This window comes from Diadema setosum, chromosome 12 (assembly GCF_964275005.1).
Source record: "Diadema setosum chromosome 12, eeDiaSeto1, whole genome shotgun sequence".
NCBI lineage: Eukaryota > Metazoa > Echinodermata > Echinoidea > Diadematoida > Diadematidae > Diadema > Diadema setosum.
Window position 1 is genome coordinate 24,095,472 of NC_092696.1, and position 245,478 is coordinate 24,340,949.

At 38.6% G+C, this 245,478-nt stretch overlaps 3 protein-coding genes across 3 annotated transcripts; 1 reads left to right on the forward strand and 2 right to left on the reverse strand.

Annotated features, from left to right (window-relative positions):
• The first annotated feature begins 56,799 nt into the window (after positions 1 to 56,799).
• On the forward strand, positions 56,800 to 63,583 carry LOC140235813 (carbohydrate sulfotransferase 14-like). The gene is made up of 2 exons (XM_072315814.1): positions 56,800 to 56,967; positions 62,888 to 63,583. The coding sequence occupies exons 1-2, from the start codon at positions 56,800 to 56,802 to the stop codon at positions 63,581 to 63,583; spliced, it is 864 nt and encodes a 287-aa protein (XP_072171915.1).
• A 45,363-nt stretch (positions 63,584 to 108,946) lies between these two features.
• LOC140235963 (uncharacterized) lies at positions 108,947 to 127,938 on the reverse strand. Its single transcript, XM_072315959.1, has 12 exons — positions 127,066 to 127,938; positions 126,309 to 126,518; positions 124,429 to 124,670; positions 122,788 to 122,884; positions 121,193 to 121,390; positions 120,613 to 120,763; positions 119,503 to 119,606; positions 117,523 to 117,772; positions 117,099 to 117,200; positions 114,218 to 114,487; positions 110,668 to 110,817; positions 108,947 to 109,298 (listed from the first exon to the last, which is right to left on the reverse strand). Exons 1-12 carry the CDS (start codon positions 127,918 to 127,920, stop codon positions 109,054 to 109,056), a joined length of 2,874 nt encoding a protein of 957 aa, XP_072172060.1. The 5' UTR covers positions 127,921 to 127,938; the 3' UTR covers positions 108,947 to 109,053.
• A 20,994-nt stretch (positions 127,939 to 148,932) lies between these two features.
• On the reverse strand, positions 148,933 to 243,326 carry LOC140236152 (MAP kinase-activating death domain protein-like). The gene is made up of 29 exons (XM_072316120.1): positions 243,275 to 243,326; positions 240,042 to 240,971; positions 230,126 to 230,417; positions 229,275 to 229,406; positions 228,459 to 228,572; positions 206,300 to 206,380; positions 204,726 to 205,061; positions 203,299 to 203,439; positions 202,186 to 202,384; positions 201,390 to 201,547; positions 196,786 to 196,818; positions 192,618 to 192,829; positions 191,232 to 191,488; positions 185,821 to 185,920; positions 184,796 to 184,973; positions 182,713 to 183,121; positions 177,446 to 177,508; positions 175,345 to 175,482; positions 167,792 to 168,297; positions 165,763 to 165,919; positions 164,918 to 165,038; positions 164,315 to 164,379; positions 163,778 to 163,929; positions 163,160 to 163,267; positions 162,098 to 162,262; positions 161,144 to 161,219; positions 160,475 to 160,581; positions 151,400 to 151,469; positions 148,933 to 151,099 (listed from the first exon to the last, which is right to left on the reverse strand). The coding sequence occupies exons 2-29, from the start codon at positions 240,668 to 240,670 to the stop codon at positions 150,921 to 150,923; spliced, it is 5,178 nt and encodes a 1,725-aa protein (XP_072172221.1). The 5' UTR covers positions 240,671 to 240,971; positions 243,275 to 243,326; the 3' UTR covers positions 148,933 to 150,920.
• Between the last annotated feature and the right edge of the window lie 2,152 nt (positions 243,327 to 245,478).

Genomic DNA, 245,478 nt, shown 5'->3' on the forward strand with positions numbered 1-245,478 from the left:
GTTCGAAAATAACAATGGGAGACGTAATTTTTTGGGGGAGGGTTATTGTAAGAGGGATGATTGTTTGGAGCCTAATTTTAACAAGGGGTAATTGTCAAGGGAGGTAATGCTCTGTGGTAATTACACCAAGGAGGTGACAATCTCTTCCCACATCCCTGCTATACTAGTTGTTAATGCCCAATGATACAGCAGGGCAATTCTGAAATGAGCGCTAACGGTATAACAGTAAAATGGTTACAAAATTGATGAAACGAGGCAAAGAAAGCAAATTAAGACAGAGACGAAGTACACACATAAAGATACAGTGCACTCCCGTTACAACGAACACGGTTGTAACAAAATTTCGTTATAACGAAGCAAATCTTCTGGTCCCAAAATTATCGCCGTTAAAGTCTATGTATACAAAATTTGCTTATAACGAACACGGTTATAGGGAAATTTTCGTTGTAACGAAGTCTTTTTTGAGCGCCACTGACAAAGAAAAACAAAAGAAATGTGCTCCGTTATAACGAAATGCAGATCGCATTCGAAAATGCGTAGCGGAACAAGCATTTTTATAGCGTATCTGCATGAGCGAACGCTTCACATCACTGTATGTTCTCCGTGTGTGACGCACAGTTTCCGAGGGGAACCTGCGTTATTTTAATAGGTATTACAGTAATCTGAATTCAGATAAAGTTCGTTTTATTGTTCCGAAGGTCCTTTATTACAAAACATACAGATTCTGATACACCTAAGTGTCTGTTAGTTCGGAAATGAAATAGGGTTTGTTATTAACAACATTTTGGCGTTATTATAAAGGTTCGCTAATCTGACAATGAAATATGGTTCTTATTACGACGGTTCGTTAGTCCGAAAATGATAGGAATTCAAAACGTTCGGTAATCGGAACATTACAAAAAAGTATCGCTAATCCATGGTGGAAAAAGGTGAGTATACTAACAAAACTTAAGAATTGCAATGCTTATAATCGTCTTCAGATAAACAAACCTTCGAAATAACTAACCTTTCTCATTTTTTTTTTTTTATGAACAAACCTTCTTCGGAATAACGAACCTTATTTCATTTTCGGATGAAAAAGCCTCGGACATTCTGAATAGTGAACCTTTCTCATTTATTGATTTACAAACCTTCAGAATGACAAACCTCATTTCATTTTCAGATCAACGAACCTTCGGAAAATGAACAATAGAATTATTTTAATCTAAATTATAAACTTTCGGAATAATGAATCTTCGGAAATGCGAAGCTTCAAATAAAGAAACCATCGGAATCCAGGGAATGGCGAAACATCGGAATAAGGAGCCTGCGGAGTAACGAACTTTATATAAGAAACAAACCTTTGGAATAGCGAACTGTAACCAAATCCTAAACCATCATTTTCTACACATGTGTGACAACACAAACAGTTTTGTGCTTTCTTTAAAATGAAATATTTAAACGAAATTAAATAGGTACCCTCCCATTTCGCATAGCTTTCTAGCGTATGATGAGGATTCAACAAACATTTTTTTTTCTATGCGTGGTTTCCTTCTTTTCGTTATACATTGCATTATTATATTTGTTCGGTTATAACGAAATGTCGTTATAACGAAAGAAAACTGCCGGTCCTGAGCATTTCGTTATAACGGGAGTGCACTGTACATTAACACACACGAGACAAATCCCTTGTAATGTGAGAAAGAGGAAAGGTGACATCGCCGGTTTGGATGGCGGTTCATGGCGGCTCTCACACCGCCGTGGACCGTGTCCCAACGATAGCGGAAAGCACATAAACGCGATGTGACTACGTTTTGAACACGTTGTGAACACGTCGCTAAAGCGGATTGGCGCGGTAGTAACACGGATCTCCCCGAAAGGTGGAGGAATCCATACCAAGCCCCTGTAGTTGGATGCAACCAGAGCCCTTTCACTCGTCTTCAATGGGTTTCAACAAGGAGGTATTGCTTTGTTAGGTAAACACAATTAAAAAGAAATTATGAAACGTTGTAACCCCCTGTGTATTTACAGATTGACATAAAGTGATGCAATAAGCAAATGTCTTCAAGTTTCAACATGCTTTTTTTCTCTCTCTTTTAACTTTGAAAATATCTGTTTTAACTGTACGTCATTAACAAGACATACATGTCAAAGCAGAATCCAACATAGTTTACAAAGTTTCCTGTTCATTTACAGGTTTATACATCAAGTGATGTGCAAGTACTTGCTTGTTTCAACATCTCTTTGTTTTTCTTTCCTAATTAAATTTTCACATATCTCTAACAACAGTCATTAAAAAGACATATATATCAAAGAAGAATACGGTATATCTACTTAGTTTCCTGTTTATTTTCAGGTTCACGTAACATAATAATGGTGGTTTTTTTTTGAAGTTTCAACATCGCTTTTCCCTCTACTCTCTTAAGTTTCAACATATCTGTATCAACATGCGCTTTTACAAAAAGGCATACATAGTCACGAAAGCAGAACCCAACATAATGTACATAAGTCCTCTGTGTATAACTTACAGGCTCACGTAGCTGGTCATCTTTTAAGCTGTCAAGCTTTAACAAACTTATGAACACGTCTTTTAAAGTAACTGATGAACTATTCAACAAACCTACCAACTTTTTGAACATTAAATTTTCTGTTTTACACTGTGTTAAAAAAGCAATGAAACTTTAGCATTCAATATATTTAACCGATTTTGTATTATGGGTTCATATTAGCTTTTTATTACACATTTTACTTTATTGCTCTGCCACAAAGTGTGGCCGAAGGCATTATTCTCTCTAAGTTCAACATTTGTTTTTGCATGAAAAGTTATGGCGGTGTTGACACGGTATTATCACGGATCTTGCGGTGCAAACACGGAGGAGCCGTTCTTTACAAGGTGAGCGGCGTTTAGAACACGGTCCATTTCAAACCGCCAAGACCGCCACGAAAAATTAAACATGTTTAATTTTTCTGGCGGTTCTCCGCGATTATCGGGGCTAATGGCGGATGAGTGACGGATGACCAGGGTTTGTGTACGGTGTGAACATGGTCTTTGGCGGAGCACAGCGAATTGCCGAGCCGCCATGAACCGTCATCTAAACTGACGATCTGTGATCGCTCCTTAAGGGTGGAATGAATGACAGGAAGAGACTACCTTCACGGTGGACAGAGAAAAGCGAGAGGGAAGAGGAAGATGATGGGTCAAAACCAGGGCACGTAAGGCATGAGATATAAGCTCCTTAAAATAAAGAAGTGTAACATGGAGTTGTGTAAACGATAGACGATTGTGGTGAAAAAAAATATTGCAAAAATTATAACTCATTCTGAAGTGTAAAATTTCTTTAAAATGTCCTTAGTTCAATGATAAAGGTATTCAAAGTTCAAACTTCTTTTATACTACTATCAAGAGAAATCCGAACAGTAAAAGAAAATACAGATTTAGCGAAAATAGTTTTGGTTAAAGGCAATGACATTTACTGGATTACCGGATAGGATATGAAGGGACAGTTTCGTTTTTTGATGAACATAGAGTCAAAATACAGAAGGGAGAAATTAAGCTTGTACATAAATCGTCCTAAATACAAACGATACAAATCGTAAATCTTTAAGATGTTGTTTTCATAAGATCAGTATGGCATCTCCGTGATTCCTGACAAATAATACAAAGAACTTCGTTTTCTGTAGTAATAACATTCTTTTTTTATTAAAAGTAAGAGTTGGGGGGGGGGGGGGTAATGACCAGGGGGGTAGTTATCCAGGGCTTAATTGACCTGGGGCACTGTCCTTGGGTAATTTTCCTCTTGATAGTTATAGGGGAGGGGGAGTTGTAGCCCTACTTGAGGGTAATCATCCATGGGAAGGTATCAGAGGAGGTGGTTATCGGGTGCTAGTTATCTTGAGGCCTAGTTATCGGGGGAGGGGGTAGTTAACCTGGGGATAGTTATCCGGGTGGTAATCATCCGGAGGTAGTTATCCGGGGGTAGTTATCCGGGGGTAGCTATCCGGGGGGTAGTTGCCCGGGGGTAGTTACCCAGGGGGTAGTTACCCAGGGAGTAGTTATCCGGGGGGTATAGTTATTCAGGGGGTAGTTATGGGGGGGGGGGGGGGCAGGGGGTAGTTATCCGGGAGGTAGTTACCCAGGCGGTAGCTCTCTGGGGGTAGTTATCCAGGGGGTAGTTCTCCGGGGCGTAGTTATCCAGGGGGTAGTTCTCGAGGGGTAGTTATCCGGGGGTAGTTATCCGAGGGGTAGTTATCCAGGGGGTAGTTGTCATAAGGGGGAATTGCCCTGGGGGTGATTGCCCTAGGAGGGTAGTTGTCCGGGGGTAATTGTCCTAGGGGGTAATTGCCCTATAGAGGGTAATTGCCCTAGGAGGGTAGTTGTCCGGGGGGTAGTTGCCCTAGGGGGAAATGTCCTGGGGGTAGTTATCCGGGTGGTAGTTATCCGGAGGGTGGTTTTCCAGGGGGTAGTGTTCCTCGACCCGCTTTGCCGAGTGTTAATTGACGGATCGGCATTCTCATGGTCATGTGGTCTACTCAAGTTCTTTCTCTGAACAAGACTGGTGAAATAATTGTTAGGTAAAGCTTATGCATTATGCCGCTCTGAAAACGAGTGAAGTTCCCCTAACCAACTGAGAAAAAAGAAAGGTCTTTCGTACCAATGTGCCCATGAGCTAACTTTGAACTGGCTTATATATCCAAGTGCAGATAGATGTTATCTGAAATATGTGTGGACCCAAATAAGACAGCCTCAGAAGCTTTGAACTACATACCAGATTCACACTTTTTTTCCGTCCACAGCTACAAGATGTCATCAGCGGTCGAATCGGGACGAAGGCACTGCTGTTATTTGGGCATCGCAACGATCTTTCGACGACCACGTAAACCCTTCGACGTCGCTCTCATCCTGGCAATCATAGTGTTTTGCATTCTGTACAAAGGAGGGACCAGTCACAACAGTAAGAATTAAAAGCCTGAATACAAGCAACTTTAATACTGTTCGGCAAAGATTGCCAATAAACAAAAGTCTTCTATTCATCTGAAGAACGCGATGAAATTCATTAAAAACGCAACAGACCTGAGGAATCTTGTATAAAATATCTAATTAAACATAAAAACCGAAACAAGGATTATAGCTACTGAAGTTCATTCATTTCCATGTTCGATATCAATCAGTAGGCCTACAACCGTAAATAGTATTTGAAACTGCAATGCGATTTGATATTCGAGTGCGATGATAATCGGTTTGCTGAGTGCAAGGCAAATTGATATTTGACTATCTTCGAATACCTTTTCTGTAAAAACATGCATTGCTTTTAACATTCTTTTTTTCTCCGTTAGTTTTAACACAGATAACATTGTTCTGATTAGCGAAAATTAACGTGGTTCCCGTGGTGCTAAACAAATCATGGTAAACGGAGAGCAGTTGTAATGTTTTAGGATATTCTTTTTTTTTCCAGCAACCTTTTTTTTTTTTTTTCAAAGGTGCTAGTAGTCCAATGACTTCAAGGGCTTTTCATTCGGCAAAATATATTTTGTGATGTCATACAGCTAGATTATTGAATTCTCAGTCTGAGACTATCAATGTTGGAAAGTGAAAAGTGATTTCGAGGGGCTTGCGAATTCAGATTTTGAGAAGCTTCTCTTGCAACGATTTTCTTTTTACGAGGTGAGTTACATTACCTTGGATCATATGCTAAGATTAAGTGATTCTCAAGAAGAGTGTGAAACATTTTATAATTTGTTATTTTTCGCTATAGGCTGTCGTTGCAATCAAAACCTAAATATCTGAGTCACACTGCATTTTGGCAAAGAGCTGAGAAAAATACCGAATTGCTGACCTGATACTTTAATCTAAATAAATTTTACTTAATTGCGATTTCCACAATACCGAATACACAATTCAATCACAAGAAAGATTTAGATACTAGGTGTTACAAACAACATTTTCAACATTTTCACTTTTGATCCTTAAAGGCATAATTACCATTTGCAGATGAAACAAAAACCCAGCATTATTCCATATAGTACTTTCAAATAGTTCTAAAATGTAAAAATATGAATTGGTAAATCGATGTTAAGTATTGTTAAATGTACAAAATGTGAACAATGATTATAATAAAATGTTTTCAAATTAAATCATCTACACTTAACGTTTATTGAGAAAAATACAGATATCTCCTTATATTTTAGCATTTCTCGCGAAAATCTTATTTGATAAGATGTTTTGTGGTACAACAAACCTAAACATAAGCATTAAATGTATCTTGAAAAAAATTTTTAAATCACTGTTCCCAAAGGAAAACAGGACTTTTAATAGTTCAAAAACTGTATATCAGATGACACTGTCATTGATATGAGTAATAGGAGAATAGTGTACAATCCAGTTGGAGGTAATTTGAATATGAAAGCATGAATCAGTTTCATTAAATCCATGATCTATTTTAAAGTCAAGTTCCAGATTTTGGTCAAATTTGAACCCTCTGTACAAAACTGAACTTTACACAGGAACCAGAGCTTTGCTGACTAGGCTCCTTACCTCTTTCTCCAAGGCACATGAATACTTTATTGAAGGGACATTCCAGACGATTTTCATAATTTCACATCATGTAGTGGGCCTACATAAATCGACAGCTCCATGTATAGATTTGTGGAATTTATTGGGGTCCTTAAGCAGAGAAACCAATACAAATTACACTGAATTATTTTGATGACACATGGGCCTCACATAATTCAGAAATGTAGCACTGTAATTTCATTACAATACTGATTGCTTAACAAGTTAACCTGTGTAGAATCTATGCCTGCCTTCTTCTTTTGTTCTGCTTCCTTGAGCCCACGCTCATGCATTCTTATGGTGAGACTGCCGTGTCATGATCCTTGTTCATTGCAATTTGTTATAAATTTTGAAAACACTCTTTTTCCTCATCAACATCACTATAAATTCTGAAACTCTGTACTCTTTCCGTGCGTTGACACGATCCCCCGGGAAGCGGGGAAGTTTGGAGAGATTATATCTTTTTTACGGTCGACCGTCCACACGTACATTGAAATCTCTCGCCGAAAGGGGGACAAAGTCACGGCTGGTGATTTAATTGTTAGGTCACCGTACGTGGCGCGGAAGGGAGCGCGATTGCAAATGTATAGGGATCACACCTGTAAATAAAATGGAATATCCCAGACCCCTTCACAAGTTTGAACCAAAGATACCAAAATAAGTCAGGAAAAAAATAATTAAAAATCAATAATGCAGTTTGGCATAAAACTGAATAGCTGCAGATATTGAGCATGAATTCCTCTACAAACTGCATTTGGGTTTGAAGATGAAAGCTTTTCTCATGGAATTTGAAGGGACTACAATTATTTCATTGGGTGCATGTACAGAAAATAGGTGATTTTTTTGAGTGAAAAGAACTCGTAGTCTGGCTTTGCGGACCCTTGGACAGAGTTTGAGCTGAAAAACCTTGGAGAACCTTTGAAATTTGATGGATGACAGGGTATAGCTCACTTATCCAGTTTAGTGAAGATGAAACACCTCATTTTCTCCCAGCTATTTTACAGAATTTTTTAAAATTTTGAATTTTAACACACGTCTCTATGGGGAATTATTAACCAGTGTGATCCCTAATACGATTGCCTGATTCGCCACCACATTTCGAGCATTCGCACTTATGAGGAAAACAGCTGCACGAGAGATCAAGGTCAGTCCCCCTCCAGCATTTTGTTGCCGGACGTACGACTCGACAAGCTTGCCGGGGGAACGGGGAATGTCCCACCGAGCGTTCACACGATATAGACCAGGAGCTGGCTGCTGGTCAATTTACCCCACCAAGTCCAAAAGATTTGACCCCTCAGAGTTGTTGGGGTCACCCTCCTCATTAACAAAATGCGTGTCAGCCTGGTCCCTGAGGGCGGGTTCGGCCCCCAGGGACCCCCCCCCCCCCCCCGAAAAGGCCCTCCGGCGGGTGTAATTTACCCCATGGAGCCCATGGACCAAACTTAGCCTAAATGAATGTCCTATGGGTGTACATAATCAAAATATAAAAACTGACAAAATATCTGGTCGGGAAAGGGGTTGCCAGACCACTTGTTTGCGGGTACAAAAACTCGTTTTTGGTCAAGGAGTCTGCGCCAAGACTACACTGTCCCATAGGCCCCTGTACTGTAGCGTCTCCCAACAGTCTGAGGGACAGTAGTCCACTGCCTGGACTGCATTCGTATACGGTGTGTACTAGCATGGCCTACAGCACACGGAAGTACCGTCGTTGAGGGCGTTTAGTATAAGGCGAGACCCCCGGGGAAAAACCACAGAACTCCTAAGAGTTCTGTGGGAAAAACTCGGGTATCGCAGTTCTCGGCGTATCGCAATCCTCGCCGTGTCACGCCCTCATACGGCTTGTCGCGTACACTGAATCACCGCTACGAGTAAAAAGAGTCCAGAACATGTGCATGTGGTGTTCATTGTCTGAAGTCCATACGCATGCGCATTTCAGTCTTTCAGCTCAACTTATGAATAATTCATGTCCTGTAGCGTTTCCATGTACGAAAAAAAAAAAAAAAATATTCGCCCCCCGGGGGGCAGCAGTTTCTGGACTCGCGCGATGAATGGACTGTCGCGATCGAGAAGACTTCGCGCTACCACCAATGAGGGCGTATGAGAGAGTGAGAAAAAGAAAAGAGTCCTGTATGCGTTTTTTTAAAGACGGCACAGATTGGGGCATGGCGCGTATTAAACCTATGGGAAACACGTTGGGTTAGGGTTAGGGTTTAGGGTTAGGGTTAGGTTTAGGGTTAGGATTAGGGTTTGATGGTTAGGGTTAGAGCTAGGGTTAGGGTTAGGGTTCGGGTTAGGGTCCCCAATCTGTGCCGTCTTAAAAAAAAAACACGCGTCCCGTATCGGGACGCTATTTTTTTTTTTTAAGACGGCACAGATTGGGGCATGGCGCGTGTTAAACGTATGGGAAAAACGTTGGGTTAGGGTTTTGGGTTAGGGTTAGGGTTTTTGGTTAGGGTTAGGGTTGGGGTTAGGGTTAGGGTTTGATGGTTAGGGTTAGGACTAGGATTAGGGTTAGGTTTAGGGATAGGGTCCCCAATAGATTTTTAGGGTCCCCAATCTGCGCCGTCTAAAAAAAAAAAAAAAACACGCTATCGGGACTAGAGGGACAGTGGCAGTTAGTGCATGTAGTAGTCTTGGTGCAGACTCCTTCATGCCCATCAAGGGTTTGTGCCTGCAAACTACCCGTTAAACCCTGGGACACAGGGTAGTTTGCATCCAGAAATTCACCACGCACACACACACACACGCACACACACATATGTTCACACATGACTCCATGTATACTAAGTATACCATAACACAAAACATGTTCGGTGGTTTCTCCATACAGCCATGATACCTTGCACATATTAAATGTCCGACCTATAAAGATGTTCATACCTTTTGAATGTTTTCTATCGATACTATCAGTGAACCTTCAAGCAGGAGCACTGAAGAGATTTTGACATTTGAGTGAAATTGTATGATGTTTTACTGGCCACACAACCTGCTTACCCTTTATGTATCCACCTTATAAGACCAAATATATATATATGTATATATAATATATACACTTATAATTTTGGAAAATGCTGAAATAAACCCTTTGTTGTGAGTAGACGTAAGTTATATTATACCTCAAATCATGCATCATACTGTATGATAGACTAAGATATGAAATTAGGTTTGGTGTTTGTATGAAACAAATCCATGCCAAATACTGGTCAGTTCAGGAATCATAGATTGTGACTGAAAAATGTGCAAAGCTTATTAGGCCTACATTATACGTAATTTATGTAAGCTTTAGTCTACAATAGAGTGTGATGCATGGCTTGATGTGTAATTGCCACAGTTTTGAATGGCAACTAAATCATAAACATGAACTACATTGTAACTGTATAATTATTGTATGTGACACCTTTTTTTTTTGGGGGGGGGGGGAGGAGGTAGACAAAGTATCTCATAACTGAAGAGTTGGCAAAAATTCTGATATGAAAGAAAACACAAGAACACAACATGTAAATGCTCTCAACGTGCATGCTATTGTTAAAGAAAGGAAATTAAATCGTCACCCCTAATGGTGCGTTATTCTCCCGAACGACCGAAGTTTGTGCATGCAATTGCGCAATGCCAGACTCGGTGCTATATCCATAAACGTGTGGGACAATGCTGCCACTGAGACACGTGTGTGTGTGTGCGTGTGTGTGTACGCATCATACACAAACATTGTGACCGCGAGCTGCGGTGATTGGAGGAGACAGGCCAGAAGACGCGTGGCTCTTTTGGCCTCTCTTCAGGCGCATGCTCCGTCCCCTTTTCCTTGGTGCGACCAAGAGAGGGCGCAAATTTTCTGATTGCGATAATCGAGAGACTGCGCGCCCAACGAAAAAGGCTCGGGTATCGCAGTTCTCGGCGTATCGCAATCCTTGGGGGTCACGCCCTCATACGGCTTGTCGCGTACACTGAATCACCCCTACGAGTAAAAAGAGTCCAGAAGCTAGACTAAAGCTCTCGTGGCTGGGGCAGCCATTTTGGGTCAGGAGATTTGTAGTCTATTAAAGACGCGCGGTCGTCGATTTCAATGGGGATAAATTTCTGTTTGCTGATGCTGAAACACAGTTCGCGCGAGTACGAAACTATGTCTTGTCGAAAGTATTTTGAGGATAAGCGAAATGTTCCTTCACAGAGGCAGAGGAGACAAGTCTTCGGCACAAGCTCGGATGTGATTGTTCGGTTTTGCGTGTGCTGCTCATTGACTCGTATACATTTCGCGAGCTAGTGCCGTAAGTCGCTAGATCAGCGCCGATATGCACAGTAGTAACCGTCTGCGTAGCGACTCGATCCTCGTAATCAATTTGACAATTTGAAATTGTGTTACGTTTTTCATTTTTTTTTTCTGCGACGAAGAAGAATGTCACGCCTAAGGGCCTACGGCTACGGCCTCAGATGGATCTAGAGGACATATCATTCGCAGATTTGTCTATTGCTAATATTGAAGCGGTAGATCCCACAAGCTGCAAATGCTCTGGTTCGTGCTGGTATAAGACGGGGCGAAATTGCTGTCCCTACAAGAGCGGGGGCAGAGCTGCACAGCGCAGCAGTGCTGCACTGCAAGCAAAGATCATATGGAGTGTACGATCTTTGCATGCTGCATGCTGTGGTAACATAAGCGGCGAGAAGCCGACCCTGTACCAATAGGTCAACCACCTGTGTCAACTTCAGTAAGTAGACCTACAGTAGGCTGTAGTATAGGCTATGGTCTAAACTTATTGATTCATGATTGTTCTACCAGTCACTAGACCTAGAATATTTCGATCGCGAATTATTGTGATGTTACGAAGTGTATGTAGTAGGGCCTACATACAGTCAACATATATAATTACTTGCTACTCGTACTCTCGCATAAACATTAGGCATGCAATCCATCAGTGTTATTACCAGGCCAGCGTACGCATAGGCTTGCACTTACTCGTTCGCTGAGATAAAGAGCAAGAAGAAGAAAGATCCCGAATGCTCCAAAACCGTAAGCCGAACGATTGAGAATGGCGTCATTACGTGCGTTCGGGTTAGGAGAGAGCAACTTCGGCCGCTGTCGTGTATTCGGAACCGGTCTAGTTCGTACGTGATACTCGATCTCTCAATAACACACATGTAAATGGGAATTTTGCACGGAATGCGCAGCGTGCGCACGATTCAAAATTACCATTGCGAGCTTTTTCTCACGACGACCGGGCGTCTTTAAAGTGTTGTTCGCTGACCCATTGAGCCAGCGCTATTCTCATTCGGTGTCACTACATTTGGTACAGAATGGGGGAGGCAGCGTGTTGCGTTCGTCTCCGTGCCGCACAAACCACCCGATACGATTGTAAGGCTTTAAAGGGGATGGCGAGTCAGTGGGAATGCTATGTGATGATTGTTCCAATCCTTGTGGGATTCATTTAAGAGTACATTGAATATCTACTGTTGTGTGAAAATTATTTTCTTCAGAACGGTCTCATATTCAAGTTATGTGCAGATTAATGCCCCGCCACTGACCAGGCACGCTAACTTGGAAACATTAAACTGCACATTGAGACCATTCTGAAGCAAATAATTTTCACACAACAATAGATATATAATGTACTCTTAAATGAATCCCACAAGGATTTGAACAATCATCTCCCAGCATTCCCGCTCGGATTCCCACTTATCAGTTACTAGCCATCCCCTTTAAGCTAGCATATCATTCAGCTGGTAATTTCATGTTTCAATGTTTTGTGTATGTCCAGGGTTAATGGCAATCATACTATGATGCGCTGTTTGCAGTATTTGTGACACCATAGGTTGAGTTTTATTTGTGTGGGGCTGGGGAACGGAAGATGAAGTATCTCCAGAAATAAGGAGTTGACAAAAGTGTTGAAGGAATAAAGGGACCACAAGACCAAGTTAATACTCTCAGCCTATATGCTATAATGAGCTTTTATTTCATGTAGCTGATGATTTGATGTTTCAACTTGGTGTATACTGGTCACGGTCAATGGCAGTGTTTGCAGTATGTAACACCATTTGTGTGGGGATTTTTTGTTTACGATGATTTCGAGATAATGCGAAATATTATATCTAATATGAAAGAGTGTAAAATTTTATAGAAGAATTTGATTTATTTTATGAAAATAGGTATATTTGTAATTCTGTTAACTGTTCTATTTTTTTGTACATTTTGTACCGCGTACTGTTTATAACTTCACTTATATAATTCATTTTATGGAATTGTTATTTTTTTTTTTGAATGCTCCAGCATTTTGAGGTAATGAGCAATTGCATACTAATGATTGAACTTACGTATCGTAATTGATGATGTTTATGATTTTTTTTTTCTTACGCGGACTCCCGCTTTCCCTTTCTCTTCCACCCTCATTTCTGCCTCTATAATCCCTATCAGTACCTCTGTCTTTCTTCCCTTCCTCACTTCCCCTCGAGTCCATATCCTGGCTAGATATGATATGTTCATAATGGAAATGATTTTTGTAATTTTATGATTATTTTATCTTTATTGTGTATGTGTTATATATTTTTGTAACATCGTGCAATTCAGTCTCTGACTGCAATGCGATTGAAATAAACCATTATTTAATTGAATTGAATTGAATTGAATTGGGGATGGGAAGTATTATAAATAAAAAGTATCTCCAGAAATAAGAAGTTGACAAAAAAAAAAGTGATGAAGAAATAAAGAGAACACAAGATCAAAGTAAATGTTCTCAGCCTTTTTATTTTCATAACAGAAAATTAGCATTCTATTGTGAAGCTTGTTATTTGATGTTTCAAGGAAGTTCAGCAATACATGTATATAATTTATATAGAAATCCATAATTATGTTCATTACTCTTCGATATCATTTCCAAAACCATTAAGCTCCTTTATTAATCTTATATTATGCAGTTCATTCTGATTTGGAATTTATTAGGAAATGTTGGCATGGATGCCGTAATCCTTGCCTATTTTATGCGTCGTAGGGTGGTTTGTATCAGCCAAAAACACAACAAGTTTTTAGTTTGAGGTTTTCAAAAGAATCTTATATGAGGATTGAGACTTGTTATTTGTATTTAAAAGAGGATGTCAAGCAAGAGAGAAGGAAGTAATCCAAGCTAAATCTGACTTCCTCTTGTTGACATAAAATTTAGCAAAGGTATGTTTAATGCACTGTTGATGAAAATGTTTACTTAAACACAACTGGCCTTTAGTGCTGTTGTGGTTGGTCTGAAACTGCAGTCTACTCACAACAAAGGTTTTATTTCAGCATTTTCTGAAAAGCTCTATTTGTGTCTCATAAGGTGAATACATCATACGGAAGAAGTAGGCTCTGTGGCCAGTAAAACATATTACAACTTCACACAAATTTCAAATATCTTCTTTGATAGTATCCATGTAAAACATTCAAAAGGTATGAACATCTTATAGGCCTGACACTTATTATGTGCAAGGTATTATGGCTGTATTGCTAGTATTGAGAAAGCTAAGTAACAGGTTTAGTGTTATGGTATACATAAAGTCATGTGTGAACATATATGTGTGTGTGTGTGTGTGTGTGTGTGTGTGTGTGTGGTGAATTTCTGGATGCAAACTACCCTGGATCCCAGGGTTTAACGGGTAGTTTGCAGGCACAAACCCTTGTTGGGCTAAAGGAGTCTGCACCAAGACTACTACATGCACTACTAGTAACTGCCACTGTCCCTCAGACTGACAATGACAATGACAATGAATTTTATTTCTTAAAACGGCCCCTCCCGGGGCATGGAAGAAATACAATGAGTATAAAACACACAATAAAAGAAAATTAAATCTTTGGCAGTCACAACACATAAATACATGTAATATAATATCGGCAAGATTTAACAACAAATAGAGCACACTGTGCCAACTTGCACACCTCACAGTTTTGGCACTACTAAAAATGATTCTAGACAAACTTCAACATAATTATCTTACAAAATCTAGACAAATTCTTCAACGTTTTAATACTCTTACTACTAAATAATTGATGAAATTTAATAGCGTTAGGACGGCGTGAGAAATATCTCTTAATATAATGCCTACGTGTTTCACTGAAGAAAGGACAAACCAACAAGTAATGAAATTCATCCCCTTGAACCTGCAAGTTACATAGAGTACATAATTGGGATACTTGATCAGGTAAATATCGACAAGTAGCAATAGGCAGCTTGTGGTTCCCACAACGAAATTTACACAGAGTTATTCTTTTCACAACATCCAGCTTTAATAAGTAATTTTCTAAGCCAACCTCCTGTTTAAAAATTCTATAATTAAAACATAAACGGTTTCTGTTCACTTCAGCAATCCAATTTTGCTTGTCCATATCATCCAACCTAAGATTCAAAGATGATTTCACCCATTTTAGATTCAATGGGACATCCTCTAACCATAAATTTGACATACCACACTTGTCTAAAACACCTCTAACGTTAGACTGTTAGGAGACGCTATGTACAGTACAGGGCCTATGGGACAGTGTAGTCTTGGCGCAGACTCCTTGACTAAAAATGAGGTTTTGTACCTGCAAACAAGTGGTCTGGCAACCCCATTCCAGACCAGATATTTTGTCAGTTTTTACATTTTGATTATGTACACCCATAGGACATTCATTTAGGCCAAGTTTGGTCCATGGGCTCCATGGGGTAAATTACACCCGCCGGAGGGCCTTTTCGGGGGTCCCTGGGGGCCAAACCCGCCCTCAGGGACCAGGCTGACGCGCATTTTGTGAATGAGGAGGGTGGCCCCAGCAAACCTTTTGGGTTTGGTGGGGTAAATTGACCAGCAGCCAGCTCCTGGTCTGATAGGATTGCCGGGGAAAGTCCTGGCAAACAGGACATTCCCCGCGAATCGGGATCGTCGGGATCGTAGGGATCGTCTGAACGCAGTCAGTATAACTGATTTATAGTTGCTCAAATTTAAACGTCTGTGACAGTCATCTGGAGGTCCTTTATTAATTCATGATGTATTGCCTTGGGCACTGCTAGTCTGAATTAAATTCATGGTAAAGGGTAAAATGCACGCACAAGAAAAAGGCCAGCACATGTTTTTATGTGCTTGCATACACTACATTTCAGGATGAATATAGACTAACTGTGATAGTGGATTTCTCATGAATATGCAATAGAGTATTCAAACCCTGGCCATTGCCCAGAACCATTGTCTGGGTGTTGACCACATACCCCCATACGCACCAACTGACCGCTGTACAGAATTAAAGTTTTGTACAGAGGGTTGAAAATAAAGCAAAATCTGAACCTTTAACTGAAAAATAAATCTTGAATTTAATGAAACTGATTAATGCTTTCATTTTAAATCACCTCCACCAAAATAGCACACTATTCAGCTATTGCTCATATCAATGTCAGTGTTATCTGATATATAGTTTTTGAACTATTAAGGATCAAAAGTGGGATTTTTGTAACACGTAGTAGAAGCACATCCAATATATTATATAGGCTCTATTCTGCAATTTCGAGAGGTGACTATTTCACGCTTATATTAGTTTATTTTGTTGATTGAAAAAAACCCCTAACAACCTCCCAATGTTGTCGAACAACGAACGAACAAAATGTAATGGAAAATCAACGATCTATATGACGGGAAGAAGAAATCGTTCTTTTGATCAACTGATGACGATCGAAAAAAAAAAGTAAGACGACGTTGTCATCATGACAAACAAGAGACTATAGGGGGTCTGTATTTCGCTTACCAGAGTATCTCAAGTTCAACCTCCACGCATTCTTGCAGACTATCGTTAAGGACATAGCAAAGTGGGGGGGGGGGGGTGAACCCACAAATGTATAAATGCACACTAATGTAGAACCACAGATGTAGAACGCATTAACTACTAACGTAGAAAATTTCTACCACAAATGTAAAACACAAACAGCGCCTATACTAATGGTGATACACGCCCACTCCTGTACTAACGCAGCAGCATACATCAACCACAAAAATGTAGAAAAATATAGACCCCTCTCTATGTGGTTTATTGCGGCTTGGTCTACTTCCTATATCGTCTAGCACAAGGAGTCTGAAACTCCTACTTTCAGATGCAACTGCAAATAATGCGAATAAAGAGATGTAACTTAGAGATAAAGACAACCACGAGATGACTTGACGAAATGAGGATGTTTTATTGAAGTTTACGTAACATGTTTAGCAAAAGAAAACAATCTGGATGTTCAAATAAACAAATACTGATCATGATGATGAAACGTAACACTTGCATTATGAAATTGAATCCTCAGTTGTGAAAATCGCCTGCTTAAAAACGAAGTAGAAAGTTCTTTAAGTACTTATCGAGCCCATCGCACTAATTTGAATTCTCAAACTTGGAAATCCATGCCCAAACACCAAACTGAATGGACACATCCGAATTTAAACATGTGACCACTATAGGTGCCTAAAAACGAATTTGAAAGCATTAAACGTGAAATCGTTTGACCGAAGTCACTGCACCGTTTCAAACATACGAATTTGTATGCACATAAAATGAAAATAAGTGACATGTTTACGAATTGGCCGGGAAAACCTATAGTAGCCATGACAATAACACAACAACGAAATTCATGGGCACACCTACTCGGACTGGATTCGAAACAACAGCCCTCTGATCACCCGACAGGCATCTTATCCACTGGACCACCGAGCTAACCCTATAACCCAACAGCCATTGCTGGTTCTAGTCCTCATAGCATGCAGCATTCACTGCGTATTTGATTCAAATAAATGAAATTCAAGCATCGAGGTATTATTATTGCAACTGATTGACAAATCGCCCTAATGAAAATAAGCACCACATTAATGTTTTACTATTATAGCCATGATAAAAAAAAGATCATGGGCATACCAAGGAGGTTCTAGAGAATGGAGTCACAACCGTCTTATTTCCTTCGCTAGATGTTCGAAGCCGCGGCTCAAAAATATTTGAAGCATGTGCAAAACAGGATCTGCCGCGCAGATAGGAAGACAATTGACTCGTGTCTCATTGCATATTCACTAGCCACTTTCAAAGGAAGATATTTCTTTGTGATGGTAATTACTTTTCGCTATCCCTTCTTATAAAAGGTAGGTGGTACAGACATGAGGATGCGCGAATAGAAATTGAGCAAAAAATGCTGAAATGAAGATGAAAATTACTCGACTGGGCATATGCGGGCACTAATCTGATATATCTATCAATAAAGAATTATACTTGAAGATTATTCCATATTAGTTTCATTTGTGGAAACTAAGCGGAAAAGTGATAATACCAGCTTTCCAGGATGGAACAGTTTTAAACATTTTGACATGACACAGCTCAGATTTACACTTTTGCGCAAATTTCTGGACGGAAATGTCTTTTGTTTTACATGCTTTATCATCAATTGAAATTTCATTTCATTTATAGATAAGCAAAATATGGCCAAAATTATGATAACGTTCAAAATTCAAGAATGCTGAGCAAGACGGCGGCAAGGAACATTGATCATCAAAGGCACAAGTGCACCTGTGGAATTCCTTTGTACATCAATCTGACAACTGTTTGAATAATCACAGCCAGTTGGAACTCCATGTGTATAAAACCTCCTTGGGCATACACACTGGAGCTGGATTCGAACAAACGGCCTCCTCCTGATCACCGGACAGGAGTCTTATCCATGAGCGTAAATCCGGGGGGGGGGGGGATGGGGGATATATCCCCCCTGAAATGGAGGAGAGGGGATGGCCTGTACAATCACCCCCCTGAAATTTGAGGAAAAAAAAAATGGAGGAAGCAAGCAGAAATGTGATTGTATCAATTTTGGCATATTGCATGACGATCGTACTAGTATTCTATCTTGTAGTATACATAATTCTCTCAAGGGCTCGCTCGCTTCGCTCGCTCGCGAAGAAAGTAATATCGACATAGACCCCGTTTACAGTGCGGGGCCGGGCTCGGCCGCGGCTCGGCCGCGGCCGAGCCTCGCAATTTTGTCCGTTCACACTGTGCTGGGCTCGGCCGCGCTTTTGATTCAAACCTTTCAATATTTTGTCGTAGTGGCGCTCTGCTTGTAAACAAACGCAATTTGGTATTGTCTGGTTTTCAGACCCTTTGCCAAATGAATTCCGTGGCGACGAAGTCGCCGTTCGGGCAAAGGCGTTTGCCGAAGGAAAAAATCCTTTGCAGGACAAAACCACCTTAAACTATACTAGTTTTCGACGTTGAGGGGGTTAATATCCTGAATAGCGAAAGATACAGGCAAAGGGTTTGGAAGCCATACTAAAATTGGCCGCGCAATTGGCCGCGCATTTGGCCCAGTTTGCGTTTACACCTGGTTTACACCAAGAAGAGGCAGGGCTCGGCCGCGGCTCGGCCGCGGCCGAGACCACCTCCAGAGCGAGGCCAAATGCGAGGCCAATTTTGGCCTAGCATTTGGCCTTTTGCGCGTTTACACTGAAGCGGTGCTGGGCTCGGCCGCGGCTCGGCCGCGGCCGAGCCTCGCACTGTAAACGGGGTCATAAGGTATGGTCCAGACGTTGACAACATCAGATAGTATAGGCCTACATATAAACATGCTATGACGCGAGCAACTCGGGACCATCTGCAAGTTATGTACGAAAACAAACAAACAAACAATAACAAAAAAACTGTACCGCCGTATAATGTTATTGAATCCCTCCATTTCCTGAATCATTCCTAAAACGATGATGACTGATGACACAGTCAGGATACATCTGTGGGCATACACAGGGATGATCAGGGGCATCGATTCTATCTCGGGGGGGGGGGGGGGGGCAAAGGGGTATTTGCCCCTACGGAAATGTTGGTGGGCAGACAAATCATTTGTCCCCAAGCAATTCCCGAGATGAGGACAAATTTCGAAATTTCTGTATGGAAAATTGTCCAAATACCGCCAGAACTATGCACCAGATCGTTGAATTGCAATCGTAAACAGGCAAAAGCTCCACTACTGGGTCCCCTTCGTTAGACTTTGTACGCTTTTGAGATTGACATAATATATCCTAATATTTTATCAAAGAGTGTGCAGCAGATCTTTCACTTACAAAAATTCCCTCTAAATATTTCACCCAAAGATAGCTGAATTTCAATTCTGAAAATACAAAATCTCCCTCGCGTGAAAGGGGGATAGGCCTACCCCTTCCATACCCTCCCCGTTCAGTCCTTTCTACTTATAGATTGACAGATTTCCTAATGTTTCATCTAAAATGTGGAACCAGGTCTGTTACTTCAGTTTTAAGAAAATGCAAAAGTTCCGTGGGTGTGAGGAGATATTTAGATACTTTCAATTAATGGAGGGTTCCACCCCCAAAACAAATACACTTCTGGGATTGAAATTTTCCCAGATTAAATCCTAAATGTGTTCACGAGATATTTTCTTCTGAATTCTAAAAATGCAAAAGCACCCTCGTATGCAGGGGCGTCGATCCTGTAGGACTGGGGCGCGGTAGGGGGGGGGGGTAAACATATCATTTTTATCGCCAATGATTCCCGAAAGGAGGGTCATTTTCTTGCGTTTTTGATAGAAAACTGTCCAAATATCTTATCCAAAGTGTGGACCAGATTGCAGAATCTCAATTCTGAAAGTGGAAAAAAAAAATCTCTCGCGTGGGAGGGTGATACCCCTTCCCCCTTTTGGTCCTTTTCCTTATTTCTTTTTAGATTGACAGATTTCCAAATGTTTCATCTTAGCTGTGCACCAGGTCTGCCGCTTCAGTTACCAAAAAATGTAGATTTCCAAATGTTTCATCTTAGGTGTGCACCAGGTCTGCCGCTTCAGTTACCAAAAAAAAAAAAAAAAAAAAAAAAAAAAGAACACAGAAGATGAACCGCGGGTGGGAGGGAATATCTTCTTTCAATCAACCTTTCCCCGCTTGGTTTCCTATTAAAAACTGTAGTACAGTTTTGGGATTGACAGCTTTCCGAATTCCATCAAAACTTTTCATTTGTATTTGTATTATAAGAATGTAAAATCCCACTCGTATGCAGGGACGTCGTTCCTGGAGGACTGGGGGAGGCAAACATGTCATTTTGTCCCTCAATGATTCCCGAATTGAGGGAAATTTTCTTGCGTTTTGTCCAAATATCTTATCCAAAGTGTGCACCACATTGCGCAATTTCAATTCTGAAAATGCAAAATCTCTCTATAAACTTAGTACAGATTTAGACTGACAGATTTCCAAATGTTTCATTAAGTGGGCATCAGATCTACATATATTGTTTCAATTCTAACAAATTAAAAAATTCCTCATCCTCTTTTAATTTACCCCTCGTCCCTCCCCCGCCCGCTCGGTTCCTATTGATTTAGACTCTGCACACTTTGGGGATGGATAATTTTCTGAATATTCCACAAAAGTGCACATTAGATCATTATAATGTCAATTCTAAAAATGCAAAAGCTCCGATAACTTCTAAATTGGAAGTTATGGGGGCTGTCTCTACACTGGTGCAGCCAAGGGGAGGGGGCGATGGGGACGCCCCCCCCCCCTCCTAAGATTTGGAAGGCGGAAAAAAAAATTGCATGCATACCGTATTCATGTACATGAAGCGGGTCTCCCTTTCAACCTTTCATCAAGCAAGATCATATTTTTTTTTCCAATATTTCACTCAAAGTGTGCACCAGATCGTTGAATTTCAATTATAAAAATGCAAAATCTCTCATGCTTGGGAGGGGGAACCCTCCCCCCTCTGTGCCCCTTTCCCTAGCCTTAGTACACTTTACAAAAAAAAAAAAAAATCTAAATAATTCTGAGTGCACAAGACTTGCCACTTATATTCCGAAAACTCGAAAGTTCCTTCATGTACAAGGGAAATATCCTCTTTTAATCAACCCTTTCCTCGCTCAGTTCCCCCAGATCAGTTCTTTTTTAAAATAATTTCCGAAATATTCCATCAAATATGCGTATACGAGATATCTCAATTTCAACTTTAAAAAGGCAAAAGCTCCCTCGTACGGGAAGGGTGGTGATAGCACTCGCCCACGCCTTCTCCCTGCTCGCCCCCCTCCCCCGCCCCCATGCATTAGTCTGTGGCTATACTTTGAACATAGACAGTTTTTCAAACATGCCACAAAATGTGTGCACCAAAACGTTTAAATGCAATCAGAAAATACAGAATCTCCCTCGTGTAGGAGGGGGGAATAGGGCTTAAGCCCCTTTTACACTTTCACGGATTTAGGCCTGCAGACGATGGCCAAAAAGTGGCTTAAAAAAGGCTCAACTGGCAACTATCGTATAACAAACAAATTTTAACTTTTTTAAAAAGTATACATCCTGACAATATCCCACATGAAATTTACCCGAAAAAATCTAATCGGAACATGCTCAAATCACGTCATCAAAATGGCTTCTTAAGAACTGCAATTTTGCTAGAGTAATTGTCACTTCGACATTTCTAATAATAAAAAAGGGATACTTCGGAAAGGAAGTGATTCTAGCTACAGTAATGATATTTCTCATGTACCTCAGGTCATCAGCCATCAAGTATGCTCATTTTCAGTTGAGCTGGTGAGTTGTACGCATACCAGTAGCGTTTCTATGGCAACCTTACACTGACGTAGTAGAAATAAACAAACATTTTCATAATTTTCATAATTTTCATTTGATTTGTTATATAACAAGAATGTCTAAATATTTGTTCTTTGATGTGTCTTGTTGGTTTCAGCGAAGTGCCAAACCAACTTCCGTCTTAATCATGTGTTAATATGGGGGAAATATAATCATTGCCATGGTAACGCTTTCATGAAAAAAACCCTAAATGATAGGATGTAATTCTTTCTACGCAAATAGTTATAAATTAAGCTTAATAACTTTCAAATAAGTAGGTGCCCAGTAAAAGTATCCAGTCACTAGATGATTCAACTCATTGTAAGGCTAACCATGGTCACAAAAATTGTTTCCATGGCAACGAGAAAGAGCTTCGGAAACAGGTTTAGGCAATGGAATGAGAGTGCAATTTCAACATATCTGTCAAGTGTCATTTTGCTTGTGTATTCTATTTATCAAAATATATTAATATGGATGTCACACTTGAGGTAAAGAACTATGTGACAATCTGTATTGATTACATTGCATTTCTTGGAAACAAACGTGCCCTTGCTATAAAGCACGACAGCATGTACGTTTGAAACATCTATATTCGCGTTGTAAGATAATATATGTTTTCTATATTGCCAAGAGGATAAAGGGCATTTTGGGGGCACACGGCGACGGCACCGGGTCGCAATTCAATAAGCACCCTCTTTATCATGTAGATCTTAAGGTAAATCTTCTTCTATCATTTCGATGACTTTTCATTGATGTAAGAGTATATTTGCTGCATTGCCGGACCTACTTTTAAAACCATTCACGTTAAAACAACTGTATTTGCGTTGCTAATATCCGTATTTTGTAATAAAGGCCGTGAGCGTAGGTGTAAATTTAGACACATCCCCAAAGATTACCTTTGAATGTTCACCTTTTTGACAATGTAGTTATTGTAGAGCAATGCTTCCTCTAGTAATTGGTTGCATTTTTGGATACAAGAGTGCCTTTGCTATACGGCACGATGGAATTTCGAAAACATGTACGTTTGGAACATATTATACATATTTGCGTTATATGATATTATAATGTTTTCTATATTGCGGTGAGGGTGGAGTATTTTTGGCACATCCCACAGTGTTGCCGTTTAATGCGCACCCTCTTCACTGTATAGATCTTGTAAAGTTAAGTCTCTTCTATCATTTCCATCACTTCCCATCGATGAAAATTGTATTTGCTGTATTGCCGGGACTACTTTTACAACCATTCACGCTAGAACAATTATGGTATTTGCGTTGCTAATGTATGTGTTCTGTAACAAGAGGGCGTAAGCTCAGGTGTAAATTTGGACACTTCCCAAGGGATTAATTTTGAATGTTCACCCTTTTGACAATATAGTTATTGTAGAGCAATGTCTCCTCTATTAAGTTGTATTTCTTGGAAACAAAAGTGCCTTTGCTGTACGGCACGATGGCATTTTGAAGACATACACGTTTGGAACATATTTATATTCGCATTATATGATTTTATATGTCTTATACACTGTAAAAACATGGGTGTTAGATTTAACACCACGGGTGTTAAATCTAACACCGATCAAACTTCAATAAAGGACCACACCCACAGGTGTTAAAAATGCACTGTGATGGTGTTGAAAAGTGTTCACCTGACACTTCGTGGTGTTAATTTGACACTGTACCTGGTGTTATTTTGACACTGTACTGGTGTTAATTAAAAAATGACACCACATGGTGTTGATTTGATACTTGTTGGTGTTAATATCAATGGTTTAACACCCGTCCAGCTTCAATAAGGGACCACACCAGCTGGTGTTACTTTGGTGTAAAATTATTTTCACATTTTTTCAAAAATCTAGTATTTTAATGTAAAATTCTTGATCGTCTTGTTTAAATTAAAAATCAACAAGAAGTGCAGTTACTAAGAAACTCTTCAAGAAACAGTTTAAAATTTGGAAATGACACCCGGGGGTGTTAATTTAACACCATAAATGAGCACCGAAAATTTAACACCAGCTCGGTGTTCACTATTTAACACCGGACTTTTTGCAGTGTATATTGCCGTGAGGGTGGAATATTTTTTGGCACATACCACAGGGTTGCCATTTAATGTGCACCCTCTTCACTGCATAGATCTTGTAAAGTTAAACCTCTTCTATCATTTCCATGACTTTGCATTGTTAAAAAGTGTATTTGCTATATTGCCGGAACTGCTTTTAAAACCATCCACGCTAGAACAACGGTGTTTACGTTGCTAATATCTATATTTTGTCTTAAGGGGGCTTGAGCGTAGGTGTACCTTTGGACAATTCCCAAGGGGTTGTCTTTTACTGTTCACCCTCTTCACGATATGGATATTGTAGAGCAATGTCTCCTCTATTAACTACAACGTATTTTTGAAAACAAAAGTGCCTTTGATTTACGGCACGATCGAAGTTTGAAAACACGTACGTTTGGAACATGTAGTGTATTCGCGTTAATAATATTCAATGTTTTCTATATTGCCATGAGGGTGGCGTACTTTGGGGGCGCATCCCACAGGATTGGCATTTAATGTGCATCCTCCCGCTAAATAGATATTTTGAAGCAATGCTTCTCCTATCATTTCCACGACATTCATTGATATAAAAGTGTGTAGCTGTATTGCTGCAACTACTTCTAAAACCATGCACGAAAGAACGTCGGTATTTGCGTTCATAGTATCCGTGTAATGTAATTACGGGTCTTGAGCGGCGGTGTAATTTTGGACATTTCCCAAGGGATTTGCTTTTGAATGTTCACCCTTTTGACAATGTAGTTAATGTAGAGCATTTTTCTTTTTGTAATTATATTGCATTTCTTACAAACAAAAGGACAATTGCTGTACAACCGTAACGATCGGGACAATGTGAAGGCATTGAAAATTGAAACATATCTGTGCTATATAATTATATGCTATAGTGCATGTTACTTATATTGCCCTGGGGTTCGATGATTTTGAACACATCCCACTCGGTCGCCGTTGAATGTGCACCCCTTTGACCATTATCATGATTGTAAAGCAGTGTCTCTACCATTTAAAAATCATGAAAAGTAAAGTGTCTTTATTTCCACTCGGCAAAACGACTTTACATGCATGTACAAGTTAGTTTGCTTTGGCATATAATGCATGTTTTGTTAATCTGTTTCGGGACCACGACGGTCAGGGTAGGGGTAATCTGGGCACTTCCCAAGGGCTTGACGATAGATATTGTAAAGCAACGTCTCCTATATCACCTTAATTGCATTTTACGAAAATAAAAGCGTATGTGCTACACAGGCGGGAGAGCTTTTCAGAGGTATGTAACCATGGAACATTTTTCTCGGTTGTATACTGCATGTTTTTCATCGCCTTTAGGATGTATGAAGTTACTTTGAGCACCTCTCCCAAGGTGGTCTCTGTAAGTGAACCCTTTGGAATACATAGATATTGTAGATCAATGTTGTTATTTTATCTCTACTCCGGCAATTTTTATAGAAAAAAAAAGTCTTGATATGGCAGGAATCCAATTCAATACAATTCAATTTAATTTTTATTTCACTTTTAACAAGAACAGATAGACATCACTTTCTTTGTAACAGAAAATGAGGTGCGTAAAACTATGTTGAATGAAAAGAATTTACAATGATTATAGCACCATACGATAATTATGCATAAACATAAAACTCAAGTGATAGTCATAAAACTCAAGGAACGACTTTTTTTTTTGAGACATGCACTTTTGGAACGACTGTAATTGCGTTGATATTTGCGTTACAAAGGGTCATGTATAGAGGCACTTAATGCGGGTACTTCCCATACGCTCCCTTCGAATGATAACCACTTTAACTATATGTCAGTGTATTAAAGTCAAAATTGCAGAGCAATATATCGTCTGTTGACTCCATTGAATTTCATTAAACAGAAGTTTCTTTGCTAGAGGACCAGAAGGACTGTTTAAAGGCATGTACCCATAGAACATAATTATGTATTTTTGCAAACATAGGTTTCAACATTTTCGGTGTTCCAATCTGAAACCTAGAAGCATTGTTTTCATGGAAACACTGTATTTCTATCATTATGGGAGCTAATTTGCATACTATGCGAATGAGGCCCAGATTATGTACATGGAAATGTTTGCATCGCACTAACTGACATCGTAAACATAGATTTCAACACTTTTGGTCTTCCGGTCTCAATCCTAGAAGCATTGTTTTCATGGAAACACTGTATTTTTATCATTAGGCCTATGGGAGCTAATTTGCATATTATGCAAATGAGGCCCAGACTATGTACATGGTGAATGTTTGAATCGCACTAACTGACATTGTAAACATAGGTTTCAACACTTTCGGTGTTCCAATCTAAAACCTAGAAGTATAGTTTTCATGGAAACACTGTATTTTTATCATAATGGAGCTAATTTGCATATTATGGAAATCTAGCCACTTTGCCCCACTGTATTTCTTGGGACTTTGAGTAAGGTGTTTAGGAGCCCATAACAAGTAGCACTGCAGTGGAATTTCCTACTGCAATTAGTAGTGGGTGAAATCCTATTTTGACTGGACTAATGTGATCTATGACAAAATGTGTATCCAGTTTCTGTTAACAGTGCTTCATTTCTTTCAGAAGTACTGTATTTGTTGTAGTAGTCCATCGAGTATAATGAGCTTGCTTTGATATCGTACAGAAGTCCATGCAAGACCCGTTTCACCAACATTGATTTCAGTGAGATCAGTGTCAATTAGTGTTTTCAGTTTCACTTAGCATGTCCTCGTGACTGAAACATACCAATCAGAAAGGTGAGATAGCGAGACTGAAACCAGTGAAGTGAAACTGAAACCAATGAGAAGTTTGGTGAAACACCCTACAGGACTGCAAGAAAGGAACAGCCATAAACTAACCATTTTTATTGGGAGTGGGAGCTGAGGTGGAGGAGGGTCTCATCTTATAAGAAATTGACTTAATCTATGTTCTATGCCTAATTGACTTGAACGAAATGTCAGCTTGTCTTATGATTGTGCCAAATGCAAAACGAAAAACAACAAAAAATCCAGCTACTGAGATGGAATATACATAATACACCACTAATAATGAAAATTGTGTTATCTGGACAGCTGTGTTATAATGGCTACAGGCAAGTTTGAGTGTAACCATGGTAGCTATGGTCTCTCACAGGTTAGATCTCAACTCCAGTCAATTGAATTTACATACTTATATAAATTTAAAATGGTGTTTATCGTTGAGAGGGTGTTGCATTTTTTGTTTGAGAAAAAAAAATGTTTTCAGCATAAAGTTGCCATAGAAATGACCTAATTTTGGCTCAGATTTTTTGAAAAAGAGGTCACAAATATGCCAATTTTGCTTGAAGAAAGGCAGGAAATAAGAAATACATACACTGGCAACTTATCTCATGATTAATGTCAGTTGTATAATGAACACTTGAGATATCTTAAAATTCCCATTCATTTTTTCTGGTTTGGGGGTGGCCATATTGATGACGTCATTTGGGCATGTTCCGACGCAGAAATTCTGGGTAAATTTTACTGGTAAGTTTGTTAACTTTCAAAAAATTACAAAATTTGTTTGTTATACGATAGTTGCCAGTTGACCCCCAAATTCAGCCTCAATCCGCTGGCCTAATTGCTTTACGGATGATCACGGATCGTCATCCGTGGTGTTCCGGCATGCAAAATATCGATTTTCCTTTCAATGCCGGTGTGAATACGGTCCCAACTGGGTGTCTACACGGACAAGTACGGAAGCTACAAGGACAAGTACGGTGCCTACACGGACAGACAGGGAATGAACGCGGACCACAGCTGAAACGATACGAAGCTAACACGGATATCAAGGAAGAGCAGGGATGCAACTGGGTCCCTTCGCGGTCTTTACACGGATATCCCCAAAAAGTTGACACATTACATTTGCTTTTGCTTTTGATACTTTATTATTTTTGGGCGACATGCTTCCAGAGCTAAATAATATGTAACAAGCACACCAGAAAATCTACAGCAGATTACATACGCATCTGCTTGTCGACATCATAAAGGCATATCTCTTTGTTGCAAAATCTTATTTTGCGGGAACATAATAACATAAACAAAGCAAAACAAACTAAGATAAATCAAAAGACCAAAAAAAAAAAAAAAAAAAAAAGCAGGAAGATGTGTGTGGGTCACTGAAGCTTCTCATGCGATATAAACCTACTAGAGGAGTCGATTGGCTGTACTGATGGGTGAAGATGTGAGCAAATTTCATTGACTTTCTGAGCTTGTATTGGCAAAATACACGAATTTCTCATCCCGGATGGAGCCGATGCTGATACGGACGTTCCGATGTCTTCACCGAGGCAACACTGAGTAGCCGGTGCCTACAAGGAAGGAATACGGATGCAATACGGAGTAGACGGTGCCGACAAGGAAGAGTTTGTATTGATTTTCATCCGTGATGTCCGGGATGAAAAATTAAGCAAACTCATTTTTTTTTTCAGCGGACATGCCGGATGATCAAGGATAATGTCGGATGACTTCACGAAGTCCACACGGTTATGCCGGAAATAGTACGGATGATCCCGGACCGACAATCCGTGGTCATCCGTGATGCAATCCGTGAAAGTGTAAAAGGGGCTTTACCCTCCCACCTTCTCTGATTGACAAATTTTCAGATATTCCAACAAAAGTGTGCACCAGATTGTTCTAAGACTGAAAAAAAAAACTCCCTCGAATATGGGAGAGGTATCTTGCCACCCTCCCTCTGCTTGGTCCCCTCTATAGACTTAGTACACTTTAGGGAATGGCAATTTCCGAATTTTCCACAAAACGTGTGCTTCAGATCGCTTAATTTGAATTCTAATAACGCAAAAGCTCCGTCGAGTGGGAGGGGTAATCCCCTCCCACACCACCCCCTAAGCTCTACCTCACTATACTTTGTACATACACACACATGATGCACATTCAGAATAAGAGCCGAATTCTGTGATTTTTACACTTCTCTGAAAAGCCCTGTTTATTTCCATTATTATTTTTTTTTGGGGGGGGGGGGCGCTGGGAAAAAAATCTAAGTATTGCCCCAAAAGTTTGCACCAGATCGCTGAATTTCAAGTCTGAAAATGCAAAATCACCTTCGTGTGGGAGGAGAAATGTCCCTTATCTACACCCTCGTGTGCTTGCTTTTTCTGTTTGATTGCTTAACAGACAGCGTTCATGATATTCATTGTAAAGAATTAATACAAGAAGTTTATTTAAATGATATCATTTTATAGGCAAATTGTTCAAAGTAGTCTACATCAAAATGTACTGCTACCTTAAACAAGTGGGACTGTTTCAAGTCAATAAAACACGCCAACGTACTTAGAATTGCACCATTTAGAACATCAAAATGCAAAAAGTTCTCACCATGGGGGGGGGGGGGGGGGGACACCCCCCTTCCACATCCTCCCCCTCCCCCTCCTCCCCCCCCCCCCACGCTCGCTCCGCTCACTTGGGCTCGGTCGCGTTCATGACATTCAGTGTAAGAATAATACAAGATAATGATACCATTATTTATGGCAAATTGTTCAATAATAATTTACATCAAAATAAACTGCTACCTCAAACAAAGGCGACTGTTACAAGTCGATAAAACACGCAAAAACATGCATCAAATTGCACCTTTACAACATCGAAATGCAAAAACTTCTCACCGTGGGAGGGGACACCCCCTCCCACCCCCCCCCCCCCCTCGCTCGCTCCGGTCGCTCGGGCTCGGTCGCGTTCATGATATTCAGTGTAATGATTTAATACAAGAAGTGTATTTAAATGAAACAATTTAATAGGCAAATCGTTCAATAATAATCTACATCCAAATATACTGCTACCTTTAACAAGTGGGAATGTGTCAAGTAGATTAAACACGCAAAAACACACATCAAATTGCACCATTTACAACATCGAAATGCAAAAAGTTCTCACCGTAGGAGGGGGAACACCCCCTCCCACACCCAACCCCCCCCCCCCCCCGCTCGCTTCGCTCGCTCGGGTTCGGTCGCGTTCATGATATTCAGTGTGAGAATTTACACAAGAAGTGTAAGAATTTATACAAGAATCCTCCCTCCCCCCTCCCCCCCCCCCGCTCGCTCCGCTCGCTCGAGCTCGATCGCGTTCATAATATTCGGTGTAATAATTAATACAAGAAGTTCATTTAGATTATACAATTTTATAGGCAAAATTGTTCAATAATAATCTACATCAAAATGTACTGCTACCTTAAACATGTGCGACTGTTCCAAGTCGATAAAACACGCAAAAAAATGCATCAAATTGCACCATTTACAACATCAAAATGCAAAAAGTTCTCACCGTGGAGGGGGGAAAACCCCCTCCCACCCCCCCCCCTCGCTCGCTCCGCTCACTCGGGCTCGGTCGCTTCGCTCCCTCGTATCTAACCGCCCCCTCCCCCAAGATCAAATTCTGGCTACACCGGTGATAGGCCCCACTATCTAGTAAGCCTACACAGTGATGTCGCACAGGCGGAGCAAGAGCTGAGATACCACGGTTAAGTCATTCAATTATCTATGTATATTTCTTTTTCTTACTTGTTTTTTTTTTTTTTTTTTTTGATAGGAGAACAATCCAAAATTTCACCAAAAGTGTGCACCAGATCGCTGAATTTCAGGTCTGCAAATGCAAAATCTTCCTCGTGTGGGAGGGGGGGGGGGGATACCCGCATCCCACACCGTCCCCCTCGCTCCGCTCCCTTGCGCAGATATTCAAACTCCAAGTCCCTCCCCCACCCACCATCATTAAAACGGAACGACGCCCCTGGAGATGATGGCTTTATCGACTTACATCAAGAAAATTGAAAAATACAATAGCTACAGGAAAATATCTACTGTTATACATTATTACATACAAAGAAATGGAGATCCATATTACCATTCTATTGATTTGGGCATTATTCAGGGCGAAGCTACGTTTTTGAAAGGGGGAGGGTCAAAATCGCCTGTAAGTCAAGAAGAAAGAAAATCAAAAGACAAGAGAAACAGCAACAAAAAAGTCTTACTACTTTTAACGTCTGATTTTACGCCGAAAGTCGGCTGACAATCAATAAAAAACAAACAAAAACAAGAACAAAAAGTCTTCATATTTTTCCCGCCACTTCCCTCCCACTTTATATTTCATGCAAAAGAGTGGGGGATGCAAACATTCGTTCCCTTTAAAGTGTGCGTCATCAACCTTTCCCCCACCCCCCCCCCCCCCAAGGCTGCGCCGGTCCGATTATGGGCTTGTAATCGTGGTGATGGTGACTATCGCCGACCATCCCCCCACTCCTCAGTACGGATTTACGCCGTTGGTCTTATCCACTAGACCACCGAGCTTCCGCCCAATACGGTATGCGGCGGATACTGCTTATTACGCGTATTTATGATTTTATTTTTTTTTTTTATGGACGTGTACGCAGCACCTGCTGCAACGCCGCTTACGGAGGCAAAATCTCCGGATAATTTGCTATTTAATACACACACTATATACTTTTTTTTTAATGTCTCAAGTATAAAACACACTGAGCGGTGAGCACGCGGCACGAGTTTGCATCCCTTACTTTAAACTTATATCCCCCTCCCTTCCCCTAAACGTTAGACATAATAACACAGATTCCGTAAGATGAAACAGAAAGGAATTAAAATAATTTTTCATGAAAAGGTTGACCCAGGAGTTCTTTAACCCTAAACATTAGACATAATAACACAGATTCCGTAAGATGAAACAGAAAGGAATTAAAATAATTTTTCATGAAAAGGTTGTCCCAGGAGTTCTTTATCGCCATATTTTTTGTGGATATCTTTTTTTTTCTATTGGTTTTGCTCAAAAGCGCGATCTATGACTCGGTGTTTTTTTTTTGTGTGTGTGTGTGTGGAGCGGAAAGTAAATGAATACACGTCAACTGTTTTCAATTAATCGTGAATTTCTTTCCTGTTCTCATGAATACGTATTGTCATTCTTCGTGCATATCCCGTCTACATTCAACATTCCTAGTGCCTCGTGGACCCCGTTTACAGTGCAGGGCCGGGCTGAGCCCGGCCTCAACTGCGGCACTCGGCCCCGCAATTTTGTCCGTTTACAGTGCCGGACTCGGCCCGGGCTTTTAATTCAAACCTTTTAATATTTTGTCGTAGTGGCGCTCTGCTTGTAAACAAACGCAATTTGGTATAGTCTGGTTTCCAGACCCTTTGCCAACTGGATTCCGAGGCGACGAAGTCGCCGTTCGGCAAAGGCCTTTGCCTAAGGAAAAATCCTTTGCAGGACAAAACCACCTCAAACTATACTAGTTTTCGACGTTGAGGGGGTTAATATCCTGAATAGCGAAATAGTACGGGCAGAGGGTCTGGAAGCCAGACTCACTGTAAACGGGGTCTAAGTACTTTCTGTTTATTCGGTATCATCGTTCGCTGTTCTAGGCCATGCGCTGCATGCGTACTGGATTATGCAAAGTCAACGTCAAAATTCTGTGTAGAAGTTTTGAAGCCCTCACCTAGTGCCATCAAATAAAGCAAACGGAATCAAAATCGGGTTAGAAATGGCGAAGGAGTAGCATTTTGTAGCAAAATGTACAATATAGGTCAAAAATCAAGGTCAAAGGTCAAAGAAAGCAAAGGTCAAAATTCTGTGTAGAAGTTTTGAAGCCCTCACCTAGTGCCATCACATAGAGCAAACGGAATCGAAATCGGGTTAGAAATGGCGAAGGAGTAGCATTTTGTAGCAAAATATACAATATAGGACAAAAATCAAGGTCAAAGGTCAAAGAAGGCAAAGGTCAAAATTCTGTGTAGAAGTTTTGAAGCCCTCACCTAGTGCCATCACATAAAGCAAACGGAATCGAAATCGGGTTAGAAATGGCGAAGGAGTAGCATTTTGTAGCAAAATGTACAATATAGGTCAAAGGTCAAGGTCAAAGGTCACAACTGAAATTCTGTGTAGAAGTTTCAAAGCTCCCATGTAGTGCTATCATATAAAGCAAACAGAATCAAAATTGGCTCATAAATGACAGAGAAGTAGCAAATTTAACATTTTGATCACACACGGACGCACACACGGACGGACGGACGGACGGACGCACAGACACACACACGTAGGGAGCCCGTTTCATAGTCCCCTGCTCGAACTCGTTCGGCGGGGACAAAAATATCCACTGCCTCCTGCTTTGTCTTGTTCAATGGGCGCCGAGAAGTGCTGACCTGTTCCTCATCAGAGGAAGAGAGTTTCAGCTGCGGGACTAGGATGGGGACCTCACCCCTTTTTTCCGTTTCACAGGCATAATGCTACATTCATCCCCCTCCCCCCCCCCCCCGACAAAAATTATTTCGCTCGTCTGAACCTGTTGACTCTGCCATCGTGCACTTGCATTTTTAGATCCGCATCAGCTCCGCGCTGTCCTAAAACATTCCGGATGTCTTCCGCTTTCATTCGCGAAGCTGCTCGCAAGATTCTTTCAGGGACGGAAGTGTTACAGAAAGTCAGGATGTCCTGACGATGTCCTTACGACAAATTGCCGAAAGAGTGTCAGGAAGTTCATTTTCGCGTCCAAATTTGGGCCTCGATCAAAATTTGGACGAGGAAATTTTCTCTCTCCCGAAGGTGCAGAAACGCCCAGACATGTTGAGGAATGAGAAAGGCAGTGATCGCACTCTTTCAAGAACGTGCGGGAGGGGTTGCCGAATGAATGCGGAATTACTGAATTTGGTTTCCGCGTCTTGTCCGCGCCGTTGTGAACGCCAGATTTAAGCCATACACTGAAATGTACTGAGCCTGTAACCTTTCCGGAAAATTAGATTATGGGGATGCCTATAGAAGAATTTTCTCTATATCATTATTCGGGAGAACAGACATAATTAGGCTGTCGGGGACTTTTGTAATGTGTACCAATGTATAGATGTTTCTCCTAGGTGTTACAAAAAACATTTCCCACTTTTGATCCTTAATAGTTCGAAAAGTATATATCAGATAAAACTGTCATTAGGCGTTTTCACATCAGCCCGATAAACATCCAAGCTCGAAAAATTTTCCGCGATTGCGAATTAGAGCGCTATTTCATTTCTTATTCACATCAGCCCGAAGAGGGGGTAGCCCGAATAGTTAAGAATTTTAAAATAGCTAATTCGACAGCTGAGTATGTGCAGTTTGCCTCGGTCGATCGGGTCACATACGCTAGGAATGATGGAATTCTCGCGCAAATTTCTCGAGTCGTTTTCACATTATCCAATAGCGCGCTACTTTCCCGCTATTTCAGAAATTTCCCGATTTGGAGTCGAGAAATTTTCTCGATCAGAGCGATACAATTAGCGCGCAAATTTGTGTTCACATTATCAAATAGCGCGCTATCTCGCTATCGGGAAAATTTCCCAAAGTCAGAAGATAGCGCGCTATCTCGAAACATCGGGCTGATGTGAAAACGCCTAGTGATATGAGTAATAGCTGAATAGTGTACAATTTTGTTGGAGGTGATTTGAAAATAGGCGTTTTCACATCAGCCCGATGTTTCGAAATAGCGCGCTATTTTCTGACTTGGGAAATTTTCCCGATAGCGAAATAGCGCGCTATTTGATAATGTGAACACAAATTAGTTGTATCTAGTTGTATCGCTCTGATCGAGAAAATTTCTCGAGTCCAACTCGGGAAATTTCTGAAGTAGCGGGATAGTAGCGCGCTATTTGATAATGTGAAAACGACTCGAGAAATTAGCGCGATGAATCCCATCATGCCTAGCGTGTGTGACCCGATCGACCGAGGCAAACTGCACACAAATCATGAGGAATTTTTGAGAGGGCACACACATTACACATACTCAGCTGTCGAATTAGTTATTTTAAAAATTTTAACTATTCGGGCTACCCCCTCTTCGGGCTGATGTGAATAAGAAATGAAATAGCGCTCTAATTCGCAATCGCGGAAAATATTTCGAGCTTGGATTTTTATCAGGCTGATGTGAAAACGTCTTATGAAAGCCTATATCAGTTTCATGAAATCCATGATTAATTTCAAAGTTAGGTTCCAGATTTTGGTCAAATCTTAACCCTTTGTACAAAACTTGACCTTTACACAGGAATTAATGATGTGCATGTGAGTGTGTGCTTACAATGACCCTGAACAATGGACATGGATACCACCTGTTCAGAGCTCTGCTCCAAGGCACATGAATGCCTTATTTATTATTCATGATGGATTTCCCCGGGCACTGCTAGTCTAAATTCATGGCAAAGGGTGAAATGCACGCACATGAAAAAAAAAAAAAAAAAAGTAAGCACAGGTTTCCATGTGCTTGCATACACCAAATTTCAGAATGAATAAAGACTAGCTGTGATAGTGGAATTCCTGATGAATAAATAATAGAGCATTCAAATCATGGCCATTGTCCAGGACCATCGTCTGGGTGTCAACTACACACTCTCATACACACCAGTAACTCCTGTGCAAAGTTGAAGTTTTGTACAGAGGGTTGAAAATAGAGCAAAATCTGAAACCTGACTGAAAAATAAATCTTGAATTTAATGAAACTGATTTATGCTATAATTTTTGAATTACCTCCAACAAAATTGTACACTATTCAGCTATTGTTTATATCAATGTTAGTGCTATCTGACATATAGTTTTTGAACTATAAAGGATCAAAAGTGGGAATGTTTTTGTAACACCTAGTATTAGGATAGCTAAGTATTTTCTTGACATGCTTCGGAGGGTTAAATAGATTATTTTTGTTTTGTCGTGGGCGAAAATCAAGCATTTTCATCTGCATTTTTTTGGTATTACAATGTTTCGCTAAAATGTTTGCCATTTACGTACTTTGTAGATCTCACAGTGTATTATCTCCAGGACTTTTTACTATGAATAAGAAGTGAAATGTATGTTATTGTACATGAAAAAATGAAAATAGAACTTGAAATTAAATTCAACTGATGCATCGTGTTCATGAGATATTTTTTTGTAGATAAAAAAAATTCTGAAACTTCCACAAGGCGTTGAAACCTGCTATTTCGGACATGTATCACATTTAAATTTCGTACAGCCAGGTACCGAGCTGACTGTGATACTGACGAGCAGTCCCCGTTGTATGATCGCAGCAACATAGGCCTACCTGCAAAATGTAAGGATGGGAACGTCGATGACAGGAATAAGACAGACGGGGACGTCGCCAAAAGAAGTGACATCGCAGTCACATCACTACAACTAGGGTCAAGTCAAGGAGAAAATACTTCTAGGCCTACTGAACCTAGCCAGGTAAGTGAACTGAATTGAGGATTTAGCATTGAAAATAACAGTAACCATAATGTTTTATTTGGCTTATTAAAGAAAGTAAACTAATTGAAATAGTTTCGAGCTTGAGCAGCAATTGGCAGCGTCACATTACTCGATGATGAGCAATGATTACGCAACATTTCCTCTACCGTTCGACGAGATATTTACAGCAAGCTTATTATCTCGCTTACTGTATACGTAATCGTTGACATCATCTCCGGTCATCATAGGTTGTTTGTGTGTGTGTCTGTCTGTATTAATTTATTTTTATTATCAGACAATATTTTAATCACGTGATTCCTGATAGTATAGTGATGTAATTCTTTATTCGGAGACGGGCTTAGATAATAATGCGTTGCATTCCTGCCTGTCTCCATTTATTTTGTTCCCCGTGTTTCCCATCAATGTTGTTGTAATTCTTATGTTTTTAAATGATATATCGTATTGTTTGTAATGCTGTTTGTTATTGTTATCTGTGTTTTCGAAAGTTTTACATAAACCTCAACTGAACTAAAACAAAAAAATACAACTGGTATCTTATACTGCTTGATAAAGATCCCTGAATGTCACTGAAAGAACGAATTGATCACAACAGACGAAAAAGAACATCCACTTTAGTTGACCTGCTGTATGACTTGTGATAATGATGGTGCAGAAACCTACAAATGCAAACAAGTTCGTGCTGCAAAATAACTTGACGTTTACACTCGACTCAAAGGGAAAGAAGGGAGGTAATCCGAAATTATACGCAGCTATGTCTGTAAACACACGAGTTTGAAGTCTAATGCAACTTTCAATACATAACTTTTAGGAATCAAACGTAACTTTGGAGATAGTCCAAGAGATTGAGCAAAGTTGTGGTTTATTTGTCGAAGTCAAGATGGCTGATTGTATTTAGGAAAGTATGAGTCACCATCGCCATGCTGGCATATGATCCCAGACAAGACAATTCCCTTGAAGTCGACATATACAAGTACTGTAAATATCTATCTAGGAGACAAATCATGATTGCCGTTATTTATCTGATTGGCAACGACAGAGAACTCCCAAACACAAAACCACCGAGATAATGGTTCAGCGCATATAAGAATAATCATGATTTTGTATACAAATATTGCACATCTGCTACTGGATAATGTGGTAGAATTCCGCAAAATTCGATGTGTGTGTGTGTGTGTGTGTGTGTGTGTGTGCACAGTATAGTTCCATCGTCTTGTTACTGATAGATGGTAAAGGTGACATTATTCCCCCAGTTTTCTGTAAAATGTAAGTCAAGTGCCCTTTCATTATGCTCGAAAAGTGAAAATATGCTAAATTTCTTCATATTTTCTTAATATTTTCCATACTGACGTCATGACTTGGACAGTCTCCTTAGCCAGCAATGACGGCATCGAAACTGTGAAAATGTGCGACTTTTGAATCGATTGTCTTATTTTTCTCAAACTTTCGCTAATGTGTTCTACTAATACTGTTACTTCTTATAGTGTAATTGTGCTCACTCAACCACAATATAACGACTCCCTCTTATAAGAGGGAGTCGTTATATTGTGGTTGAGTGAGCACAATTACACTGTACATATACACTGTAATTACTGTATGTTGCAAGAAATGCAGGAATACTGTTACTATATAAGAGGGTCAAACAATGGATGATGAACAACAGCACCTAAAGGTTATTAAAGCCCAAAATGCGTATTGAGCGGAAGTAACAGTATTAGTAGAACACATTAGCGAAAGTTTGAGAAAAATAAGACAATCGATTCAAAAGTCGCACATTTTCACAGTTTCGATGCCGTCATTGCTGGATAAGGAGACTGTTACAAGTCATGACGTCAGTATGGAAAATATTAAGAAAATATGAAGAAATTTAGCATATTTTCACTTTTCGAGCATAATGAAAGGGCACTTGAACATATATGTTCACAAAACATGTGCTGTCGGTTACAATATCCGATGTGAATTATTTCAATAAATTGAATGGATTTTTTCACCTCAGATAGGACGATTGAACATAGCCATTTCCCTCTATAAATAGGTTTATCATGTACTCAGACAAGAGATGAAGGATGTTGGGTTAGATCCGTAAGCAATAATCATTGGTTGTGCAGCCTCCAATAGAACTACTTATCATAGCGTAGCGTGCCATAGTTTCTCGCAGGGGAGCATTTTATTTCCTCTCCTTCACTGCCTCTCTAGAGGTACCCACCGTGTGTACGAAAACTTTTTTTTTTAAATTTTGTTTTTATTCAAACAAATTAGAACGTTTACAGAATTTACAACAGATTTGCACAATTAAAAAAACATGGAAATAAACAGCAAATGAAGATAATTACAACAGATTGGACAGACGAAAACAAAAACCAAGAAAAAAAGTGGCAAATTTACTCATAAGTTAATCTTATTTTTGCGACAAAGGCGAGGTCCCATGTTCAGTGATAAAATGCGACTTACAAAATCTCGCGGAGACCAAACCGGAACTGTTGATGCTGACTGTATATCATGAGCAGCGGGGGGCAAGCATAATAGGCTAGCACGGTGAACCGCAGAGGCGAGCCCGCCCCCCCCCCCACCCGCACGCGCTCACACACACACATTCACACACACACACACACACACACCAGAAACAAAATCAAAACACTCGGACCCAACGAATCACCAAGCGCCCCGATCATGTCCGCCCACCCATTCTTTCTGTACGAAAACCAGCATCACAAAACAAAGTCTGGATGACTAAAGAGTTTGGTACAGTCACATAATACCTAAATGAAACATAAGGCTTCGCCCTGTCGCACAGAAGCATTGTTAAAAGAGAGCAAAACGAACCAAAATACAATCTCAAGTCGGGGGCCAAATGGTCATGACAATGCCAACAGCCACAGTCCTGTACCAACTACAGTGTTTGGATGTGTACATGATGCTATGATAGATGGGGGTTGAAGCTAGTACTCAACTCCGACTGCCAACACCAACACTGGAAATAGCGTTAGTTGTGACAGCGAAAATAATTTTCTTCAAGAAGCTGGCATTGCGACAATGTCTCCTCCCGTCAGATAGGCCCTCAATTTCCCTCCCCCACCCAACTTTACGTTTGCAGCAATATCAAACTACTGACCATGGCTCGTCTGACAGCTGCTCTACATTGTGCATTTTCACGTTCATTCCTTCATTCATTCATTTCATTCATTTTCCCCCATTTCCATGTTTTCTACCTCCCAATGCATGCCTTCAAACAGCTGTAGTGCAGAAGAATGAAATTTGGTACTGACAGTGACTGAAGCATTGCGGAGAGTGGCTGACAGTACTAGTAATTGCCATGTACCTGTGCCACCTTTGCTCCAACTCCACTCCCTGAAGTCAGGGAACACATCATGACCCAAGCTGTCATGATTCCAGTAGAAACTCACTTGTAGCAGCACTCATCTTCGAAATGTTGATACAGCGCCGCTTGAGCAGATAGGGTGGTTTCTGATGATCTGCTCCCACGTTATGACGAGATGATGCCTACCATCGTTGACGCTGGCTGCCCCATAAACCTTGTTGTTCATCAGTCCTTGATGCACATGAGCACGGTTATTAAAGAAGTTAATGTGTCAGTGAGCTCTGTTTGCTGACCCATACTATTTAGGCACTTTGCATGCCACATCAAAGCAAATCTGACGTAATGTCGCACCCTGTCAGTGCCTGATGTTGGGCTCTGGAACAAAGGTATGCTGAGAGCACGAAACCGATGGAAATTCGTTTTCTGTGCTCAAAGTTTTCACTTTATCATATATATATATATATATATATATATATATATGGTTGGCATCCATTCGTCTCGAGAAACGATGGCGTAGCACTAGCTAGGCAAGAAGTTTGCACTGCCTTGAGTGGCTGTAAAGCCCCACTCTTGAGTGGCAATCCTTAGAGCACATGCAGCAGATGAAGTCTGTTTGGACCAATACTAAGACTGCCCGTGCCTTTCTCTTAGCTCTCCTGTCGGTCTGCTGTACGTGCCTTACAGCTTCAGCTCTCTGAACGCCCTCCCTGACGGTGCCTCTCCATAGCGGACGATCTTCAGCTACACCTTCCCATGTGTTGGTGTTGATGTCCATCGTCTTCATGTCACGTTTGCACACATCTTTGAAGCGGAGATGCGGCCTTCTCATGGGACGAGACCCCTCGCTTAGCTCTCCATACAGCATGTCCTTCGGGATGCGACCTGGTTCCATTCGACGCACATGACCCAACCACTTCAGGCGTCTCTGGCTGAGGAGTGAAAACATGCTGGGAATGCCGGCACGCTGGAGGACCTATGCATTTGTCACCCTATCCTGCCATTTTATGTGCAGGAGTCGTCTGAGGCAACGGAGGTGAAAGGTGTTGAGCCTCTTCTCCTGGCCAGCATATGTTGCCCAGGACTCAGAGCCGTATAGCAGGATGCTGAGGACGCAGGCTTGGTAAACGTAGAGCTTGGTGTTCTTGGTCAGCTGACTGTTGTTCCATACGCGCCTGTTCAGTTTGGCCATGACTGCAGTAGCTTTCCCTATCCTATTGCTTATCTCATTGTCAAGGGAGAGGGAACTGGAGATTGCTGAACCAAGGTAGGTGAAAGAGTCCACTTCTTCCAGATGTGTGACATTAATGGAGATGTCTGGAGGAGAGTCAGTGCCTTGGGTCAAGATCTTAGTCTTTTTCAGGCTGATGGTTAGTCCAAATTCGTTACAGGCATGGGACAGACAATCAACAAGCCTCTGCAATCCCGCTTCTGTGTGCGATACCAGAGCAGCGTCGTCAGCGAACAGCATTTCTTGGATAAGAACCTCTCTAACTTTGGTTCTGGCATGCAGTCGGGCGATGTTGAATAGCTTCCCATCCGCTCTGGTACGGATGTAGATTCCCTCTGTGCAGTCAACAAAGGCGTACTGAAGGAGCATGGAGAAGAAGATTCCGAAAAGTGTCGGTGCGAGGACACAGCCTTGCTTCACACCGCTGTTCACAGGGAAGGCATCAGAAGTTCTCCCGTTGTAGCAGACTCTACTTTGCATGTTCTCGTGAAAGGAAATGATAATTTGGAGCAGTCTCGGGGGGCATCCAATCTTCTGCAGGAGACTAAAGAGTCCACTTCGGCTGACCAGGTCAAAGGCTTTCGTCAGGTCTATGAAGGCAATGTACAGCGGCTTTTGCTACTCAGTCCAGTAGTATTAGCAAAAAGTAAGGAAATTTTGGGGAACAAGCTAATTTTTTCATGATAGGTCCGGAAAATTGTGTAGAACAACATACTAAAACTCCCCGTAAATCCGAGTTGAGCTTTCTTCAAAATCCAAGATGGCGTCCAAAGTGGCCGCCATTTTGATTGAATTTGTATTTCAGAGCATATCTAAAGATAAAATTTATTAGAAATGTGGTCTAATCACAAACAAGGTGTCAAATGAAAGGAAATTAAATTTCCTACAAGATGATACCAAACTTGATGGATGTTATTTCGATTTTTACACATTTTCTAGTAAAAAAAACAATTTTTTTGACATTTTCCTTAAAAAATTTGAAATTAACAAAAACACATTTTATTGCCTATTTATCAATTTCATATGTCGTTTGACTTACTATAGTCTCAAATGCATGAGAAATATGATTTGAAAACCAGGGGTGAATATATTAAACCAATAAAAAGTTATGTCATGTTGAAGTTGATAACTCCAAATTTAAAAAATCAGTATTTTGGCTCATATCTGTGTACACTATGCATATTTCCATATAGGCTATATGTGTAAACAAAATTCAATGGCTTGATTAGTAACGACTGTCTATTGGGCCATCTCCGTGCAATGTAAATCCGGTTTAGATTGCTGTTTTTGGCACAAAGGTAGCTCAGACCTCTATGATTAAGAAAATTTATGGAAATACTTTTCTGCACCCCGAATCTATGGGCGCCATCTTGAATCTATATATGACCACCACAGAAGACCTATTTTCCTCCACATGAAGCTGAAAAGGCTAACGTTAGAGTGTCAATTTCAGAGGCTACACTCAATTTTGGGGTCAACAAATCTTACAAACATACTGTGAAGGGCTCAAGTGGCAGTGCCCATAGATTGATGATGATAGGATTTTTCTGCCCCCCCCCCCACATCTACGGGAGCCATCTTGAATTTCAAAATGGCCGCCAAAGGAGACATATTTCTTTGATAAAAAAAAAAGAAACTAAAAAAGCTAGAGTGCATATTCCTTTTAAAGACTACACTCTATTTTGGGTGTCAATTAAAACTGGGGAACATACTCCAACAGAGCTGTGGCAGTGGCCATCTTGGATTAATTGAGATTTCAAAATGGCCTCGAGTTGTGACACCATTTTAAACAATATCTTGACCAGTAATCATGACGGGAAATCAATTTTCATCCGGTGTGAGTGATTTGACAAATTGAGGACCAGTTGATAAATTCATGTTTTAAATGTCTATTTGCTATGGCTACTAGAACTATGAATAATGGTGTTGCAATGGTGCTCATATGTAATTCAACCATCACAATGTTGTTCTTATGTTGTGTTCATGTATGTACTAGTAATGATCATGATAACTCTACTGGACAACTTCACAACTACCTGGTACATACTTGGAGGCAATCACGACTTAGATTCCATTCTCTGCGGCAGACCATGCATAAATCTCAGATAGTAACATAGCACACATGTACAGCAGGAGGGGGATCAGTCTGGAATGTGCCTCTTTGGCTGAATGTTTATTTCCTCCTAAAAACAAAACAAAACAAAACAAACTTGACCCGAGAGACCCTTGTCCACTGGACTGGTCAAAGGAGGCTAGACTGCAGTACACACAAAAAGGGCTTGCTGTTTCACTACTGCTACTCTGAATGTAGACACGAGTAGTTACAGCTTTGTTTCATGGATAACGTGGTTCATACAGTTCTGTACACTTGACAAAGGGGTTTTAAACAGTTGGTAAGTCCAACATTTTTTATATTCCCTAACCACATTACATAAGGAATGACTTCTTATCATTAATATTCATATATACCTTTCTCTTTGTTCCTTACTTTCATTCTGTAAAGTGAAAGGAGAAGTCATCTTAAATAGTTCCTGTCACGTGATATCCAGATTAAGTTCATGAGATTTGTCGTGAATACCTATACATTGATAATCTGTAGGCTATAATTCGAGAGTTTGTCCTAACATTTTCTTAGAGTTTGAACAGTTTGTGACATGTGTATAACAATAATCAAGACAATGTTCGGGCGGACTGGCATAGTTTTATGCAGTCCTTTGACAAAATACCTATTAGTACAATGTATAAAAAATTATACCTTAATTTGACCTGTGCAAACATATGAGGTCATATTTGTTTCTCTGCAAATGCTTTATACTTCAGTATAAGTTAAAACCCCATGCATTTGGATAATCACAATGAATTATGATGATTCAACTGAACAAAACAGGGTTTGTCATAAGCGATGGACCGGGGCCACTAAAAATTGATGACAGGCTACCAATTTTCTAAAAAGGCTATGTTTTGTGGCCGCATCGGTCGGCTGAAATTCAAAATGAATTTCTTTTCCGTTTATTTTGGGCCACCAACATTTCTTATTCATATATTACAGTTGCCCGAACTGGCAACCAGAGAAAAATGCTGGTGTCGAACCCTGCAAAATAATTACAGATAATAGACGATGCAATGTACACTTGTATGATTGAAAATATTCTACTTTTTATACACTTAAAACAAGAAATACGACTGTTGGGAAATATTGTTTGCTATTTTCAGTAAACCGTCTTGCATCTTACAATGTCTTCGTCTCTATACGTTTCCATACGCCGTGTTTACACAAGAAACTTTAGTCTTGTTACAACGTTGAGAGAGTCAATGTGCGATTGATTTAAAGAGACACGTACAGTATATGCAGTGTATATGACCACATATAGTTCGCACTGACTGCGTTCATTGTCTGTTGTCGCGTGTTTGATGTGTTTGCCCTAAATATCTACCCCTTTTGTAGCGGATCCTACGTAAAACTGTTAGTTACATTGTAATCGTAACTACATAGTCATGACTATAGACAATTAGAGACCTTCAATAGTTTGTCAGTTAACAAGGAAACTGCAGCACATTCAAATTCATTTGCTATTGTTGAACATTCAATTGAAATTGAATATAGCCTATATATTTAATGATAGAATGCTTTATCAAGTTTGCGATTGCACGGAACATCCGGCCACTTGCCTTCTAAGTAATAATGATAACAATAATAATCATAATACAAATAATAATAATAGTACTTTTTTTTGCATTCACTTTCATGAACTTGTCATTCAATTTGGTGAAAGAGTAAGTCACTTTCATATATATGTCATTCTATTTTGCACTTCGGTCTACAGATTTAGTATTTACAATATAGATCATTCAAACTGGAATGCCGTCAAGAGCATTCAAATTCATCACTGACACGGTAAGCGTCTTTTCCAGCATTCAAAATCGCACATCTGTAGGCATTCAGATTTGCATGGACGTTTACATTTGCTTTCGATACTCAATTTTCTTTTCCTAAAATATTTGAACAAGATTTTGGTAATGCAGAGTATACAATGCTGCAGCATCTTCTATATCATTACATTCTGCATTCAAAGAATCTATTGTTAGGATACTAAGATTATTCCAGCCACAGCGTATGACTTACAAATCACCCAACATACTAGTAGCACTTAGCAAAGCAAAATTTATAGCTAAATTGTTTTGTAAAGACATATCACCATCCATTTCTCTAAATATGTGACAAATATGTGACCTCCTTGACTATTAATACACAATGGTGCAACTCGGTGATAAAAGGCAGTGTTACAACTCCACATGTGATACATCATACTCTACACAATGCACCTACTTATACACTTTAGAAAGTCAACAGTCTTCACCTTGCTAGTCTATATGGGCTCATCTAGTCCACCCAACATTCAGACTGCAGAAACATCACTCAATTTCATCATCTAGACTTCTGTCTTCAACACTTTTTGTTCACTGACATTAGCTAGAGGTCATCCTCATCATCAGAAACCTCCGGTGGTGCAGTATTGCTGCAAGACTGGCCACTGCATTTACTGCACATCGACGAACAAAACAGTCCAAGTTTCTTACAACTACACATCCTGGTGCTACATCCATCCTCTTTGCACCCACATGATACCATGTTCAGCAAGGAGTCAGGTGCAATGGGGATGTCAGACTCAACAGGTACAAGATTTCTATCATGCCATCGCCATCCCCATTCAGTTGGAGAGAGACTGTTACCCATCCATTCTTGGACAGTGAGGTATGTGCGATATGAATGTTGCTTTGATGCAGCAGTTGTTGGAGGCAAACTCGCAAGGTTAAACGATGAGCTCAGGGAGCTGCGTCCTATCGCCCGTTTGTAAGCGATGTGCCGGAATTCATCTAGGGATTTCACCTTTTTGGCACCATACAGCTTCAGGATGAAGGCTTCCCCTGCTGTGTTTACCTCATCATGGGTACTTTCCTTGTTGGTGAATGTATCCAGCATATCGTATGCTCGCTTCTTGTGTACCATGTTGAAAGCCTTACGTTTGCCCTGCCGATAGATGACAGATACCGTGTCGCAGCCTGTAACAGCGTGCAGGAACATGATGTGGTCTTTGGTGTCACCTAACGCATCCTGAATTTCGCGAATGCTGAAGACACTTACAGGATTGGTTGAGCATAACATGTACATATCTGTGGTTGAACTTGCCTGAGCTACTAACAGGACAAGAAGGTCTGTATCTGTTCCTACCACAACAACTGGCAGTGCTTCTGAATTTGCTAGAGCTAGTGCTGTTGTAACAATCAACGTGGCTGCATCTGCTTCTGCTTGTTTGACTCGTATGCCAGCCATCACCATTTTCTCATGAAGACTTTGGATTAGTCTTTTCTTGTTGTTACTGTTTCCTAGGAATGCCGCTTGTGTTGTAGTGGTTGGCATATCATCTGCAAAGATGATGTCACTAGATATACACTTTTGCACTCTCCTCCTCTGTTCAGCAGTCTTTGTTGAAACTTTGCTTCCATAACCATCGAAGACGACAGTGGAGTGTGGCCCATAGTGTTTGGTAATGTAGTCAATGTAGGACTGACATACCTCTGCATAGATGGACTGCTGAGGCCACACAACTGAATGCAGAAGATGACCACCATCCAAGACATAGATGCAATTCTCTGGTAGTTTGGATGCTTGAGTGAATGATTTTAGCAGAACACCCAAAGAACTCTTCACTGGCTTTCGCATCAGTCCATCTTGGAAAAGTGAAGGAGGCTGAGGAGCAAGTTCGTATGACAGGAAAGAGCTCATTTCAGAGCTGCTGTGTAGGACACATGTGATTCTATTGAATAGCAAACTTGGATTGACATCTACATTTTGTCCCCTGACTGTTACCATTTTCTCCTTTTCGCCGATTGTCCTTACTTTGTCAGTTCGATGAAGTTTCATGTCTGTGAAACTTTTACCCGACACTGCCGATGCTGCTCTTAGACCAATCTCAACAGCTTGCTCACAGTTTGCGGTAGAATCTGCCACAATTCCAGTTGATATCGAAACCAAACGGTCAGGTTCATAGACTGCAAAAGGTGGATGAACTCGCAGCCATCCTACAAACGCTTGGCGGTCCTTCATATCTTTAGACTGTGCACTCTGTCGCATGTCTTTATGTTGTTCTGATGTACCAGTGTGAACTCCAGTGAACTGCTCCAGTGCATCACAGATAGGAGCACAGCGAGGTAGCGCATGGACCCATTTGGTTAAAGTACTATCACTGATGCCCCGACCATGTGTCATACCTCCAGACCCCTTGAAGGATCGCATCAGGAATTGTTCAATTGTCTGGTCAGAAAAGTTTCCACCCCAGTATGAATCCTGACGACGGATAGTGAAGTATCCCTGCTCTGCAAAAAGACTGTACTCGTCTTTCCCCATTGTTTTCTCCAAGCCTTCCATCTGTTGCAAATACAACCTTGCAGATTTGGCATAAGGAAGATGTCCTGCAGCATGAAAGTATGGAATCATTTCCCTCACACAACTGAGATGAAGCTTCCAGTCTCCTGTTCTTTCTGCACGAATGAAGTGTTGCAGAAGAGCCACTTGACGAATGTACTGTACCCACAACTTTCCTGTTCTGCTCTGACTTTCAGCATGGTGTAGGAGATCTGAAATCACCTGTCGTAACTGCTTCACACATTCATCCTCATCAACATCATTTGCAGTTTGGTTGTGGTTGAGAAGGTCACTGTAGAGATTCTCTAGGTGACCTTTGTCCACACTATCCAAGACACCAGGTTTCTCCATCAAGACAGTGATGAGGGCAGCTGAGCTCAGAATATGAGCACGCAAGGCACGAGAAAAAGCATGACCTGTTAACATGTTCATCACAGATCCTTTGGCATATGTCGTCTGCCACAGTTCCTCCAATCCACTACCCGACATCATGTGACCAATGCTCCCTAGATATGACATCAACAGATGAAACCCACCAAGACGTACAACTATTCTGTCAAGATCTTGTGAAGAAGAAGCCACTATCTCTGCAGCTTTGATGTATAAGGGCTGATCGAATGTGACAGTACACATGCGTAGGCCATACCTCTGACACAGCTGCTGTGCGAAACAAAGCGCAGTATAGATGGTGCTGGGATCTGAGGGCTGCATGTTGATGAATGGCAAAGTTTCTATGCGGGTCTGCTCATATCGCCCATCTTGCAGAGCTGTTTTCATGTATCCACTCCACAGAGGACAGGGTGCCAATTCCAAAACCTGGCCAACAACCCAGAGACAGTCTAATGCAGCTGCTGAGCAGAGGGACTGGATAGGATGGTCAAGATTCTCAAGGGGGGCAACGGTGACAGATTGCAGCCCAGGGCAAGATGGTTTCCTGTATGTCTTTACAGGAATAGATCCAAAGTTTGGTGTGAATTCCGATGATGGTAATTTCACTTTCCGTTTGACTTGTGAAGTTTCCTTTGTCCCAGACGGTGTTACGCAAGCAATGCCTCCCAAACTGTGAAACGTGTTGTGACCCGATACAGTGGCTACATTAAAATCTGCATTGTCAAACACAAACTGCGTAAAACCATCTAGGTGATACGATGGTTCACCGGATATGAGAGCATGTTCAAACCTCTGGACCTCACGATAATCATCCGAATAGCTCAGGCTGCTCAAAATGTCTATCAGCTCACGGGAAGCATACTTGCGATGGATGTACACAGCTATCCCGAGGAGGAGAGGTGATATGAAGGATCGTGGACGGCATGCTGAGATTAATGCATGCGCTATTGACGTGCATTTCCGTTTTGAGACAGTGTGACTTTTACCATTCCCATCCAACACTTTGTGTAAGAAGCGCTTCAAAGAACTAGGGATTAATGTCTCCCCGTTGTTGGTTCCTTCTAGTGTTGTGTACTCATCACAATCATACACTTCCAGTCTAATGTCATTCTGAATGATGGAGGCAGCCACATCTATGATACGATCATTTTTTGTCTTTCTATCAAACAGCTTATCGGTGTCCCATTTCTCATGGAGAATCTTGTCAGCTGAATCACGAAAACTAACTATGATTTCCTGTCCTCTTGTACTGGTCACAACTATGTCATCACCATAATGTTGCTCAAGTTTCTTCCTGAGATGTTTCAAGGTATAACCTTCATTTCCATCCAAATGCTTGGCCATTTGAATTGAAAGCTCCCGTAGCGAATACTGACACTCGTCGCTATCTTCAAGAAACTCGCAAAGTTTATCGAATGCCCTTTGTCGCAAGTTCTTTTCTGAACTTTCTTCTTCTTTCTCTTTTGTTCGAAAAAACGAAACAGCGCATTGCCGATGATACTTGGCTCCAGCCGCCACCAGGTCACAGTCTTCCTGTATGTGTTCTGATACATGAGTGCCCCAATCATCATTTCTTTCTCGTGCTTTATTCAATACACTTGTTTTGAACTCCAAAGTTTCTACATTACTTACTGCCTGTCTTCTAGAAAGAGGGACCTTGCTATCCTGAAAAACAGACTCTGAACAGAATATGCAATGAGTTTTAAAGTCAAATTTGTCAGAAGTTCTTGACCGCAGCACAGGTACGTCATCATCTTCATCAGACGTAGACTTTCTTTTGACAGATAGTATCGAACTTTTTCGTGTGTATTGTTTGCGACAAAGTTCATGGATTCTCAGTGGCGTTGCCTTTTCAAATAAGTCATGAAAACCATCTCCCCGCTCCAAACTGGAAGACACAAGTGTCCTTCGACCCTTATCCCCAACGATACGAGTCTCAGATGACCTCTCTTTGCAGATTGCACAAGCTTCATCCATTATCTGCAGTAACAATAAAAAACAAAATAAAGCAGAGTAAAGATTCAATCTAGGAATGGTTTAAGTACTTTAGTTCAGTAAGAATGGTAACTTTGGAATCTAAGCTAACTTTTTCGTACAGTTTAATGTAAAAAAATAAAGAAATAAACAAAAGACGCAACAATCTTTATTTCTTGCACCATTCTCATTGGAATACAGATTTCAAAAATCACATTTTGAAAATCACTTGTTGCAATCCTGGATTTGACAGAATTATGGTACATGTCATATATATCTAATGACAATTACAGTGTATAACAGAAGCTTTGGAACTCAAACATGAATTTGTTTGATATTGAATAGGAATGATTAATATGCTTATTCAGATTGTACACCATGTGGCACTTACCGAACCTGCCCATTACACTTTCAAGAACACTGCGACTGCTCAGACGTCTTCTTGCAGAGTGATCGTTTGCCTGTAAGAATCAAGTAATAATTAGATCATTAGTAATACACAGATATAATTCCTTGAGGGATACAGCCTGCTCAAGCATCAGCAGGGGTCTTGAAATGAAACAAGGCCAATTTAGCTTGATATGATATTTAACTATATGTCATACTACAGGTTTTCTCGGTCAAAGCAACTGTATTGATGATGGAGCCAATTTATTCAAAACTTTAAAAAAAAAGACACACATAAATCCTAAGCTCACATAATGCAAAGATTCATTTAAGAATTACATGCACTTATTTGGAACTTGGTTGCCTTTCACGAATATGAATGACCAACGTGGTTCCACCGCTGGCTTGAAATGAATTTAAATGCTCATTGCTGAAATGCATGCTCCTATTTGGAATTTGAATGACGCTGATGAACATTTGAATGCTCGGATAGTGAATTTGAATGACCAGATTGGGAATTTGAAAGCTGATTCAGTGCTGCGAGGGTAAAAGGCACGAAACTGAATGCTCGGAATATGACTATGAACGACAAAAGTGAAAAATTGACCGGGGAAACCTATAATATACGTTTGAGTTCATAGCTGTAATTTAACGTTTGACTGAACAATTATGGTTGATGCTTTTAGAAAACAAAGAATGATAACACACTTTTTTGTTTGTAAAAACTCCTAAAGGGAAGGTTAAGACCTGAAACTTCCCAAGTATTCTTTAAATATCAAAAGACATCTGCAGAAAATATGTCAGAGATCTACAGTGCTTGCAAATGAGAGCCTTTCAGAAGACAAAAAGTTGAGAAAACTATACATACATTTAAAATCATACTTGTGTGCTATTTATTATTGAAGGCACTGTTAAACAATGTTTTAGATTCTATAACTTTTGAGATGCATGGTCCCACATGCTTTCAGTTTCTCTGACATGGTGTAGAAACAAAGCCCAAACTAATTTGCACTTCAAAGTATAATTCATTGCTTTAAGATAGTAAAAATCTATGAATAATATTCGGGCAAAAAATAATTGTTATGTTCATCACAAACACGCAAGAACAAGGCAAAGGAGAACTATGAAAGGTAAGAGTGATATTACTTGAATGAATGTAGCTAATCAGGCATCGTTTCAAAATGTTCAATTACTAACCATAATTAGTAAAGAATCAACTTACATATAGGGGAACTTACATATAGGGGCCCTACATGGATGAACTTGTATGAAGTACAACGAAGGTAAGACTGCTCAGGCTTGCTGAGGTTTCTTTTGGTTCCATGAAATTGCAGCTCGTCACATACATGATCCTTGATGAGAGTGCCTGAGGGTGTGAAGATGAAGATATAAAGTAGTACTCAGTGTTTAGTAAAATGTCTCTAAACATGTGTCATACATCATAATAGTGTCAAATTGCAATCAGTGACAAGACAAGATGAAACTATGTTATATTTTTGGAACCCACATCGCACAAGCTTTGCTTTTTAGTGGGTTCCTCATATTACACGTTAATTATATGTCCTTATACATTTGTGCATTATTGGTTCAAACTGGCCATTGTGTGAAAAACATTTCTGCTTCAAATCAAATGGAATATAAAACTTGTACGAAATGTGGAATATGGAACGTAAATAATAAAAAAAAACTGTTAATCTTTAAATCTTGAGATAATGACCACGATTTGATTTCCCTTAAACAATTTTCTTGCGGTAAAATGAATGGTGACATATCATCTTTCTTGAGGATGGAAAAAGAGATAACATCCTACTACACATTCTGCTTTGCTTTACAGTACAACTGAAACCAACTCCAACTTTCATCTCTTCAATGCTAATTTTTGCAATCATAAGATTCAGTGAGAAGTTAGCAATTCTTTATACAAAGAAGGTCAAACTTTGTATTTGACATCCCCAGTCTCATGGCCACACACCCAACCACATCAACATTCACACACTTATGTACCTGTAACTTTCAGTGAGAGGTTAGCTTTATTCCTAAGTTTACATAAATCTTGTTTCCCGTAATGCAATAATGTATAGCAGTAGGCAGGAAATGAGTTGGGCCTACTGTATGGTACGGTTCTATCATATTCATAGGTTCTAGACTCTATCCAGAAACTGTGTTCTATGAGAGCTAGTCTCTAATATCTACATCATGCAGCTTTAAAAATTAAGACTTTATTAAACTACATTTACTCAATAGATGTAGACTAGACTGACTTCAAACTTAAGCTTAGGCACTTGATTACATGATGTAGGACTAGTAGTACTTAGTAGTGGTATGACTAACCCAAGAGCGATCCCACGACCCCGGAGCACTCCCATGAATACGAGAGTGCCCTGATGGCATTGTATGCTAGCCATGGAAGGGCTACCAATATGCTAGCAGTGCTAAAGTTGGTCAGTGTCTACTTGATTTAAAGACAGACAAGTAAAATCTTTATAGAAAATTAACAATTGGTGTAGGACTGTAGGATCACGTAGGGCCTACTTAGACCTATACAGAAATGTATCGTAAGTTATAACTTTGGTAGGTCTAGACACCCTATTTGTCTTCTAGATAGATCTACATCATTTTGTTTTTATCACTCATCCTTTATTGGATGTAAAATGCTGTGGAAAATGCTAACTGTCTACGAGTGTATTGCAGTCCAGCGTAGCCCGACTAGTACAAAGTCGGGCAGCAGCCGCAGTTAACTACAGTAGTACCAGTAGACTATGAAATGTATGCTAGTAGTAGAACAAGTTCACATCTGCTGAAGATCAAGGCATAGGCCTAGTCTTACTACGGGAAAATATTTATTGATAGAGAAATATTCTCCTGAATATTTTCTTTTCCAATCTTTTTCGATTACTATGGGTGTATCTATACAAAAGTGATCTATTTCTAAATTTGCTACTAGGTCTAGGCAAGCTACTCTGCTGTTGTTGGTGGAAAGATAATGTCTAGCACACACAGAACACTGTATGTGGGACAGTGAAATGAACTGTCACACTCACACACTTGGGCTTATCATATTGTGTCAATGCACTGAATTGCATACTAAATGTACCTTAAATTTCATGCCTGATTATTATTTCAGTGAAGTCCTACATTTGAATTTACAGGTTTAAGTGCTAACGCTACATGTACTTACCACAATGTGCAAATGATATTGCACTTCTTTCCAATGCCAAGCTAGCTGTGTATGCTGCAGCAGCACTGCCTGGGCTGGGCCTGATGTGGTTACCTAGGCTATGTGCTAGATGTCGCCCTCTTGTGTGGACATCTAAAACTGTCTCAGTTTTTTTTTTTTTAAAGGCGCTATCCATTTGCAGTGCAAGGTTATGTAGTTATAATTGTACTCTTTTTGTACTCTTTATTAAAAATCTCATATTTCTTATTTTTACTTTCTTTATTGAAAATATTTGTAATCAAAATGTCATAGAATGTCCGGAGTCAAAAGGTACTTCGGTTGCATTCCTCATGCCTTAATTTGGTATACCGGTACTAATTTTGTTGGGTCATTATTTTAGAGGTCATTTTGTATGGTTACCATGGTAACATGATACCCATATTTCCAGTAAAAATAGCTTTGAAATTTAATATTTCTCAACCATTTTCTGGTGATACAGTGACAGGTCAGCATCATGCCATGCATAGGCCTATTAATCTTGACCATCCTTTCACCCAAACTAATGAACATTTAGGATGTACACAGACATACACCAAAAATGCTGCCTCGAGAAAAATGCGGTATGACCTTTAAACTTTCACAACTTTTGAAGAACTCAACAATTGCTCTCCTGCTTTTCATATGATGTTGAATATGTCTGAAGACTTTTTAAAGGAAAATGAAATAAGATATTTTCTTGTTCAACTTTGATTAATATGGAAATAAAGATAGTTGTAGATTTAATTTTCTGTGAAAAAAATATTCAAAAACAAAGTTTTTGGTAAAAATTGATAAGGGAAATTTCAAAATTTCGTCATATTCGGCATCAACATTTCGGAAAAATAATTCTCATTAATATGACATACTTCAAAAGGTTATTGGACATTACAATCAAATTTCCTAGTTAAAAAATCAAAAATTTAATTAAAATGGCGGCCATTTTGGACGCCATCTTGGATTTTGAAGAAAGCTCAACTCGGATTTACGGGGAGTTTCAGTATGTTATTCCACACAATTTTCTGGACCTATCATGAAAAATTTAGCTTGTTCCCCAAAAATTCCAAACTTTGGCATATTTTGAGCTAATGCTCTTGGACTAGCACTTCTCCTGCAGCTGGCGTAGTGAGAAGATCATGTCTACTGTAGATCGGCCTGCCCTGAAGCCGCACTGTGACTCTGGATACACCCGGGAGGCAAAACTCTGCAGGCGTGCCAGAACTACACGTGCGAAGACTTTTCCCACAACACTTAGGAGAGAGATGCCTCTATAGTTGTTGCAGTCGCTGCGGTCTCCCCTGTTCTTGTAGACAGTGACGATACTGGCATCACGCATATTTTGGGGTACGTGGCCTTTTTCCCAGCAAAGACACAAGAGCTCATGGAGGTGTTGCAGTAGTACTGGCTTGCCGCTCTTTAGAACTTCTGGTGGGATACCATCATTTCCAGGAGCCTTCCCGCAGGATAGAAGGTCAATGGCTTTGCTGAGTTCTTCTTTTGTAGGCAGGGCATCCAGCTCCTCCATGATTGAAAGGCTAGGTAAGGTGTCCAAGGCAGCATCTGTTACCTTATTTTGGGCTGCATAAAGTTCCAGGTAATGTGCTACGAGCCTGGGCTGATGTGAAATGGAGAACTTGTGCTGCCCATACGTCAAGTTCCCCCTCTCGGCGTTGCTGATGTAGTCCAAAGGAAAGGATGAACCAATACAATTTGGCGCCAGCACAGCTGCAGGAGTTGCCGGAAGGTAACGCAATACGTTGCTCGACCGCCTTAGGGACTCCACTCCGGATTTCTGTAGGGTTTACTCCTTAGCCTTTTCTTCTCCCGAAGATAACCACAAGGCAGTGGGACCACGTGGCAGGTTGTACTAGGTTACGTGGTACTAGTAGCAGGGTAATATATATATATATATATATATATTAAATATAATTTTTTCATTTATTTGCCATAATCATTATTGGTAATATGTAGGGGGTGGAACCGTTCTTGGCCCTAATTGACCATTGAAGGAGTATGGAAGAGATGACAAATGGGACAAAACAGAGATACCAGTGAATTGCAGTTAAATGCTCACAGACGCCATTTCGAAAAATGCCCAAAATGCCTGATTTGACCCTTATTTGACCTTGAAAGTGACCTTGAGAGGTGATAGTGACCTTGAATTGCAAAAATTATATTTAGAATCACATTTTCTAACCCCGTAAAATTTTCCACATGGGATTCATAACTTTAATCAACCTTTTCAATTTGTAACTGCAGTTGACCTTTAACCCGGATGGCGGCCATATTGGATTTTACAAATATGGCGGCCTCAAGGGTTTTTAGTCTTGGCGCCCATCAAAAATCGAAAGAGTATGGTACAAGGGACCTATGAGCCAAATTTGGTGCTTTTGGAAGAATCTGAACCAAACAACCCATTTTGAGCCCTTAGGCCCCCAACTATTATGATTTAAAACCGTGTCAGGGACTGCTGAACAGCTGTAATAGGTTAGAAGATAATTTCTTTAGCGATTTTGATAATACAATGCACTATGTTGCAGCAAAATGTACAATTGAGCGACCTATATACGCAAAGTACCCTACCGTGCCTGTACGCGGTTTTTAACAACCTCGCGCTCGACAAAGTGAGGAAGACACCCGGCAGTATGTTATGTTCCCCTTTTATGTCATTAATGCAACACCATGTACAGATACATACTTGTATTTGACATATAGATGGCGCTGTTTATCCTGTAGCTCTCGTGGGTCTTCTATGCCTAGTATCGGTCTCGTGGTCCTTCTTTGCCTAGTGTCGGTTTCATGAACATCCTTTTGCGTAGTGTTGATCTCATGAGTTCTTTTTTTTTTGCGTAGTGTCGGTCTCGTTAGCGTGTTTTTTTTTTTTTTCGCAGTGTCGAACTCTATCTGCCTAGCGTTGAACTCGGACTCACTGACCTATTTTCAATGTCGGTCTCGTGGCCGTATGACTCGTGGGTGTCGGTCTCGTAGGACAACACCTTAGCTTTCGTTACGCTAAACTGTGGCACGCTCCGCACCACGCCGCGGCGTGGTGCAGAGCGTGCCTCCTTTTAGCGTAACGAGTAGGAAGCGTGCCACGCAGAGGACCGACGCCCCAGTCCTCTGCGTGGCACGCTTCCTACTCGGTCTAGGACGGCACGATTCGCTTTGGAAGCGTTCAGTCACCAGTCCTCCCACGCTTTTAAATTTGAGACTGAAACCATTGTATATTGGCCATGCCTTATGGTTATAAAATAGGTGGTATAAGCATCTTCTTGCTGCCCGACTTTTTTTCATGTCAGGCATCATTCTAATTAGATTAGAGCTGGAATAAATAATCAAGTTGATTATGGCAATAAAAAAGAGAGCGATGAAGAAAGCAGTGAACCGTGAGTGATGATTCTTATGATTAAGACAATGATATTGATTAACAATTGTTTCTCCCTACTAAAAATCTCTCTCAAATTGAAGCAAATCTGATGTTAACCCGGAGATCACAAATTTTATATCCTATGCATGTGCATGTCGACTAGTTCATCGAGGGAATGCGAAGGATTATGTCATCACGGAGGACTCGCCTACATGAGGCGTGCTCTGCTGTTGGTTCACGCAAACTCGACTACTCTAGCCCTTCCGATGTGCGAGACGTCACCGAACACCGAGGGAATCTGGACACCATGCTTTTCAACGACAAATTCAGATTCATTTCAGCTGTTATCTTTAAGGTAAGGGTGATATGGCAGTAGAATAGATTAATGAAAGACAAAGGAGACGAGGAAATTATATTAGAAGTGCAGCAGATGACAGCACAATATACAGGGACAAATAGTAGTGCGCAGTTAGTAGATACGATATGGTTAGTCATTTACTCATCTCTTAGGAGCAACCTCGCCCGAAAAAGGAATTCCTCGAGTCAACCCAAAAGTACATACTGCCATAGCTAATGAAATCAAACCAAGCAGGTTAATTAAATACAGTAAACTGAGTGAAACAGTTGTTTTTGTCCCTTCTTCCTCCATGGTAACTCCTTGATTAATTGTTTTATTTGAAATGAAATGATCTTTTTACATAATTATATAGTTCTATGTAGCCCTATACATGTAAACAAAGTCTTGAATTGAATGCACTAGTTATGAATATGTACAGGCCTACCCTTTAGCAATGTGCTATATCAGCTTGAATGCCGTATGTCAAATTCTAATGCTCATTCTGCATTTATGGCTTGCTATGGGGATTTACACACGCAAGCGAGGGAGCTCAATGACGAGCGGGGTGGTGGTGGTAGGTGGGAGTAGGTATAAGGGTTATCCCCCTCCTACACTAAGTCGCTTTTGCTAATTTTACAATTGATATTCACCGATCTCTGGCACACACCTTTGTTGGAAAATTTATAAATAAAAAAAAAGTAACAAAGGATGTTTTGCAAATGTAAAGAAGGTTACATGTGCCAAATTTCAAATCAAATGCTCTAAAATAAGCCTCTTCTAAAAAAAATGATACGGTTGTATAAACAATGCTAATACCATGGCAACGCATTGCCCGACACTGACGAAAATGTGTCTTGCACATGTACTAGGTGTTACAAAAACATTTCCCACTTTTGATCCCTATTACATCAAAAACTATATATATATAACACTGACATTGATATGAGCAATAGCTGAATAGTGTACAATGTTGTTAGAGTTTCATGTATTTCAAATGATACCATAAATCAGTTTCATTAAATTCAAGATTTATTTTGAAGTTAGATTTCAGATTTCGCTGTTTTCAAACCTCTGTACAAAATTTTAATTTTGCACAGGGGTCAGTTGGTGTGTATGTGGTGTGTGGTTAACACCCTGACAATGGTCCTTTACAATGGCCAAGATTGGATTGCTCTATTAGGCCTACATATTCGTAAGAAATTACACTGTCACAGCTAGTCTTCATTCATCTTGACTGTAGTAGATGCAAACGCATGAAAACATATGCTGTAGGCCCCAGTCACATATAAACACGGATCCTCAAGGATCTACACGATGATCCGGGGAGTTCCGGGATAGTTTCGACCTCGATGCAGTGTCGACGAGCGTTGATAAATATGACTGTAAACACGGTACTAACACGACAGTTACACGGATAAGACGGGAAGAGAGCGGCGTCTACACGGACAAACACGGCATCTACATGAATCAATACGGCAGCTACACGGCAGCCACACGGACCATTTCGGGTTGCTCTACCAACACGGCAGTCCCCGGATGATGCCGGATGTTTTTGACCTCCAAATGTTGCCGTGTTGGCCTCCCGGATGTCCAAGGACGCCCAAAGCGTCAACGCGGATCTCTCCCCGGATCCCCCCGGATCACATAGACATGCCGCAGTCACATAGATATGCCGGATCACCCCGAATTTGATCAGGGGTGATCCGAGGAGAGATCCGTGTTGACTCCTTGGGCATCTGTGGACATCCGGGAGGCCAACACGGCAACATTTGGATGTCAAAGACATCCGGCGTCATCCGGGAACTACTGTGTTGGCCGAGCAATCCGGGATGGTCCGTGTGGCTGCCGTGTAGCTGCCGTGTTGATCCGTGTAGATGCCGTGTATGTCCGTGCAGACGTCGCGCTCTTCCGGCCTTATCCGTGTAGCTGCCGTGTTGATACCGTGTGTACAGCCCTATCAACGCTCGTCGACGCTCCATCGAGGTCGAAGCTAACCCGGAACTTCCCAGATCATCGTGTAGATCTTTGAGGATCCGTGTTTATATGTGACTGATGGGGCTTTATTTATTTATTTTTTCATTCATGTGCATGCATTTTACCCTTTACCATGAATTCAGACTAGCAGTGCCCATAGCAGGGCAATCCATCATGAATTATTAATGAAGCATTCATGTGCCTTGCAGCAAGACTCTAGAAGCCTAGTCAGTAGAGCTATGAAAAGGTGGTATTCGTGGTATTCATGTTTATTGTTCATCGTCATTGTAAGTACACACTCACATACACATCATTGGTTCTTGTGTAAATTTCAATTTGTACAGAGGGTTCAAATTTGACCAAATTCTAGATCTTAACTTTAAAATTAATCATGAGTTTAACGAAACTGATTCATGCTCTCATATTCAAATCACCTCCAACTAAATTGTACACTATTCAGCTATTACTCATATCAGTGACAGTGTTATCTGATGTACAGTTTTCGAACTATCAAGGATCAAAAGTGGGAAATGTTTTTTGTAACACCTTGTACATACTGCCAACATGTATGGCAAATTTAAACTCAATCGTTCAGAAATTGAAAAAGATTGATCAGCAAAATTTGCAACAGACCGACCAACCAACAGACTACATGACGATTCCCATGTCATATTTACTAGTACTTAAAGTCACGTTTTTACAGAGCCTCACAAATTACAGTTGCCGCTATAAGTGCCCGGGCATTTTTTAACCCTGCCTCTTAAAACGGCAATATGTTGCTCGGACTTTACCAGGTTACCGCGGTAACTTTTGCCAAATTTTACCCTAGTCAGCTAGGGTAATTACCCCGACATTACCTCGACAACCCTTCTCTGTTTAAACGTTCTCGCAGTAACATTCTTCTGATACATTCAACACACATGCGCAATAGTGTAAACATGGAGCAACTAGTTTAGTAGCTCCATGGTCCGAACAGAATGACACACCGCTCGACGATAACGTGCATGGATTGATACCGCACCCTAATTCGCGCTTGAACATGTAGGTTGTTTGGAACCTACCTGGAGAAGGTTTTCATTGTGTATCTCTTAAAACGATACCCCTCGCTCTCTTTTGCGGTTTTCACTGCACGAGGCGAGGAATTTTGTTCTCCGGACGTTGTTATTACATCGTCGGGGTAAGGTCTGTTAAAGAAGAAATTTATAGGAAGTAATATCATATAAATTGACTGTTTTCCATCATTTAATGTTATTTTGATTAATTTCTTACATAAATCATGCAATAAAGTTGTTTCTGCTTTAAATATAAGAATCTTTATTTTTACCAAATTTGAGCACTAGAAAAAATTCGATGCGGCTACGAAAAGTGCCAAATCTGTGACGTCACCATGTGTGTATGCAACCCAGTGGGATTTACGTATCTATAGGCAAACTTTGTGCACTTTTCAGGAAATTGGTGTGTAATTTGTTGTCAATCTAGAATAAATCGTCCGCCAAAACTATATATTCACGTCGTGAAATTGTTTGTTTGTTTGTGTTCATTGGAATCATATTTTACACCCATAAATTTACGGAAAAACAAAGTTTTAAAAGCACAAAACCTATCGTCAGCTCAAGATTCACGATTACCGTGATCAGCTGTTCCTTCGTACAGCCACAATTTGCTGTTATTATTGACACAACAAATCGATCATTGTGGGGGAATTGCGTATAGCTGAGGTAATCTTACATACTCATGAAGGGTGATAACTAAGACAAAGAGCTGTAATTAATTGGAAATCATTTTTACACCCATAAATTTACGGAAATACGACGTTTGAAAAGCACAAAACCTACCGTAATCAGCTCAAGATTCGCGATTGCCGTGATCAGGTGTACGCTCAACAGTACCAGCAGAATCGGCAGTGAAGAAGTATTCCTTGATGCCGTGATTTCAGCTTGATTCTTCTTCGAAATGGCATTATGAAGGTTTGTTAGATAAATGTGACCTTCTTTTTCTCTTGTGTGTTGATTTAAATTCCAATTTTTACCTCAACTTGCCAAAAAAAGAAAACCAGCCTAAAAAAGCGGGAAACTGCAACATTTCCGTGCTGAGCAGCAGTCACGATACACGTGTTGCATGCAAGCATGCACCGCTGCTGCAGCGATCCCCATAGTATAACACGTAGGTTGCTTGTAAACAAGGAGGTCCTCGGCGCAGTTGACCAATCGTGAACACGTATTTCGATCACGTGTCTGGGAGACGATTTGCATAAACTTACGCATGTTTCAGACGAATTTATGAATGAAAGTGAGTAGCATGACATCATGCCATGACCATATTTGGAATAAGCAGAGGTAGAGCTTTCTGTAGGTACCAAAATAAATGTGTCAGGGTTCAACGCAGAATATCGAAGACACGATCGCCAAAAGAACAGTCATTTTCGCCGTAAGCGAAGGCGATTTGGTCTTTAGACGTAAGATTTTGGCCAACATGTGAGATTGACATCCAACTTTTCTCTCCAAAATTCCACATTTTGTAGGTTGTATTTCGAAATGTTGTTGATATCAATCAGAAACTAGAAAATTTCCCCTACAACGTGATACCAAAATGTCAATTTGGTCCCTGAGGTAGGTCATTTTTTGACCTTTTTCGGGCTGTAGCGCGAAATCACATTTGCCGAGAAGTTTCGGGTTTTGCCAGAGCGTGTCTCATATAGCCGTACGGCAAATCAGCTCATACACATTAGGTGACGTCGCTCAAATCCGATGTTTCTTGTAGCGAACGGAGCTACGTGGTCATGGAAATTGGGTGTTTTTTCAATCTCAAAAACAGTTTGGGGGTAAAGTTACATCGTCTAAAAGATATCCAGTTTTGTTAACTAGCTTCTTAGCTTTCCGTAGATATCAAACTTGTCATATTTCTAGATTCTCTATAAATTTCGGCTTTAAAACAGGGCTGATGTCTGTAAGTTGCTATAATGTTAAGGACATTTAAAAGTGTAATTGCCTCTGATATCATTAATCGGACATTTAAAAAGTGACAGAAAATGTAACAACTCTTGTCATTTGGACTTAAATCTTTCCTATAATTTCATAGCTGGAAGGTGATTAGGTAAACTGAGGTTCTACCTTTTGTAGGTAAATGTGTTTTCAGAAACAAAATCTACCAAAAACAAACAAACAAACTAAAACTACCAAACTGAAAAAAAAAATAAGACAAACATGTCTGCTCTTAGATATCTATCACACTTTCCCCATCGTTCGACTAACAAACTGCGCTCTCCAATGGATACCACGGTGCTCCAGATACTAAGTGCAAAAACTCAGGCTGATGAGAGTAGTTTCTCATTTTGTGAACCATCAGCATGGAATACCCGGTCAAAGGAACTCCGGTCATCACCCTTATTGTCAATTTTCAAAGACCTCGTCATTGAGAAAATGTTATTATGTTAATAGCATTGATCAGTTTGATAGGAAATGCGCTGTACAAAAGACTGTGTATTGATAGTATCATTACTGGAAAAAATCAAGGGGAGAGACGTCCCCCTCCCCCTTCGATATCACCGCCTATGAGTAGAATAACCAAGTCGTTAATGATGTACCTACAATGTGAGTTGTTTATGACTGTGCCCTCGATAGGCAATTGTAGGGCAAGGCTACCAAGGGCACTCTTTGCAGTCATCGCCCCTCTATCAATGTCTATTCAGTATGATAAGAATGAGATTTTTGTGAGGCCCTGAAGAGCTCCGGTGGGCGTCAAGCTCCGCTACTCTTGTTGAGATGCCATCCATAATATCACTTTTACTGTCTATAATGCGACTGCCTGTTTCCTTTTATTAGAAATTCAGTGATTCAGCACATATCTTCACGATGAATCTAGTACTTCATTGCCCTCTCACAACACCTTTATCCATGCAGTTACTGTATTTGTATTTGTGCATAGTAAGTAATATATTTTATATCCAATAATTCATTCCATACAGTGTGGTTCTTCAAATTGGAGGAGATTCCTGATGTCCTTGGCGGAAAAACAGGGAAGAATCACCAACCTTCCGCCTCAGCTGGCACGCAAACAGTACAAACCAAAGGCACCTCTTTCATTTTTCTCGAAGAACCAAGTTCACGAACTAACTTTTCGACTGCGGCATTACACAAAAATTGTAACCGTCCGACACCCGCTGATACGCTTCTTATCAGGGTACCGTGATAAATTCATCGAACATACTGACAAATTTCGCAAGGACATCCCAGCAAAGATACTTAAAGCTCGGTCTGGGAAAGTCGGTCCAAGACATGTAACGTTTCCAGAATTTGCAGGGTTTGTCACAAAAAATAACTGGACCCGGGGAACCGACCCACACTGGACTCCTCAGTATATACGTAGCCGACCTTGTGAACATGATTATGACATCATAGTCAAACTAGAAACCTCCCAAGATGACATGGCTTTCCTTCAGCATGAACTGGGTATTGAGAAATTCGGGACATACCAAAAGGAATACGAAGATCGGCATCGAGTCTCAAATGACAAAAAACTGATTGTATCGTTTTATCACCAATTAACAGAAGAACTATTTCATAGAGTCTGTGATTATTACAGTCTAGATTTTATGCTTTTCGGATACTACCGACCGAAATCTATAGCAGATGTGGAGAAGATATTCGATGATTTCGCTTGACAGAAGTTTCGAGTTGATACGAATTAACACCCGACTTCGTTTAATATAAGTGTTTCAATGAATATTATACATTGTGAGAGAAGATAACGTAATGTATAGCTAAGATTTCAGTGCAAAAGAAACACGCGATTTGATATCGAGCGATTGTGATACAAGTCCAAACTTTGACGTACAGTATACAGTAATGAATGAATTCCTTACTCCCTAAAAAAAAGCAAGCCAAATCACTGACGTCACTATTCAAACTGATAAATCTCGTATGCCACGATGTATCCAATCCAAGTATCCGTGACATACAACAACAATGGCCCTTTATGGTCAAGGTCATTTGCATACAATGATAATGCCAGTTGATAGTTTTGTCATTTTTTTTTTCAGACGAAGAAAAAAAAAGAATAGACAATGTTAAAATGCTTTCGAAAGGTGGAATGAAATGATTGTGTCAGACCAGATGCACAGATCTGCACTGATAAACATCAGATGTAAGTGTTTTTGCATTTAGAGCATTTGAGATCTGACCCTTCGTATAGAACAAACAATTTACTCAAAGATTTCAGCATTGTCTTCTCCCCCTGCTACGATTCTTTTTCCTATACTGAGCAGAAACCTCCGAAAATTTTATTTTCGCATTCCATCATTCCATCATCTTTGAGTAATGAGAGTAGGGGTGTTTTCTGCGTGCATTGATCTATATAGGCATGGAACTGCAACCACTTAGTTGATCTATAAGTGGGGAGTTATACACTGTCTTCAGAATATTACGTTAGATTGTGACAGTGAGTTCAATTGAGTTCTCAATTGGGACTGGACAATTACTGCTGAAATTTGTCTGAAAAAAATAGACTACAGTGTATCGTGATTTCTTTGGTCATGTCTCAAAGCGGATAGCTCCATCCATAAAAATATTACATTCTCCACTTAGTCAAACCCACTTAAGTGATCCCGTTTCATAGGTAAGCATGAAAGAATATCACTGGGATGTACGATAGATCACAATGGAGAATTTGATATGCATGGTGAAGACGTATAGAAACTCACAAGAGATACACACAGAAAAAAGTATTCCCTAATAAAAAGGGGTAAATTTTCAACGAAAAGGTTTTGAGCTCAATAATATGGTAGGGGTATATTTTACCCTTATTTACTGACTTCTGTGTGAAGGTGAGAACGATCAGAATGATATTTTACGTCATGATGAATGAGCACACATTTAAGGACAAAGTTGTCACTTTTAAAAGTCACAGGAGTAATTTTTATGCCTCCGCCACGAAGTGTCGCCGGAGGCATTATGTTTTCGGGTTGTCCTTCCTTGTGTCCGTCCGTCCGTCCTTCCGTCTTAATCAATTTTTTGAAAAGCGTATCCAAAAATCCGTGTGAGGTATCCTCATGAAGCTTGGCATGTATATGTCTATCAACTTTTTGGTGCACATGCTAAAGGTCAAATGATCAAAATTTTACTATTTCCCCCATATCTATGCAATGCCTTCAGGTTTTTTCTTGAAACTTAGTGTATACAATGTACTACCCATAATAAATTCTCCAGAGAGAGTTTCGCGCCATTACCTCAAAGGTCAAAGGTCAAGCGAAAATGTTAAAATGTCAGTTTTTTCTCCATATCTCGGAAATGGTTCAAGGTATCTCCATGGAACTCAGTACATATGCATGTACTGACAAGCAGTGGCTACCTAGGGAATTGGGGTGATGGAGTTAAAGGTCAGGACGAGGTCAATCAACTCCTCAAAATTTCACTGTTTCCCTCATATATCTATATATGCAATGCCTGCAGGGTTTTTCTTGAAACTTAGTGTAAACATGAATTACCCAATAGAGACTCTCTGGGGAAAAAAAAAATTGCCAGAAGATCAAAGGTCACAAGGTCAATGGTCAAGTAAAATGCTAAATTTCGCTTCTTCCCCCATATCTCAAAAGTGGCTCCAGGTATCGTCATGAAACTTAGAACATATTTACACATGTTCTGCCCGACAGTGATTCTCTTGGGAATTTTAGGGTCATATGGTCAAAGGTCAAGGGTCAAAGGCCAGGTTAAAGTGGTAACATTTTACTATATTTGATACTGAAAATACATTTTTTCCATATCTTGCAAATTACTCAATGCATAAACTTATAAAAGGGTCAAAAGTCCAGCAAAAATCCTCAAGTCTTCCAATACCTGCTTTCTTACATAGAAATTTAGCCATTCACAATGAAACCTAGTTTAAGGTAAGTGAACATCCAACACATCTGTGACAAGCATTGTTATAACGTATCATAGACCTATTAGGAGAATAGCGACATTTCGAGTTGGAGGTATGGAAAAAAGAAAGAAAAATCTATCCTCTGACCCCCTCTCAACTACCCTGACACTTTTAATTTTTCTGTTACGGTTAGGTGAGATTAAATTTAGGGGAAGATGGCAATGTCTAATCCACATATAACTTCCAAATTGACATTAGATGTTGCTACCAATAAGTAACAGCGTGTAATTTTGTGTGAACATGAAGAAGGAGTCGTTGTGAAGTGGTTGATAGAAAACACTAACAATGGAGCAAGAAAAGCCAAAACGTATTAACTGTTGATAATGCATAAGAGGGTCAAAAATGTGGTTAATAAAACAACAGCAAATAAACAGTCACCAGAAGCAAAATGTTTCACCGACCCCTCCGTCAAGACTTTTGTGACTTTTAAAAAGTGATCGTTTTCCAAACTGATGAAATTCTTCCATCCAGTTGTTTTTAATTGCAACTGATTGACAAATTGTCCTTCATCGACGTAAAAATATACTTAATTAATTAGTGTTTAGTAGTAGAAATAAAACTATCAGCATATTACTTTTATACAATTATTCAACTCATAAATGTATGCATCATTATCCTTTCCTGCATCATCACTATACATCATCCACATTAGATAATAATCAGAAAGTCACCTGTTTCAACACTATTCACTAGGGCACACTTAAATACAAAAATAAAGAGGGGATATAACAAAACACATCCCCCAAACACATCGCTTTTTATTTGCCTAAATCGACAATAAAAACAAAAATGACACCAAATAAACCAATTTCTAGATTAACAAATACACAAATCTCACCCCAAGCAATCTCTCACTTACATATCCCCATTTGAGATCATATATTACATAATATAAGGTTTGTTAACCTTATAACATTTAAACTTATTTAACTTCACGAAATGCCAAAACTTATCCGGCATCTTAAAGTAAAACACCGTGATATGAGTTTAATTTCACAATTGTTCAACCCCGTGAAAAATCATTTGATATACCAAACAGCAATGTGAATCCAATATTTATCAAGAATATAACATGAATACACAAAAACTGTACTCGTAAAAACTTATCTGATTACTCTGGCATTATAAGATAATAATGGAACCCATAGCAGGACGAAGGAACTATGTACCCGGTCAATGTCATACTGTTGTCATTCAAGTTTCTTTTCCGATCCATTCAATTTCACGCATTCCACGCTCGCAGCACTGAATCTGCAGTCAAATTCAAAATCCGGTCATTCCTTTTCACTATCGGAGCATTCAAATTCATTATTGGAGCATTCAGATTTAAGAGAGGAGCACGCATTTCAGCAATTAGCATTCAAATTCACTTTAAGCTGGCGACGGAATCTCGTTGGTCATTCAAATTCGTAAATAGGCAACCCTGTTCCATACCAAACAACTGCATTCAATTTAAAAGAAGTCCTGAATTTAGTTAGTTTGGGGTCGTGTATGTGTGTCTTTTTCATTTAGCTTTGAATACACTGGGATATATGATGAAGATTATTTATTTTGCAGTATGGGTCCACCTGTTCATTCTAAGATTTGAACTCGGGCTTCACGAGAAGGAATATACAGGCACATTAGGCACTGTATAGGCCTACAGACGAGCATAATAGGGAAGGTTGATTGACACGTTCGGAAAAAATTCTGACTACATCGAAACTGATAACATGAACATTGCATACGTTTTGTTTGTTTATAGCTATCTTATTGGTTTACTTTGCGGGACTATGTGAGATCAGTGTGTGTCAGTTTGTCTTCAAATTGATGCATTGCCTTTGTGTGGTTAGTGTTGGGGAGTTGTCAGCATGCAGTATCATCAAAGAATATGATTCGATTGTCTTTGTTTTGTTTGGATGCATGCCATGCTTATTGGACCTTACAATTCAAAATGAAATGAAAAACGAAGAACACACGAACACAGAACAATGTAGAGCATTTAAACAATCATATTTACACTGTATGCACGCCTTCATGGCTTGTGTATGCCCTTTCCCCTTTCTTAAAAAAGTCTACTCCATTTTCCTCGTTAAATTGATTTCACGAAGTACGAACTTGATCACCTGAAAACGAAATTGAACGCTCCAAACAAGCTCATCGGGACTATCACATGACTATTGCGTGACTTTGAATGCACGAGTAGGATATGCGATGCTCGCATTTGGAAATTAAACGCCCAAGCGTAAATTTGATTCGACGAAAACGAAAATGAACTCCCATGAATGAAATTGATCTCTCGGATTCTGAATTTAAATGCCCGAATATTTTTGCGTGCGTGCGCTGTGTCAATTTTAATGCACATTCATGAATTTGAATGACAACAAGTATGAAATTGACGGGGAAAACCTATATTAAAACGAACTGATCTGCTCAGGCTAGACAGTGTGTGAGATCAGTCATTATGTTGTTTATTTTGACCATCATTCTTTCAACGTATCAATCTTTTACCACTGGTAATTCCAATTCCAATTCCAAACCAATGATTGGAATTTATCAATCAGTCGCAGTAGTGACCATTTTGTCTTTAATGTGTGCTCACTCATGCATAGCGTAACAGATGAATCACATTTTCACACAGAAGATAGTCGATAAGTATGCAAATACCCCTGCCAAAATGTTTCCTCAAAATCTATTCATTCCAAACTTATGCTACTTTGATTAATGGGTTAATACCTCTATAGAAGTCACCATTACTCCAATGGAGTATGATATTTGATGATAAAGATTTAATAAGAGATAAGTGTAGTAGCTTTAAATAAGAAAGAAAAAACAGTTAATCAAAATTAAGCAGAATGCCTCAAGGTCATATGGGCGAAAATCCGTTAATTATGTGTTTTATTTGCAAATTTGTATATATTTTTTCTATTCGTGTAGAATGTTATGACTCAAAAAACGAGTCAAAATTTTTAATTTATCAGATAAACGTTTATGAAATTGATTACTAATAATACTTTCTCCTTGTGAACGTTGCTTTACTTTGTAATCATTTTCTTGTCCCTCCTTCATCTTTATATGTATATATATATATATATATATATATATATATATGTCATATTATTAGATTATTTGACTTTAAGTATAACATGCATAAATCATTCCTTTATCACAATGTTATTGTTTATTAACTCACTCGCACGGTTTCCACGCCATAGCAGCTAATAGTATAATGAGGAAACTGTTGTGTTTTTTTTTTCAGAAACAGACTTTGTTTCAAACTCAAGCTTGTAAGCTCTGTGAATGCAAGGGTATCTGCACACATTAATAATGTGTGCAGATACCCTTGCATTCACTTAATAGTTTTGCGTATGTTTATAATCAGTTCGATGTTAAGAAAATCCTCTTAGTCGTTCGGTTGCCCTACAAAATACAATAAAAATCAGAATTTACACCTTCCCTACAGGGAGTGATTTCTTTGATTTTCTAACCATGACCTCAATTGTGTACTGTTCCTTTTATAAACAATATTGTTCCGAATTGCATAAATCAGAGCTAATTCCAATGTACTGTTATATTTGCATACTTAAAGAGTGTCACTATCGATTGCTATTTTTCACATCCTGCAAAGCATTTATGCAGTGATTCAATTCAATTCAATTCAATTTATTCATTTCATAAAATCACAGATAAAATATTTACATAAATGTGTGAGTCAAAGGAGGAAATCACGCAAAAGCCTAGGGCTTGGAAGTGGAGATTTCCTTTACAACAATAGTTTAAAATCACAGTTTTGAATGAAACATGTATATGTCAAAACGGAACTTAGATTAGAGGCCGTTACAAAATCAACAATACATTATGATAGAGACAGGAAACAGGAAACAAAACAACAACTGAACTAATACAATATAATACGGTACAATAAAAAAAACAAACAAACATGCAGGGCAATTGTCAAAGGTTTGTATGGGAATTGCACAATTATTATTCATCATTCGTGATGAGGGAAAGTTGATAGTTAAATGATTTTAAAGATCAATATGTTTCCAAATGTCACATCTTGTATACGTGTTTACATAATTTATGCATAAAGTGTCTGAGTTATGTTAATAATATGGAACCATTTTATTGTCTTATTGTCTTATATATTATCTTATTCAATTGGCTTTTTGGATATTAAGTTCAAAGCGTTTTCAGACATTTTTTCTGATTATCTATGTATAGGTATTGATATGTATATTGTACAAATAACAGGTTGTTTGCATAGAGACCGTTTGTCTCTTTAGATGAATCATTTGCTTTTGACCTAAAGAACATCCATCCCAGTAACGACCTGTGTACTACAAAGTGCAGTGCTTAAAGAAGAAATTTATAGGAAATAATATCATATAAATTGACTGTTTTCCATCATTTAATGTTATTTTGATTAATTTCTGACATAGATCATGCAATAAAGTTGTCTCTGCTTTGAATATAAGAATCTTTATTTTTACCAAATTTGAGCACTGGAAAAAGTTCGATGCGGCTACGAAAAGTGCCAAATCTGTGACGTCACCATGTGTGTATGCAACCCAGTGGGATTTACGTATCTATAGACAAACTTTGTGCACTTTGGAAATTAGTGTGTAATTTGTTGTCAATCTAGAATAAATCGTCCGCCAAAACTATATATTCACGTCGTGAAATTGTTTGTTTGTTTGTGTTCATTGGAATCATATTTTACACCCATAAATTTACGGAAAAACAAAGTTTTAAAAGCACAAAACCTATCGTCAGCTCAAGATTCACGATTGCCGTGATCAGCTGTTCCTTCGTACAGCCACAATTTGCTGTTTATTGACACAACAAATCGATCATTGTGGGGGATTTACGTATAGCTGAGGTAATCTTACATACTCATGAGGGATGATAACTAAGTCAAAGAGCTGTAATTGATTGGAAATCATTTTTACACCCATAAATTTACTAAAATACGACGTTTGAAAAGCACAAAACCTACGGTAATCAGCTCAAGATTCGCGATTGCCGTGATCAGGTGTACCCACAACAGTACCAGCAGAATCGGCAGTGAAGAGGTATTCCTTGATGCCGTGATTTCAGCTTGATTCTTCTTTGAAATGGCATGATGAATGTTTGTTAGATAAATGTGACCTTCTATTTCTCTTGTGTGTTGGTTTAAATTCTAAGTTCTACCTCAACTTGCTAAAAAAACAGTCTAACAAAGCGGGAAACTGCAACATTTCCGTGCTGAGCAGCAGTCACGATACACGTGTTGCATGCAGCGGTGCACGCTGCTGCAGCGATCCCCATAGTATAACACGTAGGTTGCTTGTAAATAAGGGGGTCCTCGGCGCAGCTGACCAATCGTGAACACGTATTTCAATCACGTGTCTTGGTAAGCAACAAACCTGTTTACGCGTCTGGGAGACGATTTGCATAAACTTACGCATGTTTCAGACGAATTTATGAATGAAAATGAGTGAAAATGAGTAGCATGCAAGCATCTAACAAACATTCATCTTGCCATGACCATATTTGGAATAAGCTGAGGTAGAGCTTTCTGTAGGTACCAAATGTGTCAGGGTTCAACGCAGAATATCTAAGACACGATCGCCAAAAGAACAGTCATTTTCGCCGTAAGCGAATGCGATTTGGTCTTTAGACGTAAGATTTTGGCCAACATTTGAGATTGACATCCCACTTTTCTCTTCAAAATTCCACATTTTGTAGGTTGTATTTCGAAATGTTGTTGATGTCAATCAGAAACTAGAAAATTTCCCCTACAACGTGATACCAAAATGTCAATTTGGTCCCTGAGGTAGGTCATTTTTTGACCTTTTTCGGGCTGTAGCGCGAAATCACATTTGCCGAGAAGTTTCGGGTTTTGCCAGAGCGTGTCTCATATAGCCGTACAGCAAATCAGCTCATACACATTAGGTGACGTCGCTCAAATCCGATGTTTCTTGTAGCGAATGGATCTACGTGGTCATGGAAATTGGGTGTTTTTTCAATCTCAAAAACAGTTTGGGGGTAAAGTTACATCGTCTAAAAGATATCCAGTTTTGTTAACTAGCTTCTTAGCTTTCCGTAGATATCAAACTTGTCATATTTCTAGATTCTCTATAAATTTCTGCTTTAATAAAATCGAAATTCTTTAAAAATGCCAATTTAGGCACAATAACTTGCATAATTATGCAAATTTTCTGTCTATTTGCGTAGATATGAAATCAAATTTTGCAGGAATTGTTTCCACATACTCTGTAGAATACTTTTTCCAAATTAGGCATTTCTGTTGGATGCATATATATTTTTAGATATTTTTTAACATGTATTTTTGCATAAACTCTGCAAATTAGAACTTATTTGCATAGATATAGAGTGTCTCTTTGGATGAAAAATGTTCAATTGCCCTAGGAAATCTGTGCCAAGTAGGACATTTGTACTAAAAAAATGCAACGTTTACCCCCTTAACAAGTCAACTAATACGTTATACAAGAAAATGTAACGGTTTTCCTAGACCTAGCTAATTCTATTTTCATTGCCCTATTTCCCATGCATTGTCTTTCAAGCATTTTCCTAGTGCTTATATTCATTCCCCGAAAGTCTAAGGGGAAAAAGGCTTTTCAAAGGATTGCTCCTCCAAAAAAAAAAAGAACATGTTAAATCAACCAAACCCATCACGGTCCGAAATCAGATGAAAGCCGAAACCCTGTTCAAGCTGGTCTGAATAGTGCCCATCATACGCCGAAAGGGGAACCTGTTCTGTTCCTCTATATCTTTTATGCATCTATTCACACAAGCCTATTTTCAGGGTGGATATCTCCTTTTAAGTGAAATTTAAAAGTCTGCTACTTAATTTCTAATTTCTCTTACTATTTTCATGACAATAGAGAACGATAAGCAAAGAGCTGTCAGAACAGATTCTCAGAAGTGTATACATAAATCATAGTATAATATATGCCGACGCTTTTTCGTCTGGTCAGATTAATGGTTTTCTTACTGAGAGATTTAAGATAGAAAGAGGTTGCAGGCAAGGCGACCCTCTTTCTCCATATATATTTTTGTTGTGCAGTGAAATATCAAATTTGATGATTTCTGGACCCAATTCATTTGAAGGAGTAAAAATAGATAATATGTTTCATAGAATAGTTCAATATGCAGATGATACACTGTTGACATTAAAAGGTACAGAGAAGGATTTATTTATAGCAATGAATATTGTTGATAGATTTGCAAATATATCTGGTTTAAAAATCAATGAAAATAAAACAAAAGTAATATGGATAGGGAAATGTAAGAATAAAGAAGATAGAATGTTGCCTGAAAGAAATCTTCATTGGGTGTATGAAGGAGGTTTTAAGAATCTGGGTATACATTTTTTTGTTGACTTAGAGAGAACTGTTCAGTATAATTATTATGAACAAATGGAAGTGATTAGGAAACAAATGAACTCTTGGCGTAAACGCTCTTTAACAGTGCTTGGTAGAATTGTAGTTATTAAGTCATTGTTATCAAAATTGAATTATTTGTTTTTGTCTTTGCCAAGTCCTAAAGATAATTTTTTGAATGAGATAAATGATATGTTTTATAGTTTTATATGGGAAAGGAAGCCGGATAAAATAAACAGAATTCAAATGTCTCAGACATATGCACAAGGTGTAGTGAAAATGATAAATATTTACACACAGGTTTATACAGCTTTGAAAATATCATGGATTAGGCGATTGTTATTTACAACGGATAAATGGTCAGAAAAAATATTGAGTATATTTTTACCCCAGACCCATCAATTAGATATGAGTCTCGGAAATGATTTTTTTCTTTGAACAAGCCTCACATACGTGTAATCCCTTTTGGAAAGTAGTATTCACAGCTTACGGCGATTTACTTTCGGTTTATTGTAATAATTTTCAGTGTCAACCTTTGTGGAAAAATAATAAAATTACTATAGGGAATGTGTCGGTTTTCAAACAAAAGTGGTATCAAAAAGGAATTCGTTTTGTTAATGATCTTCTAGACGAAGAAGGAAATATATTATCATTTACAGCCTTTAAGATCAAATATGATGTTGACGTTAATTTTTTAGATTATTTTGGAATGTGTCATGCGGTTAAACAAGCAGAATGTGATGGAAGTATGAATAATATGGAAAAGTTATGTTAACTAATTATACCTGATAATTTAAAATTGGTTAAAAAACATCGCAAAGGATGTTCACATATTTATGCTGTTTTGTTAAAGAATAGAAATTATGTATATCAATGTAAAGGATTTTTAAAATGGCGACAACTTATACAACTTGAAGAAATGAAATGGCAATCTTTTTCGTTGGCCCCGTTCAAGAGCAAGGAGGATGTTAATTTACGATGGTTTCAGTTTAAAATAGTTAGTAGAATTTTATATACAAGCAAGATGTTGAATAGAATTGGATTGGATGAAAGAAAAGAATGTTCATTTTGTAATGTGTATGTTGAGACTTTAATACATCTTTTGAGTGAGTGTCAATATGTTGATAGATTGTGGGTTGAAGTAAGAGAATGGATTAATGTTAACACGGGGTTAGAAATAACATTTACGACGGAAAATAAATTATTTAGTTTTGGGGGTATTAACAATTCGGCATTGAATTGTATTACCATGCTTGTGAGATATGAAATTTATGTTTGTAAAATAAGAAAAATAATACCTCGTTTTTATTCATGCAAATATAGTATAAGGGAATATTACGATAAAGAGAAATTTATTGCAAGAAATAATCATAAGTTGCAAGTGTTTCAGAAAAAATGGTGTCTCTTTAGACACCTTTCTTCTTGATGTATATTATATTGCATTGAATTCGAAAAAGTATGATGTTATTTGAAATATGATGTTTTACGTGTACAGATGAAAGAGAATGATAAATATCCAAGTGAGGAAAAAAAATGTCCTATGTCTTTTGGCGAAATTGTACGTCACTGACACACTTTGTTATTCTCAGTAAATGTTTCTTGCTGACTTGTGATGAATTCGCAAAAATTTGCTCACAAATCATTTTGTTGTCCCATAGAACTTCTTATAGTACCGGTATGTACGATTTACATAACGCCCCCACCTATAAAACACGCACACACACACACACACACACACACACACAAATACGGTAGAGATTTATAGCATACTATGAACTATACTGAGAACATAAGGTCGCGAGCTGTCCTCAGACAGGTTGTGCCGTTTTCATTTTTTTTTTCACACGATACTAACTCTAGGCCGATTTTAAACTGCTTATGGCGATGAAACTTTGCGGGTTTTTTTTTTTTTCTTTGTAACTTCGCGAAGTTTGGGTGAAAGTTGACAAATTTAGTGCATTTAAAGGTCCAAAGCTTACAAGAAAACAGTGCTTACCACATTAGAAATAAAGACAAAAATCAAGAGGGCGCCTACAACCGTTTTAACAATAAATTAATATTTCCTTAAAACAACTTTTGTTATGGTATACGTATGACTGTACATATGTATTGTTCTGAAGCAGATTACTAGGTGTTACCACAACGTTTATGGAGAAGCTTCCAAAAAAAAAAAATAGCATTAATTAGGCAAAAAAAAAAAATCACTTCAAAAAATGTAAAAACAAATGCACAAAACTTATCAAATCATGTTTCTTATCTCACGTGAAGAAATTATATCGAGCCATGCTAGTGACTTTTCCAAACCATACATCAATGGGAAAGCATTTTAAAGTTATTGACAACTTGCTTTTGTATGCTGGTTGCAGTGATAACCAGAAGGGGTTAAGATGAATAAAACATATTTTGTTTGAAATAATTTTCTTAGGAAACTCGCCACATTTGGAGGTCACTTTAAGCACTTTAAAGTTATTGACAACTTGATTTTGTATGCTGGTTGCAGTGATAACCAGAAGGGGTTGAAGATGAATAAAACATATTATTTTGTTTGAAACAATTTTCTAAGGGAGCTCCTCACTTCACTGCCATTTGCTCGATAAGCGTTTAAAAGTTCTTTTGATTTCGCTTTTGAGTGAACGACTGTCGGAGTACAAGATATCTAATCATATAGTCCAAGAGCATTAGTTTTAACCTGGACATTTTTGGTAACAAGCTGATTTTTTCAGGATAGGTCCAGAAAAACGTCTAGAATAACATACTAAAAGTCCTCATAAATCTTCTTTGAGCGTTTTCCGCCATCCAAGATGGCGTCCAAAATGGCCGCCATTTCCAGAAATTCTTATAACTTTTCAACCAGAGAACCAAAATACAACATTTAAATGTCTAAATATATGTTTTGAAGCATGAAGAACTCAATAGAACACATATTAAGAGATGTTGATGCACGCAAGTACCGAAATCCAAGATGGCGTCCAAAACGGCCGCCATTTTATGAAATTCTTATAACTTTCCAGCCAGGTAACCTAAATACAAAATTTAAATGTCTAAATATATGTTTTGAAGGATGAAGAACTCAATAAAAAAAATATCAAGAGATTTTGAAACATGCTAGTACCGTAATCCAAGGTGGCGTCCAAAAAGCCGCCATTTCCTGTTTTTTTTTTCTCATAATTTTGCAAGTAGATTTTAACGGTACACACTTGAGTCACAAGGAACCAAAGATAATACTTATTCAGAGATTTTGAAACACAAATAAAGCACTTAAGCACTTTCAGAAATCCAAAATGGTGTCCAAAAAGGCTACCATTTCTTGTTTTTCTCATAACCCTGAAACTAGGTAACCGCGATACGCACTTAAATGTATAAATATATATTTTGAGACATAAGGAACCCAACGAAATACTTATTCAGAGATCATGAAGCACATAAGTACAAATAAAACTACATGAGTTCTTCGCGAAAACCAAATGTTGCCAAAAATGGCCGCCGTTTGTTTATCAAAAATTGCTGTTTTTAGCCTGTTTCAAGAGACAAAGAAATTCAACATAATGTTCGAGATTCAACAACTCAGAAGGCCCAGTGGAATTTTTCCCTTAAATGTGCACAACACGGTTATAGGTTGGGTTGGATGCACCCCCCCCCCCCCTTGGGAAAGGGGGTGGCCTGGACAATCATTTTTTTTCCAAATATTCAACCTGAAGTATTTGCACTTTGTCATTGAATTGCAATCATAAAAGTGCTAAACGTCCCTCACTCGGCCCCTTTCCGTAGACTTTGTACACATTTGAGATTAACAAATTTCCAAATATGCCATCAAAAAACGTGCACTAGATCTTTCACTTACAAAATGCAAAAGTTAGTTCCCTCATATTGGAGGGTAATTTGCCCTTCCTAACCCTTCCACCGCTCACTTCCCCCAATATAAATTAAAGACCCCTTTGATTAACAATTCCCAAGTATTCCATCAAATGTGTTTAAATGATATAATTATTTTCATTTCAATTCAAGTGTAAAAGCTCCCTCGTGTTGGAGGGGATGGAGACTATGAATCATCTACTCTTTGAGGATTGACAATCAATATAATACCAAGGGTGCACTAGGCCGGTTAATGACGATCATAGAAATGCAAAACTCCCTCCAGTCGCAAGTGATTCCCCCACACCTCCCCCCCCCCACCCCCACATCCTCTACCAGCTCGTTGCCTTGAATATAATAGTCTTTTTTCTACTTACACTTTTTAATAGAAACAAAAATCTAGTATTCCATCAACAGAAAAAAAAAATCTCCATTTTGTGGGAGGGTGCATCACCACATACACCGCCCCCGCATATTTCCATAGATATATATTTTCTTACTTTTAGGACAAAAACAAATCTCAGATATTTCATCCAAAAGAGTGCGCTAAATCTCACAATTTCAAATTGGAAAATGCCAAAATCTCAATGGTATGAGAAGGAGTATTCTCCTCTCACACTTCCCCCTCCCCGACACTTTCCTGAATATATATTTTTTCTAACGTTTTCAAATAGAAAACAAATATCGGATATTTCACTAAATGGATGCAACAGACCTGTGAATTTCAAGTCTGAAAATATGAAATTTTCCCTCGCGTGGGAGCGGGCAACACTATGACCACGCACTTCCATGATTATATATCTTTTTGTTCCTTTTTTGATGAAAACAAAAATCTAATATTTCACCAATAGGGTGCATCAGATGTCTGAATATCAAGTCTGAAAATGCAAAATCTCCCTCATGTTTGGGGAGGGGGGAGGGTATCCCCCTTCCACACCCTCCCATATATTGCACATTTCCCTGAATACTACTTTATATATTTCCTACTCTTTGATGGAAATAATTTAATATCTTACCAAACGTTTGCACTATATGTTTCACTTTCGAGTAAAAAAAAAAAAAGAAAAAAAAAAGATCCCTCGTGTGGGAGAGGAGTATCCCTCCTCCATGTAGGCCCTACCAATAACTATGAGTGCCATGTTCTCTGATTCCTATCTATTATATAATTCTACCTAATCTACACGAAATGAATAAGATAATTTAGACACTATATGTTTAGGTGGAGCAATATACTGCACCAAAGAAATTCACAGTAATGTCATGAATTACACATTATTTTGTAGCACATGTAAATACTAGTTTTGAACATTAATGTAGCACAGATATCAAAAAGAATCGTGTTTACTTCTCAAGTGATAACTGACAGTTTCAACTGGAACGCACCTCATGGTAGACATCAAATGCGTTGGTAATAAAAAGGGGCTAGCACTAAATTTTCATCTCATATGCTTGAGGCGACGACAATAGACCATGTGGTAAAAAGATATTGCCTTCTAATAGCCTCTCTGTTTCGCAACAAATCTGATGGTGAAATGTTTCTCTCGCAACAAGGACACACTCCTTGAGTTTAACACCCAAATTTTTTATTTGTATACTTTACTCGGAAGAATTATTTTTTTAATATTTTTTTTTAAAAATAAACTATATACTGACATTTATTTTAAACATGATTGTGAGATAAAATTGTGACTGCCGGCCATTTTGCACGCCATTTTGCATTTTAGGAAGAGCTCGAGCGGTTTAATCGGTACATGCGTGCGTCAAAATCTCTTAATATGTACTTTACTGAGTTCTTCATGTTTCGAAACATATAAGGCTCTTAAATTTTGTATTGGGTTTCCTAGTTGAAAGGCTATAAAATTTTCAGGAAATGGCGGCCATTTTGGACGCCATCTTGGATTTCGGTACTTGCGTTCGTCAGCATCTCTTGATGTGTATTTTATTGAGTTCTTCATCCCTCGAAACATATATTTAGACATTTAATTTTTGTATTTGGGTTACCTGGCTGAAAAGCTATAAGAATTTCAGAAAATGGCGGCCATTTTGGACGCCATCTTGGATTTCGGTACTTGTGTGCATCAACATCTCTTGATATGTGTTTTATTGAGTTCTTCATGCTTCAAAACATATATTTAGACATTTAGATTTTGTATTTTGGTTCTCTAATTGAAAAGTTATAAGAATTTCTGGAAATGGCGGCCATTTTGGACGCCATCTTGGATTGCGGAAAACGCTCAAAGAGGATTTATGAGGACTTTTAGTATGTTATTCTAGACATTTTTCTGGACCTATCCTGAAAAAATCAGCTTGTTACCAAAAATGTCCAGGTTTAAGCCTTTTTTGACCTAATGCTCTTGGACTAATATATCGATAAGCAAGAGTGATTATGTCTAAGTACTGTATCTTTTACTTTTCATCTTAGATTTCATCATCATGATCAGCACTAGTGTTTTTGAATATCCATTTTTTCTTTTGCCAAATACGTCATGTCGACTACAGAATAAAATAATCCCCATTACATGTTATTCATAGATTTCTTTATCTCTAATATTCATCTGTAATTGCATTATGAACTTCATATTGTGTTTATAATCTGAAATGACATTTTCAGTTTGATCCGGATCATCAAATTCCCTTTATTTGTGATATCCATTTCACAAACTTATATGTAACCCACGTGTCTATAGACTTTTCAACATTCAATTTAAGTTCAAGCAGTGTTGTTGTTGTTGTTTTTTTTTGATGGACAGGTTTAATTTGAATACTCTTTTTATGAACTTTTTGTTATTCATATATATGCGAAATTTTCTGCACACACACGCCTTTTCAAATACACGCTGTCACACCCGCCTTTGTTCTTGTGTTCGCACAGGCGTGACGTCTCTTTTGATGAGGGGACAAACAAAAGCTATGAGCACAAGCAAAGGGTTATGCATAAATTATGGATTTAAGGAAATGCCCTTCCCCCGGCCCTAATCCTAATCCTAACATTGACCCTAATCCTAATCCTAACATTGAACCTAATCCTAACCCTAACCCAAACTCCTAACCCTAATCTGTACTCTTACCTTACCACTAACCAGTATTTAGCCAGGGGGTAATTGCCCTCTGATGGTAATTGCCCGGATACGCTTCGGAGCAAATGTCGGCGGAGCATTTTTGTTTTTTGTTTGTTTTTTGTTTGTTTTTTGTCGCGGAGCATTTGTCGCAATTTTCGGAGCAATCGTCGGCGGAGCATATGTCATCATGGAACCCGCGCAACAAATGGGTGACTTTAGACTTGTAAATGGAAGCTGGTCGCAGCTGGCGCTCCCCTGAATAGTCCTATACTGATTATCAAGAGTATGCAAGTCACTTTGAGAGTGCGATATGCGAGCAGGCGACTGCCGTGGGAATTTGTGACTGGTGACAGATTTCAGGACAAAGCCCGGATAAACTAACCCTAATTAATTTTTACATGGATTATACACAAGGTATGCGGATTTTGTGTTAGGGAAAAAGAGTGAATGATGTTTGTTTCCATCCACTTACCGATCTCATGGGAGGCTTGACGAAGGACGGTGACAGGACAGAGCAGAGAAGGACCGAAGAAACGAAGGGATCATGAGAATGTGGATCGACGAATGAAACAATCAGGCTAATGAGAATAGACAAAGAGACCAAGGTGAGGTCCAGCGGAGGAAGGTGGAAATAAATCTGCGACCCGGTGGAGTATAAAGGGGCTGTGAAAATCTGCAGCATGGCGGCTGACGTGAAGGCGATGACATTACTATTTGTCAACTGTTGAAGAATCGGAAAAAAAAAGAAACAATCAGGCCAATGATGACAGGCAAAGAAGGCAAGAAAAGGTAAAAAGGGTACGACCTGAGTCCTCCTGCTAGACTTCCCAGTCTACATGGGTTACAGCTCGTTATTCCGAAGGTTCGTTTTTCCGAAGGCTCTTCAGTCCGAAGATTCGTTATTCCGAAGGTTCGTTTTTCCGAATTTCATTTTTGGATTAACAAATCTTCGGAATAACGAACCTTCGGAAAAACGCCACAAATGTTCGGATTAACGAACCCTTTTTCATTTTCGGATTAACGAACCTCTAGGTATAGGGAATTTGTGTGGTTCGGATTAACGAACCTTCGGAATAACGAACCTTCGGAATATCGAACCTTCGGAATAACGAACAGCACCCGTCTACATGGGCGTCACGGGGGGGGGGGGGTGCGCTGGGTGCGAACGCAACCCCCTTCAGGCCCTAAAAAGAAAGAAAATGACCACTTCAGTCTGCGAGCGACCTTAACGCCGGACGCTAAATATAATCGTTCTTTTTTATTATTTCTATCATTATGTCCCTTTACAGTGTTTGCTATCTATCGACCGTACTGTATCCGTACGGTATTTCACTCATTGTGCAACGGATTATTGAATTTCAATGCTGAAAATGCAAAAGCTCCGTCGCGTGAGAGGGGGATACTCCTCCCACACCCTCCCCCATTAGGTCTCCTACCTAACACTTATCAAACTTGGGGGACTGACAAATTTCAGAATATTTCATCAAAAAGCATGTTTTATATCTGTCACTTGAATTCAAATATATTCAAAAGTTCCTCATCCTCTTTGATTTATGTTTCCTCCGTTCGGTTCCTACCCACAGATTAACACGACTCGACACATTTGGAGACTGTCAATTTTTCGGAGTACATGTATTTCAAAGAAGTGAACATCAGATTGTTCTATTTTAATTCTAAGAATGCAAAAGCTCCGCCGTCTGGGAAGGGGCTACCCCTCCAACACCTTCCCCGTGTCAACTTCCATGTATCACTATGCCTACACAGTAATGTTGCACATGTGGAAACAAGGGCTGAGATGCCGCGAATTAGTCAAACAGTTATCTTTTTCTTTTTTTTTTAATAGGAAAAATAAGATTTCACCAGAAGTGTGCACTAGAACGTTGAATTTCAGGTCTGAAAATGCAAAATCTCCCTGTCGACGCTGCTGAAGTGGATTATGCAGATAAAGTCATGTGCTAAAAATGTGTTAAAATGAAAGGTTAATCATTGATAATTGTGACAATAATTATCATTAGGAGAAATAACTTTTAAAGAGCGATCCCTATTCACTAAAAATCACGATAATAATTAGCAGCCACTTATACTCTGTGTCTGGAAACATACCAACTAAAGTTCAAAAGGCGTTTTCACATCAGCCCGATAAAAATCCAAGCTCGAGATATTTTTCGCGATCGCAATTTAGCGCGCTATTTCATTTCCTATTCACACCAGCCCGAACATTATCAAATTAATAGCGCCCTAGTACGCATTAATTATCCTGCTATTTCGGAAATTTCCCGAGTTGGAGTCGAGAAATTTTCATCAGTCAATCAATTAACGCGCTAATTACGGTATTCACATTATCAAATAGCGCGCTATTTCGTGATCGGGTTAATTTCCCAAGTCAGAAAACAGCGCGCTATTTCGAAACATCGGGCTGATGTGAAAACGCCTATTGAGACTTGCTTGAATTAACTCATTTCTAACGGCTTCTTGTGTTTCATGATCGACCGCAATACATTACATAATTTTTCTAATGAAAATGTGAAGTCCTGATTAATCATGTCAATATAGGATTATGTGTTATATATACATATCTGATTACTACATTCTATTAATAATCAAAACAAATGAATGTGAATAAATAAAGTATTTCTGAGAAAAAAACACAGAACGGTAAATTTGATAGTGTTGTCCATTGTAGTTGGTTAAGAAGAATAAGAGAGGCAGTGATTTCGGGGCTTTAGGATGATCAGTTTTTATGTTATCTATCTTTAGTGATGTGTGTGTGGGCGTATGTGTGGGGGATTTTAGGAACAAACTGATATATCAAAAATGATTATAAGATAGAAATGTTTGTAGGTCATATAATGATAAGATATAAATTATAATTAGTAATTGCTTGTTAGTCAATCTGTAAGGGCAATATTATATGCATGGTATAAGGGGGTGCTGTTCGTTATTCCGAAGGTTCGATATTCCGAAGGTTCGTTATTCCGAAGGTTCGTTAATCCGAAACACGCAAATTCCCTATACCTAGAGGTTCGTTAATCCGAAAATGAAAAAGGGTTCGTTAATCCGAACATTTGTGGCGCTATTCCGAAGGTTCGTTATTCCGAAGATTTGTTTATCCGAAAATGAAATTCGGAAAAACGAACCTTCGGAATAAGGAATCTTCGGACTGAAGAGCCTTCGGAATAACGAACCTTCGGAATAACGAGCTGTAACCGTATAAGGTGCCCTCTACATTAGCGTATTCTATCTTGTCCCCAGAATCTGTACGGTTAATAAAAAAAAATCATATTGATGTGTTTTGTTTTGTTTCTTCGTTATATCGTTCAAAAGTCAAATTCCCTTAAATCTCCCTCCAGTTTGTGTGTGTGGGGGTGCGTTTGAAAGCGCGAAGGAGGGGAGGGGGGGGGGGCAGAAGGGGCACTTGCCCCCTCCCCAAATATTTTTGTGCCCCTGTAACAAATAATTGATTAATTATTCAAAGACCAAAATGAACAATAAATGCACTTTTCTCGTCTAAAAGTTGTCAATTTCATAACTGAAAAAATGCGAAATTTTTCGCACATAACTGGGCGAATAATACACTAACAAAATACATCATTACATCTATAAACTAATATTTAACTGAGTGTAGATGGTAGCCTCGCGTTCTCCGGTGTGCCCCCTAAAACATACCTTTAGTAAACCTTACATTTTTCCTTTTCTTCTATGCTTCTATGCTCATATTATGAGAACAAATTGTATTGCTCGAACAATGCGATCACGTTTAAGTTTTTAATGAATACATTTCAGACGAATGGCAAAGTAAAATAAGCTCGCTCCCCTGCCCGAACACAGTAAAATGAATAGTTTTCATAAGTTATGATCATAGTCCTTCGCGGTGATTTTTTTACTATGTTTTATTCCCTAGAAATTTGATTTAAAATGCTCTAGAAACGCGACTTTACACTCTTGTTTTTACAAAAAGTCCCTACCGTGGGAGGGGGATAACCCCTCCCACACCCTCCCCCGCTCGGGCGCTTCGCTCACTCGCGAGGATCTCACACCGTCACATAATGTACCCCCCGTATGTTATAATCATATATCCCGTCTTAACAGGCCACAAAACGCAGGGTAGCCTCGGGGTAGCCTCGGGTGAAGAATCTTCCACTGAGAAGATTGTGCCTGTTAAGACGCAACACAGTGGACAGGCTCGGGGTAGCCGCTGGGTAGCCTCGGGCGAAGTCTTAAAAAACGCAGGGTAGCCTCGGGGTAGCCGTGGGTGAAGAACCTTCCCCTGTGTCTGTTTAGACGCAACACAGTGGATAGCCTCGGGGTAGCCTCGGGCGAAACCTCACCCTTCGATCGACCAGGGTAGACGCGGGGTACCCTCGGGCGAACCGCCGGGGGCTACCCCGCGATGGTGTCTGTTAAGACGCTCGCGGGGTGAATCTTCCCCCGAGGCGTCACGTGACCAGCGTAAATCCACGAACTCTCCCTATGTATTACTAGTAGCACGACCAGACGTATTGGGCTTATGTGCACTCACGTACTAGCAATAATAATATGTTACACACAAAAAAAAAATCCCGCTTTTGATGTAACACTGGCATTGATACGAGCAATAGCTGAAGAGAGTACAATTTTGTTGGAGGTAGTTCGAAAATGAAAACATTCAAAGATTCATTTTGTGAAATGCTTTTTGTAACACGTGCTATGTATTAGGTAAACAGTCGTAACACTCCTCGAGTTCTGTTGGTTGCACAATATAGTTATAGACGTGCTCTGATAAAAACCTCTGGTTGATTTCATGACTTCTTCTTTCTTTTTTCTTTTTGAAAGATCATTATGAAAAGAGAAAAGAAATGCGCTTTCACAGTAAACACATTTTAAGGAAACACAGTTTGTCTAATATATTGAAACGCATCGGTAGATACTAGTTCCAACATGCCTGTGTCAGCAGTACACACTTGTACATTAGTACTCAACCACATGCTAGTGCAATGACAATGATGTGCATGTGAAATGCTTCATTTTCAGCGTACCTGTAATGTAATTAGTCGAGGAGAGCGTATCCTCCCCGGAGAAGGTTTTCGAGCAATGCCTGTTATGGAATTTGTTCAATGCACTCTTTGCCGGCGAACACCCGGGCGCGCCCGGAGAAGGTCTGTTTAAGACGGGGCTATTGAGAATGTGTATTCCCCGGGGAAGGTTTTCGAGCAATGCCTGTTAAAACGGGGTACTCTGTGTTTCATGGAATCTGTGGAATGTGTGTCTTCGCCGGGCGCACCCGGGGAGAAGGTCTGTTAAGACAGGGCTATATAGTTCTTCAGCAGCGATTTGTTTTTACTATGTCTAATTCCCTAGATAACTCTCTCTGTAGTATACCTTGCAATATCATCGCTCAAGTTATTTTATTTGTGAAATGCATGTAGGCCTACTTCACAAAAGAAAGCAAATATTTTGGTATAGTCGTAATCTAACATTTTAAATTTTTCGCACACTTTCAGAGTAAACATTGGCAGTAATATGTCTTACCAAGGTGACGGCGGTGACAAAAGGATCAAAGAAAGGCCTTCGTTATCAGTCCATATGAGTAGTAGGTCTATATCCTGACTAAAGAGAAACATTCAAAGAAGTCTTCTTGCGCGAACGCCGGCATGTAGGTAACCATGGCAGGAATATGCACAGGTGTATCGTGATTCAGAAGTTGGAAATGCGGCGATGAAACAAAAAACAACGATATTAACAGAAAGGTATGGATGAATCGGACTTCAGAGCACTGTAACTTATGGCAGCCATAAAGGGGGGGGGGGGGGGGCTTCCAAAGAAGAACAAAAGGAAAAGCACTTTCAATGGGTTATACAATGAGACAGGTGCATTTCTATGTCAGTGCTATGACAAAATTATCTTTTGTTAGCGCTTTCAATGGGTTATGGCATGAGCCAGGTGCATTGCTACGGCATTGCATAAATTATCTTTTGTTGGGCATACTTTAAGAAGCCCCCTCCCGTCAGTTAGAAATTACCATAAAAAAACAGTACCCAAATCGAATTGTTCTGTACATGTGTAATTGTTTAAACAGCCCGTTGTATAGTCCTTAAGGTCCTGTCACACCATTCCGGGCAAGCCTTGCGTGCGACTTGCGAAGAACAATTTTTACTACCCGGAGGTCCCCGCAGATGACAGTACCTAGTACGTATCTCACCTGTAGTTACCCGGAGTTGCTTCCGCAAGTCCTATTCACCCGCAGCCAAGTTTAGGCCCTGTCACACCTTTCTGGGCAAGCTAAGCGGGCTTGTTGCGTGTGGGGATTTTTCAGCACGCAAGACAATTTTTGCAGGCGGACAAGGATTCGGGCTAGTTTCGCATGCGTCTTACCTGCTGGACCCGTGCTACTTACGTTCTACTTCCGTGTGACCTGCGTGTCAGGCGCATGGGTGGCGAGTGAGGGCTGACAACTCGGTGAAGGAATCCCTCTGAAGGAATGGCAGAAGTCCCGCAGAATTTCATTATCTTGGCCGCATACGGGGACTGCGAAGTACCTGCGTGGGAGCTGCCTGCGAGGTGCTGCCGCTAAGGGCCTCCTACTGGCGTTCTGCGTGGACCTCTGCGGGCAATCCCCGCCACTCTCACCAGAAAAAAAAAGTTTTGGTCACCCTCAAAACTTGGCTGCGGGTAAATCGGACTTGCGTACGCACCTCCGGGCAACTACAGGCGAGATAGGCACTGTCAGGTGCGGACCAACTGCTGGGAGGTCCGGGTAGCAAAAAATTTTCCCCGCAAGTCAACCCGCAAGGCTTTCCCACACTCGGTGTGACAAGGCCTTGAGCATGCTCAAAACTCGTTCCGGGTGAGTCGCGGGTTTTTTTTCCCGCAGAGGTACACGCAGAACATCAGTAGGAGGCCCTTAGCGGCAGCACCTCGTAAAGTAGAGAGAGGGGTGTTCTTTTGCTGTTAATTAGTTTCAAAGGGAATTAGTGTAAAAAACCCGAAAACATTACAACCACACAACAGTAGAATTCTTAAAACAATAACGACTATGTCTCATTTCTTGAAGCACATACTATTACTAGATGTTACAAAAAAAAGAACATTCCCCACTTTTGATTCTTGATAATTCGAAAACTATATATCAGATAATACTGTAATTGTAATAACTGAGTAATAGCTAAATAGTGTACAATTCAAAGTTATAGTTGCAATGTTGTTCAAAGTTGGAACTGCAATGAAAGTAAAAATATAAATGAAAATGAATGCAAGGTATGGGCATCAAACTACAATATAGTTGAGACATATTAGTAAAGTGGATAACTGACACTTGCACGAATTTGTGTTTTCGCGTGGTTTGAGCATTGACACTTATCATTTTGTGCCAATGCGAGAAACATTCGTAGCAACCTGCGGGAGGATGCTGGCCAATGCCGTCAATACGTAAAATTTTTTCGAACTGTTCGAAATTTTGGCACGACGAAATTTTTGGTCAAGTTTCGCGAACCCTTTGTTAAACCGTAGTTTTGTAGATATTCCGAATGTTTGTTTATCCTAATGATGCAGGGTTCGTTAATTCCAAAAATTGGATACTGTTCCTTATTTATAAGGTTCGTTAGTATTAATAATAATAATAATTATAAAGGTTCAATAATCCGATAATGAAATACGTTTCACAATTCCAATCATGTAATAAAATTCCTGTAGTGACAAAGTACGGTGATGTCATTAGATTTTTAAATAATGTATGATATTAAGCATTGAAAAGTGAATGAAAAAAAAAACCACACACACAAAGGGGCATATATATAGACACATACAAACATACAGTAAAGATTAACACATGTATTTGCAAACTGGGATGCTATCGCAATTTGTAATTATTGAATTCTGATGAAAAAATAGATATTCTCCTCTCCTACATGATCATCAAGATGAGTCACGCATTTTTTTTTTGTAAGAAACAACAATAAACTCAAAGGCAGCCCCCTCCCCCCCAAAAAAATATTACACATGTGTGTACTGATCGTTGCTTTTGAAAGGATCCTGCGTGTTCCCCTGGTCATGGTAGATCAGCCCCTTCCCACCCGCCTTTAACTAACAGTGATTATTAACAGATTATTAAATGACCTTCGGATTAACGAATCTCTTTCATTGTCGGATTGACAAGACTTTGGAATGAGGAATATGCCGATCAACGCAACAATTGATGCGATTTTAAGGAACGCTATTTCATGTTAGGATTACCGAACCTTCGGAATAACGAACGTTTTAAATTTTTTAGTCTTACTTATCTTCGGAATACGGCAAACATCACCGCAACTTTACCAACCTTCGTCTCTCAAGCTTCCTGCTATTTTTCAGATTTGGTGTTTCTCAAAAACGATGAGCCCTACAGTCACTCCATTATAAACACTTTCTTTGCTCTGAAACAGCTTTCCGAGTATTGAACGTCTTTGATGTTGTTGAATTTCTTACAATCATTAGATACAATCAGGTACTTGGAAGTGGAAGCAAGTTTTATGATCTAAAAAAGATAGGATAAACATACTGCAAGTAGTGTCCTGGCAACGAATACGAATACGTAAATAATGCGGAAATGTGTGGTAAACATGACGTATCATTGAGTTTCATTGAGAACACTCATTTCTTCAACTATTCGTAAATTCGAAATGACTAAACTCGGCCTGCGCGCCACTAAATACCACGTCCTGGCACGCCATAATGCGGTGCACTGCGCAAGCCCAAATTCGTGCAAGTGTCAGGGTAGCTTAGTACGCATACTCCCGCATAGTTTTCTCATGTCAATCGCATAGTCTGCGCATGATATGTAGGGGCGGGTCCAGGAATTCCGTAAAGAGGGGGCGCCTTTACAAAATTGAAGAGGAGGGTACTCACCCATCCCCCAACTTTCTCTTTTTATTTCCTTTGTGTTGACAAAAAATAAAGGGGGCGCCCGTTGCGCTCCCCCTTGGATCCGCCACTGATATGCGCATTAAAGGCTGTATCTCACCAACGGAGACGTCTCCGCGACGTCTCCAACTTATCAGTCGCAGCAGTCGCGGAGACGTCTCCAACGTAAAAATGGCTTGCGGTCCCACCAAGGAGACGTCTCTGAGACGAGTTATGGCAGGTGTCAAAAATTTTCAAATATGATGGAGCCGTTGCAGGATCACCTGACTTGATCTAGGCAGGATGTCAGCACACAGATGGGTCACGTGGTTTCTAAAGTAGGTCAAACAGCGTCAAATAGAGTCGCGGAGACGTCTCCGCGACCTCTCAACAGTTTTTCTGGTCTCCAGCAGGTCTCGGCGACGTCTCTGAGACGTTTCGGAGACATCGCGGAGACGTCTCGGCAGTCGCGGATATAATTAGTCTCCGCGACGTCTCCGCAACTGATGGAGACGTCTCGGAGACGTCGCGGAGACTTCGCGAAGAATCGAACATGTTTAAATTTCTTGCGACTCCTCGGATACTCTGTAATTTTTATGAGACGTCTCTGCAATTAGCAAAATCTGGAGTCGCGAACTAGTCGCGAACTAGTTTCAAGCCCGGTGAGATACCCCTTAAAAACCCAAAACATGAATTCTGCTCATTAGATTGAGTGTTCATAACTTCCTACATTTGCCCAAGGCACAATCTTAGAAGATTTTTCCATAAAGAGAAAAATCAGAGAATTTGAGAGCTTCTAGTGGGCATGTTTCCGTCTCTGCACGCAGCCATTGTTTCAAAGGTGCCGAGGTGCTCGTCACGGGGGGTGTGACGTTTTAGTGGAGTAGACAGTATCAGTCTTGCATTGGTCAAGCTTCACCGTAAATACAGTTCATATATACTCGATTTTTTTGCCGTATATTTGATAATAATTCCAATCAAATATATATATGTTAGTAATATTTTATTATTTCATTATTGTCACTGATTTGTAAATTCAAGATTTGTGAAAAATGAGCGCATCAATTTTTGAGCTTTAAATAAGCCAGTTCGGGGTTAGCTCATGGGCACATGGGTACAAATGACCTTTCTTCTTTCTCAGTTGATTAGGCACTCCACTAGTTTCAAGCGACAGAAGGCATGAGCTTGCCCAATGTAACAATTTATGGAATTCATCAGTCATGTTCAAATAAAGGATGAACTTGCATAGACCAGGTGACCAGAATGATCCTTCCATTGGCATTTTGGAAAGCATCCATTTCATTATTTTGCATTGAATGTATTAACAATCTCTTTCTATTGATATTGTCAGACACCGCTTTTGCTGTCAGGTGGATGTGCTGGCAAGCATCACTTATAGGGATCACTTGAATAATCATTACATCACAGATGCCTATCTCAGTGAATTTAAAAACCACCATGCTCTGCTGGTACAGATGACCTTTTTCTGCTCATGCTCAAAGTGGAACCCCGAACTGGCTTATTGATTACGAACAGTTTCGCACAAGAAGAAGTGCACGTAGTCTCGAATTATAAACTCTAGTTCGCTTGGTGTTTATACTCGTATAGTACTGTACACGTGCATACACGGTATAGGTATTGCATTGTACACACAGTACAGTATATTACATTTGTGGATCGCCGAATGCTTGGCAGTAGACCATCGTGTCGGCTGTCTGCTCCCGCTCTCTATTTACTTTACATTGCTTTACGTATGTATTGCATTGCATTCAATCGCGCACATCTTGGAACTTCGTTTTGCAGTACTTCGCAAAAACGTCACACCTTCGCAGGGGTGCGTGAATTCGGCTGTCAAAATGGCGACCTCCAGTGTGAGTAGTGTGATGCACTAGCAGACGACGTGTTACACTTTTGATACTAAATATCGCCACTTCTGAGGGCCTGAAATAACTGGTTTTTGTACTGAAATGCGTTTTACCCCACCCTCAACATAATCAGTGGGCTAAAAGTCTTGATTTTCATTCTTCCTTATTAAGTGATTCCCACCAGTGGTCACAATACAGACGACCAGTAGGCCTAATATGTTCGTATCGACACCAACCAGTTTCTCCTCTGACAGGACCTCTATAGTCCAAGGTCAGTCCTTCCAAGGCCAAAAACAAGGGGAGGAATAGAGTTGATTGGTCAAGGAAGGAAATTTCCGAATACACGATAATGCTGTTTGTTGAATTTATCAAATACGACAGATTATAGAAAAGAGAGAAAAGAATGGTAAGGTGTATAATGCGACCCAAACAGATTCGTTAAAAGTTCGTTGTTCCGAAGGTCACTTAATAATCTGTAAATAGTCACTGTTTCTGTCGAGTAGTTGGGAAGGGGCTGAGGGGAACACGCAGGATCCTTTCAAGGGTATCTATCACCAGTACACAAATGTATGTTTAACAAAAGACATTGGAATGCACCTTCCTCTCGACTCGGCATAACTCTCATGTATCTGTGATATTAATGTGACTAACAAAAGACATGACGAGGGAACATGCAAGGTATGCTGAGTCGAGGGGAATGTGCATTCCAATGTCTTTTGTTCATCATATCAGTACTTCAGCAATGATTGACAAGTGAGGTCTCAACAGGAATATTGGTTTGGAAGGAGTTTTTGTGGGCTTATCTACGTAATCGGAACAAAAATAGAAGAAAAATGAGTTAGGAATATATGGAATGTTTCTAGAAATTCATTTCACCGCAAAAGTGATGTTGAGGGTATCATGAATCAGCACAAATCAGTATGCCTTTGTATTGGAATGGGGAACATTCGCAATAACACAACAATTATGCGATTTCGACGAACCCCTATTTCATATTTCACATCCTGGACTTATACAACTCTACACTCCACCGAGGCAACTACGCTCCTCAACCTCTAGTCTGCTTCACATTCCCCGCGGACATCACATTTAGGGGGTACGGTCTTTCTCATACATTGGACCTCATCTATGGAACACTCTCCCACTCAACATCCGTCAGGAAACTTCACTCTCATTTCAAGACTCTAGTTAAATCGTATTTGTTTAATTGTAGTTTTGGTTGATTTTGATGTTATATTGGATACGGACTGGGTTTGAAGGGTTGTATACTGTTAGCTGTTCATGTGTACACATCATGTGTTGAATTATACAGGCTCTCATGCGCCGAGAGTATCAGTAATGATAGATACGGTGCATTATAAATGTACTTTATTATTATTATTATTATTATTATTATTATTATTATAATTATTATTATCATTATCAGGATTATTGAACCTTCGAAACCACGAACGTAGAATACTTCATTTTTAGATTATCCTATCTTCCGAATAACAAACATCCCGGTAAACATCACTGCAACTTAACCCACCTTCGTTTCTGATGCTGCTCCTTTTTAAGATTTTGGTGTTTATCAAAAACAATGAGTCCTACAGTCAATACATGCAAACACTTCTGTGTTCTGATGTTCTGAAACAGTTTCCTGAGTATTGGAAGTCTTTAGTGTTGTTGAATTTCTTATTATTATTATTAGTGAGATACAATCAATAACTTGGAATTGGGAGCAAGTCTCATGACCTAAGAAAATACTGCAAGTACTAGTGTCCTGGCAATGAATACAATTACATAAATAATGCGTAAATGTGCGGTTAACATGACGTAGTATTGCGTTTCACTCAGAAAACGCATTTCTTGAACTAATCGTAAATTCGAAACGACTAATCCAGGCCTACGTGCCGCTAAATACCACGTACTGGCACGCCATAATGCAGTGCAGTGCGCAGGCCCAAATTGTACCCTTACACTTGCACGAATTTGGGTTTGCGTATGGTTTGAGCATTGTCACGTATCATTTCGTGCCAATGCGAGAAACATTCTTGGCAACCTGCGGGAGGATGCTGGCCAATGCCGTCAATGCGTGAAAAATTTTCGAACTGTTCAAAATTTTGGCACGACGAAATTTTTGATCAAGCTTCGTGAACCCTTCGTGAATTATGCACAACCTATGCCCAAACTAGCCGTACAAGTACGTACTAATGCGTGTCCATGCGTGACCTAGTGGCACGCAGGTCACGACTAAATCACGACTAATCCCCAACTAGTTCGCAACTGACTTGCGTATCCTTTGCGCATAAAATACGCATACTCCCGCATAGTTTTCGCATGTCAATCGCATAGTCTACGCATTATGTGCGTGTTAAAGGACAGCAAAACCCAAATATGAATTTGGATTAAGTGAAATAGCAGTATAAGCAGTGTAGTGTATCAGCCAAGTTTGAGGAAAATCTTCTGTCGACTCAAAAGTCATGATGTATATATATATTGTAACGACCGCCCACACAGCGCGGCACTTCCCCGTACTTCACCAGTCAGAACATGCACAGCCACGCCGTCCACAAGCATTCATGGGACTGCACACAAAGATTCTTGAATTCAGATCAATTTAACGTCAATATCTCAATTCTTTATTGATCAACAGTCTCACATGTCACCAAATAATCAAATAATCACAATCGACTTGTCATACAAACCAGATTCGTGTAGATTTATCCCGATTATCACAGCTCAATCTCTGTCTCGATTGCCTGTCCTAGTTTTTCACCCAGCAGCTCTCTCAACGTAGGCGGCAGCAAACTACCAACCCGTTACACTACCCCCCTCTTAAGAACAAACTCGTCCTCGAGTGCACTATTCCAAAAACAACAACAACAACAACAACGACGACGACAACTGATGTCCCTTCTTATTGTTTCAGTACGCCTTCTTTACCGACAACCTCTGGTTATTTTCTTCTTTAACCTTAACTTCAACTTTGAACAAACAACTTGTATTTAATACAACACATACTTCCGCAACTGTTGTTTAACTAAAGTAACACAAACAACTCTGGAAACGTTAATCAAATCTTCACGGTAGCTCAAATCACTAGTCCCATTCTTCAGTTTCGAGTCTGTACACCCTTCCATCTGGATAAACCACAGTCTCAGTTGTGCGGCGGTAATGCTCTCCCACAGACTCCCTCTGGCGTCTCCCCCTCAGACCCTGCTTCTCCTTGTCAGCCTTTGCTTGTATCACCACCGAGCGTACGCTGGGCTCTGGCGATCCTGCGTAGATCGATAACGGTGTTTCTGCCCGGGTCTCCCATGGGGACAGCTCTCGTTGGGTTTTTCGTCCTTCTCCTTTGCTAGAGGATCCCGGGTCAGGAGTTTGGGACTTTGGCCTTTTCGAAGAACCACTGCTCAGCCGTCGCAACTGCTCTCCCGCTGTGGCGCTTGCCGATCTCTCTTTCGTTGGTCTCTCCAACGGCGTTCTAGACCTTGACCTTTTTGCGTCACCGCGATGCATCTTACTATGATGCCGCTCAAGGTCGTATCTCCGATTTGTGCTGTAGGAGCACAGCCGACACTTATGACTACGTTCAGGGTGATCCCTGTGAGAATGATCCTTTAGATCTCTCACGTTGCCGAACTGTTGATGGCACTGAGTGCATCTCATCCATACGTCTATCTTCTTATCAGCTTCATTCGGCATGGTAGCTTCTCGGCCCCCTGTAGAAAAGTGTTAAAACAGCAAAAATGAAGTGACATGATGAACATAATGGGAAAAAAATACGTTCTTGCTTTTTTATGAGATAAAGTAATTCGGAGGACGTCGGATACGTTTACGACGCCGGGGAAGTAATTCATCATCTGTGCGTTGCGGTTTGGCCATGGCAGTGTGAGATTCTCTAGTGTTCTTAGAATTGGAACGAGCCACCACTTCCGCGTACGGTCTTTTTGGACTCCCGGTCAATGACTGGTTCTCCTGGTTGAACTGCCGAGATATATCATTATCCTCATTGGCAGTCGATGTAGTTGTGTCTTCTGTCATTGTCTCACTAGCTCCACTCATAGTTCCGCTGCATTCCTCTGTTTGGTTGCCCTGGCTGAACTGCCGAGATGTACCATCATCTTCATTGGCAGTCAATGTAGTCTCATCTTGAGCCGCATCTCTCACGATTTCCGTTGTGCTGTTATGGTTCTCAGTTTTCTTAGAGATCCAGTCAGGCGGTTGAGAGCCATGAAAGGGCTTTAGTCTGTTGAAGTGGACCACTCTGGGCTTCGACCTGGGACCCTCTTGTATGCGATATACTGCGTCACATAGTACATTGACAATGTAAAATGGGCCATGCCAACTCTTCTGTAGTTTTGGCGACATTCCTTTCTTCCGTCGTTTGGTGTGCAGCCATACAGCATCACCTACTTTGTGGGTCTTGCCAGTTACATGTGCATCATAGCCATGCTTGTTCTTTTCAGCACCTCCTTTCAAATGACTCCGCGTGAGTTCATGAGTATATGCCATGTGGTCGAGTAGACGTGCAGTATACTCTGGATAGGTGGCTTCATCAGGAGTGGCTGTACGGCCCATCAGCAAATCCAAAGGGAGCAGCACTTGCCTGCCCATCATCAGTTCACAGGGTGGGTATCCGGTTGACTCATGTAGTGGAGAACGGTAAGCCATCAATACGAATGGAAGGCATTCATCCCAGTCACGCTGGTTATCAGCAACTGTTTTTGCCAGGAGGTCCTCAAGTGTTCGGTTGAAGCGCTCCACCATTCCATCACTTTGGGGATGGAATGGGGTCGTCCTCGTCTTTGAGGAACCCATGACTTTGCACATGTTCTGGAACAGTGCAGCCTCAAAATTTCTGCCCTGGTCAGTGTGCACTTGAAGGGGGACCCCATACCTGCACACAAATTCCTTCACGAATACCCTTGCGACTGTCATAGCTTCCTGATTTGGGAGGGCATAGGCCTCCACCCATTTCTCGAAATAGTCCGCCACGACTAACACGTACTTATTGCCCCGAGATGATTCCGGTAGGGGACCCATGACATCAAGGGCGACCCGTTCCATGGGAGCGCCGACATTGTAGATTTGAAGTGGTGCCCTAGGGTGCTTGGGGGGATTCTTTCTCGCTTCACAAACAACACATAGACGGCACCACAGTTCCACATCACTCTGCATGTGTGGCCAATAACATCGTCGTCTAATTCTATCCAAAGTCCTCTTTGCCCTCATGTGAGCAGCAAACTTGGTATCATGTGCTTCCTGAAACACCTTCTTGCGCAGAGCCTCGGGCAAGATCAGTTGGAAGAGTGTTTCTCTGCCACTGTCCGATTCCCAGCGGCGGTAGAGGACACCCATTCTCACTTCAATTCTATTCCACTGACTCCAGAGGGACTTCACCGTGGGACTATGGCACGCCACATCATTCCATGAGGGACGTCTTCCGTCTTCTTTCCACTTCAACACAATTCTCAGCTCAGGGTCCTGACTCTGTGTAGTTCTGAGATATGAAGGTGTCCACTCTTGCTCCTCTTCCTCTAGCGCCTTGGCCGGACTGATGTCTACCTCTTTTCCTCCCACTGCTTCGCAATCGATGGCAGCAACACGAACCCTGTCATTGACTACATTCCGGTCTTCTGTATTAGTACCAACTGATACGAAGGAGGTCTGGGTCACATCTTTCTCCTCAAGGCGCTGACAGCCTGCACAATCACCGCAAGGTCTTCTAGAAAGACTGTCGGCATTGCAATGGACCTGACCAGCTCTGTGTTCAATTACGAAGTCATAGGTTCCCAAAATTTCCAACCATCGTGCAACTTGGCCTTCGGGGTTTCGAAAGTTAGTCAGCCATCGGAGTGCTCCATGATCAGACCGAATGGTGAATTTCCGCCCATAGAGGTAATGATGAAAATACTTGACACCACTCACTACCGCCAGCAGTTCTTTGCGAGTAACACAATATCGCCTCTCCACATTAGTCATTGATTTACTGTAGTAGGCTATGACTCGTTCCTCTCCTCCTTGCTCTTGTGAGAGAACTGCTCCAAGACCATTAGCACTGGCGTCAATGTCTAGGATAAATGGATCATCCACTGTAGGGTAGGACAGTATGGGGGCACTTGTCAGTACATGTTTCAATCTTGCGAAGGATTCCTCGCACTCCTCAGTCCAAACGAAGGACTTGTCTTTCTCTGTTAGTCGGTGGAGAGGACGAGCAATGTCTCCAAAACCCTTCACAAACTTCCTGTAATATGAACACAGACCTAGGAAACACCTGACATCATGTACACTCTTGGGAGTAGGCCACCTGGCGACAGAGTCGACTTTGGCAGGGTCTGTTGCCACACCATCTGCTGAGACTACATGGCCCAAGAAAGGGACTTGTTTTTGTGGGAGGATGCACTTCGTTGGGTTGAGTTTCAAACCGGCGTGGTGGAGTCTCTCGAAAATCGTCTCGAGTCTGCTGAACTGGTCAGCAATGCTTGTGCTGTACACTATCACATCGTCGAGGTACACCAGGCAAATTTTTCCTATCTGATCATCCAGTACTTTGGTCATCAAACGCTCGAAGGTGGCCGGCGCATTGCACAGTCCGAATGGCACCACTCGAAATTTATAGAGACCATATGCTGTAGTAAATGCAGTCTTTTCACGATCTTTTGCTGTCATCTCTACCTGCCAGTATCCACTTTGCAAGTCAAGAGTTGAAAACCACTTGGACCCGGACAACCTATCCAATGAGTCATCAATACGTGGAAAGGGAAAGGCATCTTTTGTTGTCACTGCATTTAATTTCCTGAAGTCCACACAGAACCTGGTAGAACCGTCTTTCTTTTTCACCAACACTATTGGTGAGGCCCATGGGCTCTCCGACGGCTCAATGACACCACGTCCTGCCATGTCTTCGATCTGCCTTGACTCCTCCTCGCGCTGGTGTACTGGAAGCCTTCTTGCTCGTTGACGAATGGGCGGAGAGGGTCCAGTGTCGATTTGATGCTGAACCACGTTCGTTCTTCCAAGATCACTTTTGGAACTAGAAAACACATCTGCATGCTTATTCAATAATTCCGCGAGTAAGTGCTTCTCCTCTTGATTGAGATGTGTGATAGTCTTGTTCCACACGTCCTCCAGATGCCTAGGTACTTTGAATCCTTCTTTCTCGACGTGACTCCCGACGCTGCTTCCTTCATCTGACTCATCCCTGCACAATTGGACATCGCCAACTCCTTCACATTTTCCTAGCTTCATCCCTTTGTAAAGTTTCACTGAACTACTAGACAAATTCAGAAGACGGACAGGAAAGTCTCTACCAGCTGATTTTACAACAACTGGATCGACTACAAGTTTGCCTTCACCCTTCCATGTGTTAGACGGTTCTAACATGAGGTTTGTGTCAGGCAACTCACTTTCCATCTCTCCTTTGACAACCATTGCGCTCAGTGGAGGCAATATCACAGTTTCGCTCAGATTCACTCTGCAACAAAGGGGGAAAGATGGCAATCCCTGACATCGCACAAAGTGCCCGTTCACTACCATTCCGGTCCTGGAGAAGTCAATTTGGCACTTCCACTTCTCTAGGAAATTGCATCCAAGTATCCCTTCTGTGGTAACATCAGCAAACCATACTATCTGTTTGTCCACTGTATCTCCGATGCAAACTTCAAGCTCTCCCTGCCCTCTGAAGGGTACAGCATGTCCATCAGCTGCCGTCATTTCAATGCCAACATCGGTCATTAGCTTGTGACCATTCATCTTATCAATGAAACGACTATTGACAACCGTTACAGATGCTCCACTATCTACTAGCATCGTTATGTGACATCCGCCAATCGTTGCTTGAACATAGAGGCCATTATCTTTGGTTGTTGATGTTCCCACAGTAAAATCTCGAACCTGCTCAGTGATGTTGGGTCCTTCCTTTTCCCCTACTAGCCCCTGACCCACAGGGTTCCTGATTTGTCACTTTTTCTCCTTTGGATGGGCATTGCCGCCTGATGTGGCCCTCAACTCCACATGCCCAACATGTGATCGGTCTGTGATCTGTGGAGCCCTCTTCTTTCCTCGCCGCCTGTCGGCGTCCTTGTTCATTGCTGTTTGGCTGCTGACTTGATTTTTTCTTTAAATCAGTGAGGTTCTCTCGAAGATCATGCATCATTTTGGTCAGCTGCTGCAAAACATCTTGTATGCCAGCATCCCGGACAATCGAAGGGCATTCCTCTTTGTGAATGGCCCTCATTACGTGACCCGGGCCACTCCTCAACCTCTCAGCAACTTTCAGGTCATCCATCCGAGCGGCTACTTTTAAGGCGTCGTCGATCGTCTCGGGTTGTGCTTTGAGAACTTCAAACCTTATATCTGGGTCGGATAGGGCATCAACAAAATAATCTCTTGCAACAACTCTTTGAAGGCTCTCTTGTTCCTTCGGAAAAGCCTGTCTTGCTAGGCGCTTAATGCTGTGCGTCAGTTCCACTAAGGATTCTCCTTTCCTTTGGCGTCTGTTCTTAACCTGCAGGCGAAGCACTTCAAGCTGTTTGTCAGGATCAAACCGTGCTCTCAGGGCAGAGACCAGTTCCACAAAGTCATTGCGCTGAACATCAGAAAGCTCACTGAGAACGCTTTGGGCCTCACCCCTCAAACTAGCGGCCAGAAACAGGACCTTCTCTCGAGCATTCCATGCATTAATCTCGGCCGCCACTTCGAAATGATGGAGGTAAGATTCAAGGGGTTCCTGTCCAGTGAAATTGCCTGGCTTGTACACAGATCTGTTACAAGCACCAACCGTTAGATTTTTTTCAGGGAGGAAGGGTGTCCGTTCGTCTCGTGCATGTCCCATTGACAAATTAATCCTTGGAGTCGACTCCCTTTCTTCTTCCATCATGATGCCCCTATGACCGGAAGACGCAAAGCGTGAATTTCTCACCGGAGAAAGAGATGACGCACCGTGCGTCATGCATCCACGCTGGAAACAGGCTCCATCGTGAGTTAGGGCCTGTCCTTGTTCTTCTTGTGTAGCGTTGGGTTGTTGCACATCATAATGAGTGAATGTATCGGTCGTTGAGTCCGAAAGTTTCCCTTGATGTGTAAATGAGCGTTCTCGCGAACCCAGCTGGGAGGGCAGATCGGGAATTAGATTTTGCTCGTCACTCTTGTGGAACGTAATATGCGTTGGATCGTGCGCATCGTTTTCATGAAGCGCACTGTGCGTCGAGTTTGAGGCATCGTGAGTGAGGAACGCCTTAAGCGTCGAGCTTTGCGCACCGTGCGTTGAGAACGCTTTCTCCATTGGTTTTTGCATAGCGCTCTCGAGTAACGCATTGTGCGTTGGTCTTGGCGTGGCATTCTCGCGTAATATCTCGTCCGTTAGTCTAGGCGTAATGCGTTTCCGGAGGAACGCATCGTGCGTTGGCCCTGGCGCAACACTCTCCAGTGACGCATCATGTATCGGTCTTCGCGCAACGCTCGCGAGCAACGCATCATGCGTTGGTCTTTGCTCAACGCTCGTGGGTAACGCATCATGTCTCAGTCCTCGCGTAGCGGTCTCAGTTGACGTCTCATGCGTTCGTCTTTGCGTAGGGATGTGGATGAACGCATCATGCGTTGGTCTTTGCGCAATGCTCGTGAGGAACGCATCATTCGCCGGTCCTTGCGTAGCGGTCTCGTTTGATGTCTCGTGCGTCCGTCTTTGCGTAGGGATGTGGATGAACGCATCATGCGTTGGTCTTTGCGCAACGCTCGTGAAGAATGCATCATTCGCCGGTCATCATTCGCCGGTCCTCGCGTAGCGGTCTCGTTTGATGTCTCGTGCGTCCGTCTTTGCGTAGGGATGTGGATGAACGCATCATGCATTGGTGTTGGTGTAGCGTTCTTCTGAATGAACGCATCGTGCGTGGATCTTCCCGTAGCGCTCTCGAGAAATGCATCGTGCGTCGGCCTAGGCGTATGGTTCGGGATAAATACATTGTGCGTAGGTCTTCGTGTGCGCTGTTCAAATGTAGGGGTGATCTCCTCGTGCGCATATGCATGTGCACGCATACCGACTGGCTCCTGTGCTTGTGTTGTCTCCCTCTCGTGCGTCCCAATGCTTCCTTGCGCATCAGCACTGGTGAACGAATTCTGCCTTGAAAATCCCTCGCCATGCTCAACCTTGTTCAACATTGTGCTTGGAGGTAGCATGTCAAGCGAGTACCGATGTTCTCCAGGCCTATAAATGCGAGGATTTGGGCTAGTGGGTAGTCCATTCCTTTCATTCACATATGGGATGCTCATGCTTACGTATTCATCCACGGTAATTAGTGACTCATCATCGATATCACTGTAATGATGCACAGCTTGAGCAGCAATATCCCCTGCCAATTGAGTCAAACAATCCCCTTCTTCTATATCTACGGCAACATATTCCAAACGGCCTAACGGAGAAGCCATTGTGGGCTAGTTATGTACCTGGGTTCAATCGAGCTCGTTACCAATCAAAACTCAATTCCGCAGCTGCCACCAATGTGACGACCGCCCACACCACGCGGCACTTCCCCGTACTTCACCAGTCAGAACATGCACAGCCACGCCGTCCACAAGCATTCATGGGACTGCACACAAAGATTCTTGAATTCAGATCAATTTAACGTCAATATCTCAATTCTTTATTGATCAACAGTCTCACATGTCACCAAATAATCAAATAATCACAATCGACTTGTCATACAAACCAGATTCGTGTAGATTTATCCCGATTATCACAGCTCAATCTCTGTCTCGATTGCCTGTCCTAGTTTTTCACCCAGCAGCTCTCTCAACGTAGGCGGCAGCAAACTACCAACCCGTTACAATATTACATATATTCGGTGCATTGCTGGATAAGGAGGCTACTATGCAATTCATGAAAAAGTGTCATTTTTCATGAAAAGTACACATTTGATGGACAAGCTACTGACATAGCTTAAAGGTGATAGTATTTACTCCACCTTCTGAAAGAGGTAAGCCAGATGCTCTATCATAATGCTAAAATGTGAAAATATTGATTTTCTTTGTGTTTTTTATGCATTGTTGTCCATAATGATGTCATGAACTGTGGTAGTCTCTTTGTCCAGCAATGGCAACAGCGAAACATTAAAAATTCATAACTTTTGAATGGAATGTCCAATTTTCCTCTAACTCTCACTGGTGAGATAAATTAATATTCCTGCTTCCACTCAATCCACATTTATAATTGGGTTCTGGTTTCCTTTAAGTGATCAAGAGCAATCGTCACAATATACTGATAATAATCTGTTTGTATCATGGTACCAACCAGCTCCTCATAGAACCTCTGCAGTCTAAGACCAGTTGTTCAATGGCCAAAGACAAGGGAAGGAAGACGGTTAGCGGGTCAAGGAAGGACATTTCGTGATACACGATAATGTTGTTTGATGAATTTTTCAAATGCATTGCGTTAAAAGAAAAGAGAGAAAAGAGTTGGTTATATACTGTGGGTGCAACGAGGATTATAATTTCTCATACAGAAAAAAATGATTGTTAACATATTATTAAATGACCTTCGGATTAACTAACCTTTTTCATTGTCGGATTAACGAGATTTTGGAATGAGGAATATTCTGACGCACCAATTGATGCGATTTTATGGAACGCTATTTCATGTTAGGACTACCGAACATTCGGAACAACGAACGTATGTAATTTTTTAGACTTACTTATCTTCGGAATAACAAACATCCCGGCAAATATTATCGCAACTTTACCCACCTTTGTTTCCTCCTTTAAAGATTTAGTGTTTCTCGAAAACAATGATCTCTACAGTCACTATACATTATAAATACTTTCTTTGCTCTGAAACAGCTTTACAAGTATTGAATGTCACTAATGTTGTTGAATTTCTTATTATCATTAGATACAATCAAGTAGGCCTACTTGGATGAGGAAGCAAGTTTTGTGAGCAAAAAAAAAAAAGGGGAAGGAGAAAAATACTGCAAGTATAGTGCCCTGGCAACGAATACGAATACGTAAATAATGCGTAAATGTGTCGTAAACATGACGTATCATTGAGTTTCATTTAGAACACTCATTTCTTCAACTACTCGTAAATTCGAAATGACTAAACTCGGCCTGCGCGCCACCAAATACCACGTACTGGCACGCCATAATGCGGTGCAGTGCGCAAGCCCAAATTCGTGCAAGTGTCATGGTAGCTTTAAATTGACCAACTTACTGATTCATGGAATTCACGTCCAAATATAAATTTACGTAGATCACGTGACCAGTAAGTCCCGTCAATGAATACTCGGGGAAGCATCAATGTCATTTTGTGTGTGTGTGTGTGAATGGATGAATCATTACTGCGAAATACTGCTGGGCGAGACAACCGTGTTGGGCCTCGCATTCTTTGACACAGTCTTCTGCTCCCGATGCAGAGGCGCCCTTGCACGGTTCCCCAGCAGTGCGACGACTGCCCCTGGCTCACTTTTAACAGATGGGTCTTTGGCGCATGTTATCATGGCTTGAATACTTGAATATTTAGGTTTAGTTCACGATGTCAAAATATCATAAAAACATCGAGATATTTGAAAAATATGATGAAGGAAAGTGTCAAATGGCATGCCCAAACCTCTACATCAAATTAATTCCAGTGAAAAATTATGTATTTATTAATTTATCTATTCACTATTCAGTTTAACAAGATGTGTAAGAAGAAGTGTACACACATCAAAACAGTCAACACAAACACAATCATGTGCACACACACACACACACACACCAACAACCACACACAACGACATGTATCGTGTTAGACTGTTAAAATGAAATAAAGTGATTATCATTATTCTATTTAATTCAAACTTTTATTAGTGTTGACATAACACTTTAGTAACAGTAACATTTTAGACAATTTTTATATTGATATACAGGTATAACATCCATGTATTTTAATCACAAATTCTGTCATAATTTACTTTTTTTTTTTAAAGAACAAGAGGTAACAAAATCATACTTCTTGGTTAACAATCAAGCATTTACTTGAGATTACATTATCATGTTATATAAGATTAAGCACAATATCATATAACCTGTCAAATGTTTCATAGAATTGCTGTAATAAAAGATTTCAGTCACTTTTGATTGAATATGATTTGGCTCAGCCGGTAACGCGTCTGCCTTCCAATTCAAATGACCCGAGTCCGATGCCTAAGACTAACTGAGCGATGTTTTGTGTAATCATACCGTCCCCTGTAGTGAGAACCAAAACACTCTCTCCCTCAGATGGGACATTAAATGAAGGTCATACGTGTGAGAGTCAGAACTCATGCCGTAAATGATCCCGCTTCATTCTTTCATCGCAAAGAGCAGGGTGCATAACCTGGGCTAGTGGTCCGCCTCATATCAAACTTTGACCCATCTATGGAAGACAAGCTAGAGCAGCTGAATATGGGTGATGTTCGTTCATATTCCGAAGGTTCATTATGTCAAAACACACAAATTCCATAGAGGTTCGTTAATACGTAAATGAAAAAAAAAAGCAAAACAAAAACAATTTTTGTTAATCCAAACATCTGGGGCGTTTTGGGGAATATTTGTTATTCCGTAATGGTATGTACGTACACATTCCTTAATCCGAAAATGAAACAAGACTCATTATTCTGAAGGTTTCTTAATCAGAAAATGAAATAGGGATCATTATTCCGAAGGTTCTTTAAATCGAAAATGAAATAAGGTTCGTCATTCCCAAAGTTCGTTAATCCGACAAAGAAACAAGAATCTGTGGCGAAAACGAAGGGGTGTAATGTAATACTTACGGGGTTAGAAGGGCCTTTTTTCATGACCAGGGAAGCACGGAGGGTCCTTTCAAGGGAGATGATCAGTACGAGTATGTGATGTTTTTTCTTCTGCCTTTGAATGGCATCTAAAGCCCCCGTTCCACTATCACGATCTGGACCCCGATCTGTCCCGATCTGGCAGATCGGGAGAGAGCGGCAAAAGCGTACGGGGATCGGAAGCATCGTAGCAGCAGCGTGTGGAGGTCGGGGTTGGAGCGGGCATTTTTTCAGATCGGGAAGAAATCTTGAACCTGTTCAAAATTTCTTCCCGATCTCCCCTATCAAAATTGACCTATTTTTAATCGTACGGCAAGCGGGGAGAGCGTAGTGACAGCGTAAACGCAGCGGGATGAGCGTAACGGGGTCTTTCTGAGCGTAGTAACATCGGCACAAGAACGGGAAGAAAACTTACACAAAAATGTCTGCCAGAAGATGATCAAGGAGATCGAGAGGCAGAACTGTTGAGGAGGAGGAGGGCATTGTCGCTGCACCTGTCAGGGCAGAACATGAAGAAGAAGGAGCTCAAATATTCGAAGAAGGAGAAGAGATGAAGAAAAAGAAGAGGAGAAAGCAGCAAAGCAGCTACCCAAAAGGCGAAGAAAGAGAGTCTGCACGTGATGCTTAAAGAGGAGGAAGAGGACATAGCAGAATTTTGAAGAATATGAAATCATCTATACAACTGGAGGAAGACGGACTATAAAAGCAAGGACATCAAGAAAAAGCCTTGGAAAAATCAGCACGTCTTTGTTTATAACAATGCATTGCTGCAAAAGAACCGTGAGTTGAGGAGCCTCTTCGAGGTCCACAATATATTTCTTCGGTTCTGCATGCTAATAAGTTGACTGACTGCAGATCGACAGTCGAATCGGGGTACATCGGGGCACATCAGGCACTTTTCAGCTCTCTGAACGGGGTGACAGCGTGATAAGATCGTATAGATCGTTCAGAACGTAGATACAGCGTGCATCGATCGGATAACATCGGCAACATCGCACTGACAGCGTAGCTACATCGTTCTAAAGCGTAGCTGCAGCGGCAGAGATCGTAATGCCTCATTCCCGATCATTGTAGTAAGAGCGTAGCAAGCACGTGGTAGTCGTAGCTGCAGCGTATTGAGAGCGTTCTAACATCGTACTGTGTCCAAATCGGCTCAGGTTTTACCCGATCCTTCCCGATCTGAGAAAATTGTCAAATCGTAGCGAGAACGGCATAGTGGAACAGGGGCTTTACTGTTTCTACAGCCTCTGTTCCACTATGCTGTTCTTACCACGATTTGGCAATTTTCCCATATCGGGAAGAATCGGGTAAAACATGAGCCGATCTGGTCACAGCACCATGTTAGGACGCTCTGAACGCTGTATCTACGACTAACACGTGCTTGCTACTCTCTTACTACGATGATTGGGAAAGAGACACTGCAATCTCCGCCGCTGCAATTACGCTTTAGAACGATGTAACTACGCTGTCAGTGAGATGTTGTCCGATCTATACACGCTGTATCTACGCTCTGAACGATTTATCCGACCTTATCACGTTGTTACCCCGACCAAAGAGGCGACAAGTGCCCGATGTACCCCGATTCGATTGCCGATTCTCAGTCAGTCAACTTATTAGCATGCAGAACCAAACAGATATTCTGTGGACCTCGGAGAGGATCCTCAACACACAGTTCTTCTGCAGCAATTCATTATCAACCAAATTTCTTCCCGATCTGAAAAAATGCTCGCTCCAACCCCGTCCTCCAAACGCTGCTGCTTCGATGCTTCCGATCCCTGTACGCTCTATCTCGATCTAGCATAGATCGGGATAGATCGAGGTCCAGATCATGATAGTGGAACGGGGGCTTACAGTCATGCATGGCTCAAAATGACGGTATATAAGGGGGAGAGGAGAAAATTCTTCTTTTCCATCGAAGACAAAAAATTACAGATTTCAATTATATTCAAGTTCCAGCATGTGCATGCATCCGCGTGCGTGTATGTGTTTGTGCGTGTTTTCATCGTGTAACATCCTACCATGATTTTCTAGTTGCAATACCATATTTTGTCAAAAAATAAAGTTTGTTTCATTTTCCGACATACAAACCTTAATTCATTCATTCATTCATTCATTCGGAATGACGAATCTCATTTCATTTTCGGATTAACGAACCTTCGGTATATGGAGAATCTCATATCGTTCTCGGATTTACGCATGGACCTTTTTTTTCTATGTCGAACTCGTGGTCCCAATGACTCGTGGGTGTCAGTCTCGTGGATGACCCCGATTTTTCTTCCACTGAGATGTCAAATAGGCATGTTAAATCAATCATTTTAACATCCATTTCTTTGTTACAAAACAAAAATAACCGGTTATACATTCCGGCGGCGGAACGCATTTTTCGTGGTGGGGGCAAAGGAAAAAATGCCAAGTGGTATATACTACAATGTTTGCAATATGAAATAATTTATCAATTTGCAGCACTCCTTAAAATTGGTGGGGTTTTTTTCACAATAAGGAGTACTATACACAGAACGTCCATGTTAACGGAAGGATCATACGATACCCTTACAGATAAAGACTTTTGCAGCATTTGTGTATGGATAAGTTACACCGTATTATCATTATTATTATTATTATTAGAGGTACTAAACAACTGTCTAAATTCCATATTACATGTATACAAACATAAACAATATCACCACATTTAATTTTGTACTTTTTACCTATAAGCAACGGCTTTCTCGGATTTTGTTTGTTTGTTTTCATTATTCCATATTCCACGTTTAAACAAGTAAACCATAAACATAACAAAAAATGCATGGGTGAATTGTCAAATACAGCATTCAAGACAATTAAACATGTGAAATATGAGGAATCCTCATAAAAGTATTGCTTGTAAATTCCCAGATGCTGAAATGGGATAAATTCTTACTTAAAGATGGGATAAATTCTTACTAAAACCAAAGGTTTTGTATCTAATATTAATTGGAATCGTATCTACATTATTTAATTGTTTCGCAGTTACCTGTCAAATTTCGATCATTTGTCTTGTACTGCATGTGACATTATTTTATTTTGTACCTGAATGTTTATATGAATAAATTTTCTTTGTGAAAAAAAATCTTACTTAATATTTACGATTGACAGGAATGGCAATTTATGAATTAGGGAAATATAAACGTCGAAGAATATAAAAAAGGAAAAAAGAGAAGAAAAAGAAAATAATGTCCGCGACACAAAACTTCGAGAGAGTTGCGTGATCACCCGATATCTCGTCCGGTATCTCTCGTCCGATATCCCGTTTCGTAATTTGTTGAACAATCTTGACTGTACAATTTAGTAGTTTTCCAAGTATACAGTATTTTGTACAAAACAATGTCATGAACAAGAGCCAACTATGTCTGTGGCTGGCACACTAAACCCTTTGTGTAACCGGTGGGGATATGGGCGTGTACGCAATGCGAGATCCGCTTGTGAAATTCATTAATTCGTTTATTGACAGATTGATATACATACCATTTAACGTACTCTATATTTTTACGTGGTATGCTCACAAACCAAAAACACGTTTATAAAGAGGGCACTTTTTGCATATTGACAAATTTGGCACACAAGTGGTAGGCCAAATACCCTATTCAGGCACATAATGTGCCCCTTTGTTCAAAGATTTTCCACATTGTGTCTTTTCAATATGCCCCGTCAAGGACATAATAGAATACATGGTTATGGATAAACGAAAATCACTCTCAGGTACATAGATAAAGACTCCTCAAACGGCATTGTCATTTACGTTTGGGAATAGGGCAGGTTCAAAATATGACAAGCCCTGTCAGTGTCAAAGAATTATGTAAAATGACACAATTAACTCAGGCTTGTTATAGAATCTATATTTCCCCTTTTTGAACAATTTGTTTGCCTTCAAATAACATCGGCAATCGTGGAATTCTGTACTCTGAAGTCTGAATCGAGTCGCTGTGACAGACTTACTTACTTGATGTACCAATGTCTATTGTGATGATACACATACACACACACACACAAAAAAAAAAAAACAACCCTCACAATGGTCATGACCATGCTACCTGAGCGTACTAAGAGACTCCGATGCAGACCTTATTTAACTGAAAGTGACAGTTAGTTTAGCCTGTAATTTCGACTGGCACGTTAATTATATAAAAAAGTCACCACGTGCTGAGACATATTGGTAATTGATTATTCTCCTGGAACAAAAACAGCACCTAAGCTATCATAAAGCTATCGATCTTACACATTCCCATCATTTTTGCCCCCACCCCCCCCCAAAAAAAAACAACAACAAACAAACAAAACAATCTGTACAATTGAAACTACCGTTAAAAGACCCTAACTCTACACTACACTTTACACTACATCTGCTGTACTACGAGTATGCTATCATAACGTTGGCCGCGTTACATTCTAAGAAGCTTTAATTGATTTCATCGAGCATATCTCTGAAGCGTAGAATCTCTATCAGGCTACGAAATCCGAAGTCGCTCTCCATTTTTCGGTAGAAGAAATCAGGAGCATCATTCGCCATCCTCTTCAGGCTCAATAGATCTTTTCCACAGTAGCCTAGGAACCAGTTCTGCACATGCGAATAATTCTTTCTCTCCAACCACATCTTAACGCCTTGCATGTCCCATTCTTTAACTAAGGCGGCGCACGTAGATCCTGCACATTACAGCAAAGAAAAACATTTTATTTCTTCACTCAATCAGTATTTTTTCAAGTAATGTTGCCTAACAAGGCTATGAGACCAACTTAACTTCTTTCGCAGCACAGAAAATGCAAAAGGTGTCGAGTGATCTTTGACATTCCACTGTACTTTTTGCATGACCGCAATTTGTTCCTTACTCGAGCAACATAGTAACATGCAATTTCTAGTATCTTCTTCATTTCATCCACAGAATCATATTACGCTCTACCGGCGAGATTAATTTGTTTACTTATAAATATCATAAAATAATCGTCAAATTCTTCCATTTTGTTTTCCTGTATTCAGATTGCGTATAGATATATGGCGTACTCAATTTTTTTTTCTCAAGAGGGGGCATGTTTAAGTTCTGGATATGGAGACACTAAGGTAGCAAAGCGAGAGAGCGCTAAAATATGTATACTTTTCCACGCTGCTCACGAACAGGTAAGCGAGACATATACATAATGGATTGATCACACCAATAACCTTACTGACATGCCATATCAGAAATGCATAGTTTTCAATAATATCCGAGAAGGACATTTCACCCTTAAAAAGCTTAGTTACTTAAGATTTACCGCGGAGAAATCTTGCTCAAATTCAATGTGGACTTCGGCTAAAACTTCGAATCTGTAAGTTTTATGAAATACATGAGTTACTGTGAGTAGTGGTTCCAACTGGACGTACATCTGCAAAACTACGCTAACTGCTATTTTCGTAAATGAGTTGCTGTGAGTAGTGGTTCCAACTGGACGTACATCTGCAAAACTACGCTAACTGCTATTTTCGTAATTATGCCACGAGTTGGAGCTATGATTCGAAAAAGCCAGCGTAAGCAGTCTGGAATGTACTAAATAAAAAGAACAAGAAAAATCATGTTTCTTAACAAAAGCGATAATTGTAAAGAAAAAAATATCCAGCATTGTATACTCCGTATATACGCCAAGAAAAGGTGTTGTTTGCACGCCGCCAAATACCTGTTGTTGTTTTTTCTCTTCTTCTATCATTTTCTCCACAATTAACACTGGTTTAGCATTTGATGTAAGCTCTGGTTCATCCAGGTAACGTTCCATAAAGGGACAAACTAAAATCACTGCAACTAGACTTACTGTTTTAAATTCCGACGGTTTTACGTCCGATCCTACATGGAAGCTTCATTACGAAGCGTCCAGGATCGGACATGAAACCGTCGAAATTTAAAACACTAAGTCCAGGTACAATGACTTAATTTTGTACCTTTACTGGTTTAGCTCTTTTTTTTCGGTATTCAGAGCCACTGCTATTGGTGATACCGCGTGGAAACAAAATTCAAAGAAGCTAATGCCGCACTCATTCCTATCTCACCATATTCGGCAGGTGCTGGACTGGGAACAGGAACAGCCACCGGTTTTTCCACTATCCTCTCCACAACAACTTCTACCGGAACCTGCTTTTCCACGATCACCGGAACTTCTCTCGTCTCCACAATCTTTTGGACCTGCCCTGGACCATATACTGATAGCATTGAAATGGTAACACGAAATGCAAAGTGTCAGTAAAAAGAAAGAAAGAAAATCTTACAGACCTGTTTGAGAACGTAATAGTCCCTCCCCCCCCCCCCATTCTGCTGTGCCTGTAAATGCTCAATGGCCATGATGGCAGCGGAATTGTAAGATTGAAGAAAAAAATAAAGGAAATGTTTGAAAGCAGGAACGCAAACTACAGCTAATAGCAAAAAGCAGGTCTCAACTACTGGGTCATTGGTAGTTTGGAAGGGGAAGTGAAAAAAATTTGATCAGAAAGATCATAGTTTTGGATCTCTAACTACAGTAATTAAGATGGTATATGGTCTGTCGCTCACCGTTGAGCGTCCTTGGTCTATATTTGTCTTCTCACCAACACTCTTTCTCTCTTTCCCTCTCTCTCTCTCTCTGTCTTTATGCATTTACCTTACTAGATCCAAAATTTGCAACTTTTCATTAATAAAGGTTTGCAGTTATGTTCAGATCTTGTAATAAGAATAAGTCCGAAAAGACTTTGTTTTCATGGAAATAAAAAAAAAAGGCTTTTTGCGACTGACTTGGAAGAAATTAGACACTGCGGGAAAAATAGGTATAAGAACTTGTACAAAATGTAATGCTTACATAAGAAGTGAATGAACTAAGCTGTACATACTGCGAAAGAAATCAGAGTGACAAGCAAATTACGGAACGAAAAACAAGGAGATCAGTCATGTAATCATTATCTTACCGTAATTCACCATTATATACTACACTATATTTCATATACACGAGCAAGCAAAGGGGAGGTGATTTATAATCATGATTAGGTGTTATATGTTTGATTGTCCTTTTTTTCATGTGTTTTACGTATCAATGCAAGGTACATATCGGACAACGAAATCGAAACCCCGTTCTTCTTTTTCTTTTGCACTGCTAAGCACTGCATAAGCACTTGAGATATATATTACAAGGTGTACATGGTGTGAGGTTTTTACAAAATATGTTGAAAAAACCACCATAATTGTATCAAAGACGATGGTGTACATTTACAATGCTCCACCTCACCCTAGCTCTCTCTCGCTTTGATCTGAGGACTAATATCTTTTAGACTTGATTGAATTGTTTTGTTATTCGCTATAAATTATTGTGATATGATCATAACAGTGCTCATTGATATTTCACGTGAATTGACAACGCTGTTCTTGGTAGAAATACATACTCATGACCAAGATAATGGTATGTTCACACTAACTTCTACGATAACAAACAATTTTCCTTTATGATTTCTAGGTTATTGTCCATTGCCTATGGCCCTTCGTAGTGTAGCACACCATTATTGAATTCATTTTTTTTTTCTAGAAGAAAAATATAGATCAAGGAACGAAATATAATTTTATGCAAGGCTTAATATTTTATGCTGAAGCCACATATTCAATACAAAATATATGCAATGCCTAAGATTATGTGCAAAGCAACAACATGTACATGTACCTTAATATGCTGGTGAAATACGAGTGTATATGCATGTCCATTTTAAGTCAATTACTAAAACTCCGTAATTATTCCGTAAATATGAAATAAACATCATAATATGGATGCTTGCCAACAGAATAGATGACTATACCGTATGCCCCCCCCCCCCCCCCAAAAAAAAAAAAATAATACAACGGTGCCCTCCGCAATGATAACTTTAAAAATAGTGAATCAATCCAAATACAATTTCAGGGTATGAAACTGTAACTCATTACCCACATCTTACAGAAAACCCCATTCGATTTGCTTCAGTGGTCAAAGAGAAATGAGGAATTTTGTAGAAGATGTCAGGAATTCTCCCTCCTAGTTCTGTCTATTGTATTCACACACAAAGTGCTAAACTTGGAAGAATCGGACTCATGACATGCTTCACAACATCCCACATTTCTCTGTGACTGCTTAACCAAATTGAATAGGGTTTTCTACAAAATAGAGCTAAGATGTTATATTTTAAGACCCTGAAGTACCATTTAGACAGTTTAATCATATTGGGTGTTATCAAAGCGAACATTTGATTGTAATTTTTTGGGGACATACTGTACAGTATAGTACCAATGACCTTTCCGTTTTCCTTGTCAATGATCTCATGTAATGCCAGTACAGGTAGAGCAGAAGGTCTGTCTTATCTTTTAACAAGCCTTGGCCGTAATTCATAAGTGTCACCGTTAATGCACTCGATAGATTGAAAACAAACAAGTTGGGTGTATGTACCGTTCCACTCATACCTGTACAAGCCTACATTTTATGAAAAACAAACCATTTTTCTACCAAATAATATCTTCGTCAAGGTAAGTTTTGACCAATTACTCGACATAAAGCTGCTACTCACTCACTCTTTCGAACAGACATGGGGTCTCCCACGACACTCCTACTCCTAACTCTACACATAACACTCTACAAAATACTCTTCATCACCATTTGTGTAGACCGACTAGGCCTACTCGTAATAGACACGATGTGTAATTCCGTGATATTCCCAAAAGCCTTCGGCTGGCTATACGCTTGCTATTATGCCATTAGTATCAAAATGTCCGTGGGTTTACGCGATCAATTTGACTATACATATAAATACTTCATGCACCCACGATTTATGCATTGTCATCACGTGAAAGTCGTTTGTATATTACTGTCAATGGTGTGTATTGCTATAAATCAATTATTTTACGTGTGAATCAACGAACGTGGAAACCCGCTGCCACGCACATGGAGTCCGTTGTCGAGAATACTTAATTCGTACGGTGTCTCCAGCTACTGCTGTCGTAAGCAGTGATAAAACGTCTCGAAATTATTTTTTAGAGCTAGAACGAATTTTCGCATCTTGAATCAATAAAAAAAAAAACAACAACAACCAAAACGCTGGTTTATGGCAATCGTAATAGCAAGCGTAATGTATTTTGTGTCTGGTATATATTCCATGTCTTGCATATACATGTTTGTCTCACATTTATAAGATATATTTCTACATTTTTTAAAATATTTTTTGCGATATGCATTTATTTTGTGACTTGATCAATCGTGTTTAGCATAATATTTGGCGTATTGCATATTTTTGTGCCCTGCATGTCTTTTGTTTTTGATAGTTTAGTCATGCGTGTTTTTTGTTCATTGCACATATTTTACCTCGAGTAAATTCGAGATTTGCATATAATTTGCAAATTGATCAATGTTGTGCCTTGCATAAATTACATCTTTTGTGTCTTGCATACAATTTTGATCGATGATGTCCATTTTTGCCTTTCGGGTATTTCTATGCATTGCAGATATTTGGCATTGAATGATATTTGGCTTGCATATAACCTTGAGCCTTGCACAATATTTTTGTTCCTTGGATATTGAACACAGCCCTAGTGGCGTGTCATAATGCAGTACATCCTACATACCTCCATGGCCTCTGTCTGCCTCCGAGGACGGTGGGGTGAAAGAACCTGGGCGGTCTGGAAGCTCGTTTGGCCTGTCGTTGCCTTCGCAGCGCCCTCTGTTGGCAAGCTCACGGACAAGTTTGTCGATATTTCTTTCCACCATTTCTACAGCGTGCATTTCGATGTAAAGTTTGGAGCCCAACATTGCTCCCAGCCATCCATCGGCCTTATAGTCTTTCTGCATCTTCAACGGGACGATGGGCTTCCGCAAATTGTACGTGTACTCAGCCTCTGTGAATGCAGTTTACACAGGAGAACTTTGCAGGTGAGCACAACAGTACTCGTAGGCCTACATGATGCATGGTTATTATGTAATAACACTCAATTGCAACAGTTTTCAACCATTGCCGAATCTGATTGACGCTGTACATTGTTTTTATTTTTAAGTGAAGATGTGAAGTGTATCTTTTTAGTGAGCTAGACGGGTCTGAATATTACTGTTTCTTATCAACATCTGATACGAAGAAAAATGTTAAAATCAGTTTTCAATCAATTATATTCACAAAAATGCCATACAAAATGTGAATTAGTCAAAAGCTTATTTCCATTGAGGATAGACATCACTTTAAGGGTCATTTATGTCCAAAGTGGTTAACAATCCTTATGGCAAGTCCGTGTGAAAGAATACATTTGACAAGGTTGATAAGGTAAAGTTAATGAGGTATGTATGTCCAGAGTGGTTAACAACATCTATGGAACGTATGTGAAAGAATACATATGATAAGGTTACCAAGGTTAAGAAAGGAATACATAATTATATTAAGGTTAAACAACCCCTCTCATTCAGCCCTTAGCTGAACACGCCCTCAACACAGCAGGACACAATATTGGACGGAGTGATGCAACAATACTAGCCTTTGAAAGGAATTTTGGCCAAGAAAAGTGAAAGAGTCCATCTGGATAAACAGAATCAAACCCACAATCAATAGGGAGTCTGGATACAGCATATCACCATTTTTCGGTCCAACGATCAAGAAACAAGTATATAGGCAGTGCTAAAGAAACGGTGCAATCACTCGACCTGAAGAAGTCTACGGGAGTGGATAAAAGCTCTCCAGCAAATCACTAAAGATTGGTAAACTATTTAATAAAGTTTGCATTTACCAAAGCCACTGTAATAATGCTGCTCTGACCCCAACCTACAGCAAATTACCGATGGACTCCACTAATGAACATGTCAAGCAAACTGAAGCAGTAATTAAAGATTTAGATGTAGCGAAATACATAAAATCACTCTTAATACCCAGTATCTTTGAATGTCCGAACATTCTATACTCTCTACTCAAGATTCATGAAGTAGGCAATCCTGGACGTCCGATTTTATCAGCCCCGCTCCTGTCCCACAGTGGGACTCCCACTGTGAAAATCTCAAGTTTGTGGATGCTATGCTCTGACTATTAGCCGTTAACACGCCATCTTATGTTCGAGAGACAACATATTTCTTCTCCCCCATTGAACAAATCAACAGAAAGGGACCGATCCCCCCCAAACGCTATATTAGTATCAGCAGATGTTACCTACCTCTACACCAATATACCGCACTAGGAACTAGGAAGAGAGATAAACGGGATGACAAATCGACTCCCACAGACCACTTAACCTGCCTGATTGAACTGAACCTCAAACTGAACAATTTCAAAATCATCGATCCTTATTATTTGCAGGCAGAAGGAACAGTCATGGGCACACCAATGGCCCCCTCATATGCCAATATTTTCATGGCGGATCTAGAGGGAAAAAATTATTCATGCATCACCACACGAACCGCAGGAAGAATTGTGGCGTTGTTAAATCAACTTCAACTCCATCTGATGCCATGATCAATCGCCCCTCGATGACTTCATCTCTTTAGTCAATTCATTTCATCCCACTATCAAACTCACATTTGAGACATCCATTACTCAGGTCCCCTTCTTAGACATCTTGATTTATATCAAAAGTAAAACACTCTACACCATCCTTTAGCCCGAATCTTGCCACTCTTCCCATACTTTGAAGAGTGTACCATACTCTTCAACGAGCATTCGAAGAATCTGTTCAGAAGAGCCAAATGTATACTTCACCCGGAATAGCACAACTGCTCTGCAAGAACACCTATCATAACGACACTTCAATGACAGAGATGTCTAGAAAAGACCAAGTCACCGAAAAGAGCGCCCTTTTTGTATTGTTTCATCCCCCCAGAAAAAAATAAATAAATAAAAATCTCGTGTTACTAGTATGCGTGCACACATCCCAATTTTGCATTAGTCAGAGGACATGAAGCAAGTATTCTCCGAGGTTCCGATTGTATCCTTTCGCCGCAGCAGATCTCTCAAAGACCTGATGGTCTCCTATAAAGTACTCATGAGCACCGTACATGAACCATATAGCAAGCATCCTCTGGGTTAGTAGAATGATGCATCCCTTACTTTACACGGTATATGGCTACTTGGGGTCTTGGTCCAGCTCTCAATTTTATGAAATCCTTTAATTGTATTATTTATTTTCTTATAACCATCGTTCCATTAATATCGTTTATTTTCCTGCGGGTAATTCAACTTAATGTCATTCCTAAGCCCTACTCCAGATTAAATTCAAGACTTTAATTCCGGACCTTGATTGTAATGTTACACCAATGAATCGCAACATTTTAAGTTGACAGCCATCATACACAGAGGTAAGCCTATACAAAATATCAATTTATCGGTTGATATGAAAGGGAAGGAGGACGTCTAGGATTGACACTAGTTATACCAACCGTTACCACTGGGTGGCCAAACAAATGATTCTACCTGATCATGATACCAGATGATGTCATCTCATGGTAGAAAGAAAGAAAGATAGTTCATTACATGCATACCTGTTCTGCATGCTGGACTATTCTTGTACTTCTCAGAGAAACAGATGACAATTACTGCTGCGTCCTCTACGGCCAACGCCATGGCTTCCAGTGTAGATCCACCTGTACAGGACGTTATGTGAACGAAACCACCGACAAACAAAGAAATTATATTGTTGATTGTCATAGAAATAGCCTTTTTTTATTGTGCGTTCATGCCAAATAGTGAACGGCAAACTTAAAAAGCATTTAATACTTTTATTATCAATATCATTCACAGATTCGTGTAATTACATTACTGGTCACTAAACTCCTGACAGAAGCAGTGCCTATGGTAATTTTACATGGAGGTGTTGTTGTGACTGAAGTTCTCTCTGCGAGCGTACCAAAGGCAAGATTAGAGAGGGAGAGAGAGAGAGAGAGAAGTATGAAAAAAGACACTAACCCATTTGTTCAACGTCCATCCAGACATTGTATCCTTTTGCTTTCAATAGGTCTTTAACTTTTAGAATCTGTTCTTGCACATCCCACTGGTAGCTCAGCATCACATGCTGTGGTTTAGACGGGGCGACAGAAGCAGTGCGCATCATTGGAACGGGAGCAGCGGCAGACACGGTTTTCATGGCCATGCCTCTACTCTTTTTCGAGAGCCCCTCTTCTGTTTCAGACTCCTCCTCCTCTTCCTCTCCTTTTTCCTGTCCGTAGAAATACAAACATGCAGAGACATCAGTTGTTGGCAGGATTGAAAGCACGGTTACGTTTCTTTGGTATTCTATATAGGATAAAACTCAAAACTTGTCTTAAACGAACGGTGATAATGACCGTGTTTCTAGCTTTACTTGCTGAATGTTAGAATAGAGGGGAAAGATTCATCTCGACATCAACATACTGACATACAACGCAGCGTACTGTTCTCTATTGTGTTGGCCAACACAATGGACCCAATTTCTAGTGATCACCCTACCCAAGAAAGGCAACCTAAAACAGTGCAACAACTACCGTACCATCAGCCTGATATGCCATCCTAGCAAAGTGATGCTCAGGATCATATTGAACAGGTTGAGACTTCAGGCTGAAGCAATCATAGCTGAAGAGCAGGCCGGATTCAGGGCTGGACGCAGCACAACTGAGCAGATCTTTAACCTCAGGATTCTGTGCGAGAGATACCTTCAACACCAACAAGAACTCTACCACGTATTCGTAGAATTCAAGAAAGCATTCGACAGAGTGTGGCATGCGGCACTCTGGGCGTCCATGAACTACTACAACATCAACGCAAACCTCATCCGCGTCATACAGAACCTCTATGATAAGGCCAGCAGTGCAGTTTGCCTCAATGGAGACATTGGAGACTGGTTCCGAACCACAGTTGGAGTGAGACAAGGATGTTTGCTCTCGCCGACACTCTTCAATGTTTTCCTTGAAAGAATCATGGCAGACGCACTTGAAGACCATCAAGGAACAGTCAGCATTGGTGGCAGAACAATCACAAACCTGCGTTTTGCTGATGATATAGATGGACTCGCAGGCTCGGAACAAGAACTGGAGAACCTGGTCAGGCAACTAGACAGATCCTCCACAGCTTACGGCATGGAAATCAACGCAAACAAAACAAAACTGATGACAAATAATATCAATGGAATCCAAACTGACATCACTGCCAACGGAGAAAAGCTTGCAACCGTGAAGAACTTCAAATACCTTGGAGCAATAGTTTCAGATGAGGGGTCCAAACGTGAAGTATTAGCCAGAATTGCAATGACAACTGCAACACTTGCTAAATTGAACATCATTTGGAAGGACAAGACAATCAAGCTCAGCTCAAAAATAAGACTCTTGCGTTCCCTTGTACACTCAGTTTTTCTGTATGCTTGTGAAACATGGACTCTTACAGCAGAATTAGAGAAGAGGATTCAGGCCTCAGAAATGAGATGCTGCAGAAGACTGCTTGGCATCTCTTACAAAGATCACATAACCAATGAGGAAGTCAAAAACAGAATAAGGCAAGCCATTGGTCCGTATGAAGATCTTCTCACCACCATCAAGAGACGCAAACTAAAATGGTTCGGGCACGTAACAAGAAGAGATGGGCTTGTCAAGACAGTGCTCCAGGGAACAGTCAGAGGAGGAAGGAAGAGAGGAAGACAGAAAAAGAGATGGGAAGACAACATCACAGAATGGACAGGACTGAAGCTGAGCGAAGCGGTCACACATGCGAAGGACAGGGAAGGATGGAAAGGACTGGTTGCTAGGTCATCTGTAGCGCCCCAACGGCAACCGCCATGGGGCAGGTGAGGTGAGGACTGCTCTCTGTGTAGTTGCTTGCTGTTTGGAGCATATTTCATCACATTAATGATTATGATAAATTATGATTAATGGTGTTAACATTTTACGGTGAACAGGAAAGACAGCTTAATTTACGCACCTGTTTCTTAAGAAGATCGCGTCTGCCCACATTCCACAGTACGCCTTTGGCTGTCTTAACCACCTCACCGTCCTCTTCCGTCTTCATGCACATCTCAGCAACAGCTTAAAAGGAGAGCACTCAAGCATTTACTCACTGTAATAGCTCTTTTCTCGCTAGTATGAGATAACACACATAGCAGCAATTCTTTTACCTATATGAACGAACCCATGTAGGCCCTATACAGGCGATAAAATATATACAAAGTATATACAGTAAACAACAAAATTATTTATACCCCTGAGGAATTTTAAGTTTTGAGCAGATTTCTTACAAGTGAAGGATGGAGTGATGGTGATTGGGTGTTATATCTCAACGTTTTTATTGTTATGCAAATGAGGTGAACTGGAATTAATGTCAATTTACAGAGGACAAATAAGAGTAAAGAGTCAACACCCATTCACTATCACTCCATCCTTCACTTGTAAGAAATCTGCTCAAAACTAATAATTTCTCAGGGGTATGAATAATTTTGTTGTTAACTGTATATATATGTACATTCGTCAGTGTAGTGCACATGCTGAGACATGTATGTATATATATATATATATATATATATATGTGTGTGTGTGTGTGTGTGTGTGCATGAAGTATTACGAAAGAGAAAACGGCGCGTAGCTTGGAATTATTATTCCGCCGTCAAAATCGGTCATTACTTTCCCACAACTAACTTCATTATTATCTTCCTCAATACATATTATACTGACCTTTAAATTACGCTTTTGTAAGTTTACAATGATTTAAAAATTTGTACAAAATGTATTATCATGCCTTCGTGGCTTTGTTCAGACCAATTTGGTATTAAAACACTGCATCTTATGATACACAAAAATGGGGGAAACCAAGATAAGAAGAAAAGAAGAGTCAAGCTACTGTTTTGGGCGAAATAGACATCAACATAAAAACTTCACCCGGACCGATCAGGTCTAAAGAAAGAGATTAATATCAAATGCGTGTTTCATTTTTTGAACAGATTATATATAAGCAAATCATCATAATATCATATCAAATGCAAGCTTCACTTTGTTGAAACAAAAACGAATGAAAACATGTGTTTTCAATAGCATTTACATTTGATCAAATCTTCATCATCCTTTATCAAACTTGGTATGAAGGAGAAAACCCATATGGCTTTGAGAGCGCCTCTGCGTTCTTCGATGTTATTCCCTTCAGCTATCATCGACACCAGTAGGGGAAGAACATCTATCTCCACAAATGTCACCTGTGCATAAAACATGATAAATACGGGGTTCAACAATTGGAACATAATTATTGTTATGGCCTTAAACAATAGCACGATGGTTATCATATTACGTGTCACGCAAAATATTTGCTACCAGTTACATATCGTACCAGTCAATATCAGATCACTTTTATCGATTATCCATATTTAGGGCACATATTCAGCATATAAAAAAGAAAAAAGAACAAAAGTCCTATCTTACATTCTGTCTGTATACTGAGAGGACGTCGCTGTACAAGTCGCTTTAAATACACTGATTCAAGTGTACTGTGTGAAAACAAAGAAGTTTAACAAAAACAAAAATGTGGAAAATAAAATACTTTGTGTACGAAGTTGGTTAGGCAAGTGAGATCACCAAACGTAGGTTTCAGTTTGAGTAGACGAATGAGTGAACGGGCAAGGGCTAACCTTGTTCTTGTCGTTAGAGGCGACATATTCTATGGCTTCCACCACCTCAGTCGCGTAGTAATTGTAGTGGGCCGAGTAGTGATTCGGCTCATTTAGTGCTTTACGCAGAATTCTGATGATGAATGAGATGTTTTCAGTGGATGTGTTGAGTTCTGCGTTTTCTTCTTCCGTCACAACGTATGCCAAGATGAAAAGTGCCTGACGTATGAAACGTAAAATGATAACTGATTAGGAAAAAAAAAAGTTTTCGATGTGTCTTACCTATTAAGCAAAGTCAATAAAGAGTTCATGACTGCATAGTGGTATCCAGGGCAGGTGTGAATCGAACCAGGTATTTCACTGGGGGCGGGTTCCTCGCCGACCGCTACTAACTGACAAGTTGCAATTATAGCAGTCAGCCAGGAATCTACCACAGTGTAAACTATCGCACGCATATTGCAGTGCTAAAACACATTCTACGAAAGGCTTGATTATAGTTTACATCCAATATGAGGAAGACTACGTCACATAACTACTCAAAATCAATTAATATCACAATGGTCGATAAATCAATGTAAATTTCTATAAAGCAACAACAAAATGTGCATTCTAAAGCTACATCACTGAAAACTGGAGACAAAACGTCAACAATATTTCTCACAAGACATAAAAATGACTTCATGCGGTAAACGGACTGTAAGATATACAAAACCATTAAGATATCAGTCATAACAAAATTTATTATCCGAAATACTATTCAGGGTCTATTGTTAAGACCTTCTGAACATTTGTGTTGCAGGTTATTGGTCTTGGAAAAATTAACTAATCAAAAGTAGTAACGATGACAATCAATTTGTTTTTATATAGCGCAAACAATAACACAAGTTGTTATTACAGCATATAGATACAATAAAATCTATTACAGCAGTAAAACTACACGGTATATTTGTAATTTTCCACATAAATGGTCAATTTGCGGTCAATGCCTTATTAATGTGTTTCAGTTTGCATTTTGTCTAATACTTTCCGATTTTAGTTTCCATTTCCTCTCTGTAAGATTTTAAAATAAGAATTTAAACTTCTGGCGAAAATACTAAATACACATCAACCAAAACCCCATTAACATCCTTTAACAATGTAATCTCAAAATTATCGATTTACAACATATCTAACTGTAAAGCGAGTTTCTTATCAAAAAAAGTCTGAAATGAGCAGTGTTCGTTTGCCTTTATTAATACAAAGGTCTCACCAACAAACATACAGAAATATCACAAAATATTTACTTGGACCGAAATTAGAAAAAAAAAATATAATGTACGGCAGATTGTTTTTACTATACAGTTTGACAAAAGCACAATCTATTATCCAGTTCTCTTTGTTGACTGGAATCGACTGTCGACAGTCTTTAGTGTTTAAAATTGATGCACTAAAATAAAATTTCCTGTTCCATTTTTCCACTTAAAGACTTGGAGTAACGAATGCTGGAAATTTACAATCTATTCAATTGTATGATAAAGTAAATTTATTTTGTCGATAAACACAATTGATATAGTATTGATATGGAGTGCTAGTTGGCGAATATAGGTCCTGTTTAAGGGATTTAAAATAAGGTTGACCTTGGCGCGCAGAATAAAGAACCGGCTTGTCAAGAAAGGTCGAAGGCGTTTCATCGCTCGATTTTCGCGGAACACGTTCTTGTTATCTGGGTAATTCCTGTGGATCACGTAAGACATAAAACTGGTGTAAAAACAAGTAATGAACACAACAATGACTATGACTTTGAAGAAACATCACATTTAAGTAACTTCATTATATAGTGTCGATACATATGAAATCAATGAATTAGAGGTCATTCTGTAGAGGTCACTCTGTAGAGGTCACGGTGCACAAGCACATTCATATCCATATGAATCCCGTAAACTTGTATGAAATGGTATCTATCTATTTGGAAAAGTGTCATTGAAGTAGAGTGTGTATTGAATTCTGAGTTGCAGAATATCTTATAAATATATGTGTTTAAGTAAGATATGTATTAATTGTAGAAAAACAAACAAACAGCAAACATGTATGTTGTTGGGTTCTCCTTACAATGTAAGTAAAAAAAGTATATTACAAATGTTTATTTGTGAAAATAGAACAGAAGGATACTCTAAAACACGTTGGTGTTATGATTGACCGGCAATTGAAATTGAATACACATACTGATAAGATGTGTATAAGTACATTATCAAAGTGGTCAAAACTTTGAAATTGATATGTGCAAGTTTTGTTCTCACATTATTTGATTATGCATATATTATTTACGATTCATCGTTGACAACGTACAGAGATAAATTACAAAATTCTACAAATTAGGGCTTTAAGAACAATTCTTCGAATTAAGCTATATTAACATGTTTTAAATAAAGAAATTGATGTCGTGATGGAACTTTAAACATTAGAATTCAGACACATTTATGACCATAAACAATTTGTCTGCTCCGTATCAAAAAAAAAAAAGAAGAAAAGTTATTTAGATTTTCTTCTATGCCATGCAACCTTCGTTCTGTTGGTACTCTTGCTCTCCCCAAACCCAAAACTCGTATGCCGTGAATCTTTTAGTTATAGAGGATCGTGTTTATAATATTATAACAAAAGCAAATGCTTCCTTAAGTTATTTTTACACTTTTTTTGTTGAAACGTTGATATATGTATATTTGCTGAATATTTTGATTCGGCTTGTTGTAATATTTTGCAGAGAATAACTGAATTGTAATACTGGATGTTATATGGATTCTGATATTTTCGATTTGATTTTGTATATTTTCATATTAATATCATAAATGTGTATGTTAATGTCGAATGTACAGAGTGAATGTGTTTTCTTCTGGACCCCTGGCATGCCTGGGCAATATCTTCTTTGATTTGTCTCGAGAGTTCCCTCTTGACTCAACCACGAGCACTCCCGCTTACAACTCCCTGTCTCCTCTCAATGAAAAAACAAACAAACAAACAAACAAACAAACAAACAAAAGACTGAGAGACTAGTGAGAGGAGAGTTATCTCTTTCTAAGATATATTATTATTTTTTGACATTGTTTGGTATTTTTGTGGGAATTTTAAGCATTCAAACTTCTGAATAAAAAAAAACAACGAATGAACGATTTCACCGTTGAATCAGAATGCTTTGCATGTGACCATAGAAAGCTATCGCCTATAGCTAGGCTTTACCGCTGATTAGTTGACGAAAACATTCAGTGTTCTTCGCGATCCCTTACCGAATGCAGTTGTAGAGGATGGTGAATATTTTCTTTAGTAGTTCGCGACGAGACATCCATTTGAGTGCCTCGTCGTCACGGTCAAGTCGTTCGGTACTGAAGAAGGGATCGCCGAGGAAGTAGAGTAGGAGGGGAACAGCATTCTGACCCATCGCTTGGCTGAGCTCGGTACCGGACTCCGTAAAGCGCTGCGCAGCATCTAGGAGCAGGTTGATTCCTATGTACGCGGCAGGATGTTCTAGCTGCCAAGAATGCAAGATACATAAATAAACATTGGATGTATTCACTTTTATGATTTTACTCCATTTGTCTTTGTTTTGACCACAGTGGGAGACATCTGTGCCTACAAGAGATCCAGATTATATTCATCTTACATTCAATACTCTTTACTTAAAGCAGAATCTTGACGCATCAATTTCACAGACTGAAGTAAAATGGGTGTTTGTCATATTTTGACAATAACGCACTTGTAAAGTGACCGGTTCACAAACATTTGCAAAAAATTCTTAATTTAGTAGTGCTGCAAATAATTCAGATGTTGCAATTTCAAGCATTTCTTTGAAACAAAGGCTGCTCCTAATGACTAGAAAGCCTTCCCGAGTCTAGCCCAACATTGCAATGCTACGTTCTAGTATTCAGGAGATTTTTGGTTCGAGTCCATCCGGAGTTTGTGATCCATGATTCTTATCATGGCTACTAAATAAATACTGAATTATTGGGATTATCTGTGCTTATTCACGTTGATGAAGGGCACTTCGTCAGTCGGTTATATGCCTCGGGTTTAATTGCATTCAACAAAATCATGAGAAAAAGAGAGGCTGAATACCAGTAACATCTCATGTAGACTTTCAATGTCCTCAGAGAGAGAAAGAGAAGAAATGAAATACACGTGTACATGTGTACATCATTATATCAGACCTGAAAACAAAGGAAATTTGGGCATAAAACACAATGACAAGGAGACTGAATCCTTGCTATTTTTTAAAAACTTTTTTTCTAGTGATGTCGTTTAGCAGCGGCTGAGGCCGTGCATTTAACAAAATGTTTTTCATTCTATTAGGGCGTACTTTACCGTATGTCTTTCTCAATGCAGCATTTGCTTCATTAATCAAATTGAAAACAACATAGCACGTTACATATCGGTCATGATAACTGTTTAAGAAATAAAAGCAAACACCTTTAAGTGGTATTCTATCAAGTCTTTAAAGGGACGACATAGTTTTGGTTGAGATGGGGCTTCAGGCTTCCAACTTTTTTTTTTTTTTTGGGGGGGGGGGAGATAATGAGAAACCTCAATTGAATATGAAAGAGCGCACAACTCTAAGAGGAATTCAATATCTAAAAGTTGGTTTTAAAATGGCTATGGTATCCAAAAACAAATAAAAGAGCTACGAGCAGCAGCTCAACACTAGGTAAATAAACCCAATGAGCTCGACATTAGGAAAATAAAACCCATGAACTCGACACTTGGCCAAAAATGCCCACGAGCTAGACAATAACATTCATCATGGGGCTTAATGTACGCATTGTCGAGCTCATGGGTCTTATTTGCCTAGAGTCGAGCTCATGGATCTATTTGCCTTGTGTAGAGCTCTTGGGTTCATGGGCCTTTTTTCAATGTCAAACTCGTAGGCTGTATGACTGGTGGGCATCGAGCTCGTAGGATGACCCTTAAGCCTTGCATCCACGAGACTGACGGTTCTTGTCTACCTTGTGACAAACAGGCTAGGCAATGGGGATAAAGTGCTTCGTCAGTTTTTTTTTTATTGCTGTTTTGTTTTCAAACTAGCAAAAAGGGGCAACGAAGGGGTTTGCCGACAGGTCTGTCACACCCACACTTGCTCCTCCCTATTCATTTGCTTCGTTCCATTGGTTCCTACCTGGTCATTTATGTAGATACCGGTGGTGAGGGTTGTCCAAATATAAGTGAAAAGCCCTGCGAACCCTTCAGCAAAGTCTGTCTCCATGGTCTTCGGCTCGCGTTGAAAGCTCATTTCGCACATCAACAACAGATTAGAGAGGGCGTCCTTCGTTGTTGGATCCTCCGTCTCTCGCAACTTTGTCATGACAGTGCGCAGTTGCTCCTGTGTCTGGAAAAGGAAAATATATACTATAGTAGTAGGTGTATGATGAAGCTAGACAAACTTTGAAGCACCCAGTAAAGGAAACACCCAGTAAAGGAAACACTTTAACTTTTCTAAAGTGTAGGGGCCTACCCATTTCTGAAATTGCATATTCCTTTCTTTCCGACCGTGGATTTGAAGTGGTATTCAAAATGTTCGCGGTTTTGATGTCATTGCCATCTTTTGGCAAGTCATGGCGGGTCTCGAAAAATGTAATATACAAGTTCTGCACAGCTTACGAAAGACGTACCACAGGTCTTCACTCATGGTTAGGTTAGCACGTACCTGATATCTGAAAGGCAACATACACATGAGAGCGTGTGAATACAACTTTCCCATTGCATATGATTTTATCTAGTGGGCCTATTCGTTTATTCGAACGACCAAGATCATCTTAAGATGAAGTTTTCCCTGAAAGTGCGACTTCATTAACATTCACATTATGAAACAAGGCATAAAAGATTTCATTCAAAGTTGAGGTCATCTTTTAAATACATCTCTGTTATGAGAATACCATTTTCTGGGAGTCCTCGTCCTCTTCAGGAACACGAGACAGGTTCCTTCCAGTTTCCGAAGATTGCGTCAAGTAATTGTGAAAATTCCTCAACTCGTCAGTAGTGAAGCGGTCAATATTGGTATGACCATCCTCATGGATCTCATCCAGTCGACGGAAGAAAGTTTCCCCAGGCATAGTGCGATTTGAATCCTCACTATACCGACGCTCATATGACTGCAAGTTGTACGGCTCCTCAGAGACACTCTGCAGTCTGATGTTGGTCGGTGGATCAAAGCGGGACCGCGGGCCGAATTCATGTTGTTGGTACGGAGGTGACTGAGGGACTATTGGGATTGATCTTACTGTCTCCTGGACTATACGCTGGTCCGTAGATGGGCCGTACAACCGCGGTTGGGGACCAGAAGCAGTTACTACCGTTTCGCGTAGATCCGTGTACCGAGGGTATTGGCTTGAAGACTGAGGAATCTGCACGGTTTCATGAATCGCACGCGGAGGACCTGCGTGTATGCCACCGTATCCTCCAGGTTGTCGGATTGGTGCAGGCAGGACAGTTTCACGGATATCCGATCCCATGGTGGTTGTTTCGCGAGGATATTGCCTCACGTAGGGACCTGGATTTGATGACGTCACAATTCCGGATTGTGGGTATTGATATCTGGTATTGAAAAGGGGAGATGTTGGTTGCACGTTGGGGAGCCGTGTAACCGTTTCTATCGGAGGAGGTGTCAAAGGGCTTACGCTGTACCTGCGGTAAGAATTTGAGTCGTATCCAACCGTAGTCGCCTGCCCAGAGTAGGCCGTAGTCTCTCCGATCCTGCGTGGATACGTGGTTTCAATGGGTACATTGCTCATTTTGTTGAAACTCAGCCTGTATGGTGATTTGAGCAAAAAAAGGAAGATCGAAAGAAAATGTCAGTGCAATGCATCAGAAGTTAAAAAATGGAACTCACGAACTAATACACGGTACAAAACTCAGCGTTTGATGTTAAGGAGTGAACACCAATCTTTTACCATCGGGTGCCTAGTCCATGGAATGTTGCCCGACTCGTGCCTAGAATCCCAAGAAAGTGGTTCTCAGACATGGTGAATAGATCATTCGCTTGACTTTTATAGGTAATAAAAATATGACACTAGTGTAAATTGGTTTCTTTCTGAAAAAGTATGCCAAAGCATGAAGTTAGTTCAATGGTCAAAGGGACACCCATCGACAAGCAAGTTGCATATCTAATAGTTAAGCTTTTAGTTTGGTGTATATTAAACCATCTCAACGTAATCCATAACACGTACGCACAATGTGATTGGAAATAAAGAAATACCAATATAAGTAATAAAAAAGTGGGGTAAATTATACTATATATGGGGATTAAAGAAGAGAGACGTTTAGATGATAAATAAATTTGAGGATGGAGATAGAGGGACCAACTAAAAAGCTAAGCTTAAGTTATTTGTGAGTACCAATATTGTGAGTTACAATGTACAATGTACATAAGACAGGAAAAAATGCGTGGTCACCAAATCCAGAACCATTGCTCAATCGATCAACCAAATTGAATGTACTGTACGTAGTTATATTCATGAATACATATTGTTTAAAGGGTTGATAAAACTAGATAAAGTGTGTAAATCCAGCAGACACGAGACGAACTCACAAATAAACAAAATACAATACATGTGTACGTGAGCTAAGATACACCGAAGTATGAACAAGAACACTACAAACGCAACAATGCAAAGAAAATGAGGGCGGGTGTTGAGAAAAGAGAAAAAGGAAGAAGAATGGGGGAGAAGAACAGATGGCAGAGTCATTCAAATGCACGAAACAGGCAATGGGAGGAACATAAAAAAAAAATATTGACTGAACTGGGCCGATCCATAAAATTATTACTCACGTATGTTTATTTATGGGACTGCAACAATAGGCGTTTTCACATCAGCCCGATAAAAATCCAAGCTCGAAATATTTTCCGCGATTGCGAATTAGAGCGCTATTTCATTTCTTATTCACATCAGCCCGAAGAGGGGGTAGCCTGAATAGTTAAAATTTTTTTGAATAGCTAATTCGACAGCTGAGTATGTGCAAACAGCATCAGTAATGTGTGTGCCCTCTCAAAAATTCCTCATGATTTGTGTGCAGTTTGCCTCGATCGATCGGGTCACACACGCTAAGCATGATGGGATTCATCGCGCTAATTTCTCGAGTCGTTTTCACATTATCAAATAGCGCGCTACTATCCCGCTATTTCAGAAATTTCCCGAGTTGGAGTCGAGAAATTTTTTCGATCAGAGCGATACAATTAGCGCGCTAATTTGTGTTCACATTATCAAATAGCGCGCTATTTCACTATCGGGAAAATTTCCCAAGTCAGAAAATAGCGCGCTATTTCGAAACATCGGGCTGATGTGAAAACGCCTACTAAGTATCTACTCCAGTTTTCTTTTGAATACAGGTAATGGATGAGGCATTTTTGATATCATCACTTAATGCATTCCAAAATCTTGGCCCGTCAAATATTAACATATTTTGTGCTAACAGTCACGTCAACGAAGGTAAAAGATATTTTCCTGATCATCTCTCAGAGTATTTATGAATGTACAGATTTATACGGACAGTGAAACATAATCATAATAATACTGGTAAAGTTTGACATTAAACATAAATTGACCTAATTGAAAATAATATAAATCTTTTATTTTTAACAACTTTTTCTCGAAAAAATGAGTCTGTGAGATCAAGTAAAAAGATTTAGATATAACTCGGAGTGCATTTCTATTTATTTTGTATTTTTTTTTGTGCAGAAGGAGCAATCTGTCTAGCAGTATATACTGAGTGTTGCCCGAGGCCAATAAGCCGTAATGTAAATAAGGTAAAATCAGGAAGGAATATTAAAATAATTAGTAACAGAGTAATTTGGAGGTGAAACTTGATTCTGTTTAACCACCAATATTTCGAGATATATTTTTACAGATATTATCAGCATGACGTTTCCAGGAGAGTTTATTATTAATGCTCATCCCTAGAAATTTAATATAAGGAGTTTTTTCTACGCGAATGTCACTCAAACAATATTCGTAATTAAAGAAGTTATAGCATTACTAAACAACATAAATTTAGTTTTTGAAAATGAAGTGATAACTTAGTATCTCCTATCCATTGCAATATCTTAACCAATCCCATATCATTCTTTCCACAGGCATGTGAGGATTATGATGTGAACAAAATAAGCAAAATGTGTAAAGGACATAAATATCAGCAGATTTACCGAAATCATTTATTTATACACTTATTAAAGTGAAGTGGGTCCTCCTTTTCTTTTTGCACAAAAGGCAATAGAACATGTTTAGTACTATGTTGTTCTTTGAACCATATTGGATATTAGAAAGAGTATCATTTTCTTTTCATGAAAGAAGATGTCCTGTTGAAGTTCATTTTTCAAAAAGTTTTGACATAGAAAACAATAAAGAAATTGATCGGCAATTATTGACATAGTCTGTTCTTAAACAGAGGAATAATCTTTGCATTCTTCATTGCGTCAGGGACATCGCCATTTGATAAAGATGAATTGAATTTATGAATCCATGGATCAGCTGTATATTCAATCATAACATAATTATTGAGAACACCATTATTAATGGCATCATATCAAGAACCTTTTTATTTGCCATATCTGAAACAATATCAAGAATTTCATATCTATGTACATGAGGGAAATATGGAGTTAGGGTTTGGTGGACCTGACAAAATCAACAAAGTAATTATTTGAAGGAAGTATATTCGACGAGAGATTGATGCCAATAGAAGAAAAATACAATTTTGAAATATGAGTTATATCTTCTGAATCTTCATACGTTACATTATCAAATTCAATCATAGTGATATCAAATGAGTCATTTGAAAGATTTTTAACTTGTTTCATAATTTTCCACGTATTTTGCATATCATGTTTGAGTAATTATAAGCGTTTTACAAGATATTGCTTCTTTCCCAATCGAACAACTCCCAATAGGATGTTTTCACCTCCCATGTGCAACAATAATCAAGAGGTCAACACTTTAATAAAAACTGAGCGATGATCACGAGTCATGCCTATACTTTGCGCAACACAAAGAGTGCTAGTCGGGTGCGCCTTAGAAACAACAACAACACCAACAACAAAACACGAATAAACAATACAATGCAAGAGAAAGTATGGCACGCCATTATTGAATTTATATCTAGTTCTAGAGCAAAAATACATTCAAAACAAGAAACAAAGCACGTTGTATATGCAAGGCTCAAGTTTACTAGTAAGCGCAAGCCGCTATAAGTATTCAATGCAAATATCTGCACTGCATAAAAATACGTTACAGAATATGCACAAGAGACATGCAAAGACAAAATGTATGCATCGCAAATACAGTACATTCCTGTATACTATACATTTCGTGGTATGCATATAATTTGTGACTTTATCAATCATGTGCCTTGCATGTAGTTGAGGTATGGTATATATTTCTTTTTTGTCTTGCGTATGTTTTGTGTCTAGCGTATATTTTGTATCTTGCATACATTTTGTCTTTGCATGTCTCTTGTGCATTGCACATATTTTTCTTTATGATTTTTTGCCTTGTATATAGTTTGAATTAGTTTGAATTTTGCATGAAAATGTTTGGAATTTGATGTACATTTTTGCCTCGCACATATTTTCTGCATTGCAGATATTTGGCATTGTATACTTGTGGTTTGCATAAAATCTTAAGCCTTGCATAATTTCGTTCCTTGATATTGATTTTTTTTTTCTGATGGATTATAAGTAATAAATTCCCAAATTATATGCCATATACGATAGGTTTTGTCGACACAAATGTACTGAACACCAGTGGCAATTCACGGAAGTTTCATGACGGGGTTGTTTCTGATTTCACAGTATCCTGTCCAGTCGAACACTAAACAGTGACTGATAGTTTTGGTCAACTAGCCATTTGAGGGCGTCGCATGTAGTTTGCCAAGTATCATCAATTCCGCAGGCGAATGTTTTAAATAAGGACTGAACTCGCGAATGAAAGTTTTGAGTGAATTCAGCCCATATATCGCTATCGGCTCTATGTGCTTTGTTGTGCACAAAACCATGATTTAACATCACGTGTATTTTCATGTTTTTACAGTGTGTTTTAAATTTGTATTATGATAATTTTGCGGGAAATCAGATGTGACTACTGCTAGTTCTGATAGGATATTAAAGGAGACCTCCGGATGATTTTCAAATTTTTAACATTTGAACGTATATAAATTAGTTATACTGGGTACAGAGTTTCAGGATTTATAATAATTGGGATGGAAAATAAGAATGTTTTCGAAATTTCTATCAAATTGCAATGAACAAGGATGATGACATGGCAGCCTCACCATAAGAATGCATGAGATGTAGCTCTAGGAAGCAGAACAAAAGAAGGCAGCATGCATAGATTATACACAGGTGAGCTTGCAAGCATGCGGTATTGTAATGGGATGACACTGCTACATTTCTGAGATATGTGAGGCTCCTATGTCATCATCTTTGTTCAGTGTAATTTGTCTAAGGTTTTTGAAAGTACTGTTTCTCTGCTCAAGAACCACAATAAATTCCACAAATCTATACATGAAGCTGTTGATTTATGTACTATATGATGTGAAATTATGAAAATCGTCCGGAATGCCCCTTTAACCAAGCGGGATTAAATACCAACAGGTAGGCCCTAAATTTTCCGAAGTGGAACAGAGTTACATGAAATACAAGTTTATACACACAATTTGCCATTAGGTGTAGAATGGTAAAGAAAAAGAGTACAAGTGGAAGAGCACAGGCCTTTTTCCGAGCGAGTTACTATTTCATTGACAGGTTGAGGCATGACTGCTGCATGAATTATCCATCTACAAAATGCAGACAAATGACTACTCAAATAACTCCATAAATCTCAAGAGCTCCTGAAAGCGCTCCTTTTTTCCGCCAGTAGAATTAGCTCTGTATAAGAGTCCATTATTATCCCCATTATCCTTATTATTGTTGTCATTATTATCATTATCAATATCATTATCATCATCATCAATATCATTATCAAAACTCTTTCAAGATCATTTAAAAAACTCCGCTTCTTCAAGAGCAATCGATATCTACCTCCACAATATTTGTATTTCCTGTATCAGGCTGATTCAAACTAAGCAAAATGCTGTACAATACAATGAATACTATTGTGCGCATGTCTTGACAGACAGCAAAACACAGCATTTTTCAAAAAAAAATAATGGCAAAACACAAAACAGGCAATTTATAGAATGCACAAAAGGGGTGTCTCGGAAAAATAAGGAAAACCGCTTGCTGGCCGTGGAATGTGTCTCAATTGGTGCTTTATGATCTTGAGTTATGCCAAACATCTTTTCATTTTGGGACGGAGAAAGGAGATATCCTTGAAAGTTTTGAATAGACCATTTTGATAATGTATTCGAACTCTATGCATGCTTTGTTCACGAAACGTTACCCTTAACAAGGTCAACTGCCCTGCCTAAAAACACCTAAGTGAATTCCTGTCTAACCAATTTATTTATTGGAGGGAGCAGGTGAATGAAATTGTTCTTTGATATAAGGCTGTAATAAAAGCAACATCAATGAATTGTACACGTTCAGAGTGTAAAATATAGCACCAACGAGAATTTTTTACTGAGAGAAAGTGGTTATGACAAGAGAGAGTTTCGTTATACTCAAAGGCTGGGTTCACATAGAAGTATACGGTATGCGGTATACGGGCTTCGCTGTTCGCTATTCTCTATACGCTATACGGGCATGGCGGGCTTTTAGCGCCTACCTGAAGTTAATTTCTGTAAAAAAAAAAAATAATATTTTTTTTTCTACATAACTTATTGATTCGAAAATAAACTTGTTTTGGACTAATTTAAGGCAGAAAAATCCCATCTGCAAATCATTGAGCCTCTAGATACAACTTTTAATGATTTTTTTTTTGGAATGGGGTTAGTTCAGCCAGTCGATCGAGATGGGGTTATTTAAGAAATATGATTTTACACACTAAAAACTGAAATTTTATTTTTTCTTGGGGAGGGGGTGGGGGAGGGGGAGGGGGAAAGTGATTGGAAATATTGTAGTTACGTTTCCAAATATTTATTTTAACATTTCAAACATGTATCAGCCTAATTGATTTTATAAGTTATTCCTATTTTTGCTATGATGAGGTCATATTTACAGGGGGGGGGGGGGGCAGCTTAACTTTACTCCCTCATCCCAGCTCTGAACTCAAAGCAAAAGTGAAATAATAAAGAAATAATTTCATGAATAATATTTTCTTGGATTAAATCTATTTTCACATTATTTTCAACTTATTACAAGAATGATTAAGTAATTAACTAAATATTCCAATAATGAGTACCAAGAAATCCTATTATTTGTAACTTGCGATTACCTTATTTAACCAAAGCACACATTCAGAACACCAGCTGCCACACCCGAACAGGATGGTATACGCCGCACGAAAATCGAACAAGCATGATTCCCACTATACTATATGCTTACTATACGCAGCTATATGGCATTTTCGAATAGTGCCTTCTTATGTGACCCGGTATTAGGAAATCCTATTGTTCGATTCAAGCTATTCGCGTGCCCTCGAAAACGTGCACCGTATACCCGAATAGTATACTCCTATGTGAACCCACCCTACCAATAACAGTGCATGAATAGTTGCTGACATTGAAATTAAATTGTATCGATATAAGGGAGAGTCTTGACAATGCTATATATATTTTTTTTTTCTTGTATGTACTACTCGGAGCTGACGCTGCCTGGCAGAGGAATTTTACTGCTAATGTTCAGTAGTTTATATCGTTTATACCTTTTATTTGATTGATAATTGGTTGATCATTCCATGTTAGGCATATTGTCACAGGACTGGCGACCTAGAGTTTTCTCTGAGTCAAGATTCTAAGGGTAAATTCTTCGATCAAATAGACGTAAATCTTTCCGTTTACCCACTACCGACATAATAGAAAATGGGTATATGTAGCCTAGAGAATACCATTTACTCTTTTTTTTTTTCAGCTCGTTTAATTTCTGCATCACGATGTTTCCATACTTCACTTCACTTCCAGCAGACGATAACAACCCTATGATATGTTGTTTGCTATGATGTACGTACTGCATGGATGATGATCAACATTTGACCAAGATTGGAAGAATGTATGCTTAATTCACTTCAAATGATACTACACCCCTAAATCAAACCATGCAAAACCGCCTTGAGCACTGACCAATGTGTTGCGTTAATGTATAACTGCTATGAGTAGGGTACACTCCCGTAGGGTTAACACTGTGAAAGTACGATTGTGATTGCGCTGTTGGCACTATCATGCAATAATTTGCCTACCTACTGTCTTCTCGGAAACATCATCGCAATAATAAATCCATTCAAACACTTACCACTAAGGAGACTGTCCACACTTGAAATCAATTCCGTCTTCACACTGCCGGTTAAAAGCTCGTGATATTTAGATGTTACTTGTTTACTTGTGGTGTTGTGTCGTACGGGAGGGGCGGGTAAATTGTGGCAGTCACTGTGGCGTGCCAAATCACGCGGAAGTGAAAAATCAAGGCGAATTAGGTTACGAGTATAATCCGTATTCGTGTGGTCATGTAATATACACAGTGGTCATTATTGCTTATACATTATAGGCCTGTACTCGCACCATCAGAGGTCGTGTTAGCTCCTCCCTCACACGCACAAAGGATAGCAAGCTCAGCGTATTCTGGATAGTTGAGCTTTACGTAAATGATCGCATTTTATTTCAGTGTATTTGGACCTCCAAGTGCATGCCAGCCAGTTCAAATCACACTCTTTCATGGACTTTGTGGAAGTATGACATCACCTTCTTCGAGTTTGACCTCACTTGATCTTATCTTGGCTTTGAAAGAGAATTCCGAATGATTTTTAGACTTTTACATTTTGAACAACTATGAATTAGTTATACTGGGTACAGAATTTCAGACTAAAAGTGATTTGGAAAAGGAATAATGTTTTCAAATTTAAAACAAATCACAGTAAACAAGGAAGACGACATATCGGCTTCATCATAAGAATGCATGGGGGGGGGGGGGGGCTCAAGGAAGCAGAACAAAAGAAGAAAACATGCAGCCCATGTATACACACTGGTACAAATGAGCTATCTTTTTTTCTCAGCTGGTTAGACACTTCGCTAGTTTTTAAATAATAAGCTCGCACGCCGGCGCGACGTAACCATCTTTGGAATTCGTGTTCAAACAAAGAATGAACTTGCGTTTGGAGCAGGTGACCAGAATAGTCCGTCAGTTGACATTTTAGCGGGCATTCATTTCATTGTTTTTTACTGAATGCAATAACAATCTTTTCTTTTGATATTGCTAAATACCATACTTGCTGTCAGGTGGGTGTACTGAAAACTGAAATTTCGATATATTTCCTTACATACAGATAAACGGTGAAAATTGAAAATAATGTGATGGTTTAACCCTATTCCGGGGGTTCTGAATCCAAATTGGGAGATTGCGGCTTTTTCATCCTTGAAAGTTTTGAGGTAATAAAGATGTCCGAGGAACTGGTTACCAAAATGACGCCAATAGCATAAATTCCTTCATATCATTTTTGAATGGTGAAAATTGAAACAAAGTGATGGTTTTACCCTTTTTGAGTATACTGAATCCGAATATGCAAGGTGCAACTCTTGTCTCCTTCAAGGTTTATAGATTAATAAAAAACAAATAAACAAAAACGACTGGTCAAGTCTAAAATTCCTCTATAGGCCTATATTTCCTTATAAATGGTGAAAATTGTGCTCTTAGCACTTCGGGTTAATGAACACAGGGTGAAAACCAAGAATGCAAGAATTGCATCATCCAGATTCGGATTCATCACACAGAGTAAAAAATTCAAAAACCAATATCGGGCGGACGATAAAACAAAGGTTAGACACGAAATCTGACTTTGGCACCCAGACTCCTTAGCAAAAAAAAAAAAAAAAAAAAAAAAAAAAAATATATATATATATATATATATATATATAGGTATGTCTTCACAATTGTTTGTGTTTTTATTACATTTAGTATGAAGAAATGTATATGTATAGGCCTATTTCTTTTTCTTTTTCGCATGATATGTTTTGTACACTTGCATTGTTTGTTGAAAATGAAAATGAATAAATGAAATTAAATGAAATGTCACAATCACAAATTCATGACATAATACAATTATTGTAAAGAAAGAGACTAATGATAATCTTTCCAGACTTCTGCGCGAAGGTGTGTTGTAGAAAGTGATAACATAAAAATCTGACTGTTATACCTAAAAGAATATAATAATGTTAATGTTTTATCTACATTGATGATAACTTTATTCGCATCAAATGTCATAGTTGCTGGCTAACTGTGGCACAAAAAAATCTTTGATGAAATGATACAAGTTTTTCTTTCCTTCTGTAATTTCATGTTGATTTTGTCAAGATTCGTGCGTAGTAGGCCTATGGGTCAATGGGAGACTGTCAAAACCAAAACAAACTACTATACGGCTTATCTGATTAGTTTCCTCCAATACACTTGTGAATTCAACGGGTATAGAAAAGTTATTGAAACAATCAGTGAACATTTGAAGAAAATTGGACTATAATATGTTTGAAAGATTGAGTATTCATAGTTATGGTTGCTATGCCCCCCCCCCCTATTGTGACAGGGTACATCAATTCGTGATGTCACAGTGGAAAAGCGGGCAAAAGAATATAGCTTATGACAAATGTTCCACAAAACTCGTTTTTTTCTACGGTGAATGTCGAAGCAGTTCTGTCCTTGGATACTATAGTAGCTCCTTCGAAAGAAATAAAGAAAATATATGTTGCCAAAATACATCTCGGTAATAGCATGGAACTCAATGGTACGTGTACTTATAGGTAGAGGGAAGGTGTCAATTTCACAAAGAGTGAGGATTTCACTAAACTCAAATCTTTACTGAAACCAGCTTTGGCTAAAATAATTTTTACAAATTTATCAATATTGGTCTGTTTGTCTGATTTTGAGTCACACCTTCACTTACTGTATTTTTCTAATCTCTGCAATTGCAGGATCCGTGTGATGATAATGTATTGTAATATAGAGGAAGCCTCTCGTCAAAAAGAAACATGGATAACGCGGCAAAATGTATTACGTAACGATTGCGCCCGTGTACAGGTGTTTGGCAGCAGTTTGGGCTTTCCTTGTTATCACAGGAAGCAGTCGTGTGTTCAGAGGTTAAAGGGATGATAAAGTTTCGTTTGAGATGGATTTTCAGGTTTCTAAAGTTTTTTGATGTTCTTTTTAGAAAATGAGATAACTCTTATGAAATATGAAAGAGCATATAATTCTAAGAAGAATTTAAAGTTTATTCGATGAAAATTGGTTTTGAAATGGCTGAAATATCCAAAATAAAGCGACCCTGATAAAAATGGGACGCAACTTTTATTATGATCGCTTTGTTTTACCTTGCTTTCGGATATCTCAGCCATTTTAAAATCGATTTGCATGAAATGAAATTTGAATTCCACTAAGAATTGTATGCTTTTTAAGATAATAAAGTGATTTCTAAGTATGTCACAAAAGATTAAAAGCTGAATACTCACCTTAACAAATACTATACAATCCCTTTAACTAAAGTGCAGTGTCACTCCCTCTCCACACATTACAACCTTATGCGAGATATGACTGTGCATGATGGCAATACTGGTTTCGATTGATATCCATTGATAACACTAAGAATGGGCCAATCTGCTAGGCTGCAAACTGGTTTAAAATTAATTCAGGTTTGATTTAATTCGCGATCTATTGCCACTTTCATATAATGAAAAAAGAAGAAGATCAATTTGCTTTCTTGGTCCTTGTTCTTGTAATTTTCTCATTTCTGATTTTTTATGGTGATTATATGTTTCTCGTTTGTTTATTCTTGATTTTTTTTCTTTCTTTTTTTTTGGGGGGGGGGTGGGTGGGGAGGGGGTGCTTGTCAAATGACAACCCCCGGATGAAGTACATGTAACGGTGTACATTTTACACAGTGATAAACAATTTCTTCCACTCCGTATATTTTACCAATCCTGACCAGAGGTCAATATCATGAATCATTCTTGAATAGTACGAGACGAAGATAACTTTATACTAAAATTTAGATGTTACAGAAAATATTTTAACTAAATATCAGATAATACTGACATTGATATGAGCAATAGCTGGAGAGTGTACAATTTTCTTGAAGGTAATTTAAAAATGAAAGCATAAATCAGTTTCATTAAATTCAAGATTAACTTTTAAAGTTAATTTTCAGATTTTGCTATATTTTCAACCCTCAACCCTCTGTACAAAAATTTAACTTTGCACAGGGGTCAATTGGTGTGTATGGGGGTGTGTGGTTAACACCTAGACAGTGGCCAGGGTTTTAATGCTTAATATCCATTCATGAGGAATTCCACTATCTAGCTAATCTTTATTTATCCTGAAAATTAGTACATGCATACTTTTTCCGTGTGCATGCATTTTACCCCTGACCATGAATTCAGACTAGCAGTGCCCAGGGCAATCCATCATGAATTATTGATCTAGCATTCATGTGCCATTTAGCAACAGACCAGTCATTGCAAGCACACACTCGCATACACATCATTGGTTCCTGTGTAAACTTGAAGTTTTGTACAGAGGGTTAAAATCTGACAGAAATCTGGAACCTAACTTATTAATCATGAATGCAATGAAACTTATTTATGCTTTCATTTTTGAATCGCCTCCAACTACATTCTGAAATTGTACACTATTCAGCTGTTACTCATATAATGACAGTGTTATCTGACTGATAATTTTGGAAGTGGGAAATGTTTTTTGTTTTTGTTGTGTTTTCTTCTTTTTTTTTGTCACACGGAGTATCAATGTTCTCCAAAGTCATGATTATATACCACAAATGGCGGTGAATGCCTTCTAGATATCGTTATTACACTTACACTTCGTTATTAATCAAAATTCCTTGACTGGGGATTTGGCAGCTATTCAACTAGGAAGGATTTTTATCATAAAAAGGCCTAGTTTACACATAGGATATTAACAGCTCTTTAGTCATGCTAGTACAAAGAAGTTCGATGAATAACGATACACGTCATGTAAATCACCGTCTACTCGTATACAACGTGTAGTATTAGCAGTAGTAGTAGTAGAAGTAGTACGTAGTAGGATTGTGCTGTCTAACCTTAGAGGTATGCAAGATTTCACAAAATCAAAACCATCTTTTTTTTTTCGTTTGCCTAAAGCAATATAATTTATCGAAATGATATCAAAACTTATTGATTACGTTATAATAATAATAAAAAAAAACCCACGTCATAATTCTAACTCACACAGTGAAGAGTTTTCTACAACAACAAAAATATTTATAAATGACATATGCCTCATATTTCGAAAAGCTAAAAACGGCACCCTGCTGGTTTATTGCCCGAAGCGAGGAATTTTCTTCTCCGGACGTTGTTTCGAAGTTGTCGCGGTAAGGTTTGTTAAAACAGGGCTGAACACCTCTCTGCCAACGGTTAGCGGTTTTGCTGCCATGTTTACGCCTCCGGAAAACGCGCGCCCCGGACGCAACCATTAACTAGCAAGTAGTACACGTATACTATCATACCAGAACGATGCTATAGGAGTAGAAATGTCTTCGCATTGTATTAATTAATGCGTAGGATCCAAAGCATGATTATTGAATCGTAACATTCCACTAGCTTATTAATGTCCCAAGGCTGTAAAAGAAAAAAAAAATGTATCTCATTAAAAGATAACATTTTACAATCTAAAGTGTGGATTTTGTTTTGTTTTGTTCTTTTGTTTTGTTTTGTTGTTGTTATTGTTTGCATGTCTTGCACAGGATTTTTTTTTTCTATTCGCATATCCTCATGTCTGTACCACCTACCTTTTATAAGAAGGGATCGCGAAAAGTAATCACAAAGGCATATCTTCCTGAGAAAGTGGCTGGTGGTTATGCAATGAGACACGGGTCAATTGTCTTCCTTATCTGCGTGGCAGCTCCAGATTGGCACATGCTTCAAATATTTTTGAGCGGCGGCATTGAACATCTCGCAAAGGAAATAAGACGGAAATAAAACAAAAACAAAAACAAAACAAAAAGACGTACACACACACATACGTACGTGCATACACACATCCATACATGCATGCACATACGTACATACACCTACGCGCGCGCACACACACGCACATACTCACACACACACCATCACCACCACTGACACACAGACTCCACTAAACACATACACACCACAGGCCATGTGAACCCCTACACATACACAGCACACATACACCCGTACAGAAAGACCACGATACTCATAAACAACCATACACACTACACACATACACACCAAACACGTACAAAGACACACTCGCACAAACATCCAAACACAAACAGACACACACACGCACACATTAACACACAGACAAACAAACCACTACCACGATACAAGGAGGTTCAAGATAATGGAGTCACATCTGTCGTTGAAGCCAGGTTCGATGCCGCCACTCAGAAGTATGTGGCAAACTGGATCCGCCGCGCAGATAGGAAGACAATTGACTCATGTCTCATTGCATAATCATCAGCCACTTTGTGAAAGGTGTTGGAATGGTTGCTACTTATAAAAGATATGTGATATAAATTTATAATGGTAAAGACACAATTCGTCAGATTCAATTACCAGCTGAATAAACACCAGTGATGGGGAGCAGCAAACCTCAAAACATGATATATTTCGTGTCACAAAAAAAATGGTAATTACTGAAGTGGACACTAGTATTGTGGACACGCATGTAACGTTGCTTATTAAGACATACACGTTGTCTACCGTTACCGTCCATGTTTGCTCTGAAACAATACGCAAAAATTGGGAAAATTAGATTACAAATCAGTCACCTGCCAACATATTTGCTTTCTCTTGTAAAGTACGTGCACTTCGCAAATGAAATTGCTTGCGTGATGCATGGATTAATTAACAAGCGATGAATGTCCATGTGCAGTAAGTCCATGGTAACATCGAGCAGTAGAAATCATTCATTTATCATTGCTGCTTGTATCATAGAGGTAGATCAGTGAAAATTGTGGAAAACAATCAGAAACATTAAAGAAAGTTATCAAGAGTAAAATTAAATTTACGACAAATGAGCAACTACGTGCGACGTAAATGTTGGGCAAATCTCCATAAGTTTTGGTGTTCGAATTTGTTTTTGTTTGGGTGTTCGAATGACACCCCAACCCTCCCCCCCCCCCAAATCAGGTCTGCTTGAACAAAATGTGGGTTTTTTTTATTATTTTTTTATTAATAAATTGATTTACACTGTACTCGAAGTCCGTGGCACAGAAAGGGTTAAACATATACCCCTAGGGACCCATGGCCAACAGTGAGGGCGTTTTCCCCCCAGCAATGTTACCCCCTTTTTGTATATTAGAATTTCAGATACATTTTATTTCATTAGTAAATGAGAAAATCACGCAACAATTAAACAATTCTATTTTGTATTTCTATATTGATAGAGAAACAACGTGCATAATATCAAAATGCAATTCGACAATGCTGTTTCACACCTTCTCCCATTCCTAGCTGCACTTAGATACGTGTATTACTAAGTACATAGATTTTTAAAATATCTGATCAGTAAAATAAGAAAATGACATGAGATTAAGGATTGTTTTGTTTTTATAACTTCAAATAATCAGCCTATATACTTTTTTGATTGAAACATTTCCAAATATGTCATCAAAATTGTGAACAAGCTCGTTGATTTTCAAGTATAAGAAAAAAAAATAAAAAGAAAAAAAATGCCTTGTGGGGGAGGGGGATATGTCCTGCCTACACCCTCTCCAACTCGGTCACTGTGCTTAGATAGTGCATTTCAAATATCAAATTAGATCAGTAAAATGAGAAAAACAAACGAGCATTAAAAAATTTAGTCTGTTTTCCACTTTTCAAAATTGAACCCCCCATAATACCCAAGTTACGGCTATGTCCACACTGGCCCATGTACATTACCAGACACTACAAAACAAACTAAAAAGACAAAACATTGACAAATGATTGTGTTGTGATAATCTATTTATTACACCAATATTTCATAGTAACATTAAGTTGTCTATTTCACTGTTCATAATGATAGTAATAATACTCCAACACCTATGAATGGTTATCATCATTGCATCGGTACTCATGCTCTTTATGACTTTCTCTGCACTCAAATCTTACATTTGATATAACATCTTATCTTGCTTGTTTTCAGGGAAAATACAGACATTCTTTTGTAATCTGTCAAAATATCACAGTATACACTTATACCTTATCATAACTTTCTTGATTAACCCTTTCCCCTCATCATTATTCACAACTTGTCACACAGAATATCACAGTAAATCAGACAGTCTCAGTCTGTATATTGCGGAGTCTGAGTGATTTTGTCACTAGCCACACATACGAATGCCCACATTTTTCTAAACTTTACATTCTAATTCATTTAAAAATAACCGCCAATCACTTACACATCTACTTGCATATAACTTTCATAACAATGTCATACAGCTGTCCCAAAGAAAAAAAAAAAGGTGACCATTCCAACCCAGGATGGGATTTCCATTACAAATTCTTCAGAATGATACTCAGTGTATGTTAATTATCTAAAAATATACAAGCTGAGGTTTACCTCTGACAACGTACAATGCTTGTTTTATCTATATTCTTTTTTTTTTTTTACACATACATTACCACTGTTGTCTTGTTGACAGTGCAATACAAGCACCTTTTTGGACGTGATAGACCTGACAACTTCTACTATAATTATGCTCGATAGCACTCTCTTTATAGGAGGGTTGGACTTTAGTTCATTGCCACCATTCATAATGGTTGTACAAAATCATTGGGTATGCAAGGCAGAACTCTGCACTGTAGCCATCCACATCATGGCACCTGTCCTGCCTATGTATAGGTGGTACAAAGATTCCTAAGAAAAGTGTGAGGAGATGAAGTATCATCCATCACCTGCCTGTATAATGGCAGACCATATCATATATTGACGGGTACCAATTATTTTCCAAATCGATCATACCTCCAAACGAACCTACAGCAATCTCATTTCAGACAGAAAACTTAAACAATCCTTACATACACTAACTTGGGGCCATTTGATCATACATTGTACAAAATCAAATCTACTTATTACTGTATAGCTTTTGTCACACAAGTTTACCGTTCTATAGTATATGTACCAGCGGTCTCTCATTTCAATGTCCCTTTTCACTTGATATTTACACCGTGCTGACATTCTATAGTTTGATCTTTGCTTTCCAGCACAAAGAAATCAACTAAATATCAAACAAGAGGCTAGTTCCCATTAACTAAGGACATCAAAAAAACAAACAGCAAAGTAATACTTATTTAAATATTTTTGACAAGCATACATAAGATTCAGTTGCAAATTTATGGAAACTTCAGTTACACATCTGCATAATAATATTAAATATGATTAAGATAAAACACTACTCTGCAAGTCTAGATTGAACCTTCATCACACATGGCAACTACCACAGTTGGGCTGTGTTGTGATATTCACAAAAACATGAACAAAATAGGAACACTACATACTTTGCTATAAATAGTTCAGAGTCTTTGTAATCATACAAAACCAGGAAAGACAAGCTATATATACCACTGCCAAAAAATATACAGACTATGCATCATTCAAGAACTCTTCTACACTCAGTCAACCTCAATCAAATTGCACAGAAAAATCTTGCAGTTCTCAGAAATGAGTGATCTGGCTTGGCATAGAACATTGTGTTTACAGGTAATTTTGTATTAAAGACATGAAATCAATCCTCATTGATGTTAGATGGGATTTATGCAGCTCATTGAGTGACTATGTGGTTAATGCTTATTGTCCTTATAAGGGTTTCAGAAGTGCATATTTTTACACTAGCAGAAACAGTATTATGCAAGGCCCCTCCAATTCTTGAAAAGTAAAAAAAAAAAAAGAAAGAAAAAAGGTAGAAAAACAAAATAAAATACTTTTGGCATAAGCAATCACACTATATTTACCTACATTGCATGGCTTCTTATATGCCTTTAATATTTCATTTTTAAAAATAATCTAAGTTTAAGGCATCGCAATAAATTCATGTCAACTTGAAAATAGATCTTCCTTGCCTGGAGTAGTTTAACCATGAACTTGGTGAAAGCAACTATCACAAAGCTTAATTCAGTTTCCAGTTGTAAAAATATGCATTCAGGGGGCAAAAAATCTGATGACTATTACGCTAAATGTATGAATAAATGAAAAATAACTGGTTAACCTACGATAAGCAGAAACAAAATTTCCAGTACATTCTTTGCCATGATTACCATGAGACACAAAGAGCTTCAAACAGTGATTCAATTTGTAAGACTTTTCAATTCATAAATATGAACTTCACAATTCAACAGATATAAGGAAATCGTCAAATTAACATACAATTTGTATTTTCTAGCAAACGTCTGCTAATTGCAGGTTCAATATTCAGCTTCTGATATATTGCTAGCACACATAAAGAAGACAAAAAGTATAAACTTTACATACATGTATAGAAGCCTGGTCAATATCTCTTTATAATATAAACTCTTTATCTTACCTTTATCCTTTCCTTTGTCATTTCTTGCTATGTACATACACAAACATCAATCCATATAACACATGAAAAATCAAATACTGTCCTATATGACCTACACATATCAAAATGCATTCTCATGTCATAATACTATACTGTACATTCACTTTGTATATCATTTCATAATAGACTCATTGTAGAGATTACACATTGGCATACTACCCTGGATATGGCAGTAAAATACAATGAATTCTTTTCACGATGATTATCACTTATGGCTCCTTAATCTCTCTCCCTCTGTCTCCTCTCTCTCTCTCTCTCTCACATGCGCAACATACACTGTTACACACTTATACTTGTTTCTCTTTGAAAAAAAAAAGTGCTGCTAAACAACATGGAAATATAATATACACAACATTTTTTTGGCAAAAACCTTGGAATTCAAAGCAACCACTCCCCTCCGGACAAAATAAAATAGTTATGGCTAATGAAAACACCATCTGTAACACCATGATAAACATTTAGCTCAGTCATACTTGTCATCTCTAGTGAAAGACACACACACAAATCGAAGCTATATCACAGAATATTAGTCCCAGCTTATCTGATTGTGTGTGTGGGCATGTGGGTGTGTGGGGAGTAGGGAGGATTGGCTATTCAAGTTTTTTTAGATCAGCAGAATATGGCTGATATCATGTTTGATGCAAAAATGAATACACACATTTTTCTTGTGTATATTTTTCTTTGTTTCTAGAGCCATGACAATTATCCCTGTTCAAGTAATTATTACAATATCTGTACTTGAGAATAACTATCCTTTTATAGTCAAAATGATATGGGTAATCAACTTTCACACACATGTTTTTGACCATCATTATATATGCATCAGATACCGTAGGTAAGCATTATACATGTACTGTAACATAAGGATATATATATATATATATATATACTTGGCTATCAATATATATCAGATCAATATATAAACTGGGCTTTACAATAATACATGTATATAACCATTATTACATGTATGCACAGAACCAGTATAAAGCTTGATCATTATAATGCATGCATCATATAAATTAAAGAAATGTACATGTTATGCTTCTGATTTGCAGTTGTCATTCTGTTGTTCCTGCAATGCATTAAATAGCACAGATACAGCAACAAAGAAAAACAACAAAAAAGTGCTATGTGGACTGAAGAGACATAGTGAAAGAGAGAGAGAGAATAATGGCACATGCCTTACAGTACTGTAACATCCAATATCAAGATTCTCCCCCACCCCCCGATTTGAGAAGCATAAATAAGTATATACAGTCCTGGTGCAAAATGCTGCATAGGAATCTTCATGATATTCCTACAGTCTACATTCACAAAAATAAGTGATCTCTATGAGACACAATGTGCACAAAAAGTGTTCTTGGCTCTAATACACAGGATCATTCAATACCACTGCCATGGAGCTCTAATCATTGCTGCTATTTGCAGTGTATTTATGACACACGTACATTGAGACACTGACTTGGTGCCAAAACCCCAAAACAAAAACAATAAAGGTAAAACTCATTCTTCTAGAATAGTCTGATGCCTCAATAACTGTTTGGGGCAAGTGAACAAGAATGGAAATGGTAATTTGATAAGAAACAAGAAATATGACAGCAAACAGTAATATTTGTACTATTTTTTTTATACTACTCTTTACACTATACATGAATACTCATGGCAAAATTTAAATACAACAGGGCATAATGTAATGACACATGTCCGTACCTTGATAAAAGATTTTGCCTCTGTCAAACTAATACATGCTTTAATTTCTCCAGAAAAAAGTCAATGAATGTAAAAATAAATGATAAATGAATATATACCGATATCATGAAAGCAAGAATTTTGGAATACATGCCAATACCATAGGCTAGTGAACACCATACATGTATATCAATAATACCTTGGTAAATAAAGTATGCACATATATGCACATAAATATGCAGTTCTATTATATTTTACACAAATGGAAAAGATAAGCAATGATACAAGGAAACAATGCTAACTTTAATGGAAGAATATAAATATGAATGAATACTAGAAAGTTTTGCCACATTCACACAGCAGGTGAACAGATTACCAACTAAGATAAATTTGCAGGAAAGAATTGAGCATTAAATAATGTTTGTATTGCACATTTCAGTACTAATCAGTAAGGAATACACAAGTTCTGAAGAAAATTCTTCCATAAGGTACACACTGTAGGTTAGAAATATATACCCGAAGAGAAAAGCTAAAATTTGTTGCTGGGACCTGGAAAGGTATTCATTGTGAGTATAAAGGTACCACTATGTTGATACACCACATGGTGGCCTGTAAGTTATCGAAAGAAGAAGATCCAGTAGTTTGCTTCCTGCTGGTTTATAAAAGGATGTTAGACTACTCGATGACCACATATCCTTCCTTATTTTAACTTCCACTGACACAAATACAGCCTTAGCAGGGGCGGATCCAGGAATTCCGTAAAGGGGAGGCACCTTTGCAAAGTTAAAGGGGGGAGGGGCGCATGCAAGCCCCCCATTTTTTTCTTTTTATATCTTTTGTTTTAACCAAAAATAAAAGAGGGGGGGGGGCGCCCGGTGCGCCCCCCTCTGGATCCGCCACTGCATAGGCCTAAGACTACAAAATACAAGCAGGCAAATCTATGTTCCTACAAATGGTACATGTGTATTTCACTCATGGAGCCAAACAATAAGTGACCCAGCACCTCCTACTTATATTGAAGCCAGTGTAACAACAGGTCATAATCATTATTTAACTTTTATCAATTCATTTAATTTAATTAATTATTTTTTTTTGGGGGGGGGGGGGCAGGTGTGCTGTTTCAAGGTGTTTCTCATAGAAAATCAACAGACAGAACAAATCTTGCACAGCTAGTTTTATAAACCAGCTTCATTCCATCCTCTTTGCACTGTGTTTTTACCAATCATTGAAGAACTTTTGATGTTCATGTGCCAGATTCACTTGACATTTTCCAAGCATTATGATATCTACTCCACATCAATATTGCTCAAATCTTTGAAGGCTTCCATGGTGGTAGAATGTTGGGTGGTAGAAGGCCTAATGGTGCACCACATATTCTTTCTAGGGTACGTGTTTGGTCCTGAAAAAGAGACTGGGTAGGCCCTTTTCAGGGCCAAACACATACCCTAGAAAGAATACGTGGTGCACCGTTAAGCCTTCTACCACCCAATATTGCTCAATTGAAACAGTCTGGGCTTGAGAGGGATATCAATTAGGGATTTAAGCTGCCCTGAATACCTTGGCATAGCATCCTAAACTACAAGTATAAGCCTCTTTTTTATTTTTTTTATTTTTTATTTTTTATTTTTGCTGTCTAAGGACTCAAGGGTGGGTTAAGAAAATCAAAAACACAAGCAAAATAAGTATTTCCGTTTGTTTTCCACTTACAAACAAAACAAAGCAATGATAAATCTCCCGCATACAACGAAACTGCATTAACTGAATATAAAGGAAATGAGGATATTTGTTCTGAAATTGACAACTTAGATCTGATTCTTCACCAAATGCTATATTCTCATAAGAGCCAACAAGTGAGTCATGGTAAGAGCAATATATTCTTCTCATATCATCTGAATTATACAAAAACTAGAGTTCAAATCTATACCACACTGCTGTGGTACATCTCACAAATTCAGATTTTATCATAGACCCATTTCTGTCTTTGTCGTCACTGTGTGAATCAGTTCTGATATCTTGATATCACATTGCTCATTGGATGAAAGGAAAAAATGATATGTAACAAAATGGTTGACAGAGTCAGCAGAGTTGTCTGCGCATTTCACAATCTAAACTCACAAGAGAAGTTTTGATGGAGTACACCTACTGGCCACTCACTGAGATAACACTGTCATGTGAATGCAGCACTGTCATCATTCATGTATATTGACTCTGTAGAAGTAGCAAATGCTTAAATAGTAATGAGAAATCCTGCTTGGAACTTTTCAAGGTAAAGTTCAGTCTTCATTACGCCCATCACAAGTGCTTTGCTTGCCACTATGACAATAATTCTTTAGAATGCAATTATACTTTCTCAAAACAGCATTCTTTCTTGGTTTGCAGAACAAATACTCTCTATTTCTAAACATACATGTATGTTAACTATTTATTCCAATAGTCTGCACTTCACATGATACATGATGTATCTCTATACATGTGAGTTTCAGACTCTATTCCCTTATATAGCACAACTTGACAGTGTTTTAAGTTATACCCTGTTTGGCAAAATAGCTACCTGATACTCTGTATGAAAGAACAGAAATTGCTGTCAGATGTCTTCACTACTCTGACTGTTGCTGTGGTAATAAAACTCCAAGATTCATACCTCAAACTACACAGTTACATGCCACGTATATGTGATCATGCATTAAGTTGTAGCGATGTTGACTCTGGTTACAAAATGCTTCATCTATCAACATAAATTAGCTTGCACCATGCATTTTTAAATGACACAGCATGTACCTAGTTGTGTAGCTCAGTGATGGATTCACACACTTCTCTGTGCTTCAGTATTCCCTACAGTGTGCATCCAGTGGCCTGACAAATGAGACTTAACTCTGAAAGGACAAGTATGCTGACTCAAGACTTGGTTGGAGGTTTATCACTCCACTGACTTCCTTGAAGCTCCTCATTATCCTATCTCCATCTATCAAGCTTGCTATTACTGAGCATAGTCAATCCATGCAACATACCAGTACTGTATGTTCACTGGTCACATCATAAAATTACATGATGGAGGAGAGATGGGAAAGTCAATACCATGCAAACTGTAAGATTCCCTTATCCTTCTCATTCTCCATGGAAAAGACTTGAAGTGAGACTAGCCAGCCTGAAGGTTTTGCCTTTGGATTGGGCAGAGGGACTGCAATCCATCCATTGCAGCAGAAAAGTATGACATTACACAGCAGCATCTCATGTGATCTTTTTAAGAAGGAAAAATAATCTGGGAGAGTGACTTGAAGAAGACTAAAGAGGCTCCACTTGATTTCAAGGTTTATAATGTGAAAACATCACACCTGTAGACTTGTTCTTTGTAACTTTTTCTGGGACAGAGAGGGAATGATGGATTTACAAGAGGTGGTGTTACAAATGATTGTTGTATGTGTGTGTGATGTTCAGCTCTGCAAGAATTCCCTCCTACGCCCCGCCATCCTTGCTTCAAGCTCCTTGCGACTAATTGTCTCTGAGTTGCGTGCTGCTGCGATGTAAGAGAAGACGCAAAGCATGGCATAGCCAATGTCATGGGCCATGGTAGAGCGAAATTTGTGACGCACAGCACTCTTTTGCTGGTGATCTGTGAACAAAAGAGAGAAGCATGAAAGGACAGCCTGTGTTATAAAATTCTACAATGATGTAATACATTGCAATACAACATGCACAGTACAAGGACTCTGGCAGACAATTTATCAAAAGTAACATTTTTGACAAGCTGCCGGCTGAACAAGATTGTACAACTTGAAAGTACACTGTTTAAACAGAGAAATCACTGATTACAATTCAATTTTGACAATGTCTCTAACCATATATGGTTTAATTGCAGCATTTGCATACATGGAACTTGAAACATTCCTTGCGATGACTACATGATACTCACTGAATTCTACCAGCATGAAGATATCTTTCTTGGTCTTGTATTCTTTTATGTCCTTTAACTCAATGAATGCCTGGGTGGAGTAAATAAAGAAATAGACACAGAGATAAAAAGGCAATTATGCTGTCATGTTAAGTGACCAACCAAAAGCAAGCTTTCCAGAGAACTTACTACCCACTCATATTCTTTCCTCATACAGCAATACCATACATGGCCGATCTGCAGTGAAGAATAAAGCTATTCAACTTCATTATATTATGTTACCACAAGTGGGCCAAGTTTACTTATTTGGGGGCAAATATTCAGTAGTTATCAAAAAAAAAATACATGTCTGTATTTCTAAATCTGTATTTCTCTGGTTTCTTCTGCAGGAAGATGGGAATAATTCATTTTATATGCTAACTTTTTTAGCAAATGGTATCATGAAAGGATATTTATAATGGTACGACATCTGAGTTTGCTTATCTATCTTCCTTTACCTGGAAAGCCAAGAACAGTCTTCCGCACAGAGCTACTAAATTTCTCAGGAACCCAAAGCATAATTGACATGCACTTTGAATTCATGCTCTGTAACATGTGCAGTGTTACATCCTCTATCAAAAAGACATAACTGATGAGAAATGTCTGAAATTATCAGCACAATGTCATACAAAGAAGGTCTTGTTAGGATTTGAAAAAAAAAATCTCAGTATATTTCTGTTTGATAATTGATTATGAATGGAGTATAGCTAACAAACAGGGACATTGTGAACATAATTATCATGTAAATACTAAATACTGGTACTTACCCATTGAATAACTCACTATAATCAATTTGCCATAACAAATACTAAAAAGCAAGCCAAGATTCACTTAGGGTTTAATCAAAATGAGACAACTTTTGGGAAATCATGACAAAACAATTATCAGGAAATCATCAAATAGGGTCACAACAAATTATCTTGATTGATGTACTGAGACATTATCATGTATTCTTGATTCTTTTCAGCTCTTTACAGCCGATTCTTTCTAGCTCAGGCCCCTTTTGACTCCATTGATTCTTTACACATACAAAGAGACAAAAATCCCTTTTCAATTCTTAGTCTGGAAAACGCTGTTCTGGAATATATTATGACATTATGACATCACAGCCCAAGTCATTTAGTTGACTCTTTCCAGACCCGGGCTGCCCAACCTGGTGCACCCATAACTCTCCATTGTGTGTTTTGATTTTGAATAATGTAATACTGATATTTGTGACTAAAAGCCGAATAAATAATAATAATAACAATAATAATAATATTAATAATAATAATAATAATAACAATAATAATGACAATAATAATATGCAAAGAAAACATCTAAATGATTGAAGGAAACATCTGACACAGAACTTGACACTTATCCAGTTTATATCATCAAATAAACTTGGCTCATAACAACTCTTTACCTACATAGGCATGTCATGCCACTTACTGAGAGGCATTTAATAGTGGATGCACTGACATCCATTTCATTATGACAAATTTTGTTTCATTTCATTCAAATATCCAGAAGAGATATTCTGCTTCCATGTCACCGCTCATATTTCCAACAGTGTGCTGTCTGAGATTACTTCCCTTTGAATGAAAGAAACAAAGGACAACGTATACTAGAGGTTTGGGCAAGGCTTCCACACAGTGACCAGGGGATGACAGCCAGGTCAACAGGGGTCAACTAAAGGTCACCATGACACCTCTAATTTCACAGTCCGCTTATGTGCTCTGATCTATGTTTTTCTTCTCTTCTCTTTTCCCCTTTAAACAGGCATTTTCATTTGACAAATCAAATGTGAAAACTACTAAGGTGCTTATGCAGAGTGTTTTCTTACTTGCAAAACTGAGAAACATCAGCTTGGATCACTGTCATTCAACCTTTGTTAGTTAACAATCCTATGAATCTAATCCACAGGATCACAGTTTGATTGGCAGACATAATTACACACGACTGATGAATTACAGTGTGTGACATAATGTATTTTTGCCCAATGAAGGGCTTAATTTTTTCTATGCCTTCTATTCAAGTAATCAAATTATTGAATAATCACTAGAAAAAAAAAACAACAACCCACACATACCTAGAAGATGCTAACAAACATATGATCTGCAAAGGTACTACATATGAATTGATTTGTATCAAATTTTCTTGCAACTTTGCATTCTACGTTATATTGGTGTCAATGTTAATAAGAAATAGATACAGAAAATAAATAATATTATGGTAAACTGAAAATAATGTGCTACTCTTTCCCAATCAATATGAAAGGAATAAGAGAACAGAATCATATTGTAGTTTTAGAATGAGAAAGTTGAGTAGAGTTTGTGATTTCACACAGAAATAAAATAAAACAAAAATGTGATTTTTGTTGGGGGAGGGTGTAGTTGGATGCCAAAGGTAAGTTTGTCATTTTGTCAAGCTCTTAGTGCACTTTCAGTTTTCATTTCTTAGAAATCATAACACACTGAAGGTACAGAGGGGAGAAAGATGAACTTAATCATGGAGTTCCATGAGATGTAAATTACATCTGCATTAGTATGCACTTGCAAGCACAATAGCAATTTGACATGCATTAAAGAATTGACTTTATAGTATCTTACATGTGATTACATCATGGAGAGCACAAGACATCTCATACCACCACAGAAAACCAATGGTGGAGCGGTCACATGACATATCAAACTGAGAGGTTACATGGCTGAGGGCATGACAAAAAAAGTGACACTGTATTTTGAATTAGGAAAATACAACAGCTCTTCTTGTGATTATGCAGAAAGCAGCTGGAGCACCAATAATGTACACATATTTGTATTAAACAGATGCTATCAGACTGACATGGAAGTGGTGTAAAGGCCTTTAAAATAAAACTTACATTGTCTACATACACAAAGCTGCAAAGAAAATTGTATTAGGCAAACTGCAATAGGATACATTAGAAGGTAACAAAAAATATCCACTGATCACGACAGAACACATAACTTGACTGACACACAGCTTGAACTGTTGCTATATTATCAGAGTTCTTGATACAGACATATTGCATAGACTGACCTAATTATAAATGTTGGCTCCAAACAGTACAAACAGTCTTGATAGGATGGCTATGGCAGATTTTCTCCCACTTTTTTGTTTGTTTTTTAATAGGCTTTCCGTTCCACATGGTGAATTTCCCGTGAGACTTCAGTGTAACAATATTATGAGGTCTACGATCTCGGGTGCTTGGTCTCAGCAACAATGTCAGAATTGGTTCGACACAAATCGCAATCTAGTGAATTCAACTGTTCATCAATTAAACACACCATTCCCAGCTTGCTCTTAATCATACTAAATATTTGCACACCTGCAGAGATTTGTGGGCAAAAACAAAAAAACATGCTCTGCACAAATGCATAACTGTGTAATAAGTGTCCAAATAGGTGCAGGCAGGAAAGATAAGTTTACTTAGAGAGAGAGAGAGAGAGAGAGAGGGGGGGGGGGGGCAACTCACAAATAATGAGGTTACATATCAAGGGACTCGCTGTAGGTCAGACTGTCTACATGTTTGTTCGGTCCTCATTTCATTATGTGACTGATGCCGTTTCTGCTACACTGTTGGTGGGATCAAATGACTTTATGAAAAATGAAAATATTATTTGATGGACTTCTCACCAATCCACTTTTGACTGCCCTCACAATGGATGGACTCCTGAGTGTTCCATAGCAATGACCATACCAATATAATCCCCATCGCATTTCATCACAAATATGGCTAAAAACGGTACTATGACACACAAAAAAAAATATAAATATAAAAGAAAGCTGTGCACGGGTGACAAGACAGTACAGTACAAATTGTGTCTGGTCCTAATAGGGTCTGGGCTATGTTTGGTCTGAAGGTAATACAGGTTGAAAACCAATATATGAAAAGAAAGGACTAATGTAGGTTAGAATGCAACGTGGGGTACCATAAGACTCAGGGTGACAATACACAGGTAATATGATACCAAGACAGCTATTTGCATGTAAAAGCTGGCCTACCTCATTCTCCTTTTGGGCGAAAGCACCAAGGGGGAAGGTTCAAGAGTGAACGAATGAACGAAGGAAATGAGTGAATGAGCAAGAGAGAATGGGGTAAAGGAGGTTAAAGTTGGTTGAGACAAGAAGTGTAGGGAGTCTCTGCCCTGACCCCAATCTGGTTTACATGGCTACCAGAGGCCCTAGGCTTGTCATGTCACACAATCTTTGAGATACAATGGCCTTTGATGGGGAAGAGGCAGTATTCTGGCTAGCTTTCCACTGGCTTGGTAGTACCTGTTTATTTTGTCTGAACAAGGTAAGTACAACGTTTACCACGTAATTTTCTAACATTGTTTAGATTTTTAGTACATAGTTTTCATATTTCAAGACATACAAATGCTAGAAGCATGGCAGATTTTTTGGCAAAAGCCTTGATTGGTGAATTTGGTACTATACTATATACAGATTTTCATAAGATCACATATCTGCATTTTAGGCTAAGAATTCCACATGAAGTTGATATCACAGACCTTACAAGGACCATTCACAATGTTAAACAGCAAGCAGCTTGTGTGGCATGACACAAACCCTAACAAAAAGACTGTGACACATACTACAAACTATTTCTATACTGCACTTTATCAATTGTTGCTACTTTACTTCCATCTCCTCTCATAGATGGATGCCTTCTCCATCAAAAAAAGAAAAAAAAAAGAAAAAAAAAAAGAGAAGAACAAATTACATGCAAGGTTCACTACCCTCATCACAACACTCACCCACAGAAATGTGTGTTATGTACTCACATTACATTAGAAAAAAAAAAAGAAGGTAAATGTGCACAACATACATTGTATTTTAAAAAACTGTTAAGTTGAAGTTTAGGACAGATTGTCACGCTAGAAACTACTCTACAGAACACGAGGCAGGATTTGCATATTGCTCATAGACAAATAAGGTACACAATATACATAGCAGTAAGCACTACCTGATCTCAGACTGCAATGTCTTATGCATTTCTTGAGATGACCTACATTGTCCTGTAAGTTAATTCAAGATTATGACTAATATAGGACTGTAGTGTATGATGCAGTAAAGAGTATGTAACTACCTCCATGACCTGTGTTTCATTGAGTTCAGTGAAGAACGAACAAAAATGAAAGACTGTAAGAACTGAAATTTCTATAAAATGCCACATGTCGGACATTTTCTTGTATTGTTAATTTAATGGGTGCAAAGGTCCAGTAATGGTTACCTGTACATCATCTTTTACAAAATAAATAATAATGAATAGCAAGCACAATACTCAAACTGAATGTATCTACCTGATGATTTCTCGTACATGAACAAGTAGTCACTGTGTTTTCTGTATTCAAAGAACTGTACTAGTGTGTTGCTATGCCCCAGATATCGCTACATCATGGCCCATGCAGTGTACTTGACCTACAGTAGTTACTATTTGCTCGTAGTCCTGGCATGGCTTGATTTGTTTTTAAAGAATATTTTTGCACACTGTTGTTTGCATGCGTTGTTATTTCTGTGGCTCCAAATGGAATCACAAAATTTGTGTAAATAAGACTGCCAAGAAAATTTCTGCTTGTACCATTTTTTATTCACATTCTTTTCCACATAATATGTTGACAATGTTATCATGTTATCTTACCTTGCATTATGTACACAAAGATTTCTACACAATAGTGAATATACTATATCATATATGATATTTATCACAGCTCTCCCCTGATCGAACTCAGAATCCATGGCTAGCTACAACAAAATGATAAAACTTATCAAATACAGGCAAGAACCCACTTCTAATGTCCCACAGTAAACAGGTGAAAGTTACAGCAAAAAAGACATACTTTATCAACAGAATAACATCTGAAATAGGCAGAAATCACTGTAACATCAAATGCAACTATACCCACACACACACCTCTGAAGGGAGAGACTGCTTGTCATTTCCTTATTATCTTCTTTTTTGGGGGGTGGCGGGGGGATATGGAGGGCATATTAAAGTTGCCTATAATTATGGGAAAAGACAAAAATGCTAGAATAAACAGTGCCCACATGCTATAAATTTGAACTTTGCAAAAAAAAAAAAAAAAAAAAATCCCTGGAATTGTGAAAGGTAGTATTTTTTCATAACTCTACTGGGATTTCTTTAATTTACAATCTTAAATTCCTTTCAATCTGTATCTCTGCATGTAACATTAACAAAGCTTTCATGCAGATTACTGTCAACCACATATATCTCCTAAGTTATGTTGAAATAAATTGCAGAAATGCCATGAGAATGAAGACCAAATAAAAACACAAAGCAACTAACTGCAAAACCTCCCAGGGGGCTCTCCAGTGGAACCTTGACCCTATCCGTTAGAGTCTTCAAGTGGAACCTTGGCTCTATCCTCAAGGGCTCTCGAGTGGAACCCACACCCTATCCTACAGGGACTTCATGTTTTGCACTTGCAATGTACGCAAGGTTGCTACAAGACTTGGAAGTCTTAGCAGATTGACTAATTGTGGATGTACTAGGCTTTGATTGTTTTCATTTTATCTTATTCCCTTTTTTGCCATTCAAAGCAGAGTATTCCTATTCTGAAACCTACAAAAAATTGATGTTATTTTCTACACCTTCCTTGTTGAAAAGAATCATGCATGTGGATATTCCAAAAGTGAAAGGTGAATAATGTAGATGGCTGCATAACATTTCATGAGAAATTTGTTTTTGTGAATTTTGTGAAAAAAAAATTAAAAACTAAAAACTTGCCAAAATATCAAAATATGTGAGTACTAATTATGAGCGCAATGTATGTACATGCAACATGACATGGTGCAGGCAGCAGCTCTACCTAGCCTACCATGCGCACAAGCACATCTATATGCTGAGCGTATGCAAGCGGTACAATATTCACATTCATGATTGCAAATCTGATCACCCGCAATATTGCCTTACAACTCCCAATCACAAAATAACCACGTCCATGAAATATTTTGCATCTACGATATCTAACCAGCTACATGCTGGTAACTTGATCCTTTCATACAATGTAATACCGATGTCATGTGAAGACAGACACTCCTGATAAACCAGGAAGAGCATACAGCTGGCTGGTTCTGAGGGTTCACAATCTTTACTTCAGTAAATTAGACGCCTCCTCATTACCTTTCTATGTATAAGAATATGATAATCCTATCACACATTGATGTTTAGACATGCAGCAGCGGTACTTGAAACATGCAAGCATTTTAGGCAAAAGCTGTCTAACTTTCAATGGAATCTGAGAACTGAATTCTATAACATGCCCCTATCATGGACTCAACAACCACTATCCCTTTCATGGTATGTATTGTCACACATCAGGAATACAATTGTTCAGAAACATGCATTTATTAGATTTTGGATCTGACATGTTTCTGAAAAAAACAAGAAGTCTAGTAAAAACAAATAAATGAATGGTTGGACAGTAGTAATTCTTTGAGTTGTCAAAGAATTATTAAATAGAAGTGTTCCTTTACCTCCCTGTACTTCTTCCTGTCAATACTTTCAGTATTACAAATTCCACTGAAAGCACTGTTAGCATGACTAACATTATCGGTTACATCCAGCACTCACTGTGTGGTCATTAATTCTGTTCATTTCATTCACATAGTGCTGATAAAAAAACAGATCTGTCTTTATTGGCATAAGCCAAAGAAAGATATTTACTTGTATGTGCTGAGCTCAAAACACCATTTGGTTCATGGTTCACATGCTCATGCCTTTTCTTGCCACATTTTGCTACTTCATTTGATATGTTTTGTGGGTAAAGTTTAGGAGCTTAACTGCAAAATTTGTGTGAAAACACTTTCATCATTGTTTTCCCTCATGTTTTTAGGCAATAAAAACACTAACACCATCAACTTTCTTAGTTGCGTGAATTTTCTGCCCTTGTTTGATTGCTAGTGCACCAACCCCCCCCCAAAAAAAAAAGTTAGAAAACCCCACAAAAAAAAAAGAAAGAGTGTATCTTTGTCTTATTGATCTTGCACTTCATTCTTCATCCACTCAAAGAGTAGCAAAAATATTATTTCTCACTACTTTAGACATAAATGTTTACAGAGTCTCCCCTCTTTAAGTAGGATCCTGTGCCATTACCTGTAATGAATCATCAAAGCTGATCATAGAATACCAATTTAGAAGTACCAGTAACAACAACTTAAAAAAAAAATTTGTATCCTTGCAATAAGTGCACATACCACATAATAACTTATGGAAGATGTTAAACACCACGGTATCTTTTGTGACTTGTTCTAAGGGTGTATCAGTATTGATGTTATTTTTAAGTGGAGCTATGCCTTGAAAGTGTCTGATTGAAAAATGTATGCAATATATACACTAAACATACCAACAAACACAGAATTGAAAATACAGCCTGAATCATGCAATTTCTATTTCCCACAAACAAATTTTTTTTCTTCAGTTCTAATGAAGCTTTAAGCTCTTTCTGCTCACAACAAACAAATACACTTTTGTATGAGGCCTTTTTATTAATCATGCGATATTGCTTTCCAATTAACTGCTTACTGAACTAAAACAGAGTAGTTACATCTCTTTACTATCCAGAAATAAGGACATTAACATCAAATGCATGAGTCAATCCCTATCACACATAAAATATCAGCACAGATCTGAATCTTACAAACATTTGAAATATAGCTTTGGTTACAAAGGGCCTAACTAAACTCAAAATCTGAATGATTTAATTATGACTTCCAATAGTAGATTATAATGTCCTGATTCCAGGAATTAAACAAGATTTTTTTTTCTTTCTTTTGTATTCTTTCTTAGATTATCATCCCTATCACTGGATGCAACTTCCCAATTTTAACTATTGTATACTCTCCTATTTCTTTGTACTACCAAAAATAACTGACCCCTGAACTTACTACCTGTATATCTTAAAACTAGAGGACATTACAAAACAGGACTGGTGTCAAAAGAGGACAATTGGAAGTATTTTGGTGGAACATGACAACGGTGGAAAGAGCATGAGAAAGCAGGGCACACATAGGTGGGGACACTCATACCTTAGACTGGGGAAACTTTAGTCCAACACCTTCCATCGTCACCTGGAGCAGCCCGCCCTCGCCTGTCTTCACATCCTGGATTGGGAATTCACCACCTAACTCTGGCTCTACAGGGCAAAAACACATCAGATTACCAGCATGGCAGCTGTTGCAGTAAAAAATATATGAAAACACAAGCAAGACTAGCAAAATTGTTCCTGCATCATCTCCTCATTGTGTGCTTCTAGTGGGCTTTGTTCTGGCCAGGGAGTAGAAAACAAGAGTACCTTTTAACAACAAGGAGAATTTGGAGGAAGTCCCCTTTGTGTAATATCTACCCTTAGGAATACATATACAGGTTAACAGCAATTTCCATTAACAACAAAATGCCATGTGGCAGGAATAAATATACACTTGCAGCTCTCTCAATAGGGCAATGTGTCCATTACAGCATACCCTGAACTCCAGCCAGCACATCAACAGGAGATGGGTGAACTAGAGCTTCACATCATTAGCACACAGTAGCTTGATCAAGGACACTACATATGACCTTACATTTGGCAGTCTGATAATAAAAACAGAGACAAGTGTTTTGTTTGTTTGTTCATTTGTTTACTGGCTGTTCAGAGTTCTGACACCAAATAGTGAGGCACATATCAACTTGCATATCACAGGAATTTGGGATCCTACCTGCTGTGATGCCATTCTTCTGTCTTGAAGCTGCCTTCTCCATACTCTCCTTGATACAGAAGTAGAGCTCTCGACACTGAGACAAAACAGAAAAAAAACCACACCAAAATGCATGTAATTGACATAAAAGGTTCATATAATCAATTTTGTGGGATTCTTACCAAAGTTGATGACAGAACAATCACAAAATTGTTCTTACCACAAACTGCAAGCACTTGCACCTTATTCAGTGCACTCCTGTTATGAACGAGGTTATAACGAAATTCCAGTTAGAACGAAATAAAAATTCAGGCCGCAACTTTATCGCCTCTATGTATTTTCATTGTTTATTTGTCCGGTTATGACGAAATTTCAATATAATGAAAGAAAACTGCTGGTCCTGAGGACTTCGTTATAACGAGAGTCAACTGTATAGGTTATGACTACTGTATACGCCATATATTTCGTGAGTCTAAATTTTCATGAATCGGGAATTCCCAACGATTTTGTGAGTGGTTAAATTTGCAATCGTGGAATCCTGTACTGAATGGAGAAATGTACGGGGTACATGCATACGTCACATCCACATCGGGATCAGAGTCAATATTTTTGCGTGTCTTTAATTTCGCGAATAGCACCTGACTCGCGAAAATAAAAACCTTGCGAAATATTTGGCGTATACAGTATCAGTTGGGCAGCAATCAATCAGCTGTGAATATTGGACCTCTATTGGGCTCCTGTCACTATTCCAGCTTGCAATTGTTGAAACTCTCTTTTTAACACTTGATCAAAGTGAAAATCTAATTCAGATAAACATGATAGTTTACCAGCAAAGGAATTGTGTCTAATAGTATGTAAATTCATTTTCACTATTAGTGGTAATTACTTCTATGCTTTCTCTTTAATAGACCTGGAACTATGGTGTTTTAATAGTATAAATGACTTCCAGGATGACTTTTAAAGATTGACCTTTACCTTCTTGGTGTAGAATTTGTCCAGCTTTGTGGTGTTGTTGAGCTTGCGCCACAGACACAGGACCTTTGTCTTAGGGCAGTACGTCATGTTGATGAGTCTTTCATACCAGCACCTATCACACACGGCACCGTTGCCAGATCGGATGATCACACAGTCATCACACACCTATTGGAATGGGGTGAAGGAAACATTGCCTCTAATAATGAATGTTGGTATGGGAGGCACACACCTCGATGTTGGACACTTCAGAGTGCACACATGTCTACAACAACATGTGGTATAAGTCATGTCTATCCCTAACTGCCATTTCAAGAATGTCTTGCTACTTATGCAGTATGTGTACGTGCAACATGTACTAGTATCTTGCTGCTGCAGAGTAGGTTAATTACCTGTGAGTGTATATGAAGATAATGCAATGTTGAGAGCACAGCCTGATTAATAACCCTGCTTGTAATGACAGAGATCTATATCATGATATATATACAACTTGGCATGATATCAAATGCTTCTATGGTTTTTCTCAGAAAACATTCAACTAAATGTAAATGAGACTATGCAATATGAAAACAGTCAACATCCTTTTGTAATAGACATTTTCTCCAATCAGAACTTTTGGACAGTTTGGGGTGTCCACTCTAAATGAGGACAGATAAAATATGAGGCATCCAAATGTGAGACCTGAAGAAAATAGGCCTACTACAAAAATGTACTGCCATGCTACTCACAGACACTCTTTCTTGAGTTTGATTATTAAACAGTGTTGCAGTCTCACTGAGGGTCCTGACCAATTATCCGTGTTGATCCATTCATGACTGGATAGCAAAGATCACATGTCCATTAATTCAGGCCCAAAGATCTAGTGGCATAGTAATGATCCTTAAAACTGTTCACTATTGCCTGCAGCTGTATGAACAGTTTGTTCTTGATGTTTTTATTCACATATTGTATTTTTTTTTGTCAAAGTGCAAACTCTTGGTACAACACAATCTTAAAAAGGTAGATGAACTGTGCGACCAAAATAACCACAACTTGATGCCATGCAGAAAGCATTGGGGAGCTCACCTCCATGAAGAGTACATCCCCCTTGTTATCACTCCCAGCATGCACCACAAAGCTATGCTTCCTCATCTGACGACTTCCTGCCGGCCTCAGGTCAATGTCATTACCGTACTACAGAGAAAATGACAAAGAAAAGCTAAAATTGTCACAAGTATTCTGTACATTTCCAATGTAAAGTACATATAAAGTATAAAACAAACAACTACATTTATACTCAGTATTAAAAAACATTGCAATTGTTGGAATCATGAATGAGGTAGGCCTATACTGAAGAACAGTTCCACCAGCAACATGTAAGAGCACTGGCTGCTGAGAACAGCATCCCACATGGTATATCACAGAGTATGTTTGCTATGGTAACAGATGTATCATTGCACATCAATTGTGGAATCCAAACATTTTCCTACCACATACTGCTAATTGCAAAGAAAGTGCATGACAACACACAAAAATCACTTCAATGATAGTTCTATGGGTGTTGCTTCGTATAAAGCAAACATGATACAATAGTAAAATGACTACCAAACTGTCAGTACCAGAGCACATGTGACTAGTCCTGCAAAGGGCTAATAGAGTTTGTAAACAAAGCTTGCTTCATGTCACCACACGTTTTATACACACCAAATTATTGATTTGCTCCAGAAGGTCTGAGACATCCTGGCTGTACAGCAGGCCAACATGTGATCTCCCAAGAAGTCGTCGAATGCGGCGCTTGACCTCGATCTTTGGCACTTCCATTTCTACCATATAGGCTGTCATATTGTAGAGCATGTCTGGAAATAGAGGGGAAAGATGCAATCCAACAAAAAAGCTGCCAACACTGAGCACATGACATCATCACTTTGACAACTCTTTGATCAAGACTACAAAGTGGGAGCAGCCCATAGATGTGCACCAGGAAGATGCATGGGGTCTGAAGGCAAACAGAGGCAGCGGTTACAACATGGGATGGGTCTTTATCTACTCCTCAATCATACAAGTTTGATCTTTAACATTAGATCAAACAAGACACCAACAGTCCATAAAATCAGTGAAATAAGAGTTCACACCGAGTAATCATAAAATACATTTCAGAGACTGTAGGTATTTGCTATTGCCTACATGAAATAACACTATCATTACATAAAGGCGAATAGAGGTACAGCATACTGGTCTTACCTGATAAGAGTTTGTCTTCATCTTCCTCTAGTCTCTTTCTCTCCTCAGGGCTGAGTGATTCGTATCTAGGGGATAAAGGTAAAGAATATGAGCAGCGATACAAGTACATAAAACTAATAGACAGTATGATCTGCACTTGTAGAATGGCTGGGTGGGTAAACAGTAAACATATTGAACCAAAACAACAACAACAACAACAACAAAAACATTCAACTGAAAAGCTTGATATCTATGTAATGTACCACTTAACTAATTAAATTACATAACTTAAAATGGGACTGCAGAATTTACAGAAGGAAATTTAAGTTTATTTTTAATGTACAGATAACTAGGCGACCACAAATAAAAAGAACTAATGCACACATTCATCTTCTATTTTCATTTTCATCTCATTGATTTGTGTGTAATTTTGAAGGCTGGTAATTACAAGATTTACAAGCAGTATGTATTTGTTACCAATTACAAGATTTACAAGCAGTATGTATTTGTTACCAATTACAAGGCAAATATGGTATTGAGGCCATTAACAGTAAATGTTTATTGACCTTACTGGCTGTAGGTATCTACATTACCACCAATCACTATCAGCCAGGGTCCTCTCACCTGTGCATCATCTCAGCTGGTCCCTGGTCCATGCCAACCGCGTCTCTCTCTGCAGCAACAGCATCCAGAAATGCATCCTCCCAGAATTGGGGCTGGTCCCACAGTGATGACCGGTCCTTCACTGGAGGTCATAAACAAAAATCACAACTCACTTTTAACAATATAACAAAGATAACAAAGCAGTACCCGCTGCATGCTATAAGGATTAGAACCAACACTTGCTGTCGGGCGAAAGCTCGGTGGTCTAGTGGAGATGACGCCTGTCCGGTGATCAGGAGGTCGTAGGTTCGAATCCTGTTCGAGTATGTACGCCCATGATTTTTTATCATGGCTACTACTAAAACACTGATCAATTCAGTGCTTATTTACGTCGATGTAGGGCAATTTGTCAATCAGTTGCAATGAAAACATCTCGACGGAAGAATTTCATAAATTTGAATAACTCACTTTTAGTTTTAAAAAGTTCCTACATACATGAAATTGTTGGAAGGCAAATTCTTTGAGAAGGGGTGTGTTATCAGTCTAGAAATGGACAGTTAACATAAGTCACAAGAAAAAAACAAGCTACATGGAAGCTTACATTCAGATGCAAACAAATGCTGCACATACCTACATCAGACTCATGCTAAATCATATTCTCATTCTGCTTACCAGAGGTATCTGTGATCTATCAATATTACACCACATACTTCAAATTTGTGCAATTTACATGTCATCTAGTAGGAAATTCTTCCTTTGATCCAAGAATTATTTCCTTACATCTTACTGCAATATCAATCATTTCATCCTGATTCAGTCTCTATAGTATGAATTGTCCACTCTGCTAACAGGAAAAGGATTATTACCAACAAAGGCTTCAAACACGTATCTCCTGAGGATGACCTCCGAGGTGTCAGAGTCTGTTGATATCATGTTGTTGCCATGGTATCGAAATCCAGCTGACTTGCGGCTTTTCATTGACCATCGTGCAGGGCTATTGCGCTTGGTTATATTCAGTGACAACTGGAAAGAAAAAAAAAAAACGACACAAGACTGTAAAAGCTACTGAATAGGAGTTGGATATAAATAAAAAACTCAAAGAGCATGTTATTTGATTCATGTGATACACAAAACTTATCCAGTTTCACAGAGTTTTGTGAAACAGCTATCCCTATATATGCAGCAAATACCTATACATCGGACATCACTTCTTGGGCATGTTTGGGTTGCAATATATGCACCGCTGATGTGGGTTGGTGTGGGTTCCAGCCAGTAGCATATAGGGCCTACAGTGTAGACATGCATATCATGAGTGAAGAAGAGAAATTCCTTTCTACATATCACTCAAACAGGGTATCCCCTAGTTCTATGTAAAACCACACGTACATGGCTTGGAATGTTCTTTGGACCTATATGAAAATTGACATAAATTCATCACGCTTCCTAGTCATATTATCTTTATTGCATAAAATTTGTTGCTTAAATAGTAATTTTGCCTTCATGTAGTATCCTTAAATCTCACAAAGTTTGTTTCTTCTTGTATTCTATAATATAAATCCTTTTTTGTTCTAATTAACCAGTGTCAAAGGGTCAAGTCTTCACCATGATCTTTACTTCTGTGTGGCAGTATCTATTTTTTTATTAGAAAATTTATTTGTTTTAATAGTCTCTGCTTGTGTGTGTGTGTGTTAGAATGCGTGCGCATGTGCAGGTGTAATCCATGCTCTGCAATATTTGTATTAAAGTTATGTGATAGTGATGGCAAAATTGCATGAAGCATGTGTTCATGTAGATACCCGCGACACTATACAGCTATACTGTAAAAGTGCTTTCTTTCGCGCTTTGAGGTTGAACCGCGAATTTAATATCATGCAAAAATGTTTTGAAAAGTCGCGCGAAATTAACCCCGCGAGGAAATGTGTTGAACTCGCCGCTTGTTACAATGCTATTGCGCACATGCACACACAAAGATTCCGTGCATTGAGTGTATTGATGGTCAGCACACACACAGCGATACCGCGCAATGTAGGTACAAGCCTGTTATAAAGTACTCGAGAGATGGGATTTCAGGTAAGCCTGCATTTAATGTTAATTTCTATTTAATAAATAAAAGAATAATTGGATTATAGTTTTGGTTTTCATGTGCAAAATAAAACGGTTTTCGGTGAATGTGAATTCCCAGATTTTGCCGACCGTGAATTTAAACACACGCGAAAAAGTCGGCAGCGATGGAAACCGCGGAAGTATCTGTCCACGAAAGAAACCACTTTTACAGTATTATGAAATGTATGCAATGTCTGAACATTATGAGATACTGAAGTGAGCTAGGAACAGAATATTCAAAGCAATTAAAGCCATTTCTGAATGAAAGACATAATGCCCCTTGACAGAGACTAGTACATAAAGGGAGTCAAAGATATGTTCAACCCTTGCAAACTTGAATAAAAAACTTGCTACTGTGAGCCCATTATCTGTGCTGGTGTTATAAGTGCTTTTCTTCTTTGTCTTGGTTGGTTAAGTTGGATGATGTATTTTGAGGACTTGGTGATTTGACTTTGTGACAAAGAGAAAAAGTGTTAATGAAAGCAAAAGATTATTAAGCAGATGGGTGAAGGTTGAGGTATGAGTTTTCTTCAATTTGTCTCAGTCTACAAATGAAATTTATAAGATCGCAACTACTGATCTATAATTTAACAAACATGCCGGAAAAAAGGAACCACAGGACTCGGACCTGTCATCTACTGCCTTCCAGGCAGCGACACTACCACCAGGCTATCCCTGGTTGCTGGCAGTTTGTTAAAAATTACAGATCAGCAGTTGTGTTCTTACAAATTTCATTTGTAAGCCAAATTGAAGAAAACTCACATCTCAGAAAGAGCCTTTGTTGCAACTCACCCCATTGAGTTCCACCTCAGTATCAGACATGACTGGCCGGATGGAGTGGTGGGCGATACGAGAACGCCTGCTTCGTACATCCACCCCACTGGTGGAGCTAGTGTCGCTGTCATTGCCCAGGGTGTCTGATGAGTTGAAGCTGACGAGTGTGCTGGCCTCTGAGAGTTCTGAATCTAAACTGGAAAGCTTCTCTGCGAGCCGGGCCCTGCGTCCTGCTGATGGGCCACCATCACTGCTCTCCCCCTGGCCCTCTGTGTCTGCCTGGGGCATCATGAAGGTGATTCCAGACTCACTGCCTCCTGTGTTGTAGTGGTTGTTATTGGCATAGTCCTTTAGGTCTGACTGGATGACGACATCTCGAAGCTCACCACTGCTGCCACTGACGTCACCAGTAGACTCATGGCGTGAGTTGTTATGATTACTCAAGGCAAGAACAGAGTCTGTCTGTCTGCTGTTGGTGTTGATCCCAGTGAGAGGAGTCAAATCCAGCTTGTTCCCAATCACACCTGGATGTCACAAAATTAAACATCATCCCAAAATAGTTACAAGTGTGGATAATTGGGCATTACAGCGGAATGTTACAGTGTGGAGGTAACACTCTCTAATACAGTAATTTACACTCAAAAGCTGATGAGAGTTACTTTACCGATTTGTATGGCACCAAGTAAAACCTGCAAACCAATTACTTCAACCATTTTTTTTTTTTTTTTTTTTTTTTGGGGGGGGGGGGAATTGTATTCATAATGTTTATATAGTAAATTAAATTAGCAGACAGAGAGAATATAGTTGTCCCATAGCAGTAAGCATTATATGAGAGTACATGGAGAGACCTTTACCACCATTGATATTCAAAGACAATGAGAGGCTGACCTACAGGTAGCTCTGATTCCAGAGTACAACTAAGTGTCAAAATGGAATTTTGTTATGGAACCTTGTCATATTGCAGTGACTTTTCAGTTTACAGAAATGGCTCAGTCAGAGTGACCTAGGACATTTTACAGAAATTTTTGCTCCCACAATTTAAAACATCTGCCAAGCTACCATATTTATATACACACAGTTTATATGAAGTGTATACACGTAAATGGACTAAACACAGCATGCAATCATCTACAGAGCTGAGTTAGGAGGTGGAGCTTGAAGCTGATAGCATGATAGTGTATCAACTTTGATTTAGTTGCAATTAAGTACATTCATTTGCCACTATTTTCTTATCTCAAAGTCCAATATGCTACACTAATATGCACTCTCTCTCTCTCTTCTAATTTGTCTGTAAAATTCCTGTCTTCCTACGTTATCTTTTGGTAACAGCATTCACTCTCTATACATAAAATCTATCAAATTTTGTACAGGTATAAACATATCACAAGGTACATTGTACCTTAGGAAAAGATAAGTGTTGCTACAGACATCACACAGTTGAGAGATATTTTGATCGAGGCATAAGCTGTGAGAAATCTGAAAAAGTCAGCTGGAATAGTCTACCAATTATCAATATCTCAGTCTGAAAAATTGGTGCTTGATTTCTGCCAAGGCAAAAGAGGTGTATAAAAATGCAAGCATTCCAAATACATAGTTCACCAGTACACCACTCACAGCTAACACACGACAAGCAAAAGCATCAACACTGTCACAAAAATTGACGGAAAAAACGATGTGTCTGGTCTTGGCTGACATGCAGTTCAGTAATATCTCAAGATAAGACAGAACCAAACAAGACATGTTGAAGGACACTATTCACTCCACCATGGCTTTGCAGGTTACATAAGAAAGAAATCATGCCATACATGAAGATTTAAATGACAGAGGAGTCATAGCTACAAAAAATATACATCCATGCCATGAACTAAGGTATGCATCAAACCATGCAGCGGATGCTTGTTATCATTGCAATGTTTGATTTTTGAAGCAAAACACACTAACACCATGGGGTAAACTATGAAGTGACTGATATGTAACATAATAGGAAGAAATATATGCATGGGGTGAGAGAGTTGGATCTGGAGATGGGGGATCGGTACCATTTTTACAAATTTGTATCCCATGCCCCAATAAATGATATATAGTAAGTTTGGTATAAACTTGATGTTAAATCTTCAGAAAGATGCAGATGTGATAAGTTTAGAGATTTAAACAGATGAGAGACAGCAGAAAAAAAAAGCAATCCCAGCCCCTCACCATGACCCATTATCTCTGCTGCTATCACAAGGCTTCCAAACATACCCACATGTGTTTGTACAGATACAATAAAACAACACTGGAATGTATTGTTTTAGTTAGTTTCTTACATCATAACAAATGGACTGAGATATTTTGTCATTTCATAAAATCAGGATTACCAATCTTTGGTATGCTAGATTATAAGATATGAAATATATTCATCCCTCCAACAGATTAAAAAAAGAAGAAACTGGGTTCATCCCCTATCATATGTGCTAGGTATCAAAAACATAAACTATGCATAATCAAACTGTGATAACACACTTATCCAACGATCAATATTGGTAACCAAAAGACAGATTTCTTGTTCTCAAAACAATGTCTTTCAAACAACAGTTATATGACTGCAAAATATTCTTGCCATTGACTCTTAATATTATCTATGGTATTTGACAATACAAAGACGTTGCTATTTTACATTACATGTGAGTAACAATACTCGGGAGTAAATAGGCACCACTTAACTCAAAATCCAGGGTAATACATGTAGCTTAGGGGCTAGTATACTAATAAATGTGACTTTTACACATAGTACATTGTAGGTATGCGAGTATATGGGCTTTGTATGAGATTAAATGCTATGCATTACAATTTTGTGTACACTCCTATATAACATGTATGTATAAAACAATACAATATGTGCAGAGCTACTTAACTGAAAAGCATGCAACAATATATGCCAAATGTGGGCACAAAAGAATATACAAGTCAGTGCCCATGCAATGACACATATATGACACTGAAATACGAACTGTAACATCACCCTAAAAGTACTGATTAGCCATTGCAGGAACTAAAGAGTAATGTTTTCTTCATTTCTTTTTCTTGGTTTAATACCTCATATTGTATGTATCAAATTCATTCATCTTCATTTAGAGCTTTCAACACAATTTTTTAAGAGGCAATATTCTGATGGCAATCAGGGAAACATAATTGGAAGCATGTGACATGAACAGACCCCTTACAAAAAAAAAAAAAAAAAAAAAAAAAAAGAGAGAGAAAAATACACATTTGCCAACTAAAGTAACAGGTAAAGCTATCTGAACATTTAGTCACCTTGCCTTTTTTTTTTTTTTTTTTTGGGGGGGGGGGCAACAAAGAGCTGAGTTGTATTCATGGTATGTATATTTTTGACAAGAAAAGAGTGTCATTTGTTTCCCATAAAGATCAGTTTAAGGCTGTCATTATCTTTTTTTTTTTTTTTAATTCTTGGCATCCATTTATCAGACAAAATCATGAAAAAGAGGAGGTCCTCTTATCTGCCAAATGAGCAAACAGAAAAGGAAATTACTGTAAGTGTTGTTTATTTGCAAAATAAAAGAAAATGATGGTTATAAGCAAGGATATTTCTTGGGGTATTATGGAAATCATAATTGTCATCTGTTGCAAAGCTGGAAAAGCCTTGAGAAAATTGCTTGGCAACTCATGGACAACATGTGCTGTGGGAGCAGGCCATAACATTTTGATGTCATTGCACCAAAGGTCTATAATATTGTAGTACACTAGAGAAGAGTAGAAGATGCGTGAAGTGACACACTTAACATAAAAAAGGAGGAATATCACAAAACTCTTCTAGAATACCACAAACCTTGTACAGATTTCATGTCACTCTAGTTCTTGCAAAGGTCTAATCAGTACCTTTAAATGTGCAATAAATTGATTGGTGGCATACTACCTGCATCTGTGAAATAGCAAAAGGAAAACCAACAGAAAGAAAAACAGAGAAGAACCAAAAGAAACACATCAATAAACAGAAAAAAAGACCCCATTGCAGCCAAAAAAAGAAATAGTATGCAAGATACGCATAAGACACATAATACCATAGAAGGGGATATTAACGTGGAAAGACAGAATGTAGTGTTGATAAGTGAAAGGTTTAATGATTGACAGCATGAATGTTAGGGTAAGAGTCAAGAATGTAACACAAAGGAAGACAAAAAGGTGAAAGCAATCCACCCAAGATATGCAAACAACAAGAAGTTTGTTTTTTTTTTTTTTTTAGAGAGAGAGAGAGAGAAAGAGATGGATGGAAATACAGGAAAATCAGGAAGGCAGAATAGAAAGTGATGGAGATACAAGAGAAGAGATGAAGAGAGAGAAAGAAAAGAAAGAACAGGTCAACAATCATATACAGATGTAGATATATATCTCCAAACATTACTATGAAACAAAAACATCTTTATTTTGTAAGAGTGATTAATGGGGCTTTCTAAATTCCCTCTTTGTACTAATTACAGTCATGTCACACAAAATGATTGAACTAGATAATTACTGCATCACACTGTGTTGTAATATGAAAAGTTTACTGTGTGTATTTGCCAAAGTTGAGGTAAACCAATTGCACATGAGCAATGAGTGTGATACTACATGTAAGTATTTACAAACATTTCAACAAACTCAGAAAAATGTCATATACCCCAAACCACAGAGCAGTCTCGTAAGTCATAACAATGATAACCCGGTCAATCATAGAGACAACGAAAACATATCAACACCATGTTTATAAACTGAAGCATATTCAGCAGGAATACTTGGTTTGTGTAAGTCCTAATTGCCAATACTGAATACTTAAACTTCAGATTGTTTGATGATTACATTAATGTTCAAAATCATGCATTGATATTCATACTTTCAAAGACAATTGACTTATAACCCAAATACATACACTAAAAGGATACATCAAGTAACACACAGAAAACAATCCAGTGTCTGTTTCAGAGTGGTTATTTGTTTTAAACAAAAGGGTAATTCATGTCCATAATACAATGTACTCTGATACTAATCACTAGTGTAACCCCCGAATGCATGAGTTGTACATATAATTTGAATGTGCTGTACTGGCATAGTTTGCAAATAAGAATGATGTAAAGAATAAACTAATCATTATGAAAGTGTACATTCATATGTTTTCATGACAGTGATCTAACTTCAAAATTCCAAAAGTAACACTAACAAAGATATAACTGAAATATCTAAATATTAATATACAGCAAACAGTGATTCTGACTGAGCAATTTAATAATGGACAAATAATTACTCTTAAGTTTTTAAAACTCTGTTCTCACATGTCAATAATGTCAGTCATCAGCTGAGTGCATGAGAGCATTGCCTTGCTATTTTCTGATGTTTACAACTTGAAAAAAAAAAATGTTTTGACTTGCTAGGGGTTTCCCAAGGAAAGGTTCAGGGTGGTTGGGCATTTTATTTATGTTCTTGCCACTTCATGCTCAAGCACAACATGCCAAATCATCTGGATGACTAGGCAACATAACGTGCACCATGTAGGTTTGTAAAAGTTAATCTCACAAAACAAGGGATAGAGCCGGAGCAATTGAGATGAAAATGTATGCCACTGACCACATTGTTACATATTCCCAAAAGGGAGAAAAAAGGAATGCCTTTGAGAGACTAAGTATAGACAATGTACAGGGAGATTTTCCACATGTGCTTTTTGATATTAACAATGCTGCTATCTTCTAATCATTATATGAAACTAAGTCATGCACAGGTACTCTACAAATATTTTGAATTACTGCATACGATGAGATATGTGCTATTTATTTGCTACAAAGGATATTTGACTTCAAATGCTTCTAATTTGTGTCTGGGCAGCTTGCTAGGAAATTAAATCTTAAGTCATCACACATTTCACTGCAATATTCCAATTTTCAAGAAGTACTTTGGTTAATAGTGAAAGGATGGTTTTAACATTCCTGAAGCACATTTTGGTATATGTCATCATTATCATCATCATAGACCTTATCAACTGCTGTTTGGGGTGGAAGGTATGAAGCAAATTCTAACATCTTTTTTTTTTTTTTTTTTTTTTTTTTTTGGGGGGGGGGGGGGGTGAGTCACAGAATTTTTTCCAAGAACTTCCACGTACATGTCACATGACTGTCCCCAATTGATCACTCTTCAGCAAAAAATCAGTGCATACAATGTGTGATTCTAAATACTTTGTCACCTCATTATTTATGATTCCAGGAAGAGTAGAGAAACATGCTAGCAAAAGAGTACAGAAAGCTGTGGCAAATCTTTTTTTGATGGCAAATACAACATAGCAGTGGGTGTATTTAGTTTTGGAATCAAGCAGATCGAGTGTTTAAAACTCGGCCAAAATCAAAATAAAAGACAAGAAATTCTGAAGCTATAAATGGTTGCAAAGTTGAAAGAAACTGTAATACGCATAATGGCTGGCAATTGACAATATTTTTCAAAGATAATTTCAACCAAACGAACCAATAAAATAGATGCTGCATGCAGTCTGCTGTGAAAGAGTGGATGCTTTTGAAATAACAATCGGCCATGCTCTCATACACACAGAGACAATCAACTGGGTGGCTTGAGAATACTGTGCTTGAAAAATACATAACTGAAATAAAACAGATCTCGGATTACACTGCTGTCTAATTTACATTCAGCCTGCAGTTTTTACAAAAATAATGACAGCATTGCAAGCAAATGTCCCCTTCTAATGTTGCAGTTCAGATGTAATCAAGATGATGCATGTAATATGTAGATGTCAACTAAACATCTGGCAAGGGTCTATCACCTTGTTATTCATGTAAAAAATATCATACAACAAGCAACATATATTGCATTCATAAATTCATTTTTGTGTCGCATGAGAATTCAAAATGTGTAGTGACATAATATATGTGTCTCTGACGAATCTCTTGTATGGCTTGATTCATTGTTACATTTGCAATGTATCGATGAGTGGATAGAATTTTAAATGACTTACTACTCCCCCATCCCCACCCCCAAAAAGTACAGCAAATCAAATGAATCTTGCATGCTGACAGAGCTGAAAGAGCAGATCTTAAAAAGATCTTTGATATGAAAATTCACTATTGAAGTGCAAGATTGTGTGCAATATGTCTATTGTTGATTTGTGTACATATATATCTTTCATATGGCCCAAAAGTCATCATGCAGTCACTATACTCGAGAAACTTCCATGACACATTACAAATTTAAAGCATTTGCAGGATGTAGTGATCAGTATTAACCTAAGGCTGCTAACATTCACCCATCAGAATCACAGGAGATTCCAAAGGGCAATCAGGGGGATACTTACATGTTACATGCATCTCAGTGGCAAAAAAAAAAAAAAAAAAAAAAAATGTAAAAATCCCAAATTACGGATATTTCTATAATCTCTTTTCAGGAAGCCCCCCTGCAGGATCTGGGAGACTTGGCAGCTCTGTAAACCAGCATTCTGAGCTACGGCAGAATTTCACCATCCCATATATCACACTTGTTTTCATATTGGAAGGGGTACTGCTTTTAAACATGTCTGAGTGTGCAGAGTAAGGCTGACCACTTACCTGTGACAGCAATGCCAGCCGCGATACCCACGGCGCCATGTACCCCAGCACCTGTACCTGTGCCGATGGGGATCTCCGACTCATCGATTAGTTCGTAGGCACTGTCATTACGGTTGTCCCCTAAACTGGAGGAGTGCACTGATCATACCGCATGAAGGAAAGAATGTCAGTGAGCAGAGAATGGTGTGATGGATTGTGGGTTTGTAGATTGAAACGTGAAACAAATGACATGGGTGGGGCAGACTTTGTGGTGGTAGGGATGAGGCAAATCAACTTGAAGGGTGCAGTCAATGTGATTCCACGACAAACAAATGCACGTTGCAAGAACAGTTATTGTGAAAGCAGGAATGCTGAGTGACTCAATGTGTATGACAATGGCAGTTCTACAAAACAAACTGTAAACTGTAATAGAGGCCAGCAATGCATTTACAGCTTGGCATATTTTGGAGTGAAAGCACAATATGTAATCATTGAATTGCTTACAGAAAGCAAGACATTGCCTGTTTGGAGGGCAGGGCAGGAGTGGCACAGTTATGTACATTTATGGCCCATTCTTTTTTATCATAGGCTGGTCAACGATGCCACATGCTATTTTATAGATAAGTTTTCTTGGAACTATTCTTGCTTGTGATCTGTCTTGTACATACACTCATTCCTTCGCTGAACAAGTAGTTATTCATACACAAAGTGTATTTGGGGTGGCAAAATTGCAAAAACTGTTACATTGGTGATTACATTGTTTTCAAAACTTTTTATGTTCACACATCACAAATTGAAGAATGAATGATAATCAGGTTAAATGAGCGTTTTCATACAACATTCGTAGTGCAGATGAGCTCAAACATATTAAAAAACAGCATACCAAGTGCAAAAATGTCAAACATTTGTAGAACACATATACTTTAAAGGGGATCACCAGGCAAGGATTCTGTTTTTGGCTATATGACAGATAAGCCACTCATAAGGATACATAATAGCTATTATCTTCTCAATTTTTTTTTTCCAACTCAACAAAAGGACAAATTTGTGCTGTTAAATGTTGAGTTGATGCTCTATCATGATGCATCTACAGACACAGTGGCTGCAATGAGAGTGATATATTACTGACCCCTGCATTCACCCAGTAACAACCTCTATGTGCGATGACATGTCTTGTCTATACCTACTGCATGTGGGTACATACGGCTGTTGTTTCATTATTTTCAATACAGTGGCCCAATAGTAGAAGCAATAAGAACTGAATATATGCCTATCATTAAAATTCACAAACAGACCAAAGTCACATACAGAATTAATGTACCGATTTATTTTTGTAAATGCCATTAATAATTTCTTAGGTTTTCTTTTTGCAGATATCATAGCTATGCTTGATCTATTTAATTGGCATGTGTGTCAAGCAAAAAACAGATAGACAAAGGTCTTCCTTAGCCTGACAGTCCCCATTAATGTGACATATATTGAGTACATGATTTTCAAATGTGTTTGAACACTCATGTGTAATATGCCAATAAGGTGATATGACAACACTTTTGTATTGTCAAAAAAAAAAAAAATTAAAGAATTTATGTTTGATGGTTTTGAAACAAAAAATGGTATGACAAGAATATGTGTGTGGATGAGTGTGTGGATGAGTGTGTGGATATGGGTCTAGATGTTTGGTTGGGTGTTTGTGCAGACTGCAAGTGCCATGTACAAGTTGTATGTGAACACTCACAAAGAAAAAGCTGTCGTCAGTATGTGGATCACTGCAATGTGTTGTTGTCTCCTCTTAATTTTTCACTTTTTGGCTTGTTTGGATGTTTTCTTTTGTGTGTGTGTGTGTGTGTGTGTGCATGTTCATAATCACAATGCAAGAAATGGAAACTCTGAAGTGTATCATATCCCACACTTTTTAGAAGATTTGTGGTACTCTAAAAAAAAAAAACGCCCACAAAAACAAAAACAAAAACCAACAACTTACCAGGAGTACCCTAACCTTTAAAGGAAGAGAAACATAAAAAAAAAAAACTATTAACACTGACCCTTTCTGAACCAGTACTGCATCAGTGCTGTTTACTTTGAACAGTCCCTAGTGGTGAGGAGACGAGTTTGAGATACTCACGTTTAATAGTCCCCTCTTCTGTACTTGTACTGCTGCTACTCACAGAACCACTCTTCTGCCAACCTGGAAAGAAATTCATGAGAATCAAGTTGAACAATTAATACATCCCTTTTGTGTTTTGCCCCACATTGACTTTAGGCTACAAAATATCACTGGCAATACATGATACCATAGTTTTCCTGTACATCAAATGCACTTCAGGTTTAGGATTCTGAAAGGATACCTTCTAAGAGGATGCTATTAATATATGGATAGAGGAGATATTGAAAGATGTGTTTTCAGAAAATACCTTTGTTTAATAACTACTGGGATGTCACCATTATGACACTTGTAGCTTCCCATAATGCTTAAGGTAAATATTTGAAACATGTTCATTGATAAAATAAGACACAGCTCTTCCATTGCCGAGGTTCAGAACATCACAAGCAGTTGTCTGTTGCTCCTCCCAAGTCCCCTGCATCCCTACTTGTTCCCATGGCAACAACAGGTAGACCTGACACTACAGCTAAAAGTGGGGTGTATGCAGACAGACAGACAGCTTGTGCCTATTATGGTGTTCTTACTACCGGTATACTGGATAGAGAGCCCCTAAAGATTGGTGGCCAGTAAGTGATAATGGTGCTTTTCTTCTATGGAGACAATGGCTACATCGATTCAACTCATCATGTTATATCATTGGCTAACATTCACACATAAGCCTGTGAACAAAGTAAAGTCTTCCTTGCATGCCAGCCAACATTCAGACAACAAAATATGACTTTTGTCATGATTGTTCCCCAAATGACATGTCGTCTTTATTGCAATCTCAGAAGTGGTTATCCTCTACTGTTGTATGATAGTCTTTAGTGAGCGACATCTAAACTGGATGGTTATGCTTTGTCTTGTGATGACTTACGTATGCTAAAACACCTGCTGCTACAAATATGATGTGTGCCAATAAGACAATGTAGATCCTGGGATCTTTTTGCATGTGAAATCAAACTTATTTAATTGGTTTCTTATCTATTCATGATTTTACTCATAAGTTTCCAGTCTGAATTGTTATTATACACATAAGACATTCAGAAGCAGGATAACGTCTTGAGCCTAAAAAATGACCTGAAACCGGTCTAACTGCAAACCTGTGATTTCTCTCTTTTTTATAATATACACTAAGAAAGATGAATGCCATTACCACAAGCATATTGACCTAACCCTGGAAATAATGATGTATGAAATGATATTGTGCCAGGAAACTGAATGCCCAGATATTTTGTACAGGTGGCAAAGTCACATCACACAGAAAGACCCCAAAATCAATAAAGACTACAATGTCCCACCTGCTAGAAAGGAAAGGGGGCTTGTACTCATGACAAACAGTGATATTATGTCCCTGCACTCCAACCATCCCCCCCCCCCAAAAAAAAACAAAAAACAAACAAACAAACAAACATCTAAAGTGTGTGGAGTATCCTGTCTGTGGCTTCAAAGTAGGCCACACAAATCACAAGTTCACTTCAGTTATTGGCATTCAAAGGGGCAAAACAGTCTCACAAAGTCCATTTGAAGGAAATCCTCAAATACAGGCAAATATGGGTAGGGGTGGGGCTATTGCATGTTTCACAGTGAAAGACACACATTTTCTACAGAGGAAAGTGATATATGATGTCACAGTGAATAACACCAGTCATCATCCCCTGGGAAAAATAAAAAATTGTCACTACTGAATCCAGAATACCATGAAATTCTGAAGAGCTTTGGTAGCATTAAGATGAGTGAAAGAGAGTATCTACAGGGGACTGATGGAGGTTGATGGGGAGACAACACACTGGCATGTTAGAATACAAATGAGCAAGTGTGGCCTAGATCAAAATACAGATGACACACACACATTAGGTTTATACAAGGGTTTTTAGTCTGACTGACATGCAATGTGCATTACTGCTAAATGGATCCAGCTTAGAGGTATATATTGGTCAAATATTTGTTACCTAACTCCTTGTTTTGTTTTACCACTTTAAATCTTGAAGAGATTAATTGAGAAAATTTGCCTATCATAAGTTGGAAAGCATTCCTAGTCACAGGTTGAGGTACTATTGATTACATAATCCCAGTATTAACTTCACTTTATTCAGCATGATGTCCCAGCTTTCTTTTTGTTTTGGTGTGTTTTGTCAGCCTCGTTTGGCTGTTTGGCATACACCACATGTTTAAGCATTTCCTGTCTGTGTGCAGTATTAAAAAGAAACAAAAGAAAAGAAAAAAGCCCTTCCATGCAAATTAAAATTGAAAGGGCTAATGTCGGGTACAGACGTTACTCTGGCATTTCATATAGCATTTTTATAGAGCAATTCTTTCTGCCTGACTACACGTAATACTCATTGGTGTATGAATGTGGTTCTCAAAAAATAAAACAAAATACATGTTTCTGTTTAAAAGTATGCATGCTTTCCCAACACTTTCTTCATCATTAAAAGAAGTATAAAAAGCAGCACTGTTTAAGAAACCCTTCTCAGTGAAAACTTGCAAGGGAGAGTTCATAAGACAAATTACCACAAAGCCACCTGCTGCTGTAACCTGTACAGGTTACAGTACTACTACACTGAACTATTCCACTATGAACTAAAACATATTTTACACTATGTCTAATAAAATTTCTCAAAACAATGCAAATGTACATGTAGATCTTGGCCTTCACAAAACCTTACTTCATGAATCACATTTTGAAGGGTGCATTACTGACGAAGGTGCACACATAGCTACATTGCCAGTTTGTATGATGAAGGACATGTACTCCAGTGTCTTATGTCAAGCACAATAATTATCCAATGATATGAAAAACAATGAAAAGTCCCACTGTGAGCTTATGAGAAATGTATACTGGTGATGAGGGTATTCAATGTATCAAACTATTCTCATTGGGTTCAGGGTAGTCAAGAAAGCATCTAAACTACATTGTAGTCATGTGACATGGGAAACCAGGAAAAAACAGACTGATTTCAAGTAAACATGTACAATCACAATAATATGCATTCTACAGTGATAAGAGGAATGTAAACACACAGAAAAGAAAGAATATTTCCCTACATACTTTAGATTCAAGACTAAATCTGCAAGTATGCTTCCTTTCACATTGGCAAAGAATTACACTTCAGTGAGAAAGTGTGGATGGATATTAGGAAAGGGATGAACTTATGTGTACAAAATTGAAGCTCATTGGTTCGATAAGAGTGATAGCTGGCTGTATAAATAACAGCAAGAATAATGGATGCCTTCGCTAATGCCTGTACAATATTTGTAAGAAAATTATCCCCCTCATATACAAGCACACTTCTCATCTTTGATGATAATCTTAGAAAGCTACTTTATGATGCCTTACTGTATTCATTCTACTTTAAAATGTGTCATTCCCACTGCCAGCCACACTACAGAAAGCCCTTTTCAATTCTGTCCAGCAGGACAGTTGTTTCACCTTCGCATGCACATTACTACTTATTGTAACTTGTCAGAAGGTTGATATACTGTATACTGATACATATTTTGTTAGCATTATAGCTGGCCAATCTTGGCTTGTAAAATAATTTTGTGAGTAGCTGAATTTGTGATGGAGGACTACAGAGACAGATTGAGAAGTAAATACTATCTCTATTTAAGAGGGATAGTTACTGACTTCCCTCATGCCACCATCCCAATTACATCTCAGACTATTTCTAAAAGAGTTAGAAGAATGCATGCAAAGGAGTGAATGTATTGGCACACTGTCATCTTGGCAGCCGGGTACAAGACACACATAGCAACAAAGATGGAACTACTACATCACATGTAGCACATACAAAACTGTGAGGTTTGACAAATGACTGTTGTAACTATCATTTCTTTTTATTAATCACATTTTTATTTGTAAAAAGTGCTTCAGCACAATGAGTAGGGAACAAAATGAAGGCAAACAAAAGTCAGGTGAATGCAACTACATGTGGGTGAAGCGCATGCAATAGCACAAAGAGGAATTATAACAAGGTTGTGAATTCTTACTCTCTGTAAATGTCATTGAGGAAGTGATAAAAAGAAACCAAGCAGCACAGTGCCAGAGAAAGAAGAGAATTAGAGCAAAAGAATTATAAAAAGATAAAGTAAAAACAAAACATTTGTATTGTTTCTCTATTAAGTTGCTGCATTAAATACATGGCAAATACATATAATATTGATGTGTGTTAAGTGAAAGATTGCATCAGCTACAATGATGATAGAGAATTTCAGGCAACAGAAGAAAAAAAATATCACTGTGGTATATCAAATACAGCCATTGCATATTCAACATTTCACCACTGCCATTTATGCATGCTTACAGGCAAAAAAAAAAAAAAGTTAATAAAAGTAAGATAAGTTAACATGATATGCCTGAAAACTAATTTCCATTTTGTCTTGATAATCCCATTAATAAATGAACTTTAATATCAATGAAAAATGTTCATTCTGTGTTTTTGTCCATGAACCTTCAGTGGCAAAGTGTGCCCATGTTGAAATCAAGCAGATATCTAAACTTAAAATTCATTTCCATCTCTTCTCTCTCTCTCTAAAAAAAAAAAAAAATAATAAAGAGAGAGAGAGAGAGACAAAAAGATAAAAAATCATAGATTCCTATAGGAGAAGAAAGAGCTGTATACCTTGTAACAATGTCACATATTGGGGAGACATTTTTCATTGCATTTGATGGAAATATTTCAACTGATATTTAACCTAAAAGGTCATTTCTCTCATAAAACAGATGTCCACGAATTGAATGCTATCAAGTGCTTGTGACCCCCACCAAAGAAGTGAGAGTTCCACTAATTTTCTGAATATCATATGTCCCTCACTCTCACTGACACTAATACAGCCAAATTGTAAACTGATATGTTTATAGCAGTGATGGTCAGTAACGTGAAAGAATACTCACTAGTTGAAAAAGAAAAAACCAATATTTTCTTGGAGTAGTAATAAATAACTTGAGAAAAATGATTTCGAGAATGATTAGTGAACAAAAGGCAGCTTAAATATACTCATTATCAAATTTCAGAGAATGCTATGTTTTTTGGTTTGCATATCTGCAGCATGGCAGCTCTATAAGTATCCTCCATCAAAGATTGGGGAGACGTTTGGGTAACAAGAATTGATAAGATGTCCGATTGATCTACACTTGCTATCATGCCATCTTTATTAAAACATTGAGGCCACTTGTCTACTTGAAGAGATTTATACCTAAGCTTTGATCCTCACTATTCACATTAGTATATCTAAGTATGTCTCACCTATGGCTGCTATGAAATTATCCTCATTCAGGCTATGTGATTCTGAAGGTCGGCTGCCTATGGTTAGCATCCCACCACCGCTAACCCCCTCACCACCACCACCAACACCAATGGAGCTAGGGTGCTGATGCACCTGTTGAGCTAGCATCCCGTCAAGACGATACGAACCATGGGTGCCACCAGCAGTGCCAGTCTTGGGTGGGCCACTCCGGTGGTGGCCACTGCTACCCCCTTCTGGCTTCTTGTGGTTCTCTGGTTCCTTGCCAAAGTAGTGTGTGTGGGCAATTTCCAGCAGGGCAAAGGCACTGGCCATTCCTCCTGTGGTGTGGTGCTCAAAGGAGAACTCCAGACCAGTAAGCACTGCTTTCAGCACTTGTACAAGGCCCTTGTAAACTGCCTTGTCCACTTTCTGGAGATTGCAGAAAAAAAAAATAATATGAAAACTAAATCAGACATGGACATTTATTCATAGCTACAATACAAACACTTGGGATGCTTTTACACTACACTGACTGACTTTGCCAAAGAAAAATGACATGGATACTGCTGAGTGTGGTTTGACACAGGGTAAATTCACTACTGATGGGCTAAGCATTAGCTGTATAGGGCTGTATATCACCAATTCCCTATACTGTCTGCCATCTATGTAAACTACAGGTAATCACAAAGATGTTTGCATGCTTAAGAGCAGTGAGCATGTTTCCAGCATCAGAACCTATACCTACGTGTAGCTAGCACATGTGTACATCCAAGCAAATTGGAATGAAAAATCTGAGCATGCTACAAAAGACACATCTCTCATCTGTGATTGGGTACTTCAGTTGACACATATTTGCTCTGGTGAAAAGAAATATTAAAAAGCTAGTATTTTTTATTGCTACTCACATCTATTAAAACTGTAAGAAACAGTCTTGCATATGATTAAAATAACTGACATTTGTTGCAAATATTTGTGTTACATCATAAGAGAATTCATATTGACTCTTTGAAAATTGGCTGCAACATACAACATGGTGATTCCCCCTTCATTAAGCAGACAATTTTGGACTAGTCAAAGATTTGATCACATGCAAGACTGTTTCTTACAGGTTTAACATGCACAACAGTGACAATTAATGATAAAAATTGAATAAAAATTAGGGAAGTAATGTAATTACGAAGTTTTGCTAATTTTGTAGAACAGTTCTTGAACAGTCAATATGAATATCTGGTGTACAAATGAATGAATTGATGATGTCCTTGGCTCACATCATGCCATAATATTTTGTACATTAAATCTCAAAAATACCATTTTTTTTTTTCAACCCCTCCCTCCACCATCCAACAGACACTAATCCATCCCGTACCACATCCTGAATGGATACACTTCAACCCCTCCCTCCACCATCCAACAGACACTCATCCATCTCATACCACATCCTGAATGGATACACTTCAACCCCTCCCTCCACCATCCAACAGACACTAATCCATCTCACACCACATCCTGAATGGATACACTTCAACCCCTCCCTCCACCATCCAACAAACACTCATCCATCCCGTACCACATCCTGAATGGATACACTTCAACCCCTCCCTCCACCATCCAACAAACACTCATCCATCTCATACCACATCCTGAATGGATACACTTCAACCCCTCCCTCCACCATCCAACAAACACTCATCCATCTCATACCACACCCTGAATGGATACACTTCAACCCCTCCCTCCACCATCCAACAGACACTCATCCATCTCATACCACATCCTGAATGGATACACTTTAACCCCTCCCTCCACCATCCAACAAACACTCATCCACCCCGTACCACATCCTGAATGGATACACTTTAACCCCTCCCTCCACCATCCAACAAACACTCATCCACCCCGTACCACATCCTGAATGGATACACTTCAACCCCTCCCTCCACCATCCAACAGACACTAATCCATCTCATACCACATCCTGAATGGATACACTTCAACCCCTCCCTCCACCATCCAACAAACACTCATCCACCCCATACCACATCCTGAATGGATACACTTCAACCCCTCCCTCCACCATCCAACAAACACTCATCCATCCCGTACCACATCCTCAATGAAGTCTCCTGTCACTGCTGTGTCCTGCGGGTATAGCTGACTGATGACCTGAGCCCGCAAGTTCTCGTTTCTCATCAAACTCTTGAGGCGGGACCAGTTGAGCCAACCCACATTGTTTCCATCCAGCACTCCCCTGACCACTTCTTTTAGAAAAAGCTGGTCCTCACTAATGGCAAGGAATGACAATCAAAGAAGGATGTGACACATAGGCAAGCATGAAATGGCAAGTTAACTGCAATTCTCAAAAGACATCTTTCAGGACATTAAAAGAGTTTCTCCAAGAATTGTAAATTCACTTTCATCCTTTTGTCCATAACATGAATTTGATTGTCTGATTTGTATACATTTATGGAGATCGTAACTTAATGCCAGACCTCAGTTAATTCATCACAAACACAAAATAAGTTAGGATGATAAAATGATTAAACAATGATAAACTCTCAAACTTCAACATGGCTACATGATGTATGGTAACAACCATCTCATCAATATTGCAGCCGTTGATGTTGTGCAGTGAGCACCACCTCACTCAGTGCTTGAAGCAAATATTCCAAGTCTATACCCCTCTAGCTTCAAAAGCACTAAAACATCATCAACAGATAAAGGTACATTGTACAATAGCTCAAACACTGATGTTACCTATGAGGGACATATAATTTGTTCCAAAAGTGTGTATTCAACAGGACAATTTCTCTATGAAGGCAGGAAAAATATTCAAATTCACTGCCATAACCCGATGATGACGGACTGATTTTGCTACAACATGCATTTCCCACAGACACCTGCCCAAGTATACTTGGGACTCTTCCTCAACGCGTTAAAAAGAGATTTAAAATATTATGACAAAAATTGAATTTGTAAAAATACACATCATTAAGAATTTCTCAATTGACTGCTAATTTCCCATGAAACAAGAATTGCAACCAGTCAATTAATTTTCATATATTCATCCAAAGGATACTGAAGACAACATTAAACCTGACAATCCAAAATTTAATATCATTCATACATACCTATTTGGTCTTTCATTAGTGAGTGAGGACCTCTTTTCAGGTTTCTTGGTTGAACTGTGCCTAATGAGAGAGGTCCTTTCCACCAATGAACGGCGAGTATCTGCAATGGCAATCATTCAATATGTATCATCAAATATTACCTAGATGAAATATTTTAGCAGTATAGCACTACACAGTACTTTGGCCATCAACTCTTTTCTCCAACTGGATAGATCATGCTCTGGTTACACAACAGTGTACACTATAATAATCTTCTCTAAGGGAAAAAAATCCTAATTTCCAATTTCACACTGTGAAAAAAAAAAAGGAAGGAAAATGCAGGAAGTGATCAAGATATGAGGTACTTCTCAGTTGTACTACTTAAAGAACAAATTTGAAGGGAATAAATGTTCGTAAAATTCGTTTGTAGATGAAATATATGTTGGTAATTGACCAATAATGCAAAAAGTTTGGCTCAAATCCCCGCAAGCATCTAGATATCCGCTATTTGCAAGTCCCAAACACCCCCCTCCCTCCCCCTCGAAAACCAGCCACAGTACGGGACTCCAAAAGTTGTGACGTCACGCCAGGGTAATTAGAGCCACGGGCCCCGGATGCTCTGTAGAAAAGCATTTGGCATCGGGAAAGAATTTCTGTCAATTTTTTTTCAAAGTCTGAAATCTCTGCTATTTATACTTTTGACACCAACTCTTTACTGTTTGTCTACACTTAATAGTATTATCATGAACTGCTTCTTCTCAAACAATTATTTTGTATTACTATGATCTGCAACAAGCCCAAATTTCACACAATTATCACAAATTTCTCCTCATAGTTTTGGTGCGAAAGTAGATCCGGTCGGCCGTCGGTCGGTATGACGTATCACCTCGCAGCTCGTATCGTATGCATTGTACGTACGTACGTGCGGTTCACATTTGTATCATCGTAACTTTTTCATAGCGGTTCGTTTCGAAATTTCGCGTCGATCAATTTTGAGCTTTCACTCCTTCCGAAAATGGCCGAGAACAGTGAGTTAGATCAGAGTGATCTTTTTATGGACTTTGAGGAGTACGTTAGTGAAGAGGAAGGAAGCGACAAAAGCAGAGAAGGGGACGAGAATACAGACGAGGACGATGGAAGTTGGGAAGATGTAAGCTGGGGAGAGGACGATGGAGAAGTGGGAGAGCAAGGTGCTGTCGACGTCAATCCAGCCGGGGAAGCAGCGGCAGGGCCACGGGTGCCGCAACCCTATTGTCATGAGCCGCTGCCTTTCGATGGAGATGGAATGGCAAACGACGGGGATGCTCCTCGTCTCGATTTTATGTAGAAATGCACACCATGCACACCTACCATTTCCTTGCTTAATTTGTCAATGAAAACTTCTTGTGGCTATCAGAAATGTCAAGATGGACCATATCTGACGGTTTCATGAAATTTCATAGCCAATTACAGAAGAAAAGTAGCTAATTTTGACTCAAAAGTACGCCGATTGACGGCTGTGTCAGCGTAGCATGATGAATGATCGATTATGTGGAAGAGCGATAAACGATGATAATCGATCGTTGTAGTCTGTGATACAGCCGCTTGTTTGGTGTTTAACCACAAAAATTACGTCGGCTTGACAGTAAAAAGTGGAAGAAAGAAAGTGATCTTGATGCGTCTGTTTTTTATCAGTTTTAGTTAATTTTCTCCTGTGTGTGCATATGACTGTATATCTATCACCATTTTTTGCTGACTAAATGATGGAAGGATAATATGTGTACAAAACAGTAAAAGATATATGAAAAAAAAAGAAAATGATATCCATCATTAATATTGCACAATAAAATGGACCTTTACTACAAAACAAAAGCAAATATTGGGGTTGCAGTTCTTGTATACATAATTAAAAAATGAAATGGAAAAATTAATACTATCATGAAAACAATTATTTTTACAATGTACTATAATTCGAACTTATAGATTAAAAACATATCGCCATGTCAATTTCAATATTCTGTTTCCACAGCGCCATGAGTATCTTTTTAGGTGAAATGAGCACTTTATAACTAAGAAGTCCACTATATTACTACATGATTGTACACTTTTTCTAACACTATTCTCATTAATTTATTATTATTAGGCCTATATGTAGACTACTAGAAACAAATCCCCTTTGAATTCAACTTCCTTCTCATCTTCTTTTCTCTCTCTTACTCTCTCTCTCCCTCCTTCTAATAGCCTTACCTTTTTCTTCCACTTTTCCTTCAACTTCATTCTATTCCCTTCAACACTATTCAAATTATAAAATTATCAACTTTTGCCAAGATGAAATCAATACTTGCCACAATCTTTAAAGAAAGGACGTCCAAATCCTGATATGAATAATCTGTATCAATAATTTGAATAGTATTAGTAATAGTGATAAGATCGTGAAGATTGTGGCAATGGAAACAATGAGAAAAAAAAATACGAAAAATAAAGTAGGCCCTACACATATTGCACGAATCGCGTTCGATATTGTGAATAGAATCTAGTTAACGGCTAATTAGAGACTACCAGAATCGACTATAATCGTTGACATCGTTCTCTGTGAAATCAATACACTACTTACTACGTCGGAGATTATGTTCGCAACAACCGTACTTTTCAGCTCCGATTTCTCATTTTTCTTCCCTTTTGGCTTTCTAATTCCATGAAAATCTCGGATATGGTTCAATTTAGCATCTCCAATAGCTGCACAAAATTTGATAGACAAACGGCGAAGCGAACGGTAGGTGTGCATTTCTACATGATTACCCGGCTTTTGAATAACAATTGGTAAGTTCGAAACATGTCTTGAGCTGCAGGCGTCTCGGAGTTAGTGCAGTTTTCACTGCGGGCGATGTGAGGAAACTACTAACTCCTAAAGCCTCTAGTCTAGAGACTAGACTATTTTCTAACTAACAATTCAGCTCATTTTTTGTCCAGATGTAGCTTTTCATCAAACAGTCTTAATGTACGGGCCTACGGCACGGCCCTAAGGCTAAACGGTCAGCCCCTGACCACAGACACTAGACAGATAGGAGTCCCTGTAAAAAGGCTGTAGGCCCTATGCTATTATTACTGATTCAGTTTGGATCAGTAAATAAGACAGGGTTAGCTTGTTACTTGTTAGATCTAAAGTCTTAATAAATTAAAGACTTTAAAACCTGTGTCCCCATCTGTAAAAATTATTGAGGAATATGTCAAACTTACCAATGTTATGGTATAAAAAACTATAAATAAACTGATTTCCCATCATTACAGACACTGCTACGTAGTACAATGTACAGGCATGTTTACGCTACTAGTACTGTGCAAAGAGACGATTGATTGCTGTGTACTGTAGCATGCAGTGTGCACCGCGCGCTTCCCGCACCGATGCTACATTCCCCCGTGACTACGGTACTACAGTCACAGCTGTACTACGTATTTGAGTGCTTGTACTCGCAGTCGAGCCGCTCGCTACGTCGCTTGTCGTACACTGGCATAGCAAGCTATGTAGCAGAGGCTTTGGATGAAAGCAGTGAATGTGTACTACAGTAAAGTAACCTGCTGCGGAGCGCGAATTTAAGAACCCGCGAATACGTTTTCGAGCCGCTCAGCGCGAAAAATTAATCGCGCGAAAATATTGACGTTTACAGTAGGTCATTTTGCCGTTTTGCTTCTAGCCTATAGCTAGCTAGAGCGAGTCGCCGTGCATGGCCGTGGCCGCCTGAGCAGCGGAGCCTCGGCCGAGGGCTCCCCTCTCGTACCGTCCGCACCGTACCGCGCGCTGGCACGTACAGAGTCGCATCACTCGCGGATTAATCTTTTACGCGGGACGTTATTTTTCCAACCAAAATAAAACTAAAAAAGTCCTCTCAAAATTCTAAATTTTCTGAATATTATGTGATGTATCAAAAAATCGTTCACTAGAACATTTTTTTTCTAATAATTCTTAAACAAATTAGAACATAAAATCCATCATAAGAGAGCGATATGACGCAATTTTAAAGCTTTGACAGCACTGCATTTGCGTGGACATAAGAGGGAATACCCTTGCGTGACATCATAATCTAGGGGTCTTGACTCAACGGGGAATAAGGCTTCGATATTTTGACGAAATTTGAACGCATATTCCTCAAAAACCAACCTTTTTAGGGGTTTGAAAGATGTGAGATAGGAAAGTATGGTTAATAAGCCTTTCAAAAACACAAACAGTCCAGTTTTTGGCGATCGGCTTCTTATGTGAACTTTAAAGGGGCATTCCGGACGATTTTCATAATTTCACATCATGAAGTACATAAATCAACAGCTCCATGTATAGATTCGTGGAATTTATTGTGGTCCTTGAGCAGAGAAACCAATAAATTGAAAATCTTAAACAAATTACACTGAACAGTGTTGATGACATCAGAGCCTCATATATTTCATAAATGTAGCAGTGTAATTCCATTACAATACCACTTGCTCAACAAGTTCACCTGTGAAAAATCTATGCATGCCTTCTTCTTTTGTTCTGCTTCCTTGAGCCCCAACTCATGCATTCTTATCATGCTTATGGTGAGGCTGGCATGTCATCATCCTTGTTCATTGCAATTTGTTATAAATTTTGAAAACATTCTCATTCCTTATCCCAATCACTATAAATTCTGAAATTCTGTACTCAGTTTAACTGATTTATAGCTGTTCAAATGTAAAAGTCTGAAAATCATCCGGAGGTCCCCTTTAACAGAGCCATAAAATGGGGGGGGGGGGGGGGAGAAGCACTGCCCCTTGGTAACACAAGGAGTACAAGGGTGCGGGTGAACATACTTTGTTGCAGCAAACAACGTGTGATAATAAAAATATTGATCCCACTCACAATGCAATAGACGATAATCTACTCTGCATGTTCTGTACATTTGGTCTATCAAATAGGAACAAACAAGCAAGTCCAATTTCAATACTGTAAATCAATGCTTCTCAACCTTTTTTTTTTTTTTCTTTTTTTAAATCAGAGGCAAAATTTGGCTCCTACAAGTTTTGTTGTTGTTGTTGTTGTTTTTTTTTTTTCGAGGCCCAGCTAGATACCATTAGTACCATTTTTATTCAATTTTTGGATGACATCACTGCCCACATATGAGAACTACGTGGCCCACTGGTTGAGAAATGTGGCTGTAAATTACTTCAACATATAGACAAGAAAACAAGTCCCAAGGGCCAGTTTACTAACATATGCAAATTCATAAATTTATTATTTTTTTTTTCTAATCTACTAACAAGCTATGTCATCCTGCTGAACACATTTATTATATTTCGATACTTGGAAGCCATTTTGTATAAACTAGTTGTTGCAACACCAGACAACCACTTGTTTGCACAATATTTGAATACTTTTGTAAACCAGTCTACCATGCCACATATTTTCCAGGGTCACAGTGAAATGCAAGATGTGTGTAAAGACCTACCCCTGGTTAGTGGGGAGGATGTCTTCTTCTTGCGTGTTGGGAGTCCCATGCCTGAAGAGATACGACTGCGATTGGGGCCTGGGTCTGACTTGACGCTAGGAGAGTACCCATTAGGGTCCATACTGCTGACTGACGTTGGTGATCCAATGGGTTCCTTGGCAGTCTCTAGGGCGAGGTCCATAATGCCACGGAGTATGGATGGCTTAGGCTTGGTGCGAGTTGGTGTGGTGGGAGCTGAGGAGTCTGAAGAGTCTGACCTGTGAAGGTCACAGAGAAGGAAAGACACTTAGATCTGACTCAATTAACTTCTACAGAAATATGACATTGATACATGTTTATTTCTGCATGTGTACAGTACATGTCATGTTACATAAAAATCCATTCAAGATTGATCTTACATTCATTTATGTTATAGCACTCAACAAATAACAGGTGACTGAAACTACTGAAAATATGTAAGATGTGTTGAAAAGTGGTAAAATTCCCCACAAGTGCATTGTATATATTTTATATTAATTTCTCTTTAAAATGTGTGGTTTTTTTTTAACCTATTCACCTGCAATCCTTGTTGTTGTTGGTGGCGGTGGTATAAGCCAGTTTGGAGTTAGCTCATGGGTACATTGGTCCGAATGACCTTTCTTTTTTCTCAGTCGGTTAGGGGCACTTCATTCGTTTTGAGAGCGATATAACGCATAAGCTTTACGTAACAATTTATGGAATTCATTGATCCTGTTCAAACAAAGAATGAACTTGTATACACCAGATGACCAGAATGATCCGTCAAGTAGCACATGGGAAAGTATCCATTTCATTATTTTGCGTTGAATGTATTAACAACCTTTTTCTATTGATATTGCCAAATACCACTTTTGCTGTCAGGTGGATGTGCTGGCAAGCGGCATTTATGTAAGGATTACATGAATAATCATTACATCACAGATGCTTATCCGACTGAATTTAAAAACCAACATGCATGTTTGTCCGAATGACCTTGTTTCTGCTCATGCGCAAATAGGGAACTCCGAACTGGCTTATTGTGCTTGTTGTGCTGCTTGGCGTATGATCATGTCAAGTGTTACAAAATTCTACCTTCATATCTTTACCACTGGCAAACTCTTCGTATATGGTGTACTGTAAAAGTGGAAATTTTTGCAGTGTGGAAATTTTCACACATTTCGCATGACATGCAACCAGCACGAAAATGATAGCATGTGAAAATTTTCACTTTCTATGTGTAATACTACTTCATATTTTGATTCTGCAGCATGAAAAACAGGTGAAGTTCACCTTATATCTGGCTGAGTGTCAAAAATTACTCACAAATAAATTTCCTCTTTTATAGTAAATGGTAATTTATGATGGTGTTTCCATGAGAGTTCTACTCACCTGAAGAGAGCGTTGACCTTGTCCATAAAGGTTGGTGACGTTCGGCCACCTCTGGAGGCTGCTTCTACACCCATGTCATTAGAGTTACGCCTAGGATGCTGGCGGGCTGCTGATGGCGTGGATGGATAAGGGTTGTCTGAGTCATACACACTGCTGTCAAGATCCTGGTCAGTGTCCATTCCTGACATTGACATGTTCTGGGCGATGCGCATCTACATGATACAGACCAGAATAGAAACATCATCATGTTCTAAACCATTATATGTGTAGCAATGACTACATTCACAGACAGTGACAAGTATTTTTAATTTTTGTCATTAGTCTTTCCCAGGGAAATGCTGATAAATTATCTCATTTTCATCCTCATAGTAATTTAACCTCAAAAAGCTGATTACCTTATGAGAACAAATAAAAGTGTGCAGAGTTTGCTACTATTTTCCTATAACTTCACAGAATTATCAAATATATTACTGTAAAAGTGGATATTTTCGCGCGACTAATTTTTCGTGCTTGGCTGGGTAAGAAGAGTTTCGCGTGTTTTTAATTCCCCGGAATCAAGACATCATGCACAGGAATGAATGGCAAGCAAAAATATTTGCATGCTTTTATTTTCGCGCTAGTTTCTGGTTGCACGAAATGCGTGAAAATTTCAACACCACAAAAATTTCCACTTTTACAGTAGTCGAAACATTTGACATAAGAATACCAAAATGATGGTATAAACAGTGGTCAACCAGGAAAATGTATTTACATGCATTGTCTTAATATCTAGGACAAATGTAAAGATATGTTAATATTCAAATACATCATGTATTCGATTCATAAATTTTGATTTTGTTACCCTACATCATTGATCCTAAACCATCTATTATCAAGAGATAAGTATCACATGAACTATATCGGTAAATCTAGTCAACTGGACTTACTTGTAATTTGGAGTAGCAACGTTTCACGTCTGCTCTGGGATGCTTCATCAGGGAGACTGATCTTTGGCGGCAATTGGTCGTTGACCCGTAACAGGGTCGGGGAATTTCAGAAAGCGCCGAGGAATCTTCGGCGCTTTCTGAAATTCCCCGACCCTGTTACGGGTCAACAACCAATTGCCGCCAAAGATCAGTCGGCCTGATGAAGCGTCCCAGAGCGGACGTGAAACGTTGCTACTCCAAATTACAAGTAAGTCCAGTTGACTAGATTTACCGATATAATTCATGTGATACTTTACCTTGATGACTGAGAACATTCAAAGAGATAAGAATATCTCTTTTTCACTGTTTCAAAATCCAGGTAAAAGAAAGTCAGACAAGCACAAACACAAACAAGAAACAGCTTTTTTGAAAACATAACATGGCAACAATCTTCACTTTTTGATCACAGTCACACGGCATACACAAAAACAGTAACTTTGAGAGAAATTATACCATAAAAGATGCAACAGATATCAAGATATTACACAGGCAGACAAATATTTACTTGAACAGCATAGTACAGCACTAAACACATCATACAATATTTACAGCCCAAGCATGGTTGTGGGAAATGAGCTAAAATGTATTACAGAAAAGTCTGTTCCAATGTACTATGGTACTGTAAAATTGGATGAGCTCACTGGTTAACAATATGGGCACTTGATCCTGAGGTCTGCTGTTCAAGATTGTTGGCAGCAGCAGTAGTGCCTTCAGGCAAGGTACTGTAAACATTTCCCTAGCTTTTTGGGAGGGGACTTTCAAGCATGAGTCCTGTGGTTAATACTTGCCTAGAAGCACTGCATCTCTTGGTAGTCATGGAAAACAAATTCCATTCAAACTCAGTCAAAGGGTGTGATTTCAAGGAGCACGCGAAAGATTTACGAAGGACGTGAATGGAAAAATCCAATATTCGGAAAGGTTTTTCTCTGAATGTGTTCCGACAATGAAGCTGAAAACCATTCTTGCCCAATTTGTGCGAAGTTCTCACGACGTATGTGCGAATGTCATGTGTATCATTTCTACATAATCAAAGCATGTTATGTACACGAAAAACACTCGACGGAAATGCGAACAACACAAATTATTCAGTAATAATGGGAGAAAATCTACTCAAGGAGAGGTGGGAGCTGTCTTGAGTTTATTTTTTTTTTTTCTTTCCTGTATTTCTCCTTTCTTTTTCTCTCATTTCTCTATTGTGTGCGTGCCTAGAGTTTTTTCTTAGGACCTATCTCCACTAGTATTAAAGCATTTAATTCTTTTTCACAGTTTCTCCAACACATAATCTCTAGTTTCAAATGTAATTTTTGCATACTTTAGATTCTGCGATTTTTTGTACATCAAACATTTCTTTCTCTTTGCTAGTCATTAATTTCTTTTTTTACTATATAGTTGTTAATAATTGTTTGATGTTTAGATGTATGCTACGATTTTGATTTGTAGAAAACTTAGGTCATACATCCCTCCAAAATGCGCTAAACGTACGTGTGAATGTCTCAAAAGGTATGCAAACAGTTTGCTGTTACGTCGTAAAATGATCGGAAAAACTGCAGATTTCGGGAAACATACGCGAAACATTCTCCAAAGTTTCGGGGTCTGTTTGGGCTTTCACGAACATTTTGCGAACATCGCGCATGTTTTGCGAAGGTCTTGCACACATGACGAGGCTTTAAAGACACTTTCAAGATCAAATCACGAGCAAATCACGACCAAGTGTGCAGAAAAGGTTCAGAAAAATTTTCAAAATTGTTCGAAATTCTCGCTGAAGTGAAAACAACATTCGCTACTAAACAAGTGACAACGCTTCCAAACCCTCACGTTCATTTGCCGATCTTTTGCAGACTAAAATATGAATGCTGGATTTTGCCATTGCGTCCTTTGCAAATTGTTTGTGTGCTCTGTGAAATCACACCGTAAGTATGGAAGCTGGCAGAATAGCATTGAGCCAATAAAACTGCCATATCACATTGAAGACCATTCACAGCATTGAGAGAGAGGCCTCTTTTTTTCCCTCCCTGATATCACTCTGGTTCATAGAAACTATGGTTGATTTAATTTTCTCCTGAAATCCACACAATTCTTTTGTCTAATGCACAAAAGCCTTGTTTTTTAATTTTTATTTAAGGAAAACTTTGACATGAAGACAGACTTGGAGATCAATTTATTGGGTAGTTTCCTCATAACCATACATGGGCTCTGTGACGTAGACAACATCAATGTGTAAATGGTTAAAGGATGGATACACAACAATCACATGCTTTATCCACTCTTTTCTTAATGATAATGACATAAAATTGATTATTTTGTTAATAATTGAGGGAAAATAAAAACATGCACTAATAGCATGCAATGCAACTGATTTCAATAGATAAATTTTAAAGCATGCGGAGAGCTCTACTTCTAGACCATTACTCATGTGAACAATCATGTGAATGAAATCATTTTAGGTAACTACCATATACATGTATGCTAGGTGTAATGTTTTCCCACACTAAAACAGTCATAATTGCTTGAGTTGTCCCATTTTACTTCACTTTGCACTGATTGCATATTCTTACTGTATGTCACTTCATTGTTGAATAGAACTCTATCTTCACAACAGTGAAAAGTTTTTTTCCAGACAAATTTAACTTTATACATTGCAGTAGACTGAAGCTGACGTTTAGAGTAATCTCACTACAATGCAGTCAGCTTATTTAAAACAGCAGAAAACAAAAAGCGACACTGAAACACACTTTGTACATTAAAAATACTACACAGATTGCATGCATGAAAATCATGTATGACATGAGAGTCAATTTGCAAAGAGAATCCTGGTTTTGAACATCATAACCATCATCATCATCAACAACAACATTATCATTCTACGTTTGTAGATGACATATAGAATGAATTTTTAAATATAGTGTGATCGTGTGAAAGCTTGCAGTGATTTTTTCTTTTCAAATCAGTGCCTGTAGGACCACGCTTAATGTGAATTTGAATTCAAACACTTACAAATTACAATGTTGCAGCACTTTCTCTTTTCTTTTACTACTTCCATCACCAACAGCAATCAACATTTATATGCTAGAAATGATTTCATGCATCAATTCTGTGTACCACACAATTAAAGTCATGCACTTCACAGCTACTTTGTCATTTGTTGTTTTCAAGGAAAGGGAAAACAATGTTACACTGGAAAAAAAAATATCTAGTGTAAATACCCGAACACTCAGAGGCAGCTCCTCATCTGAAGACTGCATCAATGTAATTGTGAAATAATTTGTAAATTGGAAGTTGGTGGAATGATACAAGGTGGTTTAGAGAGAAAGGGAGAACAAACATACAGAGACAGACATACATACAGACAGAGAGATAGATAAATAGATATATAGATAGATAGACAGATAGATAGATAGAGAGAGAGAGAGAGAGAGAGAGAGAGAGAAAGAGAGAGAAAGAGAGAGTAAATTCAAAATTAGATACCACTCAGACTTCTGTGGGTCAGAGTGACAATACACGGGACAAGCAAACCTATGAGTACCGGTACTAGATAGTATAACAATACAAGTGATAGAGGAGCCATATATTATTGTGCTGTGGACAGAGTAATCTTTTTTGTGTTTTTTTAATTCTTTTGTCAGAAAATACATTCTCAGCATTCTTTGTAAGCCTACTATATCCATGCTTGTGTACGACTCTGTAGTCATACATGTTAGTGGCAGCTGCTGATGCAAGTCTGTGTTGGGCATTTCATGTGACTATGAACAGCGTGCCTGCATTAAATTGTTTACAGCTGGTTGCCATGGTGCCAATCTTGAATAGCAACATCACCTTGGCGATCCAGTGTGCCTGTGCACAGTATAAGATGCATGTACTTGGCATCATGTGCACAACAGAGCATGAGGTGCATAGCCTGATAGACAATGCACATTTGGTTAGTCACTGTTAATTTAATGATGGCTACAAGGAGAAATTCAAGAGCATGCTCATCAGCTGTTATGAAAACAAGACAAAATCTGTACAAAACCTGCAATGGTTGCCCTGAATCAGCCTCATTTCAAGGCTTATGTTTAGCACAGTCTGTTTCTGCAAACATATTTAAAGAGACATAGATCAGTACAGCAGTACATACAAACATTGATTTTACTCTTGCCTACTTCAGCAAATAACACTATGGTATTAAAATGCTGCCTTTAGAAACATAAAAATGCAATTTTGTCAGTTAAGAACCAGAAGGGCACTATCTCATTCTAAGATTTGAACATAAAAAAACCAAACAATCAATTTTTATGAAATAAAAAGTTTATTATAATCAACAGTGGGTAGATTCATAAACATTGTTCGAATAACAGAGTAAAATAGCACACTTGTGATTTGCATTTTTAACATTTTGCTGAAAATGAAAATAATTTGAAATTGACGCCATAATGCAAAGGAGGTCAAGCTCTGCAACATGACTCAATAACCTCCCCCCCCCCCCCCCCCCACAATTGCAATGAAGCTCTTCAGGTTCTCAGCCCACAATTTTATGGATTGCACCTTTCCATAATTGGTATAGTTACTGTACAACAGAGAGCTGTACACACAACGTATGATGTATGATTAATAAATGATACGATCCAGTAGAGATGACAACAGCAATAATGCTATAATACCAAGATGTTTTTTGTCTTTCTTTCTTTTTTTTTTTTGTTACTCTCTGTGAACTATGATTGTCACTCCATCTGTATTAAAAGAAGGAACTAGCCTGGGATTTGAGCCTGCATTACCTTCTGCTTTACTGGGCAGCAGCTAAAACTGAGTTAAAGCCAGTTCATGGCAGTGACACAATGATGTTTGATCACATACCCAACGCCTCGCCTCTCTTTCATTCTCTCATGGTCGTATTTATAATTCATTAGCCTCTGTAGGCAAGTTATTAGAATGGAGGGATTTTGTTTATGTGGAGAGAGTGTAGGCGTTTGAATGAATACCCAAAACCTCACCTCTCTTTCATTATGTCTTGGTCTTATTCATAATTCATTGTAGCCTCCAGGAAGGCAATTAATTGAATGAAGGGACTTTGGTTTTCTCTCTGAAAAATTTACCATTACTCTAGCAATATTGCTATATCAATGCCTCTCCTAATAGATATTATAAGGTGGAAGTGCTCTAGTTGTATGTCACATTTCCTGACAACTAATAAGACTAAAGGCAAAATCTTTGCATATGACAATGTCACAGAAAAAAAAAAAAAAAAAAAAAAAAACTTATCCGAGTATCCTCACACACCAGAACACAGATTGACAGTATTGTACTCTTCCTACACATTGTATGTGCTCAAATATTTATTACACATGTATGGTATACAATTAAAAATTCAAGACTTGATCCAAGGTTGACTAAAAAGCCTTTCAGCTAGAGGGGCACTCTGAAGTGCTAAAAACAGTAATACATAACAACAAAGCCAAAAAAAGAAAAAAAGAAAAAAAAAAGAACTAACAACTAAAAAATCCTAAGAGAATGACTGGGTCTGGGGGAGTCAATTATATAAACCTGAGGCTTTTGATAGAGTCAAGTTGTGAATGATCTTAATGAAAGTCTGTGAATGTGACCCTGAAAAGGCTGGTCCTTCAACCACCCTCGCAGTAGTCAACAAAGTCCTGTGATCCTGCTTGTCACTGATGCTATACCCCTAGGTCACATTGAATTTCAAGGCTGCACCATGTCACAAGTATAACAGAGTTTGTACTGAAGTACAGGTGGGTGATAAAACACAACACAGAAAGCATGATCTTTGCAGCACAATTACAATTCAAGAACAGTAGACTATAATGAACTTACAAGGTCTTTGACAACATGAAATTTCAGGATTTTGTCTTTAATGAAGACACATCCCAGGGATTACATTAACTTTCTTCTGGTTAAAAAATGCATAATTGGTCAAAAATTGGTTTGCTGTTGACTCTGAAAGATCCTCCTCTATTGGCAAAATACACAGCACAGCAATGATTTGTAAAAAGCTTTTTAAAATGATCTTTTTTCATGCTAAACTATGAATACACAAAATTATAGAATTTGTAAGACCTCTCTAAAATCTAATTGATGGAAATTATGAAATATGACCTATACATAATTGGTGTTAGTCCTTCTCTTTTTTTCTTTTTTCTTTTTTTTTTTTTTTTTTTTGGGGGGGGGGGGTTAATAAATAACATCTCTCTGTTAATACAAACTGCTTCTTGGTCAAAGCATATAAAATTCTGTATCATTACCATTATGTAATATTCACTTCATATATATCTGAAAGAGAATGTGCTGTCCCATATCTAACATTACATAGCTCCACCACATTTGAGCTTCATTCTTGCCATCAGTGCTTTGTTGCATTCCCACATATCAAATACCATCCTTTGATTTCTATTTCTGTGTATATGTCACTTTGTGCTACCCTGCATCTTATGCCTTGTAAACTTCTATTTTCATGGTGAAAGTTTTGCATACCATAAAAAAGAAAAAAAAAAAAGAAGAGTAAAATGCATACAGATGTTGATGTATATGTGTGCTGAATTTTGTCTGCAAGTGCGCGTGTTGTGTCTGTAGTGTACTAGGTGTACATTTGCTCACATGTACACATTAAGTGCAGAAAAGAGTGAACACTCATTCTTGCAATGCTTTGCATGGCTCTGGCAGAACGCTGTGCTACCATAAGCACTTTGCAAAGAGTGCTGTGTGCGTACTGTGTAAAGGTATATAGGTGTGGGTTTTTTTTTTTTTGTTTTTTTTTTCTACCTTTACAGTGTATTGAGTTGGATATAAGATCATTCTGAAGTGTCTACAATCAGTGTGAAAAGATTTGTGATACTGTCTTTGCTGCCCACAAATTCTTAATCTTGGTATTTGTTTGTCCAGGAGTAGCAGGGCAATGTTGGAATTTGCTTCCACTAACAGATGCACAAAAAAAAAAAATAATAATAAGTCAAGTATAGATGACACTGGGCATTTACCATCGAGATAACTGAACTTTGAGTATACGCATGTCTCAAGAAGTGAAGATAAGAGCGGAAAACACCTGGACAGTACTTTGCCCCAATGTAAATGATATGCGAGTAATTAAACATTGAGGTACAATGTACAAAGCAAGGTTGACTACAGTACGTTGATGTTCATACAATTTTCTGGGATTTTTTTTTTTCAACTATTTGTCAAATTTTGCTCAGAAGTCCACTGATTTGTTTCTGCACACTGACTTTCACTAAAAACTACTTGCTCCCTGCCATAAATCCTACTTTTTGCTCCTCTCAAATGTGTCAGGGAAAAATGGTGCAACAATATTCAGGCAAAATACAGTGCATACATGAATTGAATACTAAAATGTATTTACTCCAAAAATTATCATTCACAGCTGCAACAAGCCCCATGCATGTTTGCAGTTGAGGGCTATTGTCTTTGAATCTGACTGTTGTTTGTGAGTGTAGTGTTGAATTGCACACTCACTGGTATATTTCACACAGACCACTTAATTCATGCATGTGTGGGTTGGCTCAGTTGGCTGATTAAAATTCAGACTGCCTATCACAGACTCCTACATAACTATGACATTAATATAAGTTTGGTGCAGTTGTGAAATTATTGTATATTAAAGCTAATGCCAGAAGGTAGTCCTAATTCACACTCAACCTAATTCTCTTGTCCATCTTTTTTTTTTTTTCAGGTTTTGGTAATCTGCACCTGAAAAAGATTTATTCTAATCATATGTTTAATTATAGTTAAAAAAAAAAGAAATGGAAGAAATCTTTTTACGGTATTGTGTTTCAGTACTGCACAAGGTTTTCTTTGATGTACTTACATCAGGTGATGTTGGGTTCTCCTGGCTACTGGATGAGTCACTGTCAGCAAACTGATTATTATCACTTTGAACCATGTCTGGGGGAAGCTGCAGAGAGTCAGGGGGCTTGTAGACCGCATGTTCATCAATCTCACTGTACTGGACTGGTTTGTGAGGATCTGAGGCAGGGAGACACAGAGGAAGACAAAGAGAAACAGAAAAACAAAACAAAACATGAGGATTGGCAAGTTTGTAGACAGAGAAAAGATAAGGAGACCGATAAAGAAAAAAAAAGACAAATACACATAGAACACAAGTTAAGAATAAACATCAATATCAAAGACAAACAGATAAGAAACCAAGAAAGCTATTAACAGCTACGGAAGATAAACACTGGAATAAAAGGTCAATAGTACTTGTGGGCAATTGATGGAAAATGGCATCAAATAACTGTGCATTAAATGTCATTTCAAAGCATATCCTAATGGAAAGAGGGGGCAATTTATCTTATAACTCTCCATTGATTTTTTTTAAACACACAATCACATTTCACTCATTTTGAAATATCAGAATAAGTGGTATTTTCCTTCACTTACATGTTAATCATCATCCACTGAATATCCTCAACCTGACATACTTCTATCCAAACAAAGACATAGATACAGAAATGCAATAAGGGCCAGTGGCTTCTTGGGTCATAAACAAATATTTATACATACTCTTCCATAGCAAGCAAAGTTTTGGAGACAAACTAGTAAGGGATATAGAAATGTAGACAACTAAAACTGGTGACACAACAACAGAAACTGTCACTTACCCTGTACATCACCTTTGATGTCACTGTTTATCATGTCCACCACAAACTCGTCCAGTGATGAGTAGGAGGACGATGAACTACCGGCCCCATCTTCCCTCTCACTCTCCTCTCCACTCTCATCCGTGGGATTAGAAGAGTCAGACCCACCCTCCGATGCACTAGACAGTGCTGCACCAAGGGTGCAGTTCTCAAACTGTACCTATGAAAATGGGTGAGATATTAAATCTGTGACTTTCGTATTGAATGGATTAATATTTGATGCATTACCAGCTGTCATTCATTTTCTGTTTCTACACACCCTCAGACTGCATCAATGTCATCCATCGGTGTAAACCTAATGCCCAAGTCACATATAAACACGTATGCTCAAGGATCTACACGGTGATCCGGGGAGATCCGGGATAGTTTCCACCTCAATGGAGTGTCAATGAGCCTTGGTATGACTGTTCACATGGTATCAACACGGCAGCTACACGGATAAGGCTGGAAGAGCGCAGCGTCTTTACACGGACAAATATGGCATCTACACGAATCAACACAGCAGCCACATGGACCATCCCGGATTGCTCTGTCAACACGGCAATCCCCGGATGATGCCAGATGTTTTTGACCTCCAAAAGTTGCCATGTAGGCCTCCCGGATGTCCCCGGATCTACAGGGACATACATGGATGGCCAAGGATGTCCAAGGCATCAACACGGATCTCTCCCTGGATCACCCTGGATCAGATCCGGGGTGGTCCAGGGTGATCCTGGATGTCTATGCGACTGGGGCATTATTAAACTAATGGGGAACATGTTACATGTCACTCAAAGATGTCATAAAAAACAGTAAAGATGGTGGAGCTATGACATAGTGGGTGATGTACAAAGTATCCAACAAACTATCCTTCAAGAAAACAGCATACTGGATGACAATAAAGAATATAAAAGGGCAATAATCTGTGACACACAGGCAGAAAAAAAAAAACCCAATGTCAATGAAAACAACAACAACCCCAAAATCTTTGGGAAAATCATTTCATGGATGGTACTCCCAATATCACTGTCATTGTGTATGCTAATAGAGTGATAAAAGGATGAAGACACAGTTGAAGTTTTCTGACTGACTGACCTTGAATTCTATCGGCTGCAGCTGCTCACGGTACCACTTCTGTTTGTCGCCAATCAGGTGAGGGTCATACACACCTGTCTGTATTCTCAGGAATGTCACATTCTTTGGGTTCAGACTGACTTCTCCAAAGTACTCTACAGCCTGGATATACAGAAAAACACAACATAATATCAATCACAGGAGAATGTAGATCATATGCTTATCTACCCTATCCAAAGTTGTGATCTTCTTGTGACACTGCTGGCTTAGCTTTATAGATGTCTGGTAAAATGTGTCACTGATCAGGGATTGTGTGTGACTTTTACACACTATTAAACACATCTACTTCAGCATACAAACTACTTATTGTCTATGTTTTCCAGGGATGAAGAGGAAGTTTTGAAATCTAACAAAATATTAGAGAGATTTAAACAATGTGAGAACAGGTAGATCTCCTAGTTTAGTAGCACCACTAAAAGGGAATCAGAGTGACATCTTAAAAACAATCCACACATGTAGCATGCAGAAAGGAAAAAAAAAGTAATGATTCCAAGGAAAATGTGACTGTACAATGTTATCATTTGGTAACCACACATCCATGAAACTGTCACATTCGAGAAGGGTATTTTACAGGTACCTGTCCCAAAGTGCCACTGGTCGACAGCCATACATTTTTGAAGTAGCTATGAAATCAATGATGACTGCATCCCTTTGGACTTTGGTCATCTAAGAAAATCTAAAATATTTTGTCTGGATTATTTCTCTGCTGAAATGACATATCTTCACATAATACCCAATGCCAGACCTCCCAACCTTTCTGACTGAAAAACAGGAATGATTTGGCTCGAAGGTAGGAAACAAAGAGCAGTTTCCATAGGAATGTGTAGTAAAATGATCAAGAAAAATATGAAACTCCCATTGAAACATGAGCTGGGAATGGTAAAAATTCAGATTCTTTCCTTCATAATTCAGAATGGTTGGGAGGTCTGCAGTACGTGTGATGCTTAGGACAGGTGAGTTTCAAGCTAAAGGATATCCCCACTGAATAGTGTCAGGAAACTGATCTTCTATGCCAATTTAAATTCATTTCTTATACTGACAGATTTTAACAGATATTGGCAATGCCAACAGATAATCAATTACATTACTACATTCTTTTAGAGAATGATTCATATGAAGGTATTCACTTATTGTTAGCTTGGCAAAAAGAGCTATTACCACTCGGTAAGTACGTCACGGGACATTTAATAACACCTCACATTTTTTCAGACTTGGGTGATAGACCTGTTGAAGTTATCTTGTGGATTCATGCATTTCCCAACCCCAGCCAGTTTAACCATTTTGGAAGTTATAGACAGTGTAATCTCTTCTCAGTGATCATAAAATGTATGAGACTAACAGGTACAGATAGCTAACAGCTAGCAATGTTTTAAATGTTTAAGATATACCTGTGACTGTGCCAACATTTCTGTGAACTTTGACTTATTCGGCCGCGAGTTGATGAAAGTCTGAACCTGGAAGGCCACCACTGGCCGGGGATAGAGACGCAATGTCCTTGTGTGCTCATTGTGATTGCCCAGGACGTTGGGAGAGTTGATGAACTTTGCCATGGCAACTCGAGTGGCCACATCCACAGCATCAACATCATTGCCATAGACAAAAGGGCGGAAGTCTGTCTCATTGGTAAGAGCTGTGCGGTGTTTGCTGATGGCTTCCACCTCCCGTGAACTAGCCTTGTCAAAGTCCTTAATGGGTGGGGGATTCAGACTCATGCTAGCCAGGGCCTGTAGACAACAGACAACAACAGTCATCACAGAATAAATTGTAGCCCTTGTATGGATATCATCATACAAGATAGGCATCACTAGAGAGAAATTAGTGGATACCCTAGGCAGGGCTAGACCTTAACATTTTTCTCTATTTGCCCTTTTGGGTCACTAAAATTGTTGAATTTGAAATAAATGTTGATCGCCAAAAAAGGAAATGTAATGACCCAAAATAAAAGGAAATATAAAATTCTATTTTGAGTTTTAGCTACCTGATCGGACCACCAAAGATAACCTTTTTGGAAACTTTGTAATCTGACATCAATTCTTAGGTCACTACTTATGTTGAGCTCTGTATGGCAGGTAATCCACATTAAAATCAACTTTACTGTCGTGATTGGATGATACTATGGTTAAGTACTTATAAAATGTCTGAGTACTCACATGATATGACAGAATTTCATCAAACATCAATCTTTACCAGAAACAAGATCACAGTACCAAATACAGACATAAGTATGGGATGGGCAAGAAAACTGTAGAAAAACCCACAGCTTGACAATTTTGTAAACTGACATCCTATGTAGAGGAAGCAAGCATGCCACATTTAGACACAAAACTAGGTTATCAATTAATGGCATACATGCACAGTGTCTATCGTGGTTGTTACAAAATTGTCCTTGTGCTGCTGATCAACATGACCAATATTTTGGGAAATCTAGCATTACAAAGTATAATACACAAATAAAGCCTGTTTATCAAAAAAATAAAAAAATACTAATTTAATACCGTAACCCTAACTACATTTGGACTTGAAGGTTACACAGCCTGTGGAGAAAAATCCCTAAAGAACACAGAAAATGCTGACATTTTTAGAAACTAAGTCTGAAACAATAAAAGTGACAAGAGAATTAATCACATAAGACTCAAATGAATAATGTTGCTTTAATACATCCAACATGGGCAACATGATAAAGATGTCCCTAATCCAAAGGTGGTATTTTGATAAAGCATACTCCACAGAGATATTTCAGCAAGAATTTCTGAACTCCATATCAGTGTTCATGATGCTCTACAGTTCATATGAAAACCTTGATACCTAAATCACTGAAACAGAGTACTATATTATTAGCCCGCATTATCTCTTCACAATTACAACTCATCGCTACTATAGAGCTCACTACTTTGACTACTACACAGCTACTTTTTCTTTATAATGTGTCAGGTAATGACTTTATTACGACTGGTTAACGAACCTGGCGGAGGTGTCGCTTGAGATCCGTGCCCTCTGGTTCTGGAAAGACTGGTATGTGTCCTGGCTGCCCTGCTACAGTGATCTGTGGGAACGGCAACAGAGGTAGACAAGAAGAACTAGAATTTTCACTGAAGGTGATTAATACCCCCGTCCCAAGTGTTGCTTTATAGCATGTGATGTCATGAGGGCAATGACATTAATACCAAGTTTGTGCACTTGTCGAATTGGAAACAGAATAATTTTAGATTACTGTACAATTACAGAGTGGACACTGAGTTCCACAAGGTTTGGGCAAAAAGTGTGGTTACCATGGCAATGCATTGTCTGATACAAACACAAGGGACATTTTGCATACCTACACTTAATGTAAAGACCATCATACACACCAAATTTGACCTTCATAGCTTGAATGGTTTATTCTGATACAAAAATGAGTGGTTACCATGGCAACACATTTTCCTTAAACTAACACATTGGTGTCTTGCAAAACTACACTTCTAGATCATGATACATACTAAATTTGACTTTTATTGCTTGAATGACGGAAAAGTTATTCGATCTGCAAGGTCTGCAAGGTAAAATTGTGGTTACCATGGCAACGGTTTGTGTGACAAACACAAAAATTATGTGTTCCACATCTATACCTCAGGGCCATAATGCCTACCATATTTGGTTTCAATTGCTTGAAAACTGTGGAAGAAGTTCACTCCACAGGATTAAAAAAAATGCGGTTACCATGGCAACACATTGTCTGATACAAATACAAAGGACATTTTGCAAAACTACACTTAAAGAGCATCATACACACCAAATTTCACCTTCATAGACTAAATGGTTCAATTTGATACAAAAATGAGTGGTTACCATGGCAACACATTTTTCTTATATTTACACATTGGTGTCTTGCATAACTACACCTCCCGATCATCATACATACTAAATTTGACCTTAATTGCTTGAATGATGTGGAAGTTATTCAATCCACAAGGTTTTGGTAAAATTATGGTTACCATGGCAATGCTTTGTCCGACAAACACATAAATTATGTGTTCCACATCTACACTGTATGCCTCAAGGCCATAATGCCCACCAAATTTGATTTCAATTGCTTCAAAACTGTGGAAGTTGTTCACTCCACAAGATTTCGAAGAAAACATGCAGTTACCATGGCAACGCTTTGTCAAGTACAAACACAAAGAGTGTCTTGCATAACTACACCTATAGATCATCATAGATACCAATTTTGAAATTGATTGCTTACATACTATGGAAGTTATTCAATCCACAAGGTTTTGGTAAAATTATGGTTACCATGGCAACGCATTGTCCAACAAACACAAAAAAAACATGTCTTGCACATCTACCGTTGTATACCTCAATATCATCATTTACCCTAAGTTTCATTTAAATTGCTTCAAAACTGTAGAAGGAGTTCGCGACGCAAGATTTTGCAACAGACCGACCGCCCGCCCAACATCACGGTGATTCCTATATACCCCCTTCACACTACGCGTGGTGGGGGTATTAAATGAGTAACCATAGTGGTGAAATATTCAGACTGATATTGTCAAATGCCTCAAGTGATTTCTGTTACGATACATTATTGTTCTACGCAGTGATGGTCTCTTCTTACCACATGTTTGCTTGCCATGTTAAAATTTCTGCATACTATAGTACACTGTGCCTTTAGGCATGTTTCCTTGGTCACCCTTTTATTGATGACAGGCCAATTACAGTATGACCACCTCCAAACCATGAGATTTACCAGTACATTCAAATGGTGCTAAATTGTTGGTGATAGGAATCATAGTCAATGGTGAAATCCAGAAGTGCAATGCATTACATGCAGTAACCCCAATTTGTGCATACTGAGCATTATTTGCCCAAAACCTGGGAATTGTGTATGAACTATTCAAGATGCTCATTTATCGGAAGCAATGCTCACTGAGGCCAAAAACAGTAAGCTTGATGATGATGACACCACCACCAGATAAATGTAGATTGTGACATCAAGCAGGGAAGCAGAAGATTAACATGTGCAATGTATGAAAAGTAGCTATGCTATCATGCATTAGTAAACCTGGTATCCATAGAATTGATTAGAAGTGACTGATCGATTTGAAATGATTTGTTTTAAGTGACTGCTATTAAAGAAAGCAATGAATGAATGTAAGCACGCAACCAAAGAAGCATAGGCTTTTGGATTATTGTAATGGGCTATTTAATTGAATATGGACTCCCCGATTCTCAAGTTGGGTGACTGCAGTGAGTTGCAAAATGCCTGTGCTAGACTGATCTGTAATTCGGATTCCTGAGGATCACTCCTCTTCTGAGAGACCTACACTGGCTTCCAATTTGCCAACAAATATCATTTAAGATTTTGCTGATTGTATGCAAGGCACTCAATGGTCAAGCCCCTAGTTAAATTACTGAACCACAAGTACAAAAAAAAAAAAAAATCTCACAAACACACTCATAATCTGTGCAGTTCTAAAGACACGCTTCTTTTACAAATCCGAACTGCTTAGAGAAGAAACATGGCGATTCAGCTTCACGGAGGAGTCAATTTCGACACCCAGGCTTCTAAGTGAACTTGATGGATGAATGACGACATTACCAACAGTCAGGGTGACTGTTGGTCAAAGATGCCAATTATTCTGACCTGCTTTACGGCCATGTATGCCATACAACCATACCAGTACCTGAAAACAAGTACCATGACTTATGAGAATACAAGACATAACTTTATACATCTTGAGTAGTTTTCATGCTAGGGACATAAAATATAAATTTTACAGATGTAAACTAAGTATTAAAACTGCCAGTCATGACATTTCTTTCTTTTTTTTTTTTTCTTTTTTTTTGAGTAAAAAACATGCTGGTACTTTACTAAACTTGTTGTGGCTTACAGTCACAAATGAATTTTGTGGGTGTAGGAGTAGTACAGCATTGTTGATACTGTATAGAAGAGGACACTCATACTATTCCACTGATATTTGTAAGACTTAAATGAAAGGGTGTAGTAAAGAGGTTAACTAAAATCTTGGTTCATTCTTTTTCTGCAGTAAGGTTATCTAGTCACATCTAAAAAAAAGTCATACCGGTATACTGTATTGACAATTTTGAACCATGACTATTGTCTATCTACCCTGCGCATGTGCATCATGCAACACTTGTATACATGTTACTGTACGAGGTGAAATTTTCGCGGTGGTTTTATTTTTGCAAATTTCGCGATCGCTTTTGAACTGCGAAAAGAACAACATACGAAAATAACAACGCGCGAAAACAACGCAGGGAAATGAAAATCAAGCCATGCCATGTGCTGCAGGATCGTACCAAAATTATAGTGCCGTACAGTACACTACTAGCTATGTACATAGGTCTAGCACACAACTATCATGAGCTGAGCCATATATGGCCACAACGTAGCTAGCATTAATAAGTACACTACTTCGAATGCGGAACCCATTTGTACACACTAGCACATATCCATTTTCATCGTGCGTGTTATTTTAACGTCCACTTGCAAACATGTAATGTATCCCGTCCTGTGCTGCCCCTAGCTAGCCTTCAATTTGTCGACTGTGCACGCATGTCGCACAGTACAGCTAGCTATAGCTGTTTAAAGTGCGTTCAGTCTATTCTTGCAGCTGCATTCTTGGTGTTCGCCTGTCGATGTCCGGCACAAATTTCGAAAGTCCTTGTAAAGTATTTCTTTTTGATATTTGTTTTACTTTCAAATTGAGAAGGTACTAGTACTTACACGTGTAAGGTGCTTTTTGTTTAGACAACTATAGTTTTTTTTTGTGAGAGTTCAAGTAAGTTCAGTTAGACCCTCGCAACTACGAAATTAACAACATGCGAAAATGTCCTCCAAGTAGCAATTCGCGAAAATATCTGTATGCGAAAATTTCAGCTCGTACAGTATGCTCTTTTGTTTGAAACAATAATGACAAAGCACTATACCTGTTGCTCAATACACTGCTCATTGCCTATGGCCTACAATCATATAATGGGAGTTTAAATCATATAATTAGAGTTAAGCACAACCTAGAGTCAAAGCACAGTAAAGAAATATCCACAGCTAAGAACAACAGTGTAAAATTTTCTCAAAGCTGTACAATCTACACCATATTCAATCCAGCAAACAAATAATGCTGGATTTGGAGGAAAACCTCAAAAATGAAAGAGACACAAATAAAGGATTCAATGCAGACCATTCACCCTATAAAATGGTTTTGGGCAGACTGAGGCAGCCTGGGTTAACTTGGGCCTGCAGCAAGAATGTGTCTATTTATTATATCTATTGCGGTAATCACCAAGTGGTAGATTGTGGATTCTTGGTAGATTACTGCAAACAGAATCCATGTGGCACAATTCAAATCCAGTTGATGTTGGCAAACAATTCATAAGCATTACATTCACTTACCATTACTAGGTGGCCAAATTTATTGAGGTTATTACACTGATAAATTTGGGTAGGGTACACATACATGTCATATGAATATCAATCACTGTATATAAGATTATTAGTTCTTGGCTGGAAAACTTAGTGAGGTTGATAAATCTTGGAACAAATTACAATTTGCTAAACATGTACACTTTGTTACAGTGTTAGTATGCCCATGACTATCTATCATGGCTATTACTCAAACGCTGAATAATCGGGTGGTTTTAAAGAAGATAAAGGGCAATTTGTCAATCAGTTTCACTGTTAGTACCCACTGTTAGTACCCTTGTTCCACATATACTATACAGTTGCTATAGTGAGCAGAAAAAGACCCTTTGTTTAATATAATTCATTATGAAATAGGAATTGCTGCTGGCAGACCAGTTACCATTAGCACATGTCACACAGAACCTATAAAGATACTAGTAATAAATAGTTATACCTGTAGTAATAAGTACTAATAATAAAATAAATAAAATGATAATAATAATGATAAGAAGAAGAAAAAGAAGAAGAAGAAAAAATGGTGGATCTAGTGTTTTATTCAAAAACAGTTCCCTTGTGAAAATTTTATCTCCTCTTTCAACTTCTTAATGATCAGCTTCATCAATGCAAATTATCAATTATAATTTTAATTTCTTTCTTGTCATAACACCTGGCACATGATACATCTTTCTAATCCCCCAAATTCAATAGAAATATAACAGCAACAACTTGAAGATACCAATTGTTCAGTATGATAAAATGCATCAAAGCAGTTGTCAAAAACAGCAAACTGAACATATGGCATATGGTGGAGAGGTGATAAATTGTTCCCAATGTAGAAGCTCTATTTTCTGAAGCTTGTTTTTCTCCAATTAAATGTCTCTTCTACACTGCATTTCAATGCCCATTCCTGAGATTGGTAAGTTGTTGTTGTTTTCTTTTAAAGCATGTTGTTGTGCTCTAGATAAATGTAATTTGGCAAGACAGATACATCAGTCTCAATGGCAAGTACAATCCCTGCAATATGTCAGTCTACTCTTGGTAAGTTGTATATGTTGTGTGTCGGTGAACTGGAAGAATCAATATCTGACACAGATTTGCAAGGTTCAACTCAGTTTATTTTCAGTTTATTTAGAGATTACATAACGGTTAGACATGGTGTACAAGTTACCCAACGATGAAAAAGAAGTTTTGGAGAGTACTTGAGCAAAATTCACGGTTGAGTAATGAGAACAATGCAGAGCACTTTCCAGGGCCAAATGGAATACCATGTGGACTTCTTGCATTGTAACAGCCTTGGCTTTGTTCTAATTTGCCCAGTTTTCTTCACCTTGCTGTCTAGTTTCCTTCTTCTGAAAACAAACTTCATTTTGGATATACAGTATTTATCGCATAATCGGGACAGGTTGGGAGTAGCAAACACGGCCCCTTTAAGCGGGGTGCCCGATTTCGCGATGAGCACTCACCATACACTAACGGCATACGACATGTACATGTAGTGCACACACACACACACATGCATACTGAAGTACTGTACATGTACATGAATACACAACCACGCTACCCCTTGCCGCGACCCTCTAGCTCTCCCTGCATTCTCGTAACGATGTAGAGTCATCGCAACCGGGTTCTTCTTCTAACACCTCTCTTCGAACACAAAATATGTGGATTAAAAGCTAGCACTTTCTTAAACATTCGTAGAATTCTTGGACACGTAGGGCATTCTGTATAAATACATATCCACAACCATGGGAAATGATTACCCAGAACTGATGTGGGAACGTCAATGAAAAGTCCTTCAATCATTCAATCATCACGGCTTGATTGTTTACTTGCCGTAATCACTGCACTGTACATGTGTTGTCAATATGTAGCGATCTAGCTCGCCATATATACACAGAAAAGCGAAGGCGGGCAGCGAGCTGAAATGTACGTGTACTGGATGGACGGAGGTCAAAACACACCAGTCCGAAGCTTGCTTTGTAAGTTCGATGTAAACGACAACTGATAGGGAATCTTTGAAATATTGTTGTGGTATTTTGGTAGATTTTTTGTGTAAAATATCAACAAAATCAAAGATTTATCAGAGGTCCCCGCCCGATTATCAAGTGAAAATAACATGCATTGGAAATGTTTCTGGGAAGTATATGCCATTTAGGCGAGGTTCCCGATTATCAGATGCCCGATTATGCGATGAATACTGTACCTCCTTAATTTATATCATCCTGATAAACTCAACTCATTAGACAGTCAAGACAAGGGTACCTTACCACAATATGTACCCTGGCTAAAATGCATAAAGTGAAGACATGGGTATGATGAAAAATGTACACAAATTGTAGGACAGTGGAAAATTTTCGCGCATTTTGTACAACCAGAAACTAGCGTGAAAATAAAAGCACAGAAATATGTTTGCTTTGTTCCAGTAGTTGATATCTTGATTCTGCAGAATTAAAAACAAGCGAAACTCTCCTTACAAAACCGAGGGCAAAAAATTAGTCTCAAGTCAGGTTTATTGCTCGAGGCGAGGAATTTTGTTCTCCTGATGTTGTTGTGACATTGTTGCAGCAAGGTCTATTGAAACCAGGCTTGGGATAGATTGGCTCCTGAGTAGACATCAGAATTTTAAGAGCTCTCAACATTCCAGGTACTACACTGTCTGAGTATTCTGGTCTCCACTTTGTAAATGAGTTTGAATTCACAAGTCTTGTTGGAATTTGATTGACTGCCACTTACTGTCATTATGACACTCACATCATCTGTGATGCCATTGCATTCATAAAATCTTATATGGCCACAAGCTTTTGCTGGGTTTTATTTGTTTGAAAATACATAAAAAATAGCATCTATGCCATGTTTAATGTGAAGTTCATTTAACATAAAAATCATGGGCATTAATTCGGGAAAAAGGTGCAATTATGCCATAGATCATCTACATGGAAATGATTAAATGATCAAACTGTACCAGGTATTGACCCATCACCTGTTATATCCCACAATAAAATTTGTTAGTCTGAATTACATTTGCTACACAATACAAAGTGAACTAGTAAGCAGCTATTAATTTCCATGCCAAATATTGGATACCAAGCTATCATGCACTGTACTCTTGTCAAGAACGACATGCAGATGGGGAAATAGAATACACTGTAAGTGGGCTTACTGCATTTGTATAATCATTTAACTACACTATCTCTATTGAGTCACTACACCCTGTGCAACATTGCACCGTATATGTTTTAGCTACCACCACCGTACATGTATGTTTATGGTTAAAATAAAATCACAAAGTTATTTTGCTATGAAGCTCTGTCTTTCTCAAACCAGGATATAATTTACTAGTGCAATCAGAACTACCACACATGCACACAGATGTACATGTATACATGTCAAGAAAGCAGAGGGATCTCCATTCATAAAGTATAACAGGGTAGTCCTGCTCCTGTCTCATCGTGAAGAGTTTCAAAAATTAAGAAGCACAACACATCAAGCAGCGTGTATTAATAAATGTATGATGCAATTAAACCAGTAATTTACTACAAGGCTTGAGATTTCATCAACAATGATCACAAAGTAGTGAAGGTTGTACATGTACATTTTACCCAGTGCACTTGGCATATGTAGTTTGGAAAACACCTCACAAGAAACTAATTTTCATCATCTATCACCATACAAGCTCTGCTCAATGATATCATCCCAATGAGAATCCCTTCTATTCTCGTATGAACATTGCTGTCATCAAAAATGTGAAGGCCCTGTATGTCTCTTTCAATGCAATGCTGCTTTGAAAATTGATGAAGCATGACCCTTATCTTTCTCAACCAGTGTGATTATCTGTTAGACCCCTGCTTGAAATTAGCACTGCATGTTTTTCACATACAAAGGGCTACTAATGCAAAATAATCAATAACTCTTTACAGCGTCAGGGTAACAAATAGGCTACAAACTGTCTACGTCTCTCTATCATATGTATAGCATATTCACCCTATTTATTATAAGCTCATATAGACAGCATACAATACCATACCATACTCTACTCTGTATCTCTGACATAAAACAAAATACTTGTATGTATAGAGATTTATGGCAACATACTAACAGGCAGAGTTTCAGAAATAAAACTGCTTTCTGCCAACAATACCAAAATGCAATCAGTAACTATCAGTATTCATTCATTGGTAGATAGACTAAAACCTGAATTTCAGAGCAAGAATTAAAAAAAAAATTATAATACCAGTTGTCACTGACAGGATTTTGTGATATTTAAATTGTCATAATGAAACACAATCAAATGGAGAGATTTCATGACAACTGTTTCAAAGAAACTTTTCCAGTTGATGTACCGTTCAAAAACAACTGACAGGCTACGTCATTCATAGCTCATTTGCTACCATGGTTTCATTCATATTGATTTCAGGATGTGGGGGTAGCTTTGATAGAAGAACCGTGATTGACACAACGGAGCCTGAAGTGCATTTTGATGTACAATGAGCTTAAATGTGTTCCTTGATTATCTTGATTGACTCAATTACATTTTATTTTACCAGTTTACTGTGGAAATAAGCCACATTCATTAACTGCTTGTGCAACAAATAACAATCATAGGAAAGGCCTAGGATTTGTCTGAAGAGGGTACTGTACGAGCTGAAATTTTTGCGTACAGATATTTTCGCGAATTGCTACTAGGAGGACATTTTCACGTGTTGTTAATTTCGCGGTTGCGAGGTCTACCTGTACTTATCTATTCACATGTTGTTATTTTCGCGTGTTGTTATTTTCGCGGTTCAAAGGCGATTTGCGAAATTCGCGAAAATAAAACCACCGCGAAAATTTCAGCTCGTACAGTATGATAACTAAAAGCATGAATTACAGTGTATAGCAAGTGTATCAATTCTTCTTTCTAAATTTGAACATAATGTCCCCTATATCAATTATGAATATAAATGGAATGTTTGTGTTAATTCACAAACCATGTTGATTATTATAATGTAAACTCTTTTAATACTGGTTTTATCATGATGGCACATGGAGTACATGTGCAGTTTATCTTATAGCATCTATTATGCCCATCTGTATTAAAAAGTTAAATGACTTAAGAGTGGGATTTACTGGACCACACTATAATGACATAAATGGTCTGTTGATAAACACTGTTCAGCATTTAGTCATATAATGCAATTTTGTAAAGCAGCAAGGATTGAAATTTTTGAATTGTGAGCAGTGACATCACATCAGGTGATTACAAGTACATGCCGATCAAGAATTGGACTGGTGACTGACAGACAGAATGGGATGTGTATTGCTGAAGATCATATAGTATACTTTTATATTGCCTTGTATGTTATTGTAATATCAAGATTTTAAAGTCCTCTGAGAGAAAGCAAAATATAACCTCTTCAAGAAAATTGAACTCCTCTGGGAATTTTGAGCAGTTATCTCACGCCTCAAGAAAAGCAAAATCTGTGAAGTATCTAAGGTCACTGATTTGTATCCCCTATATGTCTAAAAGTCTTCATATGGTGTGATTTTTAAAAGAATCCTTCAAAATATGCAAAATAGAAAATGTATTACATGCTGACTTTACACAGTGTTGTAAGCTATAAAAATGAAAATATCTCCAAGGACAATGCTGAGCTTCATAACATTTGCAAAAAGCAGCAAGCAACATTCCAACCATTCCTTTTACTCAGCCATATACATATCTAAAACAAATCCACACCATTGTGTGTTTTTCTTTCAATGCCCTTGTACTGGGTAATTGTTTGTAATCAGAGCTGTGACAATACTTAAATTCAAAATGGGCAATCTTTCATCAGCTGCTAAAAATCATTCCTACGGTTCATTGGTCCTTCTCAAAACTTCTTCCTCCCCACTCCTGATTTTGGCTTACGGTATACTGCAATTCCCTGTGAAGACATGTGTACACACCTACGTACATATAACATGCGGCAACTTAAGCAAGGCAAACTGGCTTGACTAAATTCAACTAAAACTAGAAATGTCGCTACAGCGACTGGTTATACCCCCGCCAAACAACATTTCATAAGCTTTGGTCAAAAAACTGAGGAAGTAGTTAAATCCGCAAGATCTTTCCTTGATCTTCTGCCATTAATATGCCATTACCATGGCAACGTACTTTCGGGTACTGTCGAAAAATGTGTCTTGCACATCTACAACCAAAGGCACACATCTGTACCAAGTTTCATGGAAATTGGGCAAAAACTGAGGAAGTAGTTTGCAACACAAAATTTTCCATCATTTTGGCTCATAATATGTGAGCTGTTACCATGGCAACATACTTTTTGTCACTGTCAAGAAATGTGTCATGCTGACCTATATCCTAAGACAAACATTCAATATGAATTCCATGAGAATTGGAAGAACACTGATGAAGCAGTTTTGCCATGAAACATTTTGCCCTATATTTTACCAATAACATGCCATTACCATGGCAACGCACTTTTTGCCACTGCGGAAATATGTGTCTTGCACATTAACATATTCAGATGAACATCTGTACCTAATTTCACAAAAATTGATCAAAAACTGTGGGAGGAGTTCGCGACGCAAGATTTGTACCCATTTTTGCCCATAATATGCCGTTACCATGGCAACGTACTTTTGGGTACTGTCAAAAAATACGTCTTGCACATCTACAACTCAAGGCACACATCTGTGCCAAGTTTTATGGGAATCGGTTGAAAACTGAGGAAGTAGTTCGCGACGCAAGATTTGCAACGGACCGACCGCCCGACCGACCGCCCGACCGACCGCCCGACCGACCGTCCGCTGATTCCCATATACCCCCTTCAAACTTCGTTTGACGGGGGTATAAAAAGGAGCACAAACTTACTAGTACATGACAGCAGGATGTAATTTTATGCCAATATAAAGGTGAAATATGAATATTCATGAGATAAATTTCCTCTAATTTGCATTCAACAATGATTTCTGAATAACTTAAATGTAATTAACAAAGGATAAAGGATGTAAATCAACTCTAAATAGTTTAATATTGATGGTGACATATGACACAAATTTCCTCCTTTTTCTCTGCTAATTTTGGAAGTATCAATCAGCTCGTTCAAGGGTCATAGGCACTCCGACAAATTCTAGTTTCTCTGTTCATGCATGGGTGATTCTGTCTGCCCCATTTACTGCCTTTTGTTGCATGTGCAATGTGTACGTCATGTGCACATGGCATAAGTGTGCTTTTCTGTGCTTCACTATTGAACTATGTATGGACCTGTAACAACTGGTGGCAACATGATAGTTGTGTCTGCCTGTTAAATGCCATCACAGGTTAAGATGATAAATTTCTGGTAATTCTGTTATTTTTTTTTTTTTCCGAGTATGGAGTCTTCACTCTTTCTCCATACAGTACCTATCATATATGTACCTTTGCATTTTATCAATGCTGTAGGGTCGCAAAAAATTTGTCATAACATGCTTACACAAGGGAAGCACAGGAGTAAGGGTGTAAAAGGCACATATTATTTGTATTCACTCCAATAAGCATGAGAATAAGCAACTTGCTGTTATATTTCTCTGATACAACAGATTCTGTCCCTTGAAGATGGAAGGATACAATTCATATATGGCATTTGCTGATATTCTGATTTATATGAATATGAGATTTGTAAATCATGAGTTATCAGCTCATGTCATAATGAGCAAATTTCATTTCTGCAAGTGTTAAACAGGTTTTGTACATGACAGCTAATTCCTTTAAGGGCGATGGTCATCAGTGATAAAATGTAGCTTATAACTGTTAGCAATACTCCAGATTCAGAACAGATAGTGAGTAAATATATAACAATGTCAGTGTGCGGTTAATGAATCTACTTTTTTCTTATGATCATAATTATTGATATTCTAATATAAGTTCATAGCTCTTAAATCATATTCTAATACAGTTTGTAGATCTTGATAGACCTTTTACCCTATCTAAGTATATGATGTGTATATTTCTCTTCATTTGAATATCCATTACACCCAGAAACAAATCACTGACTTTCTTAGATGTTTATCTGTACAAAGGTCAGGGTAAAAGGATATAATTTTGCATTGATAATCTTGCATTTCTTTGGATACACATTACTCTGAACCCATTAAAACAAGAAATGAAACTTTGGTTAAGTATAAAATCATACTCATAACTCTCTCTTAGACTGTAGATAAATTATATCAGTGATGACAGGTCACATGAATACATACCGGTATCACATGCTGTATTTCATGCAGACAACATTATACATTGTATCATCAGTGTATGAAACATGACTGAAATTCATGTATCAATTTAAGTTGACTATATAGGTTGTGAACAAGAAATTATTAGTACAAAGAAATTTGCGGCAGCATAATGTTAATATTGGTAAGAGCTTCCCTGGTTTTGCAGCATCAAATTTAGTTGAATTAATCAGTCCACCACAGAGACAGGTACTGCGCATAAATGGAATAAATAATTGTATTTACCACATGATCAGGACTATGGTAGGGAAGTGGCCTATGACCACTACGTTGCAAGCATTGCTTGATACACTGCCCATGGAAGAAAACAGTACGACAAATTTGCTTTAAAAAATGCATATAGAATAACAAACTGTACGGCTAAATTCATGATATGTTTGTACTCCAGACCACAAGCTTCTCTCTCACCCCAATCCCATCTAAATCTACTCCTAGCCCATAAAGCTTTTGAAGTGTCTACATATTTCTGTATGAAGTCTTTTATCAGTAGCTTACAAGTTATCTTTTTCCTTAAATTTTGAAATAACCATCTACAATGTACATCAAAATTCAAAGCAATTCCTAAGACATTTGTTAAAATACTCCAGATGCCACCCTCTGTAGTTGAAAATAATACTGATGCACAGTATTAAAAAAAAAATGTTTATCTATTTTTTTCACAAAAAAAGCAGGACAAACTATTTGAATCTAAACATATGAAGTCAAGAGAATGTCACAATTCAATATGAGAACATTGATGTTTACGTAATTTCATCTGGTCTTCATGTCAACAGGCTATACATACAATATGTTCAACTTTCACATTAATCCCACCCCATGTTCCCAGTTAAAACTCCTGACTGAGACAATCTTAAGATAACGGACTATCCAGAGGATATTTCCTTTCCATGCATTGCAAAGAGCTGGTTGGTTTGCTATTCCCTATTTAGAGGGAAGGCATGCATTTTTCCCCTTTAGACCTCTTCCATTCCAATCAGTAGATGGAAGAACCATCTGATCTTCATACATGTACATACGTCATTTGGATACCCATAAGCTCTTTCTTAACCCACCCATCCCAAATAGGCTGGAGTCATAAAAAATGCACACTTCTGGCCTGACGTCATTGGCAAACGAAGAAGGAAATTACGTCAGCTGACGTATTTCGTATTTCGCAGCCATCGTCGAACATGTGCATACAAGCAGACAGGCCAGCAGCCTTTATCACACACACCAACTATAACCATGCAATACCCTACCACATACTTTCCCACCTACATGTAGGGCAGAATGGCAGGATATAAATAGAGGACATTCAGTATACGCTTTGAGTCAGGCACCTTCCCAGTACATCATGTACCCCATCACATCACGCATACCACACAAAAAAGAACACACACACACACACATACACACACTAATACAGTGCAGAACACTTAGTTAACGTGAGCTGTACACACAGCAGGGACCATTATGCATCCACACAGAACCACCTGCCATTCAGACTACTGCATTTAGCACACAGCTAGCTACACACAAACTCATACAGAGTCCATGTTTGCAATGCATCTAACATTAACACACAGACACGCAAACACACACACACACACACACACACACACACTCACAACCACACAGACTTGGGCTCACTTGATTAACAGTGTTCATAATATACCTTGTCTGAAGCCCCCACATGCAGAAGAGGGATAATAGGGCCTACAGCAATGGTCAGCCACAATTTACTATCTAACACAGATCACACTATGGAACAGTTGCATTTGGATATAATGTCAAAACACTAGGGCCTGCCTACTACAAACAATTTACTCCCATAACCTTTCTCTATAGGGCCTACTAGTTGGTCAGTATACAGGTCTCTTGCATCACATTACCTGCAAGCTGATTAAGATTTCGAGAAATACAGTTATGATAAAAAGCATATATATATATTAGCGCGCCTCCGTGCGCATGGCAGATTGTTGTTAGAGCACTTCCGTGCGCATGGCAGAATGTTGTTAACCCTACGCGCACTCCCACACCCTAACGACAATCTGCCATGCGCACTCCCACGCTGTAACGACAATCTGCCAGGCGCAGGGAAGCGCGCTAACGACAATCTGCCATGCGCACGACGATATATGATAACTTTCGATAGCACCTTGCATCCTACCACTTAATGGTACACGTAGGCCTATAGTCAACAATTTGAAAATGAAATATGTTGTAAAAAAAATCATAAATATTTGCAGTATCATCTTAACAAATAAAATGACATTTCATTCACAATTGAAAACTATGCATGTACCTTCCATGAAAATTGAAAAGAAGTGCTCTTCATAGTACACTGTACTGAACAGCAAAAGAAAGTACCCACTTCTGTCAAAGGCTGCACACAAAAATTCGCCTCCTAGAAATAAACAATTTTTGTACACAGGTATGCTGCCATATCCATTAGTAATCACATACCCAATAGCAAGTGATTATCTTTACTACAAAGAAAAAATGACATGCACAGCATCTTGGTCACTGAATCAAAAGTCACAAAATGTAACAGAATGAGCCTTACAAGCCTTACAAGACGTGGCATAATTTTTCTGATGGAAGCTTGCTTAGACCAGAGTAAACTAATGTCCAGTCTAAAGAGCTAACTAATTTCATTCTGAGAATTAGCATAATCAGGAAGGATAGCATCCCTAAATACAGAATATACTCATTAACATCATTTTGACAAAACAGGTGTTCACTTTGACGAATTGGTTGTTTAAAAATGTTATCCATTTAGTGGCCATTTTTGCATGGTGGAAAGTGCTGTTGTGTGGGACTTTTGATTCGATGACCAAGATGCTGTGCATGTCAAGTTCTTCTTTGTTATGAAGACATTCACTTGCTTATGTACATGTGATAACATTCACTTGCTTATGTAAATGTGATAAGTATAAAGGGGCATTGTAGCACACCTGTGTACAAAATTTTACATTTCTAGGGGGTGAATTTTTGTGTGCGGCCTTTGACAGAAGTGGGTACTTTCTTTTGCTGTCCAGTGTACTATGTATTTTAATCACTCATGACTTTTGATTCCCATTTTGAGCAATAGACCTACATGTGTAGGCCTACGTCATCTCACATATAAGGCCGAGTAAAAAAAGAAAGTAATTTCTCGTCCGGGTTTTTTGAGATTAGTGATGAGGGAGGTCCTTACTATTTACTATTTTATAATTAAAAAAAAAAAAACGAAATATATTTTCTCGTCCATGTTTTTTGCAGGTGATGAGAGAGGTCCTTACTATTTACTATTTTGTTTAAACAAAGTAGTTTCTCGTCCGGGTTGTTTGAAAGCAGTAATGAGGGAGGTCCTTACTATTTACTATTTTTGATCGAGCAGCCATGTCAGGCTCCATTTTGGCACTTAGGTGAAGCATGCTCAACATACGAATACAGTGAAATCTCGTTAAGAGGTCTGATATAAAACAAAACCTTGTATGAATATGACATGTTAATTTAACTGGTCCAAGCTCATGTGTTTTGACCCTGATATATCAACAAGAAACCCGATATAACAAGGTAGGTTTCATGTTCTGATGGACTTTATTTAAAAAACAAATTGAATTTTTCTGATGTAAAAGGATTTGGTTTATTTCAAGGATAATTTTATGTTGTACGTAACTCATTCATGAAATATTACTTCCAAGACTTGAAAGGGTGATTTATAAATTACCGATTCATAAGCGCGACAACTCGTCACGTACGATCTGTCTCAGGGGAGAGTTGTCCCAGATCAGTACAACTTCTGCACGCTGCATGCATGCTGCACATGGTTACACACGCGCGTACGTACCGAGCGCGCGAACCACTCTCTAGAATGACTTCAATGGCAAAGCATTTAACATTTTACACACAACAAACATCCTTCACAATCATCGCTACGTTTAATCACACGGCACTTTCGATTGAAAAAGACTGGTTGACTCGCAAAAAGGCTAACATACAGTACATGCATGATGATACGCACATACCCAATATTTTTTCCGTTCATGGAAATGCTATGAGACGTGAATTATTCATAAGTTGAGCTGAAATTTTGAGGTGTGCAAGCACTTTCGAAATACAATAATACCAATCCACATGTAAACTGATAATAGTAGATTGAACTTCAGTAGAGTTTAGTTCTGCATTTTCAAACTGATTAGTCAATTAGATGTACGTGATATGTGAGCGTGATTGTATCCATTTTACAGAGTGCTATGTGTGTGCAATGTGATGTGTGTTGTAGAGCTATCGCAAGCGACAGTTCAGTTTCCTGCAGTTGTTCACTGATCGGACGAACCTTGTGAGTGCAGTGACATGTTTACGCACGAACGTATGTACATGTATGTACAACACACACACACACATGTCCCATAGTGTTTCCATGTACGGAAAAAATATTCGCTACCGTACCACGGTGAGCTCAGACGCCGAGACGTACTGGTAAGTAGTATACGGTACGTACGCAGACCTACGTAATTTTCAGAGTAAACCGTCGCAGTCGAAGTCGGTACAGAGGATTTTTCGAGTTCGCAGCGGGACAACCGCCGGATAAAAAATAGTAAATATAAAAAAAATTGATGCGGCAATCAAAACGGGGTGCGGGCGGGGACGAGAAACAACAGTTTTTGATATCTTTAAAGCCAATTTTAAAAAATAGTTAATAGCAAAAAAAAGCATGCGGTGGCCAAAATAGACGCGTGCGAGGATGCGCAACTACTATCTTTTTTTACTTGGCCTAACAAGTTTTGGTTAGAATATACAATGTACTGAAAGAAGTCACTGGCATTTATCACTCTAAACCCTCATTGTAACCAATGTGGAATAAACCCACTGGAAAGTGTAATATTACATGAAATCTCTTCAGTTGTATGGCATTGCAGCATAACCTTGGCATGAAAAGACAAACACTTTGGAGCAGTTTTCATTATGAGTGCTTTCATAAGCAAAAAACAGTGTCAACATTATAATTTCTGAAACATGTGGGTTGACAGTATGCACATACTGCATCCATACTACCAAATCATCTGCAGTTTTTGTACATGTATATCCTATTAGTTGCTTGAACAGATGTCCTGAGGGTTTGAGTAATGGTACTATCTTAAATCCGAGGGACAGCTGCATGATGTCCCTCGGATAGGACATAAAATGGAGGTCCCGTGTATGAGAGAGTAACAACACATGCACGTAAAAGATCCCGCTTCATTTATTCATCGTAAAGAGCAGGGTGTTTAACCCGGTGAAGTGGTCCCACCTCACATCCAACTGGACCCCATGGAAGACCAGCTCAACGTAGCTGAATATGGGATATCCAGCTATCTTCTCAGATGGAAAAAATGAACAAACAAACAAACAAGCTCCAGAATCTCTTTATCACTGCAGAATCTCATCTACTATTCAAACTTTGCAAATCTAACTCAGTATTTCCTCAAAAAGAGAATAGCATTTACTAGAAAAGAAAAGAAATGAAAAATTGCGTTTACCTCATCAAAAAAGAGAAAGGATGAGCGAGAATTTGAGAGAAAGAGAGAGATAGAAGAGCTGCATGATATACCAATCATGTACTTAATTATCTTCACTATACAAAAAAAAATAAATAAATAAAATGGGAAATATCGGTGTTACCATACTAACTACAGTGTAACAATAATGAGCATGCTATGAAATATCATGATGCAAAACAAATTAAGCAATCACTCAGGGATATGTGAAGCCCTATGACAAGAGTCATAAGAGTGCCAGTGCATTGTAGTATGTGGCATTGCCTCCGAGTTGAATAATGGCAGTCCCTTCACTGCTCAGGAGAAAACAGCATTTTTCCCAAGGATGTGATGCTCTCGGCCTCATTCCGTAGTGACTAATTACAATGGATATGAGTACCAGCAAATATCAAGCCCATTTATCATAAACTTTTAGGCAAAAACTCCACACTTTCCGTTCAAATGACTACGTGTACAGCTTGTATGAGAACAGACATGCAAACATCATGTGTCATATAATGTAAAATGCGTAATCTCAGATTAGAAATGGCCTTTCAAAAGATCTGCAAAGTTTGGTAATACCCCCTGATAAAGTATTTCGAAATTCTGAATCAATGTCTTAACCACAAATCTTACGCAAGAATATCTCACCCACGAAATGACGTCTTAAAAAGTCTGCAATCAATGTGCTTCCCTTTGAGATAGTCTCACATGCTGTGCAGATGAGGATGACTCTATTATAATGATTGAGCATATTAGTTTGACCTCAGCCAACAAAACATCACCATCTCATCTTCTTTGAAAATAGGTAAAACAAACTCTGTCAGATTTTTTTTCCCCCTTTCTACTTCCATTTCAAACCTGGATTAGGTCAATCTCAGAGCATGGTAGCTACTGTATGGTATCCTAAAGACACAATTATGATTTTTTTTTTTTTTTTTTACTACAATTTTAAAGACTTAGTTTCAGACTAATTCATGTCATTTATTTTTTTCAGTCTTTATGGATTCCCTTCTGTTTCAGTCCAAATAACAATCTACAGAGCAGTATTTGTGTTTATTCAGATTTATACAATCATAAAACATACTTATTCACAATTTTCCACAAGTTATAATCATCTAATGATATACTTGAATGAAAAATACTTTGTAGACATAAAAATGACCATGTAAAATTAACTGTTAACAAAAATCATTTCCATAAATACCTTGGGTTTTCGTAATAAACAACAACAAGCCAACCAAATATCTCAGAATAAGATCTGATAAACAGTTTACAAGCCTCCTCCCCATGCTATACAAATTAATTCATACTTCAGATATAAGATTTGAATCTGATTATTATTTCAGGATCAACACACATAAATCCTTATCATTTGAGAAATAATTGCTAAATAAAAGCCCTTAAATAAAGTGTAGTATTGAAATCAATGTACACAAATTTATGCAACATAATATTTGTAACAAACTACGACATACGTGTGCAGCACTCAACTATCTACTTAAATCCTATCACTACTCTACCTCCACCCCTCACTCAACCCCAAAACACCATGCACATATAGACAGACTCATACCTCAACCCAAATGCAGTATACATGTACATACATACATACATACATACATACATACATCGTGGTCAATGTATATAGTATAGCAAACATTAAACAAATGCTGGCACACAAAAACTCGATGGTCAATCTTGTTGAACCACATTCCAGTCTCAGTTTTCTGTGCATTTGTCTTAGCTCAGAGTTGACATTTAATCTCATCCTATTCCATTATATTAACATAATGTTAAATTAAAAAAGATATATGATTGATGTTCTCACAATGAGCCAATTTCAGTATTGAAAGATCATATATTTATGATTTTTGGATTTTTAAATTTTGTGCATTCATACCTACATTGGCAATAATGCATTACAGAGTATTTCTACAACCATTCTGTTGGTGGAAATGTGCACAGATTTCCACACCATGAAATATTTCTAGTTCACAAGTACACACTAATCATCACTGTGTTGAATACCCTCTCCCCAACAAACACACATCAGCATGTATGCAAACAAATAAAAATGCACATGTGTACAAACATACACACACATGCACGCACACACACACACACACACACACACACACACAAAGACTTACACACACTGTTGTATGTGCAAACAAAACTACCCGATTTGGCACTACTGATACAGCATAATAAATTTCAATCTTTTATACTACAAAAAAGCACATTTACATAATGTCTTGTACTCAGAAATGTTTTAGTTTATGCATACTTTCTTTGTGTGTGTGTGTGTGTATTTTTTACTACATGCTAAACTTGACTTTTCAAAGGAAAAAGGACGCAGAATATAGGTCATTACTCTGATATATGCTTTCAAATCATATTTTCACAGGACCTACATTCCATGAAGGCTCTATATCCAAGAATTATGTATATCTGCTATGATTGGTGTGTACAGAGTATAATTGCAGGATCAATGTTTTTGAGCACCCTATACTTGGCACATGTCTGAGAGGCTAGATGCATAATTCCTGACAGACTGTGTTATATCAATGCGTCTGCTCTCCCTCCTACCCTGCTCTTAACTCTATGCATAATAAATTAGGAGGCAGAGTGACAATCTCCCCTGCACAAACCTAAGCCCCATGACAGAGGAGCCCACATCCACCAAGGCAGGTCATAAACCATGCATAATACTTTTCAAGTGACACTTTTATCTCACAGAAGGGCAAGTGCAGAGCAGCTGATAATTATTCCTCCCCCATCTTCCTCTGGCAAAAACATGCGAAATGATGGTTGACACAGAACAAATACATCTTATGATGCTACTCAAAATAGTTAAAGGGAGTCATCTAATCTATGCATCAGTGTGTGGGCAGACATAATTCAACTCTATCTTATAAGCTGCATCCAATTTCTATTTAAAAACCACAGCCAGTTTGTATGTACATAAAAATGTGAATTTGGTAGAGTGTTTGCAAGCCACAATCTTGTTCTTGTTCACAGAAAATAAACCAGCCGAGTTCTAGATCTTATTGGATTAAATATATTAATATCTGCATCAAATACTGTCTGCATTTACCTCTTATGAGGATATTCCATTCTACCACTACAAATAAGCATGCTCATAAAACACAGAAATGCATGGCAAATACCTAATCTAACTAGTATTGATGCTTTGCCTTTTTCTTTTTTCAGTTGGATAGCTGCCAAGGACAGGAATGAATCTATTGATTACTATGCAAAACTGCATCAATATTCTATTGTCATTATGTATGCAAATCAGATTGTACTTTAAAGCAAGTATATGCATTAGTTGTCACTTTGTTTTGTGTAACAATCTCATTCCCTGCCCCCACCCTCATGCACAAATGGAAGCATAGCATGGCCATATGTTCATGTTGTGGGATCTGATTTACTCAACAAGATTCTTCATGTCTTAATTGGCCTGTACACCTGGTATTTCAACAAAAATGGTCTGTACCCTGGCAAGCAGACACGGTTTTTAGTGCCAAGAATATTCAAATTCCATTTCCACGTACATTATGTAATGTCAAAAAGGAAAAAGCCCTGTCCTGCAATACAATTGAATAATTTTCTTCAATTTCATGAGTTTCAATTTGACAATTTTAGAGAACATTTTGATGCTTACAATGTTAAATTCTTTAAAAGAATGGAATTGTGCAGTTAGTAAATTTCTTTTCCCTCAGATGACTTAATGCTAATTCACTTTTGAGAACACCAACCTTCCATTCTTTTTTTTTTCTATGTGCTCATACAGCTGAAATAGTTTAAGCCACTTGAAATCTTAGACTGATAACATAAGGAGTCTCCAATTATTTCAAACATTTCAGATATACTCTCTAGTCTGGATAAAATATCCATCCAAACACATTTCCTGCTTGAGATTATTTCTTGCAAATAGTTTCTTGCAACTGAGATGAAGGATACGTTTCAAGTATCTTTACCTTGTTAGTATCCAGGTCCACGAGCCAGACATCATCAGGAAGTCGGAAAGATGGCTTGTAGCGGAAGAAGCTGGCTGGGACCCCAATGATGAATGGAGTAGGAGCCAACAGAAGCTATACAAGAGATCATAAGAAGGACATAATTAAGAATATACAGCATCCTGCGTGGGCACAGCTTTCAGATACTTGAGTATGATGTTATCGTCATCAAAGGTCAAATCCACATCCTCTGGTGTACTCAAAATATCACAATACAGTTACAGATTTGAGTCTTAATAAAGGGTGGGGATATGATTAGCCCATAATCATAATCTTACCACATTCTTCCTCTCATAAAGGCAACCATACTTCTTGTACTCACTAAAACTGAAGCTTTCAACACATGCATCATGATTTGACTGAAAATGCCTTAACCCGTTGAGAATGGACTGATTTTGCTACAACATGCATTTCCCACAGACAACTGCCCGAGCATACTCAGGACTCGTACTCAAATATCCCGCTTCATTCATTCATCGCAAAGAGCAGGGTGTCTAACCCGGTGAAGTGGTCCCACCCCACATCCAACTGGACCCCATGGAAGACCAGCTTAGTGTAGCTAAAAATGGGCTATCCAGTCATCTTCACAGATGGAAAATGAACAACAACAACAACAACAGGTTAACAAACCCCCTACTGTATTTAGCCCAGTTGGTTTTGGGTATTTGTACTATTTGGCAATGAGTTTCAGTGTAAACAGTGAAAATTAATCATGGTTTTGCATGCTATCCAGAAAATTTTCTCATAAAATGTGTAAGGAAGTAACCATTGGCTTACCTGTTCTGCGGATCCCATACAAGTTGGCAAGAGAGGTATAACAGGAAACATATACTCCAGTGGGTAGATCATGGCGACAAATGCCATCACACTCATAGACAGGGCATTGTAGTCCCTTGACTGCAAAACAACCTGCAGCATAATAATGATTGTCATTTTTAGGTTAGGTACCTATGGTGTGAGTTTGATGGTCATACCTCAAAGCTGTGGAAAGTTAGGGAGAGTACAATAGATTGTTAACGATGCTGCTGGAGCCAGAAAAGTGACGCCTATGTCTCGCTTCCGCTGTGCGGGCAAGATAAAAACTGACATACCATTTTAAACAAGCATGGACACTGTACAGTAGCAGCCCTATTCTTATAAAGAGTGGAGCATTTGCAATCTGAAAGTGAACAGCATCTGAAGGGATTGAAGCAAACTTTTCTATAGCTTGTCATGGACATTAATTAAACAGGGTTTATCTTTTAATTAATAACCAAATTCTTGCTAGTACTTGCTTAGATACCAGAGGATTCACCAGTGGTGAAACAGTGGCTGTTGGAAGCATGTTTCCACTACTGTCACAAATTTTACATAGTTCCCATCAAGGAAAGGGAATTTTAAAACAAAAACTCTAAATAGCATCACCTTGGGATTCACTGACATCATGAAGTCTGATTGGTGAAACTTTCCCTTTAAGTCTTATTGCATTTTGCACACTTGTCATGTCAGGAAACTATCATTGATGGGATTACCAAATCCCCCTAATCCCTATCATGGTACTAAGGCTTTTTTCTTTCTTTTTAAAGATGCAATACAACAACTGTACATGTACAAGTATGTGATTCTTATAATGTGAATAATGCTGTTACCTTATTTTCAAGCATGATAAGTGTCAGAACACTAAGACAGGTGTCAACTCCCAGTAATTCAAGAGGCAAGTGAAGGGGGAAGTCGGCCAGAGAAAAGCGGGTGTGGTCGGGCAGGGCAAAAATCAGTGGTGGCTGTGACTCTAGGATTTCTATCTCAACACGTGTCTTTCCTGGGACAGGCACAGGGGCGCTGAGGAGGCGGAGCATCCAGGTCTCTATCTGACGGACATCATGCTTGACCAGTGGCGGGATATCAGCGCAAATACCAGTCAGCACTCCCCACACGGAGTCCCTGATAGAGAGAAGTTTCAGAGAGCCACATAGTAGTCAGCCACAGAGATCATGCAACACATTCTCCTTGATTACCTGTTCACCACAACTGGAGGACACTGGTGTGATCTAGGCCCTACATATCAAATTGTTGCTCTTTTGTTTCTTATCATTCATTCAATGTGTTTTCAGAGGTTACTATTGTTTTGACTGTTACATAATTGTAGAGGGTTTATTGCCACTTAGTCTACTATCAGATGGTCTATTTCCCAGTTTGTCTGACACCACTACGGCTAAACTCATTTGGTCTACTGTCAATTTCATCTAATGTCCATTTGGTCTAATCCTCACTTAGTCTAATGCTCAGTTTGGCTAATTATCATTTCATCTAATAACCAGATGGTCTAATCGCAATTTTGTCTCCTTGGGATTTTTTTTTTCCCCATTCGGTCTAATAAACTGAGGGTACATCTGTATTAGACGAAGTAGGCATAGCCCATCTGGAAGTAGACCAACCGGTAATGAGGATAAGTGGCAAGTGAACTACAATGTAAATGGACATTAGACGAACTGGGTGTAGACAAAATGGGATTAGACTATGTGGGTTGAGACTTAGGCTGCGTTTATCTAAAATAATTCTGAGGCAGAATCACAATCCTAAACGCGTTTGAGGCATTTTCAGGGGTTAGATAAACGCAACCGTGTTTTCAAACACATTTAGAAACGCTGTTTTGAAATGGCTTTCAAAGGGGTTTTGAAACATGTTTGAGACCACGATCGCCGTTCTGTGAGTAGATAAATGCAATGCCGTTTTCAAATGCGTTTATATCTCAAGGTCAAATCCCAGCTGTTTCTGGTTGTGCTCTCTGCTCATTATTTGTGTGTGACTGATGAGCCATGTTTGGTGGTATGCAGTTGACCTTTACTTCCCGGGTCAAACGGCACAAAGCAGCTGCGCAGTGACACCACTTGAATCGCGATTTTATGATGGTTTGATAAACGAGGCACCCCGAGAATCAAATTCCAAACCACGTTTGCAAACACCGTTCCAAATGCGTTTTGATACGTGATTCTCTCTCTCAAGTTAGATAAACGCAGCCTAAATGGCTATTGGACAAAGTGGGAGTAGACCAAGTGATAGATCACCATTGTAGAGCAGTTCAACATCTCTTCTGAAGAAGAAAAACAGGCGGTAAAACACAAGATGCATATGAATGTATTCAGTACATAATGTAGTACAGCTGTAATAGGATGTCTTAGTCTTCTTCATGGGATGTCAAAAAACTTTTTTGACACTGCTAAGAGCTGAATCAGCAATTAAATTATTGAAAAGACACTAATTTGATTAATGTTTTCTTTGCAGACTATGCCTGATATTCAGAGATTGGAAGCAAGAAGCCATTGTGCAGAAGCTTTTCTGCATAGAAAAGTATGAACCATTCATCAATTATGAAATCCATTACAACATGCACCAATAACAACTGAAGTAACATTTAAGCATAATTTTCACAGCAAATTACAAGGCATTTTGGGAAGGGGTGTTTTTGAACGTGGTGCATGTGATGTACATAGGTTGCTGAAAATGTCATCACCTAACAATTTTCCAATGATAATGTAACCCCCCCCCAAAAAAAAAAAAAAAATTATGGAAATTTAATAATTCTGTCTGTATCAATGTGTACAACATAATGTTATTCCTGGTTGAATAACTTAGATAATAAGTTAGTATCAGGATTTGTGACTGCAGCGTATGTGCGTTTGACTGAAAAACTGGAATTTTAAAGTTTTCATGTACTGTAAAAGTGAAAATTTTCGTCCATTTCGCACAACCAGAAACTAGCGCGAAAATAAAAGCATACAAATATTTTTGCTTGCCATATGTTCCAGTACTTGAATTCCGCGGAATTAAAAACACACAAAACTCTTCTTTATTACCGGGCCGAGCGCGAAAAATTAGTTGCGCAAAAACATCCACTTTTATAGTACATGTACCTGTGTATGGCAAGTTGTGAGGGGATTGACCTCATCATAACACAATTTGCATAAGTATGTAAATGTGGATGTAAATTTATATTGACTGTTCAAGAACTGTTTCCAGAATAAATTAGTGAAACTTCAAAATGTCTTACACCACAACTTCCTTATTTTCATGTGATTTTCATCAAATTTTCATTGTTTAGCCAGGAACATTTTACTCATTCTTTTCATACTAACTTTCAGCTGTACTAGAATTTCCCTTTAAAGTCTACAAGTTGTACCATTGCTCCTGATGCAGTATACAGTACTATTAAAAGAAAAGGAGTTCTTTTCATTTTATTTATCAGGTGTATGTAATGTTTTCATATCATTGGGATATGATGTGCATTGTATGTACATGTATGCGTAATAGGAACACTTTGTTCAACTTTACACATTGTATTCAAGAATAAGATAACATGGAAAACCCAAATCTACATGCTGCACTTTATGAATGATGTTTTCCCACACGATTGTTTATTTTGTGTACTTATTCTTTTCTAAAGGTAAAGTCTAGGCGATTTTCATAATTTCACATAATGTTGTACATAAATCGACAGCTCTATACCCATGTTTAGTTTTGTGGAATTAATTGTGATCCTTGAGCACAGAAACCAATGCTGTGAAAAACTAAAACAAATTACAACTTCACCATAAGAATGCATTCATGAGTAGGAGGCTCACATTATTTCTGAATGTAGCAATGTAATTCCATTACAATAACGCTTGGTTATAAAATAACAAGGTCACTTCTGTAGAATTTATGCATGCTTTCTTCTTTTGTTCTGCTTCCTTGAGCCCCAAATCATGCATTTTTATGGTGAAGCTGCTACACATACATGGTGTATGCATCATCCTCATTCATCGTGATTGGTTATGAATTTCGTATTCCTTACCCCACTCTAAATTCTGAAAATCTGTACCCAGTATAATCTATTCATAGTTGTTAAAATGTAGAAATTGTCTGAAAATCGTCTGGAGTTCTCCTGTAAAAACTGTCCATACAAGATTTTGTGCATTTCATTCAAATTTCCTATGTTTTCTTACCCTCATCTGTATGAAATCTGGAGTACTATATAGTTGTATGTAATATGTAATTGTAAGTAAAAATCCTGCACCTTTTTTGAGAAGTTTTTTTTTTTTTTTCCATGTCTATGCCCTATTATTACTATTACATTATCTCATGAAATGACTGCCCTGGTTCATACACATTGTACCATGTACTACCAAACAAATAACTGTATCTATACAATGTATTTTAGATCACAAACCATGTCCAGCTTTATTTGTACATTGTATGAATAAAGCTTGTAAACTCGAATGCACATTCCTGCCAAAGTGTGCCTTTGAACTCGACTTGGTGATGGAGCTTGCATTCCACAAAAATCTGGGTCAATTTGTTTTAGGTGATTGATTATACAGCTTATGTACATTAATTCAATAGTTGGTGGGTCTGCCTTGAGTATACAATGCCACAACTTGCTGCAACAAGGCATTCCATAGGATGACTGACATGGACACAAGTACACCTGCATACAGTATTAGAATACAACTGTAAACAATGCATAAATACTTCATAGCCTATTACTTTTTTCCCCTAAAACCAATCCATGAAGTTCCTCAATAATGAAACACACATTACTCTTTGAAATGCCAACAGGTGTACATGTATGTATCCTTTCATCAACAATACTCATCAATTCATATCATGCCTGTAGGGGAACTGGTCAGGTGACAGTGAAGATACAGTCAGTCTAATAGTTGTATTATAAATTTTTGTATCTGGGTGATTTCACTAAAAAAAAACAAAAACAGGGCTTATGAATATTTTCTGCATTCACTTAAGTGTACAGTGTACATTGTACATACAGTACACTGTATAAAAGATTCCGGTGAGGTCATATTTGAAATGACTGTGAAATTTGGGCAGATCATAGACCAGCACTGCATTCACATCCATTTGTGAGTGGAGGGAGAGAACATTCCACAAGGTCATACAATGTACACACAGTGTATAACATCCACTTCTAAAACTGCATTATAAACAGCACCTTAATGTGTATTCAAAATGAGATTATACTTGTTATGGCTAAAACACATTTGATTTGACAATAAATATGTATTTATAGGCCAAGTCAAAAGAAAAATACATTGGCATTTCTACAGTAAAAGGGGCATTTCAGGGATATCACTTTATTTTGTGTTTCCTATGTGCACATACAACTTGTACCCCCTCCCCCCCCCCATACCATGTAGTAATACACTTGTGTACCATCTTTTTGAGCACTGTAATGAAAGATAACTTTGCCTCTTTGATTCAAAGAAGCAGTCTATTATGATTTTAGGCAAAATGGAAAATTTTGGTGTAACATATGCAACACTGGACAGACATCTACTTGAATATGAAGGTCAAATAATGATAACTCATTGAAACTTTTGTTTTTCAACTGACTGGCCTAATATTAATTACAAAAGATAATGACAGCTCTGAGATTCTAAGAACATTGTGTTTTATACCATTTCTACACTTCATGTGTAACATGCTGTATACAACACAGATCTAGACAAAAAACTTGTAACAGTTTTGTCTGTCCATGTTGCATACTGTATGCCATACACTACATGCCATACACTACTGTAAGTCTGTCCTTGACAGAACAAGCTTCAAAAACTTGCCCATTTCTGAGCCAATAAATGATAACAATTGAATTGGAAACCCCAGTAGTTCTATATTTCTACTGTTGTAGTGCTATGTTAAGAACTGAGAAGCAAAAAAAAAAAACAAAACAAAACAAAACAAAACAAAACCCCCCACAAACAAACAAACAAACACCCCAAAACAAACAAACAAACAAACAAAACAAACAAGAAAATGATGTTCAGTGTGCACTATTGGCAACCATTAGTGTACATTGTACAGCATTGCACACCTTAGTGTATTCTCTTCCATCTGTGCTCATACCAGAAGCTCATTACCCAGCTCACAAGAGTCTGGTGTCATCGCACATTAGAATTGATGGGGTTGCTGATGATAACACCGATTCTGATTAAGATGTTAATTAAAGCTTCCCCGCTGCTGAGCAGATGTTCCTAGTGAAGTATCTGTTTGCCAACGTCGTGTCCAGTTGACCAGAGAGGCATTACACATTGGTTCGAAAGCCTTGTCACTGTTTATGCAGAGGGACTTTAATATGTGGGTGGATACAATAAGAAACCTGTGGTAATAATAGGGACACTTTGGTCTCTGTTTTTTTTTTGTTTTTTTTTTTTTTTGGTTTTTTTTTTTTTATAAAAAAAAAATGCTGTGCCGTCATGTGCTGTAGCTGTAAGACAAGAATGTGTAGAAGGAAAGGCATAAATGCACCTGCTCATAAGAAGCACATGAACAGCACAGTATGTGCAGTAGTGTACTTGTACCTCTGCAAATGATTCCATACTTGAGAGTCTCGGTCAATTTAGGATAAACAAAGTATGTCCTGTTAACTTGTTTCGGAGCATGAACAAATAATTTCTGTGCATGTACATGTTTACACATGGTATTTACACTGTACATCATCAATTTTTCTGACCCTTGACAAAGTCAGATCCCATCTGATTATATGCATATAAAATTACGTACTTTGCATGCATGTTGTTTGTCTTTACCTTCAAACTGTGTGTATGTACACTGTGAGTGCTGTCATTGCCACACACATGCTCATTGTTCTACATACTGTACATTGTACAGTCCGATCTGGCCTCCCTTTATCCGGATCTCTCTATTATCCGGACGCGATCTCGCTACAAAGTTTTTCTTTTTAAAATCTATGATTACGGGGAAAATAGGGATTTCAAACTCAAATAAAATTCCTACACAACCTCATGTGAATTACATGTTATTTCCAACAAAAATCAACATACATTGTACATTCACATCAAATTTTCAAAAACAGCATGCATTCAGTCATTCACTACTGCCAAATTTTGCACTGATAGCAAAGAATCAGTGAGTTTCAGTGTATACGCTACCCGCAATAGGTTACATGTATGTAGTTATGATGCAGTTGCGTGTATTAACATTGAGTCTCCGATATCTGACCAAATCCCTTAAAGGACAAGTTCACCTTCATTAACATAAGGATTGAGAGAATGCAGCAATATTACGAGAACACATCAGTGAAAGTTTGAGGAAAATTGGACAATCGATACAAAAGTTATGAATTTTTAAAATGTTTGTGTTGGAACCGCTGGATGAAGAGACTACTAAGGCTCATGATGTCATAATGAGTACAACAGTATAAAGAAAATGTAAAGAAAATTCAACATATCTTTACTTTTTTCACATAATAAAAGAGCACTTGACTTCCCTCTTTCTAAAGGCAATGGGAATAATATTACCCATAACATATGTCAGTAACGAATCAAGGGAATGTGTACTTTTTTCAAAAGATGAAATTTTGTGAAATTCTCTTTATATTTTCCTTATATTGTTGTACGCATGTGACATCATACACTGCAGTAGTCTTCTCATCCAGCGGTGACTGGAAAAGTGAGCAAAGAAAATGGGAATCCCATTTTCTTTGCTCACTTTTCCACTAATAATTTATATTCTTTCTGGTCAGTTTATTCTGTCTTTATTTGTTACAAACTCAAAAGCTGCATCACTTCGGTGATCCCTCGCATTTATCCCCAAGTTGAATTATCCTTCGGGTTTATGCCAGGTTCAAGTGTGTGCGTGTGTGTCACACATAAACACACTGCTATAGCTTCTGACCACCCGAGCATTGAGAATTAAGGGTTTCTGGGACGAACACTGTACTAGGGCTTTAAACTCAGTCAGTAGAGCACCGGTCTAGCAATCCGGAGGTCTCGGGTTCGACTCCCGATGGAATCCCATTTTCTTTGCTCACTTTTCCACCTAGTACATTAAATACAACATAGATTGCATCATCTGCATTACCCAGAATCACATGGAACATCACTGACAAAGACTGAGCACTGTATCTAATTTTGTTTTATACAGCATCTCATGACAAATGAGGTACCGGTAATTGAAGTCACATCATGTCCTCCACAAATTTGTAAGCAGCGCATGGTGCCTTGAATGAATTACCCTAAAAAACATTCATTTGTGTTCAAGCATGCAACCATCATCTGGCTGCAGAATGCAGTAACAGCGTGTGGTTGTTGTTCTTCTCTTTTTTTCACCTGGGTAATATCTCCACAATAGCTACTGCCACCTGCCTAGAGCCAGCACTTCACAAACTGTCTCTATGCGCACGACTGTTAAAGGTACTGTTTACCTTTGGGAGCAGTGATTTAAAAAAATGTTCAAGATGACACATTTGATGCATTTGTGTACAGTGTAAGTCTGTTGTATCACAAAACATCCTACCATATAAAATTTTTGCAATAAAGCCTAAAATATAAGGAGATATCCGTATTTTTCTCATTAAACCATAACTGTTGACGGTTTAGTCTGGAAACATTTTTATCATTTATAACTATTGTTCACATTTTGTGTATTTAACAAATATTTTACTTAACATTGATTATACAGATTCAAATTTTTACAGTGGTTGTTTCTATCCCTAACTCACATTTTAGAATTATTTTAAAGCACTAATGCTGGGTTTTTGTTTCTTCTGCAAATGGTAAATTACATGTATGCCTTTAAATTTTATGCAAGCACAAGTGCTTTCATTGCATTTGATGTGACTGGGCTTCACCAACTTTGATCCAGAGAAAAAGACGGTTGAAATGTATTTGATGCACAAATTTGGCATTAGGGGTCCTACCCTTAGGCTACAGCAAGGTCTAATTTACTATAGATTTGAGTACTGTACTTCAGTTCCCCTAACAAGTTTGATTACATACAGTCACAATGAATGAAATGTTTTGCCTTCCAAAATGAAAGTAAAATAGAATTTAAAATACAAAACCCTTCATTAGAATTCAACTGAAAGATATTTTCGAAGTAATAAAGATTATGAAAAAATTTTCCCTTTTTTCCCCATTAGCAAGTACAGACGACATACATGCACAATCATCTAATCAATATGGTATCATCCTAATTTGCATACGGTATGTGTATGGCTTCAGGCAGTTTTGGTGCTACAAGTCCTAACAGCCTGGCTTTATAGTTCACATTGGAACCTTTTTTTTCAACAGTTTTTAAAAACAAAGTGTCACAAACAAACAAAATCAAGCGTTTACATACATCACGAGTTCTTATTTTTAATGTCTGTTTGATTCACTGCTTACTGAATAGCATGTCTATGTGGTCCTTGATATAAGGTACAAGATGTGCACCTGGTTGTGAGTCCTTGAAGCAAGGTACAAATATAAAGTTGATGATGATGATGATGATGATGATGATGATGAAACAGTACATAATGTTTACATCTTTCAGGGTTCGGGTTCAGTTATGATCAGAACCTGGGAATTAAAAATAACATCGTAACCAACATTGCGAGTCCCGGCTCCATTTGTTGCTCATTACAAAAACTGGCGTCACGGACAGGATAAAGCAAATAAGGGAAAAGATAATGGAAATTTTAAGGGCAGAATCCTCTCATTGAAAAAAAAAAATCTTGTTTACCATATGTGACCTGGAGAGAATGTGTTTATACAGCAGGCTCAAATTTAGCTTAATGTGATAATCCCTTCTTCATTGTTTTTGCTATGGAGTTTTTCATCCTTTTTTTTTCTTTTTTAAATCCCAATTCAATGTACAGAGCATGGCTTGGTGAGATTATGCACTTGGATGGACCCTACACTTCAGAGCCTCTTTTCTCCGTACATTATTTGTAACACATTTTTCCAGAGTGTGTGCCTTCTTTCCAATATTAAGTTAGGTTAGGGGAGTTCATTTGATTGAGTTATACACATCATTTCAAAGCTTAAAGTCTGCTCTTTGAAAATCTGCCCTTAACTAAAAACCCATGTCTGGTGACTTTTTAGTGGTTGTGGTGTAGGGTCACATGTATTGTACATGTAATGCTTTCGAAAAATCGACTGAAGTGTGCACAAGGCATATAGTGTACGTGTTCAAAAATTTGTACAGGGAAAATCTTTCGGCAATAATTAAATCTTGCATATGTTCGCTATGATGAGGTTTGCCTGTACATACAGTATGGACATCATATACAGTGTACACAGGTAACCTGAACATTTAAACACTAGAACAAAGATCTCTGGACATACAACAGTGGTAATATTCAGTTCAACTCTATTTTTATCTGAAAAACAATATCCATACATGCATTTCTTCTTTCCCCCTCATTTTCCCATGCTCTCTTTGTAAATACCTCCCCCCCCCCAACTCCTATCAAGTATCATTTAAACTATTTGCAAGCTTATAGATTGTGTGCACAGGGGTTGCAACGATTTTCAAGCTTTAAGCTTATGTTGCAATTCCTTTGCGTGTTCGTTACCTTGAATAATGTAGCTCTCTTAGTGGAGTTGTATACTATCCTGTAACTGCTTCTTATCAATGTATACTATTCTGTCTTGGCTATATGAGATGTACTTGCATACATTTGTATGCATTCCTATTTTGTGAACACGCATGAAATCTTGAATAAATAAATAAATAAATAAACTTTCAAGATATAAACAAACTGCATACATTATGGCAACATCAACTCACCTCAATGAAGATCTTGATCCTCCTACTTTCCGGCTGCTGGTCCTTTCATTACAAGAATCAATAAGTTTTCTGAGAATGAAAAGACACTCCCTGAATGTGGAAATAAATGGGTGGTGGCTTAAAATGCACAAGGATGTCAATGAGTTATTTCGCACTTTCTTGGCCTGCTTCAACCTCCTGCGAGTCCGTGGAGACTTCTGAACCTCAGTGTTCTCCTCTGGAATGTTCAGTGTGTCATTGCTACTGCTTGAATGTTGTCGCGTATTCAAGAGTGATTTTTCACGCTTTTCTGATGAACTGCTTGACTTGCGCTCCGACACCTTAAATGGCCTATAAAAGTTCACGCAAATTCCATACCTGACCCTTGCGGTGTCCTTCTCCGTGAGTGTGAACACAAATGATGTGTTCTCTCTCATGCTAAATCGCTTTTGGCCAACTGTCAGACAGCCTTCAGGCTGACAGAAGAATACTACGTCAGGTGGGAGTGGAAAATCCCTGTGATCCTCACGTGGATATCGGCGGAGTAGCTCTGGTGTCTGTGCCACATCGTTATTATGATTTGGCCTCCGTGCACCAACTACCACAATGTAATCCAGCAATCGTGGACAGAGGTAATCCTTCTTACTCATGGTGTACTCGTAAAATCACCTTTCACAAGCAGATTAATTGATTGCAGCAAAGTTAAAAATTCTTGCCAGCTTTTTGGCTCAACTATTGTTAAAGGGATGGGATTTTTCTGGTCATAGTCGTGTGAAAATGTTTGGGGTTGGTTAACCCCTCAAAGCTGAAGAAGTACCACATCAAAATACAATCACAGACAGAATTCCAGTGAAGCATCCATCCTGAAAATTATGTTCCAACCAGTCTCCAGGTGATCAAAATGAGGGTCAATTGATTCCAACACAGAATGGTCAAGACTCCAAAGGTAATCTGTAAAATAAAAAAATGAAAAATAGGAACAGGAGGTTTGTGAAAATTTTCAGCAGGTAAATAAGTAAAATAACGTCTAAAATTGCAATAAACTATCCAATGAAGCAAAACTGAATACAGGCCCATCTACTACAGACATTTTTCCCAGGACAGGACTTTCCTCACCTAGCTGCTTGGTTGGCCCATACTACTGTATACGCTATATATTTCGCGGGGGCTTTATTTTCGCGAATTTCGCGAGTCGGGAGCTATTCGTGAAATTAACAACACGCGAAAATATTACTTTCCAAAATGAATCCCTTGCCTTGATGATACAAACATTTCAGTACTAGTAAATCCATGTCACGGCTTACGGAACAGACCATATTGGCTAAGCTTGTTTACGCACGTCCATGTCTACTTATGAATACTGTAGAGAGCCAATCCATTATCGCAAGGGGACCACTCTTCAGAAATCTAGCGCGATGGACTTAACCACTTCAAAAATGTTGAATTCTAACTTACTAGCTCGCAGAGTTTGGTAAGTTTTTTTTCATGCAGTGTATAACTAGTATCATTCTTATTTGCTAGTAAGTTGAAAATTCACACTTTCTTTGCCACTTCATATTTTCTCTGGTCCCCCAATGGCGAATTTAACCACTCGTGAAAATGTGTGACAGCGGCAATTCGCGAAAATTTATGTACGCGAAAATTATAGCGTATACAGTAATCCAGGGCACACCAAATAGTCTGGTTGCTTAGTGAAATTACTGTCACATGACGGATAAAATGCACTCAAGCTTAATTCTTTTTTTTTTTTTTTGCATGTCAGTTGATGAAACCTGGAAGTAGCACCTTGCTTTGCACCCCCCTTAAGGATCCTGGATCCACCCCAAGAGATGGTAACTGTATAAACAGTAATCTCAAAATTTGACAATAAGCAACTCACTAAATTTGGTTATCAAGCTTTTATGCCTCAGTGTGATGTGATATTTGGTGCATGTCTTAGCTCTGTAATACTGTAGGATTATCAATTCCAGTATCACGATACGCTGTCAAGCATATTTTGTAATGTTCTCACAAAACCTTTCGCTTGATGTTAATAACTACTCACGAGAAAGTATAGCGTTACCACCATGCTAGAGAAGCTAAAGTGGGACTCTCTCGAACACCGGAGAGCCATGGCCATAACCATCATGATGTTCCGCATTGCCAACAACCTCATTGACATCCCTGATGATGGTCAACTCATTCCCTTCCACACTTGAACTAGAGGACACAACAAGATGTTTATCATCCCCAGAACCCACAAGTCACTACTGTGAGGGACATTTTTTCCAGACACAATCCCCCTGTGGAATCACCTGCCTCAGCTCAAGACAGAAGTGAACTTGACATCACTTGACATGTTTAAATCAAGGATCAGACATGTTGCCTTCAAGTAGTCACCAGGGCAGAACAGAATCATTTTAACTTGTGTAAATTATTTTTAGAAATAGATGTATTTTTTGTGTACTTTTATGCCTCGAGTGTCATGTCTGTTGCGGGTAAGGGGTAAGGTTCTGCACAGTACAGGAAGAAGTCTGTGCTTTCATGCTCGGCCAAACATTGTACATGTAGTCTTTTTCTACATTCTAGAAGGGGCGAGGGTCTACATCTTTGGTTTTAATTGTTACTGGTAGCTAGTAGTAGAGGTAGAAATATAAACAGTAGATGTTTAAACAAGCATTTGAATACTACCAGTAATAGATCTAACGACATGATGTCGTTAAGATTAAGACCTAGCTAAAAATAATGAATTCTTATTTCTTAAACCTTGTTTACACATGAACATGAACATGAACTTACATTGTCTTGGAATATGTTTACTTCATTGATCTATCGGCACAGTTAACAAAGAATGAGGGTTTTTTATGTGCAGCCGCGCCGTCGACCCTCGCCGGGGCGGGGCGGGGTAGGTACCATGACACGGGTCCACGGCCAGCACGATATCCCCCATTCAGCGACGGTCTACTACCACCTGTGCTTATTCCTACCATGGAGCTACCAAAGCTCCATGTTCCTACCAAGGCTGTACTGAGGAGCGAGTACCACTGCTGACACTACCGCGACCACTGCAGTGCAGTGTGATGTTCTCTGGGTGGCTATGAAAGGTGCAGGTGTTACCACATTTGCTTTTTCGTTGGGTTTCGCCCGATATTTAACCCAAATCCTCTCATCAGTTAATTCATTTGGCCTAGCCGCACTCGAATACTTCTTTCTGGATCAAAATTTAACAATTCAACAATGTAGTTCAGCTCAAATACGTAGAAAATGGTACTCACCCCATTGACATCCAGCATCTGAGTGCGCATATGCCTTGGCCTACCACTGCACTATGCACTCTATGCTATGGTGGAGCCGCTCGCTCGCGATCGCTGGCATACTGTATAGACTACTCGTATGGCGTTCTGACATAGCGGCAGATTGATTGCATACAAGTACTGTATGAATAGTAACCGCTCGCTTTGGAGTCTGGCTTCTTCTGTGCGGCAGTCTCCTCATTACCAGTACGCTGTACATATAGCAAACGGCGTCGGCGCCGTGGCGCCGCCTATCGGAAGCTATGCTTTATGGATAGGTACCATGGTGCCTTTTACCTCCATATCGGGACCCTTGCATGCAGCTATAGGTGCTATAGGACCATTTTGAGTGTTGACAAATTTGCAAAAAGTTAATGGAGGAGTGACAATTGAAATGTTTAATATGATGAATTAAATGATTAAATCAAAATTGATTTACCTTTTCACAGTTGTTTAAAGTATACCAGGTATATCTTGATTTTAAGCAACATATGGATGACAGGTGAATTAGAGAAAACAGTTTTATGTAGATTTGTCGGATGTTTGGATAGATATTTCTTTTTTGTTGTTGTTTACATTTCCAAGATCTATATAGTGTGGATAAGACCGATTCGTGTAAAGCAGAAATCTGAGTCAATAATCAAAGCAAAAGGAAACGTAATGTTTAATGATGATAAATCCTATGTTTAAGAGGGTGATGTTCGTTATTTTGAAGGTTCGCCAATCCGAAAATGAAATAAGGCTCGAAAACACAAAAATTTTGTATAATACGTTGATAAGTAAAAGATGTTCATTGATTCGAAAATGAAGTAGGGTTCGTAATTATTGTGAAAGTTCATTAATCCAAAAATAGGAAATGGTTCTTATTTCGAATTTCCAACTTAATCAAAGATTAAGAAATGTTCGTTGTTCCGAAAGTTCGTTAGTCCGAAAATGGACAAAGGTGCGTATAGCAGTGGCAAATTTCCATGATTTTGGAATTGGGGGGGGGGGGGGAGGGGAGGGGCAAGCGGGCAGGTTGCAAACGACTGAGTAGGGGAGGGTGGGGGATACGGCCTCCGACGACGGTAATGACTTTTATGAAAAGTCTTATGCCAAAGTTGCATTTTGCAAACACCTTTAGAAGAAAAACTAACTTAAGCATTGTTATCTAATAGACAGTTTCAACTTATATTGCTAGATAACATGGCATTCAGATTCAAATAATCAAATTTAACTAATTTTATTTCCATAAAGTAAAGTACTACAGACCAATGGACATTTATAACGCTACCATGGGTAAAGCATTTTTAAAAGAATTTAGAATAACACAAGCTTCAACAAAACATTGTACAAATATAGTAAAATCATCTTTTTATTTTGATAAAATTAATGAACAATAATAAACAACTCCATTTTTTTTAAACTAAGAGAAATTTAAAGGAGAAGCGTAGCTTGTAAATTTTGTGAATTACTCTTTATAGGAGATAAGGGCATCTTGAGATCCGTCAAGGAATCCGTGTATAAAATTTTGACATGATGACGGCAGGCGAAAAGGACAGAACGGGCATTACTGATATGACCAAAAAAAAAAAGTTATTCCAAATTTAGATACGGTTGTTGTTCTGAAGGCTAGTTAACCCGAAAATGAAAACAAAGAAATTTGTTATTTCGAATGTTTGTTATAAAACTGAAACGATTTAAAATTCGTTAGTGTGTATATCTTTCTTTCGGTTTTTTTTTTTCTCGAACCTTCGGAATAACGAACCTCTTTTTCGGACCTCTAATTTTCGGACCATGTCAGCGAACCTTCAGAATAACTTATGACATATACATTTTCGGATTAACGAACCTTCGGAATAACCAAGCTTATTTTCATTTTGGGATCAACGAATCTTCGAACAATCAATCTTTGAAATAATGAACTTTTTTTCATTTTTGGATCATCGAACCTTCGGAATAACGAGCCTTTTTCATTTTCGGATCAACGAACCTTCGGAATAACGGACCTTATAGAATAAACAGAATAACGCCGCAAATAATGTTCGGATTAACAACCATAAAGAGGAATACGGAATTGTGTATTTTTGTAAACATTACCCATTCATCTCCTTTGCCGATATTTCCCCTCGCTCTTTCTCTCTTCTAGTGAGCATGAAAAAGATGGCCAATATGGTGAATTGCGTATCATGGTTTTATAATAGTGT

Coding starts and splice junctions, on each gene's coding strand:
- LOC140235963 (XM_072315959.1), bottom strand. CDS start 127,920: ATGAGCAATGTACCCATTGAAACCACGTATCCACGCAGGATCGGAGAG. Junction 120,764..121,192: donor CCTCTAACGACAAGAACAAG/GTTAGCCCTTGC, acceptor TTTTATGCACAG/GTGACATTTGTGGAGATAGA. Junction 117,201..117,522: donor GATGGACGTTGAACAAATGG/GTTAGTGTCTTT, acceptor CGTCCTGTACAG/GTGGATCTACACTGGAAGCC.
- LOC140236152 (XM_072316120.1), bottom strand. CDS start 240,670: ATGAGTAAGAAGGATTACCTCTGTCCACGATTGCTGGATTACATTGTG. Junction 229,407..230,125: donor TTATCATGCTTGAAAATAAG/GTAACAGCATTA, acceptor ATTATGCTGCAG/GTTGTTTTGCAGTCAAGGGA. Junction 205,062..206,299: donor TCAAGCGACACCTCCGCCAG/GTTCGTTAACCA, acceptor TGTTGTCTACAG/GCCCTGGCTAGCATGAGTCT.
- LOC140235813 (XM_072315814.1), top strand. CDS start 56,800: ATGTCATCACGGAGGACTCGCCTACATGAGGCGTGCTCTGCTGTTGGT. Junction 56,968..62,887: donor TTTCAGCTGTTATCTTTAAG/GTAAGGGTGATA, acceptor CATTCCATACAG/TGTGGTTCTTCAAATTGGAG.